Genomic DNA, 288358 nt, shown 5'->3' on the forward strand with positions numbered 1-288358 from the left:
CTGGTCTTGAAGGCATGAATGGGTCATGAAGAACAGCTGATGTTCAGCACTGTGAGAAGCCATGGAAGGCCACTGGTGAAGAAGGTGCAGCCTCAGTTGTAATTGATGGTGCAGTATTGAAGGGGTCATGCAAAGGAGTTGAGGTTTGGCACCATGAAGAGAGCCTATGAGAGGCTATTGGTGAAGCCTAGTTACAGCACAAGACAGCAGTGTTTTGGAGATGCCAGTACCACAAGATGACCATCAAAAACAGCAGCACAGTGAGGTGTAGGCAGCTGGCGCCTAGAAGACAAGGCGTGTGCTACAAAGGGCAGGGCTGGAGAAGTAACCCAAGCCCTTGGAGGAGCCCAGAAGATCATGATTTGGATTCCAGACATTGGACAGTTAGAGTTTGATTTTGCTTTTGATTATGACTGTGCCCTGATATTTTTCCCTCTTGAAGGAGGAAAGTATTTTAGTGGAGCATGGGAAGCCATGGCAAGGCCTTACTCTTGGCAAACACTCACCCTTGGCTCTCCTATCTACTGTTCTTCTTTCTGCTTACCTTCCATGATTCACTTGTCAGTTCTCAGAACTTCAAACAAGGCCTCATAGCAACCCACTTTAGTAACCCTTCCTCCTGATCTTTAGATTTAGCCAACATCCTGCTAGATAGATGTTTTTAGAACCCCTGGTAACGGCAAGGCTTTGTGAGCACAACAGATATAACTTAGACCCCACAGCAGCAGCTAGCTTCCTCCACCTGCAAAGCCCTCTTTCCTTTCCTACCCTTCCCCATATCCTGTTTACAGAGTATATAACCTGTGTGAACAATAAAATCATTGCCAGCTTGATCAGACTTCTTGACTTGCTGTGCCTCCTTATTTTCTCGAGTACCTCAGTCCTCTCCACAGGGTCTGAGGGTTGCACTTGATTGTCCAGCTGGCCTAGACAGTGGAGCCCACGGTTAAGAGAATTTTAATTGTAAAAGGACTTTGATTTTAAAAGAGATTGGATATTTTAAAAGAATTGAAATTTTAATATGTGAGAATTTGCAAAAACTGTGGGACTTTTAAAGTTATTTAGATCTTGGGGATGAATAAGAAAGTAAGGGTTGAGGCTTAACAGTGATGTGTTTATGTATCAAGTTGACAAGGGGTCAATTGGACTGGTCGGTTTTGTGTCAACTTGACACAAGCTGGAGTTATTACAGAGAAAGGAGTTTCAGTTGAGGAAATGCCTCTATGAGATCCAGCTGTAAGGCATTTTCTCAATTAGTGATCAAGCAGGGGTGGGGGGTGGGGGTGGGGGTTGGTGCTATCCCTGGGCTGGTAATCTTGGGTTCTATAAGAAAGCAAATTGAGCAAGCCAGGGGAAGTAAGTCAGTAACATCCCTCCATGGCCTCTGCATCAGCTCCTGCTTCCTGACCTGCTTGAGTTTCAGTCCTGACTTCCTTTAGTGATGAACAGCAGTGTGAAAGTATAAGCTGAATAAACCCTTTCCTCTCCAACTTGCTTCTTGGTCATGATGTTTTGTGCAGGAATAGAAACCCTGACTAAGATAAATATTTTCTTGTTTTCTTCTTTCTAATGTTTTTCACAAGTTAGTGTATTAGGGAAAAGCCAAGGGTATAACAACTCTCTTAAAACTGCAGAATGCAACCTTTAACCCCAGATACCCAGAAGGCTGACGCAAAGGGATAGCAGGCCTGCTTGGCCCACAAAATGAGTTCAAGGTCAGATTGGGGAGCTCAGTGAAAAACGCTTGAGGGCACAGAGCACAGAGAGAGCACTTGATTGACTTGTATGAAGCCCTGGGCTCAATCTCCAAAACCGAGCCCAACACCAAATCAATTAAGATGCTCAGACAAACCTGTGCCTGCTGCATCTGCTGTCAAATTTAATTCAGAAATTAAACTTGTTTTTTTTTGTATTCATAAGGTATATATATATATTGCTACATAGCAATACATTCTTAGCTATATTACATGACATATATATAGCACACAGTGGTTTACATACTCACCCTACATTCTTAGCTCTTTTCTGACATTCTTAAAGCACACAGTGGTTTACATACTCACCCTCCAAAGCTACCAGCATATTATTGAGCTCCGTTTTAACACCTTTGGAATACAAAAACATAAATCCAGTACAGAGTAATTTCAGACACTGCGCTCAGATAGAGTCATCCTTTGAAGTATCTCCCCTGGAGCTAGACTCTTTAGATGCCTTTTCTTAGGCTTCCTCCTACTCTTTTTTTTTCCTCAGGATTTTTCCATATGTTTTTCCAAGTTGGGCCTGGAGATCTCACAGCTGTGAAGTTACATCTGAAGACTGATTTGTTCCATACATGGCTTCTTTCAGTAAATTCTTTCCTAGAGAAACTGGAGAGCTTTTATGAACCTGTGTAAAGTAGTGAATATTTATGTTAGCATGATTATGCCCCCAACAAGAACATTCACTGGATTTCAGCCAGGTGAAATCTAAACTCCATCTAAAAATCTAAATGACTAACATGGATAGATCATTACGATGATAACAGCTTTAGATTTTTAAGGCTCATTCAAACATATCATTAAAAATAAGAGCAGAGTTTTAAAAGGACATTTATTATGAGTTCTGTCTTGTTGGGTGGTAATTGGGGGAATCATTTCCAAGAGAATGAAACAGAACGGAATAAATGAGAGCTGAGATTGAATTCCAGACCAAGTCTAGGTTGACGAGAACATGTTTAGATTTCAGGTCCCTGAGAGTAAAGTTCTCAATCCCCACAAAAAAAAAATAGTATATGCACTTTTCTATCCTTGAGTACAGAAAACTAGTCTCTCTCTCTTTTTAAATCCCATTGAAAAGACTGAATTTTAAAATAAAATTCTGGTTTTGAAGTAGTTTACATATTTACTTAAGGGTCACAAGTAGGGATCAGATCTCCATGTGAGTTACAGAAGTGTATTTTCAGGAGGAGGTTGAGACAAAAAGGCAGACAACACACATTCTGTGTCCACTGAAAAAGGAGTAAACTCGGGCAAGCAGAAACAGTCAGAAGAGGTGGATGGTGGCTGAATTCTCTGTCAAAAAAAAAAATGTAAAGACAACAGAAAAGATTGTTTGGCCTGGAGACACCCACAGAGTTGGAGAGGGTGCCCCCACTTCCAGTAAGGGGGAGTGGTTGGAGCCAGACTTGAGATAGCCTTGGCAAACTAGCTCCTATACTCTCAGTAGTACATGCATGCTATGAGAGAGAGAGAGAGAGAGAGAGAGAGAGAGAGAGAGAGAGAGAGAGAGCGAAGAGGAAGACAAAAGTAACTTATGGCAGAAAGAACAGAGGGAGATGCTATGGAAATCTCTCTGCTCTTGAGACCTGAGCAGAGTGGTGGCAAATGGCATTTTTAAAACTTCCCTAAGCTAGCAGCTTGCTGGCTCCTGAAGCTCTAAGAACCAAACTCTTGGAAAACTCAGAGGAGGTATCACAGCACTGTGTGCTGAAGCCTGGACAGGAGAGCAGCTGTATGTAGACGGTAGGGAAGGAACTTTGAATGAAAGCTCACAGTATTCAGTGAGGCAGAAATCCCATCAGACTCTTCAGGGCAACACAGACACAGGTTCCATGCAGCACAGGGAGGACCAACATTCACAAACAGACCCTGATGGGCCACCCACGGGTGTGACCAGCACCTGGGACCACAGTCAAAGCTGCAACCAACAGTCAGACAGACAGACGGACTGAGTATTTAGCTGAGAAAATACTTAGCCTACAGCCTACTCCCTTTAGGATATGAAGCTACCTCCAATGAAAGAGTAAGGGTGATTTACTTTTAATTCAACCAAAGACCTAACTCCAGATGTACAAGTCCCCAAATCTGCACGTGTGTGCATGAGCGTGCATGTGCATACACACGTGAACACACACACACACACACACACACATACACACGCCACACCACCTTTCTCTCTGTCTCTGTTTCTCTGTTTCTGTTTCTCTGTTTCTCTGTTTGTTTCTCTGTTTCTCTGTTTCTCTGTTTCTCTGTTTCTCTGTTTCTCTGTTTCTCTCTCTCTCTCTCTCTCTCTCTCTCTCTCTCTCTCTCTCTCTCTCTCACACACACACACACACACACACACTCACACACACACCACACCACCACCAAAAAACAATTAAACAAAACATGTCTTCTTCCACATTAATAATCTCTGAATTCACTGTGGCTCCAGGGATGGAACTGGTTAGGGGCAGCAAGGGAAATAAAGAAAAGACAAACAGAAAAAGACAAAAAAAAAAAAAAAAATGGGATTAGGCAGACTAGGTTCTCTGATGGAGAAACTACAGCACCCATGAAGTTCAACATCTTCATCATATATACTTAAATACAGAAGGGGGTTTTTGGATGCAGCTGAACAAGGAGGTGGGGCCATTACAGACTGATAAACAAACCAGCAAAGTTATGGTATACAGCTGAATCCAGGAGACACATGCTTAGCAAATCTCAGTAAGAGCAGTCTCAATAGGTGAATAGTCAGGCCATAAATATTGGAGATGTAGGCAGAGAAAGCTATGGTAGATATTTTCTTCATAGACTGGACACTGACCCTAAGACCCCAAGACTCAAGGAAGGCTTTGCCATCCCTCTAAGGCTCACCCTGGGGGGAAAGGCTTTGCCATTATCATGGATTTGAACTGATAGGGTCCTTGGCATGGCTGTGGCCATGCTAACAACACACATTCATTCAGGCCTACACATTCAGGGCTTCCTCAGCTTTCCACAAAATTCCAGAAAAGAATTAAAAAAGAATGGCCACAAGTATGTTCAAAGAAATCAAAGAAGATGTGAATGACCTCCTTGAGTGAATGCCAAGAGCATAGAAACTCCTAGTGAAATAGAATGGGTCCATACAGGATATAAAGGGGAATTCAAAAAATTACTGGAATAGAATAAAAACAACAGCATGACCTATGGGAATTGAGAAAAACAACTGTGAGAAAGAAGCTTATGTTACATGTGCATACATTTAAAAAGTCAGTGATATACCTTAACACATGTTAAGGTCTTGGAAAAAATGAGAACAAGACAAACCCCAAATCTGTAGACTAAAAGATATAATTAAAATAAGGACAAGAATCAGTGGCCCAGAAACAAACAAAAAGACCAAAATGAATCAATAAAACAGAAATTGGTTTTTTGAAAAGATAAGCAAGATACACAAACCCATAGCCCAACTAACTGAGAGAGGGAAAGAGAGAGAAAGAGAGAGAGAGAGAGAGAGAGAGAGAGAGAGAGAGAGAGAGAGAGAGAGAGAAATTAATAAAATCAGAGATAAAATGGGAGTCTTTACAACAGATACAAATGAGATTTAGAAAACCATTAGGATGTGAAGTGGAAACTTCTGGTTTCTTTGGAAAGTCAGTTATGTCAGATGATATTTTGCTGGGGCACACAGATGAAAGGATCTTTTGCTGGAGCAGACATATTTCTGAAGCAGACACAGGTGAAACGATGTTTTGCTATAGCAGACACGTTAAAGAACACATGATAAAGGAGTAAAAATATGACCCCACAGACAGTGGGAGATGAGCGCTGAGAACTGGTTTGCTCTGCCTCGCTATTCGTCGATAACGACGCACATGTATTGGTTCGCCTTGCATAGTTTTGTTGAGCTCAACTTGTGCTAAAGCCTCCATTGAGAGAAACTCACCCAAGAACTGCTCCTGAGGTTTCTGCCGCAAACCTTGCAGTTTCCTCAGGATTGAACTACATGTGTGTTATCCACCTGCAGGGAAGACTGGTCTACAGCTGCTGATTCATATTTGATGTTTGCTACAGGACTGAACTACTGACAAAGAAGATTGAGCTCACCCCAAAAGAACTACTGCTAAACAGGCCCACTTCCCCCATATCCTAAAAACTTTTCTCTTCCACTACCTCTGGTGGGAGATGAGCAAGAAGAGAGGTTGAATACTTACAGATTGTAAAATATTTAGATATACGAGGATGTATCTTAAAATTATATCCCACCAACTTGGAATATCTAAAGAAACAAGTGGATTTCTAGATACAAATGACCTATTGAAACTGAAGCAAGATGAGGAAAACAATTTAAATATCTAAAACAAGCAACAGGATTGAATCTGTGATTTAAATAAATAGTCCCAGTCTCACTGGAATAACAAGAACAAAATAATGACATTTTCTCTTTAAAAGGTTCCTTGCAATAGGAAAAGAAAAATTCCACACCCTCCTAATGAAGCCAATATTAACCACTATAAAAACATACAAGAAAGGAGGGGGAGGGAGGCAGAGAGAGGACAGGCTATAGGACTAGGAGAGGGAAAGAAAAAACAATGTATCAATCTCCTTAATGAATATAGATGCAAAAATACTCAAAAAATACTTGCAAACACTTAAAAAAGATCATCCATCATGACTAAGTTGACTTTATTCTAAAGATTCTGGGATGGACCAACATATGCAAATAAATAAATGTTTTGCATATATATGTACATGCATATATATGTATAATAAGTGGACTCAAGAAGAATGGAAATCACATGATTATCTCAATGGATGTCATAAGGCTTTCTCAACAAAATTCAACTTCCCTTTATGATAAAGCCCCTGAAGAAACTAGGACCAAAGGGATCATATCTTGCCATAGTAAAGGTTATACACAGCAGATTTATATACAACATTTTAACAAATGGAGAAAAATAACTCTTAAGCATTGCACTTAGATCAGACAGAAGACAAGTCTTTCTGTACCCCTAGTCAATATAGGACTTGAAGTCTTAGATTGAGCAAAAATACAAGAGCAAGAAATAAAAGGATTACAAATAGGAAACGAAGAAATTAAAAGACCCTGTTCTCAGGTGATGTGATGCTGTGTGGAAGACCCTTCAATGACTCCACAAAAAAACTTAGAGCTGATAAACACTTTCAGCAAGATGGTAGGGTACAAAACTAACACACAAAACCAGTAGCTTCCTTCTATACTAATAACGAATATGCAGAAAAAAACATCAAAATTGCTGAAAGGAAGGAAAGAAGGAAGGAAGGAAAGAAGGAAGGAAGGAAGGAAGGAAGGAAGGAAGGAAGGAAGATGGATAGAGGGAGGGAGTAAGGGAGGGAGAGAGGAAGGGAGGAAAGTTGTAGGTTAAATCTAATTAGGGAAGTGAAAGACTCCTGCAATCAAAACGTTAAAATACAGAAAGAAAAAAAAATAGAAATTGAAGATACTAGAAATATAAAATATACCTTGCCAAAATATATATGGAAAGGTGTTTGATATCTTTAGGAAACAGAGAAATACCGATTTAAACTATGTGGAGATTCCCTCTCACTCAGTCAGAATGAATTTCAGTAAGAAAACAAAACCCAACCATGAGACTACTGGGCAATGAGAACTGAGGACAATACTCAGGAATGGGGACATTTATCTATGTGCCCGTAGCCACACTAACTGATAAAGAAAGCAAGGTATGTATACAATGGGATTTTATCTAACCACAAAGAAGAATGACTTTGCATCTTTTGCAAGAATGCAAATGAATTGGAGATTATCAAAATAAGTTAAATAACTTGGGCAAAAATAAAGGGAAAAGAACAAATATCGACTTCCATTTGTGGAACCTAACGTATAAACATTCATACATGTATGTAATATATAATTATATAGTTATGAATACATATACATCATGAATACATATATCATATATACATACACATATATGACATGAAAGTAGGAGTGTGATTGTGGATAAGGAGCTAGAGGAAGGAGAAGAAAGAACAATGACGATCCAGAGAAAGAATTAGTCGAAGTAGATACTCCGGAGTGAAGATGCTTTTATCAGACCTGTTTCTATGTAGAATGAAGAATTACAAATAATTGGTTGTAATATGCTGAGGTAGCTCAGTAGTTTAACATTGAAGTAATATTTACAAAGCTCCATCTGTCATGGCATGATGTGAGACCTGCAACTGTTTGCTCCCTACCCCAAAATATATCTCTTTTAGTCCTATTTGTCACCCTTAAAAGAACTATTAGGACCATGGTGCCTATTCTTGATTGTCAACTTGGCTCCATCGAGAACTAACTAAACCCCATGCAACTGGCAACACCTGTGAGAGAATACTCACCCTAAATCCAAATCTTTTGAGGCAAGAAGATTCAGATACCTGTATTCTGGGATGAGCCCCTGGGATCCTGTATGAACGACATGAAAGAAGGAAGCTTTGGTCTTTGCCTGCTCCATCTGGCAAGTCCATTCCTTCACTAGCATTAGAGCCTACGTCATCAGGATTCAGGTATATAGTAAAGACATCTAGCCTCTTGGACTGAACAGATACTGGATTCTTGAACTTTGTTGGTAGACAGCCACTGTTGGACCAGCTGAACTGTATAGCCTGTAAGTCTCTCTAATAAATCTCCATCATTTACAGGTGGATGGATGAATGGATGGATGGATGGATGGATGGATGGATGATAGATGGATGATAGATGGACAGGTGGGTGGGTGAACAGACAGATGGATGGATAGATAGATAGATAGATAGATAGATAGATAGATAGACAGACAGAATCAGTTCTGTTCCTCTGGAGAACCCTAACTAATATACTTTACAAGACTATGCTGAGGTGTTCAGCCTCCAGCCTCCTTCCTTTTTTTATTCCAATATTTTGGGCAGAATCCTTGCTTACATTTGCAGTCTTTCTGCAGAGGTCTTTTGCTTTCTGCTGTGAAGCAGACAGCAGTAAAACCACCATGCTTTCAACATTTCCTTTTTCCTTTGTCATAGTTTTGCCACAACTTTTTCTAGAAACACATTACTTTCCGTTTTTATTGGACTTCCCATATCTTGGAGGTTGATGACTTTCAACAATTCTGGAAAATCTTAACCATTACAAAATGGAATAAAAGAAACAAGAGAAAGAACACAGAAAAGTCATAGGTAAGTAACTGCTTCCGGCTCCCATTTTAACATATGCTGGGGCTGAACAGCTTGTTCTCTTCATATCTTAGCCCCGTATACCTTTATCTTCATTTGGATTTTGCTTTATGAACAATTTCTTCAGGCATTCCTTCTATCTCCATTTCTGGATTTAACAAACATCCTAGCTCTTTGTCAATGAAATTACTTTACCACTATATTTTCTTAAATCTCTAAAATGTTTTTGCCCCCTTTTTTTAACCAAAATTTCTTGACTTTATTTCTGTCTTCATTTTGCTCACCTCTGCCAAATTCCCTTTAGATTAGGTACTAATTACTTTTTTATTGTTGTAGAAAAACACCATGACCAAGGAAACTTAGAGAAGGAAGAGTTTATTTGGGGCTAGGGTTGTTGGCATTTAGCCTAGGCTCCGAAGTTAACTGGCAACAGCCAGGTGTGCCTGACTCACTATAAAAGGGGCTGCTGGCCCCCTCTCCACTCTCTTGCTCTTCTTCTTTAGCCCTTTTACCCTCTTCCCTCTCTGCCCCTTCTCCCCCTCCCATCCCCAACCCCCAATGCTCATGGGTGGCTGCTGCTTCTTCTTCTTCTTCTTCTTCTTCTTCTTCTTCTTCTTCTTCTTCTTCTTCTTCTTCTTCTTCTTCTTCTTCTTCTTCTTCTTCTTCTTCTTCCTTCTTTTCTCCCTCTCCCTCTCCCTCTCCCTCTCCCTCTCCCTCTCCCTCTCCCTCTCCCTCTCCCAATCCCTCTCCCTCTCCCTCTCCCTCTCCCTCTCCCTCTCCCTCTCCCTCTCCCTCCTTCTTCTCCCCCTCCCCCTCCTTCTCCTCCTTTTTCTCATTTCTCCCTCTCTCCTTCTCCCTCCCCCTCCCCCTCCCCTTCCCTTTCCCCCACCCCTCCCCCTCTCCCTCCTTCTTCTCCCCCTCCCCCTCCTTCTCCTCCTTTTTCTCATTTCTCCCTCTCTCCTTCTCCCTCCCCCTCCCCGTCCCCTTCCCCCACCCCTCCCCCTCTCCCTCCTTCTTCTCCCCCTCCCCCTCCTTCTCCTCCTTTTTCTCATTTCTCCCTCTCTCCTTCTCTCTCCCCCTCCCCCTCCCCTTCCCTTTCCCCCACCCCCTCTCCCTCTCCTCCCCATGCCCTAGATAAACTCTATTCTATACTATACCCATCATGTGTCTGGTACCTAGGGGAGAAGAGATGCCTCATCATAGGCCTACAGAGGCACCCCTTCCCCCACACCATAGCACACCTCCACCAAACATATCCCTGGCTTCTTTTTCTTTTTTATAAAACACAACAATGGTTCAGAGTTCATGATGGTTGAGCAGAGATAACAGGCTGCAGGCAGCAGCTACATCTGCTGAGAGCTCACATCTCAGAGGACAAACAGCAGGCAAAGAAAGAACTCACTCAAAATGGCAAAAGTCTTTTGAAACCTCAAAGCATGCCCCAGTGGCATACCTCCTCCAGCAAGCCCACACTTTCTTATCCTCCCTAATCAGTCACCAACTTCGGACCAAGGCCTAAAACTTAAGAGGACATCTCCTTTAAACCATCACCATTCCTTTCATCATATTAAGTAAATTTGTCCCAAATCTTCTTCAATATTTGTTGTTCGAGCACTATGCTAGACACACCTTCATCTTTTCTTTCTTTTTGTGAGGGTGCTGTATGCACAGATGCATTCGCGTGTTGAGGTACACTTATCCCACACATGTGCAAGTAGAGACCGGAAGCTGACTTGCAATGTCTTCCTTTATGGTTCTTCCTAGTTTTCTGAGACAGGATCTCTCCCTGAGCCTAGGGAATTTCCTTTTAAGCTAGACTGTTAGTCAGGGAGCCCCCGGGATCTTCCTGTGTCTACTTCCCACCTACGATTCCAGTGCTGGGGTTACAAATGCCAGCCTCCCACACCCAGCTTATTATGTGGGTGCTGGGGGTCAGAACTCGGGTTCAGTGCTTCACCCATTGGCCCATCTCCTCACTCTTTTCCTGTTCTTGTTGCTCCACTCTCACGGACACCCTTGCGAATTTTGTGATTTGGAGGGTGTAAACGAGTCACTTCTTAGAGCTGCTTAAACCTTAGAGAGTCTGCCTATTCCTGCACAGCAGTTACTTTTGCTTCTGGAAATTGGCTCTAACCCAAACCAAAATGACTCTGAAGTGAAGTTCAAACTGGAGTGCGCAGACCACACAGGTGGTATTAATTAATGCAGGTCATAAACCCATTTGAAGGCTGCCTTCTGGCTGTGAATTCTAAGAGAGCTTTTATTATTCTCGTGGCAGCTTTTACCTCTAAGAGTGTGATTTTCCTCACTCCGTCTTCTGGACAGTTGGTTTATTTCTGATGTGAGCTGTCTTGCACTTTGGGACCTGGCTCTATGGAGGTCTCTAGCTAGAACCCTGATTCTAGAAGGCCCTAGTCCTTCTTATGTGTCCTCTTTGTCCTTCAGCCACCAAGGCTCAGTTCTTCTTAGCTCTGCTGAGGTCCTTAAGGGCAAGAGCAATCTACCTCCTACAATATCTATTTTGACTTCTTATTTACTTCTGGGAGTTCTACAGCTTCTAATTCAATAAAGCTTTTAGGACGTTCTGGTGGGGTCTTTTCGTGTTTGATTTTTACAAGTATAAGACTTGTACTTGCTTCCTGTGTCTGGTATTCATTAAATGAAAATAATGTTTAATAATAAATTTAACTGGTATTCTTCCCCTTACATATCAGCACTTTAATTTACTGGGAACCCTGAGCTCTCTTTTTGTATGTGAAATCATCCACTCATAGATGACAACAATCACCTCTTCTCATCCATCTGTGGAAACTATAATAGTTGACCACAGAAGCAGAGAGCAGGACAGAAGCCACTATAAGGCAGAGAGTCTCCAAGATATGGAGGATGCTAAGAAGGTAGGTGATGACAGACAAGGCACAGCTGGAGAGGACCCATTCTGATGCTCTATAGCACAACAGGTGATCCCAGTCAATACGGCATGGAATAAAAGACATGTTGAAGATGTTGCTGTGTCCAACACACTGTACAACTGAGAAGGATACTCAGCCTTATTTTGCCTTAGCTAAAAGCTGAAGACACTATTCCAATTTTTTTTCTTTCTGAGGCATTCATAAAGTATTGAGGATATCTTAGGACAGTAGTTCTCAACTCATGACCACCATTCCCTTTTTGTGGGTGGGGGATAGATAGCGTTGAGCAACCCTTTCACAGGAGTTGCTTAAGCCCATTGGAAATCACAGATAATTACATTACAATTCACAATAATGGAAAATACCCAGTAGGAGTAGCAACAAAAATATTTTTATAGCTGGGAATAACAACTCCAGGAACTCCAGGGTTTCAGCATTGGGACGGTTGAGAACCACAGTGTCTTAGGATAGATGAAAACCCTGTGAAACTGAAAATAAAAGTTAGATTTAACCTAATTAAAAACTCCTGCTTAGCAAAGGGTATCTCTGAGATTTTTTTTCCTTCTGACCCTATCTTTAGCCTTCAAACTTGTGACTTGGATGGTGTATGATAACCATGGGTGAACACTGCTTAACTGAATGAAGCTAACGGAGCCTAAGTCTCTTCTGGCAGACTCCCAAAGTAGTGGACGTTGGAGTCCTGAATGGTGAGTATTCTGTGTAGTCAGATGTGCCTTCAGGAGGGATGGAAAGTTGTCTAGACTATTCAACCCTCACATCATGTTTCATCATGGAACATTTTATTGGTGATAAAAATACTACTTTGATCTTTTATCTGTTGCCTTAATTTTATTTATTTATTTTTAACTTGGTAGATTGATGAAATGGGGCTGAAAAATGTTTTTATAGGGCCCTTTTTAAAGTGTGCACATGATATCCTTTTCAGTGTTCCCTTTTAAAAAGAATTCTAAACGTTACATGTTGGAGAAAGCATATGTATATATTTATGGAATCTAGTTTATGCTGCTGAGAGAGAGGGTCTGTAGAAAATATCAGGTTGCAGCCTCCATCACTGTGTGCTCAACACAACTGCACCATCTCAGTCGGTTAGAATAGAGCAGAGGTGAGCAGAGAAGCCATGCTGCCATCCATCCGTTCAAGTCCATCTCCAGAAAACTATCACTAGTTAGCCTAAATGCTGCATAAACAGAGATAACATCAGTTCAAAGGTTAAGATTTATCTTAAGCACAGACTCAGAAGGAAAGGAGGCTCCCTAATCTCTTCTTTCTTCCTTCTATACATCCAAACACACTCACACACATATTTTATATATATAATATAAATATATATAAATGTATGTATATATTATGTATATATCTATAAAGTTAAGTATGTGTTACATATATACATATATATAAAGTTGAATATAATACATATATATATATAAACTTATATATGTTACATACATACACACACACACATGCATGTGCACACACACCCGCACACACACATACATATACATATATTTAACTTTGTTAGGATGGGGAATCCTACTCTACAGGTCTCCAAATCCAGGTCAAACGGGGAAACCGAGGGCAGCCGCCTTTCATAAGATGCTTCACACTTTCAGATAAAGCAGGAGTACTACTCGAATACTGAAGTCAGTAAGTCTTAGCTCAGTGGGATTTTTAGTCATTGAGATGGATACCTTTCCTAGGCATTTATTGCTTCTTAATAAATGACTAAAGCCGATGCCCATCTAGGCTGAGGAGGATGGCAGAGCCACTTTGTAGATACTCACCACAACTACCATACCTTTGCATCAAGCCTCTCGTGTTGGAATTTCCCACTCGGTCTAGGGAACTATCAGTGCCTGGTTTCCATCACAACCCAATTCAGTAATCACTAATTAAACAAATTTACTATCAAGAGTCAATGAATTTGTGTGGAAAAATATGAATTTGTATAGAAAATAAAACATAAGAACCAATAAAAGCTTAACTAATTTCAAGTATCTGACATTTAAAATTTTTTGATAGCTAAATTGCCAGAAAAATTGCATCTAGTCTGTACTGTGCATACAATCATAGATATCTGGCTTCTAGCATTAGAAAATACAGTATTTATAAAATATGTAAAGTTATGAAGAACTCAAATGGATTAGGCCACAAAAAATCAATCAAGCAATTGTGCTCTTACACTGATGTTTTAGAAATTTGTTATTTTTAGTTAAGAATCCTAAGCTCTGCTAAAAGGTACCTAATAAGTTGAAGCATATCATTTTTATTAAATTATTTTTCATACAATATATTTAAATAGTGTTTTCCCTCTCCCACCTCCTTCCAGATGCTACCCAACCAAAATATTGTCTGTCTCTCTACTTCAAAAACAAACCAAAACACACAAAAAAGTAGAAAAAAAATGAAAGCAAGAAATAGAAACAAACTAATATAAAACCTATGAAAACACAAAAAGTGAAAATCAAAACAAAAGCCAATGAGAAAAAAAAGTCAAAATAAAGCAAAATTAAACAGAAAGCTCACAAGAATTCCAGAGTTTGTTTCGCTTTGACAACTACTCCTGAACATGGAGCCTTCCCCCGAGCATGATTAATACACCCACTGATACTCCACTGTAAAAACAAAATGATTTTTCTCTTTTGCAAACAAGTCTCAACTGTAGATAGCTTCTTCAGGGATGGGATTCAGTGTCTACTTATTGCTGTCAGTGGTGGGACCACACCTCCCTTGAATCTCTGCAGGTCTTGTGTGTGTGTGTGTGCTGCCACAGTTTCTGTAGGTTATATGAAAACATATAATTTTACACATTGTTTAAAATGATTCCTAAAATACTCTCACAAGTAGTTCTTTATAGTCCCTTTTTCTCTAACTCCACAGCCACTCTTCATGGGTACTGGGGCATTAAATGTTACGTGGTATAATACATAGGAGTAAACCATATTTAATATAACTAAGTATAGCCAAGGCATGAGAACATAGCAACTCACTTTCAAATATGTTTATGTTATAATATTTAATATGACAGAAAAAATAACTGGAAGCACTGGATATGATCAAATGTGATAAATACGTTGGGAATATTTAAAAGAAGTGAAAACTTCTTTTAAATCATCAATCATCAGTCAACATTTTCCTTATCTCAATAATTGCCAACGTTCTAATTGACAGGCATAAAATCACCTTTATTTTATTTGTGTTGTTAATTTGGGGAGTTGTTTGGTCTTAACTTCCCCAGAAACACCTGAAAATTGTCTTTTCAGTGACTGCTTTCTTTTGTTTTACATAAGCAAAGGCTGAAGCTTAAGGAGGAGAATGAAAGTAGACCACACTCAGGAGCATCTAAAAGGAGCTGAACTGCAGTCTGATGGCTCTTGAATCAAATCCTCAGCAGCCACAGGAGTGAACCCAAAGCTTCCTTCTTTTTTGGAAAAACATTACATCAACATTATAATAGGCGGACTTTGCAGGATCTTAAAATGAAAAAGAATCTATATTAGAATCTCGTGTATTATTATATACCTCACTTCTTGACCATCTGCTTATGCATATATTCATATGCTGATGAGCTCATAAAACTAGTTCTACTTGAGATCTAACAATCTATATCATTTTCTAATTTGGTTCTGTTTTATTCAAGTATGTCAACATGTATATATACAATAGTACATATGATATTACTAATATACATATGTACTAATTATTATATATCAATCATATTTCATATATTAATCGTTACAGAGTGATCATGCTACACATTACATTATATTGTAGGAGGAGCTAAGGTGGGAGGAGTAAGGAGAGGGAGAGGAAAAGGAAGAGGAGGGGCGAGGCGAGAGGGAAAGAGCAGAGAGATAGGAGGATGAAGAGCCATGCAGGTATGGAGAGCAGTCCAGGTAACAACTTATATTTAGGTTAGCTGATTGGGAAACACCTCTAATTGTATGGGCATATTGTTATTGAACATTACCAAACATATAAAGCCTTTGATCAATCTTTAAGCATTAGAGTTTCATTCATACCTGGTAACATGTGGATGGTGAGATGGTCTGGGCTCAGCCCAAACATGTGGAGACAGCGTAGAAGATTGGCAGAGCCATCTCCCACACTGGCATCTCATGGGTAGCAGGGCCGGTGTCTCTGGTTGGCCATTCCTAGCTGTGAAGTGCACATGGCCTCTGGTCGCAGAACATGGTGACAGAGCTAAGCAGAGCCGCTGCTTAGATAGTCGGCCCAAGAAAACGCCGCTTTAAATAACTACTGCAACATTATATAACATATGTCATGTGTCATATGTTATAGTACACATTATAAATTATGTTATATGTTGTTATATGCTCTATATTATATATTGATGTATCTAAATATAGGTACAATATATGACTTTGAAAGCTTTGGCTGAATAGAAATTTGAGAGTTTTGTGAGCTCTTAAGTACACATATATATGTGTCTTGAGTCTTCTCCAAAGTCACCTACAGAAAAAAAAAAGACATTTGTATGAGGCACTAAAGTTTGAGAGTCTGACTGTGAATTCATCATAACAAGGCCATGTGTTACATGCCCATGGTTTACACACCCATGTTGCTAAGGCCTCAGTGGCCACTTCCTCAGTGGAAGTTCCAGCTCCCTCAGGCTTCCCGAGAGGCGCTGAGCTCTGTCTCCATCCAAAGCTGATGACTGATCTCCAGTGTCTTGTAGGTGGCTCTTTCTTTTGTATTTATTTCGTTGAAAATGAGTATTGTTTCTCTTCCCCCCATTCCTCTCTCTTTTTCCCCACCTCCCCTCTCATCCTGAGCCACTTCCAGTCTCTCCTTAGAAAATAAACAGACACCTTCGGGATAACAATAAAATAAAGTATAATAAGATCAAACAAAACCAAATAAATCTCAATAGGACAAGACAAAAGGAAAAGTGCCCAAGAAAAGGCTCAAGAAACAGATATAGACAGGGAAGAAACTATACTTGTTCGTACATTTAGGAATCTCATAAAAACATAAAACTGGAAGACATGATGTGTATGAAAACCTGTAAGGTAAAACAATATATAAATATAAATAAATAAAGCAAAGCAAAAATAAAGCCCTGATACAGCCTGGAGACAAGGAGCCTCCAAAGATGCATTGATTTAATTTGCTGTCCACTGCCAGGCATGCAGCTTACACTGAAGAGTAGTTTGTTTCCCCAGTGAGACTCCCTTGGAGAAAACAAAATTTTGATTTGCAAGTGGTTATCGATTGGACATAGCTTCTGCATTAGAGATGTGGTCACGTGGCCACTCTCCTTTCAGCTCTAGGGCCTCACTGGTAAAGGCCCTATGCATGCTGCCGCAGTCTCTGTAAGTTCATATATGTGTCTATCCTGCCTTGTTTGCTTGGGTGTCCTCTATTCTGTCTGGCTCTTGCACTCTTTCTGCCTCTTCTTCAATAGGATTCTCTGAGCCTTGAGGGGAAGGATTTGATAGAGGCATCCAGTTTAGGGATGGGTGTTCAGAGGTCTCTCTGACTCTGCATATTGTTTAAGTGTGTCTGTATTTTTCCCATCTACTGCAGAGGAAGCTTCTCTGGTGCTGGATGGCAAGATTCTGATCTGTGAGAACAGCAGAATATCATCAGAAATCATTTTATTGCTAGGTTATTCTTTGTGAAAGAGTACTATCTAGTTTTACCCTAGGTCCTTGACCTATCGAGTCTTAGTTTCTTGGTCCCACAAGCAGCCTTGGAAATGGGTACCATCTTAAGAAGTGGACCTTAAATCCAGTCAAATATTGGTTGGTTACCTCTACAAGTTTTATCCCACTACTGCACTGACTGGCACATCTTGAAGGCAGGTCACAAAACTAAGCAGTACACTCGCCAAATGTACAATTACCTTTTGACAATTAAATCAAGCAACAATCTGTCCAATGTTTACCCTTATTGTGATTCCCCTTTTAATTTAAAAATGATTAAGTCTAGAAGAACTAATGAATGAGCATCTGAGTAGAGGTAACCATATTAGGGGGCTCTGTTTCTAACCTATTGGTTAAAAATGTCATGTAATACCTTCTTACATCATGACAAAAAGCCAAGAAAACTGATAAACTCATTAAATACATAGAAAAGGAAATAAAACCCCCCAAATGCAAGGTGATGGTATAAAATCTTTCTTCTTGTTAAAATGAAGCAAACACTTTATAGTCATGCCACACATGGATCTCATCTGCTCACGCAGAGTCACGTTCTCATGGGACCAACATAACTCTGGGCTTGGTTTTTGTTGTGACTAAAACTAAAACTCCTTAATACAGAGAGAACATTGATTGAGTGGTTGTAAGAAGAGCCTGTATGTGTGCATGCGCTGGTTTCATCTTCCTGCCATCCAGCGTGAGGAGACAATAATGTCTTCATCCCTAACTTTGACTTCGGGACTCTGTCTTGGATGTCCACAGAGCTTGTAAAGATTACTGGATGTCTGATGGATGGGGAGCAGGTGTGCACATGATAGTCTCCTGGGCATTTTACCCTCCAGCTAAAAAAAAAAAAAAAGCTTGATGTGTTTTCCTGGCATTGCTCTAAGCCCATAAAATCTGAAGGCCGGAGTCCTCACGCACCTCATGGAGAATGCAGGGGAGTCTAGATCTCAACCTCAGAGATAATCAGACTGGAGATCTCCCCCAGGTTTGACAGTCATCAGTACCAATGTTTCTGTCGACAGCTTCCTCCCCTGCAATGACAACAAATTAGTAAGAACCTCAATTCAAAAGAGCAAAGTGACCGGAAGCAAGAAGATAGTAGAAAGAGTTACCACTTATTTTTAAACAGTAATTAGAGAAACACTGAAAGAAGCTTTAAGAAAGGAGTGGCTTGTTTCACTGTATTCCAGACCACCTACCAAAACAATGTACTTTTTATATTTGCTAAATTAAAGAATATTTTGTAGTCATCAATGTTTGTTTTTAATGAGGAGTCTATGACTTCTAGAAACCAGAAAAACTGATGAAAGATAAAATACTTCCACGACTGTCATTTCAAGCGAATTTGTGTGTTTTTGCCATACTCAATGACTTCAATTTTTCACTCTTCACTTACCACACAAGCAAGCTACTAGGATCCATGTGCCTCCTATCTTCTTTGAAAAATTCATGTTAAATTTAAATGGAGTTTGATTTTTTTAAATTGCATGAAATATACTTGTATAATGGAGCAGAAAATAAAAATGTATATTAGTAAACAATTCAAATACATTCCTTTAAAAATTATATTTTTAAACTGGGCAAAGCGAGGCAGTGGTGGCGCACGCCTTTAATCCCAGCACTTGGGAGGCAGAGACAGGCGGATTTCTGAGTTCGAGGCCAGCCTGGTCTACAGAGTGAGTTCCAGGACAGCCAGGACTACACAGAGAAACCCTGTCTCAAAAAACCAAAAAAAAAAAAAAAAAAAAAAAAAAAAAAAAAAAAAAAAAAAAAAAAACCTGGGCAAAATTGTTGTGAATAACAACATTCCTACACAAGGATCCTCTGATCACATTTCTTCTGTATCCACCTCCCTCACTCTTAACCTTCCTCTACTGTTAATATTCCTTACTATAGATCATTTAACATCTATTTTCAAATCATACAGGATATGCCTACAGAATATTATCATCTACACAAAATCTAGGAGACGGATATGAGATAAAACGTGATTTTTTTTTTCTGGAAACCGGTCTGGTTTGGTTAATATAATTATCTGCAGTTGTATCCTTAAATAATGTTTATTATCCTAGGTGTGTGGGTGTCTTGCCTGCATGTGTAGCTGTGTGTCACTTCCATGCCTGATGCCCTTGGAGACCAGAAAAGGGCATGTGATCCCTGGGAACATGTGGGTGCAGGGACTGAACGTCTGGAAGAGCACGCAGTATTCTTCCACTCTCTGAGCCATCTCTCCACTCCCCATGTTTTGTTTATTTGTAGATATTTTTGTTTTATGCATGTGACATCATACCTTCATTCATCTTAATCTTGTGTATATGATTTTATTCATTAATGTTTAGGAAAACTTTTCAAATAAAGAATCATTATGGTCAACAAAGCCTGAGGTCATCGTCATCCATCAGATATTGATTCTGATAATTTTAAAGCAGAAGATAAACTAAGATTCTGAGTGACATCTCAATTCACTCAGAATTCTGCTCTAAAGTTCCAGGGAACCTGGATTGTTAGAGCCAGAGTAAACCACAGGGCTGGACAGGACACATAAAAGGCATGGTCCCTGAGTGCTGGATGTCCAGCTTGCATGGCAAGTGCAATTGAGGAGAGCCTTGGATGTCACCTTAGACACTACTGACACTTTCATCTCTAGAAAATGAATTCCGCTTTTACCATCATTGCTGTGAAAAGACTCTATCACCTCTGCAGAGGAAACCAAGGAAGACTGAACTAACTCTTGGAATATGTGGAGAATAGGATGGCCATCCCCCTCACCATCGAACGCTATCAGGTGTTCATTTCTGTCCATCTTTGTACAATAGTGAGATCACTCTTGCCCTTGAGGTGCAGATTTCAAACATTAACTCCATAGTAAAACATGTCCATTTACCAAGCAAACACTCTCACCTTAATTTCCCATTTATGTGCTTAATCCCACGTTCAGAATTTGAGGATGATATCTATCCATCTTCTACTTCAATCATGATACTTATCAAATGTGCACCTTCTATTAACCAAGTTATAATGTAAATGGCCATCCAAATACACATTGTGTGGTAGTTTGAATAGGAAGAGCCCCATAGGCTCATGCGTTTGAATGTTAGGCCAATAGGGAATGGCACTGTTAGGAGGTGTGGCCTTGTTGGGGGAAGTGTTTCACTGTGGGGGCGGGCCTTTAGGTTTCTGATGTTCAAGCTAGTCCAGTGACAGTCTGTCCTTGCTGCCTGCAGATCAAGATGTAGAAGTCTTAGCTCCTCCTCCAGCACCACGTCTGCCTTCATGCTGCCATGCTTCCTACCATGATAACACCCAACAAAACCTCTGAAACTGTAGGCCGGCCCCCAACTAAATGTTTTCTTTTATAAAAGTTGTCTTGGTCATGGTGTCTCTTCACAGCAATAAAACCCTAACTAAGACACACTACATATAATACTCAAGGAAACAACTTTGAAGACAAACATATACACGTTATGCACACACGTATATAATATATATAAACTTATGTACATGCATATATGCACATGAACTTATAAGTATATGTTTGCATTTATACCCACATATGTACCAAGCATCATTCCCGTGGTTAGTCATAGATATTACCCATAAGATTCTTTTCTGCTTCACACATGCCTTAGACTTGACATGACTTTCAGTTGACTGGGAACTCTAACCCTGAGTAGATGTTCATTCCCATCTCTTCAGGAATAGATGATCCATGAATCCACTGAAAATGCTTTGGCAAGAAGTACAGGAGTCAAGAAAGTCAAGGTCATACTTAGACAGCTGCGTGTGTAAACCATATACTAAAACATGAGTGAACTTTCTGTTTACACCTGGGTTTACACTGAGAATTCCTCAGGTCTAGTACACAACACAGTACAGTAAATGGGGTAGCCATAGAGAGTAACCATGCCATGGCCACAGTCCTCCTAACTTACTGAATAGCAACAACCCCACGTCTATTTGTGGTAAGAATCAACAGCCTCAGCAAATGTAAATCTATTTTTGCATGTTCATCCAATGGAATGAAAACTCCCAAATGATACATTGGGAACTCCCTCTTATAATTGCATGGGATTGTTATTTCATTTTGTTGAAATAAAAAACCAAAAATCTCAGAAACATAAAACCAAACATTATAATGGGTTGTCGGGTAGACTAGTGAGAAATTCTCCATGCTTATCTTTGATTCTGACTCTCATTATCTGTCTACAGAAGAAATAGTACCATACTGTTCACGGTTCAGAACATTTACCATTTCCTAAAGGGCAGAATACTAACTTTCCAAGACATTGTTCCCAGATGGTGCGATAAATGAATCTTTTTCAGAGTACTCAACCATTCTGTAAGGCCAGCTGCTTGTGGGAAATGGTTTCTTCAGAAGGACGGCAAATTTATGAGTATCGCCTCTGGAGAGTGTATCTTTGTAACTGAGATGTGTTGTAAGATATGATAATGGCATAAAAAGCATCCGTGAATTCACTGACAATGCTTTGGCAAGAAGTACAGGGGTCAAGAAAGGCAAGGTCACACTTAGGCTAAGTATCTTCTAACAGGGAGAAATTGGTGCAAGTTAAATATCCCTTCTCCCAAATGCTTGAACCAGTTTTTTGAGCCCCCCTTTTTTTTTCCTTTTCTGTTTTTCTTTAAGGACTATTTCCGTATTCCCATATAAACAATGAAACATTTTGAAGATGAAAGCAAGTGTAAACAGAAAGTTTACTTATGTCTCATTATACAGTTTACACATGCAGCTGTCATGTGACACTATCCTGGAGAGATGTGAAGGAACATCAATTCACACCAGATAGGGATCCAATGACAGACTAAAGTACAAATACCACCAAAAGTCCAGCTGAGTGAGACAATTAGCTTTATTGGAGTTATTTACAGGAATATGGGATAGGGGTTACCTTGCAAAGGTACAACTCCAAAGAGCTGTCATCACCAAACCCTACCTCATCACTGATAACAGCTCATGAAAGCTGAAAGCCTGGAGCATACTGCACAGCTCACAGGGAGATCAAGGCTGCTCCTTCTAGGTATTCCGATTGTTCTGGGCCTCCTCGGTTTTGTCTGAGCCAGAGATCCTCAACCAATGGATCATGACCCATTGTGGGGGAAGGAGGGAGGGAGGGAGTCATAGATCAGATATTTACACTGCAATTCATAACAGTGTTAAAATCACAGTTATGAAGTAGCAATGAAATAATTTTATGGTACTAGGTCACCACAACATGGAGAACTGTATTAAAGGGTCAAAGTGTATGGAGGATTGAGAAGCACTTCTGTTGTCCTTTTTATTGGTTATTTAGGTGGTTCATTGCCACCTAAACGAACGGGAACACAAAACTGGCAGCTTTTAGGCCAAAGGTCAAATATTTTATTTACAACTTATGAAATGTATTTTGACTCCAAAATGGAAAAAAACAAAAAACAAACAAACAAACAAACAAACAAACCTCACAGACCCACAGTAATGTAAATCCCAGGAACACCTTCTTAACTTTGTTTTTAATTTAATTTTATTGGTTATTTTATTTATTTACATTTCAAATGTTATCCCCCTTCCTGGTTTCCCCTCTGCAAGCCCCCTATCCTATCTTTTTTCCCCACTGCATCTATGAAGGAGCTCCCCCACTCCCCCACCCACTCCCAACTCACCACCTTAGCATTCTCTCCTACATTGGGGCATTGAGTCTCCACAGGACCAAGGGCCTCCTCTCCTATATACCAGATAAGGCTATTCTCTGCTACATATGCAGCTGGAACCATGGTTCCCTCTATCCTTATTCTTTGGTTGTTGATTTAGTCCCTGGGAGCTCTGTGGGGTATGGTTGGTTGATATTGTTCTTCCTTCTTAACTCTGAAACTAGCATCCTTGTAGTTAATTCTTATCCATTAGTGGTTGAGAACAGCCTGCAGGTCAAAACTAGACAGTGCCCAGTTTAACCCCATGACCCTTGCTTGAAGGGATCACTTTAAGCTTGGGCCCTACATATAATAATCATGATTTTGCTTTTTGACTCCCAGATTCTAAAATCATTCCTGGAAACTGGAGTATTGACTATTTGCCCTATCAATTAAGAGAGAAGGAACCTATCGATCCTATCTAGGATCCTTCTCTCAATAACTATCTTCACCGGTCACCTTTGATGGCACCCGGAAGAACGAAGAACTAGAGAACCTTCGTGAAGTCTAAAATTCGCTTCAGATAAAACTAAGCGAAATGACGACGATGTACTTCTCTTTGCTGTGGCAACCAGGTTAAAAGTGTGATTGTATGTGTGTCACACACACACACACACACATTGAGAAAGCCTGATTTCTCTAATTATTTATTTTCTTTTTTAAAAAGAGGCTCCAGTTTGTCATTTTGGCTGGCCTACAATAATTTCTTAGGTGGATAAGGCAGGCCTGGAGCTCATAGAGATCTGCGTGCTTCTGCTTCTCGAAAGTTGGGATTAAAGGCATGTGCCAACCTGTCCAGCTTAAATACTCCGGTTCTTAATATAAAATATATGTACTTTATGCTAACTCTTCAGCAAACTACCAGTCTGAATTCTGTTGGATAAGAATGACTTTAAAAGTAATTTAGGTCAACATAATAATATGCTTTGGCTTTGGGTAAGAGAAACACATTCCAAAGATATAAGGGGAAGATTGAATTATTAAAATAACTCAAAAATGACTCATTATTTAAGCGAACTTTCTCTTGAAGATGACGACGATGTACTTCTCTTTGCTGTGGCAACCAGGTTAAAAGTGTGATTGTATGTGTGTCACACACACACACACACACACACACACACACACATTGAGAAAGCCTGATTTCTCTAATTATTTATTTTCTTTTTAAAAAAGAGGCTCCAGTTTGTCATTTTGGCTGGCCTACAATAATTTCTTAGGTGGATAAGGCAGGCCTGGAGCTCATAGAGATCTGCGTGCTTCTGCTTCTCGAAAGTTGGGATTAAAGGCATGTGCCAACCTGTCCAGCTTAAATACTCCGGTTCTTAATATAAAATATATGTACTTTATGCTAACTCTTCAGCAAACTACCAGTCTGAATTCTGTTGGATAAGAATGACTTTAAAAGTAATTTAGGTCAACATAATAATATGCTTTGGCTTTGGGTAAGAGAAACACATTCCAAAGATATAAGGGGAAGATTGAATTATTAAAATGACTCAAAAATGACTCATTATTTAAGCGAACTTTCTCTTGAAGAACAAGCACTGACCACCTAAGTTATTAAAACTGAGGATTGTTTATTTTCTTAAACTTTTCTCATCTTCCAGTTGTGTCATTTTGTTCATGTCAGTGAGGGAAAGAATTACAACAGCTTCCTGAGATTGGGGGATATTCTAGGTGGCTTCTCTCCATGTCTGACTCATGTTCATTTGGGTCTCTGGGCCTCTGGCCTTTCTAAGCTTGCTAATGCTGTGTGGGTGTCCATTGTCAGAGCTGGATCAGACAAGGGCTTCATGGTAGACATTTCAAGTGCAGCCTTAAGCCAGACTCAACGGCCCTGTCTTTCTCACAAAGTCTTTTATATCTTATAAGAAAAATTACACTGTTTGAAATGAAAGACTTTTCAAGATTAACTTCTAGTCGAGCCATCCTAAAAGATTTATTTTTCTCAATTGAAGGAAGACAGAGCTTAAATAAAAATATGGTGCTCTTTGGGAAAGCTCCCTTGGACAAATGGATGTATAGGTAATAGCTGCTCTGGGGAAAGGTGTACTTCACATTCTGAGGGGAGCAGATGCTTGATCCTAAATGCGCTTCCAGCTTTGCTCTGGCTTCCAGTACCAGACAGGACATCTGAGGACACCTCACCAGAGTGGAGCAGACCGTGATTTTGTTTTGCTCGATTTAGTCTTGTGTTGGCTGCTGACATCTGTTCTTAATGTACTCCAGAATGCAGCCACTTACACTGGGCTGCAACGCCTGATCATTATGCCCTTTGAATAACAGCGTTATTTTGGCTGGTGTTAATTTTGTTGTCAGAGATACAGCTGTTGTAGGAAATATTTTGAATTTCCAGTCGCAGCTGGCATTCTGAAGCACTGGTGCTCTGAGCACACAGATCAATCCATTTTCTAAATGGGTAATGCTGGCGCTTTGAAAGGGGGCCTGTCGAAGTGGGAGGAGAGTCATTAATCCATGCTGTTTCATCCTGGGTCCTGCTACAAACACTGCCATTTACCAATCAGAATTAGCATAGTAGTATGTTTCAGCAGGGTCGCTTCTAGAATGTTTCTCTATACTATAGATGCAGTGACGTCATCAACAGAGCATATGGGAGAACTGAAATCTCAAAGTAAGATCATAAAACTGAACAGTGAGAGGAAGGGCTAGCAAGTTTGGGGGACAGCTAATTAAAGGGAGAGACAAGTTAGACCCAAAAGAATTTAATAAATATCTTTAAATTCATCATTTTTAAAATGTAAATCAAACTTACTTTTCTAACATACATAAAAACATACAAACTCATACATATAAATAAAGAACCTGATAATGTTTTGATATGTATATGCCTTATGCAATGTTTAAACTGGGCAAAAACACCTGTCTCCTGAAACATTCATCTTTTGCTTAGAATGAAACATTCAAATCTTCTTTTCCAAATCAAGATGGCAATATCCTGTTATCAATTATGCAACAGCAAACCATAGTCTCTGCCTCCTATCAAACTGTAGCAGCTTCTGATGACCTCCATCATCAAATATCTTACACAGATAGATGTCCACTAGCAGACAGCATTCCCTTAAATCAGTATTCAGTACAAACTCAAACATTCAATTCTCATCCTATAACTGATTTTGCCGTGAAGATGTAAAATTTCTTTGGTGATGATCGTTTTCACTCCCTCATCATTAAACTACACCAAGAACAAGACATCTGGACTCTTTGCAGAAGCTACACCTAGACAAGAATACTCAATTATCATTGGTACCCAATAGCATCCCAGCAAATATGATGGAATAAAGCAAGGGTGTTTGCTAGCAATTCTTCGAAAAAGGGGTGTAGTGATGGAAGGGAATATTTTGATACAAAGATTAGAGGGTAAGGTTCTGGAATTAAGAATCTAACATTACATCACCTTGTATTGAGAAACCTCTGGTACAGAAAGTTCCCTCTTACCTTCTCTTGTCCTTCTGCCCTGTAGTAGTGAATAAAAGATTGCTTTGGCCTTTCTCTGAAGTCACAATACTTGTATGAGAAATGTCTTTCCTACACTCTGAGGACAGAAGCCGTCTCTCCAAAGACACATGGATGCCAAGAGGCTCTGATTGCTCAAAATGCTGTGAGTCTCAACAGATTTATTTGACTTGATCAATCAAGTCAGTTCCGAGAATAAAGGGAAAAAAATCAAGAGCCTGCATTTCAGATAACCTTAAGAAATAAGAATTTCAGTTGTGTTTAGTGAAACAGGGCGTGGGGGCAGAAAGAAAACACAGGCTAAGATTCAAACAGGAGAAAATCGAAGGTACTGGTAGTCGCTGAAGCAACTGGTGTGCACGAAGCACTGAAGGCCTGGGGGACGCTGCTGAGAATCGGGACTGAAGGCTCTAAGGGCTGCTGGCAGCCAGAAAAGGAAAGATTCAAAATGGTGGCCACTTATTAGGTGCCCTCTTGAAGCTTTGCGGAGCTGTACTGGCAATATGGCCACTGGTGGAAAGACAGACGTCATCAGGGAACTATGATGAGGAGACGGTTGAACTTGAGGGGAACTTAGGTGACGGCCACAGTTAACTGCAGGTCGCTGATGGTCAAGGAGCTGGCAAAATAGAGGCACTAAGACTTAGAAGAAATCAAATAACGATGGGGAGTCCATACAACGCTTGCCTCAGAATTAAGCAACCAGGGAATGCCTCTGCCCCTGGGAAAATGTTGAGAGGAGAGATTGACAGGATGCATAGAGTTGCGTATAGTGACATGATTTTTAACGAAATTTAAGAAATCCCCAACTTGCAGCACACATTGGTAGACGGGAGGGTGGTGAAATCATAACCCCCATTTATAATGTATAAATGTATGTGCTTCGTGTATGAGTTAGAAAGTCAGATACTTTACCTTTAAGAACTTAAATTCCTTCCCGTGTAGGTTTCCAACCAACCCTATTTTTAGATGATGAGACTGGAGCTCTGATAGGTTAATTATTGATATAATTAATAAGGGGGAAATTAGAGCTATAAATCTGACTTCACAAGAGTGAAGAGCGAGCATGTGACAGAAAGGTGTGCGCATGCGTTGAAGAGCACGTCACTCTCCACAAGGACCTTAATCTTTCTGAGCCGAAAAGGAAATTTCCTCAAAGATTTGTCATAGTCTCCTGCCTGAAGGCAGTTTGATGGAGTCTCACAGTGCCTGGATGACACACCATGAAGCATAGGCACTTTAGAATTGAAATGCTACTGTGCAAGGTGAAATTGGAGATTGCTTAAAAACGGACGTTTTCTACGGCTTCTTTCTATTTCCCAATTAATGGAACTTTTGCTTATTGCTTAAACAGAAAGAGGTGTTGGGGCTGATGAAGTAGTTTTCTTAGGGGGTTTGGACAATACATCCTGTTTAAGTCTGTCACTTCACCCTCTCTGCTACCACTTTTAGATCTCCTTGGTACCAGTTTGTTCCAGTTGCTTTCCCAGCCAGCTGTTGCTAGCACATAGCTGCCGTTCTGTAGATGCTCCTGCCCCTGTGATGATTCTAAACTTGGGCATTTTATTTTCTCAAAATCCCCCCCATGACCTCTTATTACACCTCAAATAAAGATTGAGACCTATAAAATGACCCAAACAAAAACCCATGTGGCCTGGGCTTGGTACTCTTCAGAGTCTGTTGAAGGTGGTGGCATACCAGAGCATTCGGCAGTCACACCCATCTTTGAGGGTGTGAAGAACGGACACATTAGTGGGCTCAAAACTCCACATAACAGACATCGGTTTCAGTAACATTTATTTTTATTTACTTGCTTACTTACTTGTTGGCTTTTCAGCACAGTGTATTGCTAAATAGCACAGGCTGGCCTTGAACTTGCAATTCTCTTGCCTCAGCATCCTGAGAGAGACTTGGGCTTACAGGACTGCTTCGGCACTCATGGCACCTTTACCTGTCTTTTGAGACATCAGTTTTGGCATATCTTTGTTTTATTAAGTTCAGGCCACTTTGGACCTGTCATTCAACTTTGTGCACATCTTAACTGGATGTCAAAGAAAGAAGACTGGACATTTGAAATGGATTTGTTGTCTTAGGGGAGAAATGTTCTCTGTGGTTTCAGGGGCAGTGGTAGACAGAAGTCTTCCATGAGCCTGTGAAAACAGCCTAGGTGATGGGTCCTGGGATGTCAACTTTGTAGTATTTTTCTCTCTGCCTTTTTTTTTCAGACCCTCGGGGTATGCAGACTGGAGGGAGTCATATTCCCAAAACAAAGCAACATGAAGGCTTTGCTCATCTAAGACCTGGCTGTGTGCGTGTGTGTACATTAAACTCCAGAGCTGAGTTATATAAACATGGATGTTACACACTCGGGTTATTATATTTTATTATGCGGCTTACATCTAACTTGAACTTGAATCATGAAATCCTCCCATTCTTTGTGTGGAAATGTTTACAATCTGCACATTCAAAGGCATTTACTGTGTTCCATGCTCAAACTATTTTTCTGACATTTAAAATCACAAGGACATGAAGACAAGCTACACTACGAAAGGAAAACCAAGAAGACGGGGATAGGTGACTGGCAAAGAAGGTAATGGAGGGTCATTTAACTGAACTTTAACTACAACAATCAATAAACATGTGAGAAAAAATGTCAGCTCTATCACCTCACTCATTAGACACCAGTATTTAATGGAAACCAGCAAACACACTCACACATTCTGGGTCATAAAAAGTCACCACAGTCCCCCGATCTTATTCTTCCGCTAAAGGTTTTTGTTTGTGCCCCATCTACTTTAGATTATTGTCAGCAAAATTTTCAAATAACGTGACTGTCTTGACTGATTAAATGAAATATGCTATTCCTCCCATGGGGGCTGCATAGACATAGCTCAAAGATGTTACTTTAATGATGTCAGGGCAAGGCAGAAAAGTATGGGGGCTTCAGCCTTCATGGGATCCCTATGTTCTGATTTAGAAACAGTCACCTCACCAGTTATAGAAAGCCACCCAGACGTTTGTTCAAACCTCTGTTCTATATCCTGAGTGTAGCCGTGAGCCAGTAAACCTACAGAAGGAAAAAGGGATGCTCTAGAGGACCAGATGAACTACAGTGTTTTCTTTCCAGGTACAGAAAAGTGAATTATTACTTCTCCAACATAATTTAATGGAAACTATAAGCCACAGACCTCTCGGGTGCTTCAAATAGAACTGCTCCCACCCCATCTTCTTTCTCCACTTGTTCATGACAGACCCTTAAATTGTACACCTGAAGTTGCCTGCACTGTGCTATGAAGATTCAAATCCAGAATTTAACATATGTAAGTAATTGGGAAAGACAACACATTCAGTTACTGTACTGTGGGTAGAACAGAACCCCAAGATGAATTTGGAATATGGAGACAGTGTGCACAGATACAAAGGAAAACAAAGTGGCCTGGGAAGTATCACCATTTTCTGGTCTGAACTATTTCTCCTGTCCAAGACTTTGAGCCAATACAAAATGAAAGGTCCATAGCTGCCCGGAGTGATCAGAGACTCTGGAGAACAAAGACCGCTCTGTGCACTGCGGACATGCAAGGGTGAAGAGGAGACGCAACAGTGTCTGTCCCATAAAACCACATATTTGAATTTCTGCTGTCTACCAAATCACTTTGCTGCTTAATGCCCGAAAAATAAGAGGCTCTGCCAGATAGTCCACACAGAAGATCTTTGTAACTGTATCTTCAGATGCCTCAGACAGGGCCCTGGGGCAGAAAAAATAAATAAAGAACTTGAAGGGTGCTTGGTTCTATGGAGAAATACCAGCTCAGCAGGGACAAGACAAGAAACAGACCCAGGACTCAAAGGGACCAACGAACATGTACACTGCTCTCCGAAACGACTTTCATAGATAGAAATTCCAGCAAAATACAGATATGCATACCTTTTACTAAAGGCTCGATTTGTTTCTGAACTCTGCTTGCCAATGACTGACAGTGCAGTGCGCTTGGTTTGGATCTACTCTTGCAGCTTTGTAGACACTGGGTTACAATTCAAGTTAGGCGAAAGGTTGATTTTCTAAGAGAAAAGGTGATTTTTTTTAAATTGATGCTCCCTTCTGTATATTTCAACCAAGAACAAATCCTTCACAAGTTAATCCAGTAGGAAAAGCAAGCAACATAGTTAGAGTTAAAAAAAAAAAAAAAAAAATCCAGTCTTTCTTTTCACTAGATGAAGTCGATCTTGTTTAAAGAAGGCATCATGAGTTTGATCATGACAATGAGGAACTGTTCTGGTCTCTTCCATATCATTATGAATTTAAAAACTGGTGAGGTGGCACATTAATTTCAAAGACAACTTTAAAAGCTCAAGATTATACTACACAGAGATATTTTTAGCATAACGCATTTCCTTCTAGAATTGTCCCATTGAGTTTGAGGGTGTAGCTGATAACTTTAGTTGATACATTTTCATTTTCATTCTGATTTGAACACAGGAAAATTTTAAAACAGTGATAGAAAGTTGATCACAATCCATATGTAGTTAATAGATATTTTTATATGTGTTTTAAATTTAAAAGTAAGAATGTTATTGAAGCTGTTTGTCCGATAAAAAGTGAATACTAATAATTGAACTGGTATGATTCCTTCGATTTGCTTAAAGTTATACAGAATCTTTTTAAAGTTATACTTTAAAGATGAAGATGGCTATGGAGCCCCTGAAACTGAAGTTACAGATGGTTGTGGGCTGCCATGTGGGTGCTGGTAAACCCAGGTGCTCGGAAAGAGTAGCCAGTGCTTTTAGTTACTGGGTCATCTCTCCAGACTCTTAACTACCTACCATCTATTCAGCTGCACTGTGTTCTAATAAAAGCATTCTAAATCAGATATAGGCTGTGAATTGTGGTTGCATGTACATATTCATCAATACCTCTATTTGACTTCATAATTATACCATTTAATGTTTGATTATTCTTATTTATTTTTGTCTCTTCAACAGATGTGTAATGTGTTAATTTCCTAAAGTGTTTTATTCTCCCGTTTTGGCAGTGTGCTTGAGAAATATGTTTAATTTTATCTTGTCACAGCTCTTCTTTAGTTGTTTGGACAGATGTTGTTGGCATGCCTTCCAGTCCCACTGCCTCTTGTCCTTGCTAATTCTGGAGCACCTCTCAGTTGTGGTGGCTGGTTAATATTCTTTGATAGATTGTGTTTGGCCTTAAGAAGTAAATAGTGTACTTATTTTAAATAGGGTTTTTATTTGCATTTACTCAAAGAGCAAAGTTGTTTTTCCATAACATCTATATTCAAAATCCTAGTTCTTACCTTAATTTTATATTTTTAAGCCTACTAATATGCATGTGTGGATGAATCCAGAAAGGCACATGTGCATAGGAACAGAAATACACCTGAGATTTCCCCTTGATTCTGGGAATTTGGCAGCTATATAAACTGCTTCCATCTCTAAATACTAAGTGCTGCAAAACATGACTTTTAAATTTTTTTTATTTTAATGTGTACATGTTGTGTCCATGTTTGAGTGGGCATGTGTGTTCATGTGCACACAAGTGTGCTTGCATGTGGGTGCTTGTAAGGTCAGAGGTCAACAGTGTCTACGCTCAATCACTCTCTACCTATTTCTCTTTCCTTTCCCAACTTAAAGTTTGCCTTTTCACATCTTTATTATTTCTTCGAGAACTTGATGCAATGTATTTTGATGATATTCACTCTCCTCCCCATATCCCCCAATGGCCATCCCTACCTATCCCAATTCTGTGTCATCATTAAAAACAAAACCAAAAACATCGTTTAGTTTCTGTTGCTCATATACTGTTGTAAGTGTGGCCTTCCACTGGAGTATGATTAACTTACTGGAGGCCAGGACCCTAAAACAATTGACTAGTCCTCTTCCAGAAGCTGTGCGTTAAGACCAGCTCTTCAGTTGGGGTTTTGTTTGTGTTGAGCAGGTTTTGCCCATGTCTCACGAATGCAGTGCAGACCTATGAGATTCCGAATCTGCCAGGGATCTCATAGGTCTGCACTGCATTCGTGAGACATGGGCAAAACCTGTGGCCACAACGCACTGCTTTTTACTCGGGCGCTAGACATCCAAACTTAGACCATCGTGCCTGCTTAGCCAGCACTTTATTGACAAGGGTAACTCCCTTGCCTTGTAAACAACTCTTGAATTTTCTATACACGGAGGATCTATAAATGAAAAGGACTACCTTAACCACACCCATATACAATGAGAAATCTAACATCATTTCCCACCCACTTCCCATTAATCACTGACACGATATTGGGTTTGATTTTAAAACATTGTTCTTATGTTGTTTATGCCAGAAGATCTCATTTCAGACTGTTTTGATTCAGAATTAATCTCTCAAAAGTGTACAACCAGAACCATCTAGATAGCAGTTTATTGTTTCAAATGCTTACCTGAAATGCTATAGTGTGACTTTTTAATTTGTCCTTTATACAAGACATTATGAGTTTTGTAACATATCATAAAACATAAAAATTCCAGTCTCACTTTATAATGTTGATTCATAAATCTTTGGTATTTGCGTAGTTTACTTTTTCAAGTCGTCTTTTGAGACGCCAGAAGAGGAAGAAATCCCTTTCTACTCACTGTGAGGCCAAACAGCAAAAACCAAAACCAGAGGAGAAAGTAAGATGCAGCTTAACAGGCACAGGGGACTTAAAGCAAAAGGCCCTTTTAAAAAATCGTTAATTGTTTATTTATTCAGAGGGAGTGCTCCTTAGCCCACGTGGTCATGTTTCATAGTTCAGGGTCACAGGTCAGTGACATTCATCTATGGGGCTCAATCCAAAGAAATGCTTTACATTTTGAATTTCCTTTGTACTCTGAAGGACACCAGTATTTTCTTTAAAATTTTTCAAGGAATTATAATATCTGTAGAAATCTGTGTGTGCCTTCTCTCTTGGTCCATCCCATGCCAAACTTAAAGGAAGCTGCAACTCCCAGCATGACAATGAATGTGCCGGCATTCACTACGAAACCCCAGACCCTTGGCCGGAGACCACATATAGGTCCTTTCACCAACCCAGCCATAGCCACAGTAGTAAAAGTCCTCCATTCTTGTATTCTTGCCAGTTACATTAAACACAACCTTATTAAGAAAGGTTTGTCAGAGAAAACCCAAAAGTGAATATTTAAAAACGATATACCATTATGAATTCGGATTCATCCCAAAGGTACCAGGTATTGTCTCATTGGATAATAAATAAGCACAGTGCCATATTTATGAAGAAAACGGCATGTGATATTGTCAACAGATGTAGAAAAATCTGGCAAATTTGAATCTCTTTCATGATTAAGAAGCATAACTAACTAGTATTAGAAATTATTATAAATATTCCTGGGAGTTATTCTCTGGTTATGGAATTCTTTAAAAAGCAGTTACAGGGCTGGAGTGAAGCTCACCGTTTGAGAGTGCTTAGTGCTCTTGCAGAGGACTTGAGTTCTGCTCCCACCCTCTATGTAGCCTCTTTGTTACTAGAACACTTACTATAAAATAGTAATGTATAGTAATGCAGCGAAGGGAGAAATGTCCTGTGGGTAGTACAAGAGAAAGATAGTGGAAATAGATCCACGAGTATAAGACAAATTGAGTTTAAAAACATGTTCCAAGGTAATTCAATGGCAAGGATGGTTAGCTCAACAAGTTACAAAATCACACCGACACAGTAGAAGTGCATCCTGAACAAACAGGAGGGGGTGGAGGAGGGTAGGAGAGGAGAAATGGTGGTCTTCACATCACAACATACCTTGAAATTAGCTAAACACGAGTCAAAGGTTTACCTGTCAATGCTATGACTGTTAAAATTCTGGAAGAATGCAGAAGAAAATTTTATGACCTTAGGTTGGGAAAGTGTTTCTAACTATATTTTTAAAAATCCACTGAGTACACAATAGGAAAACGGATGAAGTGAACTCCACTACATCTAAAGCCTTTCACCATTTTCCAAGGCTAGAAAGAGACTCTGAGCATTGCACAGCTTCTTCCTGTGTGTTTCCATCTTCTCTGACAAATAGCTAGGAGCTGCATCACGCAGGAAGTGCACACTCGATGATGTAGGAGATGGCCAACCTGTTTCCCCAAAGTGCATGTATTTCCATCAGTACCGTCTGAGAGCATCAGGTTCCCCACCCGTACCAGCCAGTGTGTAGCATAGCATTGAAGTGAATCACAATCACTCACTGGAAGAAAACATCTTCAAAATACATATCTGATAAAAAGACACAATGTAGAATGCATACAGAATCTTGAACGTTAATAACATGAAGGTAACTCAGTGGGTAAAAATTCTAATCATTTTTTTCCAAGATCCTTGAACCATATGTAAGCAATATGAAAGATTATTAATATCCTTAACTATTAAGAGAGTTGATTTCCTAAAAGTAAGATCCACTTCTTTCTACCTGAATGGCTAAAATATGAGTGAAGATAGTAATTGTGAAGACACGAAGTAGAATGGCCACTCTGGAAAACAGACCAACCGGCTACTCTAACAGTGGATAGCTATCCTGTGGCCCAACCTCTAGCCAGTTCTCAGAGACGTAAAAAGCTTCGCATGCACAAAGGACACAGCAGTGTGCATGGCGACCTTGCCTGTGTTAACCCAACTGAAAACGGGCTCGTTAAAGGAGGGGCCATCGGGAGACCACTCTACCTTGATATCTGTCCCACGTGCAGTCACCAAAGATAGAAGCCTATATGGATGTCAGGAAGTGCCTGATGCAGCTGCCTCCTGGAAGGTCTGCCAGAGTCTGACATATCCAGAGGAGGATGCTCGCAGCTACCCATTGATCTGATCAAGGGCTCCCAATGAAGAAGTTAGAGGACTGAAGGAGCTGAAAGGGTTGGTGGCCCCAAGAGGAGAGCAACAGAGCCAGCCAACCAGAGCTCCCCAAGGGTCTAAACCACCAGCCCGGGAGCACAAAGGGAGGCACCCATAACTTCAGCTGTATACTTAGGGGAGGATGGCCTTGTCGGGCATGGGAGAGAGAGGAGATTCCTGGTCCCATGAAGGCTGAACACCGAGGGGGGAGGAATTGGAGGGTGGGAAGGGGGAGTGGGGGGTAGTTGGGGGGCACACCCTTATGGAGGCAGGAGGGGGGATGGGATAGGGGGTTCCTGGGTGGTGGAGGAATGGGGTGAGGTGATAAAATCTGAAATGTATTTTAAAGAAATAAAAAAAAAAAGGAAAAAAAAAAAAGAAAAAAAATTAAAAAAAAAAAAGTGTCCCCGCAATACAACACTCAGCAAGAGTGGGACCAAATTACCAACAAGAGCAAGAACTACGGCAAGTCTTCAAAGCACGTGACAACGGCAGTACATACTGCGACTTTTCACTTGACGTACATGCTAGCGGCAGAAGCAAGCAGGAGAGTGATTACCTGAAGCCATGTCTGGGAGGAAGGGATGGATCACAAAGAGCGCAGAGAATGTTATGCAGTGACAGGAATGTTCTAGATTATGATTGAGAGAACAGTTGCATAATTTGCATTTGCCAACACTTACTAAAATGTTTATTTTAAAGTGTTTGATTTTTTAAATTGCAACTATAGTTGTTTATTCTTAAGTTGGCAAAAGACAGATATTTTAAGATAAAAGCAACCCCATGAACTAAGTCCGTATTACTCCAGTTGTGGCTTGAACCACTTTACATAGAATCGTGGCAATGGGAGACAAGACGACCAAGAAATGAAACAAACTAACTCATGTATTACTTTTGAAGAAACGGACCAGAGTCCTCTCATAATTACAATGTGCGAACGGCACTTTGCAAGCTAACTGAGATACAATTATTAGTTAAGCATAGCATCCGTCTTCCCTGCCTGTGAAATACTTGCAAACAAACATGGGGCTTTATCACCGCAATGGATGCTGAAATTATTTTGAAAATTTTGTGTGATGATAGTGGACAGTATTTGGAACATTTGCACAAAAAAAAAAAAAAAAAAAAAAAAAGAAAGAAAAAGAAAAGAAAAAAAAAGGCCCCCTCCTGTCTCATTTGATAGGGTAGACTCAGCAGGAACTGAAGATGAGAGCCAGAGAAAATGTCCACCTCTGGATACTGCCCCTCTTAGCTTGCTCAGGCTTCCTTCCCACAGCTAGCCATGGTAGCAAAGCCATAAAACCGTTTGGTTGGTCTTAGTGCCCAGGACTCTTTCTTGCAGAAGTGTATGAGGACTCCCCGCAGCTGTGCTCCATCAGATCAGCCTCCTGGTCACTCCTCCACCTCCTGCTTCCTCTCCCCCCACCCCGTGGAATTTCATCCACAGAACATTTAATGTGAAGTGTAACATTTTCTTTCTCGGAGGAGAGTTTGAGTGTTTTACTCTTTATAATAATTTTTCATAGATTCATTGCTTCCTCCTTAATTATAATATTTCTCAGAAAATCAAACACACTAAGGAATGCAAGGCCTTTACCTCCCTTCTGTCCGGGGACTTGAGATTCCCAACAGACAACAGACTTCTTCCCAAAGTTCCCTTTAATTTGGGGAAGAAAGGGGTGAGATGGGGCGGGGTAAAGAAGAAAAATTTCATGTAATTGGACTTTTTAAAGTCCATAGTTAGACATAAAAATTTTTAAATTAATTTATTATTGTTATGTTCCCATGGTATGTGTGTGGTCACACAAGTCACTGAACCTATGTAGGGCCAGAGAACTTTATAACATCTTACATGGATTCTAAGGATCAAACTCAGGTGGACAGGCTTGCATGGCGAGTACCTTTACCTGCTGAGCCGTCTCACTATGTATGTATGTATATGTGTGTATGTGTGCATAGACGTATGTATATATGTATATACATATATACATATATATATATACACACACACACATATGTATATCCATATGTGTGTGTGTGTGTATATATATATAAATACTTTCCTCCCAAAGCTGCTCTTGAGAATAGTTCTTTCCTTTCCCAAGTGCAATTACAACAACCTACCAATGACTACAGTATCTTCCCTTTCAGAAACCAAATACACACACATCCCTGTCTCCTGGAAAAATAGCTTCATATCATTGGTTACAACACAGCTTCCCTTAGTCCTTTTACTGCAGTACATTTCCTTGCTCCTATTAGCTACAAGTCCGGTGTTCTACTTACATCTTAATTGACCAAACTCTCTAGAAACCGTTGTCAAGGACTCTTGCTCTGTGCTACAACAGGGACATACCGATCTGAGAGCCCCCATCCCAACACTCACATTATCTTGTGCTGTTTCATCTGAAAGACCTGACAGACAGTACAAGTATGTGTGTGTGCATGTGTATAATGCATGTGTAACATGTGTATGCACAAATGTGTATAATGCATGTGTGCAGTCCATGTCCACTGCTGCAAAGGACGCCTTATTTCCTTGCACACTAACTGCTGAAAGACACCCACTTTGTGCTCCAAAGACTATTTAAACACTAATGACTTTTAGCTCAGATTCCTAGCCGTGACCTCATAGACCTAGAAGTCCCACTGTGCTTTCCTCTATGGTAGCCACGTGCATTCTAGAGGGGCCACTCACCAGACTCAGAATCAGCAGTTTCCCCTCAAAGAGACACTCTGCTTAGTGTTCTCAAAGTAGGTTCCTGACCTGATCTACACCTCTAGACCCGCTAGCTACTTTTCTCATTAAGAAAGTGAAGCAGGTGTTCACAGGAACTTCTGGTAGAATAATGCCCTTGATAGGAAACCCCATCACTAAGCATATGAAGATATCTCATTTAGCAATGTCAGGGTATTGTATTTATACATACACAGGTATGTACCTGAATGCATACAAGGTGCATTACATACTTGTGTGTTGGTGTGAGCAAATTAACACACTAAAAGATACCTAGTATTTGAGTACCTATCTTGTACCGTGGACCAAATACAAATATCAATAATGTATTGTCTCCCTCATCAAGACATCTGAGAATCAAAGAAATAAATAGGCAAATAAAACACTGTATAGTAAACACTATGTCTAGGTTATGTTTAGAATGTAAATGTTAGGGGTAAGACGCGAGGCTGAGTCTTACAAGGTTCACTTCAACAGAAACTTGTAGCTGTGTGCAATTTTTTTTTTTTTACCATAAACAAACCACCCACTTGCCTTCTTCTGTGCTGAATTCCTGGCATCACAGACTTGTTTGGGGGCCTTTTGTTTTTTGTTTTGTTGAGTTGTATTTCTAATAGCAAATTCCATTCCGTTTAATTTAATGGTTGTGTCTTCGTTTCCAGGGGTAGAGACGAGCATGTAGATAATTCTCAATGAGAAAGTTTTAACAAAGTTTGGATGTGTGGACAATTATAATATTGGCAGTGCTCACAGGAAGCCTGTGCATTTGTAAAGGTTTTGATGCAGATGAATTCCATCTAATTAAAACGTAGGCCATAAGCAATTTATTACATTTTATAAGATCACTTATCAAAGGACAGGCTGACTGCCACCAGTGAAAATGAAGTGTCATGTGACTTTGTGAAATAAACATTGAGAAAAAAGTAGAATTCTTTTCTTCTCTTTTCCTTCATAATACAAGCCTTATTTACAGTAGCAGCTGCCGAAGCAAAGATTCACAGTGTGGGCTCTGCCCAGGCACTGATATCAGGAATTCCTCATGATTTTGTCTGCGATTATGTAGCCTGACACATTCATTTTGACAAAAATTAAATCTTTGGTATGCTTTGACACACATTTTTTTGTAACAGAGAAATAATTGTTGCTTTGAACTTTTTTAATTTCATTTTGGATTTTTATCACCCACAGCTACATGAGATCAAAGCAAGAACCGGCAGAGAAGACACTAGGGAATCTTACCATGTTAGGGATTTTAATCTGTTGTTTGTAACTAAATATTACTCGCCTTAGCTATTAGGTTTTCTTAGGGTTCTGTGTTTCATCAGACACTGAGATACCTCACTCCATCAACTTCTATGCGGTCCGTCTTGGGTCTCCAGCCAGCCCACAAACAGACCTGCAAGTCAAGACAACAGACATTGCATGTCATAGATAAGTAGACTCTAGTGACTCTGTGACAGTATCTTCCATGCCACAGTCAGGAAGGGTCTGGGCAGACATCAGTGGGCTTGGATCTCTGTAATCCTTACCAATGCTGAGTTCAGTAACCATTTCAGAGTATAGAGATGACTGGCTCTCTTACCCGTTGTGGCACACTGGGATGTGATGGGTACCTATTTCACAAGCAGAGACTTTTGTGGAGAAGACGTGTATTCATGTCATCAGTATTAATCCAACAACTATGTGAAACTGGACATGTGTAGACAATGAGGGGCACATACGTGTGCACACCTACATAGAGCAAGCCGTGGATGGTGTGAACAAGAGAGCCTCCAGGAAAACAGTGATCTTTAGCCAAGTGACTTTTAATCCTTTTAAGATCTCTCCTGTCTTCTAAGCAGCAGTAAACAAAAGCCATTTGCTCCTTGTTTTGTTAACCTCGGGTTTCACAGTGTGGGCTCATATATCGGTAATACTAGCTCAGCTTTGCCTCTGTTAAATGGAAGTTTTCTTAAAGAGAGAGAGAGAGAGAGAGAGAGAGAGAGAGAGAGAGAGAGAGAGAGAGAGAAATATGGCGCATGAAAAACCTGGCTGCAACACTTCAGAGAATTCTTGCATCATGTGAGTTTCAATACTATTAAAAATTATAGATGCGTCAGGTTCACAGCTGAGAGCAGTTTGGTTCAAACCAGAATCCTCAGCAGCTGCAAAAACAAGGAAGCACCTAGTCCAGTCCTCTGTCATCTCCATGAGAGGATTAGAATCGCTCAACAAGGAGTCTGCTTCATGCAAACTACCCTAGGTTCACCATGTCACAATCAAGCTGCAAGTCTTAACATGAACTGTGTTTTTGTTTTTTTTGTTTTTTTCTGGTAGCCTCCAGTGTCATCAGAGGAGAGCCAAAGCTTCGGGGATTTCCACGGGTCAAGAAGGGATGAGTGGGGCATTCTCTCCTGACAGAGTAGTTCCCATTTGCTGTAGCCTCTGCCCTTCCTGCGCTGCCTCCTCAGTCCTAGGCAAAAACGACTCCCAGAAGAAACTGTTTTGTTGCTTCCAAAAACACAGGGTTTTTCTCCGAGAGTGCTGTGTGCTCTCCACAGTCCCCTACTGCCAAGTCATAACCCCTAGATAAGTGCTTTTTTAAAAAAGATTTGTTTGATTGTTTTTAATGATGTGTGTGTAGTGGTGCCTGCAGAGGCCAGAGGCTTCGAATCTCCCCAGAGCTGGAATGACAGGCATTTGTGAGTCACCTGACCTGGGGGGGCTGGAAATAGAACTTAAGTCCTCTGCAAGAGCATCTCAGAGGTAACTCCTTTTAAAATGCTTTTGAACCCATAACCACATTGAGGAATCCACATTCATCCAGATTCCAAGTCACACGTGTAGAAGCATGTATAAACAGCCATTTATTTATGTATTATTAGACTGAGGTAAAGGCTTCAGAGAAATACCCCAATTATATGCACTGCGCTCTGAGAATTTCAACTCGTTCATTCTGTTTAGCCTTCATGTGACACTACAGCTCTCATATCATGACACCCATACAGATCATGACCCACCACCGTTTGTAAACCATCGCCAAGGTTCAGGACTTCCTGTCTCCCACTGCACGCAGAATCACCTGGAAGTGTTCACGAAACAACCTTCTAAGAGAAGGGAGGATTCAGAAGCAGCTGCCTCTAATGGGAGAAGACGTTTTCTGCCAGTTATTAGCCATATGACCTTAAATAAGTTACCTGCCTATTCCAAGGCTCAGTTTCTCCATCTATTAAGTGATGGTCATTATGGAATCTCTATGGAGAGATGCTTTAGGACTGAAATGACAGGCATCACCCCAGCCAGACATCTGCCTAACTGTGATTCGTGGTAGAAAGCCCTGGTGCTTGAGTCTGAATTGTTTCAAGTACTTGGCTAGTGTGGTTTATGGTTTCCACTGGGGATTTCTTCACATGTCCTAATCTGCCTTAGGTGCTGTCCCTTGCCAGAGCCAAAGTGGATGAGAACTCAGTCACCTCATTAAGGTTTCGCTGACTATTCAACTGGAGTCAAGTAAACAAGGAGCTAATGAGGTCACTGGGTTCTAGGCTTCATTTCAGGCCCCCAGTAAAGGTAATAAGGAAGTGACTAGGTTTTAACCTGCTCTTGGCCTTGAATACTGTCTGGGTTGATTTTATAAGCAGGTGAGAACCTGTCTGAAAAAGACCATTAAAATATCAAATCATAAGCCTGCTTGGGGTTCTTCTGTTAAGAATGGTAAATGTAGCCGGGCAGTGGTGGCACACGCCTTTAATCCCAGCACTTGGGTAGCAGAGGCAGGTGGATTTCTGAGTTCGAGGCCAGCCTGGTCTACAGAGTGAGTTCCAGGACAGCCAGGGCTACACAGAGAAACCCTGTCTCAAACAAACAAACAAACAGACAGACAAACAAAATAACAAAACAAACAAAGACTGGTACGTGTAAGACATATCAGGAGACTGGGCGGGGCTGGTCAGGAAATTATAATAGTCTCTCAGCATCCTCTATACATGTTCCTGAAGTGCTACTATAGGCTACAATTCACACTGTTTAAGTCAGGCTTGAGTATTTTCTGGTGAACTATTAATAGTTGAATACAATAATATCTAAATCACCAGGTCTTAAATTTGATCACTTAACCAGCCAATACCAAGTACATGAAGTCAAACACTTAGGGGATAGTAAGAAAATGTGAACTGTAGTTAGTACCTTCCCTAAGTCATAGTTGGCTTGGTGGAAACAATTTTTAAGGACTGTGTTCATAGAAAATTCAAAGTATAATGAAGCAACAGATCAAGAAATGATGGTCCCTGAAAGAGTTAGTTCAAGAGTACCTTGGGGGACCACCTGAAGAGACATGGGGTACAGCACAGAGACTACCTGGGGGGACATGGGGACAGCATTGGGGACCACCTGGGGAGACAACCCTGCACAACTGTAGGCCCATGAAGAAGCAAGGCCTTTCTGCATACAAGGTGGGCAAGCAGACTTATGACTGGATACTTTAAATGAGGTTTGTTATTAAGGCATGGTACTATCCTCCCCTGTCAAAACTCAGCCCTAACATTCTGCTAAAGGCCATGTCTGGGTATAGGATATGAATCTGTCAGTGAGGTTGAAAGATCCCCACAGACCAAGGTCTTTGCTATTCCTAGGCCCTGGCAGGGGTGGTCCCTCCTCACTCAGCAAATGTCCAAAGTATCAAACCCAAGAAAAATGAAAGAACTGACTACTATAGCCATAACTGTGAATACCACAGTTTACCACTAACGTCTGTATCAGGTGACAAAGAATCAAAGAACGTAAAAAGATGGCTGTCAACCTTGGTTAGACATTGATATCACCTCAAGTCTCCAAGAGTTTCAAGTTCTGACTTTAATTTGTGTCGGGTTGAAGGCTGGGTATCAAGAGTTTTAGGCTCATCCCTGGGTGATTCTGAACTGCATCCAGGTTACTATCTACTGACATGGTATGAGTAGAAGCCAGATGGGTATGAGCAGGCATTTTTGAAACCTTGACACCCTAATGCTGGCCCATTTGTATTCATAGCTGCTTATTTGCAGGAAAGCAGAAGGAAAAATGGAGACGGTGGATAGAAGACAGTGGGGGTAATAATGGCCCTAAGATTAATCCCCTCATTACATGTCAGCCCCACTCTACACACTTCAGATGGATGGATTTCCTCCCTAGGTCTCCAAAATTCATACAGTATCACTAGTGCTTTGCTAAAAAGGAATCGAACTTCAGGAAAGGCAAATGGCATGCTTTAAATCCGCAGCTAATATGCTGGTAAATCCATTTCTTCCAAACTATAATCTCCATACTTTTAAAAGAAATTTAAAAAAAAAAAAAAAACCATAGCATTTTCTTCAAATAAACAACATTTTCTCTGATCAACCAAACATAACATTTTTCCTTTGCATGCAAATTTAACTTTTGTTGACTAAATACTAGTTTGAGTATTTTTTTTTTTTTTGCAGAGAAATCTGTGGTGCCTAGCATAGTTGACATTGATACTTCTTTCCTGTCCAGCACCAGTTTCTGTTGGGATTTTGCCCAGTCCCCACTCTGTGCAACTTCAGTGAGTGTATGAACAATAGGAGTGGGTGGAGGACTCGAGGTTTGTCTTAAGTATGCTTTTTGTTGTGTGATGAACACATAGCCATACGTGACCTGGAGAGGAAATGGGCTTATTTCAGCTTACAGTGGTGGTTCAGCACAGTGAGAAGTCAGGGCAGAAACCCTGGAGGCAGGGTCTGAAGGAAGATAAGCAGAGGCCATGGAGGAACACTGCTGACTGACTCCCTTCCTCCCTGTGACTTACTCTTTTTGCTTTCATATTCTATCCAGGATCAAAGGACCAGAGGTAGCACCTCCATCAGTGACCTGGGCCTTCCCACATCCATCATTAATTAAGAAAGTGTACTACAGACTTTCTCATGGGCCAATTCGATGGAGGCATTTTCTCATTTGAGGTTCCCTGTTCCCAGATAACTTCCATATCAAGTTGACAAAACCAATCGTAATAGGGTTTTCTAGCTTTTGAGATGCACATACTTTCTTGTTAATAGTGTGACAGGAGAGTCCCTGACCTACACTGTCCCAATCAGAAAGGTCCCATGGACATTTCAAACGTTAATGCTGGAAGCACATAGCATCTCAGCTTTGTAGACTGTAGCTTCCTCGGGATCCTAAGGCATGAGAGTGAGGCCCAACAGGAAGAGGGGTATAAATATGAAACCAAGAGATGACCAAGCCGATATCATTGTTTAAACGTCTGGATTTAGTCAAGCTTAAATGCAAACATTTCCATCCATGGATTCTGCAATTGTATGAGCCAATAAATTTTGCTTCTACTTAAGCTGTTTTGAATTGAGTTTCTTTCTCTTTCGACTATTCCTTATGTATTCAGATGTTTCCAAAAAGTACACCTCATTTAGGAACTCAGACTATTCAGTTTACCCAGAGTGGGCCCAAGAATATAGACTAGGATGTACATTTTGCTCTCATTTTTTTTTTTTGCATAGGATAATTACACAAAATGATTGGTTTAATTATGCCATTTTCAGACATGCATATAGGGTTTTGATTACATTCACCCCTCACTGTTATTACTAACATATCATGAGATTCTTACATCCTTGTCCATCCTGCTGATTACTTTCTTCCTCCCGACTCATCTGCCTCCGACTTTCCTGTCTTTTTTGTTAATCAGTGAGTTTAAGTAGAACATATAAAAGAACACGTAAGTGTAAGAGGTCAACTTTAGGATGACGAGTAGGTCATCTCTTCTACGCCTCTAAAGAAAACATTTCTTCCTTCCCGAACAATGATTAACTGCCTATAGATGTTCAGGGAGAGGTGCACCTCCTGAGTCCCTTGCTCTTTCCACTAAGGGATGTTGACAGTCTGCTCAGATTTCAAGAGTACAAATACCATGTCATGCCCAAAAGACAGTCCCACAATGTCCTACCTTGTCCTCTGGCTCTTATTCCATTCCTACTCCCTCTTCTAAGTGTCCCCTAAGCCTTGGAGACAGTCAAGAAAGGTTTTATCCAGGGTTGAGTGTTCAAGTATCCCTTATTCCCAGAGATTAGACCATCTACGAGTCATTTCTGTAACTGCAGCCCATAGAAAAAAAGAAGCTTCTCTGACCAGAACTGGCAGCGGTGTGGAAGCACAATAGAAGGTGATTTGACAAACATATCCTGTCCATTCATAAAAACAATTGCAGGAGCTTCCCGACTGGAGCTTTCCACCCACTCAGCCATAGCAGTTTGACTAGGTTTACAATACAACACATTAATTTTATCCCATGGAGCGGACTTCAGATCCATTCAGGAAGCAGTTGGCTACCAGGTAACAGGCAAGCCACTACTGCACCAGTGAGGGCTACCTGGCCCTGTCAGGTAGTGCTGTTTCAGGGTCCACAGCTGAGTAAGACATTTCTTTCCCCAGAAGCCTCCTTACCACATTCCAGCACAAGCTAGGCAGCAGGGCCACAGAAGCTTTGAGCCTGGTTGCAGCTTTATTTCTCTACGTCCTCCATGTTTCTCTATGTCAAAGTATGTGGTATTTTCAGCAAGTCACCTGTTTCACTTTCACATGAGCATACTCCCCAGGTTGAAATTTAAAAGAAGGTTTAGTACACATTGAAAGTCAATATAGAATGTGAGTTGACAGTTCTTTAGCCAAGACTGAAGTCCCCATAAAAAAGAGGCCAACGAGTCAAAGCTAAATACTGATATATAAGGGGGCTACGGAGGTATAAAGGATACATTGCTTCTCTTAAAAGCTCAGCGACAGTGAGGAAAACACAGAGACCCATGAACAGAAGACCATTATACTGGTAACTCTTACTATTGATTTTGGCTTACAGTTCTAGGGGATACGGTCCTTCATGGCAATGAAGTATGGCAGAAGGTGATCATGTTACCTCTGAAGCAAGTGAGGAGGGTGGGATAAATGCCTCTGCACAGCCTACATTCTTCTATTTAATTCTTTCCAATGGCCCATCCCATGACATGGTAACATTCATATTTAAAATAAGTCATCAATCCTAAATTATTATCTTCTAGATAATGCCTGACAAATGTTCCTAAAGATTTATTTCCATGGTTCATATTAATACATGTCAACCTGACAACTAAGCTTAACTTTCAATTCTGGAAGCACTTGCCACTACCTTCCATTTTTTATCCCCATTATCACAGGGCCAACTCTTATGTAAAATACATTTAGCCAAAATTCACAAGTCCCCATAATTGCTGTTATTATTATTGCTGGTTTTCACATCCCAGGGATGGAGGGATTGTTCAATATGCAGAAATCCAACAACATAATCCACTATATAAACAAGCCCAAAGGGAAAAAAAATCACATGATTATTTCATTAGACACTGAAAAAGCCTTTGATAAAATCAAACACCCCTTCATGTTAAAAGTATTAAAGAAATCATGGATGCGGGGCCCATACCTAAACATAATCAAAGCAATATATAGCAGGCCAATAGCCAACATAAAACTAAATGGAGAGAAACTTAAAAGTATTTCCACTAAAATCAGAGACAAGGCAAAGCTACCCACCCTTTCTCCCTATGTATTCAATATAGTACTTGAAGTTCTAGCCAGAACAGTAAGACAACTAAAGGAGATCAAGGGGATACAAATTGGAAAGGAAGAAGTCAAAGTATCACATTGTAGGGGATGATATGATAGTATACATAAATGACCCCAAAAATTCTACCAGAAACTCCTACAGCCAATAAATACCTTCAGCAAAGTGGCTGGATACAAATTTAACTCAAATAAATCCTTTATTCAAATGGCAAAGGGCTGAAAAAGAAACAATTTGAAAACTTTAAAATCCAAGTCTCACCTGGGACTCAAGGCAACATCTTAACTGTGTCTACAAAATTAAAACAAAAACAAAAAGTCACACTGTTCCAATACATAATGGCACAAGAGTAAACACGTGCATTCCAAGAGGAAACAATGGTGGCATAGAAAGGAAAGATCAGAGTAGAGCCTTCTTGCTCTCCCACCTTCAACACACATAACAATTCTTTTGAGTTGACTCCAACTCATGCCTTCAGCTTTGTTTGTTGAAAATCCCATGGATCTGGCATCTTAGCATCCTGCAGTCTGCATTCAACTTGGGTTTCACCACAGCCTCTCGCAATGGCCTCTTTCAGTACTTCTTTATGGGGATTCTTCTTTATGGGGATTCTTAGTGACATTGCCTAGCTTCGTCGGCTCTCCATGATTCAAGATACTCATGAATGCCTTATTCTTGCTTCTTTAGTACCCGTAATACTACACAATAATACTTCCAATTTCTGCTCCTATTTCAGATGGAACCTGGTCTCCTTGAACCACTGTTGTTGCAATTTCTGTGTGCTTTTCTTGGAAAAGTATTTCCCTGGATGGTTGCTCGCCTTGACCAGAAAACCCCTTCAGTGGCATTGTCAATTTAGCGTCCCTCCTTACAGATGAATTTGTATCTTTACAAGTTGGAGCCTTTGGTGGGTTGGTTCTTTCTTTTAAAACACTTTAGCCTATTTCCCCAGGGCAGAACATAAACTTTCTCTTTTAGAATTACAGCCTTAGAAGCAACTTTAAATTTTCCCCAATCTTTTTTCTTCCAATAAATTACATACTTTTTACATTATTCTGCCCCATTGTTGCTTGTTTCCAGTATATATCTGGCTTTGAATAATGATCAATAACCATATTCCACAGCTTCAGTGGTAGCCTACTTTGAAATTTCTTCAATCAGAAATACTAGTCCATAACTTTCAGCTTCAGTTTCATCCAGGTTCTCAGAACATGAGAAAATAGAGCAAGATTCTTAGCCAGAGTATAACTTGAATGGCCTCTATACTAGTTCCAAATAGAGTCCTTGTCTCCCCATTGAAACTTCATGAGATAGGCTTCCCAGTCTATATTTCTCTTAGCCTTCTTGTCTTCTGAAATGCTATTAGAATGTCTCAGCAGTGTCTGATCACAGCATTTGAAGGATTTTCTAGAGCAAAATTCAAAGATCTTCCATATATCTCCTGAAGACCAGTTCATGGGTCTACAACCACTAATAAAGGTCTCACATCAATAACCCCACTCCTGGTACTAATCTTCTATATTAGTTACTTTCTCAACGTCTTGACAAAAAAAAAAATCCACAATTACAGTTTTAGGGGAGGTAGTCCATCCTGGCAATGCAAGCATAACAAGAAAAGCAGGAAGTGGCTTGTTTGGTCACATTGAACCAAGGTCACAAATCCAAGAGTGATGAATGTTTGTGTTCAGCTTGCTTTTTCTTTTATTCAATCTGGAACCCCAGCTTATATAATAATACCACTCCAATTTAGGGAAGGTTTTCCATTTCAGCTAATACAATCTAGATAATCTAGCAAAGGCATGCCTTGATATATTTTCATGATGACTCTAAAGCCTATCAACTTGACAATCAAAATAAACTGTCAATAAAAAGGGATACTGACCAATGAGCAATATAAGAATACTTTTGTGTTACATATATTCAAAAGAATAATGAATAACTTTGCGTGGAGTAGTTGAGAATATACTTATACATACACATACATATATGCATATTAAAGGGGCTTATTTATTTTCATTTTATGTGTATGTGTGTGTGCCTAAATGTATGTATGTGTATGACAAGAGTGCCTGGTACCCATGGATGCTAGGAGGAGAGGGTGCCAGATCCCCCTGGAACTGAGATTACAGATGGCTGTGAGCCACTGTGTGTGTGCTGAGACCCAAACCCAGGCCCTCTGTAAGAGTAGTGGGTGCCATCAAACTCTGAGTCATCTCTCTAGCCCTAGAGAATATACTTTTCTTAAGATCATAAGCCTTGAAGAACAAGATTTAGTAATAATTTTTAATCAAGAGAGAGAAAAATTCCACATAATGTATTTTAGTCACTGTAACAGTTCATGGTAGGCCAATAGAAGTAGAATTTAATGCAGAACAACGTAATTTTTACTCCTGGCCTCTTATTACTGTTACTTACAGATGTTGATTCTTTAAAGATAAAAAATCGATTTATTAACATGTATATCACTGATGATTTAGTCTGTTATGACTCTTAGCCTTTAACGGAGTGCTAATAGCATTTAGAATTGTAGATAATTAAGTACTTATTCTGAATGCTTGACATTTTGGTCTTTGATAAGAGTGCTGTCCCCAGACTCTGCTCCCTCTGAGGTCCACTAAGGAGCTTTTTTTGGATCTTTCACTGGGGTTTTACTATTAACAACTGGCTGTAGGGATGGAAAAATTAAGAACTAAGTATCCATTCAGCTGCAAAGCTGTAGGATCCTTTGCAGGATTATGGGATCCAGTGGTCCTGAGTGCAAAGGGAAAAACAGAATAAGAACTTGGTAGGCTCTGACATCTCTGTTTCATGGGCTCTATCATTAGTACTGGCACAAAGCCAACCAAGAGGATACAATCAGGGGCTGCTGGGCTGTGTTTTAGAATGATAAAACCCTCCTTCTTGGAACTAAGGAGAGACCATCCCATTGTTTTTTACTTTAAATGGGATACTTTTGATTCCATGATATAGATCAGGGGAGAAGAGCATTCTTTTCAAGTCAAAACCCTAGCTTCTGTTAAATTTGGAATGTAAGAAAGCCTTTCTCGTCATTCTTAAACTGAATTATTTCTAATGGTTACTTACTTCAGATTGAATTAAATCAAGCTTAGTAGAAAAGGATTTTTATGTCTATTCTTATTTGCATTTGTATGTCAGAATGCCTTTTAAGCGATTTATAGAGTAATCTTCCAGAAATTCTTTTATGTTTGACTTATTTGTAAAAGTGATACATTTGTATCGATGTTTTATGTTTTACATGTTTTATGTTTTACCTTTTTTTTCCAGCCCATTTAAAAAACTCACTTCTCTCAAGTCAATCCTTAAACAGCTGGGGGGGGGGGGGGGGAGAAGACATGTTCTTAATTCCACATGAAGTACACGAGTGCCCTCTCTCGTCCACCTCAGAGTAAAACAGTTTATAAAGGAAAGGTTTGCTTTAGTAACTAGAGACCAATAGGGACATCTCTAATGATAAATACATCATTGATTTTATTCATGTCTAATGAACACATATCATAGATTTTATTAAGAAAAGGGGTATTTACTGCAAGAAAACCTGGGAGAGGGCATCTTTTATTGTGTGGTTGGAGTCTCAAAAGGTAGATACACTGAACCCAGATAGACCTAGGCGTTAGAATGTGTTTCATTTTCATTTTCAACATCACTGAAATATTTGCTCTGTAGGGAGACAGAAATCCCTCTGATGTATGTCTATAAATAAAAACATGCTGATTTTCACTTTTAAAATCACTGAAATGAATGCAACAGAAACATGTTGTTGATAGATATTGATTTCTCATGTTGTCAGCACAGGATTGCACAAACCGTTCCACACCTGCTAGAGGGAGTCTTTGTAGCCCTGTCTCCCTTGGGAAGCCATTGAAACAAACAAAATGTATCTAGGTCTTTGTGTTGTGTGGGAAAAAACAACCTGGTGTAGAGGTTTCTGGATCAGATCAGAAGGAATGCACCCGCCAAGACCGGTGTCTTTGTCACGTTCCAAGAGAGGAGGGGGGGTGGGTACTGTGCTGTGGCTTTGATTGGCTTTCCCTGAAGTTTAAAGTGAAAAAGCAATTGCACTCTGCGTCCACATTTCCTGGAATCTCAGATGAGGCAGTTGTACCAATAAATTCTTCACAGCCTATGAAAGATGCTTCCTTAAAGCATGAAGGGAAGTTGTATTTATTAGAGGGATTTGGGGGAAAGACAGCACAAGTTTTTAAATCTAATACTCCTTGCTCGGCTCCCCCTATGCCCCCATACACTCTCTAGCAGTGTTTTATGCTCTTGTCAAGTGCTGATCACTGACAAATCTTAGTCCTACAACCACTCCCCACATTTGAGTTTTAACCTGGGACAGAAGTAACTTCTGAGGATCAGAGTTGCCCACACAGGACATAGTGAGCTTCTCTATAGGTGGCTGTAGCTGTTTTCAGAGTCTAAGGTCACGTGCTCACAGAACATCTGGTTCTCATTTCCTTCTGAGATCTGCTGCTGCTACCACCATCTGACTAACAGCTCACTCTGAAGCTCTGTGTATCTGTGCAAGAACTGGATCACTCACTGCCACAGGGGCCTCTCTCTTGCTAATGTGAATCCCACAACTCTCCTGTGTGACAATAGCTTTATCATCTCCCCTTTACCCAGAGTAGTTAGCATCACCTGTAATGCATATCCAGATTTACTGGCTGGAAGTAGAGTTTGAACACAGATCAAGGAATTGAGTGGTAGCCTTACCCTGTCCTAACTCTTCTCACCTCACAAACTCTTATCTGCTCTTCAAAGCTCTGATCCTCATCTCTCTCTCTCTCTCTCTCTCTCTCTCTCTCTCTCTCTCTCTCTCTCTTTCTCTCTGTCTGTGTGTGTGCACACGCATGTGTGTGTGTGTGTTTGCATTCCAAACAGCATCATCCTTAGCTTCCCTGAAATATTATCATTTTTAATGGTTGTATCATTTTTTTTCCCCAAATAAGCAGGGCATTGGCTAGCAACCATGCGTTTCTTATAGGAGACGGCACTTACTGATACAGTGACGAAGCATAAAACAGCATTTTAAGTGGGTTGATTTATCATCGATGTACGTATCCATTCAGCGAGTACTTATGACCTGCTGACTCTAGGTGCCAGGTGCACAGGGGTGGATGAGTGAGAGCAACTACATGCATAGTTTTAGAACTAATGGATTGAATATGAGACATAATTTTAATTAATGCCCCATTTCGTTAGTAATTATCAGCTTTTAGTAGGAAGGTAGTTTGCCAATCTATTTCTTGTCCTTATTGATGGAATAATTCAGAACATAATTACAGCCTGTTAAGAGGCTTCTGTATCATCAAGGTGCAAACAGAAGTTTCATTAGAAAGGGAAACAAGCTATAGGGGCCAATAGGAGAAAAAATACAGAATTCTCTGATTTTTACAATTTGGATAACCTATTGAAATGAGTTACAAATTCAGGATATTTGGCAGATGTGGATTTATTAACAACTAAAGAAATAAATCAGAATACAACTCTGTTTCATACGCACAGTAGATCAGTATCTTTTTCAGGCTGGGTAGGTCTGGCTTACATCACTGCTTTCTAGATTAAGGTATTTTTCTTTGTTTTGTTTTGTTTTTCCCTCAAGAACTCCCATCAAGATATTGTCTGACACTGTAAATCTGATGGAATTAAAGTCACCTCAGTTGATTTGCCTACTGAGGGCTGGGAACTGGAGATTGACAGTTGAAGTCAGCCAATGAGCAAGTGCCTTGATACTGTGCTTACTGAGACGTGGTGTGGACTTTGCTTTTGTGGATTAGCCCATCTCTACGGATAATTTCAAGCAAATCCAAACTGTAAAACATCAAATGAAATAATAAAATAATCCAACAAAATATAAGGGTGGGAAAGAATGCTGGGTCATTTCCTAGACTTATTTCACAGGAAGGTCATATACAATAAAGAACTATAACTCAACCTTTCTTGGCCAAAGTGAACAGTCGGGTTTTGTTGTTGTTTTTGTTTGTTTGTTTGTTTTTAATATTGCTTCTAGAAGAAAATGACCTTTGTGAAATCTTCATTTACTCCTTCCTGACCAGACCTGGGACTTCGTTCTTTTGGCAAGGGACACGTAGCATAGTCACAGTTTTATGATGTGAAACATCAGGTGAAGTGGGAAGAGATTCCACAGCACAAAGCTCCACGCTCCCTTCTCTCAGGTGACATGCGTCAGCATCTTTCACTGCTTTGCCCTGGGTTTCAGCTTCCGGGTAGATGCCTACACCCTTGTTTCTCTGCCTTCTCTGGCCTTCCCTACAGACTAAAGTACCCATTATAATAACATGTGGGTCAAAGTGAGCTCATGCTGATTAACACAGGGTATGTAATTCCATAGGAATTTTATGATAATTGAGCAATAATTCTCGTAAACCTATTTAAAAGTTGTATCTAGAAAGCAAATTATAGCACAATATCCCCTTAGGTTCTTAATAACATTGACTATTTTTAGGAAACCCCCCGTGTACACCAGCACTTTAACTCAACGGTCTTGACAAGTAAAATGACAAAAAAAAAAAAAAAACAAAAAAAAAACCAAAAAAAACCACGAAGATTCTTGAAACCTATTTTTAGTCTAAATTAGGGTTTACTACAAGCAACACGTCCTGATCAGGCACATGAGAAGATTCAACAGAATCAGCGTGAAGTGAGCAGATAACACAATTGGACATGGATAATTGTACAAATACACTTTTTTCTGTGATTTTATCCTATTCATTCTTCCTCAGCTAACCCGGTAACTGCTTCATCCTCTCGTGGATAGGTCAGCACCCTTCGATCTGGGTGTGAATAGGCTGCAGAAGAGAAATACTATTCAGGTGCCTATCAGGATAGTGGAAATGCAACCAAGAAGATATGTTTCTATATAGATAAAAAGGATGCCCTGCATATACACACCCTGCACTTCAAAGATGCATGTGTTGTAATTGATGGTCCCCCCCCCCCGTATCCTTAAAAATGAATTGGTTATTAAGTTAGAGTTAGAGAGGTCATGTGACCTGGGATATGGCTTTGCTAACTCACTCCCGCTCAGCTGACTGTAGAACAGAAAATTTATTTATTTTCTTTGTTCATCTTGTTACCTGCAATGCAGCCATCTCTTTCTTTCTTAATTAGTTTTCTGCTCAACAATTTATTAAGTCTGTCTCTTCAAACTAAATAGATCAAACAACTCTAGATGGTTGTCAAGAGGTAAAGCTCAATTGTTATGGGGGGAATAACATAAAGTAGCTCTAACCAAGCCAAATCTATTGGGCTTTGGGGAAAACTAAAATATACTTTTTTCTTTCAAAGTGGCTGGCTGGCTTCATTCTTTACCTTCTAGCATGACAGCAAACTGCCTTCTTAAAAAAAATCAACCATGTGGCAGTGTTTAGATAAGGCAAGGGCAATCCTATTTTCTTCTCTTAAATAAAGACAAGCAAAACAGTATGTTTTGTCAGGATGGATATTTCTCTACCAAGATAGTCCCCAGCACTGTTCTACATGAATGTTATTAAACTCCACACTAAACAGCCTGTGTGTGTGGGTACTGAGCCCAGAAGTGCCTGACAGCTAATGAATAAACATATACTGTATTCCCACCAATGCTTTTTTTTTTTTCAAGAGTATGCTGCTTGAATACTTCTGGCAAGGAGAACCATTTATTTTGTTTAAAAAAAAACACACATGCTCATATGGAAACACACATAAAGCAAGCGGAGTGTTTATTGAGTTTATAAATAGGTGAGGCTCTGATGATTTTTGCCTGAAGCATGTCAAAAGACTCAGCCACATTCACTTCAGAAAAAGAGAAAAAGAGAAGGAAAAAGAAATGCCATTTTCTCCTCCAGCCCTACCCACACCAAGCGTGTGTGTCTGTTCCCCCTTCCAGGCTCTTCTCCCAAGTTCTTATCTCTCTTTCAGAACACATGGACTCGTGAACAGAAAAGTTCAAAGGGCTTCGTAAAGCACAGGCAGTTTATCCCTTATTTGGAAAGGAGAACATGACAGTGGGGGGTTTACCCGATATAGAATCTGGAGCTGAAAGCAGACATGCCCACTGTGTGTATGTATGTGTGTGTGTGTGTGTGTGTGTGTTTCATATTTGTAAGCTTACATTATTGTACTGCATTATAAGACATTTCCAACCCTATACTGAGGACTTACTTGCTGGGAATGACATGGTAAAATGAAGATTAGTCTGTGACTTTTGCATTTCACTACTAGTGAGTTTATTTCATACATCTCTAAATTTATGCCTTGGATTTTACGGTATTGATAGCAAATGACAGAGCACAGAAAGCTGCCTGCGCTAAATAAAGAATACATTTATATATATATATATATATATATATATATATCTCATATCACAATATCACAGACCACACCACACACACACACACACACAGAGAGAGAGAGAGAGAGAGAGAGAGAGAGAGAGAGAGAGAGAGAGAGAGAGAGAGAGAGACAGAAATTGTCAAGGCTGTACGTTACTTTTAACCACACACGACAATGGCTCTGTTTTCCCAATGTAAGAAGAACTATTATGAATGGCTAAAACTTACATCATCCACCGGGAACAATGAAGCATTTGAAGTGTGGACAGCCATAATGATGTGGTCACTGTGGTCATGCTGAGAAGGAAGTCCGGCGCAGCCAGGTTTAGTGAATGCTCTTGGACTCTCCGGCTCATCTTTGCCTCGCCACCTTGGCTCTGGCTCAGTGATTAACAACCCGCCAGCTTGAGACTTCGAGCCCTTGCATGAACTCTTTCAGACAAAGCCATCACCCTCAGGAGTTTCTTGGGCTGTAATGACCTGGAAGAAGGCAGAATGCAAAGATGGGGAGATGCAGGCACTCTGCTGGAAAGTGGGGCCATTAAAAATAATGAGCAATCTTTCGCTTCCTTCTTTATTAACTTCCAGCAAAGGATGACCTGACAGGGTTTTGACACACTTGCCACTTTTACTAATATTCATGCCCAGGTGCCTGAGGCTGTTTCCACAACATGATCTGTGGGGTTTTGATTTTTGTTGTTGTTGTTGTTGTTTTTTGAATCCTACTCAAAAACACTATCTTTTCTGTTTTTGCTTTGTAGGTCGTAGAATTGGCTTTTTAATAATGGGCTCTAAGCTAAACAAAAATGTCTCAGCCTCCTCATCTCTAAAACCTGCAAAGGCCGATGGCAAACATTCATCCCAAAGTTGCATTCATTTCAAATGCCTCCCTGGGCCTGGCCCCACCATCCTAACTCACGTCTAAGAACCTCTAGGAATGGTTTCAACACTTAATTGTTGGCAGGGTTTTGCATTCAGAATTCTGATAGGAGAAGAGGAGGTTGGATGAACCAGATGGCTTGGTAAAAGGCCAGACTTTCAGTCTTGAAGAGATTTCTAGCATGAATTATGAAGCTAATGCTCTGAGTTAGTGCTTTGTTTCCGTGGAGTTGGCTGCCTGAGTGCCAAATCACAGGGCTGAACTCTTAACTGTTTCTCCCTTGTAGTTAACAACTTACGCCAAGCTTTGATCAAAGCGAAGGAAGTGTAACTGCTAAGACCTTGGGAAATTGTCAGCATGACAGTCTCTGTGACCCGTGAGTCCAAGCACCCCAGGCTTCTAGTGAGCCTAGGATGGGCAGGAAGCAGTGTTTGAGCATCTCTGAGATGTCAGGCTCCTCTCAGATTTCTCATTTGCATTGTTCATTGAGTCTTGATGTGAGCTGCAGAGAGCCAGTATTTCCATCTAGGAACAATGCATTCGAAGTTAAAATTTATGAATTCATTTAGTATTCTTTATACAACAACCAGACGTGGGACGGATGCTGAGGTTGCAATTGATAAAGGGAGGGATTCAGTTGCCTTCCTTGTCTCATGCCTTGATGATTGATAAGCCTGTGAACATCACAGGAGAGGGAGCATGAGATGCTGAGTAGGTGAGGAATACAGACAGGCTGCTCATTTTCTGATCATAAATAAGAATTCAGCATTCTTATCTCCTGGATACACACTCGCCTGTCACATTCTTTACTCATGAGAAACACAATGAGAAGATGGTATTGCCAGTGTTGTCACAAATACATGTGTGCTCGTTGGTAGAATTAAGCTAGAAATTAGTGAGGGACCGGTACCTTATAGACTAGCACTATCTAGCATAACTTCCAGGGATGGTGGGAATGTTCTGTTTCTGTGTTATTCCATGGACACTGGGTCAGGAGTGCATGCAAAGTCTCTCCATATGGTTGGCAGATGCAAATGTTTATTTAATCTCATTTTAATGAACTCAGAATTTAATTTAGCAGGCATAGGTCAGTAGCCATGATAACTGACGGTGTTTTAAGTTTCCACGGAAGATGAGGTGCTATGAGGTTTGCCTCCTTCACCTTCACCTTCACCTTCACCTTCACAGACACTGAATCCACAGTCTAGGAAGCCTGTCAAATGTGCTTCTGCTAGAGTCACAGCATGAGGCTCCTCTAGTTGGCAGGTGCATGGCATTCAGGGCATGGCTCCAGAGTCCAACCCAGACTCCAGTTATATTCAACCACGAACACTTGGGTGTGTTTTTAAAACAAATTCTCTCATTGGTACCAGTATTAAAGAATCTGGAGAGAAAGAGTATTGGGCCATCTCAGACAAAGCAGACTCACAAACTCCCATGCAAAGACGGGGGTGCCCATCCTGCAAGAAATTAGGGGGGTGATGAATAATTATTACAGTTGCCTGATTGAAAAGTGAAAAGTAGTCATTACAGAAACATCACACACATAGACACACACACACACACAGGCATACTCACACACATATACATCCCTCATCACACACACATACACCACACATACACCACATCACACACACACATACACATACCACATCACATCACATATCACACACACAGAGGCACATACAGAGGCACACTCACACATACACACACACATCACACACACACACACCTTTACATACACATACACTGCACGCACATCCACACACTCAGAGGCACACTCACACACACATACACCACACATCATACACACACAGAGAGGCACATTCTCACACACACACATACATACATATACATACATAGAGGCACACTCACACAGACACACACCACACATCACACACATAATCAAACACATATACACACTCACATACACACATGCACCACACATACATACATACATACATACATACATACATACACACACGTATACACACTCACACACATTCACCACACATACATACATACATACAGACACACACATACACACACATTCACACACATATACCACACAACACACAAAGGCATGTGCACACCTGGGTGCTTAAGCACGGCGTGTCTCAGACTCAGTGACCACATGTGCCTGTCAGCTGCTTTGTTAGGAGCCCAAACCAAGGAATTAAGTAAGTCATCTTAAATCTACAGGAACTGAAACTGACAAATAGACACTGCTTTAAGTGCCTTATCACAGTATGAAATTCATTATCTAAGCTTGTTTGAAATAAGGAGATGCTGTCAAGCAATATATTTAATTAGCCTCACCAGACACTAAATTATTCGATGGTTGAAAAATGACTAAATTGTCACCGCCTTGAGCTCCTGATCTTGGTGAGTCTGTTGGCCTCAGAGAGACCCTTGCCTGCTTCTAGAAGCTTAGTTTTCAGGTAAAATGCATGCAGTTCAAAATCTGTCCCGGAAGAACACAAAAGAAACTTAAAATGTAGCAGTTTTATAAAGTCAGTGCTAGGGAACACAACGCTGTAATTGCATTAATGTGGGGAGTGATAACTGTAACTGTGTAGAGGTCAGGAGGGAGTTAAAATTCTCAGCCCACAGGTGTGAGAAAGGACTCCTCCTGAGAATGCTGGGGCTGTGTGCTGGGGAGGGCACTTCTTGTCTGCTCTTCAGGTCTGCCAGCAGCCGGCTACTTGACCCTACACCCACGGCTGTGAGCTGCTGCCCCGCACTGCTGACGTAACTGCACTTATTACTCGTTGACAGACTGCTGCCTGCGGCCCTGTGGACACATCTAACTGCCTCATCAGGAAGCAATGGGAAATGGCATCATGATTAACCTGCTTTCCCCTTAAGGAAGTAGACCTTTAACAACATAACACATGTCATGTCTTAGGAAGCTCACTAGGTGCCAACAAGCTTCTTTCTTGAAAAATAGGTCTTATGAAAACACTGTTCAAAAGAAAATTGGCCTGGGCTATGACCAACACCAGATCACTTCAGGAGATAATAGTAATAAAAGCGTCCGTTATTGTGAGCCAATAACGGCATGGTGAGACCATTCACTAGACACAGTCATTGCTACATCCAGTTTTCATAACAACCAGTAAAAAAAAAATCTTTTAAAACATTTCCTGTGTTCCGGTGAAGAAGCAACACCTGTGGTGCTGGACAACTTTCCTACGTTCACGTTGTCAGCTATGAACCTGTTAAACTCCTACAGCTATTTCCTGTTGAGGAGGCAAGCTTCCTGTGAGCAAGGTCCCTGGAAGGAGAGAAGTAGACTTGAAGAAAGGTGGAGCCCAAGAACACTAAGGCTTCCAACTTCATTGACTTAGGAGGAAGTCATAAAACCCCTCCTTCAAATTACATCTGTTCTTTACCGAGCACAGTTCTAGGCATACTTTGGATTTTGCTGAAAGGATGTTGTAATCCCTTCTCCAAATATTCATCTGAGATATATTTTATGCAAATATGACATGGGAACAGGGTGTTAAGGCTTTAGACATTGAACAGAAAGGATTCCATGGTATCTCCCTGTGGGATGAAATTCAGATGGGGAAGAGAGGGAAAATAAGAGCGACGAAAAATTAATTCCCACTGGTGCTGAGGTCTGTGCTAAAGGCAGGGCTTTGTAAGTGGCCCGGCACTCTGAGAAGACTATGAAGGGACGGGAGCATTGGTTTAGACACAGTAGTCAGGTGTTAAGTGACAAGACTTTTCCTGGGGTGACACAGCACATACACATCTACTCAGCACAAATAGGGAGCCCATGGCAGACCACAGTATGGATACCAACAAACTTCAACTTGGTGGACCAGTGAGTTTTGTTGAAGTTACTTACACAGAAACAGAAATGGCTTGTCTTAGTTAGGGTTTTATTGCTGGAAATGGGGCTGAGAGTTCTTGGTCCACTGACAGTGAGAAGACTGTATGCAACACTGAGCTTAACTTGAGAACAGGAGACCGGAAAGCCCACCTACACAATGACACACTTCTTCCAACAAGGCCACACCTTCTAATAGTGTTACTCCCTATGGGCCAAGCATTCAAATGCATGAGTCTATGGTGGGTATTCCTACCCAAATCACCACATGGCTCAAAGACAGCTATATTACCAAAGTGGGCTCAAATACTGGAGACAGCTCAGAAGAGCTGGGATCCTAGAATACATTGCACAACCTTCAGGAAACTCAATTGATTGAAAGTGATGTCTCAGTTCTGTCTGTTCTATTGCTGTGAAGAGATACCGTGGCCAAAGTAACTCTTATAAGAGAAAGCATTTCATTGGTACCTGCTTACAGTTTTAGGGGATTTCATCCATGGTCATCATGGCAAGAATCAGGCAAGCACAGTGCTGAGAGAGAGAGAGAGAGAGAGAGAGAGAGAGAGAGAGAGAGAGAGAGACTGAGCCTGGTGTGGGCTTTTGAAACATCAAAATCCAGTCCTAATAGCATAGCTTCTCCAAACCTCCAACAAGAATTTTGGATCTTTCCTAAACAGTCCACCACACTGAGAACCACACATTCAAATATATAAGTCTATGGAGGCTATTCTTATTCAAAACACCCCAAGCGTTCTTTCCAGGATGCTTGGCTGTTTTCTGCTCTTTCCAAGCAGTCTGTGTTGCCTTGCTTGGTCTTTGCAATTTGGCTAGTCTGAGCTTGACTTGCCCGGTCTTTATTGTTTACTCTTTGAAGAGAGTGGAACCTAGTAATTCTGGTCAGTTTTAGGGACTTCCTGAAGCTATGTTGAGTTGTTTCATTTATGTCTTACGAAGCTTACCTGCAGGATGGAATGTTCTAATATCAGAGGAACGTGCTACAGAATACTTCATCCTTTCCTTAGTTCTGACATTCTTCCCAGCCTGTTTTTTACAACAATCCCTGAGCCTTGGAATGAGTTACTGTAGATATCCACCAATAACTCAGAGTTAGGCCACTGTGCTATAACCACTGCAGAGCATTGCCACTGGTTTGAGTTGAGGCTGACAGCAAGAACAATGTGTGTGTAAGCACAAGTGTTAAAAAGGCCATTTGACAGGTGCACCACGTCTATCTAGTAAAAGGAGAGAAGCTGCTTTCTCATTGGGACCTCTGACTTCCTCAGCCACAAGATTTTGTCCTGGCTTACTGTATCAGTTGTGAAATTCCTTCTTGTGGAGAGAGTCTTAAATACAGTCAGAAGGCTGTTGTTGATAGTTAAGTCACTTTTGCCAAGCAGACACACTGCCTGGCATGCCACTAAAGCTTTTCCCTAGACTTGATGTCCATGATGGATTAACCTTTCCTGACTCCTTTGTGAGCATATTTCTGTCTGGACCAGTGAACTGGGGTTCAGATACAGCTCCTCTTATTCCTGGTTCCCTCGATAGCACCTGCCCCTCCTCTGTGGTCCTCCAGTTCCTGATATTTATAGGGACAACAAATGTAGATAACCAAGTGTTCCTAATGACATCTAAAAGCCAGTCCATCAGGGACTAATTTCCCTCATACTGTCTCAGGTTATGCAGCCTTTGCCTTATAAGGATAGGACTTTACATTTCTCGGTGTTTCTGCCTCCACAGCAGTCAGGCTGACCCCATCCACTTCCACAATTCTTCCCTCACAAGCCATGCTGTCTGTGACAGGCTCTTTCATTGCTTGTTTAAAAGTCTTTTAATTCCAGCAGGTTAAGCTCTGAGTATTCCCTGCTCACCCTCGTACTGTATCATTCATGTACAAAACCATTATTAAGGCCCCTACCTACATCACAGGTTTTTATCTGGTTCTGCTATAGGTGGGACTCACAAGTGACTTTTATCATTTTTACCATGTTCTTCTTCCCTACACTCTCTGAATCTCCCCATGGATTCCAAGTTCTTCGATCCCAAGATGAGCTTTTGAGAATAGATTTAACGTGTACCCACTTTTTCTTTCGACCCCAAGTCTTAAGAACCAGCAACAAGTCAACATCTCCACCTCATCCTCTTGTTAATCTAATTTGCCTGCCAAATTGGACTCTAACGTGGAAGGTTCTGCAGTATGTCCCTTTCTTGTAACAATTGCTCTTTTCTATAAACCAGTACCTGCTTGGCTACCATCTCACCCTCAGATGTATTTCTAACTACATAACAGTGGCTGAGCAACTCTGCCACTAATCACCTGCAATTCCACCCTTGTGAGCTAATCTCAAAGACTGTAAAAGTTCACCTAAACCTTTAACTTAAGCCTTGAACTGTCTGGGGACAAGCTGGGGACAAGCTCAACTATCTCTCCAGCACCGTGTCTACCTGTGTATCACCATGCTGCCTAACATGATGATAATGAACTAAACCTTAGTCCTGCCCCTCCTCTGTGGTCCTCCAGTTCCTGATATTTATAGGGACATTAAATGTAGATAACCAAGTGTTCCTATGATATCGATAAGCCATTTTATCAGGGAATAATTTTCCTCATATTGTCTCAGGTTATACAGCCTGTAATAGATTTTAATGTAATAGATTAAACAGAACATCTCTGTATTCATCAAGCAAGCATGCCACATAGACAGAGTCTTCCTCCCTGGGATTCTTCCCATGGACATTTCTAATCTTCATGGTTCAGCTTTAGTTGCATGTCTCACTACTCATAAAGGACTATACTGTCATATGACAAAAGTGCACTGACACACAGTGTACAGTAAAGGATGGATGTAAGAGAATGTCCTCTGCAGATGACCCCCCATTCGTGCTGTTCAAGCGCATTTGCATGGCTTGCTACCCATAGCTAGAATCACACATTCACACACACACACCCCAATTCATCTTTGGTTCTGTCAGGCCCCTATTTGTATGTCAATTATGTGGTGTAACAAGACTCTTGTAGAAGATGTAACACACAAGTCCAGACAGAGGGTCTGCCTTAGGGTTTTATTGCTGTGAAGAGATGCCATGACCACAGCAATGTTTACAAAAAAAAAAAACCATTTAATTGGAGCTGGCTTACAGTTCAGAGGTTTAGTCCATTATCATCATGGCAGGAAGCATGGTGATACACAAGTAGACAAGGTACTGAAGAGATAGCTGAGCTTGTCCCCAGGGACACAACTCCTCCAACAAGGCCACACCTTCTAATAGTGCCCTATGGGTCTATAGGAGCCATATCTATTCAAATTATCACAGAGTCCATGAAAAACTAAAATACAGATAACACTAAAGTTAATTTTATCGGGTCTACAAGAATATTAGTGAAAGGTTACTTACAGGAACAGAAATGACTCAAAAGCAGCTGCTTCACCAAAGTCCAACCCAGATGGGTGACTCCTCACAAAAGCTGGAATACTAGATCACAGTGCACAGTCTTCAGGCAGCTCAATGGGTTGAGAGTTTTCTTTCTAGGCTGCTTGATTCTATCTCCTTTGCAACTGGGCTTTTCTAACAATGATTTTCAGCACTTTTTATTGTTTACTCTGGGGAGGAGGAGACTTAGTGAATCTGGTCAGTTTCAGGGACTTCCTGAGGCTATTGAGTTGCTTATATTCTGTCTTAAGAAACATCTTTGAAGGATAGAATGATGTATTCTCTGATAAAATTGCTACATAATATCAGATGGTGTACTATAGAAGCTTTAGCTCTTAACCTTTACCTAAATGTCACACACTCAAGTAACCACCATGATCTGGTAAGAGAGTGGCTACTGAGAGATCTTCTCACTACTAAGTGGACAGCACAGAAGGGGAAACATCAAACAAGCTTCTCACACCTGTGTAGGCCATCAACAGAAACTTGGAGGCCTTGGGGGAAGTAACCACTGCCGGTGAATGTGAAGAAGGCATTTCTGTGTTATCTACCAGGTAGCCTCAAATATACAGTGTTTTAACTATGGCGACTTTGAATGAACATTTTATACATTTAATAAATGTATTGAGTATTTCCATTTTGAATCTTTTAAATGCAAGAAATCTACATTTGCTTAAAATTAGTTTTATTTTTCCAATCTTAAAAGAAATAATCATTTTTTTTCAGGCTCTGTAGAAGTTTAAACTAATAAGTTATAGTTCTGAATTATTTTCATTTTCTACTTTGTGGGTAGGTCCCACTATGTTTCTCAGGAAAGCCTGGACTTTGCAGTCCCCAGTTCTCATCTAATTAACCAATGTTACAGGCCTGAGCCACCAGGCTGTCTTGAACACAGTGATTGGGGTAGGGGTATGTATATGCAATCAAATTCAAGTTTCTGTTGAATATATTTAAAATGCTGCAATAAAAACAACAATAGCCTCCATTTTTAAAATCCTCCTACAATAGTCCTTGGACACACACACACACACACACACACACACACACAAACATTACAAGTTAGGGAAATGTTCCACTTTAAAATGCAATAATCTTTAAGTTAACTTAGTGAGTTTTAGAAAGACAACTATCGCATGCTTTCTCTTATATGTGATTATATATATATATCAATATATATATATATATATATATATATATATATATATATATGACATGAAAATAAAGAGGAGGAGGGCAAGAAATGGGGTTTTGAGGGTATGGGGCTGAATATACTCAGTATATTGTCCTGTCCTCTTCACCCTGTGAATAACCCTCAACTCTGCCCTCCAGAGGAATGAGTTTAGGTTCTGAACGTCCACTTATCATTGGTGCTTTGTGTGTAAACTCTTGCTGTAAAGGTCATTTCAGAGACTGGCATTCTGTCAGGTAAGAAAAGCAAATATAGTTAGGAAAAATATGTCAGAGCTACAGAGCTGGGGAGAGAGGGCGTGAAGGGGATATAAATAGGATTTTGAGGCCCACAGATAAATGTTTATTTTTGCTTTAGGATGCATACAAATCTGTGAATGTGACCTTCTCTAAGCGGGTAGTAGGTTGCATTTCTAAACAGTTTATGTATTTGTAGCTTTGTTGATCAGAATGTCCTTCCCATAGAGATTTTTCCTTCTAAGTCTGGGTGAAGAGACCTGAATTCCTCCCATCCTTTGTCCTTGTACAGTTACTGCTGCTGCAGTCATATATTGTTTTCCCACAGCCAACTTTATAAAGTTCCTGCATTTCTCCTCATTTTTTGTGCTATTATCATTGTAACTGTTGGGTGTGCATGATGCATGTAGGCACATGTGCCATGGTGTGCCTGTGGTCGTGAGATGACTGGAGGTGAGCAAAAAAACAAAAGATAAGGAAGACAGTACTGTGGACACAAGCACCACTGAATCACTACAGGGGCATCATTAAGTCACTGCGGGAGCATGTTCAGGAGATGATGGTGGGAGAGAGGTCTGAGGGTGTTTTCAGCCTTCAGATGTCCAGATGGCTCCTCCTGCTGGATACCTGTGCAGGCCAGTGGAGAATTGGTAGTTTCAACTGATTCAAGATAGACAGAGTTAGCTTCCAAATGCCTAGAAAACTATTTCCCCACTTGTGATCCTATGTTAGACATATTAGGATCAACAAAGGCAATGAAAAATACTGCTGAGACACTCCAGACCGGGTGCTACATGACATGGTTTGATTGTGAAAGTGTCCCACAGCCTGGTGTGTTTGGACACCTGAGTGGGGCTGGCAGAACTGTTCCAGGAGGCTTTAGAACCTTTGAGGGACAAGTCCAAGGGGGCAGAAATACGGTCCTCAGGACTTTGCCTTTGGGTTACACCCCAGTTCTGCTTCCTACCCTCTTTTCTCTTGACGTGCCAGTCTATCAGAACCTAGCATGTTGAGTTAGATGCAGGCCAGCAAACCTTCCTTTCCATGAGGCAACCGTGACACCAAGAGCCAGGCAGACCCTTCCTCTCTCAGCTTGCTTCCATCTGGTCTTGTGTTGTCTTGTGAAGAAAAGTTACAAATACATTGGACAGCAGACTGAGGTTGTAATTCTGTAATTAGATATATTTTTGTTTGTTTGAAGCATGATTCCCCGCAAATGTATCATTTTAGCATCTTGATTGTGCTTCTCGTGTTCTTTAATGGGAACATAAGTTCATCTTAAGGCATTCCTTGGTTTAATCCCTACAAGTTTCTAGGACTACTGATTTTTATTTAAAGATATTTAGAAAATCTGGTTATTTTGCAATACGATGAATTTCTTCTGAATAGCTGATTTTAGTACTTTTATTGTTCTTCATGATATTTTGATAGTCTAATATTCCTCCTTCGGTTGACTACAGACGACTGGTCTTCGCAGGCTTAGCTTACAGCTTTTGATGATTCCTCCTTTTTATGCTCATTGGGGAATCAATCAAGTATGTGAACAGCAAGAAAAACCTCCCACTGGTAAGATAAACTACAGGGTTGCCATCCCAAACAAGTGATAGATTCTCTGTCCCTAAACAGTTGACAGCTCTCTGAACAGGCAGGCAACATGGCTGACCTCACATTTCCAGCCTCTGATGATTCAAATCTCCTGTCAATCATGTAGGCAAGATGGCCAAAACACACGCTCCATATTTAGCTTTAGAAATCCTGTTGGTGTCCAGCCATGCTTGCAAGCACCCCAGATCACAGCCATCTACATTTTAGCTGTACTATCTATATAAAACCATTAAAAAAAAGATCCTAAGGAAAACCTGAACTGGGGTGAGTTGGTCTGCTCAGTGTGCAGAATGATAATGAATGAGTTCTCCAGGCAACAGCTCTGAGAAAGCAAACAGGTTGGAAATCAGAAAAGGAATTCAAGTACTGTTTGTTTTCTTTTTCAACTGCTATTCTGCATCCTCTTTCCCTGGTTGCTATTTGTATGTACAAATCAGTTTATTTTAAAAACCCACACAGAGGGTCGTTGTTTTGTTGTGGTTACAGCCTAGTCTACGGAGGCTCCAAGCCTCCTGTTGTGAGGGGAAATGAAGGCTTCCTGTGTCTTTCAGAGGCTTCTAAGTACCGGTGTCTCCTTTCATCTCATGCAAGGAGTACCTTCCTTTGAGGACACCGACCCCAGCTCTTCCCCAAAAGAAGCCTTACTGTGGTGACTTCAGTGCTAACCCAGGAGACCTAAAGGTTGGTCCTACAAATGTAGCAAAAATTTCCATTTTTCTCAACAAGTAATAGGACAAAGTAATTTTGTTTCTCGTGGAGAAGGGGTTAAACTCCTAGTCAAGTTGAATGAGGTCCCAAGGCCTACAAATAAAAATTCTAAGGTTTGTGTAACCAGAGAGGCTAGGGTTTCCTGTCATTTGATAGACTGTGTTTCCAAACATTTCATGCTTTTCTGAGTGAAAGCCTTCCCACAGCCCTAACACTTGCCTTTTAAGGAAAGTGCTTTCTTGAGGTGTTGTCTAGCTAAGTCTTCTCAGCCTCCAACCCTCCTCACAATAGACAGAGTGGCTGTCCTCCCTTCTCTACCTCAGTTACTGCTGCTTCTAAAGAGTGCTCTTGCTTGGAAGCCTGGCCCCTAGAAAGTTCCCTTGAAGATCCCTCTTGTCCTTGGTGAATACCATCTGCTTAGGAGTCCAGAGTGGACTCAGAAAAGTAGATTATTTGAAGACCAGTGGACAAAATGAATAGAACTTGTGTCTGGTTCCTGATTTCATCACTAAATACACAAAACTTTAGCAAAATTATTTTAGCAATACAACTTCTGATTCCTCATCTTCAGATTACCAAGAGCCAAATTTTCCTTGCTTTTTATCTATGAGAATTAAGGTAATATAACAAACATAATGGTCATTATTGTTCTTGGAACACAACAATCATCTGAGAGTCCATTCTGCCCTGGAAACTTGGCCCCCTAGTGACAGGTGCCACATCAGGTTGATCCTCACTAGTGTGATGACAGTCTTGCTAGCCAATGCCCAGTACTCAGTACTCATCACTGACCCATTGGTTCCTTCCTTATATTAATTTATTATCTTTATATTAAACATTAAGGAATGAGAAGTCTGAATGAAACCATTGCGATGTTAGGAGTGTTCCCAAGTGCAAAATCAGGGATCATTTAAAAAGAAAATTAACTATTCCTATCATTGAAGGGCTTCTATAAAGAGTCAATGGAGTGACATACAGTGTTTAACACAGTTTCTGAGGGAAAAGTATCTTCAAATCTCTGACTTCAAGCTTTTGACTATCAGCCACTTACTCGTCTCTCCAGGTCTTATAATTCTAATTCTTGAGTAAAAGCAGGTGATGTAAATGTCAAAGGACTGTTATAAGAATCAGGAAACATGTGTACAACATCTGAGAGTTAGAAGATTCTTAATAAATGGTTTGGGATTAATATTACCCCTGAATCCTGCAACATGTGTTAAACTAAACATCCTAAAACTGTCTCAGAACTATGAGTCCCAGTAAAATGAACTACAGACTAAACAGAATCCTAATTTAGGAGTTCATGTTTTAACAGCCAATCACAGCCACGCAGCTTTAGCCAACCACAAGCTGCCAACTGGTCAACCCATGGCCAAATTATGCAAATACAAAAACGTAACCAATTAAGCTGCAGCTGAATTTCTTTGTCATTTCCTGTGTACAAATGCTGCCTGCTTACCAGAGAGAGCTTCCTCGTATGCAAATTATTCTTAGATAAAATAAGCTTTCATAATTTTCTGCAACTTTTTTTTTATTAACAGCACATGCAGAGTATAGTGTTTGCATTTAAATTTTATTTTGAAATTTAAAAATAGCTGTTGATAAGGTCAAAATATAGCAGAGATAAGCTAACATATGCTGCTGAGATGCTGGGATTCATTTGAACAAAGAATTAAGTAACACATGATTATAGCTTAAACTATAAGATATAATCAAGCAAGACTATCCTCATGACAGTTGCTTTTAAGTCCACAATCTAAATGACTTAAGTGTATTTTCAAAAGTTACAAGAAACAGGAAGTCCTCTTTGGGGGATTTACGCCTATCTGGCAGAACCTTCCATGATTGGGACAGTGGTTTCCATGTTTTTGAATTCTAAATGTTCCATGTGACCCTTTGGAATTCTTTTGCTTGTTTTTGTCCCTTTGAACATCTGTCAATATGACAGACCATGCCCATTCGTACCCCTGCAATAAAATATTTCTTGAAGTATTTTTTGTCTTTTGTTGTTTTCATTTCTGTTCAACACAATACCATCTGGCAATGAGCACCATCTGAGCCTAAGAAGGGAGCTTTTAAAGCACGCTCTTGGGTTGAAAACTAAAGGAAAATATTTTTGAATTGATTTTTAAAAGAAGAAAGGTTTATGTGTAAACAGCAAACTGTTACATTTCCTACTCAAGTGCCTTCGAACCTACAGTGGCAACCATAGATTCCAGTCCTTCAGGAGAGAGCTTCCAAGGCAAAAGATGTAGTCAAGTTGGGACATCATTGTCTGGTCTGAACAACAGGCGTATCCTCGACTTTCCTCCATAGAGGTTGGATGTTGCTCGTTGATTTAGGCATAGGTTACTATTTCATTCCTTAACTACACAGTGTGGACCATCAATACAACTGATGGGAAAGTGCAAAAGAATTAGATCCCTCAGACTAAAGCAGAGGGGGTTTAAGATGAAGAATAAATACCCGATGATGGCTAGCAGTCTGTCTGCCATTGAATGGCATACTGCTCCATGGTCAGCTCCATTTCACAGCTGCTCAGTCCTTTGCAGGGTATTACTGTCACAACCCCTGACCTCAGGTTTGCCCTATTTCAATTTCCTTTCAAGACTTGCAGGCAAGGTGACTTTGTAAGAATACAGTTCAATCCCGGTGCCTTTGTAGTTCATGCCAAGTAAAAATAATGTGTCTTATAGGACCAAAGGGTCCATGACAACCGGCCTCCTCATCCCTCTCTGTCCTCATCTCCTGATACCTCTTCATCTCAGTTGCTGCTCCAGCTTCCCCGGCCTCCGTATTTGTGCTTTTTCTTAGCATGGACTTTTCGTGAATACTCAAGACAGTCACCAAACACTGAGATCTTTGCTTGTGCTCCATCTTCCTATTGCTCTCTCCCTTCAGAAAGACATGAGCTTCCCCATCTCGCTTCTAGTAGTTACTCAAATTGGTCTTTGCAAACTCTTCCCTGGACAAACCTACCGTAGTTAGAACCTCCTTGAGGAGCTTTTGACTCTGCCCCACTTTCTCTGTTTGTCTTTTTGGCATTTGTCATCATGCAGAATACTGAGGCTAATTACTAATTTTTGTTGTATGTTTTATTTTCATTATTAAAGTATAACTGTTAGGAGGTCTGAGGTTTTAGAATGTTTTCCTTGGTGGGTCTATCCCCAAGATCATAAATATGGAGCGTATAGAAGATATTGGTAAGTATTGGTTAAAACAATGAATAGCATGATACTTCTGTCCATCTGCCATCCCTAGAATTAACATGGGTGCAGTCAACATCACCATATCTTTCCCCCAGCGCCCAGCACACATTCAACAATAAGTGAACAAAAGCAAGTAGTGACTCTCTTGAGTACTCATTAAAAGTACAAGCTAAGAAAGAGTGAGGAAACCTTCTGTTGCATCGAATTACAAGTTATCTCAGAAAGAGAAATAGGTTCATATAAAATTCAATTTTGTCATGACAATATTTTTAGTTATTATATTATCCTACACATGAGCAGTTATGTATAAGACCATTTCTCACATAGCACATTATATCACAGCAGTAGATCCATCAACAAGAATATTCTAGAGAGAATTAAAAGACTTCTAAATCTCCTTCGTTTTCACGTAGTTCTCTATGGCATGAAGGAGAGGCAGATGCCTGAGATAACCCAAGGTTGAGTGGGAGGGAGGATGGACTGGCCCGGAAACAATGCAGCTGCACAGGCTTCTGGGCTTTAGTCTGGCTCTGGCACACCAGGTGAGTCTGCCAGCATGACTCAATTTGAAGCCCCCTCAGAAGTCCTGGCTAGCACAACTTCCTGCCCCAGTCAGACTTGGCTCAACAACTAAACCAGCTAAAACCTGCTAAAGAAGCCATTAGTAGATCTTAGGGTAAAGAGCTGGAGGGAGGGAGAGGAAATAAGGCAAGAACAGAAACCTGCTTTTAAAACATCAATTCCTCATAAATGTCATCATTTTTGACATTGCTTTATCAACAGAGCTCTCACTAAAGCCACAGGAAAGGCTAGACATTCTATTAAGGATTTCCTGTCCTGGACACTCTTCCAAACCCAATGGATGGCCCAATGGATTCCAATCCTAACAATAATGCATTTGCTGATTTCTAAAGCAGATTTGGCTAATCTGATGCGTTTGGTTTAGTCTACTAAGACAAGAACATGGGAGGTTTCAGTTTATCTAATTATCTTGATACTTGCCTTAATTTTAATGGAAAATTTAAATATGTGCCTGGTATCTGAGGAAGCCAGAAGAGGGTGCCCAATCCCGTAGAACTGGAGTTACAGGCCAGTATGAGCCGACAAGTGGGTGCTGGGAATTGAACCTGCATCCTCTGCAAAAGCAGAAAGTGCTCTTAACCACTGAGCTGAATCTCTGGCTACTGTTTTTACATGGTATATCATTTTTACATATTTTTAACATATATTTTTTTGTCCTCCCCATGCCTCCCCCCCCCCCTCTCACACACACGTGTGTGTGTGTGTGTATTTGTGAATTCTGGTTGGTATTTTAAGTTCTGTATTATTTTATATCCATGTTCTTGCTGATGGGCATTTGAGTTCTTTCCAACATTGTCTATTAGGCTTTGGTGTTCTGGAACAGAACATAAACATTTTCACACAACATCAACATCACAGAAAACCATCTGTGACTATGACACTCTAGGACAAAAAGCAGTTCTGTGTGATCATGTTCAATATTGAGAAAAACCATGGACACTCTTTAAATGACCAAAGTACTTCTATCCTGACAAATGTAAGCACTGGTTCATCTCCAGTCACCGCTTCAGACAGTTTGAGACTCTCCTTCTAGGTAATATTAAATAAAATACTTACTTACAGGGTCAGAGAGAAATTTCAGGGGTTAAAAGCACTGGGTGTTCTTCCAGAGGACTTGGGTTCAATTCCCAGCACTTCCATGGAAGCTCACAACTGTCTGTAACTCCAATGTCAAGATGTCCAACACACACGTGGTGTATAGACACACATGTAGGCAGAATACCCATACACATAAAATAAATAATTACTGTTAAAAACATAAAAAACCAACCTCATTTATACATGTACTCTATTTCTAGGCAATATTCAGTTCAGCACCAAGCTTCCCAAATCATTTACAGTGGGCTATAATCCCTGACAAGTACTTTTGTGGGATCCATCTTGAACTGCCCCACAGTACAGCACAGTGAGCATCCTCCCCCCAGCACAGCCAATGAGCTCTGGTCATAGCCTAGCTATGTCCCAAGTGGCTCTTGGATGTGGAACCCTGACACTAAGACAACGTAATATCTTTTCACATGTACATTGGTCAAAATAGACATTAGGGGTTTTGAGTTCATTTCAGTTTGAAGACACCCAGGGAAACCCTATATGTTCTATCATTTCTATGTTTTCTGGAATTATTTTTTTCATCACTTGATTTTTCTATTGCATTTCTTCTTCTTTCACCACATGCTGTTTTAAAAATACTTTTTTTTTTTTGGTATATAAAACTTTTTCATGTGCCAAAAGTATTCTTCAGAGCTGCAAACTGTACTGGAAGTGGTTTTTCAAAATGAATGAATGGATTAATTAATTAATTAATTAAACAAGTAGCTTGTATTCATTACAAAAAAATTGGGAAATACATTCAAGCACTTTAAATCAAAGAAAAGTAAAAATTATTTCCTCATCCTCACCTTACAATAAGTATCTCTGCATGAATGAATGACTTTTTCAAGTGTTAATTATGGGGTTATGGGGTTATGGGCATTGCTCAATGGGTAAAGCATTTAAACCACGCTAGTTTGAAGAGCTGAGATCGAATCTACAGAACCCAGTAAAGGTAATCATGGTTAGACCTCTCATCTCTCCACTTGGAAGGCAGAGACAGGCCAGGACCTGCACACCAGTAGGCCAGCTAACTGATCACAGAAGAAAATTATGGAACCTCTGCCTCAAATATGATGAAAATCAAGAATTTATCAGCCGAAGTTGCCCTCTGACCTCTACAAACAAACTGTGGTATGCGTTAATGTGCATGCTTGTGCAACACACACATACACACACACACACCCCACAGTGTTAATTATAGATCCAAAGATTTTATCAAATATCAAATATCTTGGTCATGTCATCTCACCAATGATCAATCACTAAACTGCTTTCCCAAAATCATAAAGAAAGCTTTAAAAAAACACATTTATAATTTTTTCCCATTCAGATCATGACTTTGACTTTAAAATTTTGTTCATTTGCTTTTTTTTTTACACATGATCTGTGTGTTCCTCTCAGTTGAAAATGAAGTTATCAGTCACTTTGTACTATTAGAGTCAGTCACCCCAAGCCTGGCTCGTCTGTACTTTATCTCTGTCTGCTCATGAGTAGGACTTGAAATATGTATGGGTTTCACAACTCCCGCTGTGTCAGTCATGATTTCCCATAAACGCAGGAAACGTTCTGTGGAGTTCTGGACGACCATACGTGTCAGACGTGAGGCAGATGTGTGTCCACAGCTGCTTGTGTTTAAGGACGGAATACAGATGGAACCAAGGGTGGATAGACTGGGTTTGGTGCTACAGTATTTTCATGGACCAGATTCAAAGGAATATCTGTCATAACTGAAAACAAGGAGAGATGTATCAGAAACAGAGCACAGTCCCTTTCCCTGAGCCAGGATAAACAAAACCAATATGGGCCTATCAACTACAGCCTTATAAAATAAACTTCTCTGTTTAAAAGGAAACCACCTTATTTATTCATTAAGGCACTGTGCAATATTCCCTTAGGTTGGACAATACTGTATTCCATTAAGTTAGCGAGCGAGCAGAGACTGGGTTTTCTTGTTTGTCATTTTCAGATTTCCTATTCTATTTAAGGAGAAATGCTAGAAAAGAACACTTTAGAGACGCTGTAGCGGTCTTCACAGCTCGGCCTCCTTCCCACCTAACTCAGATCAGCAACTCCTGCTTCCTACAAATAAGGTTATAGCTGAATGACTCTGCTAAGTCCCTAGGATATTTCTCTGATCGTCTTCTAGGATATTCCAGTGGAAAATGTTTTCCGGTAAGATGTTTTCTTTGGCAAGACATAAAACCATAGAGTACAACATGTCAAATCTGAGACTCAAGGTCTCTGAGATGTCTAGGGAAGGCCTTACTTAGGCTGTGTTTTATGGATATGAAGATTCAGAACTCTGACAAGCACTCAGGAAAAGGGCTCAGAAGGGACGTTGTTATATTCTTTATTTTTAATCTGTTAAGCTCAGGTCAATAAGAAAACTTATTCTACAATTCCTGGGTAAAACAATTTATTTGTGACTCAGAACTTTATATATATATATATATATATATATATATATATATATATATATATGTATATATATATATATGTATGTATATATATATATGTGTGTGTGTGTGTGTATAGAGAGATACAGATATATAGATATAGATATTTATAGCAGATAAAGTGAGCACTCATTTTCACATCTTATCTGCTAAGAATTTCTTCATCTCTATCCTTCCTTTCCTCTCCCCTGGGGTTTTCTTTGAGAACATTCCTTTAAAAGTTCAGAGCAGGCCTTCAAAGTAACTGCAGACTCTGTGTAGACGGTACAGTTGTTTTGATGAGAACCCTAGACCAAGTCCTTTAAAGGATTTGTTTAAAAGAACCCAAGATGTGGAGGTATCGGTAAGAGTGAAATGCTACACTGTATTTACACAAGCATGGACTTTGAAGAAGTGTTTTGTTTAGTTGTCAACCCAATAAATCATATTGAGAATCATGGGTGACTAATGACGCTGAAGACCCAACGGAGAAGCCTCCTCTCTCAGCCTTGTCTCTGGCAACATGGTTGTTATTAAAATCATATGATAGAAGCAAAGCCTTGCAAAACAGAACGGCCTACCAATCCAGAGTTTCACTCTATTATAGGAATAGATAGCCCAGCTAAGTTTCATAGGCCTCCAAGCTCTTTGATTATTGAAGCTCTTTGATACACGAAGGCAACATCTTGTTAGTAATTTAAGAATAGTTTTGCTATGTGCTTGTGAGGAAATTAATAAGAAAATGGAAATATTCACATCACTAGATATATTTGGATTTAACACAGGAAATCACTTTATAAGGAATTTTGTGCTATAAAATGTTGTGGTGCTTCTTGTTATTGTTGTTGTGGTCGTACCTGAAATGTGATGATATTATGGTCTAGAGAGGGAAGTAGGAAGAGGCTTTCTATGCTTTCTTGGAGCTCCTTATTCCTTTTTCCGCTCATTTATTTCATTCTGAAATATGTCAAGAATAAAGACAGAGAAGGTTAGCAAATTCCTAAGCCAGAATGCTACAGTAACTCACAGGGAAGGTTGGGCAGAGTATACTTATATGTTGCTCTTGGGGTCTTTTCTTTTCTGACCCTGCTTTGCACCACATTGTCAGAAGACAACACCAGCCACACAAGGAAAGACCTGTGACCTTGTAAGCCAGGAGGCTTCCCTGTGTTGCCCTTGTGGGCAATGATTATTGTCCACAGGCACTGTTGACTCTGGGAACATGGAAAACAAGAACAACACATCCTAGTCCATCTACTGGTACATGTCTTTGAGTCTTTCTGTGTGTGAACAGTCAAAGCTACTGCATGCTTGTTTCACGTATGTGTTTAAAGCTGTAATTTTATCTCGACATCATACCATTAAGATGTAGCGGTGTCGATTGTCAGTCGTTGCTGTTTGTGCTCAGAAATTACTAATTGGGAGGCTAATGTGCATTTTTAATGAAACTTATGTTTTTTAGGAAGTATGCAAACAACATAAATAATCAAATATTTTCACCAAATATTGCATAGAACTACAAACTATATAAAAGCATATGCTAAAAATTGGAAAGCTTAATTACATACATGAGGACACTGTGAACATTTGGAATAATACTGTCAATGATATTAATTTTAATATTTGATACCCAATGTTCAGAGGAGAAAATGAGCTTATCACATGCCTTATGAAAAAAACACATCTAATATTATTTTTTATTGTTAACAAGAAAAATTGTACATTTTACAAATGCAAATACAAAATGAAGCACTAAGTAAAAACCATTCACAGGCTCACACACTTTGTCCCTAAGTTAGTGACATCATGCTAAAAATATAATCAAACACAAAAACGGATGAACAGATGGATGTACGTTCTTCATTCCCACCTCTGTGGCACAAGATGCAAGCAAAGCCACCTGAGGAAGGAAAGCTTGGTTTTGCTTCACGAGTTTGGAGGTTTGGGAGTAAAGTCATTGGCCCCAATGCTGTGGCTAAGCAGACGAAGAGGGCCCAGCACAGACTCATCCCTTGGATGCACATCCAGTGCTCCCACCTTATTATCCTTGTTAGTAACAGGTGAGACATAGAGGGGCCCAGGACAAGACACGTACCCTGGATACACCTATAGTGTCCCCAGCTTCTAACTATTGTTAGTAATAGGTCAGCAACATCAAACATTGTGTCAGGCTCCATGTGTAGAAAGATTACACCATAGAATAAAACAGTGTCCTTGTCCTAATTACTACATAAAGGTAGGTTTGTGGGGGATCTGTTGGTAAGTGGCTATGTCTTGTTATTGCTGCTGTTACTGCTGCTGCTTTGTGGTATGGGAAAATGAAATTTTGGAGGAAGAAAGAAAATTGTCAAAAGTCATCCAACCGATAAGTAACAGACAGAAAGCAAGACTGGTATTCTACTGTATGTCACCCAGTGTGGTAAATAAAGAAGTAGCGGGCCCAGTTGTGTTAAAAGGTCCAAAACCTTGGGAATAAAAAGTTTAATTCCCAGGAAGCAACCTGGGATCCTCAGAGGAAGCAATGACAGTGGGTCATTTGATCAGTGACAACCTTGACTTAGGCAGGATAAGTCTGGAGCTGAGTCAGCTCCTGGGACACCTAGCTGGAAGAGATAATAAGAGCAGAACTGAGTTTGTTTCTAAAATTCTTTAAGGCCTCACCAAATATAATGAAACTAAAATAGCAGCCAATCAAAAATTGTACTAACATCACTGCCTTGGCCCCTAGCAATCATATTAGAGGTTTCCTAACCCTTCTGGAAAATTCCCCTAGCCATGCACAAAAGGGGGCCTGCAAGCCCCTCTGGTCATTGACATTTTGATGAATGTTTGATCCCTGCATGATGGTAATTTCTGCAGAATAAACATTCTTTGCCTTTGCAAGGACTATTTGAGTCTGGGGTCTTCCTTCAGTGATTCTTGGACCCTAACAGTATCAATTACTTTCCCATTGCTGTGATCAGATGCCATGGCCAAGGAAGCTTCTAGAAGGAAGTCGCCCATTTGGTTTATGATTCCAGAGGTATGAGTGTCCACTGTGGCAGGGAAACATGACGCAAACAGCAAACAGCAAGCATGGTGGCTTGAGCAGAAGAAGTTCAGGACTCATCTTGAAGTCCAAGCACAAATCAGATAGAGCAAAGGAGAAATGGTGTGAGTCTTTTAAACTTTCAGAAACTCCCACCTCCAGTGCTACACTCCAACGAGGCCATACCTTCCAACCTGCCAAACAGTGCTACCAACCAGAAGAGACTAATTATTCAAACTCCGGAGTCTATGGGGGACATTTATCATTCAAACCACCATACCAGCAACTCTTAATTTCAGATCAAACACCAAATAATGTTGAGTATATGTTCCATGAGATTCCAGGGACACACACATGCTAAACAAGTACTTGTTGTTTGCCTGAGGTTTATGTATAGTCATTGGGGCAGTTTGTTTTTCCCTTGCTCACCCTACTCAAAAGCTATCTGGGGTACCAATTCTCTGCTGTTTTGATTCTCAAAACTAGAAAGACCTCTCTGGACAGAAGCCAGCATGGCCCTGCTTTGCCTTTCTCAGAAAACGAAGAATGGGATAAATGTGTGATTGCCCTCAGCACTGCTCACTAGTTCAGAGGTTTTCACACACAAATAACTGTAGGTGTTATTGGGATGTTTGTTGAAAGTGCAGGTTCCCTGACAGAGTCTTGGTGAGACAGAGAACTGAGCATCCAACCCAAGCACTCCAGATGTTTTCAATATTAGTGGTCTGGGGCCTAGACTCTGAGGAGGAGTGAAATAGCTAGCTTTTCAAGAAGAATGAAATGTTAGTGGACTTACTGAGAGTGGGTCATTTTAGAGGCTATGGAGTTTAGCTCAAAAGATGACAAATGTAGTCTGGGAAAAGAAGCTGAGGGGATTCAAGCAAACTTTACATTGTCATGACAGAGAATTCAGAAGTATTTTTTAATGATGCGGTAAACTGTTAAAGTCATTATATACATGGTAGTGGCCACTGTGCTTCTGTGCAATGGACATAGGAGTGAAGGGTTGATGTCATCAAATCTTAGCACTGTCCTTCCTGTCTTGGGGAAGTCAATCATTTCTAATGCTAACATGTAACTATTTTAGGTTGGATTCAAGACATGTACATTTCAGTCATTCTGATTTTCCAAAGTCTATATGGTCATCCTATAGATTGAGAAATTAGAACGAGAAATGAACTTGGTCTATCAGGGTACTCGTGTTTCCTTCCTAAATGCTTCTGAAGTGCTCTGATCCCAAGAAATCTTACACTCCTGTAAGCAGGTTGCTTTGTGATTTCATCTCTCCAGTCTTTTGAACTCCATCTGAACCACATACAAATCCAGTCATAACTATTACACTACATCCCTTTCTATAAAGGTTACAATAACTAGTCTTAAATATTATTGTTGTGACAAGGACACTAATAAAAAGTATCAACTCCTCCTAACCACATTTCCACTGCTCTAAATGGACCATTTGGTTGGTTTTCTTGTCCTGTTTTCCTCACAGAAGAGACTGTAGAGACTATAACTAGATGTTAGCAACTGAGACTTTTAAATAAACAATCCTAGTTTTATATATCACTCAAACAATTTCTTTCTTTCTTTCTTTCTTGTTTCCTTCCTTCCTTCCTTCCTTTTTTTTTTTTTTTCTTTTTTTTTTTTTTTTTTTGTTATAAGCTGAAAGACAGTATTAAGCAAGTTTGGAACCTCAGTAAATCTCAAAGCCTTTCCTCATGTAAACAGGCATAGCCAATCTCCTGAGACATTATTAGGATGAATTATTTCCCAGCCTGGATATACTCTGAGACCTCCTTTCTGAAAAGCCTTTTAGAGATGGACCTGGTGTTCAATTAAATACATGTGTACATGTGGCAGAGGGAGAGGGAAGAGCCATTTCAGTCCTGTGAACTGAAGGAGGGAGGCGGCTCCTTTCATTACAAATCCCAGCAGGTGCACCATGCTCCATCTCCTTTGTCTGCACAGATAGTCCCTTCTGTGTCTAGACAGCCACGCTCTTTGTCTCTATTTCTCTGTCCTTCTGTCTCTGTCTCCTCTCCTCTCCTCTCCTCTCCTCTCCTCTCCTCTCCTCTCCTCTCCTCTCCTCTCACCTTCTTTCTTCCTAAGCTGGGATTGCTGTTCTTTGTCTCCACTTTTTGACAAGACTTCAGTCTTCTGATCAGTTGCTTTTTGTTGGGTTAGAGATATGAACAAGCAGGATTTGTAAATCATTTTTCTGCCTCTTACCTATCCAATATTCATACAGCAGCTAGGGTTTCGTGGTATATGCTTCTGGTTTCCTTCGCAGAAAGACTGTTTTATGTATGACTTTATTTTGAAATGTTGGTGTGTTTTTGTGTGTGCCCTTGAAACGTATTTCACTCAGGATGCATAGGAGTAGACCTCTGCTTACTAAAGTAACCCATGTCAAATGCTGTCTCCTGAGCGAGCCTGGATTGCGCTCATGAAATAGTTGCATGCACTGTCACCTCCAGGCTCCATGGTAACTTTCTACAGAGCAAAACTTCCTGACAGAAACTTAGCCTATCATGCCTAGAAATGCAACGCCAACCTAACACATCATCTTCCAAGTTGTAAGCTGTCATTTCATCAATGGATTGCACTGATTTTTCACTTCTCCGATGATAGACAACTTCCTTGTTACTGGCAAGTCCAAAGGGTTGAAACCTTCTCAACTATTCAACACCATCATTCCTGAGAGCCTAGTCTCTAGGATTTTCTTCTTCTCTACAGCATCATGACCGATTCCTTATCAGCATGAGTACTAAGGAATGCCATCAAGTGGTGAAGTTTAAAATGTCAGAATCGACGTCACTGGTTTCAAAAGACTTTTAAAGATAAGTAGGGAAGAAACCAGGACGTTTTTACTAAAACTTGGCAGAGGAGGTTCTTCAGAATCTGTATCTCGCACGACCCTGTATCTAGACCCTGTCCCTGGCTAGAATAATTCCTCTGGAAACATTCTAATCTTTCTCCTTTTATTGGACGATTTGCCGATTTACTTGTTGAATATTTATTTTCTAAACTTCACTTCTTCCCAAACTGAATATTTTCCCTGCTGGTACTTCTATTTCCTGTTATTTTCTTCTAAGGGACCACCCATGATGCTTCTGGGCTGGCCAATATTCTTAACGAAGCTTCTTGACTACGATGTCTTTAAATTCCATTTGCATTGCCATCACCCTATTTCTACAGATTCACGGCAAACGTAAATTAGGAAAGTCTAATTTTCTGTCCTGTTGGATGTTATCAGTTTCTTGTAACAGCTGACTTAGTGTTCTGCTCAAAACAGTGTAAATATTTGCTTAGGATTTTGTCCCAGTCTCCACTCAGGGAGACATCAGTGGCAACAAAACAGCAGGAAAGCATCACAAAGAGTTTTCTACATTCTACAGTTTAATGACTAAACAAGATCTTTATTTAATTAAATTTTATAACTGTCTCATTTCCATTCTTAAACAACATTGAATTTCTCAGGGCTCTTATTTGAATTTTCCATTTCCTTTGAGTTAATGATATCTTGAATTCTTGGCTACATCTCAGCGGAAAAGTCTTTTTTTTTTTTTTTTTATCCTGGGTATTAGTCACAAATGGAATTTACTTCTTAGGCATACTCAAGATTTCCCACAAATTCAAGGATAATCTATGTGCCTGCTTCACCACCATAAAACAGTCTCTAAATCCTTACAAGGTCTAGACTCCTAATCATGGGCTTGAGACAAAAGGCAAGTAAGTTGCCAGTATCAGCTGGTTACAGCATTGTGTGCATATGTGTACAATATATGCACATGTAAGTATAGGTGCTGTGTTCATGTATGGTAGTGGAGGTGCCTGTGTGGAGATCACAGGACATCTTCAGTTCTTTGTCCTCACCTCTACCTTGTTTGAGATAGGTCTGTTTCTCAGTTCCTCCATCTAGCAAGCCAACCTGCTCACAAGCTTCTAGGGATCCTTCTGTTTAGGCCTTCCATCTCTCCACTGGCCTGGTGGCATTACAGTTGATTACAGCTCCTGCACCCTGTTTAACATAGTTCTAAACAGGGATGTGAACTTAGGTACCCACATTTGAGTGGCACGATCTTGGCCCACTGAGTCATTCCCTCAGCCCAGGGATGATGTTTTCGTGTGTTTTATGTATATAAGTTGAAAGAACAATAATTTGTTCCTCTATCTGGTTCTAAAATAGTTGTGATCCCTGACTCTGTGCCAGGCACCATTGAAGAACATCAGCCCAACCGTGTTCTATTAGCTTCTCCATTCTTGTAAAGGCAGAGAAATTGCATGAGGTGACATACACACAGATTTTGGTTCATGACATCACAGAGGTGAGCACTCCAAGAAAAACACATATCCAACAATAAGTGATATAGAACCGAGATACTGAAAGGTTTTCTAACTGGTCCAGAAAAAAAAAAAAAAAGTCCCCAGTCTATGGAGTTAAAGTGCTAGCAGACAAAGTGGAATCAAGCAACATGTTAGGTTGAATATACAATTAAGTCAAGATAGATTCTCTAAGGAAAAGCGTAGTCATAGGTTGGAATCTGAGACGTTAGTTGATTTATCAAAGTTTAGTCATTTATGAGGCTGGGTAAGATTCCGAGAGTAAAGTATTCTTAAAGTTCTCCTCTGCCAACAAGAGAGCAGAAACTAAAAAAAAAAAAAGTTCCGGAGGACTTATCTAAGAGAGGAGAGACACAGCTGGGAGCCATGTGGTACGGTGTGCTGAGGAGTGGGTCAGTACCTTGTTTTTTTGTAGAACTTCGGGGAAACACATGTTTGGTTACAAGCATCAGGAGAAAGGTGGGTGTTCCTGGGAAAGTGACCTTCACTGCAGGCAAATGGCCAAAGTCTGCAGGATAGGGAGGCCAGGAAGGGTGGTGGATGTGTAGGGTATGTAAACCCCTTGAGGATGGCTAGAGGAATTTTTCCCACCTGGTCAAAGGCTCCCTCTCTGTGGGTGGGATCCTCCACAGCTGTACAGAATCTGAACCTGCTGGTGTCCTTTATGAGCCGCCTCTGGTGGAATACCACAAGGCAAAAACTCTCTGACCTGAAGCAGTCACCCTGCTTTGAACTCTTTGGGGAAAGTTGTAAACAGACCTGGTACTTCTTGATGTCACCCTTTCCTTATTGGTTTAGACTGGCTGACACATTCTTTCAATACAATGTTGTTAATAATTACATCGACAATTGTCAAGAAGAAGAAAAATCCCTTCAGGGCAGAAGGCTACATAACAGAGACTCCTTGAGAAGTTAATGGTGACATTAATGCTCTCAGAAAGTGATTAAAAGAGAACTGAGGCAGAAATTTTTAGAGCTGGATATATACTTACTTTGCACATTGCTCTAAAGATGGTGTCTTTACCTTAACTTCAGCAGTGACTTTATAGTCCAGTTTAGTGTCAAACTATTGCCTGAAGTTAGCTATTGCTTTAGGGTGTGTGTTGGTGATACTTTCCAGATCTCAAGACTTTGTGTTGCCTTGGCATGACCCACAGTGAACCTGTCTGCCCTGCACTGGCATCTCACAGTGAGCCTTACTTTTGACCATTCTGTCACCTCTCCTACTTGTCTCCCCTCTATGTGTCTGCCTACCCAAACTTTTCTTGTAACTCACATCACTGCCTCGAGCTGCCCCTTTACCGAAGGCTTCGATTATACTGCCTGTGTCTTAGTCTTCCTAGCATGCAATTTTTATTTATCATTTGGCATTTACTTTGCACTGTCTCATCCTGTCCTCCTTTGTAGTAATTTGTATACCCCAACTGCTGAAATGTAAGACTTTGAAGTCAGGAATGTGTTTGCATTAAAGTAAGTTACACAGTTATATCTGTGTACTATGGAGCACATTTGTAATTACAGCACCAGGGGACTAGATGCAGGGGATAATTAATTCAGGGCAAGCCTGGGGTATGTAGCCAGCTTAAGGCCAGTTTGGCTACATTATAAGACTTTTAAGAAAGAGAGAGAGAGAGAGAGAGAGAGAGAGAGAGAGAGAGAGAGAGCGCTAGCTCATGGTGGCTGGACAACAAGCAGATGCCTGACTGCTGACTGCTGGGAGTGGCTTCCTGCTCCCTGTTTCTCCCTTCCTGTGTTCCCAGTGTGAGCTGGTTCCCGTAATCTGTATTATGCATGTCTGGGAGGGACTCATAGACCCTCTAAAGAATGTTCAGATGAAAGCAAAGCCCCTACTTGGCTTTCTGCTCTCGTGCTTTATCTCCTTCAAAGACATTTTTAAAGGCACATAAGTTGGAAGAAGGGCAACATAACATGTTTATCTTAACTCATTAATTCATGACTGCTCTGCACTGTGTCCACTGAGTGCTTTCCAGCCCCTCCGGGCACAGCACCCTGCAAACAACCAGCCTCGCTAGGCTGTTATCTTCAGCGTCTCAGTTCATGAAGTAATAGTAATCTTGTCCAGTTGGATACTTTACATTTCTACAAATCCTTCCCAGAAAGGGTCCCACCCTAAAGAAAACTGTTCCAAGGGAAGGCTTTAAAGTCAAAGTAAACAAATAGCAAAGCCGGGTAAAATGGCCTGTTAAACAGCATTAGAAACAAAACACCATCATTGAAATACTCTATAGGAGGAACCTAAAAACATTTATTTATGTATCTGCTAAATCCCTTCCTGTCTTGTCTACAACGATGTCAACCATCATTTTCTAGAACATTCTGAGTCATGTGATTCCGTGTATGCTCCTGGCTGCCAGGAATCAGCCTACAAAAAAACCACACAGAGTGAAGAAAACAAGCCCAACCAAGGTCTCTCAAGCTTGAAATGAATATCATAGTAAAAAAGACTTTAAATGTATTATTATTGTTGTTATTATTATATGTGTATAAAAGCAGTCAAGGCTCTCAACTACAGAGCCATTTCTCTGTTCCCATTAAGAGGGATTTTAACAAAGAGGACTCTTTGTTCTCCCTGGATAATCTAAGATATGTTTATTGTATTTACACAAGAAAAAATCTAAAACCGTAATTCGGTAAATAGGATGGTTTCAGAGCTGGCCTAAATAGAAGTCACTCAAAGAAAGCAAAGTACGCAGTGAGACTTGCCGAATTTTAAGGCAAGTATTCCTTCTCTCCAAATGGTAGGAGACTGAGAAGCTGCAGAAGAGCAGAGCCAAGGATGTTGACCCTGAGACCAGGTGGCCTCGTTGCCCCTCCCCCTAGGAAGAGATGCTGTTTAATTTACAAGGCCAAGTCATCAGAAACCAAGTACAGGGAAAGTAAAACTAAATCTCATTTAATAGTCCACGCATCCAGATTTAACCCAGACCATCTTAGATAGGTACAGAGACTAGCACTAGCCTGGAATTGTGTAAAATGACCTCAAACAAAACCCTTGTATTATACATATAATTCTCTCAAGGGGCACCTGGGAGCTGCAGCCCAGCCTCTTGGGAGAATATCACACTGGTATCTCTAACCTGGGAATGGATCAAAATTCTAAGATCAAAAGGTTTCCGCCGAATGTGTGTTACTTTCACCAGTGTGAAATAGTTGCCAGTGTGATGTCACCGATCATTAAAGTTAGTGCATGTTGTTCGCTGTGGGCCACGGGTACTTAAAGTGTACACATTTTCAATACTCATTTAATGGAACACTTATGATCAGAGCATTCTAGGTTATATAAACATGTCAATAAGCAAGGGAAAATGTTTTTCAAAATCAGCAATCTCTTCTGAAGGGAAAAGCTCCAGTAAGTATGCCATGTGTCTAGTGTATGGATAACATAAGCCAATTCAGCAGGTAAGTATCACTCCTGTGTAAATAGCAACTGAATGTTGGCTGCCAGGAATGAATGTCTCATCTTCCGTCTTCCAGATTTTATCCCAAGCACAAGATTCTCAATTGAGAACTTTCAGAATCAAATTTTCTATGTTCCGCATTTATTTGCTAAAAACATTTGGAGCATTTCAGCTCTTTCTCCGTGCTAACTGCGGGGATCTATGCCAAAGACTTCATTCAGTTCAGCTGACCCCTTCTAAAGAGGCCAAGCTAACTTTCTCTGAAAGTGTAGGAATCTTTGATATTCAGTGACCTAGGATCTAAATCAAATTCAGCTCTATGACAAGACAGTATACATTCTGAAACTCACTAATTGAAATGAGGGTCTTGAGAATTAAGAGACACTTCAAATTCATCACCTCTGATTTCCCACAAGTACTGAGAATTTATCTATAGTGAATTTCACTCTCTGACTCTTTTGAAATTCCGATACTTTAAAAGAAATTGTTACCATCTAAGAAGCCCCATCTGCAATGTATTTGTAAGCAGGAGACACAGCTCAGACCAATAATCTCCGTGGTGAGAGAAACAGGAGCTCGAGGCTATCTTCCTCTATGCAGTGAGTTTGAGGCCAGCCCAGCCTTGTCTCAAAGCCAATAAATAGATAATAGGATAACAGCATCAGAATTAAAAATCAATACATATCTTTGACTTCTTTACTGAAATAGTACCAGTGGTTGCATTTGGAAAGACATAAACCTGTGTGTAGTAAGACTGAGATAAAGACATTTTTCTTAGTAAAGAGAAATGACATCATAGACATCAGTTTAAAAAGATGTCATTATACACGAGAAGTGGGAACAAAGTATGAAACAGATTTCTGGGGAGACAGAGTATTCTGGTAACAGAACTCTCAACTTTGAAAGTTTCTAATTAAAAATCCTATATTTGAGTCAGTACAGATATAGAACATTTGACAGACAGTAATCTGTTTTAAAAGACCTAAAATTTTAAATGGCCCAAAATGTTTTGCAAAATGAATGGCAAGACCCTCATTTCCAGCTTAGTGCTACTGCGAACTGGAACACAAGAGACAAGGACTGGTTGAGAATCTTGTGTAACTGAAGTTGTGCTTCCAAAGGTACTCTGGAGCCTTGATCTCTTCTCCTCTCTGTACCTCTCCCCTCTTCTCTCTCCTTTTCCTCCATGTCTATATCCTGGTCTTAGGGTACTGCCTAACAGAGAGCTGACAGAATCCCACACCTCAGATAGTAGAGAAATGGGCAGAGAAATGTCAGAAATGGCTGCAGACAAGGTATGAAGAAGGTCTGAGTTTTGAACTGTATTCTGCAGACTGTGAACTTTAGCTTTATCTTTGCCTTAAGCGCTAAATTCCAAGGCATGGCCCAAGGACCACCAGGAGCCACCATGTGACCCTCCAAGGGGCCCGTGACATTTTGGTCATCTCATACTAACACTAAGACAGAAGTAAATGCTTGCTTATAGTCTGGAGACTTTGCAGTGGAGTTTTCTGACTATGTGAACACTGAGCAGATGTGACACTCCAAGTGTCTTTTCTTAAGCCAGATGTTAAAATGATTGGTAAAAACATAAACATTTGTCATCCAACTCAGTATCTATACTTCTGCTATGGAAAAAAAAATAGTTATTTTCTTATAAAAAATATTTATAATCCCTCATAATGGTTTATTAACTTTGATAAACATCTTTTGAAGTCATCATTTCTTATTTACAATCACTATATATCCATAGCTATAATTCTGCTAAACAAAAGCTCTGGTTAGTGTTCATGGGTTTTTTGTTTTTTTTTTCTTAATAAGAATTTAAAGAGGTCTTGAGACTCAAATGTGTGAGAACCAACCCTCTGATAGTAGTAGTTTGGTCTTGATACAGAGTCAATCATGACCTCTAGTGGAGACATCCAGTCAATTTGCGTCTGATGGAACTGATTCTGCTGCCGACATAAAAGGACATCCTTTGAAAGCTCTTGAAACTTCTTTCCACCTCTTTTAACATTTATCCTTGTGCCCGGTCTGCTTTCTCCTGTACCGATTAGGGGGAAAAGAAAAGTTTTTCCGAGACAGACTGGGAAACCAGAGTCCCCTGGGAGGCAGCTGTGCAGGAACAAGGGTCGTGCCTGCCATTGTCGTCTATGGAGACCCACACTATTCTCACGGATACTCAAAAGAAGCTGCGGGGAGGTATTTGTGGTGCCCTTCAGAATTTACTCACTGTAAAACAGTGATTCTTGCGTCTCTATTTGGCTCAATTTCGGCTCCCACAGAGCCATTCTCCTAGAGTTTCTTATTGTTAAGCAGAAGTTGAGAACGTCGAAGTGTCCAGAGTGTGTCTAAGGAAAAGCAGTAAGGGTGAGCCTCGAGTGGGGCTTTGGCTCACCACAGAAAACCAACTGCCTCTCCACATCAGGGGTCAGAAGAACAGTTTGAAGCTGAGCTTCTAAAGTTTTAAAGTGCGAAGGAATCACTGCAGAACTCAAGGCCCGAAGCATTTGCTCTCTGGCCAATTACGGAGAATAGTGGCGTCTGTCTTCTGTAAGCACTCTGTACAGTAAGAAACAAATCAGTCTTCCTGGGATCCTGTTTACACGTAACTTCTGGTCCAGTGGATCTGAGGCTGCGATGCTTATTTCTAATTAGCTCTCGGGAGACGGCGCTGGCCCAAGAGCCACCTGCACATAGGTTTGAAAGGCAAACCTCTGGGCTCAGACTGTGAGCCAGTTTGGCGGCTGTGTATCATGAGAATGTGCAGCAGTCCCGATGCTCGTAGAGAATCTTCCAGAATTCCAGTGCAGACTACAGAAGATCATGGCTGTTGGCTGCAGACAAAGCTGGAGGAATCCTGGTGTTGTTTATGAGGCAGGCTTTAAAATGCAGATGCAATTAAATCTCTTAGTTACTTCGTCTTTCTCACTAATGTGGGGATAAAGATTTCATCCCCTAGTATACCATAATGTTGTTATGGAAGTTAAATGAGACAGTGGGAATGGTTTGGGAGCACCAGTCAGCTTGAGCTGAGGGTGTGCCATCTGTGAGTCCCCTGCTGGTTTACAAAAGGACTGAGGTCCAATGCTGACACTTTTCTGGCTTCCCTCAGCTATCTAGAGGACGGATGGGGCTGGTAATTTGCCACAGCCACCATTGCCAGCTCTTGCTGTCTACGACTGTACAACAGCTCCCCCTAAGTGCTTTCCCTCTAGCCCTGTTTGAATGTCTGTCATCATGATTTTTCTTTTCTTTCTTTCTTTTTCTTTCTTTCTTTCTTTCTTTTTTATTTCTTTTATTTCTCTCTCTCTCTCTCTCTCTCTCTCTCTCTCTCTCTCTCTCTCTCTCTCTCTCTCTCTCTCTCTCTTTTGTGAGCAAATTCCATGAGACATCTCCATGCACAAATGGAAGAAATCTGTGGCCAGTGCCACCAGGGAGAACGCCACAGACTTTTGAACAAGCACTTGGTCTTGTTAGGATGCCAAAAGCAAAGCTCTCACAACTTACACGCTGAGTAAAAAGCATAGCTGTTTAATGACAATCTTCCAGGAATCCGGCAAAAGGTGGACTCCTATGACAACTTGATCACACATTAGAGGAGATAACTGTGTGTGTGAGCCTTACATAGTTCCCTGTCTTTAACGGCCCCTCTGTTCTGAGGGCACTTGGGCAGCAGAGCTTCGGTCTGTTTGTAATCCCTTCTGTTTTCTAGGCACGCTGAAGTCCGCACCCTAGCGATCCACTTTCATTTTCCTTTTTTTTGCCCTCAGTGGAGGTCACAGCCCAGGCAAGCTTTGTGCAGAAGAACACCATACAAGATGCAACAGCGCCCACTGCTGTCCATCATTCAGAATGCCAACAGGCCCCTAGTCTCTTCTCTTTGGGTTGCTTCAGCTGGAGCTAAACAGATCTTCAGTCAGCTTCTTTATTTATCCTGTGCTGGTCTTGATAGCCAAATGAAATGCACTGTTTGAAGTCATTTAAAAGAGTAAAACAAGATGGTTTCCTGCCTAATATTTATTTCAAAAGTATATTTCACATAACATTTTTTTCCCCAACGTTGGCACTCCTAGCACTACTGGGTCTTTCAGAGTTCATGGTGGTCTAAGTTGCCAAGGCTGCTTGAACCCCTGTCATCAGCTCAGGCCTCCAGACTGTTGCCGGCGCGCACTTAAGGGCGGAGTGTTGCTAAGTTGTTGAGTATGCTAAATCTAGCACACAAAAGAAGGCAGCCAGGTACTTTCCCTTCTTATGGCGGGAAACATAAGATACAATATTCTGAGTTTTTTCCAGTATAGGTCACTCATGTACATATTTAGGTCATTCTCCTGAAGCCTGACAGGGCTGACATCCCCCCCAACTGAATGCACCCTCATAAGATTCCATGAAACCACTTCTTGATCCTCTCTACACCCACCACCCACATCCGTGTAGATTGTTGTGATGTGTGAGGTGACTGAGTTACAGCATTTCTTCGGATTACATCACAGAAGGTAAGAAACTCAACACGATGTCTGGGCAAAACTATATTTTTGCCCAATCCATGTGGTGGTGGACTATTTACAATCCCCCCTTTTCCACTTATAATGAAATATCCAAATGTGGTAAATTGGTGGCTTGTCGCCCATGTGTCTGAGGTCATATTAATCATGTCCAGGAAAAACAGTATCTTGGACACAATGCTATTTGGGGAGGTGTGGCCTGGTTGAGATGTTGAGAGTCTGCAGTCATCTGCTAGTGTCCTTTCAGCATCTTCAGGGGACAGTCTAGTAAACCAAACCAAAGTTATGATGGGCACGCCACCCTGCATCCAGGAGAGATTCCAGGTACCACTCATCACTGCCTTCAGACAACCTCACCACCTTAGTGCAATGACGCATCCTAGCAAAGCAGAGGTTTAGAAAGTCATCACCTTCTGTACATAGACAGATATTGCCAGGTTATACCAACTGGCAGGTAGTTCAATCTCAGTTCAGATTCAGGGAATCATGTCCGAGTAGACCTGTGGCTCTATGGACACAGCAGAGCCACTGTTAAGTCAGAACCTAGCTAAACTCCAGTCATCATCCTCACCTCATTCCTAGAGCAACGGTGACAGGTCAGGGCTCTGGGTGTTACTAATGGCTGGATCCTGTGTCCAGCAGTCATTGTATTATTTGAACACTTCTTTTTTAGTTTAAAGATTTATTTTTACTTTTATTTTTTTATTGATATGTGAGCATGAGAGAAAGAGAGAGATTCAGACAGACAGACAGATGACAGACAGAATGTGAGCCCCTGTATGTGGGTGCCCAGGGAGGCCAGGAGAGAGCATAAGATCCCCTGTAGGTAGAGCCACAGGCAATTATGAGCTGCCCAACATTGTGTTCTAGGACTAAACACAATCCTCTGGGAGAACATCAACGACTCTGAATCACAAAGCCATCTTTTCATCCCCAAAGTGCATGTAAATAAATAAGCCGTAGATTGTTAAGGATAGGACTAGGTGGTCCTTAGCCTATATACTCACTGGGGCTGAATTCAGCCATGTCTTCAAGGGTCCTGGGTTTAAAAACTGGCTCAAGTCTAAAACCTTGACAAGAGCTAATTACTTGGCCTCTGTTATTACTAGGCATTCTGTTCTATTCCATTCTATTCAAACAGAACCAATAGAAATATGAATATTAAACTCCTTTTTATTAAAAGGGTAACAGCTGCTATTCAACTCCTAAGAGACAGGATATAACCAGTAGTTGTTCAGTCTTTGAGACTGTAGTCCCATCATGGCTACATTGGTTGCCCATAGTTAGCCCATGAGGCTGGGCACCTCAGCAGTCCCAATCTAGTTCCAAAGACCCAGAGGCTTCCTGGAGTATTGCAGGTCCTCAATCAGAACAGAAAGCCTAGGAAGACTTGATTCTACTAATGGTGAAGGAGTCTGTGGCTGCAGGAACAGGAGAAATCCACTTAGAGGTAAGAGGAGAAGCCATGCCAAGAAAAGGGGGAGTAATCTTCCTTCCTCCATGACCCCTTTCTTCTCTGTGTTGCTCCCAGAAGATGCCCTGAACATTTGGGCTGGGTCTTCCCACATCAATTAAGGCAACCAGGATAATTTCCTAGGTGAGTTTTTCTGGTCAGGTGATTCTAAGCTGTGGCAAGGTGACATTAAAACCAATCCAGGCTCACACCAGGTTTGAAGTCTTCAGTTGCTTCAAACTGGGTGTTCCCTTGTTGACTCCTCTTTTATTTTTCATGTGTCAGATAATGTGTTAGCTGTCTCCATATCTCTTAGGAAGTCTTTCCCTTATGGAGGCCACTTCCCAGCTTCTGATACAATGTATTTCGACTCCTTTGCCCTGTAGGGATTTTTCTTTGTTACCAGGCTTAGAAAGTCCCCTTGGGCTATACAAGGACTTAATTTTACTTATATATCCATTCACCTACTGTTTAGGAGAGAGAAAGATAGAAACCTTCTGTGGGAGGAGCTTCTGCTTCACTGTCTGAAATGGGATATCAGTTCTCACTAGAGAAGGAAAGACCATTCTGTCAACAGAGAAGGAGCAGGAGTCTTCAGAACCACACTGTTAAGCAGCATCAAGACCATCTGTTTCCATCTCCGTGTCATGGATCTATGCTTCCCTGGCAGGCCCCTTGTCTTACTGTGTCACTACGTTATTAGGCAAACATCATCCTGGTGAATGGTGGTGGTGGTTTATTTTGATTCAATTCTAAGTATCCTGTTATTCTATTTGTGAACTTAAAAATTGTTTATTGAGCATGCTGCCAGAGAACAGCAGGCTGTAAAATAGCTGGAATACAGCCTGCGGTAACACATAAGCCTCACCAACAAAACAAACATGTCACGCAGAAATTGTTTAAAAACTGGTTTTCTTCCTATCTTTTTATTCTGCACGTGCTGTAGACAGAGCCCGGGGCCTGCACATGAAAAACATACAATCTTCTAGTAAGCCAGACCCCAGACCATCAGGAGTTTTGTTTATAAGATCCAAATCTTGGAGCGTTAGCTCATTTTTAAAAAATAATCGCCAGCGGTGGTGGCGCATGCCTTTAATCCCAGCACTTGGGAGGCAGAGGCAGTTGGATTTCTGAGTTCGAGGCCAGCCTGGTCTACAGAGTGAGTTCCAGGACAGCTAGGGCTACACAGAGAAACCCTGTCTCGAAAAACCAAAAAAAAAAAAAAAAAAAATTAACTTTAATTTGTTGTTTTCGGAGAACATGATTTTCAGATATAGCACTTTCACTTTTGTGGCTCAGAACACTGTTGTTCAATAGCGTTTCTATGTTGCAAAGGAATTGGTGACGGAATACCTTAGATTATACATGCAAATGCATGGGTCAAGGTCGCTAATAGAACTTCAGAAGAAATGTGCTAATGGTCCCTATTATTTTTCTTCTACATTCCTCTTGCAGTTCTGTGACCCTTGTTCTTCTTTATTTTGAATAGTACATGAGGTTCTGATGCTTGGGGTCTTCCCTGAAAACACTTCTTCCAGCCACTTGTAAAAATTCTCCTGTCCAGTTTTCTAAACTCAAGAGTGAATCGGCTACTTTTCACGGTGCTCCTATCGTGCGTCTTACAGGAATTTCTATGTGCACATAGGTAGTATAATAATCAGTCATTAGGAATAAGTTGATTGCATATCCCTTTAGTAGAATTCAGGCTTCCCCCTAAGGCCTGTGACCTATCTGGACACAGGTTCTTGGCCTGATAGTGGCACCAGGTATGAGTTTCATCTTTTGAAGCAAGTCTTAACTCCAGTGGTTGTTTACCCCTGTAATGTTTGTGCCACTATTGCACTAGTGGGCTTATCTAGCCAAGAAAGTCATTAATGTAGTTTACAGGTTTATGAGACATTGATGATAAACGTCTCCTCTGGCAGCATGCATGGTGCATGGTACCACCAGCACTCTCATCGTTAGCCAACAGAGTCAAAGCTTCCCCCTGAGTGCAGGTTTAATTTCCCCATGAAGTTATTATCATGAAATTTGAGTCTATGACTCAAGCATGTGATGTCTTTGGCAATAGGGACTTACTGTCAAGTTCTGTAAGATAACCGAGATCATTAGCAAATAGCCTATAATGTTTGGGTTTGGGGTTGTTGTTTATTTGGTTTTTGTTTCCCCAAGATGGAATTTCTCTGTGTAACCTTGGCTGTTCTGAAACTTGCTCTGTAGACCAGGCTGGCCTTGAACTCAGAGATCTGACTGCCTCTGCCTTCCAAGTGCTAGGATTAAAGGTGTGAGCCACCACCAACTGGGCCTGGCATGGGGTGGGGGTTTTATGGGATCTCAGTGGTCAAGAACTTCAAAAGAGGCCACACATTCCTGACACTGGGTTTTTCATTTGAAAGCCTGTGGTATGGCTTTGAATGAGATTGACCCATAGGCTCATACTTTTGCATGCTTGGTTCCTACTTGGTGAACCATTGGAATAGATTAGGAAGTGTGGCCTTGTAGGGGTAGGTGTGGTCTTTTGTGCATCACTTGGGAATTGGCTTTGTTTCAAAGGCCCACACCAGGCCCAGTGTCTTGCTGTGCCTGCTGCCTGCGGATCAGGATATACAACTCTCAGCTACTGCTCCAATACCGTTCCTGCCATCACGCTCCCTGCCATGATAGTAATAAACTAACCTCTTCTTCAAACTGCTGTTAAAGTCTTTCTTTTATAAGAGTTGCCTTGGTGTTTTCTTCACAACAGTAGAACAGTGACTAAGACAGAAGTAACTATGTTTAAATTCTTTCTATATGTGTATGTGCATATATTTTAGGAAGCTACCTGACTTTTGAAAGGTCTGTATTGTTCGTTATTCCTCCCCATAGTCCTTTTTTAAATATGCCTTCCCATCATCCCTTCCCATTTCTTTACTGCCTTGTAATCCTTTATATTACTGCCTTCTGTTTCCCATTCGTTGACAGATTTGCTCTCACCATCCTTTACAAATTACTTGATCTATATAGGTATTCCAAATGAAACACACGTATCTGAAAAGTCACAAATGGGACAGAACATACAGCATATGTCTCTAGGTCTGGGTTAGCTCACTCTGCACGAGACTTTCCTGCTCTTTCCATTTACTTGCACTTTTTGCATTTTCTTAAAGTCTGAATAATATTCTACTGTATAAATGTAGTGTATCTTGTTATTTACCCATTATTACTTATTAAATGTACATCTAGGCTTTTACAATTTATTTCCCCACTATCACAAGTAAAGCAGCAACGAACACGGTCAGTAGGCATTTCTATAGTCTTTAGGAAGTCCAAGAATGGTTTGCCTGGATCCTGTGGTAGACCTCTTTCTAGCTTTTGAGGAACCTCTATGCTGATTTCCACAGTGGCTGAACAGTGTGCCCCCTCCACCAGCAGTGAATAACTGCTCAACGTCCCCCTCATTCCCATTGGCATTTGTTGTCATTTATATTTTTTGGTCTTAGACATTCTTACCAGGTTAAGTGAGTGTAATGTGCATCTCCCAGGTATCTAAGGGTGTTGAACATTTAAAACAGTTCTCCTCCATTCGTATCTCATACTTCAACAAGCATTTATTTAATTCATTTCCTTTTGTTTTCTTCCATCTTGTTTCCTCTTTTCTAAAGTTATAGATATTATATAAAATGAATACATCAAATCAGTAAATTAAACCGAGAAGTTAAAATACATATAAACTTTTGTTTTATTTGTTTGTTTGTTTGTTTTATATTTCTCATAGTTATAACATCTATGATGGGTATTGTTGAATATCAAGTTGACAAGATCTGGAATCATCCAGGTGACAAAACTCTAAGAGAGAATATTTAGCCCATGAGTGAGTATCTGATTGAGTTAATACAATATGGAGGACCCACCCTAAAGGGAGGCAGCTCTGTTCCCTGGGTGGATGTCCTAGCCTGCACTAATGGAGGAAACTAGCTAAGTATGAGAATTTCTTACTCTGCTTCCTGAGTGTGGATGGAATATGACCAACCACTGTAAGCTCCTGCTGGCATGATTTACCCAGCATCATAAACTATGCACTTAGACTGTGAGGCCAGAGTAGATTCAATAGTCTTTTTGTTTGTTTTGGTTTTTGATTTTGGTTTATTTATTCATTTTTTTAAAAAGAGAGAGCACATGCATGAAGTTGGGAGAGGAGAGCAATAGTAAGTGCATAGAGGAGATGCTGAAGGGAAGGGAATGGGGTGACCTAGGTCAAAATATATTATCTGCTTGTATGAAATCCTCAAAAACTATGTAAAAAGGTGCCACTTATTTACACATATAAAGCATACTGTTTGACATGTCTGATGCCACCAATCAGACGTGTAATCCCAAATTTACCTTTATTTACTTAAAACGTGAAATTAAATACATTTGTAATAGTCTCCCAAAATAGACAAGAAAATAAAGCTGATCTGGTTAGAATCAGAGACAAGGAGCCCAACTCGCTCTAACACTGGATACGGTGGATATGCCACGTATCAGCTGTGGTTGGCAATCCTGCTTGTTTGATGGATGTGCTGTGCTTCCTCTAAAGCTCCTGTCGCTTCGTCTGGGCTCAGGATGGAGCCATCACCCATGCACCATCTGTCACCAGTGAGGACCACACTGCCTCAATGTGGTCATGTGCTAACTTCTGACTACAGTTATGACACAGGTTCCAACTGGTGGGGCTGAATCAATTGCCTGTGCCCGTGTACAAGACACATACAGAAAGAGCCAGGTATTCCCTGCCTTTCTACTGGGGAATGTGCTCCACCAAATAAAATAAGGCATCTGTGAGACATAAGAAGAGGCCCGAGCTGAGCACCAAGATGAGAGAGGACATCCTTCAGGAATGTATCTAGCAAGGCATTAGACTGTCTTTGCTGTACATTTTATGCAAACCCCTTTCTGGTGCAGCTTTTTATCAGTTCTCCCTCGAATCCCAGTGTATTCTGTATAACAGGATAATGTCACCTCATTCCACCATTCCTGGGCTCTAATTGGCTTTTTAATAAGGAAGCGTGGGAATTCTCGTTCCATATCTGGTTAGGCCACAAGACTAGGTACCTGGAGATTCAATTCTCTCAGGCTATCTAGGACTCGTTTGGAGGAAGCGTGCAGATATCCTATGATCTGCCAATGTTGACAGATTAGAAGTGATTATCGGGGAACCCATATTAAGAGTTTTTGAAGGGAGGTCTGTGGAGAAGCAGGAAATGTCTGAGATGATTAATGCTCACCCTCGGTGCCAGTAGAAGCATCTTGGCAGGTTTTCTCAAATCTGCCATCTTTGGCATGGGCATAGAAAAATCATTATTGTGTTTATTTAATTTGGGCAAAGCAAAATAGGATTTCTTTCAATGTCCAGTTTTACGAAATGATATGAAGAAGAGCTGAAATTAAGAGGTAACACTAAAAGAGGAAATAGGAAAACGACTACTTTTGAGGCTGGCTTGGTGCTGCTGGAGCTTTGGAAGCTGGCTGTGATCTGGTTTGGCTGGCACCTTAATTGACATGCCACACTGAGACCATCTTTCCCACCATCTGGGTTAGATGAGGCTTTTGATGAGGCTTCTTAGAAAGTGCTAACCACAATGTTTGTAGTGGTGACACAGACCAACCTATGACATTAATTGTGTGGCATGTGAAAATGAGATGTTAAGCGATAAATAAATAAATAAATAAATAATAAATCGTGCCAGAAGGGGCAGACATCCTAAATGAAATGAGTCTTGAGATCCAATTCACAAGCTGACTAATACTTCCTAAGGTGAAGGGGGACTCCTAATTCAGAATAGGTCAGGAGCACAGCGGTGGAGCTGTGCTGAGATGTGAGCACCAGACAGCTCAAGGTGACCTGTCGTGGTCATCAAAGCAGAAAGCTGTCCAACCATGGTTGGGGCCTGGGTTGCATCTGCCTTACACATTAAATGATTTTAGGCTTGAAGATCAGTTCACAACATATTACCTGACATCATATGTCATGATGCCAATAGTAACGATACGCTGGTAACATATATGAAAATGTGTAAGTTTCTGACATAGCGCCAAGGTTTTACATATCAATGTTTGAGGCAAAACAGAATGGAGTCGGTACTATTGACGTCTCAAAACGATGTCTGTAAGCTCAGATCAGCTGTGAGTAGGAGAACGGGAGCCTGGAGCTCTCTTCACCGAAATGCTTTCCAAAGTGTTTTTCTACATTAAAATAAAAGGTCACATAGCAAATGTGACACCTTCAAATAACAGAAATATGCTTATAAAAATAGCTCGCTTAGTTCTATACCTTTTTTCTGTCGGGAAAGTGAGCAGGGCCACTTCCCGCTTTGCAATTCAGTTCACTTTGCAATTCAGAACATGGAGGTTCAGACAAAATATTTGCCTTGAGGCCAGACAGCTGCAGGTTGCAAACCATAGGAGAAACGAGGCTTCCTTGCCTCTGAGACAATGGCTATAAAGCTGTGAAAGGATCCTACGTTTGCTTTAACATCTGTAAATTAAACAGCCTCTTTGTATAACAAAATAGAAATGAGCTGATTGGCTGTGCCACCCCAAGAGCGGGTTTTCCCTCCCCTCTGTTTATAATAACACTAACCATATTCGCCAGCTCAGCGAGCTCATGCACCAGGCAGGAAGGACCCACACTCTCAGAGCCGAAAGGCACCTTAGAGCTTCAAATCCCTGCTTCAACCGTTAAGAAACAAGTTGTCAGCTTATTTAATGTAAGCTTCTTCACTACAACTGCATTCTGGTCAGAAAACCTCTGTCTGTGCTCCAACTTGGTTCTCTTTATGGGATAAAGGCACCAGAAAAATTACCACACCAAAAATATTTGCTTTCGGTTAGGCAATGTTTGATATTATTAAGACAAATCTAACGTTTGAGCTGTAAAAGAAAGACGTGTATGGTCGTGACATAGATATGGGTTTTGTCTGGACATGGAGATTGGTAAATGATACTTAGAAACGAACAACATAAAGCACTGTGTTGACCTAAAACAGAAACTCTCCAGCAAAGGTAGAACTTGGCAGCCTTCCAAGTCCTCCAGCGGAATAAGCCACGAGTGGCCAGCAGATGGCGCTGTCGTCAGGTTGTATTTTTCACATGTAAACAACAAAAAAAGTAGTTATTACAGAAATGAATAAAAGTAGCAAAACTATTATCTTTAAAATGTTAAGTGGCAAGAAGGGACGCACAGTTGGATGTACACTGTAGAGTGATGTCTCTGGTGGTACTTAAGGTTAGTGTGGAGTTGTTCTTAAGCCAAGGACAAAACAAAAACCAAACCAAATCAAACCAAAACAACAACAACAACAAACTGTGGGGGTGTGGCTGGGAAGATGATGATGCCCTATAAGGGCACAGTGGGGATTAAGTAAGGGTGTGCAGTTCACTTTTATTTAGAAGTCTTCTTTTTGTCTTTTTGGTCAGAGACTGGGCAAGAGGAGAGATTTAAAAAAAAAAAAAAGATGCAGGATGTTGAAGCGATTGATTTCAAATGCCTTTCTTTGTAACACAGAAATAATGCTGTCTGTTGAGACTCTAGGACAGAAGGAAATCAAAACATTTGGGCAAAGCAGAAATGCTTTGAAATATGCAGGAAAGGGAGAAGGCAAAACAAAACAATAAACCAGCCAGGAAACTGGCAGTGCCAGCCTCCAACTGGTCTCTTATGTTTTCTCGTTCTGATTCTGATTAGAGCCACCAAGCCTTCCAACGACGAATTCCTCATGCGACCCCGGTGTGTCTCCACCCGTGGAACCCCAGCACTGGAGATGCCGTCCCCCCCGTGGAACCCAGCACGGGAGATGCCGAGACGCCAGAGTGTGAGCACTGCCTGCTATACACAGTGAGACCCTGTTTCAAACATCAAAACAACACAGCAAAACACTTGTGTGTATATTCAGATTTGGAGGAGTGGCACACGTCAGTCATGGCAGCACTGGCACAGCCGAGGCAAGAGGATCATGGTCGGAACACGGTCCACGGCCCACAAACGAAGCCATGTGAGAATTCTGAGAGCTTGTGAGGAAACTCCAAGAAAACGGAGACGCTTCCCGTTTTGTGACTTCTATTCCTCCAGAATGAGGGTTGTTTTTAGAATGTGCTCCTGTGTCCCTCCCAGGTGTAAATAGGATTGGATTTACTTACGATTACAGGTACATTGTACTGGCTGGTTTTCTATGTCAACTTGACACAAGCTGGAATTATCACAGAGAAAGGAGCCTCCCTTGAGGAAATGCCTCCATGAGATCCAGCTGTAAGGCATTTTCTTAATTAGTGACCAAGGGGGGAGGGCCCATTGTGGGTGGTGTCATCTCCGGGGTGGTAGTCCTGGGTTCTATAAGAAAGCAAGCTGAGCAAGCCAGGGGAAGCAAGCCAGTTTGCAGCACTTCATGGCGTCTGCATCAGCTCCTGTCTCCAAGTTCCTGCCCTGTGTGAGTTCCTGTCCTGACTTCCTTTGGTGATGAACAGCAATGTGAAAGTGTAAGCTAATAAACCCTTTCCTTCCCAACTTGCTTCTTGGTCATGATGTTTTGTGCAGGAATACAAACCCTGACTAAAACAGATACCATTGTTACTTAGATCATGTTTCCAAGTGTAGGCTGTCTACGTGACTGTATAACAACCTGAACTCATGTGACCTTTGTCCTTGATCTTGCTTAATACTCAGAATACTCAGAATACAAATTGTCTGCTGCCTTAAATAAACTTGGCGATTGCATGAGGCTTTACTCCTCCTCCTTTTAGGTTCCACTCTCTCAGGTTTGTGCTGCCAACTAGAGCGGTAACAACCATGAACTTCAGGCCAGCCTGGGCTACACAGTGAGACCCTAATATACATAGATATATATCTTGGGATATATTCAGAAAAGAGACTTCATATCTACACACACATACACAAAGGGGCACAGACACACAAAATGGTTCCCATATACTCTAGTCATGAGATTAAATTTAGAGGGGAAATTGTATGTTACTGCACACGTGAAAAGGGTAACATTTTAATCCCCTGTCAATTGTAATGTTTTTCTTCCTTGACCTCATGCTTGGTAGGAAAAGAGTGTACCACTGAGCCATAACCCAGCCCGTGACAGCTACAATTGATTTAACTACTCTAGAGTGTACTTTGGTGATTCCTGAGGAAGTTGCGGATCGATAGCTCTGTCCTAAGTATCTGCTCCCTGCCTTGGGAAAGCATTGTGTGCACCACCGTGTCTGACCTTGCCAGGAGGAAGAATGCATAATTTCCCTGAGATTTCAGTGTGAATCTTTTTTGATACGTGAGGGGTGTGTGAAAAGACTGAGTTAGTCAGAGCCAGACTGACAGACCCATGACAGACCAGGCCTAAATTTCTGTTTCCCAGCTGGGAAAGTTCAAAATAGGTCAATTCCAGGAAAACCCGTCTCTCATATGTAGGCAGCCAATCAGGAAGCAGCACCACCCACTAACCTGAGCCAAACTCTCAAGCACCCAATCAGGAGCTGTAAACGTTGAGTCATGGGCAGCCAATCAGGAGCTGTAGAACCTGCCCCCCCCCCCCCTCAACCATGCATGCAGGTCCTTTGCAGAATAAACTGTCTTGGTCTTTGACTGCATACTGTTTGAGTCTCAGTAATCATTCTTCGTAAATCACGGACCCTTACACATATAAATGAGGTTACTAGTGCCACACAAATACATTTTTTATTTAAATATTTATAAATGACACAGCTTTAATAACAGATGAAACATTTAATGGGAAATATTAGACATTCTGTTTTAATGCCTGACAAATTTGCAAATTGCCCTTTTGTTTCAGAGGTGTTTGACCTCATGTACACCGACTTCCTCAGGTACCTTTTAAATCTCTAGCAAATATTTGGGAGAAAAACACCTTGAGGGTAAAACTAGTACACTGATATTTAAAATGAATTAGTAAATCCCATGTTTTTGTTTATGGGGCAGGCTGAGATGAAAAAAAAATTGTTAATTTGCCTTTTAAAAATCCTATCATTATAAAACACACAATTAAATTATCCACATGAAAAATAATCCTTTAATTCCTGAGAATCTGCCTATAGTGGCAAGTTTTACAATTCATTCTTGTTTGAGGACACCCCAGTAGAAAGTAGCTGAGCTTCTCCGTGATGGGTATTATTGATCTTCAGCGTGGTATAATCTGAACTTGCCCACTCAGCAGGCCGTCTGGGCACACCTGAGCAGGACTCTCCATTAGGTTGGTATGAGGAAGACATGCTCTAACTTCGGAAGAGAAAACTTCTGCTTTTTTCCTGCTTCTCTTACTGTCTTGCAGATGCACTCACTGACTAGATCGTCATCATTTTCCTCTGACGTGAGCTTTTCAGCTTTCCCACATGGACTGAAGACCGGCATCATCGCTCCGCATCACCGCTCTGCCATCGCTCCAGCAAGTGTCAAGGCTGTTAGTACCAGATCGAGGCAGCTAGGGCATCTAGCTCTCCGGTGTGAAGACAACTATTATTGGAGTATGTAGACTATAACATGTAAACCAACCTAATAACCCCCTTTAACAGCCAGTATCTACCCTGTTCCTCTAGAACAGTGGCTCTCAACCTTCCTAAAAACAGTCCCTCATGCCGTACTCACCCTCCAAGTATAAAATTATTTCATTGTTAATCCATTACTATAATTTTGCTACTGTTGTGAATAGTAATATAAATATCTGTGTTTCCCAATGGTCTTAGGTGACTCCTGTGAAAGGGTCACTAGATCCCCAAGGGGCAGAGACTCACAGGTTGAGAACCTTTGCTCTAGAGAAGTTCCCCCCCCCACCATGTAACCTCTAATTAATATTTTAGAGTGGGGGAGGGGGTCAGAAAAACAGAATTTTCAGGAAGACAGAACCAACATCAGAATTTTAAGAACCTCCATCTTTCTGTTTGGCTAGCAAAAAGGTATTTAACCTTAAGAAAATAGATTTTTTTTCCCTAAGGGTAGTTACATATATGAGTTATAAAGGCATAATTGTGCATAAACATTATAAAAACAGTACACTGCTCACAAACACGTGGAGGTAGGCCTTAAAACTCAAATCCCAACACATCATATCTTCTCCGTTTTGCCACAGAGTGTTCTATTTAATAGTTAACATGAGCACAAATTTTTAAGAAAAAAGTATTACATTTTAGAACCATTTTTTATTGAAGCACCAAAATCCATAGATAAAATTAAAGAAAAAAAATAAGACAATGAATCAAAATCGTATCAGTAGAAAGGAGGATGTCTACGTGCTTATTTGATATAATTATCAATTTGATATTCACTAATTCTTATTTGCTCCATTTTGACAATCACAATAACACTTCATTGTACTGCAGAACGCTGCTCAGAGATTTATTTATGTGTATGTTTAACAGTAGAATGTAATAATGGTCCAGTCTAAGCTGTGAACAGCAATATTTTTTTCGTATACTCCATTAAAACATTTTGATTGTATTCCCTATAATAAATTACGATGTTTAGAAATGATCCTTATTAGAGCGATACATCTATTAAGATGTATAATCTAATAAGATGTATAAGATGTATAAGATGTAATAAGATAAGATTCTCTTGAAAACCTATAAATATTAAGTGGTCTGAAACCCCGATGAGCACCCAGAGAAAAGTTTGAGTATGGAAGTCTCGGGAATCCAGGAGTGAGAAAGGAGCACCAGATATCTGTGCTTTCACAGAGCACCCCTCTTTGGTGGTACTTGCAAGCCTTGAATGTTCATAGTACTTGAATCGGGAGCCCCGTAGCCACGTGAGGAAAACACTTCCCACAGAACCCTCCGCATCTGCCGTAGACTTTGGTTCCGTCCTGAAGGTGTAAAGAAGTAGAAAACACAGGAGACTTTTATACAAGCTGGCAACTGTGCACGACACAGGAAAAGTACCTGCTTTGAATAATGGGGCTTGTGTCCTAGCCAAGGATCCCTGGAAGGGCCGCTGTCCAATGAAGGTCACGTGCGGGTCCAGAGGGAATGGACAGCCTACGATTAGTGCCAGCTGCTGTTCATGTCAAATAAACCATGGTAGGATTTACACACTTCATCTCAGCACGCATATTTTTCACCTGAATATTTATTTGTATTGGTGAGTTGATTAAAATAAAACCTCTAATTAGCAGGCAGATTTAAATAGTAGACAAAATTATATTATAGAAAGTTGGCAATGAAGATACGCGAAGCCGCCTATGCCTTTCTCAATCGTCTCAGTCATGTGTGTGAAACACAGCATGAAGAATCGCAGAAAGTGGGGTGATGGGAACAGACACAAAGGGGCAGAGGGCAGAAGTCCTGATCGGAATTGGACTAAAACCGGAAATAGGTTCAGGCTGCTAGTCTGAGGGAGGAGGGCAGAAGTGGGAGGGGCATGTGCTCTGTGCTGCCTTCATTTTACATACAAACATCAAAAACACTAAAAACAAAATCGTGTTCATAGACCCAAACGTTCAACTCTGGTCATTTTCCTAAGAGACATAAATTGTTCTTAATCCAGAGAAGAAAGGAAAGGTGGAGAAGACACTGTTTGGTGGTTGAGACTTTGGTTGTGATCAGAAGCCCTTAAGCTGCAGAGGACCCTGGCTAGCAGAGGAAAGGAAAAGGAAAACTCCGTTTTGTGGATTTTTCTTTTCCCAGGTGGCTAGAGTGGGAAGTGCAGCCTTACATTACATTTTGTGGAACACGAATATGTTTTCATTTCCGCAATTATGCTTGGCTTTCACGAGTCTCTGTTTTATCCTTGGTATCAGACTTCAAACGACGCTGTCAGGAACATTTTAACTTAACACATGAGATTCCTCACAATTAAATAAGAAACTAAATTTTAGAAGCTATAACAAATAGAAAAAAAATGAAAGATTTTTTTTTTTTTTTTTTTTTTTTTTTTTTTTTTTTTTTACAAAATATTACTATCCTTCTGTGACTTTAGCCAAAACGCATTCTTTATATACAAGCAATAGATATTTAAGAACTGGATATGTGAAAGCCAGGATATTTCATTAAGTTCTCTACATTTATAATAATTTAAACTGAAATTTTGTATTCCTCAGAAACAAAACGTTTTAAGACTAGGACACAGAAATGTTGCATTTTGTCCACAAGTACTAGTTTTAATTGGAATGCCACAGGCCATATTTACCAAGATAAAGAAAAGTTAGAAAAGACCGGAGAGGGTGACGGCTGTGGAGGGGTGATTTCTGAGCAATGTAGATGAGACTGCTTACAACCCAAGCTCGCTCGCTTTCCCAAAGAGGATCTGTGCACTGTGTTTGAATTAACAATTAAATGATTTTAATAGTTACTATTTTATAATATGGGTAAAATAGTAGGTTTTCAAAGTAAATGGCTCTCGGGGTATATTTTTAGCAGATGTAGTTTTTTTTAATAGAATGATGAGAATATATTATGATTTACTTCAAGTTTGTCCTTCATCTTTTAGAAACACCATATGACATTATTCATATTTGTGTATATGTATGCTATGTATCTATGTGTTGGCGTGGGTATGGGGGTCTGTGCATGCAGACCCACATGTGCACACATGTGTGTGAGTACATGTGGAGACCAGAGGTGAACACCAGGTGTCTTCTTCAATAGATCTCAATTCTATTGATTGAGACAGGGTCTCTCATTGGAAGTGAGCTCACTGATCTGGTTAATAAGTGCCACAGACCCTCATTTCTTCACTCTTACCCTGTAGCACAAGTCATAGATGCAGGCTCAGGACCTGATGCTTAGATGGAAGGCACTCTACTGACTGAGCCACCTCTCTCTCCCCATACAGTTATTTCTATAGACAAAATAGCAGTGTTTTCTAGATAAAGATAGACAATGAGATTTGAGTGCTGCATAGATGTCCCTAATCACTGAAAATGCTTTGAGGATATTTGTTAAATTACTCTGTTTAATAAACCCTTTGCTAAACCAAAGTAAGGAGATAAATAAACCCCATGTTGAACCATCATTTTAAAATATTAGACCCTAAATCTCTGTTTGGAGTTTTGTTTGTTTGCAGTCCTGCCATACTGGGGAATTGAACCTTGGGACAGGTGGTCTAAACTGGATGGATGCTCTAACAGTAATCTACAGCCTCAGCCTTCTTTGCATTTTTCATTTGAGGAAAAGTCCCATTAAACTGCCCAGGCTGACCTTGAATTCACTCCAGAGCCTGGCCTTGAACTTGCAGGTCTTTTGCCTCAGCCTATGAGTAGCTAGCATTATAAGTCTATGCTACTGGGCCTGGCACAGTTATATTACTATCTTTAAGAACATACATTCATGTCCAGTCAAAAGGTCCAAATTCGAGATTCGTGCTCCTGTGTGTGTGTGCATGTGTGTCCCATATTTGAATTTGTGTGCATCTGTGCCCCACTGTATGTAGCATAATTCCTAATATACTGTAAGCTTCTAGTCATTGTCCTCATGTGTGTTTTCCTCTGAGGTTGGGGACTTTAGTGCTAGCTCATAGCACAGAAGCAATTCCAAGGCGCTTTAGTTCTACAGGACTTACTGGGGATCTGTGGATGATGACCGAGGCATACCTCCCCTGAGCGAGCCACTTCGCTGTGTTGGATATCTTTATCCCAGTTCCTGCTAAGTTGATGCTGAACTGCCCCTGTATGGAGAGAGAGAGAGAGAGAGAGAGAGAGAGAGAGAGAGAGAGAGAGAGAGAGAGAGAGAGAAGAGAGAAACATAAATGTTTAACACTATTCTTGCCTGGAAACATCAAACGACTCAAATGATTTTTAAAACCAGTGAAGCAAGCTGATCGACCTTGACTTAAAGAAAATGACTCGGTTAAAGAGTTTAAAGTCTGACTACAAATGAGTCTTCTCAATTACACGTGCAATCAAGAGTTAATACCATGTGATGTTAAAGCAAGTCTGGCAGGCCTTGCAGTCTGTGACACCTAATGCCCAGGGGCCTGTCACAGTTGGGGAGTCCTTAATGGAGGAGTGTTCATGGGGATTAAGATGTGACCAACATTACCGTCTCTTTTTATTCAAATTTTGAATACTTTTTGGTAGTTTTTGTGGCACTACATCCGTTTGATGCATTTCCTGGAATCTTCTCTTATTGGGACTCCTCTCTCCTCCTCCTTTTACCAACAGCTCAAAACCGCTGATATTTTTCCCCTGTGACATCACCTTCTAAAGACCCCACAGGATGTGCAGACTGTAGTGGCGCACCGCTTACACACCGCTTACACACCGCTTACACACCGCTTACACATTATGGTGTGTGTTCCATAGAGGCTCATGTCATGTAAGAAGTATTTTTGTGTCAAAATAGCTCAGGTTACCTTTGTTAGTAATAAGCTTTGAACATACGCATATTGATAAATTAAGTGACCAAGGTGGTGTCACGTCTTATTCTTTACATAAAACAGACAAGTATACCACCTATCTCATCACTACATACTTCTATGTTCATCTTTAGTAGTGAAATTATATGCACATCAAATCATTGCTTTACAGTGAAATTCTTTATAATTTATGACCACTAAGTGCTTGGTTTGTATGTCTACTCTGTGCTCCTATACACCAAAGGATCATGGGAGAAAGGGCCAGCAGGAGGGCAGCTTAAGAAGCCCGAGTAGACTCCAGAAGTCTTTTCAGCTGTGATGAGTATCAGCAATGCTCCAGGTCTCAGGAGTTAGGGTCTGTGGTGGTTTCGATGCTGCTGAGTGTTTCAGGTAAAGGCTTTGGGGAATCACCTCTTCCTGTCTTTGTACTGTAAGAGGGGATTCCTCTGTCAATATTGGGTCTCACTCTGCCCAGCAGCAGCTGGTACATCAGTGAGACACAGGACATAGACTCTGATTGCTGCTGTAGAACCAGACATTTGGGCTGGGAGGTGTGTGCATCTGTGCACTGAGGTAAAGGTGTAGGTTCCCTCTCAGTCACACCAGAGCGTGGGTGGCTGTAGTTCTCCCCCAAACTGAGATTGATTTCTTTGAGAAACTCATAAGCAGCATGGGTTGGGTCATAGCTGTGCCTCTGATCTTAACAAGGTTCTGAGGAAGAATATATTTTTCCAAAGGCTTAGGCCAAGGGAAGGAAGACTCAGGACCAGGAAGGTATTTTAAAGTGAAAGTCTTCATGCTTTATGATCACTAAGTGGAGTTCAGACTCCAAGCAACAAGGCACCACACACTTGTGACTCTAGTCCCTAGGAAGACTAGAGACACAGTTGTAGCAGGATGGTTTCCTGCTGCTGCTACTGTCTGCAGTGGAGCGATTGGAGAGGAGCTAATGTGGGAGGAGGAAGAGAAGAAGGAGGAGGAGGAGCAAAGAAGAAAGAGAGGAATGGGGAGGAGGAGATGGCTGAGGATGTGCGCGTGTCTCTAGCAGTCTAAAGTAGTTATAATATCTAGGTTAGGTATTGGGTAACAACATTAATTGTGTGGGCATCTTGTTAATTAAGAGCATTTCCAAATATATAAAGCCTTTGGATAATAATTAAGCTTTAGAGTCTCATTTCTACTGGATATAGAGTGGATGGTGGGATGATCTGGGCTCAGCCAAGCATTGTGGACAGTGTGGTGGATTGGCAGAGCCAGCCACCATGCTGGTGTTTCATAGGTACCAGGTCCTGTGCTTCTGGCTGGCCGGAGCTGAGGTCTGAGCCGAGCAGCGGCAGAAGCATGAAGCAGCTCTTGACCTCCAGCCGCTTCTAGTCGGGAAGATGGTGGCCACTTAAGAACAAGCCTGGGCTGGGTGCCACATTTTTTAATATTACCAGCAACACATAGCAGTATCCCAACCTTTGTAAAGGTAGGTAGAGCTGGAAGGACACTTGGATCAGGATACATGTGACATGGACTTAGAGGGAGGCCAGCAGTGCAATGAGGACCTTAGCCTACAGAGAAGCAGGTGCCTCTCAGCAGCCTGGATCCTGGGCTAGTCCAGTTCTAGGTGGGCGAGCAGTGAGGAGTTTTGGTCTGAAGGATGAAGTTCAGTCAAGCTCCCATCCTCTGGAACATGAGGCACTTCATCTATCCCACACTCACACCTATTCAGCACCCAGATGCATTGTTGTGGGGGTGGCAGAGTTTGTAGATCTCTGAACCATGTCTAGCTTCATAAGAGCTGAGCTGCTAGGGGGTGCTGTTACTTCAGCAGATAGTGAAACACTCGGGTTCTAGGGTGCTGTCACAACTGTGATGCAGAACAGGTTCTCAACATGTGGGTCACTACCTTTTTGGGGTGCAATGATCCTTTTACACTTGCCTAAGACCATCCGAAAACATAGATGTTTATATTACTATTCATAATAGTAGCAAAAAAATTACAGTTATGGAGTAGGCATCAGCACAGTATTAAAGGGTTGTCGTATTAGGAAGGTTGGGAACCACAGTGCTAGAAGGTAGAGAAAAACCAGCTGTCCCACCACAGAGTGCCAAATCAATGAGATATCTGATTTCCAGGGCGGAACACTCCCACCCTGGGCTCCAAGTCGAGGTTAGCCCAAAATGAGTCTTAGGGTAGATACAGAGGAGGGCTGACATGTAGAAAGATTTTTAAAGTGAGAAAAATCTTTGTAATTTTGTGTTTGATCTCTTAGCTAAAAAAATCTGTAAAAAAGAAGGCATCTGATTTCATTAAAATAAGTGAAACACTTTCACTCTGATAGATACTTGAATGGATGAAATGATGGTTGGTGGAAAATGAAATATTTGCAAACATCACTTCTGGTGAAAGACCTTTGTGTATCCAGACTCTCGATACTCACCAATAGGAAAACAAACTTGGTGTCAAACAAGGACAAAGACATGGACATTTACCTCATTAAGCAAAATATACAAATGACCAATAACCCCAGGAAAAGTATTTAGCATCACTATGCACTAGAAAAATGTGAAAGAAAAACCACGACTAGTAGACACCACTTCTAGTGGTGGTTTTTCATTACTTGACAACACAGAATGCTGGTAAGGACACGAAGCAGCAAGGATGTTCATCTTTGCTGGTAGAAAAACAAAATGGTGCAGCTCCTCTCCACAATGTTCACCAGAGAATATGCAACAAAGGTCCTAAGGATTCAGCTTAGAGAAATGGAAATGTATTAACACACACACACACACACACACACGTTCATAAATCATAATTTCCAACATCTGGGAACAACAAGTGTGGAAGAGAGGTACTGGCTTGATCCACTGGTGTTACTGGATTGTGATTACTTCTCCAACTCTCTGGGAATCAAATATTAATTAAAGGACAGGAAACAAGGCCCGTACCAGGACTCTTTGGGAACATCTACCTCCCACTTGACATATGTATTCCCAAGTCACATAACACTCTCTGACTTCATCTCACGTTCAATGTGATGAAGTTTATTTTCTCTAAAGAACACCATATGTGTCTGTGCTCTTTTAAGCATTCATATCCTGGGGTACCCAGTCACATGCAAACACAGAGGATGTGGTTTTGATAAATCCCAAACAACGAGAGATGTTCTCTCTGTGACACTGAGCATCTGGAAGGTATTCATGCAAATGTCATGTAACTAAACACAGAATCTGGTTTATACATTTGACAGAACGTCGCCAAAAGAATACTGGGCACTTTGTATTTTTGGTAACTGTAGCCTGGGGCAGACAAATACAGACTGAGTATGGGTGACACAGTTCCTTTCAACAGCATCTGTCTGTGCCCAGCACAATCTAATTTTGGCACAAAGCTTCTGCATTCCAAAAGATGTTCAGAACCACATGAGGAGGCATTGTACCCTAAAGGCAGAAAATCATCTTATTTCTGCTACTTCATAGACTAGTTGAAGTTTCTGACAGAGGCTTTTGACATGGAATATCTGTCTACTGTAAACTAAAGTATGTAAAAGTATTAAAGTATGTTAAAGTATGTAACTACTGAGGGTTACATACTTTATGGCTACATAATTTCCTTAAGATATTTGTGAGAGAAAGGTGTTAGAAGGAAACAGAAATAACCATCTTATGAATGTCTGCTTACATAAAATCTTCTCATTCACATTTCATGCTCATCAAGAAATTTCTTGTTTATAATAATTGTCTCCCTATTACTTCCTACACGGAGAGTTCAATGAGATACAGATTTTGATTCTACTTGATAATTATGTGGTTTCCATGAATACCAGTCTCCTATGAATTTTGCTGATAGGTCATTGAACAGCCCTAAATCAACATGAAAGGACGAGGACCAGATTTCCAGAATTTGGCAATCTCTCTGAACAGAAGTCTTTGGAAGGACTCATATCACCAAACGGTTCATATATCTCATGGCATCAAATATACAACCAGATGGCCAAGTTAAAAGGAAAAGGGTTGTTAGAGAGAGTTCATCCATCCTGACATGGATTGGCCATTGGAGAATTAATCTCCATGTGAGAAGGTCAAAAGGACAGTGCCATCAATAAAAGGAGGCTGTGTGTTATGGCAAATGTCATTTAGAAGGATAGAACTTTTTAGGTCACACATTGCTGACTTCAGAGAACCTGTCTGAACACACAGACAAGGTGTTTGACAGGAAGATGGTCTCAAAAGGGAAGGGAACTTCTGGGGAGAGAATTGAAAGAAGTCCATTCTAGGCAGTAACCATCTATCACCAGATGAATAGAGGAGACAATAGAGGAGGAGGAGAAGGAGGAGGAGGAGAAGGAAACATGGACTTGAGGGTACCTAAGCATCTTCAACGACTGAATGAGGATTCTTCTGCAAAGTTGTCTGCTTCCAACAGTATAGACAAGAAGGCTGGAGAGATGGCTCAGTGGGCAAATGTGTCTGCTATACAAGAACAGGAATTGAGTTTTGATCCCAGAATCCATGTAAAAAGCCAAACATGGGTCAAAAACACCTGTAACCTCAGCATGAGGGGAGGCAGAGACAGAAGGGTCACTGAGGCTTGACCAGCCTAGCTCCAGGCTTAGTTAGAGACTGTTGTATCTTTAGATTAAGGCAGAGAGCAATGCAGGACACCTGAAATTCTTCCCTAGCCTATACATGCGAGTTTACATGTGTGACTATACCACAAACAAATACACTTCATTCAAATGTGTGTGTGTGTGTGTGTGTGTGTGTGTGTGTGTGTAAAATCAAGAGAAAAACTTCTTAGAGAATTGCAATTGCAGGTTAATGAACCAATGGACACTCTCTCTAGCAATAACTGCTGAAAATTATGAGGCATGAAGATCATTTAAATGTATGACTCTGAAAATCATTCTAAAGTTATACAGCAAACAGAAAATTTTTTATTTAGAAAAATATATTTTATCTAAGTAGGAACAGTTGATGATCTAATGATAATAGAAAAAAATTTAGTATGAATAAAATAAATATACAAATGCAAAAATCCTTAGATACAGCAAGAAAAACACTTAAAATTTATAGCTATAAAAGTATTAAATAGAAGAAAATCTCAAATCAATAATTCTCCACCTTAAGATTCCAAAAAAAAACAATATAATATTCACAGATAAGTGTAGCTTTCCCCCATCACCAAAGAAGCATTTTAACAGCAGATAAAAGACATGATGGGAATCCACAATTGGTCAAAATGTGATCAAAATTGGTAGACAGTAGCTAACTGTCCACCGTCAGTTAATACATCTACAACACAACCCACAACAAATCCAGAGAGCATCTCAAAAAAGGGAGCAGATTGTAAAAGCCAGAGGTCCAGGATGTCTTTTGTGAAATAGTGTCTTTTATATACACAACCATGAAGACTCCTAAATCAGACCTGTACAATGATAACACCATCGTGGAAGGGGTAAGCCTCACAGGGCCTCTACCTAGATGAAGAGCTACAAACTACTAATGACTGTCTCAATACAGGGACCAGTTCCCAGATAGGTTACCCAACCTCAAGGGACTACTGATAAACACATACAGATATAGGTTCAAGTATAAGACTGGGTAGTCCTGTTTGTTTGGACTTCTGGCAAGGGTGTCAGACGTGTGTTGAGCAAACCTCACATCACAACCTAGGCATCCCACAGAGAATGGACCAGTAGGATTCCGCAGTGCCTTTTAGGACACCCCTCATCTTTTAAGGATCTACAACACTTTCCAGTGCCACCTCCCTGAGAGTCCATCACCTATACATGGTCCATTGAGAAACACACACCCAAAGAACTGGAGTTACCATCAGTGAATAAACCACACGTGCTTACGGTCCATCTGTTTACCTTTCTGTGTGCATCTGTTCATTCCCAAGGGCCAGGTTGAAAGATTAAAATGACGACGTGTCATGGAAAGAGGATCTGAACAAGTTTTAGGTCTTGCTCTTGAATCTTTGAAATGAACTTAATATTGGCTAAAGTGGTTTTCCTTCAGCTGGTTTATAATGCTTAAAATAAGGGCACACTGAAAGCTTTGGATAGCTAGTTTTTATGTTTCGTGCAATGTTCTGCTCAAGAAAATTGATGAGGAGAAATACTGACTTTTTCATCATGAAGAAAATAAGTAATGAAATATGCGTGAGGTACCTGTGGGCATCTGGCAGCACTGTAGCAGTCTCCAGCTGTGGCAAATGGAACTGCCTTTCCAAATAGTGTCTGGGAAAAAAGAAGATCCATAGCTGTAAAAAAATAAATAAATAAATAAATAAGGCAACTCATTACCATGGAAACAGCAATGTCCTCCTTATTTTCAAATATGCAGTTTTCATAGTATCTTAAATATATTTATATGATCAGTTAAAATTCTCACAAAATATTACCACTATAGCATATAAGATAGCACTACCTCAAAATAGATACATTTTATTTAACACAAAAAATATACATGGCCTAAATAGTCCTTTAAAAATCACAGCTACATCTGAAATTAAAGAAAAATATGAAAAAGTAATTGAATGGTTTTTTCAAATTTATTTACCCATAGTACTTCACAGCAAATCTCTGACATAGATGGGGTGGGCTCAAGAAGAAAAATCACAGAAGAACAAAAATTCTCTTCAAAGGTAGACCCTTCATGCTAAGGCAGTGTGAGCCCACGTGTGCTGTATCTATGCCAATTCACTGGTACACTTCTTTCCCTCTTTCATTTGCTGACATTAGCAACACTTGCTGATTGTCATTGTCACTGGAGATTCCATACAAAAGACCACAGCTAGATTCACTGGGATCGAAGACAGGTTGTGCACGGTCCTCAAACTCAGTTATTGCAACCACTCACACTTGCATTATTCGTCACTTAAACAAGGTCCCAACAATGGCTGTCAGTGTCACTGAGCTGATTCAAGACATTGGCAGGTCACACTGCACACCCTGTGATGTCACGGGGTCCTTTGGAGGCAGTCCCCCCAAAGGAGCATTTCTGCAAATATCTCTCTAACGACAGGTATGAAAACTGTCAGGCCTTTCATAATCCACCAGAGGATTTGTGTGCACCTCCCAAGCCTCAGTCAGTGTGGTCATGGTGAGCTTGCATGCAGAGTGGGTGGAGCCTATACACCACGGGTTTGACAAACAGAACAAATAGACCTATTCAAAGATAGGAATCGGTTAAACACGTATCCTCTATTCTGCTGCTTCTTTGTGGCACCATAGAGTGGAGCAGAACACAGGCACAAGTTTCAGAGTATTTTACCGTCTCCTCCAAAAGCATGAGCAGTCAGCAACACCCGTTTCATAATGATCACTGCTGGTGTGTGCATAGTCTGCTTGCCTTTGAGGAGGTCCAGCACATCAGTCAGACTGTCACCAGGCATCATTCCTTGGATTCTGGGCAGGTATGTCTAACTTCACATGCCCAAACTGAAGTGAATTTACTACATGGCCAGCGTATTGCTGGATCCATATATACCTGTGGCCTGAGTAAATTACCAGTTAATTTCTAGAAAGATGGCATGTTCCTCAACCTCAGTTCTCTGAGCAGGTCTTCATCCCTCCTCAGTGGGCCTTAACTAACTGCAAACTGGGACAAGTCACTCTCATAAGAGAAACTTAATTCCATCATGTGTGACATTTTGATATAATATCTGTCTTATCTGATACAGGATTATTTGAAAGATAAAATGATATGATGTATGGGAAAATATAATACTCAATAAACTATAATCTAGAACTAATGTATTACTTAAAATCTTACCCAAAATAACCTTATACATATGTTAAGAATATTAATTTCTTTGAATTTAATATAGTTAGGGATTTTTTAAAAGTTTGATTTGAAAGAGAACTATCTTATTACTGTCATTATATAATGTTTGTATCAAAGGTTCCCATACTTCCTGTCATTTCAGAGAAAGTATGTATCTAATAACTGTAAATAAAACCATTCTGTATTCAATGGTTCTTCATTATATCCCATCATGTATACCATACATTGCTGTATTTTACCTTAGCAAATGGAGTCTTTGTGTTTTCCAAAGAGTCCCAGCACTTACTTTTGATTTGCATGGAAGCGAGATCTACTCTCACTTTGCTAAATACAGTGTATCCTGCAGGTAGGTAGTCGTTTTCACATGCACAGTCTGGCCTCCTGCTTCCGTTGAAGGGACATTCATAGGGATTTTGAAGTCTGTAATAACATTGGATATTTTAGTACTTGGTGCATTTGTTAGATCCCCGTGTGGCAAATGGTGAGCATAGAAGAGGTAAAACAGAAGGCACGCTTCTGTCCTTCCACACCACAGTACAACACATTAACAGGGAAAGAGAAGCAGAATTCTCTTTGGGTAACACATGGAATTCTCACTGGGAAATTCAAGGACTAGATGTACAAAAAAAAAAAATTGAGATGTTAACCTCCTGCTTTTGTTACTAGAATTAATTGCATTTCTATGAAAATAGACAAAGTCTTAAACTTATCCCTTCTGTATTACCTCACACTCACCCTCTTTGTGATTACAGTCTAACACATGACTAAGGTACTAATGTGTACACCTCAATTTCCTGTCCAATATGTAAGTGATTCCAATTCTGTGTCAGTATCAATGAGCCCCAAAGTGCACAGAAAGTATAAAGTGTCTCATACCTAAGGCCATAGATTTCTGAAAAGTTGTCTTCACCTTTGACCAGTGGTAAATATTCCCTAGGATTCTCCAGCTGCATGCCTGAGCAATGGATCTGAGGGAATACACAAATATCTAGAAAACATTTTTCAATGACAAGGTCAATGTGAAAATCAATTCGAAATGGCCATCATAGTACCTTCAATATTCTTCCCCTGACATTAAGGTCATAGTCACCATCCTTGGTAACGTTGTTTGTAACTTGGATTTCTTTGCAGGTGGTAAGTAATTTACCTTCAAAGACAAATTAATGCAACAAGTCAGGATGGAACAAATCCCATGCAGCATGGACTCCGACCATCAGAACCATCACTGTACTCTGAAGGTCTGACAGTTTGTGTTGCAGGGCGTGACAGCTGCATAGATCTATGCTGACATTTTAACTGGAACTTAGGAACACTTGATGCTGGGAAGAGTTTGGAGTCTATTACTTACAGTCATTGGCATAACATTTCTTTTGGGCATCTGGCTTTAAACGCTTTAAACATAAGTCACTGGGCCAACCGTTCTCAGTCCTGCACGCTACTCTTCTCTCCATTATCCCATTTCCACAAGTTACTGAGCACTGTCAACACAGTAAAGTTTGAGGTAAAATAGATAACCAATAATGAGGCCAGGAAATCCATACTGCCTTCTCCAAGACTAGGCTCTTTCAGAACAAAGTAAGGGTCAGTCATGGTTAGAACTACAAAAGATGCAGAAATACTCCAGGGCTGCATGGTCACTGAAGTGAAAATATTCTTCAGGATGAGCCCTGCAGCTATTGTTTCTCGGTGGCTGGGATCTTGTTTATTTTATACAGCTGAAACAGTTGCACACTGCAATCATCTAGTAAACATTAATTGATGGGGCTTATTAAAACTCCTTATATACATAACACACTGCAAATAGTAAATATTAATCTCCTTTACTACTGTTATTACAGCTCCTTAGAGGTTTTTCTCTTCTGATAAAATTACAAAGTAATGTCATTGTATTTCCATTAATTAAGTTGATAGAATGCAGTGTAACTAATACTTATTGTGTATAGATTAGAGAACGCTACTATTTTTCTTCCCTTCGCTGATAAATTTTTCTGAAGTACCTACATAAAGTACAAGCTATTGTACATGGTCTTTGAGGACTATGAATGAGGATTGTTGTTATCTTCTTACAAGTTAGAATAAACACAGAAAGAATAAGAATATGCACACAAATAACTAATGAAATAGATTTTACACAATGGCATAGAAGATAACTTGGAAGGTCAACTTGAAAATGCAGGTTACCAGGCATTCTGCCTGTGAAAAGCCTTATGCAAAGGGCCCCAGATTCAGAATTCTGCACTGACCTTGCTCCACTTCCCCACTTTCCAAGTGGCTACACGCAGACAGCTTCTAAGGTCGCATTTGTACGCCTGAGGAGAAGGCATCACAGGACACTCCCCATAGCCTACAGGCCAAAGCTGATGGAATGCATGCTTCTTAGAGGACTGGATCCTAGTGCAGTATGTAATCTTCTGTGGAGAAGTGAACCCACAGTTACCTGCGCACTGAAAAAAATGCACACTGGTAAGGAAATAAGGAATCCTGAAACTTGCCGTGATTCCTAATCTCTCTCAGGGGCTTCCTATGTCTCCTGTGTATCAACCACTGCAACTCGATTAACCAGCTTCATTCACAGGTTTGGAAACAAAGGGGCATAGAGGTTTAGGCAACTCATACAGAGTCATACCAGAAAATGTGGAACATTGAGATCCAGCCTGGATATTGTGTCTGAGGAGCCCATGAGGTTTCTCTCTTTCCCTTCTGAACTCTGTTCTACTCTACCCTCTTTCCTGTTCTCGTTATTCTGACAATCTTGGTTACTTACACACTAGAATCTGAGGATAGAAAGGACTCATAAATCAATGTGTTATTCCTTTTACAGGATTGTTTGCCTACTCTGAGTCTCTTAAATTTTGATATGAACTTAAGACCAGCTTGATAAATTTGTGAAAGCTAGTTGGAAAGTGTTTGTTTTTGGTTTTTTTTTTTGGGGTTTTTTTTTTTGTTGCTTTTTTTTTTTTTTTAAAGAAGTTGATCAAAACCCTGTGGTTAACCGAGGCTCAGCAGAGATGCCAAGTGAATCCAATCGGGGAGTGATAGCCTCCTTCCACAAGTTGTCGGGTTCTGAGAGAAGCCATGTGCAATTGTAGGCGTGGGTGATGACTTTGTATCAGAAATGGAAATAATCAAAATGCGTCAGACCTAGGTATATGAACTGAAGTTACAAGACTCAGAAGGAGATACAGGTCTGCATCCTACAAGCAGTGATTTTATAGATACGGTGCCTAAAACCCAGAGAACTGCAAATGTAAAGGGAATAATGAACTCAACATCAAAATTTAAAATGTGTATCAAGAAAATATTGGGCATGGGAAACCTACCTTTTAGTTGTCAGAGCCCAAGAGACCTTTTCCTAGACAATATATGCCCCTGTCATAGCCTCCAGAACTTGAAAGTAAGACCCTATTGCTGCAGACAGCACATGACTTGGAGGAACTACCTAGAACTGACTGGAAGCTTCCTCCCTGGGGACAAGATCTCATAGTATTGGAAGGTATTATGCAAACTGCTAAGGCAGAGAAGCAATAAAGACCTGTCCTGCAGGGAAGCCTATCCTGCAGGAAAGCCTATGGACTAACAATATCCAGCATGGCAAGATAGATTCATGGGTGAGACAGTGACATGTATCTTAGAACCTTTTTGTTGTTGTTTTTTTTTTTTTTTTGTTTTGTTTGTTTTTTGTTTGTTTTTGTGTGTGTGTGTGTGTGTTTTGTTGTTGTTGTTGTTGTTTTGTTTTCCGAGACAGGGTTTCTCTGTGTAGTCCTGGCTGTCCTGGAACCCACTCTGTAGACCAGGCCGGCCTCAAACTCAGAAATCCACCTGCCTCTGCCTCCCAAGTGCTGGGATTAAAGGCGTGCACCACCACTGCCCGGTGTATCTTAGAATCTTAATTGGACTTAAGGGCCTCTTACAAAGAAAAAAAATCTATGCCCTGATTCGGTAAACTAGTCAACTACCTACAGCTGGTGATGTCATGAACCCTACAGAGTGGTTCTCAATCTTCCCAATGCTGCAACCCCATAATACAGTACCTCATGTTGTGGTGACCCCCAATCACAGAATTATCTTCAATGCTGCTTCATTATTGTAATTTTCTACTGTTATGAATTTTAATATAAATATCTGATATGCAGATGGGTCTTAAGCAACCCCTGTGAAAGTGGAAAGTGGTCACAAGCCACAGGTTGAGACCTGCTGCCCTAGATGAAAACTCGCGTTCCTGATCCAGTTCAATTCTCAACTCTAGTCTCAATCCTGATTTTACACCCACAGACACATTGTAGCCCTAACCAGGCATCAAAGACACTTCTTTTTGGGGGAGTGGGGGGCCAGGGTGTTTTATGACAACAACAGGAAAAGAAACCAAGCCGACCTTACCTGCGATGAGTCTCCTGTAACCACCATGTACTTGCAGTGAGGATTCCTGCACTTTTTGACCGAAACCGGTTTCGTTAAGGGGTCACAGAGACTTTCATTCACTTGTATGCTTTGTTCATTCGCGCATTTCACCAGCCGATAGGTCTCCTTTTTCTTACACGATGTTGAACACTGGAAATGCAATTGGAAAACCAATAACACTTTCCTACGTGCACGGTCCTTGCAAGTTTGCTCATCAAGCTGTGGGTGGAGTGGTATGTAACTGCAGAGTAGAAACTCCAGTGGGGAGGCAGGAGGATGAGGAGTTCCAGGGCGGCCAGGGATACAGGAGCCTCTGTCTCAAAATAAGGCAGCAGGGAAGACAGGGCAGAGATAGAAAGAGAGGAGCCGGGGCCGGGCGGGGGAGGGTAGTGGGGAAAGGAGAGTTCAGCAGATAAATTACGGAAGTGCAAACCTCTGACCCCCCATGTAACACACGCGATGACACATGGCAGCTTTCACAGTCACATCACACGTACACATTCGTACACACACGCATTCACGAGGTGATGTTAATAAGGTTTTTAAAAATGACAAAGCATAGGAAAAGGCCAGGCCCGTGGTACCACTCACATCTAGCCAGTCTCCCGTCGTCCACTGGTACCTCACGCAGTCCTGATGCCAGCACTGCCGCCGCACTTGAGGCCGGGTGGACGGATCACACATGTCTTCAGACACACGACCAGAGCCTCTCAGTCTGCAGTACACCTCCCTTTGCTGCACCCCTGACCCACAGGTCACAGAGCACTGCGAAGGAACCCGGAGGGTTTAAACAAGACAGCCAGCAAATACCAAATCACATGCTAAGAGCAAAATAGAGCATTGCACGGTTTCTTATTTGTTGTAGACATGGCCTGACATTATATCACACATTAGAGAGGAAAATCTATTAAGTGAATGTGTTTACTATTGTATTATCTAGAAATTTTAGACAGTTAGATAGATAGATAGATAGATAGATAGATAGATAGATAGATAGATAGATGTATAGGTATAGGTATAGATATAGATATGGATTTTTTTAAACACTGTTACTCACAAAATACTTCAAGTTTTCCAGAATTTGTCAACTAAATCAGGCTACACTAGATGGTATCCCAGTGTGGTAACCCTTTCCTGAAGTAAATATACTTCACATCTATAAAAATCACCTCATAGGGCTGCTACATTGTTTTAGATGACACATAAGTTCTAACATTATACCCATTATTTACCACCAACCGAGAACCTCTAAGACTTTTGATATACTCACATTGCTGTGTGCAACACCTATTATAATTGACTCTCGGTATCGGGGGATCTAACTATCTGCTAAGCTGTTGACTCTCGATTTTCTTTCCTTGGGCAGGATTCTGGGAATGCTTTTGTAAACTGTAAATTCTCCAAGACTGGAGCTCCAACTTCAGGTCTGGGCTTTTCCTCCCCAGGGCTCACCAAGATTCCCCCTTATCCCACGCTCAGCAGTGCAAACCTTTTCTACTCATGCCTTGGGGCTCCTCCTGCCCTACCTGGTACCTAGTTCCAGAACCACACCCATGCTTTGATACTTGTTACGGCAGCATCATTGTGGTTTGAAGCCTTCCTTCTTCACCTGTCTGAGCTGCTACTCATTAACACCTTAAACTGGGGGTCTCATAGATAACAGACACTGACATCTCTCAGGTGGGAAGTTCAAAATGAAAGCATCCGAGTATTCTGTGTCTGGTGAGGAGATGCTTCCTGCCTCACAGATGGTCATCTTTGCATCTTCACACATAAAACGGAATATGAGATCTCTAAGTGCCCCTTCCACATGGATAAATCTATCAATTATAGGGGTTCTACTCCCCAAAGTCCCTATCTCCAATAAGATTATCTGGAAGACAGGATTTTAACATATCCACTTGAGGGGAACACAAACACTTAGCATGATGAAGGCAAGTTGAAGCTTTGCTCGCTGTGTTGAACCACACTGCACTGAGTTGGCTCCTGGAAATGGAGACTCGGCAGGTTTTCAGCTCTGAGATGGCAGACATTCTCAAGCCCAGTTGTATCCATATAGCAGATACTGACTGAGAGCTGAGAAGCCAACATTAACAATACATAGAAGGTTGGAAAATATGTATCAACTGTGAATTTGGTTGTTTGTATCTCCTGTTACTCCAGAAAGGATTGGGGATCAAATAGGGTAATAGTGGTTGAAGGCTCACTGGTATTCTCAGTAGAGATAGGATAAGAAAAAATTCTAGTTGTTTCTCAAACTCTCTGTTTTTACAGCGACCCTAAGTATCAAATCTCCTCTTATCTACTGCAAAATATTTTTTATTATAAGAAAAAGTATTTAAATCTCACAAAAGCTAAGATCTGAGTTTACCCAGTGACTTAGATTCCTCTTACAGACCGTGGCAGCCTTCGATTAAGTGGCTGCCAAGGCTGCAATCCTTCTGGCTTGCATATATAACTAGAAACCACAGACTTCAAAAAAGACTTTCTGTCTCTTCACATCTGAATACTGCGCACATCTCTGCAGCTTATGTTGACCTGCATGCTATGCTTAAGCTACTGGGCTCTGCCAGCTCATCAAAAGTCATCTAGCCCTTATCTCTATAGAGATAACAATGTGTGGTAATGTGTGGTTTGCATGGAGCATATTAGGCAGACTGATATGCAGACAGGCATGCAGTTCAGCTCTTCTGAACTTCTTACAAAAATGATTAGCCTATAAAATAGTCCTGTTTTATAGTCCTGAAAACATTCCAGACAGTCTGAGAAAATAAACTGTATTTGGACAAGACCCTCACTGTAACCTTGAAGATGGAGTCTTAGAAAAAAAAGGGGGGGCTTGTTTGGTTTTGCCTTTTGATCACAACACACATTTAGAAAAAAATCATGGAGGCCTTGAATAGAAGTATTAGATTATAGAATTCTATATTCTCAACATAGCTCTCTTCTGTAAAATGAATACATACAGAGACACCATGAAAAGGATGTAATCCTCAATATCGTTTCCTACATCAAATCTGTCTAAGTAAATAAATTATACTCTTAACATATTTACATATTTGATAGAGATCATTGTTCTTTACAGAATTGCTCAAAACAACAATATTGAATCCATCTTTCTCTTTACTTCCTTTTCCCACAGAGTGTCTGTCATACACTGGGGTCTCAATTCTTCTATCTATCAAGTAGCTATGGAATCTCTATCATAGCCACCTTGTTAAGGCAGTCGAATAGAGAAGAGTGTTCTTTTAACACCTTTCTAAATTTCCCAGCATGTTGTCCTTGATCAAGAGGAAATGAGTAGGTTCAGGGTTTCCCCATCATCTTTCCCCAGACCTACAGTGGCTTCCCTGGGTATGCAATAGCCATCACCTACATTCTTACGGTGTGAACTAAAAGATGATAGTGTCAATATCTTGTGTGATTTACCCTTGTCTTTAACGGGTATGTCTGAAACCTACCCCATGTTTGCTTTGACACCACTACTTCAGGCTAGCATCTTGGGCTGTCTCAAAGACAATGGCTATTGTGTTTACCACGTACCTTCCTTGACACACGGCCACACTTGTTTTATTTTGAACACAGTGAATTAGTTACAAAAGGACCGGCCATCTCTTTATCAATGGACTCCTCAATGTTGTCACGTTTTGGGTTTGTTAAGCACAGGGGGACCATTGTACACCTCTGGTCCAAGGTGCGCAGAACATCAACAAGATAGCTCCCCCAAAGACAGCGAAATACTGAAAAGTCACTGGGCCACAAGATCCACAGATATTTTCAACACTTAGTGGACAACTCTTAAGATGAGCTCAGGGTGAACCAAGGGGGCATGGCTGGGAAGTAAGGGAGAGATTTGCTCTTGTTGGTCGCTGGCATTCCTGTGGGTGAGAACCCTTCTCTGCTGTGTTATATCTGTCCATCACTGTATCATGGGGAAGCTTTTCTGGCCTTTGGCCATTTGCCCCACAATAGTAAACCCATCACCCATTCTATCAAGTTGGCTTTGCTTACTACCAAAGATGAAATGATGCAAGCTCTACTAAAGGAATGAATGAACTTCAAGGGCTTCAGAGGCAGAGGTAAAGACTAAGACCAAGAAAGACACGGATGCTCAGTACAAAGTCTGCCTTCTTTTTAAATTGATTTTTCTTTTCTTGACATAGAAGTCAGCTCCATTCACCCACACAGTCCCTGGGTCTGTGACAGAAACAAATAGCCACTTGTGTGGCTCCTGCTGTTTGATTTGTTCTATAAAAAGTATTGACACGAAGCCAGCGATTGCAGGCTGTCCCTGCGCTACATCTGGTAATGTGTTCTACACATGTGTGATTTCAGAGGGACTCACAAGATAATCGCTGCTGGCCTCTTTGTGCCAATTGTATAAATTGTAGCACTGCTCTAATGTATTTACCATAAACTGAGTTCATTTCTAGTGCCACCTTGCGCAGTGCCTCCATTACAAAGACTGATGTGAAGAATGACTGGCCAGATTGTTCAAATGACTTCTTTCAAAGGCCTGCATTTCATCCAGTATATGATAATGTTTTCAATGTAAGTATTTAGTGATGCATGTTAATGACTGCTGCTAAACAATGATAAACATTGATTTATAAGACCATTTGTGCCTTCTTTCCAGATGTGTGGCTTTAGGGGAAAATTAAATACTTGAATCGTGAAAAAGAGCAAAGGCACTCACCACCCATTCACACACACCACTAGAAACGGGGGGGGGGGGGGGGGGGCTTTTGGATTTGTGTTTTAGAATCCCAGCTGTGCTTATTAACTCCACACTGAACAGATCCATCAGTGTGTCAGCTCCCAACTATGATACTGAGTGCCATCCAGATGGATCCTGTGCCCAGGGGGGAACTTCCTGAGTTCTTATCTCCCTTGATCAGGGCCAACCTAATGGACAACTTACAAAGAATACAATTTAAATAGAAGAATCTCACTCTACTCTTTCCATTCTAGGGACCAGTCAAACATTGCCAAGTTCCTAATACACCCACCCTCTGCAGAGGCTGCCTTTCCTATGGTGACACCAGAGGTTTTTCCACTCACTATTAAAGGTACCACTCAAAAGCCAACTGTCCATTAAAAACTATGTAGGTTTGGGGTTCTTGTCCTTGGATAGGCTGAAGCATACATAGAAACACCTTTCTTTCAAAATTGAGATGTCAGCCTGGACCTTATTTGTTTACCAGTTCCTTTCGTACTGAGTCTTCTTAACCCATCCAAAGCTACCTAGACCTCTCGCCACACTCGTTCTGTCTCCAGTTGCAATTCTGCGTGCAGTTTACTAGCTGTCTCTCCAGGATGCAATCTTAAGTCAAACCCAAGATTCTGAGATGCAAACAAATCCATTACTATATACATCACTGTGGATACAGTTTGTTGTTTGGCAAACTAGATAATATTAGAAGCCTTGAACCTCTCATCATTGGCCTAGCCTCTGAATTTGTAACCTCAACAAATGAAGTCACTGAATTATTTTACCAATAGAATTAAGTAAAGGCAACAACACTGTACAGTGTTGAGTGTAGCTACAGTAAAAGATGCCTTGAAGGAATAAAACTTTCAAAGTTGCTAAAAACAACTATTGCACTTGGGTTGTTAAAATGTAAAAATAGATTTCTAGAGATGATAGATGATAGATAGATAGATAGATAGATAGATAGATAGATGATAGATGATAGATAGATAGATAGATGATAGATAGATAGATAGATGATAGATAGATAGATAGGTGATAGATAGATAGATAGATAGATAGGTGATAGATAGATAGATAGATAGATAGGTGATAGATAGATAGATAGATAGATAGGTGATAGATAGATAGATAGATAGATAGGTGATAGATAGATAGACAGATAGATAGATGATAGATAGATAGATAGATGATAGATAGATAGATAGATGATAGATAGATATATAGGTGATAGATAGATAGATAGATGATAGATAGATATATAGGTGATAGATAGATAGATAGATGATAGATAGATAGATAGATAGATGATAGATAGATAGATAGATAGATGATAGATGATAGATAGATGATAGATAGATAGATAGATAAGTGATAGATAGATAGATGATAGATAGATAGATAGATGATAGATAGATAGATAGATGATAGATGATAGATAGATAGATAGATAGATGATAGATAGATAGATAGATGATAGACAGATAGATAGATGATTGATAGATAGATAGATAGGTGATAGATGATAGATAGATAGATAGATAGATAGATAGATAGATAGATGATAGATAGATAGATAGATGACAGATAGATAGATAGATAGATGATAGATAGATAGATGATAGATAGATAGATAGATGATAGATAGATGATAGATAGATAGATAGATAGATAGATAGATAGATAGATAGATGATAGGTGATAGATGATACATATATACATACATATAGATAGATAGATAGATAGATGATAGGTGATAGATGATAGATAGACAGATGATAGATAGATAGATAGACAGACAGACAGACAGGCAGTAGAGATGGCAGGTGATGGTTGTAAGATGCCACATACCTCCCTCCATTTATTGGCTTTCCATGAAGGGCATCGTCCCGATCTGCAAGCTTTGTGAACTCGAGGTTTATGCAAGTGACTGCAATATTTTTCTTCTAATTTCCTTTGGAATTGATCAATGCAAAGAACATCGCGGTACTTCATACCTTTACCACAAGAGGCTGAGCACTACAGAAAAATGTAGAGGTACGCTTAATGTATTTTTATTAATGTATCTTTAAGAAAGATAAAATGAAGTAACCAAAACAACATTGCTTCGACATCCTTGTCACACGTGGTCTGGTATGCGCGGTTCATGAGTATTTGGAGTTTGCCAGGTTGCTCTGAACTTTTAATTGGTCCTAACAGTATAAAATTGCTATTCCTCCTTTGTCCAAGATGTACTAGGCATAGGCTCTGATGCATAAAGACATAAATTTTCTAATGTTAAAGACTGCTTTCAACTATTTGTATGTAATGTCTAAACCTGAAATTAGGCTTGATACAGAGTCGCCATCTTGTATATTTGTATAATCGTGTTTTTATGGTAAAATATATGTTTCTCAGTAAAAACAAAACATCCTCATGGTCACTCAGTATAGCAAGATAATTAAGTGGATTTTTATTTTAAATCCTTTTGTATCTGTATTTTGTACCATTGTGTCAGGCGTATCTCTATGGAGCCTTCCAATATAGACATCGAATTGCTTGAAAATATAATTCCATGTGCGAAGCCAGTGTCGTGTAGCAGACAGGTTGGCTTTGGCATGAAATACTACTTTTGTATAAATGTCTCCCACTGGGAAAGAGAGGTTAAAACACCAGTTCTACAAACTCATCATAAAGATCAACCTAAGAGAAAGAGTATGAAATCTCTGATATAGTCTTATGTGGACTGTACTCATGTGGGTTCTTACAAACTATTAGATTCTTCTTCTATTGTTTTTCTTCGTGGAATCACAGGGAAGACCCTGATAATTTCAGCATGATAGATAGACCATGGGAAAGTTGAGCAAGGAAGACCTGGATCCCAGCGGAGTCTAATTTACACCAATGAAGAAGAAGTGAGTCTCTCTCACCAGCCTTTCAACAGCCCTCGAACTTATATAGTTAAAAAGTCTTTTAAAAAATGAGTGGACATTTGATTCGCCTAGAAATATGTAATATATTGTGAGAATATTAGATAGTATATGATATATATTTGCAATAATTTATAATTATATACATGTATATACACACATGTACACACACATATACCTTATGAGGGCAAGAACTTAAACTGTAGCATCTACATAACAAGATGTGTGTGTCATAAAAGCCTGTAACTCCTGCTTCCAGAATCCTGCATTCTCCCTAACCTCCACTCATGTGTTCATACCCATGTGTGCATGCATGGGTGTGTGTGTGTGTGTGTGTTCTGTGTGTGCATGTTTTTGTGTGTATGTGTGTACTCAAGTGCACATACTCTTCTTATCTAGACTCATGCACATACACAAAAATTGAAGTCATGTGATGGAGTCTTAAGAGAATCATGTTTGTTCACAGACAACGTATATTTGTTTGCTGTGTTGACCATGCATATCCACACATATAGCTTAGCTATTCTTGAAATTTCCTAAAGTTCTTCTAACAGTGCCAAGACCTCAAGAAATGAAAAACAAACTTACAGACTATTACAGGTATTTTCAAGAATGACCAATTCATCTACAAAACAATTGCAATGGGGAAAGAGACTGAAATTGAGATTTTAGTTTAGAATTCAGTGGTATTTATATGGAATGTAAAAATGTGGTGAACCAAAAGTCACTCTTCAGAAAGCAGAACAGTTTCCTATTACTCTTCAACTCTTTCTCTTTCGCCTTATTTTAATTAACTAGAGTTATCTTGACCTGCTTAGCTTAACCCAAACTATGTTTTAAACATACTAAAAGTGAAAACCAATATTATAAACATATTTCGTAAGAAAAAATTTTATTCTACAAAATTAAAATCAGTAAACACAATTTCAAGTATATTTCTTATCTGCTCAAGGAATGATGATGCCACTCTTGTTTTCCTTTGGCTTGTTCTCTCTTTGCTTTATGATGGTACACCCAGTTCTAATCAAAATTCTTTTCAAACCTGGTATTATACAACTTGTCATCATATTTTTTTTTCATTTCATTTTATGTTAAGGGTGTTTTGTCTCCGTATATGTCTGTTCACCACATGTGTGCAGTGCCTGCAGAGACCAGAAGTGGACACTGGATGCCCCAAGACTAGAGTTATAGATGGTTGTGAAACTGCCATGGGAAATAAAGGAGCAGCCAGTGCACCTAACTACTGAGCCATCTCTCCGACCTCATTATTGTAACAATTGGGCCACAATAATATCCTCCCCCATTTTAATGTTAAACAATGCTCATTATTTTCTTTCCTAGACTAACCAGTCTTCTCCTAAGGCCCTTAATTTGTCTACACACACACACACACACACACACACACACACACACACACCTTCAAGCTAGAAAATCTACAAAACCAAAGATTTACAAAGTAATTTATGCTTTGGACGAACTTGAAATAAAACCCTTTCTCTTAAGCTCTGAACAAGTACAGATCAGTTTCCCCTGAGTTCTAAGGAAGAGTAACTGCAGTATTTTATCACAGCTGATGAATGCCACGTGGGAATTTCTCTAAAGAAAAAGAGAACATGCTATGGACAGAATTATGTTTTCATTGGAAAGAGGCAGCATCACAGTAAACAATAGTGAAATGTTACTCTCCTCCTTCTCCCAACGCATTCTATATTCTGAGCTGTGAAGACTACACAAAGTAGTCTGTTTCATAGGAAACACCCAAACAGGGATTGCTTCCTCTGGTGCTACAGAAATATCTGCTTTTTTTTCCTCTCACATTTTTTAAGCATTGACATTTTATTCCCTTGGAATTTTATTAACAAAGCACAACCTTTTCTTGAATTCTTGTCACTGGTACATTTTCTTAAAAGTCACCTTGATCCTCAATATTGATCGTCTTAAATTGTTTCAAAGCTTGCATGTTACTTTGCAGGACAATGACTTCCACAGTGAGTTCTCATGCGGGTCTACAGCATATTCTGGTTACAGCTATCACCCTCCTCTCCAGTCAACCTCCTGCCCATGTCAATTCCCTTCCTCTTGTCTAATGGCCACAGATGGTTCATAACTACGAGGACACTAAGAAGCAATAGTGAATAAACATTCAGGTATTTGTAGAAAAAATTTCTCATAAGCAACTCCTGTCAATAAAAAAAGCCTATGGCCAATGAGCTGAGGAAGAAATAGGAGGCGGGACACTGGCAGGAAGAGAGAGGATTCTGGGAAATAGTGAGAAGCATGGGCGATTTGCCTCGGATCGCTGAGGAGAGGGATGTAAATCAGCAGGTGGCTGAACTTCGGAGAAAATAAAGAGGAGATTCATCCCAGACTTGGACACATGAAGCTGAGGAGAGGTAACTAACCATATGGAAGACATAGAATAGTTTGAATGAGTTAAATACGTTACAAGCAAGGCCAAAACTTGTGGCCTAGGCATTTATTAATGCATAATTAGTCTCAGAGTCATGTTTCCAGGAGGAAGGGAGAGAAAAATGGATTTATGTTTTACAGGTATTCATATTAAAGATGCTTACAAATGAGGTGAACAGAGGTGTCTATTAAAATCGGAACATTTGAAGGAAGTGTACAGTTTGTAAGCAATAAAATGGAGAACCTCTGGGCTTCTTAGTGTCTTCTGAAGCTTCCTATTCCAAGAGAACTCAGTTTACACTGATAAAGATTAACTCTAGGATAGGCATATACTTCTTTTTACAGAATACTTGTATAGAATTATAGAATGAATTTCAGGTACAGATGATAGAAAAAAATCAGTGACTTAACTGTGGGGACTTTTGACTAGCTCTAGAAACACAAGCTGCCAAACAAATACAGCGAGAAAATGGAGGTGGTCTTGATCTCGCACTCAGGAGCCTTTGCTTCTCCAGATGCTCATAAACTTTTAAAATACAGAACTTTACTGTTTTCTGACAGTGGGAAGCATATACTGGGAGAATTAGTATACATGCTAGTTAGCACCAACCAAACAGCCCTGCAACACATCTGTTGTCTTCTAGCTCACTGGTATACAACCTTCCCTGTACAGACCTTCCTGTTTATGTGACATTTGTAAAATAACATCTGTATAAGGATAAAAGGGATATTGTTTTTCTTTACAAGAAAAAAATGATTAAACAAAACTAAATCTAAGAACGTTTATATACCATACCATGGAAATTGTAAAGACATATGATTCAATAAGGTACCAGAGCGTGCTACAGAACAGCACACATTTTATGTGGAGCCAGCTCAGAGATGTTTTCCAAGACTGAAAATAGAGTTAGGGCAAACAACAAAGAGGTCAGTGAATGAGACAGTATATAGTGACACTCACTAGAAAGGACTCTGCCCACCCCATGTCACGATGCCTGAACCCGTAGACTCCTTCCTCACCAAAGCCACGATGCTCTCAACCCTGTCTGTAGTTCAATACTGAGCTCTGAACATCATCTTTCTAAACATCATCTTTCTAAAATCTGCTTCACATTCTTTCTGTGATAATAGACATTTCTCTTCAGCTGATCTGTGAGGATCTTTGACTCAGAATGCATGTGCTTAGGTTGGCTTTTTACGGATCCTTTCTTCACCTTCTGTTTCTCATTTGCTACACTCAACATGCTATTCTTTGCCTCTTTTTCTCTTGTGGTTAATAAAACAAACCAAGAACAGACACACTGAAGAGAAACATGGAGAATAGAGAGACCCCAGAATCACTTGCTCCCAATTAATAATGTGTCACAAAGATTGGAAGAGATAATTGCAGTCCACCATAGGCCAGGAGAGAGTATATTCACCCACTCCCTCATGCTCCTCTGACATGGTACCAAGTCCACTGGGTCTAACTGGTTTGAGGTGGCACATTCCAAATTCACTGGTTGCTTACATATGCTATATGCTTAGTTCCTCAGAACAGAACCACCCTACACACACACACACACAGACACACACACACACACACACACACACACACACACACACACACACTCCAGGGATGGATGAGACACTGAGACCAGGAAGATTGAAAAGTTACAAGACTCAGGAAGTCTGTCTCTCAGGTTACATACACAATGAACAATTCCTAGGGACAGGAGACAGGCATAGCAGCTTGAAGCTTGTGCAAGGAACTGTGAGAATGCAGCCTTAGTAAGTTGTCATTGTCTTAGTGATGGAGATACCTTTGAGTCACCCGTGTTCCTGTAAGTAACCAAAAAACATGACTGGCTGATGACCCTAGGATTTGCTGGACTAAACAGTATGTATCTAGTGCTGTATCTGGGGTGAATAGACATTTGTTCATGACCCCTCCTCCAAAGCCAGGCATCAACAAATTAGTCATCATTTTATTTTGATCCTTGGAGATCCTGTAGTTAGTTATCTGTAAAAAAATATTATCTGGTCTGCAGATTAGAAGATAAATCAAAATTTAAAAACTATGAAAATTGCAATCATGTATTTCATTTGCTTTTAGTATAGTCTTCTCTATGACTCTACACACATTCACATGCAAATGCACATATAGTTAGTTTCTTTTAAAATTTGGGATGTATTTTTCTATGTCATATAAATTTTATTTATACTTCTCTAAGAATAAATATGAAAGCTAATATATAACTGTTGGAATGTAAGTTAATATAATCATTAAGAAAATAGTATGAAGTCCCTCAGGAAACTCAAACCAGCGTTACTTTGTGGCTCAGCTGTACCCACTGCTGCCTGTGCTCCTGAAGAAATGAAGTCAACACACAAAAGAGAAACCTGCACAGCCACATCATAGAGTGAGCATCAGCTGATGAGTGGATGAGGAAAGCCTGGCTACATGTGTACAGTGCCTGTGTGGTCAGCCACTGAGAGGAACATGACTTGGCTGTTTTAGAAATATGCCTGGAAGTAGAGCTGATCTTGTAGGTGAAAATAGACAGGGACAAAAAGACAAGTGTCCCATGCTCGCCCTGCCTGATACAACCACAAGATCCCGACATGATTACCTGAACATGGCCTGGTAGAGAAAAGAAAGGGCTGGGAGCTGAAGAAGGAGGTCGGTGAGACTGGTGGGGTAGGGGAGTGGTCAGAGCAGGGTTAGGCATTATGAAGACGTCACAATGAAACCTGTTAGCTGGTATGAAACTTGAAAGGATTAAGTATTTATTATTAAAAGTAAAAACAAAATGTAAGAAAGAAAACAAATAGTCAACACAAGTGGTATTAGAAACCGGATGGGAGATAGACTCTGACATCAACATTGAATCTTAGTGGCCACTGACATATGCTATTGAGGATTTTAAATTAAAAATGTTTTTTTATCATGTAAATTCTTTTTCTTAATTAAAAATTTCCTGGGTGAATTCTGTGTGTGTGTGTGGGTGGGTGTGATCTGTCTGTGTGTCTGTCCCTGTCTCTCTCTCTCTCTATATATATATATGTATATATATATACACATATATATATATACATATATGTATATGTGTGTATATTTGTGTATATATATATACACATATATATATACATATATGTATATGTGTGTATATTTGTGTATATACATATATACATATATGTATATGTATATATATGTATATATATATATATATATATATATATATATATATAATATTCCATATCACCACCTCTTCTCTAATATAACTTTTGGCAAGTAAATTTGACAATAACCTATTTTTAAAGCTGACCTCTAATAAATCTATTAATTCACTCCAGGCCAGTTAGTAAACATTAGCGCTACCACTGAACAACTGGACCCCAGCTTCCCCACACGCCTCCTCACTGACATATATGAAAAAGCATATCAAGAAGGAGACCTTGTCATTTTGCAATATCATTGCAAAAATCTTATGGAAAAAAAAAAGATGCTTGTCAAAACTATTTTGCAAATGGCTAAAAATTGGGTCTTCCAGCTACTACAAAGTAAAACACAAATTGACATAACCTTCATGGCTTTTCTCAGACATTTGGTTATTTTAGTTTTCTGATGTATTAAGTAACTTCAAATATATTAGTGATTACAGTAAGAAACACAGCACTGACTATAAGAAAATAGACTGTGGGGTGCTGGGAAGACAACACAGTTGGAAGAGTGCTTGCTTCACAGGCATGGACCTTAGGCTCATGTCTGTAAGCAAACAACCTTGAACAAAATTAAGGAAGGTACTACTACTCAGTTTTGCTTGGCCTACCAAATTTTTTTGAGTTTCCCAATTTACTTATACTGCTCCCTAAGTGACAGGAGGATTCACACACCCTTTCTGTTGCAGGAACCTTAAGGCCACAGGAAGTTCTTCTTTCCCTTACAGCCTGGGATCCCTACTTACTGCAAACTAGAAATCGTTTTCACCAAGACAAGCCAACTGTGCCTGAGATGCCACACTGTAGCAGACAGAGCGGATCAGACTAAATTCCAGGCACTCAGTTGGACCATCTTTCCTGGCTAAGTGGCAGTCGCAAGCTGTCGATGAAGTTTTCGATTATTATTTCATAAACATATTGGCCTCATTTGGTTCTTTATTCAAAGGTAAAGCTTGGTAGGTATGCTCCTCTGGTGAGGTAGATTTAAATTTTGATACTGGAAGATCTCGACCGTAGATAGCCACTTCGCTTAAGAATTTCAAAATAATGTTTTAGTGACTATGTTTACTTCCTTTGGAACAGTGTTTATGAAATGAATGACCAAAACATGAACTAAGATGTCAGTAGAGAAATGAGAAGGAGTCCAGTGTCAGAAGTCACTGGAACAGAATATTCCAAGGAGAACAACATGAAGACTTTCTCTTTTTTTTCTCTCTCCTAAAGAATTATAATAGGCCAGGCGGTGGTGACGCACGCCTTTAATCCCAGCACTTGGGAGGCAGAGGCAGGCAGATTTCTGAGTTCAAGGCCAGCCTGGTCTACAAAGTGAGTTCCAGGACAGCCAGGACTACACAGAAAAACCCTGTCTCAAAAACCAAAAAAAAAAAAAAAAAAAAAAAAAAAAAGAATTATAATATAGCAAGTAAACAAGTCACTTTAAAAAAAGATTTCTAATATAACATGTTCTAAATAAAATTAAAACTATACCTAATCCCCAGCAATATGGTTTTGAATATCTCCAGGAATCCAGAGATACCTCCGTATCTCAGAGAAAGTCTACTATAATTTGTCTTAAACATGAGCCCCCTGCAGCTGCTTTACAATGAAGGGCATCAACTATAACTGACAAATGCTTCCACAATTGAATTTCTTTGTTATAAGTCAAAGAAGAAAGGAATTAAGACAGCACAGTAATATAGCGGTTGAGAACAAGAAAACAGACAAAATATGCACATGAAGACCATATCCTGGGACACGGTCTGCTACTGCACTGTCCCTTATTCATGGCATTTCCAGATTGGTGCCACTGACAGTTTGAAAGTTTAATGGAGTTTGAAGTTTTCCTGTGATATCTTTTTGTTTGAATATGCAGCTTGAATGTAACAGCATTTGATTATGAAAATTACTTACTGTTGAAATAGTTATTCTCTTGCATTGCACCTAATCATTTAAATTTCTTAGCTTTAGACAGTTAAGATTTTTAAAATCAGATTTATCTGCAAAGTGTTTGCCTCCCAAACCAAAGAACAAAAATAAATTCCACCCAACAAATATACTCAGCACATTTCCTTCTGTTGAGGTCACCATGCCAATCATAACTTTTAAATTTCTTTCATGCTCTAAATTTTTGACTGTATGTAGATACATCTTCATATACACACAATAAATTTACATGTCCAAGTTAGAACTGTAAATTTAAAAAAAGCAGAGTGGAAAACCATTGTGACCTCTAACAAAACATCTCAAGGACTGAACTGACTTTCTTTAGTAGGCGCTAATGAAGTCATTCCAAACATGTAAAGCAAGATGCTGTCCTCCAACTATAACCCTGGAGGTTCTGACCATCACTGGAAGAATCAAGGCAGGAAGCTGGAGCCAGGAGCTGAAGCAGGGATCATGAGGGATTGCTGAGCTGCTCACTCTCTTATATAAGGTTCACCTATTATGGAAGGCACCACCCACAAAGGACTAGCCCTCCCACACCAGGTAGTCAAGAAATGCCCTAACAGGCCAATCCCCAACTCAGCTTTCCTCCTCCAGGTGACTGTAGTTTGTGTCAAAATGAAGTCTCATCTGCCTGGGGGAGGATGGAGGGAGGGAGGAAGCCACCAACACAGATGTTATTGAACTCACCTCTATTTTTGCTAAAAAGCAGTACTAAATGTAATTCTAATTAAAAATTCAAGCATCATCATCATCATCATCATCATCATCATCATCATCATCATTATTATTATTATTATTATTATTATTATTATTATTAAGACAGGTTCATACTATGTAGCCCTGGATGGCTTGGAACTTGCTATGTAGATCAGGATGGTCTTAAACTCACAGAGTCTGCCTGCCTCAGCCTCATAAGCACTGGGGTCAAAGGGCTGAGCCCTCTCACTTGGCTGAAAGCATTATTTGCAGCAACAAGTACTCGGGACAATCTGCCATTATTCTAAAGCTTGTAACTTACTTTAATCTCTGTATCTAAAAGTACTTTTTTATTTGTTTCAGCTACAAAAGAATAAGGATTATTTTAGACTTCTTTCATAATGTCTATTGCAAGTGAGACTTCCTGTCTGGAAGATTTCCTGTCTGGAGTTTAAGACTCATCTGGGGACCTCAATGTTTACTTATTTTAAGACAACAAAAACTGTGACTATGATGAGAATAGTGGAAATACTGCCCAGTTTTTAATAATTCTTTGAGAGGCATTGTCATGATCTCATTTTTTTTCCTGATGCCTTTATAAACCACAGCAAGCCAGGAGATATGCTCTATAATTGTTTTTGCAAGAATGTATGATACTCTCAGTAATAAAGATCTTACTCATACCCTCTCTGGGAGCCCACAGCCAGAACCACGAGCATCTGCCTTCCTGGATAGTCAAACTGAAATCTGTTCAGTGTGGGCAGACCACATACACACACACACACACACACACACACACACACACGTGTACACACACACACACACACACACACACACACACACACACACACATACCACAAAACTTAAGAGAAAACCAGTACCAGCAAAAAAGATTGACCTACTCCATTTCTACAGACACCTTGTGAGCTGCTCTGGGAATTGACAGAGCAGCCAAGAAGTTTGATTTTAAGCAGGGTTGTACAGGTCCCAAAAGGACTGTGCATCAAGCGCTCTCAGTTGAGACGTGCATTAGTGTTCATTATGTAAGTGTTCTGGGCATAGAAAAGTCAGAGCTGGGATTAGAGAAAAGCCAGACACTGTACAAACTAATGTCTACTTACACAACAAAAGTGGCAACAGAAGGGCTTTAGGAACTAAATTTATATGTCAGTGAATTTAAGCCTATGTTAAATAATTACTCTAAGCACATAGAATGAATGATTTTTCTTAAAATTTAAGATGGTTTTTTTTCAAGTTCTAATACCAGGTAGTGATGGAGTGAACAATAAAAACACATGGGATAGGGAATCAGACACTTACATTTTGAAATCGCTGTCAGTAACTGGGTAACCCAGAGCTAGATATTTATTGTGGCTTGAATATAGAATGTCCCCCAGAAGCTACTATGTTTGCATACTTACTGCTGGCACTGTTCGGGAAAGTCATGGGACCTTTGGGCAGCGGAGTCTTTCTGGATAAAGAGAGTAACTTGGATAGGTGTTGAGATTTTGTAGCCCAGCCTCACTTCCTGTCCACAGTCGGCTCCCTGACTGCCAATGCAATGTGAGCAGCCCCCTCTGCCCATCTCTTTCCTGCCGTGATAGCCTCGGTTCTTCTAGAACCAGGAGCCAAGCCACACTGATTATTAAGTAGTTTTGTCAGATGTCGCACTGTAGCAATATGTAAAGTGTCAGTGCTTTCGGTTTACCAGTTCTCTGTTTTCTCATAGTAAAGCAACACAAGCTGCAAGACTTGCTCTGGTGGGTAGCCATGCTGCACTGGTGGGTAGCCATGCTGCACTGGTGGGTAGCCATGCTGCACTGGTGGGTAGCCATGCTGCCCTGGTGGGTAGCCATGCTGCACTGGTGGGTAGCCATGCTGCCCTGGTGGGTAGCCATGCTGCCCTGGTGGGTAGCCATGCTGCCCTGGTGGGTAGCCATGCTGCACTGGTGGGTAGCCATGCTGCACTGGTGGGTAGCCATGCTGCACTGGTGGGTAGCCATGCTGCCCTGGTGGGTAGCCATGCTGCACTGGTGGGTAGCCATGCTGCACTGGTGGGTAGCCATGCTGCAGTATTACATGTGAAGGGATCATCTACAGTGCTTGGTACACTAGTGTAAGTGCACATTAAATCAATGGCTCTTATCTTTCTTTCCTTCCTTCCTTCTTCCTTTCTTCTCTCTTTCCTTCTTCCCTCCCTCCCCAATTATTTATTTATTTATTTATTTATTTATTTATTTATTTATTTTCCAAATCCTGAGGATGATAAAGACTCTCACAATGACTTGTGAGCCCACACAATCAGAACATGGCATTTCTGAGTTCCACAGTCAGAACAGGAGGTAAGAGTGCCAGGGGACTCTAAACACCTGTGTCTTTCTCTTGAGGAAAACCATTTACCCAAACACCGAAAAATTTTGCTTCACCGTACACTGAATTATTTTCAAAGTAGGCATGAGGTAAAGAAAGAGGAATAGATTTTTGCAAAAGATATTTTTGTAAATAAAAGTCTATTTGAAAAAAGGATTTAGTTAAAAGTGTTTGACTCCAGAAGGTGTTGTCGTTGTTGTCGTTGTTGACCCAGATGGGCATTCAGCTCATAACTGTCTCTCTGTTAGTGTCTGTTGTGATTAGCGTTGATAGTCATGAACTGCCTGCCACATCTGGCCTCCTTCCTTTTAATCTTTTCAGCCCCCAGAGTCAAAGTGAATAATATAGGAAGTATACGCTGACCTATAAACAGAATGAGCACCAATGAGAAACAAGACCCTTGTTCCTGCAGAGCCCAGAAGAACCTACTTTCTACAAACACTGCCCTGTAACTTAGCAGTGCAACCTAGCTCTTTGCTCATCTGAGTAAGAATAATTCAACATGTTCTCATGAGCTCAGGGAGACTTATCTGTGAGTCAACACTGTTAGTCATAACACACTTATAAGATACTACTTTCTATATTTTGTTACCATGGCATAAACACTGTGACTAAATTTCTCAGAGCATCTACATACATCCCTTCAGCTCAGATGTACTATTGTGTATGTTCTATTTAGTAAAAAGAAAGTTCAGCATGGTGGTTTAACATGTTTTTTTTAAGACAGGATCTGATCTAGTCCACATTCCAAATACTGAGATTCTAGGTGTGTACCACAATACCCAGCTTTTTAGCTTTTTTAAGAAACATTTTACAACGTCAGCTTATACACAGAGTACACACATCGTTCAACACCCTATCTACTTTGTCTGAATGAAGGGATGAATGAGTGTTAGCCCTGCAAAGAACAACAGAGGGAGGACAGCTACGTGTGATTGGTCTCTTCAAGATCTCTGCTGTGCTGACTTCTAGGGTGTCCCACAGATAGATGGAGATGAGAATCTATCCTTAGTGATAGTGTCCATGTTTATAGAATAGTCCTGGAATGATCAAGACCCCAATTAAAGCTACATGCACAATACTGAGAAATATCTAGAAGTGTGGGGAAGAGCCTGGAGAAGCCCTTTGATTAGCCAATAAGTACTCATTTTGAAAATGAAGGTATGACCTTCCTTTGACTCTAACAGTCTCCAAAACATAGTCAGTTTTCTAATATCATATACACAATATACTCTCCAAATTTTTAGTTATTGTACTGCAGTAATGATATCCACCATTTATAAATAGTAACATCAGGTGCCTACTGATTTTATGTACAGAAGACTATATTTGAGGTTGTATGTTATGGGTAAAATATACTATAATAGAACCAGTGGGTCCTAGCTAGCTTTTATTGAGTTTGTATGGGTTCTGGGTTTCAGAAATATAATTCTTTGTTGAATGGTAGTTTAGCATTTAGACCATATGCAAAAGTTAATTATCTGGCTATATCTGTCAGGACTAAAAGTTCATTTTTTCTCCCTCAGTCCTTGAGGAATCTTTGTATCCCAGCCTCCACCACCAGACCTCTTCCATCTGTGCACATGTGGCTATGTGTGCAGAGACAATCACAAATCCATTCCTTCTCTCTTCCTATTTTTTACCCACTGCAATATAAACTGTTCTATAACCTAACCCAGTTGTATTTTATCTCCACCTCTTGTAATGTGTCATATAAAGTAATTGCTATGTAAACATAGACAAATACTTGGTAGAAATTTACTATCTCTGAAAAGGCATGGTGTGAAAAGTAGCTATCTTTCCCTCCTCTCAAAACAGCAAGATCAAGTAATATATTTCTTGTCTCAAGCTTTGCTGTTCTGAGTCCATTATAATCCTCTCAGAGTCCCTGGCCTGTCAACTATGAGCAACACTTTTTCTCCTCCCTCAACACTCCCCTGCAAAAGTTGGGGCTGGGAACAAAAAAACGATCAGACGGGCAATCTTCAGTGCTTACAGCCAATGAGGTGCTACCAATCAAGATGAAAGTACACGATAAAAGTGAAACAAAAGAACCAATGGCCAATGGTGAATTTCAAGATGGCCAAAGGGCTTCAGAAGGTACATCATCTAAGAAGGTGTCACACAAGAGAAGACACAGTGACACAGTAAATGCATTGAGAAAAATGCTAATTTAAAATGCAAATCAATGCCACACAAGTAGAATTACTAAAATTTAGAAGTCTGATACTTTCATGTGTTGACAAGGATGTGAGACTCTAGGAATTTTCTTACAAAACCACTATAGAAAAGTGGTAGCACTTATTAAATCAGAGGGTATGCACAAGCCAAGACCCTGCCATTCAAGTCTTGGCTACATAGACAACAGTTATAAATATCCATGTCACCATGACATTTGTGAGAAGTGGCCGTACGCCATTATTTAAATCCACAATAATAGCCTCAATGCTTGTTAACTCTAGTATATCCATATGGGTTTTACCTGCTTATTTATAAAGGTCATACAGCTGTGTGTTCACAGACGATACCTTAGACTGCTCTGAAAACTGCAACTATGTGCAACATGTTCACAGCACACATACAATATCGTGATTCTTGTGTACAAGTGATTTAAATTTCATTTATCTAAAGTTATAAACTAGGCTGGCTGATTGGCCATAGCTGATGTAAGTCAAGTGGTAACTGTTGGCTTTAAAGTGGCTTCTGAGACACAGGATGAATTCCTGGGGTAAGTGCTGGCTGTACGGGTTTGTTTAGTTTAGAAAATATTATATGACTTGAAAATTAGATAAGCCCTATATTTTCATAAAAGGCAAAAGAAACCTACTCTAGATGACTTCCCCTTGTAGACGAGAGCATCACTCAGTTCAGAGGCTCTTGTCTGAGGTTCCTTTTGGTACTGTAGCTGGCCTTTTCTACAGGATATAGGTTTCCACTTCCAGAAGGAAAGGTTACAAGTGATAATATGTAAAACATGCCACTGAAAACTACTATGAGCCCTTGTGTATGGCTTCATTCTTTCTGCAAAACTCTAGTAAGATGTTGCCTTTTTTTTTTTAGGAAAGTGAAATCTTAGAAATGCTAGCTTGTAAAGGTTATTCTGTAAACAATGACTCATACTTCAATCCAGGTCTTCTGCTAGCATGGTGCTTATTCCAACACAGAAGAGCCAGAACAGACTTTCCATATTTCAGAAAGCTGAAGAGTAACAATACATCTTCAAACTCCTTGAAAATGAAAGTTCATGTGTCTCTTGGTGAAGTCAAGATTATATTATCAATACAAAATATTGTCTGGGCTATCAGTGGACTGCTCACATTACTGCCTACAAATGCAACACTATTGGTCAATTTATTTTCCCTTCAAATGAAAGTTTCTTTTATCCTAGAGTTAGCCATTGTAGCTTTATTTTCTTGCCAATGAAGTTCTTGACAAGATGTTGGTTTATACATGTTCTTTCAGTCTTCAGTAGCTGCTCTACTTGTTGACCAGAACAACCGTTTCATCCCTCCTCATCTTCTTCTCTTCTTACACATTGAGTACCATGCTGTGTGAGTCATACCTGGCAAGTTCCTGAAGGTCCCTAAGACACCACCCTCATGCAGTGTGTCAACTTTTTCAACTCACTTATGAGAATTATTCATTATTCCTCCCAAACCAAAGGTCTCATTTCCATTGCAAAAATTTAATATTCCCCATATCTGCCAAGTTTTAGATTTTAGAAATCTCTTATGCATGTTACACTTGGTCCTCTTTCATGTGATACAAACTCACCTTTCAGCCTTATGCCTGTTCATTGGCTCTCACAGAGCAACCTCACAAACCACCTGTCACCACAAACAAGTAAATGGGCTACCTTTTCTACGTGTGGCTTTTGTTCAGATGGTCTCTGGCTAATGCCTCCTTTCTATTCACATCAAGGTTGAGACCCAGGTCTGCTCCTGCAAAACTCTCTTCACATTTTCTCAACTTCTTACTTCCTGTGATACCCCTTTCTTTCCTCTTTTACTTATTTATGCTATGCATGTTAATTTCCCATGGACAATAGATCCTTTGAAGACACAATATCATTCTTCATTTTCAGTTTTATACAATCCTAATACAACCTAATAGAAATGGACTGTCAATGATCTCAAATGGCCATGTTGGCTGACGGGTTCCTGGTAGTTCCTATCTACCATGCCCTTCATAATTATTTCTCAAGCCACTGGGGGTTCCTGGGTCACAACTGCAAAAACAGCAAAATCCAAGGAAGTAAAAGCTAGTTCTGACTAGAAAGCTAGTCTGTATTCTAGAGGATCATTTTTCAGCTCAATTAATGACGTGTGCAGAAGAATTCCAATGATTTTCTGAAGATCAACTGTGACATTAAAATCACACAAATACTATGCTATATGTTTGAATAATAAAAGGTTATATTACAGAAGACTATATATGTCTGACTAGATTTAAGAACAGTAAATTTGTGTATGCTAATTTAATTACAAATTAAGCAAATTCTTTCTTTTGGCACAACATCAGATGTGGGACAGACAACACAGGAAAGCAGGTAATAAGCTAATAGTATCTATGAAAACACATTGTACACTTCCAGTGCTTCTTATTAATTGTCTATTAGTGTTTGCCTAATATATCTGGGCAGGATGTACATTGTATTCATAGAGGCCAGAAGAGGATATTGAGTTCTCTGGAACTGGATTTACAGATGGTTACAAGCCACCATGTAGGTGCTAGATTGAACTCAGATTCTCTGAAATAGCAATCAGTGCTCTTAAGTACTGAGCCATCTTCTCTAGCCCCTCAGGTGTTTATTGTTGTTTTGTGGAGATAGTGTCTTGCTCTATCTAGGTCTTGAACTGCAGTCTCCTCTTGTCAGCCTCCTGAATGCAGGGATTCACAGGCATATACACTGATCCCCGCTGTACCATTTCTCTTTTGACTGTCCATGGACACAGCTGCCTGTAATCCCAGATCTTGAGAAGGGGAGGCAGAAGTCTCATGACATTGAGAATTTGGAGCCAGCCTGTTTCAAAAATGCCCAAAATAATGATAATAATAGTTTCTGTCTTGACTCTAGGGGATAAGGATTTAGAGATGTTACTAAACATTTTGGTGATACAAGTATCTGAATGTCTAAAGTCAAAGCCTTGGAAAATTATAACTCAGATACTCAAAAGCCTTTGTAAGAGCAATAAATACTATCTTTTTTTTTTATATACAATGTGCATCTAGTTTTATGTGAATGTGAACACACACACACACACACACACACACACACACACACACGTGCATTGTAGAGGTCAGAAAACAGCCTACAGCATCTGTCCTCATCTCCCACTATGTGTCTTTCTTGTTCACAATGTATGCTGGGCTAGCCAGCTCACAAACCTTCAGGAATTTCCCATTTTCTTCTCCTATTTCATTGGAATTTTTATTTACATGGGTTCTAAATATCCAAATTCAAGTTAAGAGACAGCTCTCTCACACCAAAATACTGGTTTAAGAAGTTCTACTCATGTTTTTTAATCCAAAATAAAAATGTAGCCTTTGTTACATTTTAGTTTGATGTATGTATGTATGTATGTATGTATGTATGTATGTATGTATGTATCTGACATACAGAACCCGTGATATACCTGCTTTCCCAGCAGAAGGGGCTAGTGCTGTCCCCAGTGCTTTGTGTATCCGGTGAGGTTCTGCGGCTCACATCTGTTCACTGACGACCCCTCGGGTGACACACGTGTAACTTCATGGTCCTTCTCTGTGCTGAGAAGATGCCCTGAAGCCCTGTCCTGTGCACTTGTGCTTACTTGAGCTTTTAGCACAATGAGAGTTTGGGTTGTTGTGCCCACAGTCCTGGAGAGAAACAGGCTCATGGAGGTGAACTACTGGGTTTCATTATAGAAACAATTGTGTTCTACGTTTGCTAATATTTTAAGGAATACAAGTGAGCGTTCTAATATCTGTCCTTTGAGATAAGGAAGAACCTGAGCAGTGGTTGGCAGAAAGCAACTGCTTTAGGAAACCTCCCCAAAACATTTTGAAATGTTTGAAAATATTTATGTTACTTTGCCAAGTATATATCCTTAAAACTACAAAGCCAGATTTTATAATCTGTTTAAGTGGTTTCCAAGTCATTCAAAGTCAAAGACCTTATAGTTCCAAAGGTTAAAATATTTGTTAAAATATAAAGATTTGATTCCTAAAAATTTAAAGAAATTAGTGGCAGCATTTAAAACAAATTTGTAAAATGATTGCTACACTTGATTTTAAACCAATTTCTACTATATCACAAGAGCACCCATGGTTAAGTTTTGCTACTTTGAGGGATTTCTGCCAGTAAATCTTTTAACCTTTAGAAATGATGAAAATCATATTTTAGGTACATCATGTACTCTGGCCAGCCTTATGGGGTTGAGCTAAATTTTCAACACTCATAAAAATAGTCTAACACTTTTAAACAACTAAATGGTTGACAAATTATTTGATGATGAAAATTTTTCTCACCTTTATGAAATAAGTTATATTTAATACTATTCACAAGACTTTTTAAAAAATTCATGTTCATGTTTCTTTTATAATAGCATGCAATAATATAAAGAGACAGTGTAGAAAAATAAGAGAACACACAATGAAAACATGTTAAGGGAAATAGATGTAATCAAGTCATTACTAATCAATTGCCAAGAAACGGTCAAGCCATAGATGTAAAAATGTCTGACTCTTGCAATCACAAAGAAGCCAGAATGTGGTTTTCTCCAGGTACTGAAAGCTGACATGACACATACAGTGTCTGTAACCCCAGGAATGTTCCCCTAGCTTCTACAAGCAGGCTCAGGCTTTAGAGAACACATAATAATTTCTTCTGAAAACAACTCGTGTTTCCACAGAATCTTACACCTACATTCATTTCTTGTGAGGCATGTGTCAGATTCTCATGTACAGATGAGGTTGTGGCACTGTGTAAAACACACCTAATGTTTTAGGGCAGAAGAAGTTCCTCCTCAGCATAACCCAACTTATGAAGCAATAAATCTTATTGGTTTAAGTTTCCTGGAAGGATTTACTAGCAGCAGAATTACCCTGTTTCCAAGTGTCACCCTCATCAGTAATCCTTGGTTTATTCTAACGTATCAAGCTCCAAATATTTATGAGTCTTTGCTATTATAACTCACTTGGCTGTTACTGCAGCTGTAATACCAAATGCATGTGAATGCTTTTATGTCAAACACTCATCCTTAAATTGCCAAGCCTTTGCACATACAACGGCATCTGGTTGAGTTGCAGTGACCAGCAGGGTTCCTACTATATTACTTTGGAGATATATGCATACATTACTTCGGAGAACAAATAAATATATTTTAGAAAAATGTGGTATAAATATGACCAGCAAATTTTGAATACATTTTAAACATATAACTAATGAAATACAATTTAATACATTTTATAATTTATTTTAAAAGTTGACCTCCAGGGGTGGCAACCTTCCTCAGTGGATAACCGTATTCTCTGCCAAGCCTGATGACCTGACGGGCATCCACATGGTGTAAGGGAGAACTGAGTCCTGCAAGTTGTTCTCTGATGTTCACAAGTACACAATAGCATGCATTTGTGCACACAAACACACACACTAATAATAATAATAATAATAATAATAATAATAATAATAATGTAACAAACCTTTTTTAAAAAGTTGTCTTCAAACTACTTATTATGTTTGTATATTCTTTCTTAACAATTTTAAGAAAATAATTACTGTGGACACTATTACTGGTCTTCACAAAGTTGAAATAACAGCTTTCTGAAATGTTCCCCATACATGACCTTGCTCCTGTGCAGCCGCTGGCTTCAGGGATGCCAGGCAGCTCTGAGCTGTTCCTACTGTCACCCAGCTAATTTCTGAAAGGGCTTGTGTAGCATGCATTCTACTTAGAGATGTAATGGTCTTTTTCCCCATTATAATCCTATATGATCTTTCCCCCAGAAACATATTGAAGGAAAGCACCAGAGTGAACAGGTTTCAAAGGGCAAGCTTTTGCTTACTTTAAAAAATAACTTTCTAAAGTTCTATAAGAGGAAGGCTCCTTAAGAAATGCCATTTCCTTATTCCCAGTATACTATATTCTCAACCAGAACATGCCGGAACACACAGTATTTACTTATCAAACGTGAGTTCATTCCACCTGGTGAAGAAAATCATTCTAGAAAAATGCGTTCTAGGGAAATTTTTTGAGATGGTGAAGAAATACAAGGGAATATTTTTTTAAAAGCATTTTCTCCAGTAGTTATGTGTGATGAGCCTCTTGAAGATTATGCTGGTTACAAACAATCTGTAACTTTAATAATAATAAGCACCACTAAGTTGTATTCAGTGCATATAATCTATAAAAAGAAAACATCAACATGTCTAGTAGTTTTGTATTGACAGGTAAATGGTAAATCTTACACTCTTCCACTGCTATGTTAGTTTGTAAAAAGGCATACCTAGAAAAACCATAGTAATTTATATAAACACTCAGTAAACTTATGAAAACATTCACTTTCAACAGTTAGCTTTTTAATAAGAGACAGCAACAGCCTGTACTATGACAAACAGCACCAAGGAGAGGAGTCATCCGTTCCAGCGTTAAGGTTTGTCAGTTGCTTAAAACATTTAGGTACTGATGCAAGGGATAAAAATACAACATACATATACATTATGCAAAACATAATGACAGCACATTGACACACATTGTATGTTAAGATTACAATCCATTCACATTGGCTAATTACAAAGATGCAGTTACTCAGTTAACAAGCATGGGTTACAATTCATTTAGTCTTTCAGTTATGACAACACAACATTTCCCAGAACATGAAGAAAAGTTAGGAATATTTTCAAACTTTTTTCCTAAAATATTTTAATAATGATTTTATACACTGTCTATTTTCTTTTATAATAAAAAGATTTAATGTCATTCATTCGTGTATACACACATACATTACTTTAATTTTCTAAGTGAAGGAGCAGGGTCCACTGAAATTAATGTCAGTTGTGAAAGAATAATAACCTAATCTAATCTAATTTATTGTGAGAGGTAATCTGAAATTTGGCTAATATGTAGCAAAACTGAAAGAGTCAAAATATATATATACCTGGTTTTGATAACAAAACTTCAGATCCCCTGAGTCCTTTTAATATAAAAGACTAATTGAAAAAAATAAATATTCTTCATATAATAACAGAAATCCAGGTACTCTAATGATATACATCTTTATACATGCAAATAAATAGGTTTGTAAAAATTCTGGTATAAACATTTATTGAGATTTCTTTTTAAAAAATTCATTTTCAAATTATCAAAATATATAAAGATATTACAGTCTTCCACTAGTGCAAAGATTGAATTACTCAATTAGCTGCTTTTGTAATAGTTGTGTAGTACACAATGAAGATTTCTGCAGTCCTCTCTTACTGTCCTGTAACCTTGGGGATTGTTTTCTTGACTGATTATTTCTGTGAGGTTGGAAAGCCACTCGTGAAGAGGATTCTCACTTATGGTATGGTTTATGCACAAACATATCACTGGAATACAGTACATAGATATATGCAAATACCAGGCTGGATAAGTTTAGAACTGCAGAGTGTGTAAAATACCAAGTGGAAGCTCATGTGCATCACCCAACTTCTACAGAACATGGCACTGCTAATTTCTATTACTTGAAGTAAATTTCTGTCCTACACTTTAGTCATACCTTTCTGTCCACTAAGCTGACAACTTCTAAGAAATGGCCTAATAGTTAAGTATTTCAGGCACTGTGGCCCAGAGTCAGCTCAGCCACTGCTGTATAGCATCTGTCACAGAGTGTAAGGAACAAACAACTTCACTCAGCACCAATAAAGCATATGAAAATAGCCAGTGCACTTATCCCTGTAAAAACCTAGTTCAAAATCATCACATTTAGGTATTTTAGTGCCTATCAGGAATCAGAGAGACAGGTGGATGCTTAAAGTTTGTGCACTTCTTCACGGGAAAACAGCACCAAGGAGAGGCAAAGCCATTATTGGAACCAGGTTTCAAGTTAGTGGCTAGGTTTCTCCCTAATTGGGACAAAATGGCTCGGTTTATGGGCTTAGTTGTAAGCAGATCACTGTCTCAAATCCAGATTTAATCTGAAAGGAAAATACTCATTTGTTCATGATCTAAAAAAAAAAAAAATAAGTGATAAAACGCTAATTCTAATGTATTTGTGTGCTAACTATAATTCCAACCAGATATTTGAAAATATTAGAGAAAATATTTATTAGCACTATCTATGAGTTTTGACTATGACTCAAAACATGGAAAAGTAAAATATTCCTAAACCACAGTACGTCCACACAGTGGAAAAATGTATATTCATAGTAAATTACTACATAAGTCATAGTTCTCTATGATGCATTTAACTATGAACAATTTACTTTACATAAGCAAATGTCTTTGTCTTTACTATTTTCACATTTCTAAACAAAGCAATTTAACAGCAAGAAAGCAAATTTTAAAAGAATGTTATTTGGTTTTAGATCAGTGATTAGATAGGCACGGACATAAGCCACATATAATCATAATAAACTCAAACAAGACATAGCCTTAATCTGCTATTACAAGTGAAATGTTAACATTATGCACAAATCTGATTAATCAGAGGGGAGGTCAGAGATGGAATGAAAGAAAGCATTTCCATTAGTTCAAAATTCACATATAAATATGTATAAAACCATACACATATGTAATTACAGTACTTGAATGAATTCCTGCTCAAAATGTCAACTTTAGTAAACATGCCAGGACAGTTGATGGTCGGCTTTCAGAATCAGATGCAGGATAGTTGTGAATTTTCCCACTTACAAAGAGGAAATTCAAGTAAAAGGAACATGGTCATAAGACTACTGTAACTATCGTACCGATTTCCATGGTCCCCGATACCAGGACACATCATCAGGGCAGGCGTGCAGGTGACACTGCATCATGCTAGGTGGCTTGGGCAGTTCACAGCTGTGTTCTTGTGCCATTTGGCCATTGGGAAACTGACAGATCACAAATCTTGTTTTTACCCCTCCACCACAGGTTTGTGTGCACTGAAAAGAAGAAGAGCAAAGTTTATGCCCATTGAACTTCAAAAAGAATATTATATTTCTTCCATGTTCTTTTGAGACAAGGTCTCATGAAACCCAGGCTGACCTGGAATTCCCTATGTAGCTGAGGGTGACTTTGAACTTCTGACCCTCCTGCTCCCACTTGCAGATGTGCAGCAACTTAGTTTATGTGGCCAAATGCACAGCTTTCCTGCATGCTAGGTAAACACTCTGGCAACAGAGATGCATTCCTAGGTTATAAGAAGATAATGTTTATTTAATCAATGTTTAAATGTTATTTGCAATGCTAGAGTTGCAAGTTGCTATGTCAGAGTATACTTTTAAAGGGAACTTGATACATAAAGTATCCCTTTAAAGGATTTCCAAATTACTTATGAAGAGAAAGTATATGCTAAGGTCATTATGGAAAAATAAACTAACTGAGTGATGTATCCATCTAAAGGCATTAACTCTTTTCTTTCTCTTTCCATCTAAAACGTGGGGGAGAGATGTGGTTAATCTTCAAAGTTACAATTTCAGAAGTCATCCTTACATTTATGGTGTCTAAGAACTTGTGGGCACAAAGAACTACTTAATTTATTTTAAAGGCTGTTACAAAATATTTGAACCTGTTTCTAATTAGGGTGTGGCTTAGCCCTTAGCACATACCTTTCATCCCTCAGGCTGGAATACAGATACCCCCATAGTACTCACTAATGAAGGTAAAGCTAGTTTGTAGAAAGAAGCACCCATGTTTGAAAGTGATGTCTGGTTGAGTGGCAGAGAAAATGACAGAAAGTTTTGACAGAATAGTATATGCCTAACTCTCAAGAGAGCAGAGAAGAAAAGGAAGCTCTTTAGGGAGAGACTGGCAGCACAGGAGGAAGTGAGTACAGTACAGGAATACAGTAGAGTTTGTTGAGAGCAGTACAGTAGAGTTGAGAAGGAAAGTAGAGCAGCCCAGAGAGGGAGAAGGAGGCAGTGTTACCAGGAGAGTTTCACAGAGACAGATTGAAGAGAGAACAAGCTTGACACAGGTAAAGACAGAATGAGCAAGAGAATAAGAAGGATCCAGAAGATTAGAAAAGACTGCTAGAGTTAGTTTGAGGCCAAATAGAGTGATTCAGAGACCAAGAAGGAAACCCAAATGAATCAGTCAGGTGGGAGAGGAGTTTGAGCCAGAACAGCTGAGTTGAACCAGAGATCAGAAAGAACTAGGAAGGGGAAGCTTAGTCAGCAGCAAGTCTCAGAGGCTGCAAACAGTCTAGGCCTAGATTAGATTGTGCAGAGGCTAGAAGATTCCAGATCTAGGCCTAGGTTAGCAGATAGAGACAATAAGCCTCAGATACCACAAATACTCCTGGAGAATAAGATACTTTTACAAAAGACAACTTGTCAAATGAATGGCATGCAATAGAAAGTATGACACAAATGTCAACTTGGTTTCCTGTACCTATATCAATCTAATTTCCTAAAAAGTATTTGAAAGACATTTGGTAGCACACGCACATATCGGCCTGCACATCCGGTTTTATTAAATAATCGATTATGGTCTCTCACGAATAGCTATTACACCAGAGTGCTTCTGACAAAAGTACTTTTAAGAATATCTGTTTCTACACAAAATAGTGAGTGCCCAGAGGCAGGAAGCGCATGACTTTTATCTTCAAGAATGACATCAGGGGACAGCATGACTTACTTCTCCCCAGTTCCCATAATTCCAGTGCGGACAAGGTCCGGAGCCACAGTGCTTTGATTCTGGGGGCTTGGAGGCCGCATCACAGGAAGTAGCGCTTCGCCCATCTTCATCCTGGCAGACCACGGCTCTGTGCTGAAGACCGCCTGAGCAGCTTCGGGAGCACTGATGGGAACAGAACAGAAATATGCACTGCATGCTAGACATGGTGAGAACGGGGGCGCCGGCTCAACCGTGAAACAAGATCAACTGTAAAATCTCCCACCCGGAGTCACTGTTTTAATTGAGAAAATCTGTCAAAACATTTGAGTTTTACCAAGGGCTTCATTAAAATGTTACCATGGTAGCACGCAAATTTAATCCCAGCACTCAGGAGGCAGAGGCAGGTACAGCTCTGTGAGTTCCAGGCCAGCCTGGTCTACATAGCGAGCCTCTGTCTCAAAAAGAAATAAATAAAATTTGTTGATGTAAAGATAGTCTTTCAAGCTTGCATTAGAAAATGATCCTTCACTCTCAAAATACACATTAAGTACAAAGAAATTAAGGTTTTAAGGTCTTACTGGGAGGGCATTTTTAAAGTAGACACCATGTTACAGCCATCTCTCTGCCCCATAATCTTTTGGTAAAAGGACCCCTGCATCCTCAGGACTCACACCAGCCTTCTGCATTGCCTCTCAGCAAGTTTTGTTTCTTCCTCAAAAACTCTGAATCTTACCTATTACAGGGATTGCTCTGGTTTACATGATACGGACTCTAATCAAGTGGCATTCAGGCTCCTTCCTCATCAATCACTTCTCATTAGAGATTACCCTGGGGACTTGTAATCTGCATCAAAATGCTTCAGCCTTTGAAGAGCTGAGCTACTGATCTTCAGATAACATTCACATTAAAAGCCTTTGATGTTGTTACACCCATATCTGGGAAAGGACTGTAATATAACTCAGTTACAAAATTAATATAACTCAATAAAGACAGCTTACTGCTCCCCAAGGGCCTGTTCTCCACTGGTTTCCTCTGATTGACAGCTGGACCCCCTGATCTTGATTCTCTCCTGGCTTGTGAGTTAATGGAACATTTCTGCCTGGAACGTGGCTTGGCTGCTCAGAGGAGCTGGGAGTTCGGCCGTATGAGGGTGGGCAGGCCGCCAGGCTACATTCTTGTTCAGTCACAGGATGGCCTTCGGGGTCACAGTAACTCTCGTCGACCAGTTGATGGTAGTTCACACATAAAACACGTCGGGTGGTTTTCCCATGTCCACAGGAGGCTGAACACTGATGGGAAAGTTAACCAACATTACAGTGGAATATACTCCATCCATATCAGACACTGTCTTTAAATTTTCAGTGCCGGATTTCTTGTCGTCATACTCACTGGTGACCAGTCCCCTGCTTGCCACTCTCCACAAGGGCTGAAGCAGAGAGATACGGCAGCGGGTCGAGGTAAATGGGCACAATTCGACTCCTCCGCCACTTCATCGTGAGCATCCCGGCAGCTCACATAACGGGCCTGGCTGCCTCTTCCACAGGACACAGAGCACTTTAAAAAGCCAAAGGACAGTGAGATGGGTCTACTACCTCCCCAACTCTAGTTACCTGTAGCTGCTTTGTCTCAAAATACCAAGGTTGCAGAGAAAGCAAAAAAAAAAAAAAAAAAAAAAAAGAGGTGACATCACGTGGCGTTAATTTCTGAGTGAAATACAGATAGGGCAGTAAAATTCCCCACTTCAGATAAAGTTTTACACGCCAGGTCTAATAATGTGAATGAACATAATATTTAAAGTACTTAGCCACATGTCAAAATTAAAGGCGCTGAAAACATTTTGTGTAAGAGCATCTTATACAGATATTAAAAACAACCATGAATGATTTTGTTGTAGAAATCATCTGATTCCATAATTTTAAATCTGGGATTAAAGCAAACTGAAATGCCTAGTTCATGATAGCTCTCGATTAAAAAGCCAAACAGCATGAAATGATACTGATAAATGAGCCAGATACTGATAAATGCCACCACATCTGTTTCTAGGCCTTCTGGACTACAGGTCTTATCTTCATTTTACAGATTAGAAGAACATCCTAAAGAGTTGCTCCCCTGCACAGAGACTTGGGCTCACGGGAGGGACAGCCATCTGTCATCCCACCACCTAGTTCTAAGGCCTGCAAATCTCCCATGCCATCAAATACCTGAGAAAGAATGCAGACATGAAAGCTGGCAAAACTGAGCAACTGTTTTACAAATGCTGTGTCACTTACTGGGGTCCAGGATCCATGGCGCCACTGTGCTGCCTTTTCCAGGGGAATGGCTGGTAAGGAAGTGGCCCCAACTTTTGGAATAGCCAGGCAAGGTGCAAATATGCATTCCTATTCAAGAAAAATAAACCTTATTGAATACTATTTAACCATTCGCTCTGATTTGTATTAAATCCTGTGCTTGGTTTCTCTTTTCACACCTACAATCCAATAGTACAGCATGTTAAACTATAAATGGATGATCTAAAGGCTCTCACTTTCAGAGATAACAAAGCGCTGGCAAGTGCTAGTACTGACAGAAAGGAAGTGCTAGTACTGACAGGAAGGAAGTGCTAGTACTGACAGGAAGGAAGTGCTAATACTGACAGGAAGGAAGTGATAATATTGGACAAGAAGGAAATGATAGCACTGGACAGGAAGAAAGTGCTAGCACTGGACAGAAAGGAAGTGCTAGTACTGGACAGGAAGGAAGTGCTAGTACTGGACAGGAAGGAAGTGATAGTATTGAACAGGAAGGAAGGGATAGTACTGGACAGGAAGGCAACATTCCATCTGACCATTGAAAGGATAACCCCCTTCAAAACAGCCCTAACATGGAACATTCTGGAATCCAGGGCTGTGCCATGAAAAGAACACTTCCCCCAGTTCCTGGGACTCACAGTCACAGACACTATCACAGAATGGGAATATAGGAGTCTAATGAATTCTTGTAGAGCAGATAGAGAAGAGCCTTAGGATAAACATGGCGGGGGGGGGGGCAAAACCAAGAATGACACATTTTTATATTCTGTATTTTAGAAAGTGCTTTAAGGTGTAGATGAAAAGGACAAAAAAACTATATACATCCATATATATATATATATATATATATACACATATAAATGTACATATATACATATATACAATATATGTACACACATGCACACATATATAAATTACATATATACATATATATACACATATAATTTGTGCTCATAAATAGCCCTTCTATTCTACATAAGTATTTCTTCTTCTGATCCATGAAGAGACCTCCTTTACCTGTCTGTCACTTGGCTGGCTGGCTCTTGGGCATTCTCTGTCATCTACCACAGTGCCAAATATCTCACTGACACACTTAACAACACGCATCTGATATCCATGTCCACAGGTGGCTGTGCACTGAAAAGAAACCAGTTTCCAAGGGTTACACAAATTGCCACCTTCTTGGAGAACTACAGTCGTATACAGTTAACCATGTACTTTCTGTAGCTGTTTTGACCAACCCCTGGTGTCAGATGACACCTGTAACCAGCAAATTGAATTGACATGTCTGTTTGTTCAGATTTATTGTGCAGTTATTACCTAAACACACCGCCGTTAACCAAATGCACCATGACTAATGTATTTTTAAAGTTGTCAGGTTCCGATGTTAATAGAGTCCTGCTATGCCAGGTGAGGAAACAACACAGTTTTGGTAAAACATAGACCTGTCTGATGAACATACATCATCTAATGTATTAAATACAGATTTTTCTCTAAAAAGAAATATGTATTTCATGAAAGAAATGAGAGGAGCCTTCCATCAGCCCTGGAAGGTACCATGGGACGCTGCACTTCCCCACCTCACCTGGCGTGACCATCCTTCACCTCAGAGCCTCAGGCCAGACTCCTAAACACAGTAAGGGCAAAGTAAGCACAGACACTGGACATGGTTATGTGTTTGTGGAAACTGGTGGAGGAAGGTATTTTCAGCATTTTGGTGAAAGTAAATTTAAAAACAAAGCTGAATAGTAAGCATGGCAAACCTATCAGGAACTGCATTTCAGTTACACATTTTCAAATATTATTATGTGTGTGTGTGTGTGTGTGTGTGTGTGTGTGTGTGTGTGTGTGTTACATATGCCATTGTACTTGTATGGACGTCAGAAAGCTTTGTGGAGTCAGTTTTCCCCTTCTACCTTTTATGAAAGTTCCCGAGATCAAACTCAATATCAGGCTTTATTTATGGCAAGTCCCTCACCCACAGAACAATCTTACCAGCCCCTAGGATGTATTTCTAAGTGACACCGAGATATTTCCCTGCCTCCCCTAAGGAGAGAGTTCATTATTACAGTCTTCCAGCCATTCTCTATGCAGTTTTGTAGAAGCAGAGAAGACACGGTCATATACTCACAGAACCCCATGGTCCTACATGCCAAGAAGCGCACGCACGGAGCTCACAGGGTCTCAGGGACTCCGGCTTGGTACTGGCATTGCAGAAGCCATCCCTCACGGGGTCTTCACTCCGCTGACACCAAACCTGCCTCTGCTTCATTCCTTTTCCACATGTGACAGGACACTGAGATGTGAACACAGCCGCATTACAAATTATCACAACTATCCACTAGCCCCCTACTCCTCTAGAGACATTCGCTGGGTAAAACTCCTAACATCTGTTGCCCAGGTCCCATTAAAATACTCATCTATTCTAGAAACAAAGATTCAAAGATAACCTTCGGAGAAGTGTGTGACCCACGATGCGATGGTACTCCCACTTTTTTTCTGAAGGCAGTGGTAAGCTAAGTATCAGTAAACGTCACCGCTGGCCTGATGTTCATCAATAGCCCCGGAACTAGACAGTTTTATATGTTTTTACTGCTTTTCTGATAAATATATTTGGACCTTAAAGTTCTGGGGTGTAAGTTCCCGTAGTATGACACTCTATAGCAGTTTTTCTGAGCCACATGTTTAATGTTACCTCACTCCACTCACTCGTTGCCCAGCTGGGACACGGAAATTCATTGCAGGTCCCCAGCACCACCCGAGGAAGCTCCTGGCACTCTCGTTCAGCAAGGCGGTGGCCAAAGCCATTTACACAGTAGGACTCTCGAGTCTTCTCGCCACTGCCACAACTCCTAGAACACTAATTAGAAATGAAACCAAACCAGTGACTTTTAGAAAAAAAAAAAGAAAATCAAAGTTTTAACAATAATATATTTTAGAGTACTAGAAACATTTAACTGGTGAAAGGGGACCCCCCCTTTTTTTTTTTTTAAAAAAAAAGCGACACGTTGTATTTTACCTGGGACCACTCTGAATAATGCCACCTTGTTAAAACACAGCTGCCGTGGCATGGCTCTCGGGTGGGAGGTTTGAGCTGGTCACCACAGTACTGATCTCCTACTGGGACAGTTTGTCCTTTATGAACGGAATACTTCATGCAGTGAACGTCCAGGGTCCTGTATCCCTGGCCACACTGGGATGAGCAGTCACTTTTCCCAGTGATGTGCCACCTAGAGAGGAGATGTTAGCATAGTTAAGAACAGTGTTTATGAATATTAATTTAAATTAAATTTAGAGGCTTGGGCACATGGCTTAATTTTTTAAACTTTTTAAGAGTTCAGGGATAATTTATTAGAAATTATTTGATAAATCACTGAATTAAGAATAAAAAGTACTTATATTGGACCTTGTTGTATTATCTGAAGATCTGGCCAGAGGACTGGCCATGAACCTCAGAACAGGGGGCAAGGGATCTTGCCACGAAATGCCAGGAGCCTGGCTAGGATGTTAAGGATGTTGAACAGAAACTTCCTTTTCTGTTCTTATTCAACACAAAGCTAAATGGCTGAACATAGGCTGAGAGCATTGCTTCCTTTTAAATAAAACTCAGACGCTCTCCTTCAGCTTTGCAAATTTGTAAATAAAATCACATTGAACTCAATGTCCATGCTGAGTTAGCATGTAATCAGTTATCTTGGTTTATAAACATTTTCATAACAAGGTGGCCTGCTTTACACCTGGGAGGTCAAAGTAGGGGGTTTTATAGGTTCGGGGACAGCCTGGGCTACATAATAAGACAGTGTCTCAAAATAAACAGTGCTTTGGAGATTCTTGGTCCCATGAAGGCTGGACACTGAGTGTGGGGGAATTCGAGGGAGATGAGGTGGGAGTTGGGGGTAGGTGGGGACACATCCTCATAGAAGCAGGAGGAGCGGGGATAGGATAGGGGGTTCCTGGGCTGGGGCGGTGGAATGGAGTAAGGGGATAACATCTGAAATGTAAATAAAATATCCAATAAAAAAACAGTGCTTTGTTTGTTTGTTTTTTGTTTTGCTTTGGCCTGAGTCTATTGTCATAAACAGTGGTTTAATAGAGTCCCATGTGATCTGGAAGCCACTGGATCAATGAAGATGCTGTGTAGTCTTCATCTGTACAACAGGAGACCGTGTCTAAGTGTGCGTTTACTGATTGCAGCCATAAGTGTTACTTTAGTTGGACAGTTCAGCCCTAAGTGGTGGGACTTTCACAGTAGGGTCCGCAGTGGGGTTCTGTGTAGCATGCACATGGGGTCCGCAGTGGGGTTCTGTGTAGCATGCACATGGGGTCCGCAGTGGGGTTCTGTGTAGCATGCACATGGGGTCCGCAGTGGGGTTCTGTGTAGCATGCACATGGGGTCCGCAGTGGGGTTCTGTGTAGCATGCACATGGGGTCCGCAGTGGGGTTCTGTGTAGCATGCACATGGGGTCTGCAGTGGGGTTCTGTGTAGCATGCACATGGGGTTCGCAGTGGGGTTCTGTGTAGCATGCATATGGGGTTCGCAGTGGGGTTCTGTGTAGCATGCACACCATCTTTCCAGAGCTAGGAAAACAGTTTGAGCTGAGTAGTCAGTATGGACTCAACCCAGAAGTACTGCCCTCATGGCATGTTTTCAGATGCAATCAATCAGCTTATGGATTGCCTTTCTCTGTATATTAATAGAGAATATACAGAATACACAGAAAGATGATATAAGTAAACCATGTCCCATGAATGAAAACTTTGTTTTCATTAAAACAAATGAAAACTTTTGTTTCATTAAAAAAAGAGAGAAAAGTTCTTGTGTAAAAAAAAATGAGTCTCAAAGATACTAGGTTCCAGTTTTTTAAATGTATATGTGTGTGTGTGTATGCGTGTGTGTGTCTATTTGTGTGTTTGTGTGTGTCTATGTGTATGTGTCTGTGTATGTCTGTGTGTGTTTCTCTGTGTGTACGTGTGTATGTGTCTGTGTGTGTCTATGTGTCTGTGTGTCTGTGTGTCTATGTATGTGTGTATGTGTGTCTATGTATGTGTGTGTGTGTGTGTGATCTTACCATCTTCCAAATGAAATCTTGGTTGCTCTAAAACTATGCAAACGCTGAGTATATTGGTGTCACACTAACCGCTGGAGGCAACTGTGGAGGTGTGTGTGCCTTAGAACTTAAGGTTCCTTGAGCACATCTAACTTTAATCATGGTAGACTTAAGACTCCACAGGATACACTGACTCCCAGTCAGATGATCTCCTCCTCTGCAAACCCCAGGCCAAACCTTAGTATATAAACAGGGTCAGTCTGGGAATCTTACTGCAGTAGCTAAAATACAGCCTTTGGAAGCTGGTTAAATAGTTTTCTTGGGATGCATATCACAACTTCTAGTTAATTGCTGTATTCTCTATTTAGAAATATTTGTAAAAAAAAATATTGTTCACTAAGTAAAAATGGTAACTTTAGCCAAATTATCCCAACCATAGCCTAGCATACAGCTGTATAATAAAGCATGGGGTTGAGACCTCATTCCTCTGAAGGACTCTGCTGTGCTCCATGCAACATCAGTAGCCATTTCTGTGAGGCTTTTCTTTTGTGCCTTCACAAATGCCACAGTATATCCAAATTCTCACTCTTCACACATGAAGGAGAGGTTCTGGCTATCTCTTAATATTAAATATCGCCTGGCACAGGGTAATTCCTTTCATTGGAATATGAGGTTATTAAGTTTTTGCTTTTAGCATACATCAGTCTATTAACCAGTCACACACATAAGCAGCCTCACACACAAACACCTAAGAAATTTAGAGTTTGGTATAGAAGTGTCAACTTGCTTGCACCTTGCTTCAGATTGTTAATATATTGACCCAATTCTAACATATCAGGGAACTCTATACTCTCTCGTTCTCAAATGTTATATGATGTTGATGGGGTCTTAATCTCAGCTGGAGTTGTACAATCATGCTACACGAACCTACTGTGTCAAATCTTTAAACCATGGGTTTTCAGGTTATAGTTTATCTGGATTTATTTTACAGAATAAATTGCTTCCATGTTGTACACAGTATGCCTACATACTGGTATTTAGCTAATACAATTAATTCAAAAGTCACATGAATTACCAAGCAAGGACATGAAGTAGAGAGTGTTATAAACAAAGGACAGGACAGAAGACGGGATTAACTAGCTGCTGGCTCTGCTGCTGGCTCTGCGTGAGGCGTGAGGCACCGTGCTGGATGTCTTACCTAGCAATTAGCTAATCGTCATTACGAGTTACCTCACATGGGACTTCTATTTTACCTGAGTTCACAGTCCGTATTGCACTTTTCAGTCACAAGCAGTGGCAGCGGTAAGTGGCCACAACTTTGATCAGATACAATTGCATGATCACTCTTACGAACGCAGGCAATTTTTCTTCTGTGAAGACCTTGGCCAGAATGAAATGAAAATTAAAAATTAAAGAGAAATTTATTTAAGTAGATGCCCCATAATTACACTAACTAGCACAAATGACTCAGTAGGAAAGCAGAAATTTTCGATAGTATTTGCAGGTTGATAGTATGTTAATTAGTCTTGTCAGGAATTACTTTTTATAAGCTGAATCCGCAATGACCCGGAAGTGGGACTGAGGGTGGGAGTTTGTACTGAGCGGCCCAAAGTAAAGCTATAGAGTTAAAAAAAAAAAAAAAAAAATCCATCACCTCCACAACAATAGGGCCAGCATGGAAGTCATGTTACTACTAGATTGTTGTCCCCATGGATTACTTTCTAATATATGTGCTGTCACAGTGCTATGACAACCTCCACGTCAAGTGGAATGACACTTGTGAACTGACTAGCAGGATACAGCCAATGACAACAAGCCCTGTCCTTTCCCTTCAGAACAGTGCTGTCCATATAGGGCTGACCTTTCAGACAGGAAACATGAATGGTAAAGGTAATGACATTTGCAAGTCAGAGATTACTAGTTCCACAGGTTGCAGGGGACAGAATGGAAGGGTGACTCATGGGGGTGTGTAGGGGCCCTGAAACTCCTCTGTGTGACCCTGGAATGTGGGAACACATCACCATTCGCTTGTCAAAACCCACAGAATTCACAGCATGATGAAGAAGGACTCTAGCGTAAACTATGGGTCTTGCCAAGAGTCAGAACTAGCTTGTTTGTTATATACACATGTCAACGGACGCAAACATTCATGGTGGAGCATGGGGTGGGGGAAGAGGACCAGGACAGATGGGGCAAGTCGGGAATATTCGGCTCTTCTGTACTTCCACTGTTTTCTAGGACTAACGCTGCTCTAAAAGTAAGGTCTGACTTTGTTTCCAGGGCAGGGAAAAACATGGCAATGAACCCTGAAACATGGTCTGATCAAGGACAGCCTCGGTTCACCCCACAGAGACTGGGCAGCTGTTTCTCTTCAGGACAGCCAGGGCCAGTGCACCCTGAGTCTGCATCCTCTTCAGGAGCTGAAGCACTCAGTGACACGGTCAGATTTCTGTTTGGTGAACGTTAGACTTTGTACTCGCACTTGGCTAAACACGAACACGTGTTTATCTCAGATCTAGTCTAAGCCCTCTTTAAAATAAATGTAAATGATTTTGAGAGGCACGTAAGTAAAGGAGCAAAAGAAAATAAAGAAAGGAAACAAAGCCGACGAGAAGAGGGACCTGGGAAGATGAAAAGCGATGGTAAATGCTTCAGACAGAACCAAGGCCGGCAGAGCCCGACCTTGTGAGGGCAGGAGGGGTAGGTACAAAAGCAAAGACTAGGTTAGAACTCAGATTCAGAGGACAGCTAAACTACAACTGCTCCAGTCACCAGAAGCAGGCTGTGAGCCTCAAATGCCATTTTGTACTTTCTGTAGTTGAAATAAGACATAAAAGGAGACGAGCAAAACTAAGTTTAATGGCTCTTATCTTTAACCCCAAATGTATTAAATTTGATCATTTCAAAATGCTGTTATAAAAACTATTAAATTTTTTTTTTTACTTTCTTTTCATTTTAATCTCCAAAATCTAATGGACAGCTCACACATGAAGACAGACTAATCTGGGATGGCTGGTGGCTGCCATACTGGACAGTACAGCCCTAGCACAGGAAAGAAGGGTCTCACGGGACAGAAACATGTTGACTAAGGATGTCGCCCTCACATCCCAGCTCCCTGCACTCTCCATGCCTACTACATCCAAGGCAGTTCCATTTTCCCCACCATGGTCAATGGAAGACAGGATTTTTTTCTCTTGGGGCACTGTCCCAAAAAGAAATAATCAACTGACTTTAGGGTCTTCTCCCATCACTTATGTGATCCAAAAAGCAGTTTTAGTTCTTACATATCAAAAAGCATCAATGCGGACTTCAGGAAGCCTCAAACATGAGAGATAAGAAAAACCAAATGAGCAGGAAGTAGGCACGGCTAGAGCTGTTAAGCAAGGAGGTCACAGATGGGACATTATGAAAAGGCTTCAATTTAAGAGACTTCACCTTCAAATAAGATAAACTCCTCTAGGAAGATGAAAGATGAGTGTGAGAAAATCATCAAAAAAATTTTAAAAACCCCAAGAAGAATCTATTTCCAAAACGATTGCTGTAAAAAAAAAAAAAAAAAAAATCACAGGAAGATGAGGAAGAACAGCCCATCAAGGAATCCATGTAGGCTGCTGAGGAAGCCCCAGGTAGATGTGGGTTGGTGTTACGGACCAATCCCCGAGGGCCCTGGGAATTGGTAAACGCTTCCTCTGGTCCACATGCAGATGTGGATAGAGTGTACAGGTAACAGGGACTGGGGCTTCCTTCCACTCAGAGACTTACAGCCTGAGACCGATTCACTACGGAGACCTTCCCCAGAGCCTCGGGACCCCTCCCTCTCAGGCTGCGCATAGCATAGGAAACGCGCTGAGGTTCCGGGTTGATGCACAGGTGGGGCAGCTCTGTCGGGCTAGCATGGTTCTATCCAATCCCAGTCTTCCCTTAATAAGCCTGCATCTGTCCTTTCCTCGTTTCCCTGTTTCCCCAGTCCCCAAGCCATGCAGGTCAGAGCAGTGCATCCTGTTCTCTGACATCATCAGAACTAAGGAGCGGATCCAGAAAGCTTTAAGATTGGGGGATGCCCTGTACAAGCCCAGGGAAGTAAAGAGCAAGCTGAAGAAGAAGCCAAAGGGCAAGGCCTTCATGTGTTTAAAGACAGGTTGTCTGTCTAGAATTTACACCATTAAAGAATTTGTCAAGCATTTCAGAAATGGTAAGTCGCACCCCTCCCCCAATTCCCTTTCCTTCTCCAAAATTTACTGTGGTCTGTTTCCCTTAATGAGGGAGGTTAATATAAAAGAGGATTTGTGAGATTAAAGAAATACTGAAGAGAATCCCCAGGGTGATATTGAAGGGGTGTCTAAAGGAGGACAATTATACAGTGAGTCTAAAGCAGCACACATTGAAGAGCAAAGAGGGATACTGCAAAGACAGAGAAAACTATACTTAAAAATAACATGAGAAAATTTTAAGTCAAAAATGTACGGCTGTTCTAAAGTCTTGAGTATGAGTTACTTTCAGAGCAGAGAAAAAACAAGTAACAAGCCACAGAGCGACACAGAGCAGAGAATCCGATCACAGTATTTGATGTCCAAGGAATTCATAGTTCCCATTTTCCTGCTCACTGTCTCTCAGATCCTGTTCTTGAGGTATCCATTGTATTCTAGAATCTTCCCTCCTTCGTCTGTTGCTTGGCTTGTTGTCTCACATCCACAGGCACACCCCTTATATCTGTTTACACATTGAGTGCAGGGTGGCTGCTCCCACCTCTCTGAACTCCAGTTGTCTGCTGCAAAGTTCACCCAAGGCCTCTTCCTCAAATGAGCTCTTGAACCTTCCTAGTGCAGCAGCTAGACTTCCTGTCAACTTGACACAAGCTAGAGCCATTGAATGAGGGAGCCTCAACTGAGAAAATGCTTCATAAGTTTGACCTGTGGGCAAGACTGTGGGACACGTTCTTGATTAATGATTGATTCGGGAAACCACGGCCCATTGTGGGTGGTGCCCCGCCCCATTTTGCTTTTGGCCATGATGTTTGATCAAATGGGATTCTAAGAAAAGATGTGTGGAGGGCAATGATGGGGGGGGGGGTACTAACCTGGAAACCTAGAGGGAAAGGAGAGAAAGAAACAGTGAAAGACACTGAGAACAGTAAGGTTGGTGGGATGGTTAGCCACAAGGAAAAGAAAGACTGAGAAGAAGGGGTACAGACGGGACACTTTGCATGCCTGTGTGCTCCGTGGATGGAATTTCTCATTAGCCAGCCAGACTTAAGGGAAATCCAAACAATACCAGCATGCATAAACTTGGGTCTCTTATTTAGGGCCAGGGTACCTTGGCACATTTTGGTACAGTCTTGCCACGGCCCATACGGATCCCAGGAGAACAGATTACTCCTCTCCTCAATGGGGATGTTGAAGGAATAGTGCACATCAGGGTTGTATAAATTACCCACACACAGCACCTCAATAAAATACAGAGGAACACACAATTAATTTATAAAAGATAAACATTGTTCTTATAACTGATAATGTCAAGCATTTGACTAGTCCACTGATGAAGACTGCAGCTGTGCCCCACCCACCGCTGAATAAGCCGTTACCTGCAGAACAAGCTCCGCCTCCAGCCGGTCTGTGCTATTAATTCTCTCAATCGAGTTGTTTGACCCACTGTATTCGAAAACAGCACCCTGGATGTTGATCTCTTTCTTTGCCATACTTACAACAAAGTTTCCATTCAGAAGGAAGTTCCCTTGAGTGTCAGATAATGCTGTAAAACAATACAGTGAGGCTCATGAGACAGGGAACGGAACGCACCAGGTGGGAGTTAACTGTCTCCGCTTTTAAATTCAAACGCTTTTCTGAATCTGAAGAAAACAAATATAAACGGATGTTAAGGAAACAAACCACTTTATGGTGCTGTGGTCCCTCATCTGCGAGTAGGAAAACTTGAACAGAACAGCCAAGTGTGTTAAGACAAATTCATTCTACCCTGCTGTATCCCAAAACCTCTTCAGAGGCACAAAACAGGAAGGGGACACAGGAAGAGGAGAAACTGGACGAACTAGAGTGCCCCTATGCAGAGCACCCAACTAGTCAGTCACCAGTGCAGAGAGCAAAGCACAGCCATCTGCATTCCATTTATGCTTAATTCAAAACAAGTGTGCAAAGCCTTAACGTCTTAAGGCCAAATTTTACAATTAAGTTAGCCCTTTGACAATGTCATACACGGATGCAATGCATTCTGGTGACTCTCCCCACCCTTTACCTCCCCCCCAACCCCTATTCTCTCCCACTTCTCTCCACTAATTCTGTCCTCTGATCATGACTCTTAGTTTGGTTTTGTGGGCCATTTAATTTAACCAGGGCCATCTGTGTGACCACTGGACAGGGATCCGAGCAACATAAAACACTAGCAGGGCACCCCATCCCCACAGAAATGTCCACAGTTGTTCACAAAGAAGCTGTTGTTCACATTTGATACGTGTGACTCTTTTCAAAATAGTATCTTCCTTTCATAGACCCTTTCAGTCAACCTTTAACTGATTCCTATTAGAGAATCAATATAAACCCTGGTGATCATTATTATCAACTCGATTGTATCTAGACTCTCCTGGAAGGCAAGCTTCCTGAGAGGGACCGTCTGGATGATGTGAGGCACTGGCCATGCCCATGAAGGGCCATCTTGATTATGCTTACTGAGGTTAGGATTCCCTAACACTAAGCAGCACCATTCCTGGGCTTGGGTCCAGTCTGTATAGAAGAGAATGCTAGCGAGCACAGGCAGTCATCAGTCTCTGACTTCTTACTGTAGCTGTCAGGTCACCAGCTGCCTTGCACAACGCCTGTTTCGCAGACCTTCTCTGCCTGCTGGATACACCCTTGACATATAAGGCCAAAACAACCCCTTTTACCTTAAATGTCTTTTCTCGGGGTATTTCATCACAGCAACAGCAACAGACTCCTGTCATACATGTACACGTGTGTGTATATATAAAATGTATTCATAATTTGCTCCATCTAAATACAGAGTTGCATGGAGTCCATAGCTGTGTGGAAGTGAATCATACAAGACTAGCCCATTGACTTTTACTTCTCAATGCTCTGGAGCACTCTGTATTTTATAAACATAAACCCTTATATTAACCAAGTACTTCTCTCTTGAATTTGACTTGTGATAATTCAGCAGGACCTGAAAAGAAATCTTGAAGAAAATATGTACTTGGCATCCTGAGAACTTCACCCAAAGGATACAAGCCACTGATTCTGAAAGTTGAAGCAACTTTATAGATCACACTAAAGAACAAATAAAGTTTGACATCTGTCTCGTGGAACAGAAACTCCTCTGTGTAAGGAGATGGGCTTTATCTAACACCCACACGCTTATTTAAGGGACTTTTGGTGACATAAAATTCCACGCTTATTTAAGGGACTTTTGGTGACATAAAATTCTCAAACAATAAACTCTTTTGAAACCCTTCCAAGTGACCCGTGAGCCTATTTTTCTGACTACAAGTTAGACAGAGGTTTTCATGTTACTGTGTAAGCTCACTTATACGGTAGGTACCTTGATAGCACATTTCTAATCTTAAACTTGGAAAGAACCAGCGGACTTCCAGGAAGCTGTGGCCAGGATAATCACTTATCTATATTTTGGTAGCACGCATCTCTGGCTGCATACCAAGGGGATATGTTTACATAGGAGAAATTAATACTGCCTAAATATGACGGGACAAAAAGCAGGACATTTGCATGCATCCAGGTCTCTGGGACATGTTTTGCATTCATAGCGATGGAAGTAACACAGCATGAAACCAAGCATTCTTCTGTGAGCAGCTCAGCTGGGGATGTGGGTCGCACATACACAACACTGGTGCAGAGAGCTCCAGCTGATTTATTACTGCAAGAGTCTAAACTTTCATGCCAGAGATAGCTTGCACCTGCTGAAGGGCTAGCCCTGTATCCCTGACTCTATGATGCCACCTATGCTTTCTGCAATATGCTGTTCATAACAAAGTCACCTTGCTGGTGGTATGAGTCACGTGGGCCAAAATTTCAAATCTTACTAACTGGAAGCAGATAAATTGCCTTATCGGTTGTATATCACCCTCTTCTCCAGGTTAAAAAATTTGATAATTCAGGAATTGGCTAACTCTGAGAAGAAAACCCGTGTAAACACTCTCTTCATGTTTCTAGCTAAGCAAAATTCTCCAAATCTGAAATAAGTGTTTTTCTTTAAAAAAAGGAAACAAAAATTTCTACTTTACACACTAGAAATACACAATGACCATATTCGGTAACAACTCGAAATATAAGATTATTTACATACAGAAGAAATTTAAGTAAAATTGCATTTAAGTACTTTTCCTACATGCTGAAAACTCATTTAAGGATAGCCAAAGAGTGAGCATTAGAAAGGAAAGAAATTTATTCCGAATATACATGCAACTTTTATTGACTAAACCTTTGATTACCTAAGATATTATAATGAAAAACAAAAACTGAAAATTTTCCCCATCATTTCTTTGTTCTTTCTAAAAGGACATATTATACGTAGCTTAAAGGTATAAATAAAACTACCTCAACCACAGACGTCCAAGAAACTGCACACACGCCATACATACATCACTGCTGCTTGCTGCACATGCTTACCAAGATAGTTGTCATCTTCCGGTCTTCCAGAATAGCTGTGCTGAAGAATTTCAATGTTTGTAGCCCCTGCAGGGATCTTCACAACAACATTGTAACCTGCAAAATAGTTTTGCAAGTGTAACATTTCACAAAACTGTAAATGCACTTCATTGGCCCCTTTCATCCCTAATCTGCAGGGTGAACTCCCCAAAGTGTCACTATTACACGAAGCTCAGACTTCCGATCAATTTATTACCACCAAGTAGCTGCAGGACGACATGGCCTGATCACATGTAGCACGTCTTTTTACCCTTTAACATGTGGTTAAGTGGGATTTCCCGTCTGAAACTCACCTTAACACACCATGCAACACTGAGATGAGGGTAACTGCTCCAATTACACAGACTTTAAGATTAGGTTGCTTCTTAAGATTTTGTTTTCATTATTGTGTATGTTTGTGTCATGGGGGAGGGGGGGAGTGGAGCCAGCAGTGACCAGAAAACGATTTCTTTCGGATATCTGGAGCTGGAGTCAAGGCAGTTGTGAGCTACCTGATGGGGGTGCTGAGAATTGAGCTTGACTCTTCTACAAAAGCAGCAAGCGCTGCTTCTGAGCTGTCTTTTCAGCTCCAACCTTGAGATTCTTAAAGCTCAACATTTCCTGTTTTATCCTACTTCTGTCATTCTTAATGTATTATAGCATGTTTACCTCTGGACAACACATAATCCGGGATTTCAAATGCATTTACAAGTCTAGGGATATCAGGGCCGCTGACATGGTGTGTTGGTGACCAAATAACTGAAAATTTTATTATTGAGAAAATAATAAAATTTAAAATTTTTTCTTAAGCTTCTAGTTTGTACCTCAAACAAGAATTTTCATATTTACATCCAAGTTTTGCATTGCTTTTAAAAGTCTACTGACATCCGTTACAAGAAAAGTAAAAAAGTTTATTGGAGTGTATTGTGGTAAATCTCCGACCCAAACAAGTCCGGTCAAGAAAAACACAACTCAATATTTATGGTTATAAACTGCAAGCCTAGATTGGGCAGATTTACCATTGCACTACTCTATTCCCCAGCTATGAGATCCCTTAAAACCTGCGGTTTTCTAAGCTACATTCTTCTCCTCCTTCTTGTCCTTCCAACAACGGCTCCATTGGCTCCTCCGGCTCCTCTGGCTCTCCGATGCCTACGTAGCCTCTCTCCTGGCAACTTCCTCTTCTGACTCCTCCTCTTCCGACTCCTCCCCTAAGCCTTTTTCTCCACCTCCCCTTCTACTGCCCAATCACTGGCTCTAGCCTTTATTTTACAAATTCAATTGGACAGAAGGTTCACAAGATTCACTCCTTCTCTGCAGCCCCTCCCAGGAGTGGAAATACCATGAAAACAAAAGGCTGGGGGTATCCACAACACTTCCCCTTTCTGTCCAATTAAAAGACTCTTTTCTCTCAGATATAAATTGAACACAAACTATATTCCCATGTTGTAATTGTTAAAGTACAAGATAGACCTAATACCCAGTCCATCATTTTTGTTAACTAAATAGAACCTCTGCCATCTCTCTCAACTAAAAGACTTAGTTCTGAACCTGGCTTAGGAGTGGAATGAAAGTTATATCTCTAGTTTATTGGACAAGATTCTGTAATATTAGCACTGCTTGGAGAGGAAATACCATGTAAAATACACATTAAACAAGAAAGTGGGAACCTTTCCTGACCCTAGAAATACTCACAGAGCCAGCTGAATCCTCCAGGTGAGGCGCAATCCTCCAAGTGCTCAAGACAGCACTGTAGTAACAGATTATTCCTTGTCCTTTTGAAAATGAACTCCCTCAGTTTAGTACATGAATAAGAGTTGTGGTTTCTCTTATGTCTTAAATTTGAAAAATACTGTGCCATGGTTACAGTCATTTAAAGATGACGCTGCCAGGTCACCTGTAGGCCTTTACAGCAACTTGACTTAGCTCTTTCATGTATCGAAACTTAGACATAAAGATAACTGCTTGACTGCTCTGTGTGTCCTGAAGTTTATAATCAAGGTTAATTTTACAACTCTCTCTGTAAAACAACTTCTTCCATGGGTCTCCTCAAAGCACTAGAAGGATGCCAGGATGAAGGTGGCCACTAGGGGGCAGATGTGCTAAATATTATCCCCACCCTGCAAATGATTTGCAGCTGGCTTCCCATTTGTGTGGGAACTATTAATCGCCACATAATTTACACAAAGGTTAAGTACTTGGCTCTAATTTAATGTGTGTGATTTTGTAACGGGAAACGTGTTTCAGTAACTGAAGTCTACAAGAGTGTCAGTGGTTACGAAAGGGGGATCAAGAATGTACCTCCCGGGAAATAACCAATAGCCAAGAGAAAAGGGAGATGCCGCTGATATTCATGACATCTCCAGCACATTAAAATGTGAATTGTCCTACACTGCTCACACGGATAAAAGTTTCAAAAGCCGAGTCTTGTGGAATAGCCTTTAACCAAATGGCTACTGTTAGCATCATGAGCTCAGTCATGGGAACATAATTTAATGTTGACGATAACTCTGTGAGAAACGAGCATTTAATGCACAAGGGAAGCCTCAAGGATCTGCTTGTATCCTTCAAAGAAAGAACATTTTCCCGGAAAATGTAAGAATGGAAGATGTTTGAGGTAGTCTTAAAACAGTTTTAAACGAAATTGAAATCATGGTCAAATATCCATTGGAACTTCAATGCACATGCTACTCGGGAAATCAAGGGGTGGCAATTGTGAGCCAACAACAAAATTAACAGTTTAACCCTTCACTTTCAATGGGCATTTTCAATACAGTCTTAAAAACAAACACAACACACAGACTAGGTATCTTCTTGAAAAAATACATAGATGACAGACAGATGACAGATAGATAGATAGATAGATAGATACATACATACATACATACATACATACATAGATTCAAATGTTAAAATAATTAGAAGCAAGTATCCTAGGAAAAGTCATAAAGATATACATTCTAACTTGTAGAAACACCATTAAAAGGTCTCCAAATTTAAGTAACATTAACACACCATGGTCAAATACCATTGAATTTGCTGTTTGATTTTTATAAATGTATCTAAGTTTTGTTGTGTTGTTGTTAAAATTTAGACGTGGGGCTGGAGATGGTCTCTGTTAGTGCAGAGGTTACTGAACATGCTAGAAGCCCTGAGCTTGGTCCCAGCACAGCATGAGGTGACCATGGGTGATGCATGCTTGTAGTCTCAGCGCCTGAGAAGTCAAGGTTGGATGGTCATAAGTGCCAGGCTAGTCTGGGATACATGAACCTCGTTCCAGAAACAAAAGACAACAAAACCACAGAATCAGGTTTTCCTCAGGCAAGTGAATTCATACATTCAAATAACATTCCAGAATCAAGGTTTAGCATCTTTACCTTTGGCCGCTTTTCATCGACAAGCACTGTGGCCTGGGGACACAGAGTCCACTGGCTATAATAAAGCATTACTGCTGTGTCTCCATTACACAGTAGAGCACGCACTCCGATGGAAGGGAAAACCAGGAGGCAAACACACTCAGCTTACCGTAATGTGCACTGTTGAAGACACCCGCCAGGGTCTGGCAAGAAGAGTTATCACCACCACACACTCCACATTTGTCTCTCTTGGCCTTGGAGTTTAGTACATGATCACAGCCAGCTTGCTTCAAAACACAATGATCACGATTCATATCATCAAGGTGACTAATTATGTGCACAGTGCACTAAAGAATACAAGGTTCTCTTCAAAGGATTCTTTCAACTAACAGGACCATGGCACAACAGAAGGCTCTCTGAGCGTCTGCTGAGCCAGGTAGGCAGAAACATGGGCGCAACTGTGTTCCCAGAGTCTAAAGATCCGAGTGCTTCAAAGGGTTTATGGAATTTTCTGAATCAATATCCTCAGATAATAACTTCTGCATTTGGACAGACAATGATTCCTATATCCGCTAATCATTTGAAAATAATAATTCAGGGCTGGAGAGATGGCTCAGCAGGTAAGAGTGCTGACTGTTCTCCCAGAGCACCTGGGTTCTAGTCCCAGCACCCACATAACTCACAACCATTTGTAACTCCAGTTCAAGGGGGTCTGACGCCCTCTTCTGACTTCTGCAGGCACATACATACAAGCAGGCAAAGCACTGACACACATAAAACATTTTTAAGAAAGCCATTCTTTAAAGAAAGATAATTCAAACAGACACATTAGCAACACATTAGAATACCCCCCAAAGATGTTGGTTTTGTTACTTTAAAAAATATATCACCTTAGAAACTCTTAGAAAAATGGGAATGTCTACTTCAAATAAACTTTTGAACAAATTTCCCCCCCCAGATTAATCCTCAGCATAAGTGTCTATCAAAGGGTTTCTCCAGACATTTCAGACAAAAGTACCACTTCTGCTCCCACAAGTGTCCTCTGGACATGACATGGCCTTTAGTTTTGTGGACTACACCTCTAAACTGAGTAACCTAGAGAGACAAGTTCATGTGCCACGTAGCTTGTTCTTCCATTCATTCATTCATTCATTCATTCATTTACTGGAGTAGTGGGGCAGGATGTGTGTGCTGTACAGGGCCTGTGGAAGTTGGTTCTCTCTATCATGTGGGCTCCAGGGACAGAACTGAAGTTGTTAGACTTGGCAGCCTCCCCATCACCCTGCTGTAAGGATTTTTGTTTTTAAATACCTAAGGTGAATATTTACACAGTGAAGGTTTATCTGTGTATCTTATGAAAGTCAAATGCATGTGGGCGTTGAGAGCACTCGGTCATATTCTGTTTCATTTCACTTGGCTATGTTGCGTGTTTAAATAAGGCATACGGCTTCGGGACCACCGGTTACTCACTTCCTCACACAGCTAAGATCTTTCTCTTTGATGAACCAGACCTGACATTTACTCAGTCACAACGCTTAGGGAGGGAGGGGACATGGATGACATGTCACCACAGGAGGCCACATCTGAAGTGGCAAAAGCCCTTTGGTAAGCCCCAGTTTGTTGGGAAACTGATCTCATTTTCATGCCAATTCTAAATATAATTGGCAAAACAAAATCAGCCATTTGAATGCACATCAGACTGCTTTTGTTTTATTTTTGTGGTGGGATACAGTAGCTGTCTAGACCAGGCTAGCCTACCTTACTCCTGAGTCCTAGACTACAGGTGTATGCCGCTGTAACACACAAAGCTGCTTCATAACAGAAGTAATCATAGTCCTAGAGTTAGCACGATATCAAAGACTACTTTAATGGCATTTGCAAGAACAAATTCTGAAGAAACAGAGACGATACCGGTTACAGAAGTAGAACAAACACGTTGTTCTTAAATAGAAACATGAGGTTTACTTACCCGACAGAGGCCCTGGACACAGATGTCATTAGTTTCTGTCCCACAGGGTGTCCCATCGGCAACTCTGTCCTTCAGCTGGTAGAAGCTGGTGGTCCCAGCGACCCGGCAATAGAGTTTACAGCGATCTTTTACGGCAACTGCAAAGAGAAGAGTCGCATTTCGGATGCAGAACGGCGAAGTTCTGCGTTTCTCTGTGGCGGAATGTTTTCGTATCAGAGCAAGGGCATTACTCACTCCCGCTGTACTTCGGAAGCCACCTCACATTGGGGGGGAGGCCGTTGATGTCGAAATGTTTACCATCAAAGTCGGAGCATTGCTTTTCTCGGAAGTCTCGCTTGCCTTTTGGACATGAATCAGTATTACATGATCGAAATTTCATCCTGCGGCCCACACAGTACCTTCCTCCGTTCCGTGGCCTAGTCAGATTCATTACATTTTAAAGCACATCAGTAAGACATCACTGCGGTCATTTATTTCTACAACTGTCCCATTCTCTGCCAGGACCAGAAAGGCCACGAACATTCTTCAAACATTTATATGTTAAAGTAAGAATTGCTTGCTGACAGGAGCCTGGTATGACTGTTCCCTGAGAGGTTCTACCAGCACCTGACCAATACAGATGCAGATACAGCTGTTAGACTGAGCCCGGGGACCCCAATGGAAGAGCTAGGGGAAAGACTGAAGGAGCCGAAAAGGATTGCAACCCCAGAAGAAGAACAATATCAACTAACTGGACCACTCAGAGCTCCCAGAGACTAAACCACTAATCAAAGAGCATACATGGAGAGAACCATGGCTCCAGATACATAAGTAGCAGAGGATGGCCTTATCTGACATTAGTGGGAGGGGAGGCCCTTGGTCCTGTGGAAGCTTGATGCCCCAGTGTAGGGGGATGCTAGAGCAGTGAGGCAGGAGTGGGTGAGTGGATGGAGAAGCACCCTCATAGAGGCAAAGGAGAAGGGGGTGAGAAGGGATGGGATGGGGGCTTGTGGAGGGGTAACTGGGAAAGGGGATATCATTTGAAATGTAAAGAAATAAAATGATCAATAATTTAAAAAATATATACAACAGTGTTTTAAGCAGTTAGAACATGAATCATAAAAATAGCACGCACACACACCCACACATACATGCACACTATAGACCTGAGACCTAGAGCTGGACACCAGAAAAGAGTCTCAGTTCTGACAACTTTAATAAGAATTAATGGTGGAGCTAAAGAATGATGTCTAGTGAGACACAGACAACGGAGAATGTCCTGGGTAACAAGAGGAACACACCCATCGTTTCATACGTGTGAGTGGGGCACACATATGCTTGCCACTATTTCAATTTATTCCTGGAAATAGACCCCAGATGTTTTGAGGGTAAGGATAATATATAATTTACCTGGCCCAACATTCCAATGTATGTTTATTCAGAGTGTATCATATTCCTGTGCACTCAAAATGCTCACTGACATAACTGTTCTGTGTGCCACCTGGCTCATGAGTTACTCTCTACAAAACGGAAACATTTAAAATCTTTCTGGGTTCTCAGCATGCTTTGGAATTGGATGAATTCATCAGCACTTACTTGGTGAAGCCTGTGAGGCATCCAGAGGAGCAAGAGGAGGAAAAGGAGGCATGTCAGGTTACAAAACAGTATAAAGCTAGTGAGTGGATACACACTTGGGGAAGAGAGCCCAACACAAGATGGAAAGCTCGGCTGTTTCACTGGAAACACAGTAAAATGAAGATGCCACCACAGACTCACCATTCACATTCACTTCTCAGACTCACACTGAAGTAGAAGACAGAATATGAAGAACATAACTCTCTTCATTCAAGTGGAGAGATCTAATCAACATTTTTTTAAAAAAAAAATCTGAATTTATAAATCAAAGTATTCCAGGCGGATTCTGAATCTCTGAAACCCGAAGACTGACCTCCAGCTCTAGAAGTGAGTGAAAGCGACTTTTACTTTCAGGTGCTTGGGATAATCTTAATTTACAGGGAATAAGAAGACGTACTCGGGCCGGTCACAGAGCCTGGCTGTGCTCTTGATTCCCCCGCCACAGGTTCTTGAACACGGGCTGTAGGGTCCCCATGGTCCCCATTCACCATCCACAGGACGGGTCTCCATGTCCCTGGTCACACACAGCCCGCGGTGGCAGTGCTATGAACAGAATAAGCACACAAACAGAAATGGCTCGTGTATCTGTAGTTAAAACATCACGGTCACTACAACAGCAGCATGAAGATGAACAGGAGAAGAACATCTGTACATTATCTAAAGCCAAGGACAACTCAGAAGTGAGGCTGCGTTTAACACCAGCCCAGAATAAATGGTCCCTATCTACTGGGTACCTAAGGTTGGTGGGATGCAAAAAGAATGTAATTATTTCTCTTTGCTTTTGAAATTCAGGTTCTCGCTGGAGAAGTAAAGAATATTTGAGATTAAAATGAAGAGTGTTTGTCCTATTCATACTAGCTCCAAAGCAGTGTTTTTCATAATGCAGTGGTCATCACAATCGTTATATGTATACATACATACGTACATATGCATACATACATATGCATACATACATATACATATATATTTGTATGTGTATATAAATCATGCATACACACATGCAAACACATACACACCCCAAACATATGCATAACTAAGGAGATAAAAGATCTCTACAATGAATACTGCCAGGGTTGGTGAGATGGTTCAGCGGTTAAGAGCACTGACTGCTTTTCTGGAGGTCATGAATTCAAATCCAAGCAATCACATGGTGGCTCACAACCATCCCTAATGAGATCTGATGCCCTCATATGGGTGTCTGAAGACAGCTACAGTGTACTTTGGGCTGGAGCGAGTAGGCCCGGAGCGAGCGAGGGTGGAGTGGGCACAGCAGCAGCAAGAGGGAGAAGGGAATGGGGGAAAAACCAAAACAAAACCTGCCAGGGTTTTGAGGATTTTGAGGAAGGAAACCAAAGACAGCAATAGACAGTGGAAAGACCTTCTGTGCCACTGGATTGGCAGAATTAATATCATGAAAATGGCTATGTTACCAAAACTAATCTACCTATTTAGTGCAATCCCCATCAAAACTCATATATAATTCTTTACAGAACTAGAAAAGAACAATGCAAGAATTACAGGGGCCCACCAAAGACTGCAAACAATGAAAACAATTCTAAGAAAGAATAAAGCTGGAGGTGTCACACTATCTCACTTCAAATTACACTACAATGTGTTTCACTTATGGGTGAAATGAATTTTAATATATATAGAACCACTAAAGATTGGAGAAAACCATTTAACACATTCAATTACATTCAACTCAAGTTTAAGGAAGAAAATATATACAATGAAAACATTTTATGTAACCGGGGAGGGGGTTGCTGACATACTAGCATTCTGAGATCTGTATTTATCGTAATCATAAAAATACAATATGTATGTCCATGTAATTACGTATATAAGTATATATAGTTTTAAAAGCAAAGTTAAAGTTAGACATTTAATTCAGTTGACATTATACTATCCCCAACAAACCCAGCAACACAATCACCTCAACTAGCTGAGCAACAGAAGACAGAAAACAACGAGAAATGCAGAAATGCAGAGGGCAGATGTTCATTCCAGAAGCTCTGGATACAAGACTCACCCTTTGAGAAAACCTACCATCCCAGGACCACAGCTCGTCCCGTCTGCCAGCGGCATGTGCTGTGTGCGACAGCCCTTGTGGACACCTTCTGCACTCGTGCACCACAGGCGCCGACATTGTTTCTGCAGAGTAACCACAGGCAGGCAAGCCAGAGCAGATATCAATACGTGGACACACAAGGTCTATGCTCCACAAAGCCGCAGGATCTGGTCCCTGGCTCATGACTGAAGCTAGACATAGCCAGCAAATGTCAAGTTCTCACCAAGTTCTCATCTACAAAGAGGGCAGCATTTACTTCAAAAACCATCTAAAATTTTACTAGTGCATTACAGGATGAGAGGAATGAGTCAAGGTGGAAATATTCAGTTATTTGAACAGGCTTCCTCTCTTTGCAAGGCATTTTTCTGGAGGTGTTGTTGTTGTTATTGAACTTTACTCATAGGTGCCCTGCCTGTCACAATGGTACAGTTTATGATTGCCACACATTCCCATGGATACTGTGAAAAGCATCAATATTTCTGATTCTGTGAAGTATGGTGCATATTTATAATTTCTGAACAAAAGCGAGAAAACCCCAGAGTCGTAGGAGCTGTGCCCAGGATAATCCCTCTACTTCTGACCTTAAACGCACAGTTTATCTGGTGTTTAAAATCAGCCCAGAAGAAAGAAACACAGCCATTACAATGGAATGGAATGCTAAGGTGACAGTCCCACGATGGATACTTAAGTTTATTAAGATCTGTGACTATAAATTCGAGGTCTTAAGTGTATTAGTTGCTATGCGGGGTGAGCTTTGCAGGTCTGCACTCTTGCTGTTACATGACCTCCACTGATCCCTTCACTAAGAATCTATCTTGCAGTAGCCTCTATGCAAGTGGTTCTCAACCGTCCTAATGCTGCAAGCCTTTGACACAGTTCCTCCTGTCATGGTGACCCCTAACCATAGAATTATTCTTGCTGCTACTTCATAACTGTATTTCTGCCACTGTTATAAGTCATAATGTGAATATCTGATATGCCGGCTATCTAGGGTCACACCTCATAGGTTAAGAAATACTGCTCTGGGTGATGAATGGCTCACTGGGGTGCAAGTGTACTAACCAGAATCTGAAATTACTGAAAAACAGAAGTTTTCAGATTTTAATTTGTTTAATACTTTGTGATATATATACATATATATTATTGTTATATATATTTATAATATGTTATAAATATATTTTATTATTTTTATATATGAATATATAATATAATATAATTATATAAGTATATTACATAATTATATCACACTGGCAGTCACAAAGTTTCCAGATTTAGAACATTTCAGATTTTGGATATTTCAGACTGGGGGCTCTCAATGTGTATACATTTATTTAAGTAAATTAAGTCTATATTCCTGGGCCCAGAAGTCCTCAGAGTCCATTAAGGTAGAAGTTGACGGGCAAGTTCATGCAAAGAAGTGAAGAAAGTATAAGGTCTGTTCTGCTTGGGAACATGAGGTGTGCACGCAACACAGCACCGACGTGATCTGCAAATCACACCCTAACTTCACACCCACATCAGAGAGAATCACGGTGGTAGACCTGATACAAGAGTTATCATACCTGATGAGTTTATGCCGTGGGAAGTGAAAGTGACCTAGGAAAGTTCCCCAAAAGAAGTTGTGAGCGTGAGCAATATTTATTTGTAAGTACCTCGCATAGTACTGAACACATCGTTAGTTTTGCTTTTTCATTGTCTTAGGCCCTTTCTAGGAAACACCACCTAATCTCTCTTCCATTCAAGAATAAATATATATTTTGAAGTACATCCTTGCTATGACTTCCAGGCAGTTTTTCAAACAGAAAGGTAGAGTCTCTCCTACCAAATAGGGACACACTTGCGACCCAGGGCCAAACATGAGCTCGCACTGTTTGTTCCCATCGTATACAGAGCCCGGGAGCTGTGGAGACAGGTCATACGTTCTTCCATTGGGTTTGTCGAGAAGACATTCTCCATGGCCAGTGCTGGAGCAAAGACAGAAAACAGGACAGCGTGAGTACACTTGCCCACGCGGTAGCATCTCCATCAGATTTCTGTTGTCCATTACTCTCAAGGACAATATTTGCACCTTCTCGTTAACTAGAAAAACAATCTCTAGTCACATCAGTAAAGCAAATATTCTGGTACGCAATGACGATATCAGTTTTGAAGAGAAGTTTTCACTGTGTCTGTTTGTCTGTCCCCACTCGGGACTAGCAGTTGAAATGTCGTGGGCGGGGCCTGTCCTTGTTTGCCTTGGAACCCTACTCACTCAAGGAAGCTACAGAGGCTTGAGGGGCGGGGCTAGGAATGGAGCTCAGTAGCAAGGCAACCACGCAGTGTCTGTAGGAACCTGGAGTCCGTACCCAGCACTGCACACAAGAACTATTGAATGACAAGTTATCACGATATAATTAACATCACACTTTCAGGACCCTTTAGCCTCAAATGTCTCATCCAAACTATCGAAGTTTAAAAATAAAGGTGTATTATGTTTCTTGTTAAACAGCAACAACATACAGGGCGTTTCAAAATCGTGGATACTTAACCACTTTAAGAGGCTTCTCAGTGAGTAAGCAGACAAGTTAAGCTCCCTGAGTCTGGGGGCTTGCTCACGATGAAGTCCGTTCATGTGCCAGGAAATGCGCATATGAACAAATTCTTTAAGCTGCCTAAGCTAGGTCTCGTCTTTCATACACTGAGAACGGTAACATCTATCTCACGGTGTGCTATTAAAATGTACTCATACGTGCCACAGTGATGCTTTAGCCAATGACGGGCCAGATGTAAGATGGTGATTCATTATGATAACCCATTCTAAAGCATGGCTCTATTCCTTTCCATCCTTTCCATCAAGAGAGGTAACTGCAAAATACTAATAATGTTATGTCGAGACTAAACTATAGAGGAAATTAAGAAGAATTGGATTTGTGCATAGATAAATATTATGGAAAGAGCTTGATAGATCTTAGTGACCATAGTGGAAACACAATTTTAATGAAAGAAATTAGAAAGCAAAGGAAATTAGCAGAAAGTAGAGACAAGGGCTGGGAAAGCGAGCCTTCCTATTCTCAAAGCTACCAAGAGCCTCAAAAGAGCATGTCGCATTGAGACTCCATCTCTGTGGCAGCAGAAGCAGATTTCATTGGACCTCAGCTAGTCTCAGTCTTGAGGGGACACCTCAAACTTCTGCCACTCATCAGCCTCTCAAAACACTACTTAGTAACATCTGAAAAATTAAACTACGCAGAAGCGTGTTCTGATTGTCATGAAGTCACTCCACAAACAGTATTCATTCAGCACAAGAAAAAAGTCCAAATTAAAAAAAAAAAACGTATCTATATGACTGAAGTATAATACAAAAATGTCCAGTGAAATATTATATATAAATCCTTGTTTTTAAAAATTCTTTATACATTCATTTAATGTGTGGGGGTGCACTTGCCCCTGTACTCATATTGGGGTCAGAGGACAATTTGGTAGGATTCTGTTTTCTCCTTCCACCATATGGGTTCCAGGTATTGAACTACAGTCATCAGACAAACGACTTTACTGTCTCGGCCATCTTGTTGACCCATATCTTTTCGTTTTTAGACATTTATTTATATGCTAATAATGAAAAACTAACCCTCTGTTGAATCTCTAAAGGAACATGCAGCTGTGAAGTCTGATGATTTAGAAAGTGGTCACTTAGCGACTAAAGTAACAGAAACCCAGACTCACTCTAGAAACTCCGTGATGTGCTTCTGACTGCAGGCTGACCAGGTCCAAGGGCTCGTGTGGTAATTTAGAGTTGGGGCCATTACGTGATACTGATGTTTGACCCCAGCTTCCTTACATTTAAAACTGTCATCGTGGGGAACATTAAACCTGCAAACAAAAGCCAACACTTAAGACTACCCCAAATGAACACAACATTAACTAATAACAATCCCCTTGTGTTTCTACAGCTGTACAATATACGCATAGACAACTCTAGTTACATTGGGTTTTATACTCTGGGTCTTTATACAAGATGACATTCTATGTGTAGAGTCATGGTTTCTGTTAAGCACTAGATTATGTCTTTGATTAGTCTCATACCTTTCTTATTTGTCATCAAAATCTAAACAATAAAAAAAATATTTGGAATTTGCCCCATCTACTCAGGATATGAGCATAATATTCACAAAAACACGTCTGCATATTGCAACCTGGACATCTAGGAGATGGGTTTACATGTTAGGTAAGGTGCCACCACACTGAATTCTAGACCATTGATTGGTTCTTCAGTATGCAAAGAGTTTAATCCCCAACTCGGTATCATTCTACATACCAACTACATATCAGCAGAAACCCAGGGCTTCTGACCCATCATAAGTAACGATCAACAGACCAGAATAATAAAAGTGCACCCAAGGTCACGCATATTGACAACGAGAGCAGTGATTAAAGAGCTATCAGGGCAGCAGCGGACTGTGTGCCTGGCCTCACAGACTCGGATATGGATGGAAATCACCCTTACTATTCACCCATATTTGAGAAACCCTGAGGTTCCTCAGGGAGAAGGCCTATCCAGTGAACACAACACCCTTCACACAGCATACAGGTCAGCAGCTTTAGGGTGCAGCAAAAGTGTATCTGAGGTACCACTGCAACATTCCACAATCGGAAGGTCTCCCTCATCCTGTGTCATCCCTCTGTCCCCCTTTAACTGCTGGTGACCATGAACTAAACAACAAAAGGGAACTGAGGCCATACTTTCTAAATAAATTATCCCATCTCAAATTGCTGGCCACAGACACTCTAATGTCATGACCAGGAAGGAAAATGTGGTCGAACGAAGAGCCACCTCTGGCCTTGATTCCTTTCTAGCCACAAACAAGGAACGCAGTGACCCACTCTGCGGCTACATTCAGAATTATCAGAACATGAGATCGAAGGACTCATCTTAAAACTTTTCATGGCAGCTCTGAGCACATCATAGGAGACCATGGCTTTCGTTCTTAAAGCTCAGAACCCCAATAAGGTTTTCATGAAACAGGAATAAGAGAACCCCAAATTGTTGTGGACGATCTCCAAAACGAATTCTTTGATGAATAAGAAACCCCATGGATCATGTCCTGTGCTAGGGCCCTGAGCAAAAAGAGCAAAATGTGAGCTGGTCTTTCAAGTGTTGTTGGGAAGCCATTGCAGACCCTCCCAAACAATGGCAGTGGACAGTACCTGGCCATGTATAGGTTAACAAGGAATAAAGGTCCTTGTCATGTAACCGAGTACAGGAGGTGAAATGGAAGAATATTCAAGTTCTACCTCTTTGAACTTCTGTTCTGTGCAGCCTGTCTGACCTAACACAGATCACAAAGGACCAAAGTATCCTCTCAAGGGTGAAGGATGAAAATCACACTGCAATACTTGATGTAGGAATACAGATACCCATGGGTGAATGTCTGCAAGTGGAAGGCACACCCCTCGGGTGAGGGAAGGTACTTACACGTGCCCGAGCTCATGGGCAATGGTGAAGGCGGCACTCAGCCCGTTCTCTTCACTAATGGAGCAGCTCCGTGAAGGATCGCACAGGGTGCCTAGCTCCGCTAAGCCTAAAAATTACACACATGTACTTCATCAAAATGGGAATCGGCACCAAAATGGGCCCTACGAGGCCACAAATGCACATCAACAAAATCTGAAGTCAACAATTAGCACTGTGGTACCACGTGGCTGGCATATACTTTGTGCCTAGATTCACTCAAGCTGATTTTGCGATGTCTCAGAGTTACCTAAGACAGAAGGTAGCAAGTGCCCCAAATGATCAAAGTCCCTTGTGTTAGAATAAAGGACACAAACTGAAGCATTGCCTCAGCATTTAAGAGCACTGGCTGCTCTTCCAAATGACTGTGGTTCAGTTCCCAGCAGCTATATGGTGGCTTACAATCATCTGTAACTCCAGCTCCAGGGGATCCAACACCCTCTTTGGATCTATGGGTAACAGGCACATATGTAGTTCTCAGACATGCATACAGGCAAAACACAGGCACACATACAATTTACATACACACACACACATACACAAATCATCTTATATTACACACATGGGCACACTTAGTGGTTTAGACCACCTGCTGCTCTTGCAGAGGACATGTTTGACAGCTCACAGCTGTCTGTAACTTCAGTGTTAGGAGATCCAAAGCCCCCCTCTGACCTCTACAGACAACAAGAATGCATGTGGCATGCATACATACTTGCAGACAAAATATGCATGCACATAAAATAAAATAAATCTAAAAATACTCTACAACTGAAGTATCATTTTAAACAACAGAACTTGTAAGGTAAAGTGACGATATAAACACAGAGAAAATAAATGTCAAAACAGAGACTCAACAAGATATATATTAAAATAGAAATGTGCAAATCATTGAAAAAGATCATTTGCCACCAATAACCTACACTAAAAATATTTTACAGGCTGTAACTCACGGGGAAAAATAAGAAAGAAAAGGACATCATAAACAAATTTTGGAGATGGGGAGACGCATCCTCAGACATAAGTGCTTGCTGTACAAGCATCAAGACCTGAGTTCAATTCCCAGCAGGTATCTTATAATGTTTAAAACTTTTACAAAAGGAAAAAGCCTTTGGGGTCATGTGCCCTTGTAACTGAGTACTGTGAGGGTCAGAGACAGGAGGATTATGGGGACTTACTGGCTGCCAGCTTAGCTCCAGGTCAATGGTAGACCGTGTCCCTACTATAATATGGAGAGTGTTGAAGGAGAAAACCCACCTAATGCATGAGGTATACACAATGACAGAGATGAAGTAATGAATACCACTACGTAGGACCAGCTGAACAAAGGTAAACTGATCTTTGCATCATTTGCTTAGGAGAGAGTGCTGGAGAAAGTTAGCTAATCCTCCTGGTTGCCCTTGCTGAATTGGAAGGAAAGATGTATCTAGTGACTACCCAACAAGGGAAAGTTGGGATATCTAATGTGCAAACAGACATGACATACATATGTAAATTTGAAGAAAATACATTTACGTGTGTGTACATAAACACATATATATTTAAGCGGAACTTTCTCATCTGAACTGAAAATGTTCCCCAAGAGCCATAGACAATCTAATAAGAGAGAGAGAGAGAGAGAGAGAGAGAGAGAGAGAGAGAGAGAGAGAGAAACACCAGGCATGAGAAGCCTCCTATTGAGCTATTATTCAGGGTTGCCCAGACCTCCAAAATGTTACAGGCTATTGCTATCGCCCTTGGTTGTCTCTCAGTAGAAAGTAACTCTAGCTGAAGATATGCTCTCCAGACACAGGATCCAGAGGACCCATGTTGGACCTGACCTGAAAGCTTCTACCTGAAGAGTAGCTTTCCAGGTACCAGTAGATGCCATGTAAGCTTCCAAGGCAAAGAAGCAACCAATTGTCCTACCCATGGTAGGGCTAAATCAACATAATTCTCAACATACTTTATAGATATTTGTTCTTTTACCCAGATAGTCTAAGTCTCACCCCTTTTCAAAGAAACCTCTCTCTGCAATAGACAGGGACCATAGCATAAAAACAAACTGATCAAAACACAGAGAACAAAAGACCATGTGGTGCCCAGTCCCACTAACACATGAGCAACACAATCCCTGCATCTAAGGCTCCAGGATCGTCATAGAAGAAGTGTCCAGAAGAGTTTAAAAGCTAGAGAAATAGGAAACTTGCTGCAAGATTGTACCTGCTAGAAAAGCCAAAGAGGCTATGCCCATGAAGTCTCATAAGCAGGCATAGCTGCCAAAGACCTGAATGACCACTGAGCATACTAATTTAGAGAAGGAAAACTCACAGGGCCTCAACCCTAGACAGTGAACTACAGGCAAGGGGGAGTTCTGAGAGCAGAAGATATACTCTTACTGAGGAAAGAACACTCAGATTTCCTACCATGTGTTCAACCCTGAGATTACATACAGACCTGTAACATTATACAAAATGAGCGCTCTCTCCCTCTCCCTCTCCCTCTCCCTCTCCCTCTCCCTCTCCCTCTCCCTCTCCCTCTCCCTCTCCCTCTCCCTCTCCCTCTCCCTCTCCCTCTCCCCTCTCCCCCTCCCCCTCCCCCTCCCCCTCCCCCTCTCCCTCTCTCCCTCTCCCTCTCTCCCTCTCCCTCTTCCTTTCTCCCTCTAACTACAATTAAAGAAAGAGAGGCTAGAGCAGAAAGCACAATGTTACTTGCAGTCACTTCAGTTCTGTAGAAAAGGAAATACCAATGGTTGGTAGCTATGGAAAAATATGGTCAAACATCTTAGCACTCATCACAATGAAAATACATTTTAGATTGACAAAGACTGAGAAATCTGCAGATAACCTCTATCAACAAGGAGCGAAACAAACGAATGTTTACATATCCCATGGCTATCTAAACCAGCTGGACCGGGGTACTTCAAGTTTCAGAGTTTTTCAAAATTAAAAATATTTACATAGAATGCAACAAAAGCCCAATCTTTAAAAGTCTTTAAGATCTGAAACTTTTAAAATGTAACACGGGCCATTAATAGCTAGCATTTCAGATTAGGGATGCCCAAGATGTGTCAGCACAGATATTGACCCAACAATTCAATGAGAGAAAATTAATTAGTCTCACTTGACTAACAGGACATCAGTATATAAACGTGCATGAACTGTTATGCAGAAGTGAAAGGGCATAACCATAGCTACAAGGGGTTTTTTTAAGCAAAAGAAAACACTATTGTGTTTAGAAAACATATAAGGTAATGTTACTACTTTCAGAAATTGGAAGAAATTGACAAGGCTAAAATTTTGGGGGAAATTTCCTCATCAGGAAAGGCAGAGACATGCTATGAGGACTGAACACAGACCTGCTATAGGATCAGCTAAGTCAGGGTTGTCAGACCTGGTGCAGGCTCATGGCTCTACACTATAACCTTTAAGTTGCCATCTGGGTTACTGTATATTATCTCATACATACAGAATCACACTAAACACCATGCTCTGCATAGAACTTGGAAGTTAGTAACAACTATTACTAGTAACAACTAAATACTAGTTCTTGTTATTCTACAAAATCCAGAGGCAGAATCAGAGAAGCAAGAAACATTTATTTATTTACCAAGACAACACATCAAAATTATTAAAATGACAAAAAGGGAATCTCTAAATGTATTTTTTTATAATTCACTAAATAGTCAACGAGATAAGCTTCATTGATGAAAGAACTCACCTAATGTGTCGCATTTCTCTTTAGCGCCACAAATGTCTTCCCTTAAAAGAAAAGATTGTATGGTGAGATATTTTCAGAAAGCATGGTTGCAGTAAGTCAACACACAAATAAAGCTTTAACTCTACCGAGACCGTCACCAATCAGCTTTGAACCCACAGTGCTCCTGGCACGCTCAAAGCCTTTAAAGTTATTGGTGCCTCACTCATGTGCCTGCCTCGGTGGGCAACAGATGCTCTGTGAGTTCATACGGTGAAGATGAAGCTGCTCTCACAGCCTCAGTTTGCCTTCTTCTGATAACACCAGTAATTGTGTGAAACTCAGGAGCTCTCAGATGTCAGGATTTTTTTTTTTGCCTCTGCATCCGTGAGTCTGGTTATATATCTGGACAGTGTCCCCACTCCCCCTGCCTCATCTCTCTTCTGGGTCTCTTCTCCCAGTTCTTTCTCCTTCCTATCTTCAATCCTTCACTGTGAACCTCTGCACCTGATTTCAGCAACAATGCAGTCCTGAACTGTAGGCTGTGATGGTGTGTAGAAATTAAGACAACCCCTACCTTCTTCTAACAGATTGATAAAACAGACTTTTATTCACGGTTCTGAAAAGCTCACCTTTCCTTGAGATTGACCCCAAAGTGAAGGATTTCATCAGTAAACCATTCAACCGAACAGCAAATACCATACCTCCCTGTGTTTTAAGTGTTGTTGAAGCAGGTGTGAATTAGCACTCAATGATGCCTCTAAGAAGATAGAAATGGTTTTTTTTGACAATGGAACTTGTTCCTAGCATGGGAAGCCTGATAATTATGGGAAGCCCTAAAAATCAAAACCAGGGACAGACATACATGTGATAAAAGATGGCAAATAGATACACTGAAAAAAGAAACAAGTAAAATTGGCCCTCAGCTCTACATGTAAGTCAGCTTCTGCGTATTAATTCTAATGCTCTCATCCTGTCTCGAACATGACCAAAGACTGCATTTTATTTAGACTACAGCAGCTCATCCAGACACTGATGGTTTCCTGAGGAATTTCCCACAATTCCAATCTCAAAGAAGAGTCAATGCTTTCATTCTGTTAGCTCCCGGAGCTTTCATGTTTCAGTGACATAGAGTCAATGTAACCAAAATGTATCAGTTCTCATGAAAGACAAGAGTAGAAAATCTGCTCTGAAAGAAGAGTCAGTGCTTTCATTCTGTTAGCTCTCAGAACTTCCTTGTTTCAGCAAAATGGAGTCAATGTAACCAAAGTGTATCAGTTCTCATGCAAAACAAGAGTAGAAAGTCGTTCTGCAGCAAGATGGTTTCAAAAGCCATACCTCGTGATGAGGACAGCAGTGTCATGGTGGGAAGGGTGAGCATCATCCAGAACATTCTGACTCTGTTGCCATAAGCAAAAGTTGCGTAGTGTGGTGGCTGCATTAAAACTGATCACTGGCCCTTCCTGTGGAAGTAATGAACAACTCACTGTAATGGTAAACATCCCCCCCCCATCAGTTAGAATTCACAGTTTATCAAACTCCATCTTTACAGGTGCCTAAAGAGTAGCATCAGCTTTGCTCTTAGTTTTAATTAGATACATTTTAGCATTGTGATAAAAACTGATCTGAAATAAGGATCAAATATTCAGGATCAAAAATCCAACTGTAAAAATTAATAGATTTAAAAACTTTCAACATTATGATTATAGGAGTGAGTGGATGTTTTCATTTTGAATTTTTAAACTGTTGATTGATGTGTGTTGTTTCATATATATATATATATATATATATATATATATATATATATATATAATTTTATTTCCTCCACATAGTCTTTTTGAAACAGGATCTAACTGTGTAGCGCTGGGGCAGGGGGTGTCCTATAGATCAGGGTAGCGTTGAATTCACAGAGATCCACCTGCCTCTGCATTCCAAGTGCTAGGATTAAAAGCAGGAGCCACCACACCCAGTTCAGATTACAGTTTTAAAGTACATTTTAAAAGACCTCATTTCCAGTATGACCTCTGTAATGGACAGCTAGTCCCACCAAAAGCCAACCATAGCCCACAGCCTTCACTGTGTCCTGCTTCTTACCTGCTCACTGTGAATTACAACTAACTTCACAATCACTATATTTATAAGGTTCCCAATGCTTGAATCCTTGTAGATTGCAGCAACCTGTAAGTAGAAACCAAAAGATGAGTTGCCTAATAAAAGATAAAGTTGCCTTTCTGCAGCAAAGTAGAAAAAAACCAGAGTATCCACTCTCCAGTGCAGCTACACACTAGAGTCTCTTAGAGAACCTTTATCAAAGCCTGGGCCTCATCCCATCCCTTGTGTCCCATCTAATATGATTAATTTACATCAGAATCTCTGGGGTTGAAAGACATACCAGCATCCTTGAAAATTCACAGGGATTAAATAATCTTCATATAAAGCTTGGATTGAGAACTTGCTACCTATACCAGTCCGTGGCTCAACACAATCAGTATATAGGGAATCTGCACTTTCATCAAAATCACCAACTATGTAAGAGCATTCAAGTACAGAAATTACTGCCATAGATGACTGAGCAAAAAGCTTCTCCACTTTTTCAAGGTCAGAATCTATTTATTTATAACCATAACATCCTACTCAAATGTGACCTGTTCTATTTCTGTCGTTTTATTTAATATTTTCTCCCGAAGTCTTATCTATCTCCAGTTGTGAACATGTCTATGGTTCATTTAGCACTGCTGCCCCAATCTGGGGTGCAGGAGATTCATCTAAAGTCACATGCTTAGCCAGAGAAGAGGTCCACATCACAAGCTGACCCTCAGGTCTTCAAGACTGGAGAACTTAAGTTTGTGAGGCCCTGCCTGACCTCAGTCTGTGATTTATGGCTAAGGTATAATAATAATATATTAAATATATGAAATGTAAATATATTATTATAAACAATAATGTGTATTTCTCCACACTAACTTCACAGCCTCTTCCTTTATTTTTTATTATTTATTTATTTATTTTGGTTTTTCGAGACAGGGTTTCTCTGTGTAGCCCTGGCTGTCCTGGAACTCAAACTCAGAAATCTGCCTGCCTCTGCCTCCCAAGTGCTGGGATTAAAGGCGTATGCCACCACTGCATGGCTCACGGCCTCTTCTTATACACTCAAAGAGGCTAGTACTACACAAATGCTTTACACAGCCAGTGCCTCTGCCTCTCTCTGCCCCTCTCTGCCTGCCTGCCTCTCTCTCTCTCTCTCTCTCTCTCTCTCTCTCTCTCTCTCTCTCTCTCTCTCTCTCTCTGCCTCTGTCCATTTAATTAACCCAGGCCACTTGTACAACAGAAACCATTTATAATGTCTATACCAACTGCGCAATGGGTCACTTTCCAAGCCACAGAAGTTCACTGTCTCAGGTAGATTTGTTCACTTAATTTAAAATGTTCCCTATCTATTATTTGCTTCTACTAAGAAGTCTGCGGTCAGTCAGTCTCTCCCAGAAATGGCTGTATAAGCAAAGCCAGAATGATAGCAACATCAATGGACATGTTAATGTGAAGGTGGGATTCATAGTCGGGGGCCCCACCCTTAGACTAATAATAGCAGACAATTATTGATTATTGGAAGAAAGAGAATTGGCATCACTCAGGCACGAGCCCATTATTGGCTCCATCTGTCCAGTGCAGAATGGTCAGCCTTAAACTCATATATGTACAAACAATACAATGGACTGAGCAGGTGCACACACACACACACACAAATATGAATACAAATGCATTCATATTGAATTTTAAAATATTATATATGTGCATGTAAAAAATCAAAGAAAATGAGGCTACATACTGGAGAGTGGGGAATATAGAGAGGATTGAAAGGACAGTAGCTGACAGGGGTTGGAAGGAGGGACAGGAGGGGGAAAGTGACTTAAATTGGTTTCAAGTAAAAAGATTTAAAAATTAAAAAAAAAAATAGGGAAAACACCATACAGTCACTAGCTCGCACTTCAGATGGAGACATCTGTGGACACTGAGTGGAGACAGCTTTTGTCTGACATCTCAAGAGCTATTTTGGAAAAAGACTTCCATGAGATAAACCACATTGACTGGATCTGACAACCTCAGACGTGGGGCCAACTGTCCTACCGCAGAGAGGATTCAAGTTTTCAAAGGAAAAAAAAAATGTGAGATATGAGATGCTAAACTAAGAAAGCTCTAGGTTAAATCCAGAGTCCACCTCCCTTTTCCCAAGTTTACTCTTTCCATTTGTAATGTTGTTTACGTCCTTCTAAACCAACAGCAATGGGTGGATGAGATGCCAAAATGTGCCAGCTTTCCTACGTCTTCACACGACCATCAAAGATGGTGTCTATTTGTTCAGACGTCTTTTGAAACTCTAAGGGGAGAGGCACAAACATGTCTGTCTAACCCTCCTCTACACGATTCTTCTCCGCTCATGACTTAAATGGTGCCCCTTCTCAGCCCTGACACATCCGTCGTGCTGAGATGAAACCTTAATACAGAACAGCCAACAGCATTGCACGGGGCCCAGCTCCAGCTGAAGTCTGCACTCCTCCTAGTGAAAACCAGGGAAGTGCTGTGTCCACTCATTGCCTTGCTGTTTCCAGAAATATCGAACACAAGAATATTTCCATGATGTAAAACAATCTGCCTTGCTCTCAGGAAACTTGAAAAGGTCCAAGCTTTTTAGTTTTTAGTTAACTTTTCAGAAAACCATAATACAAATGGATTTTTATACACAATAAAGATGTCAAGATTCAGTTGAGTGTGAAAACAGCACCAACAATGACTTTTCCTAATAGTTCCTAATGTATCACTTTGCTTCCTCTACTCAGGATTTCCAAAGCTCTGCCATAGATATAATCTATCATCAACTCACACTTCTAATACTACTGCTATTATAAAATATGGTGTTTTCCTTCACTGTCTCCCTCGAGACAATTTTCTTAATAAATGTAATTTTCCGATCATTAAGTTTATCTAGTGTTCCACAGAATTGATTCAATGTTGTACGTGTTAACTGGCATCATCCACACCATAATTCTCCTTAGAACACCCTGTGGGCTACACTCACATAAATACACGGGGTTACATTCTCTGCTGAATGTAAATACAGATAAATGCATGGCTAAATAATTATTTTGGTTTCAGAAGTTATAAAATATCATCAGTATATACGTATATACCTCTATTCATCATTTTTGCAAGTACTCCTGAGTAACAGGGCTAAATTCAGAGATGCTCAGAGAAGGGTAACATAGTTGAGCTACTGCAAGTGCATGCATGTGCACTCATACACACAGAATGTTAACATGTTTCTTCATGGTGTTAGGCTTGAGGGTCCCAGAACCACTACTCAGCAGAGAATGTAACCCCAAACCAAAGACTTATAGCCTACATCTCCTAAGGCAGCTCCATTCATATTGTGTCTGTAACTTAAAAGATGGAGTGCCAAACTTCTGATGACGGGAATGCAGTCGTAGTCAAAAGCACACACTCTGCCCTGCTTGAGAACAGATGGAGGTTTTAACATTCAGATTCAAAGACCGAGTCCACAAGGATATTGTCTGTCACTAGAGGGCAGAAGCCCTTCACATGAAGAACACAGCAAGCATTCTCTGTGAGTGCTGGGGAGATTTTCAAATGTAAAAGTTGCCAGAGTAACAGATGAAATTCTGGCTTGAATGGAAACACAACTTGCTTATGTCTAGAGCTTGGAAAAACATTTTTAAGTTGTACATGAAAAACATTAGCTGGAACTCCATTTTAGATGACGTGAGAGTCCTATTAAGGTGGGACTGAAGGGATGGTTCGGAGGTTAAGAAGAATTGCTGCTCTTGTAGGGGACAAACTCAGTACCCATGGAGCGGCTCACAACCACTGCAGGGAAGCTCCCTCTTCTTGCCGCTAAGGGTACCCACGCACGTACAGCAGACACATATACATGCACATAAAATAATAAAGACAAAATACATCTTTAAAAAGAGCTATTATTGTACTTACAATTGACATCAGTGTCAGCACATAGTGCTGCAAATTCTGCCCATGATGGTGAACCATCTTAGCATCGGCTGTAACCATAACTTCCACATATCTTGGGTACGATAAAAAACGCTTATTCCTGGAATGTAACGGACTCCGTTCACCTGCCAATCTGAACCCCGCTTCGTCCTTTATATTAACGTTGCGGGTCGTGTTCCTGGAGTTCTGAGAGGGCAAAGCTGTTTTCTCCATTTGATTTTCTGAGAAGGATAAAACAGTAAAGCCATTAAACTGGAAGCGATTCATAGGTCACACAAAGCGGAGCAGCCACACTGAACACTTATACTGTCTGCCATCACCGTGGGCTTTGCTCTTCAGAGCCAGTGGTTTACAGTGCTCAGATTTTTCAGAGCTAAATGAACAACACTGACTCTTAGCTTTGTTTTTGGCAGCTCTGATTACTTGGAAATATTTATTTGCCAAGTAGTATCAAGCAATTCCTGTTTTTCCCAGGAAGAAGACTAGGTTCTTCAGTGGCTGCCAGTTTTTAAGTCTCATTGTATGGCAGTCTCATTCTGCCTGGTGTCGTGTCATAGACTATAGATTAGAACAAACTTTCACTGTACAATATATAAAAGCGGTAACAACGCTCCTTAGTAGAATAACGTCCCAAGAGGCAGAAACTCAAACGAAACCATCAATTGTTGCTATAAAATTTACGATAGTGACCATATAACATGCCTGGTGACTTCCATTGTTTGCTTACATAGAAAATTATTTGATGCTGTAATCATAGAAACTACTTTTAAGTACTATATAAAGAAACTATATTTAAATAGTTGATTATTTGCACTTATGCAAATGTTCATGAATGACATGACTGTGTGTGCTATTTCTTCCTTCCCTCTCTTTTCTTTTCTACTCTCATCTTCTGTTAATTTTCCTGAAAGTGATAAGTTGTTGTATTTTCAACAGAAAAGCAAACAAAGGAGTATGGTAAAAAGAAATAATAATTCCTTAGTCATTTATAAACCAAATAATCAACAATCAGGATATTGTCGCCCTATAATTGCATGTGTGTGTGTGTATGTGTTATGTGTGAGTGTGTGTCTGTGTGAGTGTGTATGTATATGTGTGTGTGAGTGTGTGTGGGTGTGAGTATGTGTGTGTGTGTGTGAGAGTGTGTGTGTGTGTGTGTGTAATAACCCACTCCATTTGAATATAAATGGAGCCATTTGGGGAGGGTAGACAATCAAAGCCGTTAAGCATTTTCCATTATCTTTAACATCTGTCTTTTGTACGCCTGTGTGTTTAGTTATGAACACTGCTCCCTGTTTTCTTTCCCCTGGAATCCCTCACCCACCAATGATCACTGAACACCTGGACTGGAAACGATCCCCAATAACCTGATACATATAATGCTCTGGCTATCGGGAAGGGCTGGAGGTTTGTGGTTCAGTATATTCATTTGTTCCCAGGTTATTGGAAACAAACTTTGGCTGAGCATTTATACACGTCAAGAATGTTTGGGAAGCCAGGTGCATATATTACCTCATAAAGCTTACATACCAGGGAAGGAGACAGAAGCACAGAGGTAAAGACAAAATTTTAGGACCTTTAAGAGCTTCAATGATATCCAACCAAGTGACAAATTATGTTATTCCACCTAGCAGGCTGGCTAACATTTGGAAGTTGGTAATGCCAAGCATTGATGTAACATCACTGAAATGCCATCAAGCAAGTTACATGTGCACTCATCCTATGGACTGCAATTCTATAGCCAGCAGCCTTCTCTGAGTCACAAGAGGCCATCACAGCACATACAGAGACAAGGAAAATAGACTAAAGACCCCAGAAATGCACCCTCTCTTATACTGTCAAGTGATCCTCAGTAAGGTAGTCAAGTCAGACTGCAGAGCAGACTAAAATCCAATTCAAGACCCAAAGGGATGCAGAAACTGTGGAACTCTTAGAAGGAAAGTTTTCATGATGTCAGATTGGCGATGAGTCCTTGAATATGAAACCAGACGTCAACAAGAAAGATAAAGTCGGAGGATTAGGACCACGTCACATAGCAGCCTTGAAAAGAAGCAATGAAGCTCCTCTCCTTGCTCCTTATCTCACAAGAGAGGAGGTCCAACGGCCACACACTCGTAAAGAAGAGGTGCTGCCATTTTCTGGGCATCGTCAATACGACCCCTGAGAAGTAGCTATGACCTGGTCCAGAGTAAGTGTTGTTAAGTACTCCAGGCTGCCGGGTGTGATGGGGTGGAAAAGAAAAATGAAAGAAGAGCACAACTTACCAACAGACACTATATTATCCATGCGTACCTCAGTTTACTTGTATGCGCTTTGAAATAATCCAAAGAAAATATACAATGATGGAAAAATAACAGAACAATGTACTAAAATCTACAGACTTGTAATTCATTGACACACAGAGGAGAGTGAGTCTTGCCAGTTCAACGAGGAAAGGACACGAGAAAACTTAAGCATAGCATGCTTTTATGTTGGTAAAAATTAAAATTAAGCATATGCCTTTAAAAGATACATGGGTGCAGCAATGCTGTCTTCCAAAAAAAAAAGTCAAGGAGATCAGAAACTGGGAACTAGAATAATCTCTGCTTCAGATGCTGACAGGAAGTGAACAAAATGAGGGAGAAAGAAGCGTAGTTATCTTCAAGCCTTTGTGATGTGCTGGCTCAAACACTCATGAATATGCAGACCAAAATTAAGAAGTCCTCAGTTAAGTACATCAAAGTAATTCCCACTCTATCAATCGGATAACTGGCATGACTATCACCTTCTATTGTCCTGGCAATGCTTGCTAAGGCAGTAAGATAATAAAATTAAACACTCAGTATGATCATTAAAGAGATAGTTTTCCAACTTTTTAAAATTTAAGTTAATACATAAAAAAGTTCTATCATTAAAAATCCCAAAAGGCTCAATTTAAAACTCTTATAAATTGCCCATCCTAAACACAGAAATAGGTAAATCAAAGATGTGAAATAGTCAAAAAAAAAAAATGAACTGAGATTTGGCATGGAAGTAAAAGTAAGAACTTTAGAGGCGTTTAAATTTTAATCCCATTATTTGGAAATTCTTTTACCAAAATATACAGATACATATAACGGGCCAAAATTATATAGAAATATATAGCCCAGTGTTAACAATATGACATAGGAAACAGATATTAACCTAATTTCAGTATCCTTAAATGATCGTAAGTTTATGTTTTTACTAAATTTTAAGAAATAAAGAAGTACCTACTAGTATGAAATCTATTGATATTTCACAGGATAAAAGCTATATTCCATTGCCTTTTCTTAGTATTTATCCCCAAGCATTGCAATTAATGATGGATGATAAAGTGGCCTCTGTAAATACCTTCCATAAATAGCCATCCCTCAAAACACACTTGCTACCCAGCATAGTGACACATGTCTGAAATACCAGCACTTGGGTGACGGGACAGAAATATCAGGAGTTCAAGGCTATCCCCGGTTGCATACCAAATTTGAGACCAGCCTGGGCTACATGAGACTCAGTCTCAAAATACCCGGCCACGTTAGCCAATTCCATTACATCATTTCTTTGAAACGCTTCCCATTTTATTTCTGCTTCATCAAGTCAGGACTAAAACTGATTCTCGCCCTTCATTCATAGTAAGTGTATTACAGCATGCAACCAATTTAGATGAGCCCCAACAACAAGGTCACCAGTATCTTGCTAGAAGATAAAAATCTTTAAAATTTATGCCACCAGTGATGATGGCCCACAGAATAATATTATAACCCAAAAGATAATATTTAAATTAATAACTATAAAATGTACATTGCTCAAAATTATCATTATACAATAAGATGATTAGATAGCCATATTTCTATTTGAATATCTAGCTGCTACCTCATGCTCATGATTTTCTTCCCCAGTTTTCAGCCTCTGGTGTCTACAAATGTCAGCAATATCGTCCTATGTCCCACAACTGAGTTACCCCAGCACACAACCACTGGGATGTGTGCCCTCCCCTCACTCTAGGTTCTAGACACCTCTTCTTTGTCATTTTTCCTTCAAATGCTTCTTGCATTACTCTTGTCTTCAACTGAATACTATTTTATTCCTTGATTAAAATTAAAATACAATCACCCCTTTCTGAAAAACAGTTATGCCTCTGAATTCATTTAGTATGCTGCATCTTAGAATTCTTAGAATGAAGTCTATAAAATTAGAATTTTTTTTAAAAAAGCCTCCCAAACAGTCTAGCCATTTCAATTCCCTGTCTCCCTATTCATCTTTAAGTCCACTCCTGAATAAACACTGTCTCATTTCACCCTCGTGCAAGATGAAAGCAGGTATATCCTCACTGGGAGATTCCCCATGGGACAAATTGTAAGTTCTCAACAGCTCACCACTATGCACCATCGTCTCACCAAGCTGTGAATTCTCTAGTGAGTGAGAACAAGGTCCCACAATGTGTTCTCCTAAGTTCAGTAAACACTCATGGAGGATATTGAAAAGATGAAAAAAAGATAACAGAGGAGAGAGACAAAGGACAAAGGCGGAAGACAGGGATGATTTGAGGAATAAGACAGAAGAGCTTTGTGGGCTGCAACATCAGTATAAGGAACATACTACTGAGGTACAGAGCGGTGTCAGCTTGAAGGCAGACCCACACTGCCTGAGGCATTCCCAATACTAACCCCAGTGCTGCTATCTGTGCACAGGCAATCTGTATTTGACCAGAAGAAAACCATTTCATGATTCTCCAAGGCACAGAACCATTAAGTGAGGGCATAAAATAAAATTCTGCTTAATCTAATGTATCAGCATTTGAAATCACTGTTGAATGCACCAAAGCTTAAAAAATAGTGCACTTTTTAAAATGAGATATGACCATATTAAGTATGCTATCACATTTCCTCATGGTTTAAGCTGTATTCCGGTTCTATTATATGTCTTATGTCTCCATGCTATTGAACTAATACTATGAATAATAACTACAGATGTTTACTGTGTTGATTATTTATCAAGTGATAGTTCAAGCCCCATATGTTTACCTTCTAAGTATTAACAAAAGCTCTCTATGAAATAGCCACTGTGATTAGAACCACTTTATTAATGAAGGAAATTAGGAAGAGAAAGGTTAAGTGTGGTGGTCATGGTAACATAGAGAATAAAATAGAACCCTGGGGCATCATTTTTAAATCAAAGGTGTTGAATAGCATAGAACCACAAAAATTTACCAGTCTCTAAGCTTTTTCATTATCAAAAATCTCAAGAACATACTTTAAGAGCTATGAATTATAGTTTGCGCATTTTAAGTGGTTAGTTTTGAAGAGTGATACAAATTAATACATGGAAGCTCATCTCCTAGTAAATGTACAGAAGATTTGCCTTGTGAGATAAAAAGATGATTACATCATCCATCTTCCCTGCAGCCTCAGATCAGTTACTATTGCTGACAATTTTTTAAATACACAGACATGTGACAGGGGTTGAAAGAAATTTTCATAGCCAGCAACTGAATAGCATTACAAAGAACTGAACTCAGATTTCCTTAAAATAGGCTTCCAAACTGAACATCTCATGACTCTGCACATGCCTATAATGTGGCAGCACACCGAATGAGGGGAATTTAGCAACAACGTCACCATGAAAAATATTACTTCGTGGAGACTAAAAGTAAGAACTATCTAATCATCCCTATGAAAATATGGGTCTCATCTTTCTAGCACTAGAGATACATAGAGCTGAGCTAAGACATAAATATTAAGTTTGGTAGTTTAGGAGGAGAAAGATTTGAGACTAATCAACTACTGTCACTTTATCCAGTGGCGCTACAAGAAGATTCTTAAGTACTCTTTCTCTGATTAAAGAAATTCTCTTATGTCCAGTTAACTTCCTAAGTGATACTAAGAAATTTCTTTATAGATGTCAAATTTCATCAAGAACTACTCAGTGGGAGCTAGAAGAAAGACTTGGTAGTTAAGAGTATGTGTTACTTTTGCAAAGAACCCATGTTCTGTTCCCAACACCCATATCACAAACTCAACCGTTTGTAACCTCAGTTCCAAGGGATCTGGTACCCACCTCTGGACTCCGTTCACACCAGAAACCTATGTAGTACATAAACATAAATTTAGGTAAACATGGTTATACATAAATAAATGGTTTTAAACATTTTTTCGTTCCAGAGATCTAGAAATATTCAACATAAAAAGTAAATCACATAAGTGGATTCAAGACCACAAATCACATGATCAACTCCATACATGTAAAAAAAAAAAAAAAAAAAAAAAAGCCAATGAGTGTTTGAAGCTTTGAAGAAAACAATAAGCTTTTACAATAAGAATTTTAGAGATGACAGAATTGGAGAGAACATGTTCATTTGATATTTATTGACTTGTGTCTTTATTCTATGGACTTCCTATGGGCAAGAGATTTACCGCAACATCCCAACATAATAAAGACCGCATATTAAACTCTATCGAAATCATGATGTAGATGGTGAAAACAAACACATTCCTACAACAATCAAACAAGACAAGTTGTTCCCACTCGAATTTAATATAATGTTAGATGTCCTAGCAATAGCAATAATGCGAAAAAATAAAAAGTACAAATACAGGACAGAAAGAAGCCCTGCTCTTCTTATTTTCAGAATACTAAAAATTAGAAAAAAAAAGAATAACAAAGTTATTTTAAGGATATCTTTTGATAGCTGACAAAATTAGAATTTTTGCTTACTTTTCATGAGTAGAGCATCATAAACTTAAGTAGCCAAAAGCCAAATATTTAGATTTACTTCAGTCAACATGACCAACTAAGTTATGTGTTTTGGGAGCCAGATATAAAGCTATAAAACAAGCTGTGTGTCTGATTAGTGATCTCATATTTATGTATCCTTTAAAAGCATATAAAATGCAGTGTTGCATAGTGCGGAATCGTGTTCAGTGCCCTGCACACAGTAGACAAGAATCATACATGGTACTGAGTCACATCCCACCCCTCCCGTTTCATCTTAAGACAGAGTCATATCAAGTTTCCTACGCTGGCCTTGAATCGACTCTGTAGCTAACCCAGTTTGGACATGAATTTCCAATTATTTTCCTATGTTAAGACTATGGAGTAGCCATATCCTGGATAAAACTTGAAATATTTATGGCTGTATGTATTTTCTCAATTGACAAATGTTTCTTCTCATAAATCATACATGTATGTATGTGTTCACAAATCTTCAAGGTCATTCTCTCTAATACCTGTTGAGTGAGTCTAGCTGAAGTATGACTGAATACAACAGAATGTGGACAGCATGTGTCCGTCCGTTCACAGCACACACCCTACAAGCTGTCAGTACACTGAGTCCCACCTACAAGCTCTCATCAGCGCGGCTCTTCTCCTATGTACTAGGAACCCATTAGAAACCAAACCCGCTCATGAATATAGACACACACGGTCTGAGAAAATATTGCCCAACAGCCTGTTGAGAAAACAAAGTGGGGTCTTAGTCTTCCTGTCACCCCTGCTTTGTGGAGGGTCTTTCTGTGTGCCCTGGTGTCTGTATTTCCTTACCCCCAATAAAAAAGCCTTTCTTTACTAGGATAGAAATAGAAAGAGAAATCACAAGAAAGGAGTGAGGTTGGGGGAAGGAAAGAGAAGAAATTAGGAGTAAATGGAGAAATGTGGCCATGTGCCAATCGATGATAGGAGAAAACATCTGTTCACCTTGGGCCACACGGAAATAGTTTCTGATGAAAGTCAACATCTACTCATAATGGAAACTGTTAGTAAACTAAGCACCTGGCATAGTAACTTAAATAAGCCATGAATTCAGGCGGAAATCTTTAGTCAGTAAAGGGTGCCTAAGATAAACCTACACCAGACAACGTATGTATCAGCAAAGGTTGAACTCATTCCTATTTAATGACTGGTAATGAGACAAGGGTTTTCATTACAATTGCTCCTGTGGGTTAGTCTAGCAATTTCAGCTAATGAAATAAGCTGAGAAAATAAAAGACTAAGAGATTAGAATGTGATATATAGAACTGCTTGGTTATTTACAAGCCTAAAATAATAAATTAATTAAATGTTGCAAACTTGCTGAATATAAAGGCCAATAAGAGATCTGCACTGTTGTAAAAAAGGAACGAATACAAACACAATTATTAAATTATCTAGTTTGCAATAACGCAAATGTTACTGTAAATAATATATTCATTTAATACCCAGAAAAAAAGTAACAAAAATATACAATATTATAACAAGGAAAATCAACAAAATATTTAGAAAATTAAAGAATAAATACATAACAGAACATACTGATAGGCAAGTAGACACAGTATATAATGATATCATCACTTCACTGGGCCTGAGAAGATGGCTCAATGGTTAAGTGTGTATAGTTCTCTTACAGAGGACCCAAGTTCAGTTCGTAGCACCCATGTCTGGAGGCTTACAACCACCTGTAACTCCAGCTCCAAGGGATCTGACTTCATCTTCAAGACTCCATGGGCATCTGTACACACACACACACACACACACAAACACAAATACACATACACACACACATTTTAAAAACAAATTTTTACAAGAGATATCATTTGAGCAAACCACTTTATTGATTACATAAAATCTAATCAAAATCTCTTATTTTCTTTTTTTTGAATTTAGCAAGCTAATGGTAAAATTTCTATATCCATTTCTAGGATTGAAATGCCCTACTCTGAAATCTGAAATCTCATGAGCAGCCTCCTCCCACAAACCAAGAACTAGAGCAGAGCTTTGGTAGTCTGAGATATATGACAGTTCTGATGTAAGGCTTCACAAGTGACCAGCGAGGGAAATGTCAGGTCAAGACAAGCACACACATATGCGACTTTGAGAAGGCTTAGGAAGTGTGACCTTATAGGAAAAAGCCCATGGCATTCCCAGTTAGTCAGCCGACCCACTCCACCGTGTGTGTGTGTGTGTGTGTGTGTGTGTGTGTGTGTGTCTGTGTGTCACTGTCTGCATTGTGCTCTGTCTCTCTGTCTCTGTGTGTTTCTCTGTCCCTCTCCCTCTCCCTTCTCCTCTCCTTCTCCATCTCCCTTTGAAACTATAAGCTCCAATAAACTGTTTCTTCTATATGTTGCCTTGGTCATAATGCTTCACACAGTAATAAAAGGTAACTAAGACAATTACCTCCAACAAGAGGGATTTGGAATGACCAAGTCATGACAGACGAAGTAATTAGAAACTTTTCCTTTATATCCCTGTTGAACTACCCAGGAAAGGGACTCCCAGTCAGCTGTTTGATATTATAATGAAAGCTCTTAATAAGACTTCCATACACATTACAGGGAGCTTGTTCTTACTTTCCTTATGGTACCCTATCACTCTACCATCTGATGCCCCACATTCCTCTTATTGATTTTCAGTGCTCTAGATGATCCAAGCACTCTCAACTACAATGTGCATACACTTCCACTTCCATATAAAATTCTTTGCATTCTTCCTCTTTTCCAGACAAATTATTCAACTTCTGCATTTTAGATAATGTACTATTATCTCAGATAGACATTCTATGACTAATACATCCAGGCTAGGTGCACTTCGTACTAGGCTTCAAAGCATCTTCTACAGAAAAGTTATTTTGATACCTAAATTCCTCAACTATTTAACCCCCAAATTATTTTATGCATAGCTGTTGTAGGAAGAATATAAAAAATAAAATAGAATGTATCATTTTGTTTTATAGAAGAGAAAATATAAACTTTAAAGCTGAGAGGTGAGCTGATAAAGGCATACTCAGGCTCAGAAACAATTCAAGACAGACGTACACTGACTGGTAAGCTATTCTGTCATCTTAGATTCTAAATCCCACATTGTAAAAATGTACACTTGTAGAAATGATGGCATGTACACTAACCATAAAAGAGCAAATAGACAAATGATAATTGAATTGACTAGTGATTTCCAAAAAAAAAAAAAAAAAAAAACAAAAAACAAAAAAAAAACAAAAAACAAAATCAAAAAAAAACTTGTCTCCATAGGCCACAGTTAGTATGAGAGACAAAAATTAATAAGCCACTATTATTTTATCTCTATATATCTAGAGCACCCAAGTATTCATTTAACTGGCTAAAGTTTAAAGCCAAGTGTTGTTATAGTCTTAATTTGAAAAAAATATGTTGCTGTGGAAGAAAATACTTGAATTTAAACATCTTTTAAGGATGACTGATTTTGTCTAAAACAAGATAAGTAAAATGGAAGGCAGCAGAGGAGAGAGCTCTATGGGACAGTATGAATGGATATCAGAAAGGACAGCATCCAGATCAACCAAATAGCTAAGTGAATAACTTACATACATAAAACACATAGGTCAGAAAAGGAAGCTAAAGCAAAGACAAGAAAATGTTCTGAACAAAACAGAAAAGCAGGTGTGTCAAGAATTTCAAAGGCTTCTTAGCTGAAATTCCTCTTCCTCAGAAAACAGATCAACTCATGAGTCAAAGTAAGCCCTCATGGGCAGGGAGATGCCAGACTTCCCAGCAACAAACTGGAAACGTTAAGTTTGTATCAACCAAATTCTTACAGTCAAGACGCAGAGAGTGGATCCCTGGGCCAAGCTGGCTAGATAAACCAGCCAGAGCTAGCAAGCTCCAGGCTCAGTGAGTGGGCTACTCTTCACACACATTGGGATTACCAGAGAATAACTTTTTCTTCTGATCTGCAGGCCAGTGCTAACCAATTCTTATCTAAAGGCTCAGAGACAATAGAAATACAAAGATTTAGAAAACCTCAATTAAAAGTCATGTCACTCCTGAAGGAAAGGCCATCCAGAGACTGCCCCACCTGGGGATCCATCCCACACACAGACACCAAACCCAGACAGTATTGCTGATGTCACAAAGTGTTTGCTGACAGGAGCTTGATATACCTGTCTCCTGAAAGGCTCTGCCAGATCCTGACTAATACAGATGCAGATGCTCTCAGCCAACCATGGGATTGAGCACAGGGACCCCAATGGAGGAGTAGGGGAAGGATTGAAGGAGCTGAAGGAGCCTTATCTGGCATCAATGGGAGGGGAGGCCCTTGGTCCTGTGAAGGCTTGATGCCCCAGTGTAGAGGAATGCTAGGGTGGTGAGGCAGGAGTGAGTGGGTGGGTAGGGGAGCACCCTCACAGAAGCAGGGTAAGGGGGGAATGGAAAATGGGCTTTGCAGAGGGGAAACCAAGAAAGGGGATAACATTTGAAATGTAGATAAATAAAATATCTAATTATAAAAAGATTTTAAAACAACAACAACAACAACAAAAAAGTCATGACACCCTTAGCTGTTTTCATCCTTCTTACTCTCAACTAACAATTTGTGGGTCTACTCCACAACACAGAGACGAGCAAATGCTGAGAGAACTTGTACAAGGCTCACAGGATCCCATCTGCCAACTGAAGACGAACACTAACACTCACAGTGGGGCACCAGAGTCTCATTCCATTTGTGCAAATGCTTCCAGGTTTCTTTCTGCTTTGCATTTTATTTAAAGTGTTTAGTTTTGCTGGTGGTATTTGCGGATTTTTTTCATTGATATCTGCCCACTCCTGTGTCTCCTTTTGCTAGTAGCCCTCCATCCACGGGACTGTACCTAAGCCATATCTGTCTGTGAGATCCTGGTATCCACAATGGCAGGGGTTAGTTAACAAAATTCATTTTGCATGGCTTCAGGGCATATAGTAAACTTTGACCTTGGAAACAATTTAATCTGATTGATTCATCAATACTGAGTTGAGATGAGTTAAAAACCATTCCAAAAAAAGGTCACTGTTCTGCTTAATTATGATGAATCATATATAAAGCCTGAAGCTCCCACCTCTAAGGAATTCTCTTGAAGATTCGGATGTTGGGATAAGGAAGGATACTGCAAGTATTTATGAACAATGATGGAAAAGAAAAAAACCTTATAACACTTCACTAATTATATTCACGAGTCTTCACTTTTACTAATGAAGCAATAATTAGTAGCTAATATTTTAGGTCACTAATTGATTGCATTTATTAGTGACAAAAAATGTACATGTTAATTAGAATTAAAATGGGAGGAATCTATTTCTGAGAACAGACATGAGTTCACATTTTAATAAATATTGTACAGAAACATATATTGCAATTAATAAAAAAAGTATTAAGCCCTAGTTTTCTGGTTGCTTTCCATTCTTTTTTTTTTTTTATTCCATTCCATTTTTACCACATGTCTTTTGTATGGGAAGCGTTTGAGAGCAAAGAACACAGCTCTGTGGAGCATTTTCCCGCTAGGGATGAATGCTGGGCACGAATATGAAGGCCTGCGTATCGCCATGTGACACATTATGCATTCAGAATGCCTCCTGGTGGCTTTCTTCTTACAAAGCTACACAAATCATTAAGCAAGCTGCCCGTGAATGGTCTGTCAGATTGGGCGTGAGCTGCCTTCTGTGGTGTCCCATTGTGAAGCCACACACCCGTTTGTGTTCTCTTTGAAGCCATAAAAATGAAACCCTTATGCTCATATTAGAAGCATAAGAAAAGCATCTGTGTGTCAGTAGAGCTAAAGTACGGCCTTAGTTGCTGTGAGAACCCTTCCAAGTGGCGGTCTTTTAACAGCAAAGGTTAATTAAGAAGTAAATTCCCAGAGAAAAACCTTCAAAGGCCTGTGTATTATCACCTGCCACTACAGATATATCACAGCATTGGAAACCATAGTTTATGGACACCTACAACTTCAAGTAAATCCTTCATAATCCCATTTTTTTTTTTTAGATTTTTAAAAAAGATTTCTATTAATGCATATGAGTGGTCTGACCACATGTTTGTCTGCAGAAGAGGGCCTCAGATTCCATTATTAAGGATGGTTGTGAGCCATCTTGTGGTTGCTGGGAATTGAACTCAGGACCCCTGTAGGAGCAGCCACTGCTCTTAATCACTGAGCTACCTCTCCAGCACCCCCAATCCCACTCTTTTTGTCTATGTATTTTTGTGATAGCTGCTGGTGCCTTTTCCCTATGGTTTTGCATGTTGTCCTGTGACAAATGAAGACCCAAGCACATATGTGAACCTATATGCTATATATGCAAACCTAACTTTTATACAGAATACATGTAAAATATTTTACCAGCAACACATTTCTCCTGCAAAGAAATCTATCATTCTTAGATCCTAATATATTGTAAATATTCAGTAGTTTGAGTTTTATAGGAAAAAGAAGATGGAAATACAATTCTAACATATTGTTGGATCAAAGAAATATATAATGTACATGTGTATGTGAATGTATATGTATATGCATATGTTGTCGTCCTGGAGAAGCTCTCAGACAAAGAATTGTTTCTCATACTAAAAACCTGAAAATGACCCAAAAGGGACAATGGTGTCAGGACATACTCAAACCATTAATTATTGTTCAGGATTAAAAATGAACAAACTACTGTGACATACCAAAGTTGACTCATCTGAGAAGTGGGCTGAGCAACGCAGTAGTCATAGACACCTACAGATGATGTTTCCTCTAAAGAGAGCTAGAACCTTTTGAGGTGGAACCAAGAGGGACTGGTAACAAGATTCTACCATGAAAACCAACTTAATCACAAGTCTCTGACTGGTAGGTTGAAATAAAAATGGCCTATGATAGTCCACTATAAATTCTATATTCTGGATGCATATTTTGGACTTTAATTTACTACAGAATACCTTATAATGCATAATTTCTAATGGATCCTTTACAGAAAAAATTTTTCAGAAATATCATTTAAGAAATGCCATATCTCATGGGTATGTGCAAAACAAACAGCTGAACTTACATGAGTAACAAGTATTGTGGTGGCTATGGAAATCAGGGGTGGTGATTTGGAGAGATGTTGGTCAAAGGATACTTCATCTGTATTTAGAATAAACTCAGAAGCACTACTGTGCAACAGAGAGACAATTTTAATTAAGGTTGTTAATGCTAGATCTTCTGCCACAGAAATATTACATAATGTATATATTCTTCATATGCAATAGATGGTATGTACAATGATGTCAGTGAAAAATATAGATGATAGCCAATACAAACTTTAAGTAGCATTACAGTTGAGCTGAGTGGTTTCCTTTCAGAGTTTACCTGAAGCTTCACAAGGCCCGTGAGACTGCGCAAAGGAGTTGCTCTTTAATTCCTGTCTGTAGATCAGATGTGGCTTGTTGTGGGCATCTTCATGCTCACTCCCATCCGCCCTCAGGACCGGTTCTAAGAAATATTCCCCATCATTTGCTCTGAATGTTCCCATCTGGAATGGAGAAAACAGCATTAGCTTTTACCAAGATTCACCGTAGTGGTCCAGGTCGCACCACCAGGTAAAGTAGCGCGCAGGGCTGGAACTGTAGCTCAGAAGCAGAGCACTTGCCTAGAGTGTATTCTTCCCCGAGTTCCACCCCCAGCATGACAGTGAAATGAACTGAGCTCACAGGAGTAAAAGAGCAGACCCAACTCACTGAATGCTATCAACCGAACACAAGTTTCCTCTCTGTGGCTCATGACTCTGTCCAAACTCTTCTGAATGAAGTCACGAGGCTACATACTGTCCCGATTCACCTGAGAGAGCGGATACTCCGTGTATTAAAGACAAGCTCAGTGATGCGCTCAAAATGAAGAAGATCTAGAATTTTCTATAAACGTTACACTGCTTGGTTTGGTCTACGGAAGGCAATGTGGGGAGAGAAAAGAAATGAAGGTCATGCTGGATAAGATGGGTCTGGGAATAGGAACTAAAAGCTCACTGATAAGAAACGAAAGGTTAGGAAGACTTTTTACAAAGAAGGACCGACCGTCTGAAATCTAGCATCCAACAGCAAACTTAAAATCAATAAAAAATAAAACTTGGGAGGATGCAAGGATGGAACTTTCTCTTCGGTCTTACACCAAGCCCACCACCAGAACAGGATGGTTCAACCCCCACAGTAAGATCAAAACTGAATGAATTATCCCAAATGTAACCACTATATCCATGATTGAATCTAATGTCTTGACCTTGCTAAGCATAGAAACAGCTCGCTCTGTTCTAGTCCCCACATGACAAGTCATGCAGGACCTCCCTTCATATACAAGCAGCATGCTAAATCAGTGGGAAGATTCACTAATTAGCAGTGTTGCATCAAGAACACAGATAACTAGAAAGAATACATCTGAGTCCATCACAGAGAATAAACCCCGAAGAATTGATGGTGTAAGCTCCTAGAAATAAAACCATAAAACTCTGGAATCAAAATGGAAAGAACTCCTTTGTAACTTTAAAATAGGGAACCTTCATGATACATTTTAAAATATACCCAAGATAGGGACTATGGAGATGATATTCTTGGTGAAGTGCTTGTTATGCAGACATGGAGGACTGACTTTGCACCCCCAGCAACCAGGCAAGAAATCAGACACAGTGAAGGATGCCTGTGATCCCAGCTCTAGGGATGCAAAGACCAGAGGATCTCTGGGGTTTGCTAACCAGTCAGTCTAGCCAAAATGGTATGCTACAGTTCTGATAAGAGACCCTGTCTCAGAAAGAATCAGGTTAACTCTAGAGGAGTTTCACTGATGAATCATAGCAAGAATGTTGAAAAACCAAACAATATCATTGTATAGCTAAGGAGACACCATGAATTAGGGCAATATTCTGGCCCTTAGGATATGAAGTTCCTCAAACAATGATGAGAACATAAAGATAGATTCCTCTCCAGGGTCAGATAAAGCAAAAGCACACACATGGGCATTTGTCACAAAATTCACAGCCAACTCCAACATAGGGGTCAGAAAGCATCCATGCATTCATATGTAATCCATCTCAATTTCATGACAGCTCTTTGAAGTAAAAGGATACTGTCTACTTTCTAAGTAAGATGGATGAGCAGCAGGAAGCTGCATAGGTGGTCAGCTCGGTAGCTGAAAGCACTTGTCACCAAAGCTGGACACCTGGGTCCCATCCGTGGAATCCGAGTGGTAGAGAAAAAGAGCTGACTTCCACATGTACACTTGTACTCTGTGTACACAGCTGCACACACACACACACACACACACACACACACAGAGAGAGAGAGAGAGAGAGAGAGAGAGAGAGAGAGAGAGAGAGAGAGATGCAAACAAAATTTTAAATATGTTTTAAATGTCCCTGGCAGACTCATGTGTTTGAACATTGAACACTTGGCTTTTAGCTGGTAGCATTGCTTCGGGACGCCATAGAACCTTCAAGACAGCAGCTTCAATGGAGGAGGGTGGATCATTTGGGGAAAGGCTTTGGAGTATAACAGCATGGTCTGACTTCCGTTTGTTTTCTCCTTCTAGACTGCCATGCAATAGACCTATGAGTTCTGCCATGACTGTATCCCCTCAAACTGCCAGCCAAAGTAAAGCCCTTCCTCCTGTGATTTTGTCAGATATCCCTAACAAGAGCAAGAGAAAATTAATAAGAAAGTTGGTACTGAGGAATGGGTCAATTAGCATAAGAAATCACATGCTGACCACCTTATGATGGTCATGATAGGCCTCATGCTGTGGTGTCTTGTGGGGGTAGTGTGGAAAAATTGGAACTTCACTAAAGAAACTCCCTAGAATCTCATAACCAGAGCTGAATGAGCATCCTGGTGAGAGATCCGAACTTCAGAATGAGGATGGATTGTGGACAGTGGAGGCCTGCTTCATGGTGCTTCATCAGGGAGTAAGAATGGGGATAAAAGTCATTTGAGTTATAGTCCCACAAAGAATCTGGGTGAATTCTGCCAAAGCCCTGAGAACCTGAGTCAGGCTGAATTCAATACGAAAGGACCAAGGTGTTTGGTGAAGGAAATCATAAGACTGGATAGAATCCAGGTTGTGTCACGGTTACTCCTCACTGCACTTATCCAGGTCCGTCAAAGCAGGAGAGCAACAAGTGAGCAGAGGTGGAAACTGTGCGCTCTTGTGGGGAAGAGGGTAAAGATGACATTTATGTAGATAAGGCTGGTGCTGAGAAAACAGCTGAGATTGTTAAAGCCATTAGGACGATGGCTCAGGTGCCTTATACCCTGCTTCTGGACAGACTTATCCCCATGCATCAAAGCCTGTATAGGAAAGCATAAAGTGAAGGTGCCACTGAAAGGGTTCCCTGCCACATAAACAGCTATGGCAGAGGTTCCCCAGGATCAGCCCACGGAAGACGATGCAGCTGTGATCCAAGGGTCGGGCTACATCTCAACCTGGCCATAGATCTTGGTGATATTGTCTACCTGGTACCAGTTTTACAGGTATGAAAGAGGTAAGAGTAAAGGTGTCAAACAGGCATGTGCCAAGGCCCTGAAGGCCACGTGTCAGAGTTTGAATCTCTGAACAGAAGCCCTTAGGGGCCATGATATGAAGTTGTGACGAGTAAATCTAAGTTGCATTTGAGCCCATGGACATGAAAGATACCAGGATCATAAAATATCTGCCAATAAAAGCTAAAGGCATGAGTAGAGCCAACCCGAGAGAGGCTACATGTGCTATATGTAGCAGCCTGTAGTGACAGGGAACCTAAGCTCTTTAGAGCCCAGATGATTCTATCACAAGCCATAGATGCTGGACATGGAGTTACAGTGTTTGCTGTTTGGCCTGCAGGGTTTGGGTCTTCTTTGGTTCCTTCAAGAATAGGAATGTCTGTTTTATGATATTATATACTGGCAGTATGTAACATTTATATCTTCATTTTGAAAAAAAATAGAGCTAAGAGGTTGTTTTGAGTCTCAGAACAGATTTTGGACTTTTTGAACAGTATCGGGAGTGTTAAAAACTATGGGTAGTTTTGAAATTGAAATGAATACATTTTAGATCTTGAGACCACCGTGATACCTACCTGGCAAAGGGCAGAGTGTTATGGTTTGATTGAAAAACTAACCCCCTCTATAACTCACATGCTTTAACACTTGATCCCAAATTTGTAACACAGATTTTGGAAGGTTCTAGAACCTTTTGAATGTTGAGCCTTGCTGAAGAGGGTGGGTCACAGGATTTGAGGTGTTACAGGCCAGTCTCACTTCCTGTCTACTCTCTTCTACCAGCTGCCTAATACTTCCCTGACTCCCCTGCTAGAGTAACCTGCATCCCCTTAGGCTGAAGGACAGGAGTAAGCTTTCTTTCCTTAAACGTAGCTTTGGTGTCAGGTATTTTTGTTACAGCAATGAAAAAAGTAAACCACACAGTAACTTATACAAGTCTCCTGCCACAGGTCAAGACCAAGAAGGTGACTCCAAGTATCTTGGCTCTGCAATTCAGGCCTTATCTGTCACATTTGATAAATTCTATAAAATGGTCAAAATAGTTCATGTACACCTGATTCAGGTAGTTCTAGGGGCTAAAATTCAAAAAACAGTCAGTAAAAATATAATATGCCAGGTAGTAATTAGTGGAGTAAACCCCAAAACTAGGACCCAAGGAACATGGCAGAAGAGAGGGCAAAAAAGATTCTAAGAGCCTTAGGATCAGGATGTCCACTGAGAGAGTCTTCTAGACATGACAGGGAAGCCATGCCCATGAAGTCTCAACATATGGTCCCTAAACAAGACCTGCATAATGAGAATACCAAGTGACTTGTCAACATGAATGAAGGAAATCTCACAAGGCCCCACCATTTCATAAAGAGCAACAGGCCATCAAAGCCTGCTGAGAGAGGGGAAATAATTTTCTCCAGGAAAACACATGCACATACAAGCAACACTAAATGCACTCATTCATATGACAATGATTATTGTTACATATATGTGAAGTAATAATAGTTTTGAAAAGAGGTCATGAATTTGAGACAGTGGACGAGAGATGGGCTAAGTTAGAGGGGAGACAATGAAGTTTTATGTCAATAGTTTTCCTATAGAAAATTCTCAAGGAATAAAAATTTAATTAGTAAAGAAAAATTTAAAATATACAATAAATCCCTCCCTGGGTATGGGAAGAAGTTAATATGATGTAAAGACAGAGAAGAGCATGTGGGGAGGAGAAAGAGATTCCACTGAGAGACAGCCAGACTGAAGCTGGAAGAAGTATCAAGTTCCTGTTGTAAATTAGGGGGCAGCATCTCAAACAAGGACTGGATGCTTGGTGGGCCCAGGGAAGAGCTCAGACAGTTCAAGTGACAGGATAGTAAGGCTGAGACCATGCCATTGGGAGGCAGGAAGTAGGTGATGGGTTGGAGAGGCCAGCTCACCAGTTATCTCTACTCAGAGTGCACAAACACACCTTTACTCACATTCCAAAGATTACACTCCCTACTGAGCAAACCTGGTTTCCGCAATGAACCAACCCATCCGTGAATTCCTGAGCCACCATGTGATAACCATGGTTTCGGTGACATTTCCCTTCCATTTCTTAATTCCAGCTACCTTACACATTATTTAGGAGTAACTTTAAAAATAGTACTAAATTCCACTGTAAATGATAATTATATATTTTAGGCCACTGTTTCAATGTAGTTGTCATTTACATCTCTGAAATGGTCATAAAAATTGTAAGCCTGAAGCTCTCTTTACTGTAATCATGATTGGGTCACTATCCTTCCATCAAAATGGTCACTTTCTTTATCTTTCTGACATTTAACACATTGCCAGGGACAGCAGACAGTGTGTAGCCATGGAAAGGAACATCTGGTGACTGTCGTGGTAAAGCACCTGTGTTATCGTGCTACACAGTAACCATTTGATCATGTCAAAACGTTTTCTGCCTTTTACTGAACATTCTTGAATTATGGTAGTGTGTAGACTTCTCTGACATATCTATGCATAGTTTTCTCTCATACTGACAAGTCAAGTGTTTAGCTTCTCTTAGGTTGTATGTTAATATAACAGACTAAATTTTCAATGACCTAAATTGTTGTTGTTGTTGTTGTTGTTGTTGTTTTGGTGGGGGTTTTTTGGTTTTTGTTGACCTAAAAATGTTAATTACCTAAAATTAGGGGCTAGAGATATGGCTCAAAAATAGAATGCCTACTTAGCAAACATAAAGACATGGGTTCAATCCCCAACTCAGCCAAAGTAAAATGATTGGAACTCGATTAGGGGCGCTCACTGTAAAGCACTGAGAACACACTGTTTTTAAGAAAAGACCAAGCTCTACAGAATTTTTATTTGTTGGACACTCTCCCAATGGCCCAACCTCTCCCATGTATCATTAATTCTCCCAGTGGGAAATTTGAAAACCTGGCCATAAATCACTTACTTTTTACTATATTCTGAGACTTCAACATTCCCGACCTACCCAGAAAACTAATTCTGTCCATACTATAAGAGGTAACAAAGAAATTGTTTTTGAAACCTGAGTACATTGCTCCAAGAGGAATCCTTTTCTTAAATAAAAAAAAAAAAAAAAAAAAAGCCTGCTGAGGAGGAGAAATCCGATAGTATCTTGGGGAAAGATGCAAATAGACATAAGCTGGCCTGCCTCTTAGCTAAAGCACACCTATGGCACCACTGTGAACAGCTCGCCATTCCCAGGAAATAATTTTTAAAAAATCATTCTACATCCTTTGGCTTTTTCTCTTGATCAAAACTGGCCCAAGATATTTCTATTTCGATGTTTCAATAAAACTAAGAAGGTCTGAGCTGTGTTCCTACAAAAGAATGAACAGTTCTGCCCGAGCCACCAGCTCAGCAGCTGAAGCTTATGTACTAGACTAGCTTGCCAGGAACGCTACCTCTACAATGGACAGGGATTCCTCGGAATCCATGCAATTTTAAAATACCAACCTCCCCTCCCACAGCTATGCGAAGACTTTGTTTCCAAAACTGGTTTCCCTGTTTATCAATGAAGAACTATTGCTTCCATCAATTTTTCCATAGTCAAGCCCAGTGGAAGGGGCCTCTTGCTAAATAATAAAGAGCATTGTGGTTATGCCAGAAGGCTCCCAAGGAAGCTATTAATTCAGATTTAAAAAAAAAAAAAGTAACTTGGAAAGGGATCTGGAAAGGAATTTGAGGACTTGACAAAACAGGTGGTTCATAGAATCATATTTAACTCATCCATATTTTTAGCATCCTGTCTCTCTTCGGATGAATGCGGCAGACTGACTCGGAAGGAAGCCAGTGGGGTTGCACTCTGCTGCACTGGCTAGCAAACACGTCAAAACTAGATTTCACTTGCACAGTAGTTTCCTGATTATTTAGAAGAGTAACCATCCAGCTGCCAAGATGTTCTGAAAGGCAATAGGTGATCAACTGGTTTCAATGTATCCACTGAATATAATGTTTATGTATTTAAAGCCTTTCATAAGTTAGTCATCCCAGAATGCTATTTCAGTATTGTGGCACCTGGTCACACATATATATTTTTTTTTTTTTCAAAAAAAACATAGCCAGCACACAATATTGTTACTGCAACCAATCACCAGTGTCCTGATCTTGTAAGAGTAAACAGAAGCACAAAAGATAAATCCACTGGACTCTTTTCCCAAAATATGCACAGTTCACCATGCTAAGCCTGAACACGGGAGAACAACACTGGAAGGTGTGGAGCTATTGAACTGAAAAGGTTTTCAGTCTCCAATCACAAAGCGCCAGTGATACTTTGAAGAGAAAGGACAGGCAGGAACCCTAGGTTTGCACTTACAGGAACTTAGGCGAGCTACTTCCTGTCTCTCGCTTAGCTCCGTCATCTATAAAGTTACAAATAGTTTTACTTACTCAGTTTCATAAGAAAACTAGTGTGTGCTCCAGTGATGTTCATAAATCGAATCTCACTGGCTACCATGAAACAGAGCATGTTTGAGGAGGATGAAAAACTCTTCTGCTGCAAACACTGATGATATTGCCTCACTTCTCACTATGAGCAAAGGGTAAACTCTGTAAACTAAGAGACCACAAGCTAACCTCTGAGATTCATCTCGTTTTTTTTTTTTTTTTACATTTTATTGGATATTTTATTTACATTTCAGATATTATTCCCTTTCCCCGTTCCCACACACACACCCAGAAACCCCCATCCCATTCCCCTTCCTCCTTCTTCTATGAGGATATGCCTCCACCCACTCACCCTCCCACCTCCCCATCCTCAAAGGACCTCCTCTCCCACCTATGCTGGAAAAGGCCATGCCCCCCACACACATATACAGCTGGAGCCATGGGTCCCTCCCTATGTGCTCCCAGGCTGATGGTTTAGATCTTGGGAGCTCTGGTTGGTTATGTTGCTCTCCTCATGGGGCCTAACCTGCTGATTAAATGTTGGATATCTGCTCAGTGTAGAACAGTTTTGATGGCAGTCTTTTACTATAAAACTTGGCCATGCTTGAGAAAAATGTTCATACACAAACACACACTGGATAAGTGGATGAATCTTCATTGAAAAGAAAAAAATGTAAGGCCAGACGGCAGAAGCACAAAGCAGAAATTCAGTGACATGCAGTTCCTAAGCTGCTCTCCTCAGACAGCATCCATTACCTTCCCCATTCTTCAGGTAAGCTCCAGACTTCCAGTGTAGAAGTGAGTAGAAGGAGTGTGTGGCTGGTAACTCATGAGACAGAATGCCCTTTGACCATGTCCTAGTCCATCAGACCCAAGCAAAACTCTGAGCCAATCTAACATAAGATGTAAATGGTGAAAGGACCAGAACTGTGTGTCCCAGCAGATACAGCTTCCCTGCCTCTTTCTCTCTTCCCCAGGTAAGAAGGTGTCTAAAGACCCATGAGAGAATTAGCCATATTTTTGTGGATCTGAGTACCACTTGCCACAACAGTCTCTCTCAATACCTCCCTAAAACACCGGTGAAAATATAAAACCTAAAACCACCATAGAATAGAGAGATTAAATCTATGACAAGAAACTATTAGGAGCTGTTTTACAAAGATATGACAAAATATATTTGTGATATATTGCAAACCGAAGAAAAATTTCATATAAACAAATAAACACATAGATATTCCAGGTGTCCTATTATCTACAGCGTGATTCTTTGATTATCTTTGACTTAACATAGGATCCTCTTCAACTATCCAGGCAAAGCTATGTTTTTCTCATCTCTTGCATTCCCCGTTTTTCTTTACCTAAAGCTTGTATTACACATTGCCATTCTCTCCTGATTGCTCAATAGAGCTGAAGGTTTGTTATACTGATAATTAAGGACCCACCATTTCTTGGCATCCATGAGTTTAACATGACTGCTTTTTGAGCTCTAGCAATGGATGTAGGAAATAAGTAAAGCAATTATCAAAATTGGAAGTTTGAGTTCAATTGGATTGTCAGAAGCCAGTCAAATTCTGGGGTCTGGGGGCGGGGCGGATAATCAAAGAAACCATGATTCGGAACTAAAAGTATTTCTGGCTGTTTTCATTGTAAAATAACCTACAAGACCCTTAAATTTAACTCGGCATTTCTAAAGCAATCACACACAGAAACACACAAACACAGAGGCATGCACACATACACACAGATACACCCAGGCATGTACACATACACAAACATAGGTATGCACACTATGTACACACACACACACACACACATCCACACAGGCACACACAAGCACACAAACACATGCAGATGCACACATTCTACCCTGAGGTAGCATCTTCCCTAAAATCTATTTAAGACGTGACCATGCAGCAGAAATGACATCTCTCTAAAGGACAGACTAGTACCTATAAAATGATATAATATAATATAATATAATATAATATAATATAATATAATATAATATATTGAGGGGCTTACTAGAAAGAGGAATTATGAAAAACAATAGGAAATTTCCTTGCTGCCAGCATAGCATCTTCCTACAGTTCTTCCACAGAAGGAACAGACAATCCTGCGATCAGCAACTATAAGGCTTCCTCTCTTCTTGTAGGAAATTAAGGCTGGGGTAACAGTCACATAGCTCACCATGTGTGCTGGGCTTGAGAACATGCAGCTAGTTCATATTGCCCAAAAGATCTAAACCTGGACCTTACGGAATAGCAGTACACTATGCTGTGGTCTTGCTTTTTGAATCCAGACAGTGGCCCTGTTAACATGTCAAAGTGTTAACATGGTCACACTTTGACAAGGTGAGTATGACTGAAATGAAAGAGAACAGTGTGGTATCTGATGGTCCAGACAGCTGGGATACACGGCTCAGCACCAATATCCACATTCCTCGAGTCCTCTTGGAGATTGCTCTGCCAAGCAATGCTAGTCACTTTGTATCTTCAAAGAGCCAAGAAACACCTCCTCATGGAAACATGGGAATGGCTCTGTTCCTTTTGGACTACGACAGCCAAGAACCAGCTGGCCTGCTCCATGCTCTTACTATCTACGTGATTCATCTAGCTTATGAGTATATTTGAATTAATACATACAATACCACCATTATTAAGGAAAATTTAATCAAAATACCTCTACATCACTTCTTCCTTACATATCCGTCCCTGAAAGTTCAAAAATATGTTTCTATCCCTTGCTTAAGGACACTTGACACCATATATCCATTAAGCATTTTTATGTACTCTGTTTCTATGTGCTGGCCTTGCAGTGCTGGACATAACTACCCAAGAGTACCTTGAGAGCTTTTTGTGCTGTATCTTGGTCTGTGTTTCTGTGTGTTTGTGTGTGTATGAGTATGTGTGTGTATGTGTGTCTATGTGTGAGTGTGAGAGTTTCTGTATGTGTGTGTGAATGTGTGTATGTGTGTATCTGTGTAAATGTGTGTGTCTGTGTATGTGTAAAATGTATATGTATATGTATGTGTGTTTGTGTGTATGGTATCTGTATATGTGAGTGTGTATCTATGTTTGTATCTGTGTGTGGATATAAATGCATGTAAGTGTGAATGTGTACATGTGTGTTTGTGTGTAAGTGTATGTGTGTATGTGTGTATGTGTCTCTGTGTGTGTTTGTGTGTATGTATGTCTTTATGTGTGGATGTGTACGTGTGTGTATGTGTATAAGTGTGAATGTGTGTGATTGTATGTGCGTGTGTGTGTCTGTGTATGTGTGTGTTTCTGTGTGTAAGTGTGAATGTGTGTGTTTCTGTGTGTAAGTGTGAATGTGTGTGTTTGTATCTGTGTGTGTACATGTGTGTGTGTGTGTGTGTGTGTGTGTGTGTGTGTGTTCATGTGTGTGGAGGTCAAATACAACCACAGATGTCATAATACCTCAAGTACCATCCATACCCCTTGTTCTTGAGACTGTGTTTCTCGATGTCCTGGAGCTCACCTGGTAGTCTAGGCTGACTGGTCAGCCAGCTCCAGGGATCCATCTGTCTCTGCCTCCCCACCCTTAGCTAAGGTGCTAAGCACAAGCCAAGCATGTGCCAGCACACCTGGGTTTATTTAAAACAAACTAACTAAAAACATTGCTTCTGGGGATGGGGCTTACACCCTCACACATGTAAGACAAGCATTTTACCAACCGAGCTTCCTCTCTGACTCAACTGAAGCTTCCTGAACTGTCCAATAGGTTCAATGAATCTGCTCAAGATTCTTGCATTCCTTCTCATTTATTTCCAGTTCATACTGATTTCCCAATTCCCTCTTTGGTTTCTCTAATACAGGGACTTCCCGTAAACAAAATCACATTTTGATATTTGCTTCTTGAAGAATGTGGACAAATATCCACTAGAATATTAAAGGTAAAGGCACAAAAATTTCTCTCCTATTGCTGTTTGAGTATTTGGGTAACTATAAGACTAATCAGTTTTGTGTAAAAAACTGTTAACCCAGAAAGACTGGGTGAGGGCACAGTGGCTAAAGGTACCTGCTACAAAGATGAAAGATGTGAGTTTGATTCTCCAGAATCCACATGACGGAAAGAGGGAATCAACCCCCTGCAAGCTGTCCTCATAAATGAGTTAATAAAATATGCAAGTATAGAATACTACATTAGTGCTACTTAAATACACTTTCCATATTTGCACTACCTGTTGGCAGTTAACAGAAGTAACTTAATTAGTTAGTAATTAGTCTTCACTGGAAGGAGTGCTTGTCAGGCTGGATCTTTGTTCTTAATCTACATGGCCACATAAGATACTCTATGAGAATACAGTCCACATAGACACATAAGATAGTCTATGAGAATACAATCCACATAGACACATAAATTACTCTGTGAGAATACAAAACAAGGCAAGCACAACATCCAGTTTTAAGTCATCAGGAAACTGTTTCCTTCAAACAAGACTTCACTGTTCTGGCGCCATCAATAAACAATTCAGCTAACTTCTTAGATGGTCAAGTTTGTCCCTGAGAGTCCTGAGAAGAATAAAATCCACTAGGCAATGTGAGAAAGCAGTTAATTAGAGCCACAATGGATCAGTGTCTTTAAATATGTGTTATATCCTGCCACATACATGGTAATAATGATATTCCAATTTACTAAATACAGGCCCTAGCTATCACTATGTACAGTATGTATACTATGTATAGTAACTTTAGAATTAAATATGAAGACTAAAATCCTGTAATTCTATAGCCATCAATGGATCAATATGTTTGATAGGCCATTATCACACTGCTCATAAATATTTTATAATATGTTCTACTTCCCTATTTACTATATAGTTTAGAAGTATATAAATCTTTGTTATAAAATCTTTGAATCTTTGGGTAAATATTTATGACAAATAAAAACAAAAAAGAAAGAACATTAGAAAGAACATATATATGTGTAGATATAGATAGATAGATAGATAGATAGATAGATAGATAGACAGATAGATTATAGATATACACTTGTTCAAGAAAAAAAAAAAAGAAGAAGCTCTTGGCAAGACTTTTAGCCCCTTCTGGTTCTTGGGCTCAAAACACTACACTTGGGAATTAACATAATAAAAATTGGCCAAGTTCATTGATATAGTAAAAGAAAAATGTAAAAACAAAGACATGTAAAAGTTTTTTTTAATTAATGATTCAGAAATGGAAGAAACACTGATTTAAGTCGTGCCTCGGATTAATTGAACACTAGAAACTAAATGGAGTCAGTAAAACTACTGGGATATAGGTTTGAACAAATGGCCATAAAGGGGGAATTCTGACAGTATTTCTTGATTTTCCAGACAAAATAAGCATTATTTTTAAGCCTTAAAAAAAAAGAAATGTTTTCCTTGGAGTATAAATGTCTATGTGTTATTGATGCTTCTGCCATACTGATGATGTAAAGAGTTTACATTTATCTACAGAAGAAAAGAAAGAAATCATTGGACGTGTTTTAGGTAAATACAACCATATTGGTGCATGCCTTTAATCCTGGCACTCAGGAGGCAGAGGCAGGTGGATCTCTGAGTTGGAGGACAGCCTGATCTATGGAGCAAGTTCCAGAATAGGCAGGGCTACACAGAGAAACCCTGTCTCAAAAACACAAAAACAAACAAACAAAATACTAACTTGAAAAGGAGAAAGCAGCCTTTCCAAAGTTTCTAGTAATTGTCTTAGGAGTTTAATACTATGATAAACACCATGAGCAAAGCAACCTGGGTAAGAAAGGGTTAATTTCATCTTACAACTTGTCCATCATCCATGGAGGTCAGTGCAGAAACTCAAGGCAGGAACCTGGAAGTTGAAACTGATGCAGAAGCCATAGAGGAGTGCCACTCCCTTGCTCTTGGCTTTCTTAGCCTGCCATCTTATATCATCCAGGACCACCAATCAATCCCAGGGTGGCACCACCATCCAGGACCACTAATCAATCTCAGTGTGTCACCACCATCCAGGACCACCAATCAATCCCAGGGTAGCACCACCATCCAGGACCACCAATTAATCCCAGGGTGGCACCACCAACAATGGGCTTGGCCCTCTCACATTGATCACTAATTAAGAAAACACATCACAGACTTCCTCAGGCCAATCTGATGGGAGTATTTTCTCAACTGAGGTTCTCTCTTCCAAAATGATGTGAGCCAGTGTCAAGTTGACAGGACATTAAAACTAGCCAACAGAATAATCAACAATGCTCCTCTTTAGGGCATCATCTCAAACCAACGTGAAAGTATCATTACATTTTGCATAGGGAAAACTACTACCAATGTTTGACTCAAATAATAAACAGTGATGATTTTGTGGAACTGTCTGAACACCTTTCAGAAAGTATGATCTGTTCAAATTTTCTTAAGCAAATGTGGGGCTCACGAGAAACTTCTGGCCAAGTTCTGTGGCTATAACACCAGGGACAGAGCAGCGTTGTCCGTAATACGATGTTCTCACATCACATTAGCGCTCATATATGATGGCTTAACTTATCACACAAACTGTAACAATTTAGAGACTCTGCTAGATTCCGTTATTTCAGGAATATTCTGTTATTCCGCATTCGTATGCAAGTGTGCACCAATGCATCACAAATTAGCTTGGTACTATTTTAGTTTTAGTTAATTGACTCTCATTTTTAACAACATAGGTGATGTTGCGTATTTAAAATGACTATCCTGACAAGAGACTCTGGGTTTATCCAGACTTCCTAAATATGTCAAGGGAGAAGTTATTAAGAACCTGTCTTCAAGGAAGAAAATCAAATGAAACAGGGGAGTGATGCCTTATTTCATTTTCTCTCCCTTCAGAGAAGTCTTAAAACTCCCTCTCTTTTATTCTTGTCATTTCTAGTTCTCTGACACTAGCAACTATATTTGTGGAGATTTCACACCTCTCCAGGACCAGTTGGCATTACCTTTTCCTTCTTCTGTGTTCCACAGATATTAGCGAATGAACATCCTCATACAGTAACAAAACTTTTTCCAAATCATGTCAGCCTCGGGAGCCTTTTTTTTTTTTTTTTTTTCATTTGTGTATATTCAACTTTTTCCTTCCTTTCTTACTCATTTACTAAATTTAAGTAATTCGGTGGATTGGGCACCAACAGCTTCCCAGCACTGAGGCGCCCAAGTGAAAAAGCCTGCCCTGAGGTTGTAAGAAGCAGAACCCATAGGCCACTCCTGATTGCCTCTGGAGCACGTGACAAGTGGATGAAAGATGCTCTCTCTCCCAGCCTGTGGTCCGGGTTCCTCTCTGGTGGTCTCTGGGGACTCAGCGGAACCTACTAGGAACCACCCACCATGTCCCAATCCCCAGGCAGCCCTGGACTGGATCGCAGAAAACACGGGGAGGCACAATCTGGCTTACCAGTCCCCCACAGAGACTGAAGACAGCAGTGTGGTCCTCTCGCTCGTTGACCTGGCCACGGTAGAAACAGTGGCGCAGGTCTGGGGGATCCACGCTGTACCCGCCTGGTCCGGGCACCGGGGTCCCCAAGTGCACCTCCGTGTATCCTGCAGCCAGGAAGGCTGCGTCGGCGCTCAGGTTCAGCTGGAAGAGCTGGCCGTAGGCGCTGATACGGTAGTGGGTCCTGAGCGGAGGAGGCTCCGGCACCCCGGAGCTCCGTTTCTTCCGGCTGAAATGCCGGTTCTGGGGGAACACGTCTCCGAACTCATTGACCCGCGTGGGGGTCACCACTTCGTAGGAGGCCAGAGTCTTCACCAGGGCTTCTGCAACACACAGCGAAATGTCTATGAAGCCCCGACGCTGTCCAACCTACAAGCTCTTGAACCAAGCATCCTTACTCAATGTCCTAGTCGTGGTCAGTCCCAGGGACGCGACAGATACACACACACACACACACACACACACACACACACACACACACACACACACCTGGCACTGTGGCCATGCACTGCTTTCCTACGGCTCCTATATGCTCCATACAGACCCTGCCACCCACCGCCCAGCTCAGTCAGCTCCTTGCCAGCCCTTCCCGTCCCAGCCTCCAGCAATCCGAGTCGTCCGGGCGCACACTGCCCGATGCCCCACGAGTGCCCGCAGCATGATCAGGAAAACGTGTCCCCATGGGATTCCACAACACTCAGAAAAGTCCTCGGGGATGCTCCTAGCTGGGTGGCCTGGGGTCTCCAACGAGTCCGCACCACCCACTCGCACCCGGCCCCGTGCGCTGCGGGCAGCACCCACGGCGACCTTACCCTGTCGTGGGTGGAAACGAACTTCCCAGGACCCGGTAAGAAGGAGCGAGATCGGGCAGAGCAACCCGGTCAGCCACTTGGCCACCCGCATGGCTGCACACAGGGGAGGGGATCCCGACTGGGAGGCCGCCCCGGGGCCGCCGGCTCCCCGCGCTCCGCTGCCCTCCTCCGCGCTCTAGCGGTTCTCCGCGGCGTCTCAGCAGCCTCCGGAGCACCCGGGACTGCACCCCGGCCCGCCTGGCCCCGCCGCCGGCCCCCGCTCAGGGCACCGCTGCCTCATCGCGCGCAGCCCGCCTGGCTCTCGCAGGCCCGCGCCCCGCGCTCCCGCGCCACCCTGGGAAGCGCTCGCTGCCCGGCCCAGCGGGAACCGAGCCAGAGTAGCGGGGCGCGCGGGGCGGCGGAGAGCCCGCCCCCAGGGCCCGGCCGACCAATCAGCGGAAGGCGCGGCGGCTCGGCCTCCCGCGCAGCCCCAGCCCCGCGCAGCCCCGCCCGCGGGCGCGCGCACCGCGACCTCCCCAGCTGCAGCTCCAGGTCCCCAGGGCCAGCCAGACCCCACGCGCGTTGACAGGTGATAGGAGCACGGCATGAAATGACAAGTGTCAGACCGGGGCCTCTGCTATTCACGCTGTGAGGTTCTATTCGGCTTCCCACGCAAAATAACCAATCGTAGCCGGATGCTACCCCACGGAGCTTGTGGAGAGGCTCAGTTTTTGTGGGTCCCCGTGTGCAGGGAGACTCTGGGATTTGGAAGATACTGAGCTAGAAGACTTGTGTATGGCTGCACCAATCGCTTGGTTGAAGAAGTTCAAGGAGGCCATTGGAGTCTCCAGAGCTCCAGTCACACCTTGTGATTACTGTTGCCTGTCTCGGTCTTTGGTTTTGAGCTTAAATTTATACAAAGGACTCTCCCCAAAACTTATACAAATGTCACTCCCCAAAACTTATACAAATGTCAAGGTCCACAAAACATCTGCCTGTGTCTGGGGCCATCTCTCCACAGAATCACTGTTAACTCTCTTCAACAATATCTGTAGCTCTGAATCCATGTGTCAGGCCGGGTCCTGCTGAAGTGGGGGACAATCTTTAGCAGAAAAGAAAAAAAAAAAAAGCTTCTTTTCAAGGGTATTTCTCGTGTCCTGAGCTCACCTGTTTGATTTGCAGATTTACTTCTGCGACAAGAACGGAAACAAGGGGAGAGGGAGTGTTCAGCCTTGAAACCCAACCAAGGCCATTAACCCAGGAAGGCAAACCTTCAGGGACACAGTGGGATGATTGCACTTCAGTTTGGTTTATAGTCACTATTGCGCTCTGGACTCTTGGCCTTAGAAATTGACCACTAACCGCACTTCTTTCCCTTTCATAACACAGGTATCAATCTTCTGATGTTGGCAGTTTCAGGAAGGGGGAGTCGCAACTTATATGTGATGGTGAGATCCCCTGCTGGGTGGTGGTGTGGTTTGATCCTCACTCGCTCCCCTTTTTCTCCCCCCCCCTTTTCCCACCATTGCCATTTCATCCCCCAGAGAATTAGAGAGTGTGGTAGGTTTTCCCCGACGTAAGAATGTGGTGGTGTTGAAGAGAACAATAATGGGCTTTACCCACACCTGTGCATTTACCCCTTACCTTCACCCTAGTACAAGCTGGGCACTTTAATGTCGTGCAGCTCTGAGTACAGCTTGGCATTTGGAGCCAGGCCTTTCCACTTACAAAGACCCGAAACCAGAATCATACCACACTAATTGCTACCTGACTGCTGAGAGACACCTTGTTTTCATAGCTGAAGGTTCAAAGCAGTACTTGTAATGGAGCATTTCGTTTTCAACTTGTCTGATATTTTGGAAATACTGTGTTCATGGGAAGGTACGTGTGCTGTCTGTGTCACTATAATCTTTTAGATATATTTTAATTAATCCTCTGAGAATGCCATACAATATATTCACTCCCACTCATGCCCTAACTCCTCCCAGATCTGCTCCCAACTTGCCAGTGTTCTGACAACTTTGTGTCCTATTATTTTAATAGCGTTCTGAGGAGTCCAGCTTACATTATCTGTACTCTTGGGTACAGGGTCATCCACTGGAGTGTGCTTAACCTATGGTGAAACTTAACCCTGTAGAGAACTGACTCCTCTCCCCCAGAAATTACCTGTCCACAGCTGGTGTGTGTCCATGGACCGGTTCACACTCCAAGCTAGAATGCTGACTTGCTTGATCTTATGCAGATTTAATGTAGACAGCCACAGCTGCCGTGAGATTATACCTGCAGCCATACTGTCATGTCCAGGGACACTTTCACTTCAGCTCTCCCTGCCTGACTCTCCTAACCTTTCTATTCCCTTTTCCACAATGGCCCTGAACCTTGCTGGTGAGGTAATATAGATTTCCCATCCATAGCTGAGAACACCAGGAGCTTTGATCAATTGCAAGATCAATACACTGAGCTTTGATCAATTGCAAGATTCTGTATTAACCACTCCCCGCTGCAGAAACTTCTCTTAATGGGAGCTGAGATCTGACCAATCAGTGCACCAATACAGATAAGAGTTTAGAAGTCAGTTTGACACTGTGTCCGATTACCAGAATAATAGTAATAGGTTCATCCCTGGGGCCTGGGAGCTCTGCAGCAATTGTTTTGGATCAAATATAGAGTACTATGCATGAGTTTCCTCTTAATCCAGTCAGAAAGTCGTTAGTTACCCTCATAACATGGGTATAGCTTGCCACACCAATTGTTGTAGTTCATAGAGTTCAAAGCTTGATAAAACTGTTAGTGATAAACAGTATTACTTTCCTCATTTTATAGAAAATAAATGTTTATTTTCACACAATATATAGGCCACTATACTGGTTTTTCTGAATTTGAATACTTTTTATTATATTAGTCTGTTTGGGGGACATTTCTGTTGTCTCTTATTCATCGTTCCCTACTTGGAAAATTCTCACAAATGAGCTAATCTCAATGGCTATTTAATCCAGCTTTTTCCTCACATTGATTCTTAGAGGTATCACTTATGGAATTCCTCTGATATCTCAGACCTAACCAATTCCATAAAAGTTAACTTATTTCTCATATCATAAGAGACATAAGAAAAATTAGGGAATTTACTCCAGGTTATCCACCAAGTTAGATACAGGTGTCTTTGAACTGTTTATACCAGCTCAAATTTAATATGCAATTGAAACCAACAGCAACTCAAAATTAAAGTCTTATTACTACCAAATACATTTTTTCATAATTCAGACAAATGTGATAAACACAAACTTTGTAGCCAGTTTGCATTATGGGAACTATGCAGGTGTGAGAAAGATTTTGTTTCACAGCACTTAATTTTTAAGCATTACTCTTTTGCAGGCATTGCTTATGTAAAGTTGAATAAAATCCCCAGTGCTAGGGAATCCAACTGAGGGTTTCTCACGTACTAAGCAAGCACTGTTTCACTGAACTAATTTCCAGACTTCATTTGTTAATAATTTTAAGACATTATCATTGTTTCCAAGTACAAAGAGAAAAAATCAAATTTCATGCCCTAATTAGTATGTATTACATTACACTCCATTATAATTGTCCTTTTATTTATCTGTGTTCAGCAGAGTCAATTGCAGTCGTGTGAGAAGTGATTATTCAAAGGTGTTTGAGGCAGTTTTCCTGGCACTAAGGATATTCCCACCATAAAAGGCAATAAATAAACTGTTTAATAACTACATAAATACTAATGTTGACATTTATATAGCCTAGGTATAACCAAACATAGAACATCAAATCTAACAACCTTTAATTTTTACTTGGGATATTTATACCGTTCACATTTATTGTAATTGTAGAAAGGTTACATTCAAGTCAATAATCTCACTGTTTGCTTTCTACTTATATCAATATTCTTAATTGTTTCCCTCTTTGGTTGTCTTCATTTTAACTAAATGGATATATTTTTGTGATTCTATTTTATCTCTACTGCTAGCCAAGTCCTTTTTAGATGTTTTAACTATGTTTATTTATTTTGCATGTGAACTTCTGTGTGTGAGTATGTGTGTGCCTCTAAGTTGGTTCTCTTCTGCCACCATGTAGGTCCCAGGGATCAAACTCAGGTCACCAGGCTTGGCAGCAAGCCCTTTCTTCATCCATGGAATTTGCCTTAGCTGAACTCTTTGTTTTGTGATTTAAGTGGTTGCTTTAGGGTTTGTGGTTATTTCTCTAGTGTGTACTGCTCTACCTTCAACTGTATACTAATGTGATTTTCTCCTTCCCCAACAATGAACTTCCCCAACAATATAGATAGATAGATAGATAGATAGATAGATAGATAGATAGATAGATATAGATCTCACTGCATTGTTCCTGTTGGGCTTGAAGTTATTTTCATCTTAGATTTCTTCAACATTTGAGATAGAACTTATGTGTGAACAATGCAAGTTAAAAACATTGTTGCCATGGAGCAATAGTATATAGACTAATATTATGCCAAGGACTTTAAAATATCAACTCATAACTTTTGAAGTAAGCCTTCAATGCAGAAAGATGAAAACTCAAAGAAGATAGAGAAGAAAAATGAGAGAAATAAAACACAATCTTAAATAATTCCTAAGCGAATTGATTAGAATGGAGGCAAGTACCATAAAAAGGAACAGGGACAGCTAGCTAGTCCAAGGCCCCTGACACATATACAACAGAGGACTCCCTGCTCTGGCCTCAGTGAGAGAAGATGCACCTAACCCTTGAGAGACTTGAGGGCCCAGGGAGTGGGAGGTCTGGCAGGGTGTGAAGGGGTGTGGAGGGGTGGGGACATTGTCTTGGAGACCTGAGAGTGGGGAGGGGGCAGGAAGAGTGGGATGAGGAACTGTGGGAGGGCAGAACAGCATGGGGATAATGACCGAGCTGTAAAAGAGATGAAAGATAATAAAAGAAAAGAGAGAAATATGAGAACATCAGTAAGAAATATAGATAGCATGAGGCATGCCCATCTTGAAATGCCAATTTGAAAAAGAAGAAGCAAGAAAGGAAGATTGTGAAGACAAATGTATGAGGGGCAATCTTAACTGTCAACTTGACTGTACACAGAATCACCACAGGGGCACACCTCTATGGTACCCATGAAGGAGTTTCCAGGAACGTTTAACTGAGGTGAGAAGACTCATCTGATGTGACTGGTTCCTTTCAATGGACTGGAGCCCTCACTTGGTTACAAAGGAGAGAGGCAAAGGTACTCTGACGTCAGGAGTCATTTCTCTCTACTTCTTGAGAGCAGACACAATGTGCTCAACTGTCTTCTACCTGTGCAGATATCCCTTGATATGACCGTACCCCATCGTCTTAGTGTTACTGTTGCTATAAACAAACACCATGACCAAAACAACTTGAAGAGGAAAGGGTTTAGTTGGCTTACCTATCACAGTCCATTGAAGAAAGCCAAGGCAAAAATTCAAACAGGGCAGAAACCTGTAGGCAGGAGCTGATGCAGAGGTGATGGAGGAGTAATCCTTATTAGCCTGTTCCTTCCTCATGGCTTCCTCAGTCAGTCCTATTTCCTATAGAACACAGGACCACTAGCCCAGGGGTGTCTGCACCCACAGTAGACTGGGCCCTCCCCCAACAATTATTTATTAAGCAAATGTCCTACAGGCTTGCCTACAGCCTGGTCTTATGAACTTTTTTTTTTTTTTTTCAGTTGAGGCTGTCTCATCTCAGGTGACTCCAGCTTGTGTCAAGTTGACATGAAACTAGTCAGCACAGCTGTCCCCTTGTCAGTTGGACACATAAACATATCCCTGTCAGGACATACGTTTCCTTTATTGCTTATCCCCAAGATCATGCATCATAATATAAATTATTTTACAAACTTAAAATTTCCCAAAGTCTTACAAATTCAAACACCTTAAAAATTCAGTCTCTTTTAAAAAAAAAAATCCTAAGTCTCTTTTAAAATCCAAAATCTCTCAGCTGTGGGCTCAGGTAAAGTCAAAACTAAGTTAAGTACTTTCTTAAAGAGGGAAGAACCAAGGCATAGTCACAGTCTGAACAAAGTAAAACCAAATCCCAACTGTATACATAACCTAGTATCTAATGTCTAGGATCCACCTACAATCTCCTGGGCTCCTTCAGAGGGCCTGGTACACATCTCCAGTTCCACCCTTAGTAGCTCCCTAAGCTTTGCTGGCTCAGCTCCACTGCTTCTGCTGCTGCTTTTGGTGGTTGCTATGGTAATGGCATCTCCAAATTGCTGCATCCAGACTGCACTGCCCCAAATAGCCTTTTCTGGGCTCTCTTCGTGGACCCTAGCCCTGCCACACAGTGCCAAGCCTCAGCTGCTCTCCACAATCCCTTCACATCTTCAAAACCAGCACCACCTGGGTAACTCTTACCCGACCATGTTTAGCTGCCAGCACTAGGTACAACCTTGGCCATATCTGGAACACAGCTTCCGTGTTCTAGTTCTCAGGAAACACTACCCCAGAAGATTTCACTTCAGCAATGCTGGCCTCTTCTTAATCATTGCTAATTTCTCAGCTCCAGCTGACTAGCAACAATAGCCCAGCAAAGTAAAAGTTTTTCCTTTAGTAGTTTTGGTATCTTGTTGATCACAGCTGATTCTTTAGCCACAGCTAACCAGAAATTCCAAATCTAAATTCAAAATAACAACTGGCCCCAATAGATTCTTAAAATGCATCTCTTCAATGGAATTTGCAGAGTGAGCATAAATCGCCAAATGTGAAACTGGTTCAGATAGCATCCTCTGAGAATAACACATAGAACTTTAAAGACCATAAAAATTAAAGGTTATTTCAGAGACAGTTTTAAATAACTCTTGTATCAAATGGATAATGAAGAAAGAAACAAAGAAACAAAATAGAAACAAAGAAACATAGAAACAAAGACACAAAGAAACAACCCAAGAAAAACATCAGTAAGAGCAAACTACACACCAAGGTAACCACCAGAGTATTATGTGTAAAAAATATTTAATCTGATGGGGAGGCAATAAAAAATTAATTCTGTCAATAATTCAACTATTGGTTTGAAAAAAAGAAATGAGAATGAGAAAATAATATGCACAGAACACAACTAAATGCTAAAGTTAATGTATCTAAATGGCTGTGGGAAAGTTCACTGTCAAGGAAAATAAAGTCAAAGTAAGGCCATGTGATGTCCCTGGTCTGCAGCCATGTTGATGCTCGGGACCTTGCTGCCACTGAGGACCTTTTTGATGTCCTCAGAAGTCTTCTATGTCTCTCTCCCTCAGCTGTGAGTCTGAAATCATTGACACAGCTGCCTAAGATGCTTCCTTGACCTTTATGGTGTCCCTTGCCTATATTGCCTGGAGGCTATGTTGATGCTCACAATCTGTGCTGTTGCCAAGGGCTATGATGGTGTCCATGGCCTGTGCTGTAGCAGAGGGCCATGTTGATGTCCATGGGTATTGCCACCAGAGTTCATGCTGAGGTCCGTGGCAGGTGCTGATGCTGAAGGCCATGTGGATGCCGATGGTCCATGCTAAGTGGAAGCGTGATCTGTGCTCCAGCTGACCTTACATAAAAGGCAAGCAAGCATCTTCTGCAGAGGTATCGATGACTACGGACTCACAGTTGGGAAAGCAAGACATAGAAGACTTCTGTGACAATCCCTACCCTCACCCCACTCCCACAAAAGTAGCAGCTTAGACAGAAGCCACCAAAGTTAAAGCTTGGAAAATGGATCAGAATGCTGAAGCATGGTTCTCTACCATGTAAGGCTTTTGGCCGGTGTGGAGTGGAGTGGGATTCAGTTTTCTTTAAGGGGCTGGCCGCTGGAAGTGTAGCTGTGCTCCAGTGACTATAGGACAACACAGATTGGACTTGACTTTCTGTGGGAAGGGTCACAAAAAGGGGGACAACCTGGGATGACAGTAAAGTGAGTGTGATTGATGTGTACTATGTGAAATTTACAAGTAATCAATAAAATTATTATATTGAGAGGAAAGAAGTTAGTATGTAATACTGATGCTCAGAATGAGAACACAAATCCAATAAGCGAATCTAGTAAGTCATACATACACACACACACACACATATATATATATATATATATATATATATATATATATATATATAATTATTTCTGTTTCTTTAGATAACCCGGACTAATACACATGGGGTCACAGTAAAATTAACTTCAGAACGATATGCTGTTTGGAGAAGAAATGTATAGGAGACATTATTTGTAGTACATTTTCCCAACAAAGATTTAGATCCAGAATGTATTAGGGGAAAAAAACCTTTTCTAAATTAGTGACAGACAACCAAGCAGTAAAATAATTGACCAAGCCAGCTCAGTCAACAGGGTCTCAGGGGAGCGAGTGAGGAATGAAAAAGAAAAACAGACAAAATTATAACATGACTCCAGCCAGTGCTAAGGCTGAAGCAGGTATATTTTTCTCCAGCCTGCTTTTCTATCACTCTAGGTACATCCAAAAAACATGGTCAGTTCTTAGATCAAAGACAAAGTAATCAAGTGAGGTAGTAAACAAGAAGATCACACAAGACAGTAATCAAGTAAAGCGGTAAACAAAGCCCCATGGTCACTGTTTTTGATAATCTTATCTGAACCTAGTTCCTTGTCTGAGCCCACTGACAAGTACCAAATTCCTAGAAGCGGCACCAAAAGCTCTCAACAAATAATAAAAAGACTTTAAAAGTTACTTCATGAATTGGGGTCAATATAAAAACAGCTTTAGAAAACTGTAAGATGTTTTTATGTTTTTCTCAATACCTTTGACCATTAAGCAATGCAAATAAACCCATAATGAGCTACCTCCACACACCACAGAGTGAGCAAATTTCAAAGAAGAACCCCAGATACAGGCAAGTGTTTGGTGAGGCTGAAACTTCCAGGCTCTGATAGGGATATGAACTGCTATGACCCCATGGAAACTAGCAATGTCTAAAAGCTGAGTGTGCATTTTGTGCCACAGGAATTCATCCCAAAGTTCAAGAAGAGGTATCTAAAAGATTGTTCACAGTGGCACTCTGTGTGATGACCCAGACCTCTAACTTCCCAGAAGCAATCAACAGTAAAAGGGAAAAGTGTCGCATGATAGAATATGCAATGCAATTACATAACTGAATAGAGTAAGCTACACTACAACCTACAGCCTACAGAAATAGCTTCACAGTGTACGGCTGCATGTGCAACCAAGAGGCACGACCAGCAGATGGAACTGCCTTATGTAACTAGAAATCAGAGCAGTGGCTAATCCCTGAGGTGAAAGAAATAGAAACCAGAACGAATGAATGCGTTCTTAACACACTAGTTACATTCTGTTCTTTTTTTTTTCTTTTTTTATTTTTTAGAGGGCTGACATTTTATTAAAGATGTTGGTTCTAACAACTTTTCTTTTTTTCCCTTTTTAAAAATTGGTTATAATATTTACATTTCAAATTTTATCCCCTTATCCCATTCCCCCCACCACTCAGGAACCCCTTATTCCATCCCCCCTCCTTGTGCTTCTATGAGGGTGTGATTTTCCTGTTTCTATGATGCTGTTTCCATTAACATAAACTGCCTCCTAAATTTCTAAATCCTTCCATTTGTGTTATTAAATCTCCTTTTTTTCTTTTCTTTTTCTTTCTTTTTTTTCTCATGTACAGTCACCTAAGCTAGACACTGATGTGGATGGCTGGAAGTGCATGCTGTCAAGAACATGATATAGCTGTCTCCTTAGAGGTCTACCAAAGACTGACACATTCAGAGGACGATGCTCACAGCTAACCACTGATATGATCAAGGGTTTCCCAATGGAGAAATTAGAGAGAAGACTGAAGGAGCAGAAAGGGTTTGTGACCCCAGGAGGAAAGCAACAATACCAACCAACCAGAGCCCCCCACCCCCCAGGGTCTAAACCACCAGCCTGGGAACACATAGGGAGGGACCCATGACTCCAGCGGTATATGTAGGAGAGGATGGCCTTGTCGGGCATAGGTGGGAGAGAAGATTCTTGGTCCCATGAAAAGCAAACACAGAGTGGGGGGAATGTGATAGTGGGGAGGAGGTAGTGGGGGCAGGGGGTAGGTGGGGGCACAGCCTCATTAGAAGCATGAGGAGGGGGTATGGGATAGGAGGTTTCTGGGTGGTGGGAGGAAGTGGGGTAAGGGGATAAAATCTGAAATGTTAATATAATACCCAATTTTTAAAAAAAGATGAAAAAAAAAAGAAAAAAATACATTCTGTTCTTGATCTGGAGTCTACTGTATGGATGGGCTGTTTGTGGAAGGTTTAACGTCTGCACACTTGTGTTCATTTTTCTGCATGTGTGTGCTTAATTCTCCAATAAATTTTTTGATATTATTAAGACAGTTTTTGCAATGTGGAAAAAATTTAAAGGAAGCAGGTAATTAAATGCCAAACTCATCTTTTTAAGATCAATAATTATTCTGGATACAATTGAATTTAATAATTAGGTCCTAAAATCAGAATGTTTCAAGTCAAAAATATCAGAGAAATTTTGACAAAAAAAATATTTTCCATGACTACTTATTAACTACTTAACCAAATACTGGACTGAATTTATATTTAAAAGTAAAAAGATCTGGTCTTGCAAGGACACAGGTTCAATGCCCAAAACCCACACAACTACTCACAACTGTCTGAATCTCTAGTCCCACAAGATTCCACACTCTCTTCTGGTCTCTGCAGACACTAAGCATGTATGTCATACACAGACATACATGCAGTTAAAACATCCCTACACATAAAATGAATGACTAAATAAATCTTCAGAAATTAAAATGAAAGACATAAATATATTTATTCCAAAGATTATCTGTGTGTTTAATGAGAAGAGGTTAATACATGGTATTTAGGTGATGAGTTTTTAAAGGTGACAGCTACTAGCTTTGTGTGATGGCTGAACCACACCCAGTCAGTTTATCCACGTCATGATTGTTGCCGATTAAAAGAAAGAAAAGTAAATAAATAAAAAAGGAAACCTAATAACTTCCTCTTGACTTTGAGGGATCTCAAGCCTGAGTCATTCTTTGGTTTTGTTTTAAACACTGTGGCACTAATTTTGTCTGAGAGACGGTAGAGTCCTGATCAGTATAATAATCATTTCCCAACACACTAAAAACTTCTTGACTACTAAGGCTCATAACCTACCTGTCACACAGTGTTTTATTTTGCAGTACTGTATATTGATCCCAACACCCCATGTTTACTAGGCATAATCTCTGTATGGAATTATATCCCTGCATCTCTCTTTAACTTTTTTTTACTTTGTGACCGATTCTCACTACTTTCCCTGGTTGGTCTTTCCTTACTCTGTAGCTCAGGCCTGCCATGAACTGTTCAGCAGCCTCCTGAGTAGCTGAGACTGCAGCACCAAGCTATAGAGCCTGACTTTTTATACAAGTGTTACAGGATTGTTCGGACACATTGTTGTGACACAGGGAATCCATAGTGAACACAACAACTCACTTCTTCATACATCGTGATACTGATAGTGTATAAGAAGAGAAATATATGTAACCCTAAATGTTCACTAGTGGCACACATACCTTGGCTCTAACCAACAACTCTCTACTTGAACTTAAGGCCTGTGCAACAAGAGAAAAACCATGCCTGTAATAGAATCCTAGCTAACTACCCAGGGTTGGTGAAGTCATGGAACTTGGAGAATAACTTATGACCACCACTTTATTCACCCAGTATAATACATAAGTACATTCTAAACATTTGTCCTCATACCCACGGATAGATGTGGTCCTCACCCCTCACCAAGGAATTGTCTCTTTGCAACAGGGGGAGCCATTACAGAAAACAAGAACCAATCAAATTCAGTTACTGAGCACAATCCCAAGGGATATGTCCATTAAGGCTCAAGAATCAATGGGGGCGGGGGGCAGAGAGAAAGATGTTAAGCATCCTCATCCTTAGGGGGGAAGCTCCACTCAGGTTGTCTCACCAATATGGCTGTCTAAAAATGAACTGAACAAGGGCAGCGCCAATGAACATGCTAACGTGGATAAGAAGAAAGGTCAGGAGTTCAGAAGGCCTCAACAGTACACAGTACACAGAGAACTACAGGCAACTAAAAGATGCCGAGAGCAGGAGAAACTCTTCCCCAGGGAAGAGCATACTAACTGGTTATTCAATACAAAATGGCCAGCCCAGAAACCAAATGCAGACAGGTAGCACTATACACGATGATGTTGCATTTACGTATTTAGGAATGTGCACACACCACACACATACTCACACACCAAATACACACACACTCACATACACTTCTATTATATATGTGTGTGTATGTGTGTGTATGTGTGTGTCTGTGTGTGTCTGTGTGTGTGTGTGTATGTGTGTATATGTGTGTAATAGGAATTAAAGAAAAAAGATGCCATGAATTTGAAAGAGATGGAGCAGACATGAGGGGCAAATGAGAGGATTTAGTGAAAGAAAAGAGAAGGAAAATGGTGTCATTATATTATAATGTTTATATATATATATATATATATATATATATATATATATATATATATACACACACACACATACATACACACACACACACACACACTTTATAAAAAGAAGTGAACTATATTTGGAAAAGCAAACTCCCTTATAAGATAATATCTTTTTTTTTACACAATGCACAAGATTTATATTTAATTATTTTTTATACTGGAATTCGGAAACCATAAAGAATTGATAGGTCCTCTGAAGTTTAATATTGGAGACCAAATATTCTCAAAAGCAAATTTTTCATAGTTTGTGTTCAAAGTTAATACAGATAAAATGTTTTCTTCTGGATTCAGTATATGATAAGTTGTATATGCTATATTTTAATGTGTTAGATACAATGTTTAGCAACCTGTCAGAGACCTGAGACATCAAAAGAACTATTACTTCTAATATTTATTTTAAATGCTATACTAAGACAAAGATATATATGCATATATACATATATATTTCATTTAGAAAAAATAATAATTTTATATTAAGGACTTGGTAAATAAAAACTGAATATTGTGTGTTTTTATTTTGTTTTGCTTTTTTTGTTTTGAAGGATTTTTGGTTTTTGGTTTGGTTTGGTTTGCTTTGGTTTGCTTTGGTTTGGTTTGGTTTGGTAACAATGGTAATGCAGAGAACAAAGGAGGCAGCATTAGAGTTAACCCAATGACAAGACTGAATGCCAGATGATGAAGAGATAGAACCAGGATAGACTTAAATAATCACAGAGCCCGTAGCAAGCCAACGCTGAGAATGGACAGCATCATCCTTAAGATGAAAGAAAGAACTTCTCTCCCAACCCCACTTTCATAATGAACCTCGGGATGCAATGGGAGGAGCTAAAGTTACAACTCTGTTTTAGCTGGGAGAAAGCCTGGAAACCCATCGGGCTGCCCTGATGATGACCAAATGGTTTAAATACAAATTTAGTAGCACATTTTTAAGGAGCCAAGAAAATGTCTGTGCTCGGGAGAACATGACACTGGGCAAAAACTCACATAACCCTCTGCATTCCGATGTCAATCAGATTTTTCCAAAAGCTACTACAATTTATTTGATATGAATTCATTAGAGTTGGGTTCAAGCTATTAACACATAAAAGTAAAATGTAGGAAATACCTTTCCCAAAATCTGAGTTTGTTTCCTTGCCTGTGGAATGAACTGGATAACTTCTAAATTTGCACATCTGTGCCAGTCATTTTTCTGTTGACCAAAAACAAATTATAGACAAAAAGTTTGTTTTAACTCACTGATCCAGATGCATACAGTTCAGAAATGGTGCTGTGATGTGCTTATAGACAGGATCCTAGCATGGCTGTTCTCTGAGAGGCCCAATAAGCAGCTGACTGAGACAGATATAGATACTTACATCTAACCATTGAAGACAGGAACCCCTGTGGTTGAATTAGAAAAGGCTGGAAGAAGCTGAGGAGGAGGGAGACCCCATAGGAATACCAGCAGTCTCAACTAACCTAGATTGAGATCTCTCAGACACTGAGCCACCAACCAGGCAGCATACACAAACTGGTCTGAGGCTTCCAACATGTATACAGCAGAGGACTGCCTGGTCTGGCCTCAGTGAGAGAAGATGCACCTAACCCTCAAGAGACTTGAGGCCCCAGGGAGTGAGGAGGCCTGGCAGGGGTAGGGGGATCCTCTTGTATACAGGGGGAGGAGGGATGGGATGAGGAACTGTGAGAGGGCAGAATGGGACTAAGCCAATGACTGGACTGTAAAAAAAAATAAAGGTAGTTTAAAAACGGAGGAAGTGAATATTAAAAAATATTATTTGAACGTCAAGCAGCTAAATGCTCAGTAGCCTTTAAGGAAGAGGTAATTATTTCTCAATATAACATAATCCAATAATCAGAACCTATAACAATAATCTCAGAAGGCTCCTTTTATTGTTGAGAGAGGACAGAAAAAAATAGATGTGGTTCTTGACTTGGACTTTATAAGCAAAAATGCCTTAACCCTGTCTAAAAGCTTAATAGCTTTTAGATAGAGGAGAACCAGTCAAGTGACTGCAGCTGATGCCTCAAAAAATAAAGGAACAGAGGTGCATCCAGGGAGGTGTGAACTGGCTGGCCCAGGGAAGAAAGAAAGGAAGGAAGGAAGGGTATGGCTTACCTGGTGGGGTAAGCCATATCCTTTGCGGATTGTTGATGGGAATATAAATATGTGGCAGTCATGGAGGCAGTATGGGCAGCCATTCCCCTCCAAATTAGAACTGGGAAGTGCCAGATGACCCAACGAACCCATTTGCGAGTATGCCCTCATAGGGATGGCACACTTAAAAAACGTTACTAGATGAGAGTTTGTGCTTAGTGTCTTTACCCACAATGAGGAATACACGAAGAAATCCCTCCCCAGATAGTAGCAACATATGATTCAAAGACAGCTACCAAGGTGAGAGGAATTAGTCTGTAATGTCCTGGAGATGGGAGGAAGGGGTGGTCAGGGATCAAGCAATTATGAATGAGGATGAGGCAATGTCGGGGTGACTCACAGTCAACATCACGGTTAACATGACTGTTTCACTGAACTATACATTTTAAGGTTTAGGAAATTATAAACATATCTGAGATCTGTACAGCAGATGTCCCATATCTTTCAATGCAATATTTGGAGTTTAAAGATAAAAGGGTGAAGGTGTAGCTCAGAAGTAGAGCACCTAAGAGGCACAAAAAGCCCTGGGGTCAGTCTCAGAGAGAGAGAGAGAGAGAGAGAGAGAGAGAGAGAGAGAGAGAGAATCGATAAAATAAAAGTATCTTCTAAGGTCTCCCAAGATGAAGTCACTTGAAGTAAATTGATACACCGAAGGTTGTGAGTTATCCTACCAGCTCTTCTGGCAGGATAGGTCATACCATTTATAGACTATTGGTTAGAATATAAAAGATGTGGGAGCCGTAAAAAACAGCACCTTCCCCTCCAAATTAGAACAGGGAAGCACCAGATGACCCCACAAACCCATTTGGGAGTGTACCTTCAAAGGAATGGCCATGTAGTTAGTGGGTGAGAGTTCACACTTAGTGTCTGTGCCACAATAAATAATAAACGAAGAAACCCGTGTGATTCAAGCATATGAGTGCATGCATGTCTTTTATAGCCCTGTAAGACCAACCAGAATACACAAGTTCTGGTTTCCAAAGACTCCTCGGGTTTCAGCATAATATCACGCTAAACGTTCTTGAAGTCAGAGAACAGGTGCTGCTGTTGTATTCCAAGGCCCTAACAAAGCTGGACACCCAGAGGATGAAGGAGACTCAGTAAACATTTATTAAAACCAGTGCTAAGTTGATAGATTCTTTAATCCATCGTGACAGTAAAATACCAAATACCTGTGTCTTTACCACCCCCATGTAAAGCAAAGGGCAAGCCGATCAGCGTTGACAAACTGCTTGTGAAAAGGAACAACTGTTCCTTAAATTTGTCACCTTTTTTTCTAAAGAATTTTTCGAGAGCAACAGATCCTTTTACTAAACAGAGATCCTTGCATTTGCTTAGCTGGTCTGGGGTGGAGTGGGGGTGATCTCAGAAATAAACAGAAAGGGAAAGTCCAGAGCCACCATTGACGGCATCATACAAACCAGGACAAGCAAAGTGTGGGTTCTGATAATAACTGACATTCAGGGAGGATTATTACATAACAGGGCTGAACAGTCAGACACAATACAGTTATCGTCACCATGATCACGTAAGCCTGGTATTCCTGGAGGGTCCCAAACGACCCCATGATTTAATCTCAAAAAAAATAAGTGATGTAATTAATAATATGAGTCCGGGTCTCTCTGCAACACGGTTCATTCTTAATTACACTGTTCTGGCCCAGAACAGCTCTTTCCTTTGTTAAATGCAGACGTGTAGCCTTGAGACTAAAGCTAGTTGTTCATTTTTGTGAGCGTTGCCAGCTCTGATAGAGGAGCTGAACTCGGCTGGCTCTCTTCACCCCAGGATAAAATTCCTTATCCGTTTTTGAAAAGTCATAGTTCCTGATAAAATGATTCTTAGTACTTTAAACTTTACACTAAAATTCATCTATGGGCAGAATTCACCCCGAGTCGAGTGGCTACATCCATTTTCCAACTTGGGACATTTTTGGATTTGAGAACCTGTGGCATAGTATCAGCCAGACGACCATCTGGTCCCAACTGGGGTTCGACATTTTCTAGGATGAAGGAAACCATGTGGCTGGTCAGGAGTTAATTCAAAAATGAAGTGTGAGTTTCCTTTACAGAGTCTAACGAATCTCTCTGTTGGAGCCAGGCCGGTGAGTCTAGTGTGTGGCTCTCACCTGCAGCCATCTAGAGCGTCTAGAGGTGGTCTATGGTTGTGATTCCCTTCAGTTGCTAAGTGACAGGAGGAGAGAAAGATTGGCAGTGGGCGTGGCCACCATTCACCTCCGAAGTTTAACCCGGCTAAAATTTCTGAGTTAGACTGGGACAGATAAACAAAATTAGAGCCAGCCAGATTAAGCCTGCAAGTTGCCTGATGAGAGAAGGGGACTTAGAAAAAGAATCTCTTTGGAGTCCACGTACAAGCCAAAAGCTCAAAATCTGAAGGTTGCCTGAAAGACTGAGAACATCATTTGAGACAAGGAAAGGTACAGTGTGTAGTCACCATGAAAAAGCCTGCCTCAGAGCAGGGGTGGTGTCTGACCATGTGCCCCAGCAGGGGTGGTGTCTAAGCACAAGCCCTGGGAAACCCCGGCAATCAGAGTGTAGACACGGCATCCCAGAGCAATCCTTTGACTCCACAATGTCCAGAATCCCTTTCTGACCAATGCCCTTTGAAATCTGTTTATTCGAGTCCACTCTTCTTATTCCCTGCAGCAGCTTCCTAGTGGATGTTTTCAGCTGTCTAGGATTTGATCTGACATTCTCCCCGGTGTTAATAACATATAAAACATCTCTCGCCCTTGCTTTGACCCTCCCAACTAAGACCAAACTCTCAATTTTCCTTGGTTGGGTTTCAGTGATTTCTTTCTCTATTTCACTTTCCAACATACTTTTAATAATAGACCCCAAATAAAGAGGGAAAAAAATTAAAGGACCCGTAAGACAACATTTTTTTTTTTTTTTGCCTTCCAAATCCTGTGGCCACGTGCTTTATTTGCCCACATGTGTTGTGGATGTCACAACCCTCTATCTCGCACCAGCCCCTCCATCTTTAATGTTTTCTTCAAAGCAAAGCTCAAATATCATCCCTCCTCGTAAGATTACCTGGCTCCCCAGTTGGAATCAGTTAGCCGTTTTTATTCCTTTTTTTGTATCCTTTGGGTTTTGATCTTCTTTCGTTCTGTTTCTTATTAGAGTCGTGTAGCAAGGATGTAAGACAAAGCCTACAATGTGAATCCTCTATCTATTTATAGCTGTTGGGGAAAACCGAAAGAACATGGAAGGGTCTTGTTGCCTGCAAACTCAAGGTGCCTTTTGAAGGATGTGACTGAAGGTAAGTCTTGGGAATGGTTTGAGGGGTGAGCCTAGAGGTCCTAGGAATCTGCTCTGGGACAGTAGCAGAAGTGGACCCTCGATGAAGCCAGAGAGGCCAAAAGTTGCACTCATAGTTCCCTACAAAGGTTCAGATGGCTCTGGGGAAGAGTCTCCAGAAACCAAACTTAATAAAAGTTGTAGCACCTGTAGGTCACCGTAAGGAATGTCGTCTGAAAGTTGGTTCAGTTACCATCTTGGAGAGAGCATATGAGTGTTACAACTCCAGACACTTTGTAAAGGTGTGTCTTCAGTGTTTCCCTCGTGCTTTTGTGTTGAAGCCTTTGTCCTCAACTGGTGGCACTATTGATCGAAAGCAGAACAATTGGGAGACACAGCCTACTGGTAAGAAGTTGGGTTATAGCGGCACATACCACTGGAGGGGATGCTGGGACCCTGGCCCCTCCCCGTCTCTTTCTCTTTGTTTCACAACTGCCAACCACTCCAGCACGATGTTTTGCCTTCTAAAGGCCCAAGAGCAGTGGGGCCAAATGACCGTGGCCTGACCCTCTCAAATCAGAAGTCTATAGCAACGTTTTCTCTGTATAATTGAATATTTTCAATTTTTGTCACAACAATGGAAAGCCAAGATCATGTCTACTGAATAAATAATAGAAGCACAGTATTTTTCTTGAGAGAATCTCAGTTTTGCAAAACAGCGTCTCTACAAATTCTCATTCTCCCAGTATAGCCCTAGTTTTCTGTGCAATAGGCATATATGTAATAATTTCCTAAGCATGCCCCTCTCCTCTGCCTCTCATAAATGCACTGCTCTTCACATGAGCAATCCTCCTGTCCCAGTCAATTGATAACTGGAATGCTGCAGAGCCAGGTGCCTGAGACAGCTACGCAGCTGCCGCGTTGTTCACAGCAGAGTGTCATGCCCAGGGGCAGCCCAGCACTCAGGAGTGGGTAGCCACATCTGTTCAAAAGCCATGTTTATCAAGCAGGAGAGAGAACCTCTGTTTTCTCTCAGAGCCATGAAGCCTTAAGCTGCCATGTCTTTCACCTTGAAAGTGCTGTTCTCAGCCACACTCTCTATTTGAGAAAGAAAGGTATTTTTGGAGAAGACAGAGAAGTCTAGAAAAGACAAGCTGCTAAGAGGAGGGGTGGATAAGAGATAGGAATTTTTCTGTTTGCGTTTTTAATTAACATTTCCATTTCCATGCTATTGAGATAAAAAAAAATATTTCCTTCAATCATAAGAAATCACAGATATCCTGAACCCAGTGTTTGAAGGATCCCAGCTGCGAGCACGTCAATCCAGCCTCCACTGGCTCGATCAGTTCAAATTGTTTGCTTCCACTCGGCCACCCTGGGTGACACTAATGAAGTTTTTGAGCTGCACCATCCATATGCTAGAAGCTGCGTTGCCTTCACTGACACTCTGGGTTTCTCTATAAATATTTAAATCGTGTCGAGTTTGTTATCTATGCAGTGGGGGTAGAGGGGACGACGGGACAGAGTGTCCAGCACTGAGAAGTCAGCAGCATAGCTCTCTCATAGCTCTCTCCAGAGTTTTCCTCCATTTGAGAGGAAAGTATAAAGTCAGAGAGCTGAGCTACCCTCAGCCCTGTTTCTCTTTATTCTAAAATACGCACACACCCGCCCCCATGTATCTTTCTTTCTCTTGTTTCGAACTAGAGAATCCTGCTTAAATATTTCTGAAACAGATTACCAAGCTCACTCTTAAAATCAAAGAACGTTAGGCAGAAGGGAGGGGGCGGGAATACTCGGTATAGAAACAAGACCAAGAATAAAAACTGTGGAAGAGAAACAAATCGAAACTCTCTTTGACCACAAACAGATTGGAAAGTTGAATTATTCAAGGCGGCAAATTTTCTGGATTCCAGCTTTGTGCTGAAGGAATTGGAAACAGATAACAGGGGCATTGTTTTTCACCACCGGCCTCAGTAGCCACCACAGAGCACCCAGTCTCCCGTCTCCACTGCCAACCAGCAGAAACTTTGCATGGAAAGTAGCTGAGGAGTCTCTGCCTTTGTGCTGGTGTGTTAGGGACACACGGTCAGATTTCTCCAGCCTTTCATATCCATCTATATCCAGTGCTTTACCTAATTTGTTGGTGTGATAATATATTATTAGATAAAATTGCTTATTTTTCCCCCACAGAGGGTCACAAATGAACATGTGAAAAATTGAATATATCAAGGTAGGTAGTTTTAGGGAAACTCATGAGATTCCTATCATTTTTTCTCCAGCTTGCATTTGCAATCTTTGAACTGGGATTGTGCACATTTACGGTAGAGTCCTGTAAATGGTAGGCTCTCTCCAACTCTGTAGTTTTTTTCTCCCGAGTTGATGCCATCTAACCCTGTACTTTAAAAGCAATTGTTTTTCCAACAACTCTGAAGTAATTTGTTTTTTTTTTCCCTTCAGACAATTGAGACATTGTATATATGAGTATTGTGAGAATGTGTGTGTGAGATAGTTGTATCTGTGTGAGTGTGTATGTGAGACTATGTCTGTGTGTGTTGTGACACTGTGTGTACGAGAGTGTATGAGAGTGTGTGCGTGTGTGTGTGTGTGTGTGTGTTTTACCCCTTATTAAGCACAATGATCTAACCAGGCCTTTTTCTTCCCTTAAGTTTTGCCTGTATTCTTGAAGGAGGCCTAAGCAGGAATCCTACAGAGGGCTACACGGAATCTCCTTTCCAGCTCCTTTCTGGAAAGCTGCAGCCAAACTTAGGAGATCCAGAAGAAAAGAAGAGCTGGGTAACTCTGGGAGGACAGGCCTAGCAGAGGTTAAGTGAAGAGGATGCTGAAGTGTGGTGAGATAAGCTTTCTTTAGCTTCAAGTGATTGGGTCATGATAGAGGCATAGTAACTCTAGTATGCAGGCACAGGGTTGTACCCTCCCATCCCTCCTCCTGAGGTACCCAGGCAACAAGGCTGATAAGGGACCCAGAGGACCAACAGACACATAAATGTCCGTACCTCTGCCTCATATGGTGAAGTCCATATCCTTCACGGATGTCTAGTTAGATATCAGCTAACTGCAGTGCTGGCAGCAAGCTTCTCGACAATGTATGTCTAATAAAATAAGTTCGGAGAACTAAAAATCTCTGCTGTATCTCTTGGCTAAAATTACACACAGATGCTGCTCTGCGCCTGTATTAACTTGTAACTGCGAACAAATTATAAGGTTTTAAGATCACAGAAACGTTTTTGAAGTTGAAAATAACCACCATTACAGACAAAATAACCTGTCACTTCTTTTGGAGTTCGGAGGGGAAATAGAATGTTGTTGGGAAAAGAAAACACCGTGGCTTCATGCCGGAACATATAGCGCTGCCTCCTCCCGGGCTTCAAGAGGCTGAAGGCAGGCAGGCAGCAAGGGACTGTGTACGCAAGTCTATCTTCTCTCTTAAAACATTCAAATTGGCAAGATGGAGTGCCTGGGGTGTGTGTGTGTGTGTGTGTGTGTGTGTGTGTGTGTGTGTGTGTGTGTGTGTGTGGTGTGTATGATCACGTGTTGTAAAAGCAAAAGCCTCTTTATTTCCTGTGAACCAAACATATGAATTATATTTAAAAAATCATCCAAACTATAAGAGAGAGAAATATCTGACTTGTTTTATGAAAGAAGTGGCAAGGCTATGCAATTTAAAGCTGTTTTGCTCTTCTTGTCTTGTTTCCCTGTCGAGGTAAGTGATACACAGGGTTTAGAATCCGAGCTGGATAACATACAAGCCTCGACTTTTGATAGAGTGGGCTGAGTTCAGAAATCTGTAGTAAATTATTGGGACAATAATGAAGTTCAGAGGGTTGAGGTCTAATAAAATCTAATAATTGCATTCCATAATCCTGACAGCATTGGTTTAATCATACAGAATAAGTAGCAAGTGTAAAATTTACAGAGTTGCTCGAGATATATGGAGCATTCGTTCTCAGAGGGGAAACCGTTCTCTGGAGGTTTTGCCTCTTCTGCAGCTGTGTTCTAGAGTCTAAACACCATTGAATTAATTGCCCCCAAGGTTCAGCTCAATCTTTTCCTTTGAAGGGCATGCTGAAGGTATGTTTTTTGAACCTAATTACTCTGCCACTTCAAACACGCTCCTTCCGATGGGTGGGTGGAGCAGAGCCATCTGCTTGGAGGTTCAGAATCTCACACATCTTTGCACCCTGCATTCCTGGTCCTTCCTTGTGAAGGCCTGGTCATTCCGGCTTTGATTTGACCTATACCATCTTTCCTCACACTTCATGAAGAGCAAAAAGTTTTACAAGAGGAACTAAACCACTGCACCGTGTCAGGTATACAGATGACAGAACTCATAGCATGCAGATGCTGAATACCGTAGAGTCTGTGTCAAACAGTAAAAAATGACAGATGATGAAATGTCAAGTACAGTATAGAAACCAGTATATTTCAGATGTGCTAGAAATGTCTTGTGACCCCAGCACTTGTTGGGGTCCACACTAGCCCCACGTTGAGGCGGCCAAAATAAATGTTGCAGCCCAGGCAAAATGTTGAGGCCCGGGCTGACCCACATTTGGGCGGCCACTGTATCCCGGCCCAAGCTGCTGCTCCAGTCTGCGGGTCGGGGTTCAACAAGAGAAAGAGAGTGAGGGCAGACTCGAAGAATGGAGACCAGACAGGGTGTGATTCAATCCCGTTTATTCTTCAGTCTCTCTTCCTCTAAGTGTCTCCTGTCTGATTCTCCCTCTATAGTCTGATGTCTGGTTCTATCTTCTATAGTCTGATTTCTGATCTGTTCTGTCTCTGCCTTTTATATGTCTCACTTCTAAGCCACGCCTCTAAGTTACACCTTTAATCATGCCCTTAGGTCTTGTCTCTAACTCTGATCTCTATACTTCTAAGTCATACTCTTAAGTCACACACCTTTAATCTCACACATCTTTAATCTCACGCACCTTTAATCTCAAGGTATCTAAACCAAGATTAATCAAGGCTATTGTAATTCAAATCTCATGTCAGGGTATATGGCTCAAGATGGCTGCAAAGCTGATAGCCGCTTTCTGCTAAAAGTTGGCTCCCAACAAGCACTTGGTCACTGCTGGTCGTTACTCTGTATGGACTGTCTTAGTCTGCTAGATGTTGCTGTAATCAAACACCTGAGACTGGATAATTTACATGGGAAGATTTTTTTTTTTTTTTTTTTTTTTTTTTTTTTTTATGTTGACACACAGTTAGGGACATCCAAGACACTGGTGCTGGTATCTGTGTGCCCTCCAATGAGGACCTTCTGTTGGCAAATGAAGAAAACCGGATGTATGTGAGGAGAGAAAGAGGATCAAGGAGACAAGACAATTTTAACAGTGGTTCTCAACCTTCCTAATGCTGCAACCCTCATGTCATGGTGGCCCCCTCCTAGGCATAAAATTATTTTGTTGCTACCTCATGACTGTAATTTTGCTACTGTTATGAATCGTAATGTAAATATGGAGGATAACTGATATTTGACCCCCCAAAGGAGTCACAACCCATGGGTTGAGAACCACTGGTTTCTAAGAAATTGCCCCAGTCTCATCGGAACTGCATTGATTTTTTTTTTTTTTACAATAGCTACTTTCTTTTTCTTTTCTTATTTACTTTACAACTTGATTGCATCTTTTCCTCCTTCCTCTCCTCCCTGTTGTCTCCCTTTCATCTCCCCTCTTGCCATCCTCCAGTCCTCCCTTTCTCCTCAGAAAGACAGAGGTCTTTCATGGATATCAACCAGCCTTGGCATATCAAGTTGTAGTAGGACAAGGCGCATCTTCTTCTTCTATTGAGGCCAGACAAGGCAGCCCAGTTAGGGGAAAGGATCTAAAGGCAGGCAACAGAGTCAGAGACAGCCCCTTTCCCACTATTATTAGAAGTCCCACATGGACACCAAGATGCATAACTGCTACATCTGTGCTGAGGGCCTAGGTCCATCCCATGCATGTTCTTTGTGAGCCCCTATGGGCCCAGGTCAGTTGATTCTGAATGTTTCCTTGTGGAGTCCTTGACCTCTCCCTCTGGCTCCACAATCCTTCCTCCCTTCTTCAATAGGATTCCCCAAGCTCTGCCTAATGCTTGGCTGTGGGCCTCTGCATCTGTTTCCATCAGTTACTGGTGAAGAGGCCTCTCAGATGACAGTTATGCTAGGCTCCTGTCTACAAGTATAGCAGAACATCATTAATAGTGTCAGGGCTTAGCTTTCTCTCTCAGCACAGGTCTCAAGATGGGCCAGTCACTGGCTGGCCATTCTCTCAATTTCTGATCCAGCTTTATCCCTGAATATCTTGTATGCAGAACAGATTGTGGGGCTAAGGTTTTGTGGCTGGATTGATGTCTCAGTCCCTCAGTTGGAAGTCTTTTCTGGTTACAGGAGATGGTTGTTTTAGGTTCCATATCCCTCATTGCTGGGATTCTTAGCTAGAATCAACCTCATAGATACTTGGGAGTTTCTATTGTTCTAGGTTTCTAGCTTGTCCCAGAGATGCCCCCCCCCAATCCAGTTGTCTCTCCCAGTACTCTCTCTCTCTTTCCAACCTTCCCCACTTGATTCCTCTTAATCCCCTTCCTAGCCCCTCCCCCACCCAGTTCCCTTCCTCCATCTGTCCCCTGGTATCTATTCTATTTATTCTTCTCAGTTGACCTCCACTGGGCCCTCTTTGTTGCTTAGTTTCTTTGGGTCTGTGGATTGTAGCATGGTTATTCTGTACTTCGTGGCTAATATCCACTTATAAGTGAGTGTATACTAGGTTTGCCTTTCTGGGTCTGGGTTACCTCACTTGAAATAATATTTTCTAGTTTCATCCATTTGACTACAAATTTCATGACGTCATTGTTTTTAATAGCTGAATACTATTTTATTATGTAAGTGTACCACATTTTCTTTATCCATTCTTCAGTCTGCATTGATTTCTTTAATGAGAACAAAGCTGCTATCAGTGTGTCAACACTGTAACATTGAAGATGAAGCCTCCTGTGCATTTATTCAGAGTAAGGAGTACGGGTTCTAGCAGGCTCTGATTTCAACTAGTAACACAAAAGTTCAGAAGAGGAGGCTCATCTTTCTCACAACAGCATGAAAAAAATAGCAAAGCCAATGGCTGGAGAGGTGGCTCAGTAGTTAGCAACACTTGATGCTCTTGTAGAAGAACCTGGTTTGGTTTCTAGAACCCATATGGTGACTCACAACCATCCATAAGTCTAGTTCCAAGGGATCCAAATGTCCTCCAAGGACATAAGGCTCACACATGCTGCACAGACTTACCAAGAGACAAAGCACTCATACATTTAAAATAAAACAAATTATCTTGAAAGGAAGGAAGGAAAGAAGGAAGACAGATAGGAAGACATGAAAGAAGGAAGATAAGAAGAAAGGAAAACAGGAAGGAAGGAAGGAAGGAAGGAAGGAAGGAAGGAAGGAAGGAAGGAAGGAAGGAAGGAATACAGAAGGAAAACAGGAAGGAAGGAAAGAAAGAAGGAAAGAGAGAAAGAAAGAAAGAAGAAAGAAAGGAGAGAAAGAAAGAAAGAAAGAAAGAAAGAGAGAGAGAGAGAGAGAGAGAGAGAGAGAGAGAGAAAGAAAGAAAGAAAGAAAGAAAGAAAGATATGAAGGAAAGAAGGAAAAAGAAAGAGAGAGAAAGAAGACAGGAAGGAAGGAAAGAAGAAAGGAAGGCAGTCAAACAACCACTTGGGTTTTCTTTTAACATAAAATCTAAGTCATGATGTTAAATGCAAGGAAATAGTTTTGAGCTTAACACTTACAAAACAGGAAAAAGCTTTTTCTGCTTCCATTTGGTACTTGTGGTTTTCTTTCATTATTTCATGAATCTTAGGTTTAAAACATGAACTTAAAATTAAAAGTGTGTTAAATTCCTTTCTGAGGACATCAGCTGATCAGTTGTGAAGATAATCACAACTACATTGATAGACCTATAGGCAGATATATCAAGTTAATGATGATGAGAACAGACAGTCCAGTCATTCCTTCATGTAACCAACACTTACTGTGTAACTATCACATGATAGATACTAAGTACTAAGTGTGGGGAGCTGACAGAAGGCAGCTATCATCCTTGCAGCCATCTTGAGCCATATACCCTGACAAGAGATTTGATTACATTAGCCTACAACAGCTGAGCACACTCTGATAACATCTTGGTTTAGATACCCAGGATCTTTCCTTGGATGTGTGAGACTTAAAGGTGTGTGACTTAAGAGCATGACTTAGAGATCAGATTTAGAGACAAGGCCTAAGGGCATGACTTAAGGGCATGACTTAATGGCATGACTTAAAGGCATGACTTAGAGGCGTGGCTTAGAGGCGTGGCTTAGAAGTGAGACATATAAAAGGCGAGAGGCAGACAGAAGAGTTCAGTACAACTTGGGTACAACTTGGAACTAGGAATTAGGTTAGAGAGTACAACTTGCAGTACAACTTGGAACTAGGAAATAGGTTAAAGAAGACAATTTGAAGTACAACTTAGAGTACAACTTGGAGTTAGTTATTAGGTATTAGGCACTTGGCACTTGGAGGAAGAACTTGGAATTAGACACTAGGCACTTAGCACTCAAAAGAAGTAATTTGGAACTTGGAAGCACTAGGGACTAGGAACTAGGGACTAGGAACTCAAGACTTGGGACTTGGACTAGGAAGAGAGACTGAAGAATAAAACGGATTGAATCACACTCTGTCTGGTCTCCATTCTTTGTGTCTGTCCTCACTCTCTCTCTTACTGAACCCCAACCCTAGGGCCTGAGCAGCTTGGGGCAGTGTGGGCTAACAGTTTAGCCCCCCAAGGCTTTTGGCAGTGTGGGTTCCAACATTGACATAGCGGCTCTCAACACTTGGGCCCCCAAACGTGGGGCAGCTCGGGCCACAACAACTAAAAACACAGACAAGAATGAACCACATTCCCTGTCTTGTCAAAGACAATTAATTAATTGAATAAATTCTAACAGATATGGTACATGGCCTACAATGATCAGTGGTTGGTATTGTCCCCTCACCTCTCCATCCTCTCTTCTGTCTCCTGTCAGGGTAAAAAGCCTTAGGACTCCATCCCCTGGTGCTAGTGGAGTCGTTCAAACCATTCAACCCAGTTTCCAAGAGAATCATCACTACAATAAACCCCAAGGGTGATGCCTCTTCTCACTCCAGACTTCCCAGGCTGGCTTTTGTGTGTGCTCTGCTTTTCCCAGAAAGTCCCATTATGTGCGTAATAAATCTCCATACACCATTTTAATACATGTGTGTGGTACCACCAGGCCTGACACCAAACTAATTATAGACAGGTGCTAACTGACTTCCAAAGGTCACCACAGAACACATCTAGTGAGCATGGCTGCCTGATATCCATGCCCTTGTGGGATCCCTTCCACTAGGATGTGGGCTGAGCCAGGAACTCACCTTGACCAATTAGAATACAGGGGAAAAAAGTGATGGTATGTCCCACAAATTAGATTGCCATAAAGATGCTGGCTTCTCTCTGGCATGACTCTTATTATTCTCTTTCTCATGCTGATGGGAATCAGGTACCATATTGGAGGGACCTGGTAAAGAGACCCACATAAAGAGGAACTGAGAAATACCTGTGCTTAATTAACAGCTGGAGAAACAGATGTCCATAAAACAGAAGTCCATATCCATCCACCATGTAAAGCTGAATCCTGCTAACATCTATGAGATTTCCAGTAAATCTCCCAGGGAAGTCTCAATGCAACTGTTGTTTTAACTAATACCATGGCCTTGTAAGAAGGGACTGTGGCTTAGAGGGCCCAGGTAACTTGTGAGTGGAGTCTGGATCCATACAGATGGATACAATTTCTTATTGTGAGGCTCTAAGTGGTCGGGTTAATCTACTGAACATCAGTAGGTAACCGATATGATACAGTGTAGCAGTGGTGGAGATACAGAAAGATGGCATGATCCTTTAGGGTGATGAAAAAAAATTGCCCAGCAGTGACGTGTTGAGGGAGGCATAGAGCTCTGAGAAAACCAGAAGATTAATGGGAGTAGAGATGCTGAATGCAATTAAGTGTTGCTGGACTAGGGAACCTCAAGATGGATTGTGGAAGAAGGGCTAGAAGAGATACTCTGATGCGGGATCTGAGAGTACCTTGGCCATGCTATGGAGGATGTTGGGGAAGAATTTTTGACAGAACAACAGCATTGTCACCCTTGTGAAACTTGAGCCAGTCTGAATTAAAAATGCAGACAAGTCTTTGAGATGTAGCTGTCAAGAAATGTGTTGATAAATGACAAATCTCTAAAAAAAAATTTACTGTAGAGTCTGTGACAGAGACAATGGTTCTAAGCTCAGCAATGCACCATCTGCCCATTTCCCACTCATTACTGATGGATGTCTGGGCTCCACGCAGACGCAAACAAACCCTCATAACAGCAAGACACAAAACTGAGGGACAGGTTCACAGTATTCCCATGGGAATCTGAGATGCTGAAACCGTATCATCCAGAAAGCAGCAGAGTCCGAGCTGGCAGGACTCATGGTACTGGCTTTGCTGGGACATTGGCCTCACGCCTTGGATACCAGCACTGGGGTTAGTGCCCAGGAAGGACTCTGAGCCTTTGAGTAAAAAAGCATTATTTTTCTCTTTGAAAAGAACAAGAAAGAAGAAATATAGTAGACAAGGAGCTAGAGACAGCAACAGAGACAGAGAGACAGAGAGAGAGACAGAAAGGGAGAGACAGAGAGACAGAGACAGAGAGAAAATTTCAGTCACACACTAAACATCATCAGCCAAGCACGGCCAGTCTGGGTTTGGAGAATAATTACAAGATCTAGGAATTCCTCCAACCTTCTCATCCTTCTCTAGGATGAAAAGAATAAAAGAAAAAAAGGGGGAAACACGTACACAGGGAAAGAGAGAGTGGAGGGGGATACAGATACAGAGGCAGAGATAAGGAGGAGGAGGAAGGGAAGGAGCAAGAGAAGGAGGAAGGGAGGGAAAGGGGAGAGGGTGGAGGCAGAAAAAAAAAGCATTGCAATTGATATACATTGTTTCAGAACTGTTTAATAGAGTGGGAAGCTTCTTCAAGCTTACTCCCCATATATTTTATATTATATTAGATTGCCATGTTCATTAGTTTATCTAATTAGCTAATACTGATACCTGACTATGACACAAAGCCCACTGATTATTTCTATTCCCTTCAGACTTGTACAATATCCATCCAAAACACCATACAGCCATTGTCATGACTCCTTAGGTGATTTGGGACTGTGACACTGTGACATCAGATTCTGTTTTTGATAACTTTGATAATTTTGATGTATTCTGAAGAAGTTTAATGCAGGATTCTATTTGATTTGAAGCAGTTTGATTTTATCCTCATAGTGAGACAGGGTTAGAGTTTTGAGAAGAATACATACTATTCTGATGTCAATACTATATGTCGTTTTTATCTCCACGTTGCTCTGGACTAGGCAATGTGAGGAGTTTTATATTTCCACATTGGAAGGAGTTACTACTGCGGAGGAAATAGTGTAAGAAGGAACCATGCTGTCTGGTCAACCGGAAGACTCAGACAAGAAAACACGGAGAGGCAAGCTGAGGCCACTGTGATGTAACGACAGCCGAAAGGAAAAATGAAAGGACGTGCTGACGACTTAAAGATGGCCTCACACACAACCAGTTGTATCTGACTTTGAGAAACCTGCACATGTGACTAAGAAGAAATGACTAAAAGTAGAGAAGAGATGTAGAGCGAGCAAAGTGAGCAAAGAAAGAAAGGATTGAAGTGTGCTGTGCTGTTCGCTCAGGAGGATGGAGAAGAGCGCACGCTTGACTGGGGCATCTTCTCTGCGAGGCTTATGAAATCATGACTGAGTGGATTAAAGGAAACCTCGGAGACATGAAAATAACGGAGTCTAGAAACCCAGACACCTGCATTAGAGGACGGAGAACGATCAGAGAACAAAGTTATACAGAGTTGAAGATCTGTAGTAATGTGTGAGAGGCGGGAATGTTTATCGGCCGGAAGCAGCCAGCGAAGGAAGAATGGAAACCGGCTCATGGCAGCTGAAGAGATGAGAAAACGAGCAGTCATAATTATGCCTGATGTTTATTCTACATACAGGGAGGGGCTACGATGCATTGTTTCCCTTCAATTTAGTATTCCTGAAAGGTAGGTGGTGAATTCTCCCCCATTTTCTAGATCAGAATCTAAGCCAGTGGAGCACAGGAAGTCAAGATCTCATCCTGGGCTGCTGAGCCCCGCGTGCATATTTGCCGCCTTCTATTCCTCGTTAAGACCTGGGTGGCAGACTGCAGCGGCAGAAGGGATGAGGGGAGCAGCGAGTGTGGGTGGCACACAAGGGGTTGCATAACAAATATTTGTAGGATGAAAGAAAACTCGCAGAGCAGAGATATGGATACGTAGCCATAGGGCAGGAAGTTGCTGCAGGTCACGCTGGTTACGTCACCAGCAATGAATGTGCTCAGTGTTCTTCAGCAACAGTGGTCCACTTGTTTTATTCTATTACAACTCAGCACTTCACCTCCTTCTTGTGTATCTGAATCCCAGTCCCTCGGCAAGGGATCCCTTGGACGCCTGAAGCTAGAACTGGAAAGCACTTTGGGAGTTTCCAAGGAGGCAAGGAGAACGCAAAGCTCAATGAAAATTTGAAATCTAATAGCTGCGACTCAAGTATCCCTAAATAGGTCTAACAGAAGCAGGCTTGGGATCCAAGAGCGTGGAGCCAGGGATTTGAAATCCTAGGAACAGAGCAGAGTCAGAGCAGAGCCCAGAAAAATGATCTTAACAGATGGTCTGCACTGAGTCCTACTTTTAGCTTGTCAGTCACGGTAATGAATGACCAGGCTGGCCAGTTTAAAGGGTTGTGAGAGGTCAGTTACCTCCAGATAGTGACTGTCCTGCAGGCAGAAGCTGTGGGATTTTTTTTTCCCACCGTTATGCCCACAGCATCTGGCACAGAGAATGTGTTTTTAAAAGACTGACTCTAATAGAGAAATTGCTATTTACAAATTTCAATAAAAATCTTTTTGGTGTGTTAGTAATTATTGTGTTATGACTCACTTGGGCATGAACTTGGCAATTTGAATTTAATAATTCAAACATAAGCTACAAGACACTTGGAGTCGCATCTTATAGAAGAATATGCCTGGCATACCGCTGAATGATATCAACACGTATACAATCCCAACTAGGATGATTAATGATTACACACACCGTGACTCACCCATTGGCTAATCACTCCTACTAATTACAGGCAGCCATACTACAAGAAACATCTTTTACTGAATACATAGGCAACTCGGGTAAACCTCTTTGGTCTTTTATCTTCTTCAGAGTGTCCAGATTTTTGACCAGAGAAATAGCATAACCTACCTCAGGAAAACAAAGAAGCCATGAAGACTAGATTTTATGACCTTGTGGGAATACTGAAGTGCCTTCTGGAAGGTCATTGAATCTCCTTCTGGGACAGAAATAAGCTTCCCACAGGTGAGCCAGACCGACAGTCTAGTGTAAAGTAAGGGTGGATGAGGACCCACTAGAACCCAAATGGACAACACAGAAGTCCCAAGTATAAACTAAACACCTCACCCATCTCTCACGGTCTACAATCTTGCAGCGCAGAGCACCTGCAGAAAACTCAGTCCTCTGTGGTGCTGAATGTCTGTCTGTGAAGGACTCCAGCACACTGCAAAAAATAAACACAAGCAAAGCTGCAAGCCAGTTTTTTGACCCACTTTTTTTTTTTTTTTTTTTTTGACTGACCAGTAGATTAGGAACAAATGCTCACAGTTCCACGATGCTAGTCAGTGCTTGGCTTCTGCCCTAGGTTGGGCCATTGAACTGCACACCAGGGACTGAAGAGGCGACCCCCCACACCCCCCCAGCAGTTAAGATTACCATCTCTTCTAACATACAGAGGGTTATGATTCAGTTCCCATAGTATGGCTCACAAACAGCCAGGAACTCCAATTCCAGGGGGTTGAATGCCTTCCGCCGACCTCAGCAAGTGTCAGGCACTTACATGGTGTGCATACATATATGCAGACAAAACGCGGATAAAATAAAAATAATATCTAAGAAAACCCTTCATGCTAGGTTTTCCTGTGACAAGTTATAATGTGGGATCCTAAGGGAAATATTCAGAGAAACATCATTTCAGATTAGCTGAAGTGATACACTATAAATTGCCTTATTAAGCAATGCTGCCTGCCGTGTAAACGTGTGTGTAGCTCGTTTGTATTCACCCCTTGCTTTTGCAGATTACCTCCTTTACTTCCCACACACCATCCTGGGTTATGGAAAACACGTCATCCTCCGCACTCAAGAGCAGGCCCTGATACGCCTCTCTTCTGATGTCTAGTACCATACAGTATGGCAGTAAGACACTGTGTTCCAAGTAGCCAAGGCCAACGGACCTCCTTTACTTCCAACCAATGAAAAAAAAAAAAAAAAAAAAAAACCTCTGGAATAATTGTCACAAATCTTTTATGAACCATCTATAGTACTAAAGAAGCCAGGCAGATGGCTCGCTCTATCACCCAGCCTCCACTACCTGTGTCTTCCTTCTTTTGCTCAATGCCTGTTCCCTGCAGGGCCATGCCAGTGGAGCATACACTCTTTCAGGAAGAAAACTCCCTCCTGCACCTGCCAATTGGCCCTAACAGGGAAAAGCACCTCTCAACGAGTTTCTCGAGACTGGCTGAATGAACCTGAAACCGCATCCTCTTAGGATGCCAAAACGAAGTCAAATTCCTTACGAATTATAGTCTGGTTCCTTTGTTCCCTATTCCTTAAGCAAGATATGAAACCACACTATGATTAGATTTCTGCTGTGGCCTAGACCAAGGCCACCTAGAAGCAATATTTGAGCAAAGTTCCTTCTCTCACACCTAAATAAACAATCACTGCTTTTAGGTACTTGTCTGCCTTATACCAACTCAGTAGGAAAGAGGAGAGGATTCTCTATGTCCAGAATGTAGGGGATCGTCTAAAGATTGCTTATTACTTAATAGAAGCTTTTGTGTTTGTATGTTTTGAGACTGGGTGTATTCTAGTCCGTATCTAGCCAAGGATGGCCTTGAAGTTCTGATCCTTCTGCCTCTGCCTCCTAAATTATGGGACTATACCTGGAAGCCTTTGCTTTAAGTTCATTGTTACTCTATGGTTTTCTCTAAGCACAAGAAGCCATTATTTCTCTTACCCCTGATTAACTCTTGCTGGTGACTCCAGTCGCCTCCACCACTAACTCACATCTGTCCCATCTGGGAAATGACAACGGTATCTCTGGAGACAGAGAGCTGTAAGCAACTTGGAAAGAATCTCCAGCTGACAGAGTGGAAAGTTCAAGCAGTCATTCCATGCCCAGGCAGCATACCTCTTCACAGAGGATATTCTGCCTTGTTGAACACAGCATGTGAAAAAAGAACACAGGTATCCTTGAAGGGCTAGTACTCAGAGTAAGATTCCCTATGGTTTTCTTGGCATTCACAATAAGCTTTTGTCCTTGCCTGAGACACTATCGAAAATGGCATAGGTTGAGTACCTTCTGAACAACAATTTTTTTTTCTCTTACAGTTCTAGGAGCTGAGAAGTTCCAAGTGGCATTCCTGGTAAACTCAGTCCCTGATGAGTGCCTGCTTCTGACTGAGTCTTCTCATGGTGGGAAAGGGAAGACAGCTCTTGGGGCCTCTTTATAGAAAAGGACTACCTCATTCATGAAGACCCCCATCCTTGTGGATTTACCACTTCCCATCTTTACCTCCTAATGCCATCACCTTGGTGTTAGAATGGCAACACTTACCAGATAGAAATTATTATTGATAATAATTACTATTATTACCCACACAAGATTCATCTCAGTCATGTGTATGAACAAACATGTACATTCATGTGTATCTCAACACATATTCTTAGCCATCATCAGCCATATCCACACCCACAAATAGTTCTGCTTCCATGTTGTGTCCTGGCCCTACTAACTAGGTAGAATATAAAATACCATGGGAAAGCAAGGAAAATACAATAAAATAATAAACTCCTATAAATTAACTGTGGCCAGGCCTCTTTTATATTCCAGTCTGGTCCTACACACAGATAAGCTTGGTGTTGTCTTCTGTAATCAACTGTTCTTGGCCTTTAGTCTTTCTGCAGTACAATATTAAATGTGGAGGAGCAGTGAGTTATGACACATCTCCAGTTTCTCATGAGAACAGATGGAGTGTATTGTCTATTTTCACCTTACTTGAAGCTGCTAAATCATAGCATGTGTGTGTTTTACTGAAATATATTAAGTCGGAACAATGTTAATTTTTTCCCTGCCATTTCATATTCCCCAGATGCACTTTTTATTGTTTTCCTAAATAAAGAGATTTAAATCCTAGAAGAAGAATCTCCACACTTCCCATGTTCTTCTCATTTAGCAGAATAATACAAGCAATAAATCATTTGATTCATTTTTTCTGGTGCATTCTCAAATCTACCCCATACTCACTGAATAATTACAGAACTCCTACTGTGTACCAGGCATTGTTCTAGACTCTGTAGAAACAGAAGCGAGCCTTAGCTTCTTAGTCTAACAGACCTGTTAAGGTGACAGCCAGGGTATTTTACCAATGACTACACTGTATGACCAGAAATAAACACAAAAGACTGTAAGGTAAGATAAGAAAGAAAAAATATTTTACATAAGACAAAGGAGAAATTAGAAATGAAACACTATGAAGATGATATTTCCACTGGATGTTAAGCAATAAATAGGTACAAGTAATTGATAAATACAGGGAAAGGTTTTATGCAGAGGGAAAAAACTGAGCAGTGGCAGAGTGAGATTCTGGTAATCCTGGGTAAGACAAGAGGTGCTCTGAGATATCAGGTCCAGGAAGAGACAAACGGAGGCTGTAGGCAAATGACCTGGAATGCATTCTGAAGGGTTAGTTTGCTGTTTCCACCCAGTCTGTAGGATATGGGTAAGGTCAATGATGGGCTATTAACAATGGTTCAGAACAAAGAAAAGCAGCTGAAGCAGGGCTAGGAATAAACTAAGTTTCGTAGTAAGAGCATTACATCATAACAAGGCAGTAGAGCATATAAGATGTGAAATCTTTCCTTTGTAGCCTATATGCCAGACTGCATCATCTGAGGTACAATAACATGTGCTTTACAAGGAGGGGCATCTGCGTCAGTGAGGTGTAAATAAGAGATTCTGGACTTCGAAGATGCAGAAAGAAAATTGGCAGAAAACAGAGGAGGAAACGTGTACGTGGAGGTTTGTACAATGGAGGAAAGATTTGAGAAATGCAAACAGTAATTCCAATCACTACTTAGAATAATTTCAGAAGCTTATACACATCTCTTCCCACTTTCCTAGGACATATAATATTTATAGGAAGAATGCAGAACTGAAATTGACTATTTATTAAGGATATCGAAAAATTAAAGAGATAGTGGAGGCAGAAGAGATGAAGTATGCGGATAGAATTTCCAAAAGGTAAAATGTGAACTGTCTTCAGATAGAGAAGCAAAGAAAATACATCTCGGGTTAGAATTGTTTACACCCAATGGCTACAATCTATTACGATGTAGTCTAATTGTTACCTGTTTTGCAAATAGTGCCTAGTTGGGTGGTGTTTTTACAATTCACTCCTTGTATATATTTGATATATCACTCTTTGTAGATCATCTAATGGATATCAGTCAGATTATCTTCGTAAATGTAATTATAATCTGAATATCATAGAATATTAACATGAGAAGATGCTGTTTACCTGGCTCATTCTTCGGGTACCATGAGGGAGAAGGAAACAGGTCATATTTTTCATGACCAGAACAGCAAGGAAGGCTCAGGAAGATGAGGCTGCCCCGCACACTTACATCTTGAGCAGTGGTTCTCAACCTTCCTAATGCTACAATCCTTTAGCACAGTTCCTCATGTTGTGCTGACCCTCATCCATAAAATTATTTCCATTGCTACTTCATAACTGCAATTTTGCTACTGTTATGAATTATAATGTAAATATCTGTGTTTTCCCAGGGTTTTACACAACCCCTATGAAGAGGTCACGACCCACAGGGTGAGAACCACTGATCTAGACTACCTATGAACATATCACTGTTCATGATGCTCCTTGATGAACTAGCAAAATTATCAGTTTCTACTTCACACAACAAATGTAATGGTTCATTTACGATGCCCCTAAATATGTCCCCGTGAGTATGGCCGATGTGTTTACTCATTACTCACATGTAACCTAAAAGAGAAAAACAATGCATGGCAGGCGAAACAGTGATTGTACTTCTGTCGAAACAGAAGACACGAATATATGGCTTAGACCACCAGATGAACATAAATCCCCAAGGTCATTAATTTTCTTATCAAACTTGATAGACAAGTTTCTGCTTCCAAACACGTGCGATGCACTTTACGTAGTTCTGGAAGATATGAAGCTGAAAGATAGACTAAGAGAAAAACAGCCCAGGCTGTGGATGAAGGCAAGTGTTGAACTCCTTCATACTCGAGCTCACCTCGGAGCTGTGGGAAAATGGTGTTTCCTTCTGGGATTCTTCAGGGGGGAGACTCCTTGTGCTGATTTCACTTCAGTTAATAAGATAAACTGTGCTTCCACAAGATCAGGGCTAGCCTGGCCCCGGGGATGCTAAGCATATGCCAGCTTCCAGTCAGACAGAGGCTGCATAAGCAAGGCCCCTTGTGCAGGGAGAGTAAGTCAGGGTGGGGAGAGTAAGGGAAGCAGGTGGAGGACATGAGGGGCTGGGAGCACGGGAGTGAGGGGAACTGGGGGGCAAGGGCAAGACGGACTCAGAATTTTTTTTTTTTACTTTTTAAAAATAATATAATTATGTTTCTCCCTCTCCGTTCCTCCCTCAGTGTCTTCTTGTAAACACCTGCCTTCTCTCCTTCAACGTCATGGCCTCTTTTGTTCACAAATTGTTATTTTGAGGTATAGTCTTAATTACCGAGCCATCTACACACACACACACACACATTCATTGATGGCTGGCATAGTTCTCCATATACCTCTTTCTCTTCCAACTTGATCCTGGTATCTTTCCCGTTCTCCATCATCTTCTTTAAAATCTATTTCATGAAAGATGCTCACAAGAATCAACCCCCCCCCATTTATATCAATTATGGATAATTTCTTAAAACTAACATGATAGCTCTTGACTCACAGATATTCTCCAATTACTCTTAACTTAATTATCACCATGAGTCAAACATATGGGTGGTAGCATCTCCTAGATCCTCCATACACCCGAAATATTTGTGTATAGTTTTCAGACATAGGAACACTGCCAGAGGATGCAAGAAGAGAGAATGAATTCATGTGCTTACGTAAAGCCTGGAAGGCAGGTGGAGTCCATATGCAGCTAATGTGGTTTCTACTTAGACATCCGTCACAAAGCAGTTGTGAAAGCTAATGAGATAGAACAAGCAACACAATCCACACATGACTCACATGGGGTGAGAAGCCAGCCAAGCCCACCCTGCCCACGTCCGTAACGTAGGCTTACTATTCCTTATGATGTTTCTGCTTATATTCTAAGGGGCCATGTTCCGCTAAGTTAGGACATGAATTTTTAAAAGAATCAAGGTACGAGGAAGAAGGGAATATGGCCATTCACACCAGGTTCTATTTTGTAATTTGGCAGATAAATGTTCACCATAAGATTCAAACGTGCATCTGCACGTATGTATGTCTCCAGGCCTCAGTAATTCTTACCCTCACATTCTCCGGGGGGGGGGGGCAGTTCTTACTGATGCCATCCATATGAGCTGACTGATGAGCCCCAAGTCTTCACTTCAACCCGGCCACCTTACAAGCCTCATACTCACGGGTGGGACTGCCCACTAAGCTTCCTACATCTGTCATAGCTCACATGTCAAATCTGGACGAACCACTTCCTGTCTCAGTATGTCCTGCCGTTAGTGTACTCCCGCCAGTGAATGTCAACACACCAGTTTACTATTTCCTTATCAGCGCATCAAAAGCAAACCAGGCTGGGAGAACGAACAGCAAGAGAAGGAAACTGGAGGTCCTCCTTTACCAGGCCTAGTATTAGCAGTGGGCTCTTCCTCACTCTTTTCCCACCTAGATCTCAGAACGGCCTCACCCGACAAAGCACCGACGACATGCAGTGCTGTTGGCCCTAGGTCCACATATTAAGTATCAAATATAACACTTAACATGTGCAGAATTGGTTTTGCTCCCTACACTGTCGCTTGGCAAGTTTCCTCTCCTGCCCGACGTGATAAGCCTTGATGAGACATTTGTTCTGCCATCAAATCTCATTGGAACCACCGCAGTCATTTTTATTTATATGCCGTAAACCAGAAATGCGGGAGAAATGCGGGAGTTCGGTTTTGCATTTCTCTTTTTCTAATGTTGCTTGAAAATAAATATGACTTAGAAACTGTAGGAATAAGAGAGGAGAACCTGGGTAAGGGTTTGGGTTTATACTACCCTATTTTCCTTGGCCTTGAAAGTGAGATTTGTCTATAATCTATATGGTTTGAAAACCACCAGTTGGCATAAATCCTGACAACGAAAATATGGAGGAGGAGGAAGAGGAGGAGGAGAAGGAGGAAGAGGGGGAATAAGAAGAAAAAGAAGATGAAGAAGAGGAGGAGGAGGAAGATGAAGAGAAGAAGAAAAAGAAGAAGAAGAAGGAGAAGGAGAAGGAGAAGGAGAAGGAGAAGGAGAAGGAGAAGGAGAAGGAGAAGGAGAAGGAGAAGAAGAAGAAGAAGAAGAAGAAGAAGAAGAAGAAGAAGAAGAAGAAGAAGAAGAAGAACAAGAACAAGAAGAACAAGAACAAGAAGAACAAGAAGAACAAGAAGAACAAGAAGAACAAGAACAAGAACAAGAACAAGAAGAACAAGAAGAAGAACAAGAAGAAGAACAAGAAGAAGAACAAGAAGAACAAGAACAAGAAGAACAAGAAGAAGAACAACAACAAGAAGAAGAAGAAGAAGAAAAGGAGGAGGAGGAGGAAGACACATGAATGTTGGATTCTTTCCCTGATGCTCTGTACCTTGTTGAAATGGCATCCCTATGTCAACCGCTTCTCAAGAAATATAGCATATAGCAGGCGTGTTAGCATTTGTGAGATTCCAGCCTTGGTTCCAGGCTTTACCAAACCTTCTCTGTCCACAATACACATGACCAAATCTGCTGTGTCTTAGAGACAGCAATCTCATCTGGGAGGAGACCCTTTGCTGTGTGCTCCTGCAAACACTCATCTTTACTGGTGATGACAATCGTCCAGGGAGAGCCGTGGGGGAGGGGAGCAGATTGGATTCGCGTTCTTTGTGTTTAGTTCTGAAAGAAAGATTTCCATATCTAAAGGAGACAGTCTGGCTCCCAGGCCTTGAAGTGAGGATAACCTTGTTAGACGTATGAGCTTGTAGGTACTCCTTGCTGGTCTGTGGGCCAGCTGGACTGACAGGTCCAGCAGCTTGCTGAATCAGACATACTTAGCACAGTCCTCCTGTGCTTTTATTATGAGATTCCCTGGGTCAGTTAAATGATCATTAAAGCTTGGAATAAAACCTGACAATGTGAGTGAAAGAATACTGATGAGTCATGGAAATTATTTTTAAGATTCTGTTTGTATTTGTGTATACCTGTGTATCTGTATTTATCAAGTAGGTACCAATACCCATAGAGGCCAGAAAAGGACATTGGTTCTCCTCCAGCTGCCCAACGTGGTACTGGGAACTGAGCTCTTGGAGGTGGAAAAGCCACCTCTCTGACCCCAAGAAAATGTATTTTTTTAAGTGACAATCCTAGATGAAACACAAACAAGATCTTAACCAATGTGAAGAGGAAAAACCAAAACCCTGAGCTCAATCTCCTTAAGCATTTCTCTCAAAAAAAGAACACATACTTACCACGATACCTGTCTAAAAGGGTAGAGCAGTAGGCACAGCGACCCATTCAAGATACTCATGGACCAAACATATCCCCTTGCAGCAATGGCTGAGGTGTAAGACCTTTCTATAGGCTCTGTGGTTATTCGTTTTAGCAAGACCCATATTTTAGTTTCATTATACTTCTTATAGACTCAGAAATGAATATTACTTTGTGATCTAATAAAGCTCTGTTCCAACTAATTCTAAGTTCCTTACTGGTTTGGACAAGCCTTGTATGGCCGCATCTTTCCCTAAACCTTGTTATTGTGACTCTATTCAGATCAAATTAAGAGAAGTTGGGGTGTTAAACTTATCATTGGTAGCCTTTCGGTAGCTTAGCTCCTGTGCCCATCCTTCTTCTGTGCACACATAGCCTCCTTACCGTTGGCCTTTGCATTTTTCTCACCTCTTCTTTCCCTTCCTCTCTCCCTCGTCCCCCTTCCCATTCTTCTCCCTCCTCTGCACACCTCATCCTTTCTCTCCTTCTCCATCAATCTCTTCCTTCTTTATTTCCTCTTTTCTTCTAGGCCATCGTCAGTGTGCCTCACAAATATTTCTTTTTTCTGACCAATGAGCGGTATGCATACTCAGGAAGCATAATGTAAGGAAGTCCCACGTATGTTCTTCTGGGTTGACAAGTATCCCCAGAGAACAGGACTACTGTGGTTTTCCTCAAATATAATGAGATGAGGGATTAAGGAATGCCAGAGGGTCAGGATCAAGGGGGTAGAATATCCCTTTTCCAAAATCCCTGTAGGAGTGTTAAATAGAACCAATCTTTGTGTCTGACCCAGTGTCCATTCAAAAGCAACCGTGGGCCTTCTCTTTTGAAAATTCTACTGGTGGAAATTCCCTGCATCCAAGCCAGCAGTGAGGAATGTCTGTTAAAGCAGGCTTACTGAGGCCTTGAAATCATACTCAGTAATGGCTGCCTGTGTAAAACAAAACAAAACGTAGCTGAAGTTTTGTTGTTTTTTTTTTTTTTTTTAAGTAGAGATCATGTGTCTTGAGAACAAGAGGGGTCTGATAGTAAGTGTATTAAGTTGTAAATTAGAGACTTAAAGTGCTAGCTAGCCCTGGACTCTGCCACTGTAATGCCCCATGAAGGCCGGGGATGTGGCTCGGTGGTGGAGCCCTTTCCCAGCATGCACAGCAATGGAGAGGAAATCGGGTGGTTTCCTTCAGGTCCCAGATTCCTCATTTTTTCATCTGTACAAAGACCAATTCTATCGTATGAGTCTTTTCAACTCCAGCCTCCTTTGTTATATGGAAATGATTTAGAAGAGGAGACCTAAAGTGAGGTTTAAATGAAATAAATAAAATGGGAACGAAAAGGGTAAAGTCTGGGATGAAATACTTGCAAATTGCTTGGTTGAATGAATACTCAGCTCTTGCCTCAGAACAAATGAGATCAGTGGAACTGAGGAATTCCTGCCATGCTGTGGTCTCTGGTTCTGTTTGAGGAGGAGGCCATCTCTCCTCCCCAACAGGTTAGAGCCTTGCCTGGTAACTCTGCTGAATCTCAGCTGTGGTCTTGCGGTGCCTGGGGATGAAAGGGGTGTGCCTGAGGAATATGGTGCAGATTGTGTGGATTGTTAAGAGCCACCGCTGTCGGGACCAGTGTTCTCTGCATTCTTCTCTGCTGTCTCACAAAGGTGGCCTCAGTGATAGCAGTCATCCAGCGGGAAACAGTGCTGTTCTGGACTTCCTCTGCAAAGGAGGAGGGAAGAACGTTGCTGGCCTCAGCTAGGGTTCCAATCATCCTCTACATAGCCTTGCAGTTTGATAGCAGTACCTCTCATTGCCTGAATCTTGGAAGACTGAGAACTTAAGAGGAAGGTTGCTCATCTTCCTGTATTGTCCTTCAGTGCAATTATATTAGGGATATCATCAGCAACACTGAGGCCGAAATCCCTCTCTCACTTGCCGTTCTTTCTGTTCTGTGGAGTCCGAGCAAATCCTGAAGTTCAGAGGTCACACTCCTTCACAAGGCTGCTCAGTGGAAAGGGCTTGCGTTCACACAGAGCAATGCCCTGAAGCATATCATGCTCTTTAGAGCACTCGATGTTGGCAGGGCAACTGTGGTAATTATTTCCACAGCTGCAGAAGCGCCTGTGTGTGTCACATCACCAGGACTGGTGGCAGTCACAAGGCCACAATACCAAACAAATCTACGTTCGCTTACATTAAGACTCGGAAATTCAAGATGACCGAATTTCACATGCTCACGTCAAATTATCTTATTTATAGAAAGTACAAATTGAATGTTTGTAGCCCTGCGTGAACTATGCATTACATTTACTAATTTCTTCTGACAGCGGTTTATTTGGCTAGAACGCACAGTGCCGTCCGTGTGCCAGGAGATTGCTATTTAATAAGCAGAAAAAAATGGAGCTCATAAATGTTTGTGGAGGACTGGAATGTTCTACACCAAGATGAAATTTCAGTGATGTATTATTTAAAAATTATAACAACGCTTTGGAATTTGAAATGTCTGATTACTACGGACAATAAAGCCATATACAAACAGCCTCTGTTCTAGTGAATTCAGCAGCTTCTAGTGAATTCTCCACTGCACACAGAGTTCAAACTCAACACAAACAGGAAAAGTTTTCCACAGGTGGCACACGTTAGTCAGTCACAGGGCTTCCATGGGAGTTTGTGTTTCTGAATCACTGGGCAAAAGTTAGCGAAGAAAGCACACAGGGGAGAGTTGGAGGGGCTCAGAGAGCCTCAGCCAGAGGTTGTCCTCAGAAAGCTGCTGGGGTAGAATGTCGGCAGCAGCAATGTGTGTTCTCCTGGTGCAGGCAGGAAACAGCGTCTCTCTGAGCGCATCCCATTATTCAAATGCGTGGATGTCCTGACTGGAACAGCTGTGCTTTTTCAAAGCTTTTGCCCCTCAGTTACTCTGGATAAAGTAACATGTTCTAAAGTTAATTGTAGCTTGCTCTTAAATACAGTGTGAGGGCTCTCCAGTTTATGAGCTGTCTTTTCTTTCCTGAAAGGATAAAAGTAGCAGGAGTGTGTGTGTGTGTGTGTGTGTGTGTGTGTGTGTGTCCGCGTGTATGTCTGGTAGGTGAATATGTGCGTATATATGTGTGTGTGTGTGTGTATGTGTGTGTGTGTGTGTGTGGTAGGTAGGTAGGTAGGTGAATATGTGTGTATATGTGAGTATGGGGTAGATAAGTGTGTGTGTAAGTGTGCATGTGTATGTGTGGTAGGTGAATATGTGTGTATATATGTGTGTGTGTATGTGTGTGTGTGTGTGTGTGTGTGTGTATGGTAGGTAGGTAGGTGAATATGTGTGTATATGTGACTATGGGGTAGATAAGTGTGTGTGTGTGGTAGGTGAATGTATGTGTGTGTATGTGTGTGTATGTGTGTGTATATGAGCATGGGGTAGGAGAATCTGTGTGTGTGTGTGTGTGTGTGTGTATGAGTGTCGGGTAGATGAATGTGTGTGTGAGTGTGTATGTGTGTGTAGATGAGTGTGAGGTGGGGGAGTGTCTGTGAATATGTGTGTGTGTGAGTGTATGTATGAGTGTGAGGTAAGTAAATGTGTGTGTGTATTTGTGGGATAGAGGAATGTCTGTGCTATGAGTGTGGGTATGTATATTGTGATTAGTGTAGTTTTCTGATGGTAGTTTGATGCCACCAGTTTTATTCCTGTTGCTAATGATGTCTTTGGGAATTCTAGATTTTTGTGGAACCTTCAGGGTCACTGTGTCCACTATACTTAAAAAAAATACTTTTTGAATTTTATCAGATACTGTATCAAATATTTAGATAACTGAATAGTGACAACATTTTAGCAATATCAATTCTTCTAATTCATGACCAATGTATAACTTTGATTACTTACATCTTCTTTATTACACAGTCTTTGGTATATATATCATTTACCTTATCAGCTATGTTTATTGTCCAGTATTTTATCATTGTCTATATTCACTATAAATGAAATTATATGTTTCATTAAATCTTGGTTTGGTCATTAGTGTGTGAAGATGTTCCTTATTTTGTATGTTAACTCTATAGCATGATGGAAGAAATCTCTGTTATTATTTCACAGGTATTTTGGTTTGATTTTTGGTAGAATCTTCATGATCTCCTATATATAAAAGCCATGATATTTGCAAACAAAGATGAGTTAACTTCTTCATTTCTAGTGTCTTTCCCTTTAATGACTTGCTCTGGCTGTTAGTAAAGCCCTTTGTTGCTTAGATAAGATGAGTATAGTTAACCTTATCTTTTCCCAGGTACTGGAGGAAAGTCTTCCAACTTTTTCTATTGAATACAATATGGGAACCAGGGTTCCCATATATGGTCATAACTCATTTCTACCGGGGTACATATTTCCTATATATAGTATATGGGATTACTATTAAACACCATTAGATTTTGTCAGATTGTTTTCTTCATTTTCTAAAATGTCCACATCACTTTTACCCATTTTTATAGACTGAGAAGCTCCTCACTTAGGCTTGTATATGTTGAGAAATCCATGCATGGTTGGGACAGGCCCTATTTAATCCTGATAAGTGGCCCCTCAGAACCCCACCGGGTTCACTTTCCCAATGTATTGATGAGATTGTTTTCATCTGAGGTCATCAGAGCCACTGGCTGACAGTTTTCTTTTATTGTAGTGTACTCTTCTAATTTTCTTACCAAGATATTTATGGCCATATCAAACATGCTCAGGGGTTTCCTTAATCTTGAGGGTTTGGGTAGGAAACTAAAAAGGATGGGTATTATAGGTTTAGTAGAATTTGACAGAAAAATCTAGGCAGAAACTAATAAACTAGATATTGGTGGGGGGAGTAAAAGAATCAATAAAACAAGGCACTGGTTCTTTAAAAATAAAATTAAGGGGATGCAAGAGAGGAGAAAAGCCATCAAAGACTAGGCCATCTACTGAGTTCATCAATGACTGGCTCTCTGTTCTCATCACAGATCCATTCAGATGTTTCTCTTCACGGTTGACAACAAAGTTAATGTTTTAGGGAAATCACCTTTGTGCTCCTGCTTGGTACAGAACAATAGTGGACACACATCTGTGTCCCTTTTTTTTTATAGCTATATTAAAGTATAAATAGTGTAAATAAAATTTGCAAAGGTTACAGTTTGTCCCATCTAGCATGATCATAGATCTATGAAGGCCTCAATACATCAAGAAAAAAAATGACATTACCTCCAGAAGTTTCCATGGGTCCCTTTATCTTTTGTCTCTCCCTTCATTTCACCTTATAGGTAACTATTGGTCTGTTTTCTGATGCTGTATCTGTTGCATTTTCTAGAATTTTCATAAGTGGAATATGATGCAAGCATTGTGTTTACAGCATTTTTCTATACAGCATAGTAACTCTGTCACCCCCATGTAAATGCTTGCATTAATATGACCTCTCTTCACTACCCAGAAATCCCCTTTGGATGACTATGTAACAACCTGTGGTGCCTTCTACTTCTGAAGGGAATTTGAGTTGTTAGGTGCCATTTTACAGTTGCTTCAGATGAGAAAGAATCCTCCTTGCTCCATCGCCTTGCCAACACTGACAATGGCTAATTTGAAAGCTCTTCCATGTCCTAGAAAGTAAACTGTGATGTCTCGTTGAGCATTTAACCAACTGCTGGGGTTCTGATTCAACTCTTGATCTTGGGAAAGACTCAGTCGTCTTTGAAGTAGTCCCCAAGAATGGGGCTAAGGAAGTGTGTTTATCTTACTTGAAATGTTTCTAACTACTTAATGAACATCAACACCTTAGTAAATAAAGAATTACATATAGACATTTGTAAAAGTACATGTAGCCATATGTACATATTTCCTGTCCTATTTACCATAGACATGCTTTTTATATGAGAAATGCCACTCACTCATTTCTGATTCTGATAGGTGGGAGCTGCCGTGCCATGCGATGTGAATAGCAGGGGTCTTACTCAATAGCTCTCTGCAGCACCTTCCCTGCCCTTGAAAATATTCCCCAGCATAGCCCCAGGGCAGCCTCTGCCAATCAACCAGTCCTGAAACAAGAGGAGGATTGTATTTTCCTTTCTTGCTTTAGGTTCGTGGTAAATACTTCCCACCAAATTATATCCACCCAATTTCTAAAAATAAATTCTCATTGCTAGAACAGCTGGAGAAAGCAGTGAAACACTGTGTCTAGCAATGCCCGTTCTAGATCTTTCTGGGTTGACTAGATGACTAGATACAGTCTCCTGACTTACAGAAAATTAGCAGAGCCCATAGCTAAACAAAGTGTACATTTGGAAGAAAACAAAGATTCCTTTTTGAGGGGGAAAAAAGGGTTTCTTTCTTGTCTGCTTCTTATTTTTAAAAAGTGCAGATCTGGAAGCAATTTAGCAAATCTATCGCATGTAAATTATAATTAACTTTGGACAGAAATCATTTTTTTTAAGAGGTAGATAAAGTCAAGGCCGAGGAAATTGTGTTCAAATCTTAAATGGCGAGTTAAGTGAGGCAGAAACAGACCCTCTGGCGCTGCCAACTCTACATCCGTGCTAGGCCATTTAAACGGCTGTTACTGTCCAAAAATATTGCATTGCTATTTTACAGTAACAAAACCTTACACGTTTATGACTTGAGTTCTCAGAGGGTTTCTGAATGTAATTATTTGAATTCATCCTCCAGCCACATAGAACTGAACGGGATTAAACGCATACACTGCACACACGGAACCCACAAAAAAGCACTATCCATCTCAGTGAGTTCATTATCAACAGCATCCATCCACGGAGTAAAATCAGCGGCTTGAAGAAACAATAAAAATACCACTGCAGGGAACAATGGTGCTCCGCCATGCGCACTCTCCTGGCATTACACCCTCTGCCGAGCTCCTGCGGCTCAGAGCTTTTGGTTAGCGAGCAACGGTCTAGTGTGTCCATCTCTCCAGCCCATGATGCTGGAGGAAAGTCAACAAGATGAAAGGGGATTTTGAATACCTAAAATAAAAACAGAAGTTGAATCTTCCTGCATGTCAAGCTATCGGCGACTATCAACTGTTCCTCGGGGGTGAGATTTAGAATGCTTGCTTGTGCAGAAAAACACATCTGTTGACCAGTGAGCCAGGCAACCAATGATTGTCAAATTGTTAGAAAGTGATCACAGCACTCAAATGGGTACGATCTTGGCCAAGCCTTCGATTGTATCCTTTTTTCAGTCAACCTCATGATTTCATGCGTCTACAACATAGTCAGGAGGACAGTTGTAGGTCAGTGGGAATTCTTTTCTCCCTTTCTGGGTCTCAAGCCATTTATTCCTCTTAGGATTGTCCCAGGAGGTCACCTCTCCCTTGCCATTCCTTCTCCTCAACCTAAGTATCTCTCTCTGTTTGTCTCAGTTGAACTTCAAGGGCTCTTCTCCGGTAGCTGGGACCTTGTTTTTCTTCTTTCCTTCCCAAGTTTAAGGGTTCTGAAAGCACCCATATTCCCATGCCTTTCGCAGACACTCAACCTAAGTAAGACAAGCTGTTTTGCATACTTCCCACAATGCCCCTTTTCCTACACTGCCAGTCACCAAATCACCAAGCCTGGCAGTCTTACAACCTGAATGGAATATTCCCCATTGCCCCACCTTGTCTACCCTCCAGAGAACCTGTCCTATTCGGGCGTCAACAACATCTCCTTTTCCCTCTGACCTCCAGGTGCCCTTGCCAGTGGGAAGTATCATAGGAGAGAAGATGGGAGATATCTCTCCAACTTCCTGCCTTCCTCCTGCCATGCCTTGGTTTGACCGGAACTGTTGTTCCTCTCGCAACCATAAACCTGTGTAGGCTGTCTAAAGCCCCTGCGCAAGTATGTCTGCCCTCTTCTTATCCCATCATCTGTTACATTGCTGAAGAGGCCAAGGGTTTCCATGACGCAATTTGATTGATTACGATCTTTAACATCATTGACATCCAGTAGAATCAAATAGTGTGAAGGGCCATCTTCCTCATGGCATCATCTCATCTCTGGGCATCCTTTCATTTCTTGGATTATAGCTCTGTTTGCTTATTTGCTTGCTTGCTTGCTTGCTTGTTTTTTATGACAGGGTTTTTCTATGTAGTGCTGGCTATCCTAAAACTCCCTCTGTAGACTACACCAGTCTCTTATATTTTGGTTGTGAGCCTAGCCTTTAACGGCTGAGCCATCTCTCCAGCCCTGCGCCAGTCTCAAAATCAGAGATCCTCCAGCCCCTGCCTCCCAAGTGCTGGGATTGAAGGTGTGCACCACTATGGCCAGCTGGATTATAGCTCTTGACTGATGGTTCTCATTCAGCTTTGACAGTTTCTTTTTCAGGTGTTTGGGTGGTTTTCTTTTCTTTTCTTTTCTTTTCTTTTCTTTTCTTTTTTTTTTTTTCATGTTGGTCATGTTTTCTTCACGTTTCTCTAGAAATCTTGATCCCATACCCCAGCTTCAATGCCACCAAAATACAAAGTACAAAATTGGGTATGGCCTAGCTACTCAGTACATACTTTGTACCTACTTCATGAATATACATGTTCATGGGTACTAAATCTTGTCTTTAGCCGTGGTCGCTCTTGCTTCTCCTTCTGTGTATTTATTGTGTGTGTTTCTTATTCCTTACTCTGCACTGAAACAGTCACACTTGATGCATCTCAAACTCACCATGTGTAAAGTGGGATGGATTGCTTCTAGCCATAAATCCTGAGTCTTCTATTTAGAGAACCTGAAGCCTATTTGCTTAAACTTCTATTTTTATCTGTGTGTGTGTGTGTGTGTGTGTCTGTGTGTGTGTCTGTCTGTGTGTGTGTGTCTGTGTCTCTGTGTGTGTCTGTGTGTGTGTCTGTGTCTCTGTGTGTGTCTGTGTGTGTGTCTGTGTGTTTATCTGTGTGTGTGTGTGTGTGCACACTCCTGCACTTAGTTCTCCCTATCATGTAATTATATTTTTCAAGGATTGTGCTCAGATCTCCATCTTGAAGGTAGGTGACTTTTCCTGCTGAAACATCCTACGGACCCATCAAATCTTGCTATTCTTACTCCACTATCACTGAACTTGTCATTAGTTACGGTCACATATTAAAGTTGTATTTCTTAATGTTATATAATATCTTATTTGGAAATTGAGTACTTAAGTGTTCACAGAAATAGCCAAAGTAAAATGGGGTCATTAAACTAGGTCCTAAAAACTATGAACGGCATCCTCACATGTGGGGAGATTTAGACAAGAAGACAGGCTCGAAACAACCCCTCCCTCCCCCTCACAGGCCTCAGAAAGAACCAACTTTGCCAACATATTAATTCTGGACCTATGCTCTCTGGCACGGCACCCACACTGCAGTCCTCACAGAAAAATAGGCATTGTGGCTCAACAAAAATTGTCCAGATCTTTTTGCCCTAGTTGGTCATTCCATCAAAGAATTACTTGACTCTCTCACCTAGATGCTGGCAAACTTGCAATGGATCTGACATTGGTGCTCAGTTATCATCAAATTCAACTCTTTTAATGTCTTTTCAGTGTAGTGAGTCAAGTTACTGCTGAATGACTAGTGTTATGTTTGCCCTTCAATACTCTGAATAGCAAATCAAATCTCTAAATAGCAGTGCACCTCCAGATTCAATGGCTGGTCTCATGATAACATTATAGCACAGCATTGGAGCTACTGTGATGAAAATTAAGTAACTTTGCCAGAGAATAGCAATGAGGTGCAGAAGTTTGTGTGCTTGCCTTCACGTTTTCTGCCCCGTGGCATGCTCGTCCTTAAGAACTCACAATTCAGGGCAATCTGAACAAAACTACAACACACATCAAATGACTTCCCAATCACCTTTGAAATCCTCACGATGAACTCAGGGGAGGGGGAATCCCATCTGCTGGGGTTAGAGGTTTACATCAGAGTTTAGGAATTTTTTAATAGGCTGCTATAAGCTGCAACTCTGTAGTGCTTTTCTAATGTCTGTGCCAAGGATCTTTTTCACGGAAGACAACTGATGGGAGAGCATTGCTCACACACCTCAGCCTGAGAATCTGCAAAAGACACCGAAGCCCTGAGCCAAGAACACCCAGAATCCTGCTCAGTTCTGTCCAGGTTTCACAGAGAAAGTTACTCAATAATGGCTACTTTCCTCAGTAGAGGGAAGAACTGGTCCTCTTCTCCCTGTCAGTAACTAGGATTTGGCACACCTGCTGGCAGGCATATGATCTCTATAATATGACTAAAGCCAAATATCACAAATACATAGACTTAGTGTCTGATTTTGACTGCCTAGAAATGGCAATTGAATGACTCCCGAGAGAAAAAGCCTGATGACCACGTGGGGCAAGGGTTGCTAAGAAACTGTGAGCATCTCACTGGCAAAAGAAAACAGGCCAAAATGGGGGAGATAAAGAAGAAGATGAGATAAGAAAATGAAGGGAAGTTAAAGATTTAGTTGATAAATGCATATTCAAAATGGTTTCAGTAGGCTCCATAGTTAGAAAGATAAAGTAATTTCGGATCAGAAGCAGTATTTTTAGAGTTTAAGATTTATAAGTAATGAAGGAATGCAACAAACCTGTAGAAAGACTTGGACATCAAATGCCAGCTCAGACAAAACTAGAATGATCCAGGCTTTCTGCAGCAGGATGGGGAAAATGGGCAGAGCTGTCTGCCTGTCTGTCTTTGGAGAGGGTGAGACCAAAACTGTGTTGATGTCAGTGCACATGGGAGAAGCCTAGAGAAGAGGTATGGAAGGGTGTGTGGAGGTGTAAGGACCAATAGATTGTGTCACAAGTGACAGTGAGATACACTTTTAAAAGGGTTGTGCAAAGTGTCTAAAAAATGGGATGTTGTTGGTAAGGCAAGGAGCTCGCCTTCTTCTGCCTTCCACTTGGGCACTTTCTCGACAAGGGAAAGTTGATTGGCAGCCATAGCCTGGCAAAGGAAGTGAGGAATTTGGCTACAAAGGCATCAGAGACAGGATGTAGTTAAGATACTAGCAGGATTGCTAATAGGGAATTTAGCATTATTATCAGCATGAGAAAAATCAGTTAATTTTCTTTTGTCATAAGACTGGACTACAAAGTATCAAAAAAGGTCTTTGCTTGTTAATGTTTTTATCCTCATTTGCTAGGGTGTTTTAAAACTTGAGTCCTTGGATCTCTTGAAATATCTCAGCTTGTATAAAAAGTTTTAATACAAACAAGTCTCCATCCACTGAGGAGTGATAGTAACAAATCAGAAAGACAGACTAGAAGTGCGAGGGGCCAGGGGTGCAGGTTACCTGAGAACTGGTGGTGTGGGATGGGTGCCTCATGCAGTAAAATCTCATGAACGGGGAGTATATGAACAATCACACATTTTTTTATTGAAAATAGAGGGTTTTGTATAATACATTCTGATCACAATTCCCCTCCCCCAGACCCTTCACATCACCCTCCCACCTAACTCCACACCCTTTATTCCTCTTTCTCATTAGAAAACAGACAACTAGACAAACAAAATGAATACGGCAAACACAAACAGATTTTTAAAAATCCAGAATAAAAGCACAAGAAACACAGATACGAAGACATATGGACTCAGCACACAGAAATCCCATAAAAACACAAAATCAGAAGCTCTCTGTATAGGCAAAAGACCTGTAAGGTTCTTTTTTTTAAAGCCCAAACAAAATAATATGAGACATACACCCTTCAAAATTACTACTGAATTCATCTTGTGTTCTCCATCTACTGCTGGGCACGGAACCTACCCTTAAGTGTGGTTTGTATCCCCAGTGAGCCTCTCTTGAAGAAAATTAATTTTCCTTTGTGAGCCGTTTGTCAATTGGAGATAGCTTTGGGGTTGGAGATGGCGGCTTGTGTCTACTTCTCTCTGCACTGGGACTCCATCAGTCTTGGCCCCTGCAAGCTGTGTGCAGGATACCTTGGTTTCCGTGAGCTCATACATGCACCATCACACATTTAAAAGAGTTGTCTAGGAGAAAAATGAGAAACTTCTACTTCTCAGAAGGATCAGTCTGTCAGGCAGCCATCCAGTCCTGCAGACAGACATTGGTACAGAGACAGGCTTGTGACAAAAAGCATAAGATTGGAAACTGGCTGTCTCATGAGGAGACTGGGAACCGACTGTCTCATGGGGCAGATGGCTTACTAATGGGGGATTTTAAGCAAACAATTGTGCATGGTTCTCCAATTGCAAGATGCTGATTTGGGGGGAAATGTTGAGACTTTCAGCCTGGAGTTCTGGACTTAATAATATTAAACTTCAAGAAATCTGTTTTAGATTTTAGGCAAAATTAGCAAATGAGGTTAAGGACATTAAAGAATAAAGTATCTGTCTTTAAGCTCTGTTTTATTTTAGTTATATGTTAAACAAGTCGAAGCATAAGTAAAATTGTAAAGATAACTGGTTTCTATAAGAATACTTTCAATTTTTTTCCTGACTTTAAGAGTAAAATAGTAAATTAATGACAGCGGTTTATTAAATCGGCTCATGATTCACTTAAGTGAGTTTGGGAGGCAGTTGACTAATGATTTCATAAGTTCTGTCTAGACAGGAAGCTCAGGAAGCTCACCTGCGACTCCCCAAGCCCCAGATAAATCATGTCTATGAGACGGTCTTGCTTGGAGAATAAAAGCTAGTCACTCACAATATCCACAACTATGAATCTAGAGACCAGGGATGCTGAGAGAGGTCATTGGGCTAAGACCGCAAGTGCATTGACTCCAGCGGGCCTTCTGGAGAGCTCCACGCCTTTGTGTCAGCAGAGTGTGTGCTCCAGGGCCCTGAGGAAGTCTGACTGTGGGAATGAAAAAGTGTGGACCATCTGTTAAGTTTCCACTCCATAAAGTCTCACTGCCTTGGCCCGTAAATCAATTCCAGGGGCCCTGATTCTTTTCTTTATTCTTTTCCTTTTTTTCTTACGCCATCGATGCTACTGACGTTTGAGGTTCCGTCTCTCTCCTAGCTTTAACCCTTGAGAATAACTGGTGTTAGAGCAGCCACTGTACTCTAGGCTGACTCACTGACTTTACGCCAGGTGCTAAGCATAGCTCTTCTGAGTTATCTTGGAGACTTTGTGTATTGATCTAACAGAAACGTCAAGTTTGTCACAGCAAAGATGCTGATTGAAATATCCTTCAAGTAATTAGACATTTTATAGTTATCTTTAAGCTTTGGATTTTAGCAGTTGTATTAATGTTTTATTAATGAAATCCCATTGTCTCTTCCTAATACATATTGAAGAACTACTTGTCTGACCGTCCTCCTTAGTGTCTTTGAACCACTCATACTCCAGAAGCAGTTCCATAACTCAGTCACCAAACACATGTGTAAATGACCAGTACAATGCCAAGCAGAAACCGGAAAGGATTGAGACATATTTGGATAGCATCACCACAATGTTGTTGGCATTATACATTAAAAATGGCCAGGTTTGGATTGGATGTAAACAGAAAGAGAAGAAGGACAAAATATGAGCGAAGGAATAGTTAGAGTTAAATTCTGAACAAAGTCTCACCGAAGGAAATCCCTAGCCTTTAAGATTCTTGAAGTTTTGTCTCTTCGCTTTAGAGCAGCTGTTTAGGTGGGAAGGCTACACAGGACTCGGGAGGGCCATGCTGTGTCTGCTCCAAATAAGCTTCCAAAGGTGAAGGTGAAATGGACACACCAGGTTTCCATAACGCTGATGTATGTATGTGTATAAGTGCTTGGACACTGGACTGTTTGCCATTCGTGTTACCTAGGCCTGCCAGTTCATTTCTGAGCACATCTTTTCAGTCAACAAACTTCTCCTAAATCGATAGATTCTGAAGAGATAATGGAGACACAAACTATCTGGCTCTCTTTGCCTTTACTGTAACGAAGATATCCGATAGAACATGAATCCTCAGGTTATAAAATGGCTTGATTCTATGAATGTATAACTGTATAGCCAGCACATAGTTCTCTCTCTCTCTCTCTCTCTCTCTCTCTCTCTCTCTCTCTCTCTCTCTCTCTCTTTCATACACACATAATAAAAATTTAATACCCATTTTACAGCAAAATTATTTGATCCTAGAAATAGGCTAGATTTGTTTTCTTACATTTATTTATTAATGCTGTGTTTGTGTGTGCATGCATACATTGTGTGTGTGTGTGTGTGTGAGAGAGAGAGAGAGAGAGAGAGAGAGAGAGAGAGAGAGAGAGAGAGCATGTGGAGGGGAAAGGACAACTTGAGAAAAACGGTTCTCTTCTTCTACCATGTAGGTCATGGGGACCAAACTCAAGGTGTCTGTCTTGGCAACCAGTGCTTTTAGGCACTAAGCCATCTCACTAGAACAATTTGATGCTTTTATCAATGGTAATATTGCCCCTAAATGCAAACTGTACATGTTACTTACAAGTTGAATCCACAAATGGATATCAAAACATGTCACTCCACATGTGTATACAATGTACACATAACGTTATCATGAAGCACTGATAATATTAAATGATAATGCTATCAAATATGAATCAGAGGGTGAGTCTGTTGATGAGTTGTGGATTCATTATCCCTTCCCCAGGTTCATCCGAGCTCTCAGTGCCTTGTCATGGGGAGTCAAGTCCAGAGAAGGCACGCAATGGCCACTGACCACCCAATAACTCTTCCTTGGTCCTCAAAGAAAAATGAGACACATTCTTACATTCCTTAAAGACAGTCCTGAGCCTAGAGTCCATGAGGCCCCATTGGACTTTCAGGACTGGTTTGGGACCTTTAGATCTCCTATTACCCAGCATCCAGGTGAGCCTCGGTAAGCACCTTCCACATTGAACTCCATTCTTCTGCCAGTGGCCGCAGTCCATGCCCTCACATGAAGTTCGACTACATGTTGTTTCCTAGTGTGTGATATTTGAACAGAAGGTAAGAACGGAACTATGCAGAAATATATGGAAATGCCGATCCAGCTCGTGAATCAGTGGGACGGAGAAACAAAAGACCAGTAAAACACAGGAAATAATCAGATGAACAACCCAAATAATTTTCTATTTCACAACACAGGTAACTTATTTTCTCTCAGGGTTCAGTGTTAGTAATTCTTGAGAACGTTTGGATGATGGAACTGGAGAGAGGGATCTGCAGTTAAGAACACATGTTGGTCTTGCCGAGGACCTGGGTTGGATTCCCAGAACCCAGCTCTCTGTGGTCTGAGACTCCAGTTCAAGGGGGGTTCCTTTTGATCTTTATAGGCACCAGATATGCATGTGGTGCGCAGACACACAAAACAAAAAATAAATAAATCTACAAAATAAAATCCTCCCAAAAGAAAATATTTGGATAATATATCAAGAACAATAAATAAATTTGTCTAAATTAACAGCAGCTGACAAGACCATTATACAAAAAAAAAAAAACAAAAAAAACAAAAAAACACCAAACCTTATAAAGAGATGGACAATATGTTCATAGAAAAATCCATAAATCCTAGAAAAGCCTTTTCTCTGCCTCTGTAGCACTTCAGAAAAGAACTCAGGGAATTCTCCGCTCAGTAAATCTCAGCAGTCAAAACACTTTCCATTTGCTTCCCTTTTCCCACTCTGCCTTATGCTCTGACACCCAGGAATCTGTTAATAATACACAGTCTTAAAGATACTTCAATTGCAATGAAGCAAAACAAAGAGTTCCTTTCTAACTAAACTAACCAAAACATAAATTTACCCCTTAAACCAAATTAAATAACTTGTATAGAATTAGTATATGAAACCTACCCTTGCTTGCTCCAGAACTATTAGTTCTGCCTGATTACTTTACGAGTTGCCAACACTTGCTTTTCATTCTTTTTGTTTAGAGATTAATAACTTGGTCAGGAAGTTTTACACTCAGTTAAAGCTTCATATGAACTTCCTGTTAACTACTAAAGGAAATCGTAATAACAGCTTCAACTAAGATGCAAAAAAAAAAAAAAAGTAGAATTTTCTAGGGATTCAGCTTTTATACTGTTTTCAATGGTGTGCATTTCTGATGTGAGTTGGCTCACTCTAAGTTGTCAGTGCTTACTATCCATGTGTTCATGAGTCAGTCTTCCAAACATTCGAAGTCATTTCACCAAAGGCTTCTTGTAAGTTTCCGGTAGCAGTTGCCACAGAGAGAACTCATGGAGAAACACATTACATTCACAGTGACTAGAGGAAACATCAACGTTTGGTTATGCCCAGGTCACAATGGATAAGATGTTTATTTGATGAAGAAATTGGCTTTGAAGATTTTGTTTTATTTTTTTAAGTGGCACTAATGTTTTAAGAATATCATCTTTGGAGCACAATACTATGGTTTTTAAAGTAGAACCAATCTTAAACTCTCAATTCCAGGACTCATTTCAACTTTGTGGCTTTTTGAGAAATACGTATTTTTAAATTGCTCATATGCTTAGAATAAATTACATACTCTCCCAGGAAAGAGTGAGGTATTAATTGTATGTTTTAATAAGGATTTTGATGAAATACTGACTATTAGAAAACTGAAACTATTGCCCAAAGGAAAGAGTAATTATTTTTCAACTTCTTTACTGCTATCAAGATAATATCTTACAGTAGGAATGAGTTTTGCTTCACAGAAACACCATCTTACAGTGATGTTCACTTTCCTACAACATCCTGAAAGTCAAAACTTGATGATTAAATCTCTTAACCTAAGCAACTAAGTTTAAAATATAGGTGCCCTGAATTCTAAAATTATAGAGCATTCAGACAATGGACTGCTGCAGTTCACTTATTAAATGTTCCCCATTATGGAGATGAGATGGAGAAAGGAATCTGAGTCTTCCCCTAAAGGTTTCCCACATGTTTCTTGATCATGTAGTTCATTCACTAAGCAATTTTGGAGATTAATTAAAAATGGTAAAAAGAGAGCCCCAAGATGACGTAGTAAAATATCCCATGCTAAAAAGATTACGTGGTTTGCCCTTGACAAATGTGAACTGACATCTGCTGGGCTCTTTTGTAGACACGGATAAAGGGGCTGGGTTCACCAAGGAGAAAAGAATCCTCACCAGGAAGCAGTGGACGGGACAATCACAGTTTAAAGGGAGTAAGGCCAAGCAAGCGATCCACGGGGCAAGGCTCACAGAGATGAAAGGGAGAGTTTTCATTCATTTTCTGTAGACTGCAGCAGATAAGGAATTCCATAGATCAAAGCCTCAAGACATAATGGGAGCTGATTGAGCACAACACAATTTTAAAACTTCTGTCAAGAGTTTAGTGTGCAAAAGTGAAACAGGCTGTCTGTGTTAGACAGTTTTCAGTTCTAGTACATAATATCGTGCTATGGAATACGAACTAAGAGAAACCACGCACCTTCTTGACCTCCTATTTCTATTGTGGGGAGTTTACCTCATGTTACAAGGTCAGGAAAACACCAGGCCTGGAAAGGTGTCTGGAGGGCAGGTTTTCCAAGATTTATAAGTGTTTTTTAAATGCTGTTATCATCTTAATTCTGGAAATTTTAATGTCTACCCATGACAATTATTCTGGAAACTATTCAGTAGTTGACTATTAAATGGTCACTCACTTATTGAAGTTTCCAGACTCATTTTCAAATGGTAGGCTAACTGCTTCATATTTCCTCAAACTGTTGCAAGTCCATCTTTACATGGATAGCAAGGATATAACAGTGTTGCCCAGGGAAAACCGTAGTTTTGTAATGTTGTTTTGTGGACAGTCGTGTGAATGTCTCTCATAGTGGGGAAAACATAAGACTCACAGACCTCATCTTTCTGGATGAAGGATAAAAATCCCTATGTAAATAAATAAAATAACCAATAAAAAAGGAGGTTGAACTTGTTTATTCTAAAGGCAATAGCTAGCATTACCTACCTGAGGTATAAGCTAGAAATGCCATTTCCCTTTAGAGAGATATATATATAAAAAAAAAAAAAAAAAAAAAAAAAAAAAAACTTTTTTTCTGTCTTAGTGAACCTTTTGAGAGGTTGTCTTACTTGGTGCTGACCAAGCTGACTGTCCCAGAAACTGCAAAATAACAAGAAGGGCTGCAGGCACCACAGAGAATGGTCTCAGGGAAGAACTGTTAGTACCTTGGAGAGGGACATGTCCTCTGACTTTGTTCTGCTTCATGAAGGGACTGAAAACACTGCCACCTGGGGACCTGCTGCAGAATGCTATTGTCAGCTGCTGGTGGGCAGAACAGCAGTAAGAAATGCAGGAGCCTGCGGGAGTTGGACAAGTGTTCTCTCCAACACCATGCCAGCACCATAAGGTTTGCCTCATCTAAAAGAGGCTGTTCCATGGGTTCCTCCTATGAGACCAACATTTTACCATTTAAAGAAAAAAAAAAGTATTTTGCTCAGAATGAACTTCAGGACACTTTAGGAGAACTCAGGGCTCCCAATCTTCATTTTAAAAAAAGTTTTAAATGAACCAAATGAATTTAAGATTATGTTAGAACACTGATCATATAAATTGCATCGTTAAGGTTAATTCAGCTCAGAGTAAGTCATGTGTTAAATCTTGGGTAAAGGACATCACATGACTCTCTACCACTGGCCAGTGAGCTCCAAGAAGGAAAAGCTAGGTCTTCAGTTGCCCAGAAAACATAGCAGGTACTTGGCAGTCTTAGCTCATGCTGAGTCCCCTCACAAAGCAACCCCTCCAAACTGCTCACTGGTAAGAATAGCAAAGACTGTTTATCAGTCAGATCTGCACACGACTTCCTCCCCACCACATCTCTGTCCTTCACTGACCATCCTCCTTCCTCACAAGAGAGAATATCTTCTGTATTGGATGGATACATCACCTGTCTATTAAAAAGTGTACGACCTATGGCTTGGGCAGGAAATAGAGATGGGATATCTGGGAGAGGTAAAAGGTTTGGGGAGAGAGCCAGGGGGGAGATTTGACAGAAGATGTGATGAGCCAGACCCGTGGTATCTGAACCCAGGTAGGCTAGAGTAAATGAAACATTTTAAGTTACATCTAGCCAGAGAAGAACTTAGCTGTATGACCAAGTCGTTTGTAAATAAATTTTGAGTCTGAGACTTATTTCTAGGAGCATAGGACTGGAAGGAAGAACCAGGGATTGACTTCGACGTTTCTCCCCTGCAGGGATGATTAATAGATAACAGATTAGGAGGATGAAATGGAAGAAGTCATCAACATAGATTGAACCCCTTCCTTCGCTTCCTCTGGATTGTAAGAGTAAGGCAGAAATGGATCACCAACGCTTTTTCTCACTAGCCATGTATTCGATGCTTATAATTCTCTATATGAAGTGTTACTTTGTGAGAACCTGCTAGAAAAGGATAGAAGAGAAATACCTGGTCAGTGTTTTGGCATGTGGTCTTTCAAGATTTATAAAGGAGGTAAGCTTCGGCAAGCCACAATAATAAATCTTACATTCTGACACTCCTGAAATGTGGACTGTCTTTTAACTCATAAGACGAGTGATCAAATTATTGAGCACGTTTTCATATTGAAGAAGGAAATCAGAATGTAAAGAGCACCATTCGTTTAAAAACACGCTGCGTTGAGAGTTTCCTGATACAATATGTTATATTAAAATAGAAGGCAGTTCCATCTCAGAAATATGGCCGCGGCTCTCTTTACATCTGTCTTGCTGTGTATTCTGTACTCTCCCCAAGTAGTATTCTTACAACAATGCATTCAATTATTAGCTCCATGGTTGCGGCAGCCACACATCCCACCCACCAAGCCACTTAGCAACACACTCTTGATGCTCGCACCACACGTTCCCATGGCTTACTTTTGTTCACGCCTCAGATCTCCTGGCTTTCTAAGAGCAGTTGTCACCGGATTATTCACCATGCACTTCCGGTTTCCCCTGCTCTCCTAGAACTTATCCTGTCTCCTGGTCATCCTATCCATCTGTAACTCCTAAGTTTTTGATGTTTCTAATACAAAGGTGAATAGGCAAACAGCACACATCTCGCCTGTGTGCTGACAAGCAGTCTGTTGTGTGCATTCTCGAACCCCAAAAGATCACCAAGGAGCCGCCCCCAATGCAGACGACGCAGTCGCACAAGGGTCTTTTTTATTCAAGTTCGAGCTTGGGCTCACACTGATCCTGATGCAGCAGGGCTGGAGGGTGAAGCCCTGAGCTCAGTTTCAAGCAAGCATTTATAGAGGAAAGCAAACAAGCAGGGGGGTTTCTAGCCTGGCATACATCTGATGGGGGGTGGGGGGGCCGGGAGCTGGGGGGGCGGGGTGTTTTATATGGAATTTTGTTGCCCTTTAAAATAATTGGCTGGTGCTGGGAGCCAAACCATAAACTTAACTTTTACTTTCCTCCTGATTGGTGGTTGTTAGGAAGTGACGTGCCAGGGGCAGGCTTGTTAGAGAGGAACCTGGAAACTAGCACCAAGGGCAGGTTTGTTGGGGAGTAACCTAGAATGTGGTGCTAGATTCAGGCTTGTTGGTTAACTCGAGTTCAGCCTTAAAATCAAAACCCAAGATCTGGTCTCTCAGTTTAGTGTGGAGAAAAGGCAAAGGGGTACCTCCCAAATACTGCGTGGCGAGAACGCTTAGGTGTGTGAAATGTCGAGAAGGTTGGGGCAGGAAACCTGGTGCATGTGGATGAACTAGGCAACAGGGGAACAAAGACATTTCAGAAGGCAGAACTGTTCTATGTGCTATTTGCCTATTAGTCTATTACATTGGAAATATTATCTTTTTTACAATGATATGCTTACACTTCTTATAAAAGTAGCTACCATACAGTAGATGCTCAATACAGCTTTGGTAATATAGACCATTGTTAGTGTTCTAGTGGATACTTTAGGATGAAGGAGTTCCATCAGCAGACTGTGATAGCCCTTCCCTATGCCGGCATCCATAAAAGCATGATCTATAGGCTGCATCTCGTGGTTTTACTCCAGGCATGTTGAAACTGAATTTCTGTGGGTAAAAATGTGAAGAGACATATTTTTAGAAGCTCCTCCAAACAGTGCCTCAGTATTCTGATATTTTAGAGTCACTGATCTAAAGCAAGGATATTGCAAAGATTTGGTTAGAATCAGGACCTGAGCCAATGGGTATCTAGACAGGAGAGTCAATTACCTAGAAGAGCCTGGGAAGGTTATCAATAGCCTCAGGTTGTGGGCCACACATCCGTGGCTCAGTATCATAAGAAATGATTAGGTGGCAAGCTGTGTCTGAACTCATGAATAAGACACAACAGTGTCCTCTGTTGGAAGGAAACACACCCCAGGTTCCAGGCTGACCTGTGAGAATAATGTTTGTTTCCACTCCACAAAATGATATAACATTGTATCATCCTTAAATAACAGATGGAGAGACTGGGACATGTTAAACCAAAGCTTCCCAAGATGCATAATTAGCAAGTTAAAGGTCTGTGCAAAGCCAGACAATCTGCCTCCTGTGGCTACGGTGAACAATGTCTGTCCTTAGACTTGGCTGAGCTTGACAAGTTCACAATTAAGAAAACTGGAAGGTCTTGGTCAGTAAACCTGTGATAATACATCCTTTGCTAGAAGGAGGCCTGTCTAGCAACTTTCAGAACCAAAGGAGATGAAATATGCCTATATTTCCACCCCCCTCCTTTTTAGACCCTTCCTGATTCCTCCTCCTAAACCCCCAAACGGTTCCCTGAAGTGGAAAATCAGCTCTGTCTTGTTCTTTGCCTTCACTCTTCAGCATCTACCCCACAGAAGACAGCAGCACCAAGCACAGTAGACGCACGTGGGAGTCTTCATAGATCACATCTCCATGCTTCCCCATCAGTCTCTCTGTTTAGGTAGTCTGCTCAAGAAAACTACTGATTAGCCAACTTCTAACTAGTTTCCCTTCCCCATTATCACTCAGGATCTTTGGGTGGCTGCCTTAGAACATGTGTTTTTTTTAAAAAGCTTGTTTTGTTTTATGTGTGTGAGTATTGGCCTGCTCCACATGCATACGGGGTACCTACAGAGGCCAGAACAGAGTGTGTGAGATGTCCTGGAGCTGAAGTTAGAGCCACCGTACGGGTTCTGGGAATTGAGCCCAGGTCCTCTGGAGAGCAGCCAGTGCTGGTAAAAGATGAGCCGAGCCCTCTCTCCAGCCCTAGAGCCTTCTTGAACTATGAATGAAAACAAGTTGCATCCTACATCGCCACCATTTAGGTTCACTTTATAGCACCAGTCCCCAAAGTTCCCTTTTATGTCGACTTGGGGAATAAAAACAAAGGCGGTATTGGGGATGGGCTGTGTATCAGGGACTCATACCAGGGCTTATCCAGAACTCCGGAAGCTTCCTCAATGCCGAACATGGAATCTTAGAGAATACTCTTCTCATCATAGCAAAATTTAAGACAAAAAGGAAAACTACAAAACTGATCTTGTTATAAAAGTTTACCCTGTGGAAAGTACCTCTCATTCCATTCTTTATCCATCAGTTGAGTCTTGTGATAAACCGTAAAACCTTACTCTTCCCCCCCCCGCCCCCCCACTTCCTAAGTAGCAAGTTCATGATGTTGACAGACATGTGTGCTATGAGAAAAACGTTTCTTCAAATGCATTCTTGCAAGATCTAGTCATGCCTAATATGCTGTAGGTTTAAGTAAAAACACAATGGCTTGATTAGCTTCCCTCGCACTGAGTGTGGTGGGTGGGTGGCTTGAGTGGAGTCAAGCCGTAATAAATGAGGGAAAGGACGGGTGTGTACGGATGGTCACCACTATCTTCAAGGATGGGCGCAAAACCAAAACCTGCCCAAAGTCCAAGCCTGGCCAACTTATAGCATGGAGACAGGAGTTGGGAACTAATCCTACCCCTAGTCAGGAGCTGCTGGCAATTGTTAACTGATGGGAGAATAGAAATCTTTCTCTATGAGTGTAGCTCTTGGTAAATTGACAATTCTCCACCAGGAGACCACACACATGCACATCACACACGCACACACACACACACACAGAGAGAGAGAGACAGAGAGAGAGAGAGAGAGAGAGAGAGAGAGAGAGAGAGAAGCACACACACACACACACACACACACCTTTGGCATCACAAATTGATCTTGAAGGGTTTAAGAAAAAAGGAAAAAAAAAAAAAAAACAAGACCTAAATTTGGTGAAGGAGGCATCTAGGAAAAGTAGTAGAGGTGAAGAAAATCAAAACAGTGCACACAACTCTCAAAGATACTTTTAAAAGAAAATTTCATGGACTTTCACAGGCTGTTTTATTTAAATTCTGAAGAAAAATATTGCTTATGGAAATCGTTTGGACTGTAGGTTAAAATAAAAATTTAGAAGTTGGATTTAAGATCTGATGACTATCTGGCTTAGATTTAAACAATCATATTTGTCCAGGAACTATGGATAATGGAGCCATTAGATTATGTTTAATGGATAGAATTTTATCCGATCTTTGTAACCTCTTGTTTTTATAATAGTTGAACAACACTTTAAGAAAAGATATTGTGTTAGTATATTATGTCAGATAACTCAGAGGATTGTTTACTAAACAAAAAAATCAGAAGGAATGCATGAAGAACGTTTCCGTGTGTACACGCAAATAATGGTCAGGAGAGAAGACAGCCAAGATGAAGAGAGGGATCACACAATGCAGAGGCCGTGGTCCGCACACATCGGCTATTCTGTCGGGGTTTCCTCGGCACCCTTTCAGGGCAGGCAGAGGTCTTCACATTCGAGGGCTTCAAGACATGTGTTAGGCGTTCTTTCAACTGTTCTTCCCTGTGAGACTTTTCTCATCGCGTGACATCTCTTACCCTGCTCCAACTGCAGAATGCGAACATCATTTGAGCAACTCAGTGTGCCTTGCCTTACTTAATGAGTATTCGAAATGTAACTGATTTCAAGTGGGCAGAATTCTTTTTAGTTCTCTGTGATATACTGTCTTCTGATCGAGTGCACAGAAAACTGTACAGATATATTGAAACACACCCTGCAGCATGGTATACAGAGTAGCTAAGGAGTGAAACTATTGCATCAACGCATATCCATTAAACTACTAGAAGTTTCGCCAAATCCAGCCAAGTGGATCAAATAAAGCTATTCCGGTGTCAAAATGAATTTCCAAAAAAGAAGCGTTTGTATAAAAACATACGACCAAACATTGAGAGCACCCACTACAAATTTGGCCAAAACTGTAGAACAATTTCGCCCCCAATATCCCGAAGGAAATGTGTTTATCTTACCCATTTATTTTGAATTACTTATAATTTTGCACACAGCCTTACAATTATAAAATCTTAAAATTGAATGTACTTCTTGAGTTTATACTTAGTTGGAATTATAGGAAAAAAAACAAATATTGGGCAACTGAACCTAAGATTCTAAAATATACTTTTTCTGACATAGCACACGGATGATTGTATCCCACATTCATATGTAGCATCCTGTCTGAATGGGGTCTGAATGGCTTCATTCAGATAACATTTCCCTCTGGGATCCTCTGGGATCCTTTGGAAGAAATTGAAATTAACAATCTACTAATTACACCACTTAAACACGGTCCTTCATTTGGAAGTTGATTTTTCAAATTTCTTTAGATGGTGTTCACATCAATGATTCCCAGTGTTGCAACTGGCTCTGCTCTGCCTGGCTTGGCCTTTCAAAGGCGAACGCCACCACTGCCCAGCGTCAAACTGCCTCTCCGGTCTTTGGGTCAGGGTCTAGAGAGAGAGAGTGTGTGGGGATAAGGGGAAGAGATACAAGGAATGGAGACAAGATGGAGGTTCTGATCAAGTCTCTTTTATTGAAGGGAAATCTGGGGTATTTATACACTTTTGCCATGTGCCTTGTAGGTACGTGGATATGACGTAAGCCTTGGAGGCGTGGCTAGCATGTGGCTAGCTGCTTTCTAGCTGCTTTCTGCTAAAGGTCAGCTCCCAACATCCCAGAATCACAGAAATAGCTTTATACAACTAAAAATTCTGGGCTTTAATATATGTTCTATAATGCAAAAAAAAAAAAAAAAATACAGCCTTAAATTGCATGGCATTGCTGATGTAATTAATATTAACTTTAATTCCACTTCTCACTGTGCAGCCATGTTTTCAGTTAAAATAAATTAACTAAATGTGATCTTTCTAAAAGATTGTATGTGTGTGGGGAGGCACCTGGCGGTATGTGTGGATATTAAAGAACAACCTCATGTACTCAGTCCTCTCTCTCTCTCTCTCTCTCTCTCTCTCTCTCTCTCTCTCTCTCTCTCAATTCCAATGATCAAACGTGGGTCACCAGCCAGGCACCTTCACCCACCGAGCCAACTTGTCAGAGTAAATGTGACATTATACAGTGACGTGGAGAGCAGTACAACCATAGATGTGTTAAATATTGTCAGCTGGAATCTGCCTGCCTAATTATATTCTTGTAATATTTGTAAGTGATTAACTCTAAGTGAGATGAAAGACACTCATTTATTAATGACAATGTTCAGACATAAGGGTGTAGAATTCACATTTTGTTTCCCAAGTTCTTTTACTTCTGTTGATGACATTTAAAGCACTACCCCCTCCAAGAGACAAACTGTGTGCTGCAGAAAATGAGGCTCTTGGGTATTAATAAACCCCTAACTATAGACAACTGACCTAAATTCTAAGACTCGTCTATTTAGATGAGGATAATAACTCCAATTCGACTGTATTAAATAAAATACATAAAATCCCTGCTATGTGATGGTGGGGGATCCAAAGTATAAAAATAATAGCTAATGTTTATGTCAGAAACAGGTGAGTTTCTTTCTGTCGTTAACTATGAATTCTGGGCAAGCCATCATGGTCCCCGATTTGTATCTCCCCATGAGTGATGGAGGACATGAGCAATGCCCAGATCTTCACTCAACTGCAGAATGTGGTGCTGTGGAATTAACAGGATGCTACATATGAATGTGGGATACAATCATTCATGTGCTATGTCACGACACCCTAACTTGTAGAAGAGGAAACTCACAGCGGCGAGCTGAGAGGAAACCACTGTGTGTCCTGTTCCTTCCTGCTAGCAAACGTTAGAGTTGGGACTTGAACCCAAAACTCCAGCTCCCAAACCCAGGATCCTGGTCATTTTAGGATACAGCTACATCACATAAAGCTCTTAAAGGCTTGCTTAGCGTAGACCTGGACTAGACCTAGAGCCTAGGATGAGATTAAACCAAAGCAAGAAGTAAGCAAATCTCAGCTGCTCGTATGAAAGCTTGCAGGAGAGAAGTGTTGGGGCAACTGTATATCAACCTGTTTCTAATAGCACACCCAGCTATGACAGCATTTGACACGTGCAAGGCAGTCAGCCTTTCTTTCTTCATGCATAGGTGTTTGCTCTGATTCCACACTATTCCATCCTTTGGTATGCTTTCACTATGCACCCTTCTCCCCACTCATACCACTCCAGCATGGCTCTTTAACACAATTGCATAGAGCAAAGGACCTCAGCGTGGTACCTCCCTCCTCTGCCAGCTTGCCCTCAGGGGCATCTCTCTTCCCAAATTCCATGTTCGGGAATTTTATGTAGATAGCTTGAAACTGTCCATTCTGGGTGTGTTTACACCCCTAAAGTCAACAGATGCTATTAAACAAAGCCTCCTTTCCCCAAGAGAACCAAGCCATTAAAGATGTCACGGCACAGACCTGATCTGACGTAGTGACTCCTCGTGGTACCCTGTACAGTCTCTGGCAAAGAGAGAACTCAATATGTATTTTCTTGAAAAATGAGATTCAGTCTCTTTTCTCCTCAAAGAACTGCCATGTGTCATCTGGCACAGTTCACACACTCACTGTGGCCTGGCCTTCCAGATCTCTCTCATTCTGCCCTTCCTTACAAAGTCAATAGCACTTTCCTCATATCTAAGAACATGTTCCACAAAAGCTGGTACTGCCAGCTCTGGGGTGGGCAGGACCTATGAACACCCCACAGCCCAAGACTTAGCTCACACTTCCTCCCTATAAAACCTCACTCTCCTGACTTTCTCAATTCTCCTGCTTCTCAGACCCACATAAAATCCCAGCTTTTTCATGCTGCCCATTGTTCTAAGACCTTCTGAGCCCTGTGTGGCTGGCTGGTTCATTCATTTGGGATTTAGTTATTTTGTACTCTTTTGTAGCTTTAATTTTTTTTCAAATCCTATTTTTAACTATGGTTCTTAAATGCTTTAACCTTCCTTGTAACCTACCACACACCAGAGGTAGTGGGGGAAAAGGATACAGGGGAAGTGGACCTGTGTAGAAAGGATCTTTGGAGCAGCTCCCATCTGTGTTGTCTGGAAATGAGCAATTCAGTTCACAGGTCAGCAGGCAGGGGCAACTGGATCTACTCTCAAACACTTCATGGATATGGCAGCAGTCCAGTTTGATAGAGTTGGGTTAGCAACAGAGGTGACACAACCTAGCAGAAATAACCAGTCATCAGCCTTGGCTCTAGTCAGCAGGAGGGACCAGGAGGAACACCAGAAGTTCACAGGCTGCGTCTCTCTCAGGGAAATGAAGATTAGGGAAAACATGAGACCCGCAAGCGTTGCACAGCTAGCTGTACCAGTGAGCCAAGCTCTGTCTCCGTCACTCCATAGAGTCCTATTTCTACCCTCCAAACATCAGTGTTCTCCACGTGCCTTGCCTCAACACACACATCCAATCAGCCTGAGTCCTTGGAAGTAGCAACAAACTGCAGCACACCACCAGTTTTCTGATGCATTTCTCTCTATGGAGACCAATAGATGCATGCTGATAGCAAAGAGTCCTTCATCTCATGTCCTTTCATGTGCTTGCTTTAGCAGAACATCCTCTCTCCTGTGTCTGCTTCAGTGAAACGTTCCTTCACGAGTCTGCCGTAGCCTTTCACACCTGTGTCCACTTTAATGAAATGTTCCTTCACATGTTTGCTCCATCGAAACACCATCCAACTGACTTTCCGGAGAACCCTTAAGTTTCCACTTCATTGTTTCTTGCCTGTTAATTTCATTTCTGCACCTTGTCAAAGACTCCTTGAAAATGATGTCTACATAGGTTTCTTGTTTCTGTTTCAGACACCAAGCAATAGACATTAGGACCATGAAGTTCTTCCAGCCCAAGGTTTCCAAACACTCCCCTACAGTCTGGCAAAATCTTTCTTCTTAGGATTAGTCTCTTTGGATGCCGTTTCACTAGGCCCTTTCCCGAACCCATGGGCATCATATCATGATCCGTTTAAAGACTCCTGAGCTCCGCTTCTACAGGCTTCATGGGCAATCAGTCATATAGCCAAAGTCACCAGGATGGAGTTTCCTAGGTCCTTATCTTCCCCCCAGAATACAATACTTCTAAGTGAGATCATATTTTCTATATTAAACCATGAAAATGTAACATAGAAAAACTTGGATAGATGAGTTCTGTGGTGTCAAATACACCAAACATAGACTTTCAAACTAATAATTGTTAAAGCATGGAAAGGGGCCATGAAATAAGCTTGTAGCTTCTACATGTAAGAATTCGATAGTGTTAAATATTATATCTATTGTTTATTTTATTTATATCATTTTTTGTTCTTTTTAGCATGGATGTGCATGTGCGCGTGTGAACGCCTCCTCCTCCTCCTGAAAGCGTTCTTAGTCTGCCAGTGAGACTTTCTGCATCAGGGGTTCTCAACCTATGGGTCACAACCCCTTTGGAAACAAAAGGCCCTTTCACAAAGGCCGTGTATGAGATATCCTGCATATCATCAGATAATTATATTATGAGTCATAACAGTAGCAAAATTACAGTTATGAAGTAGCAACAAAAATAAATTTATGGTGGCAGGTCATCATACTATGAGGAACTGTATTAAAGAATCTCAGCATTAAGAAAGTGTCACCTCCTGAACGGACCAGCAGACAGAAGACAATGGACACAGGATCTCCTTCCCAACACGGTTTATTCAGGAACCTTGAAGTACCGCAAAAGCCCCTTCCCCCCCGCCCCCCAGCTCTAG

The 288358-nt window shown here is 40.8% G+C and overlaps 1 protein-coding gene and 1 long non-coding RNA gene across 6 annotated transcripts; one reads left to right on the forward strand and one right to left on the reverse strand.

Moving 5' to 3' along the window:
- Positions 1-100833: 100833 nt before the first annotated feature.
- On the reverse strand, positions 100834-220006 carry Adamts20 (ADAM metallopeptidase with thrombospondin type 1 motif 20). Of its 5 annotated transcripts, XM_034516690.2 has the most exons (39): positions 219697-219995; positions 218846-219207; positions 203917-204079; positions 189822-190060; positions 185913-185996; positions 185157-185281; positions 183843-183883; positions 180111-180216; positions 178361-178507; positions 176481-176622; positions 174637-174741; positions 172988-173133; positions 171211-171392; positions 170977-171113; positions 169177-169294; positions 165634-165729; positions 162585-162751; positions 162317-162446; positions 158257-158383; positions 154975-155185; positions 154651-154815; positions 154087-154251; positions 152973-153092; positions 151938-152045; positions 151057-151221; positions 150666-150956; positions 149689-149850; positions 147819-147992; positions 125214-125381; positions 119243-119416; positions 118631-118801; positions 116497-116697; positions 115602-115731; positions 115306-115400; positions 115130-115221; positions 114540-114673; positions 112636-112727; positions 105677-105781; positions 100834-102983 (listed from the first exon to the last, which is right to left on the reverse strand). In XM_034516690.2, the coding sequence occupies exons 1-39, from the start codon at positions 219785-219787 to the stop codon at positions 102894-102896; spliced, it is 5721 nt and encodes a 1906-aa protein (XP_034372581.1). In that variant the 5' UTR covers positions 219788-219995; the 3' UTR covers positions 100834-102893. The 5 variants fall into 5 exon arrangements, 2 of the variants coding, with proteins under 2 accessions (XP_034372581.1, XP_076768057.1); XR_013103426.1 differs by lacking the exons at positions 100834-102983; positions 105677-105781; positions 112636-112727; positions 115602-115731 and having other exon boundaries at positions 114629-114673; XR_013103427.1 differs by lacking the exons at positions 100834-102983; positions 105677-105781; positions 112636-112727; ... (11 more) ...; positions 151057-151221; positions 151938-152045 and having other exon boundaries at positions 154665-154815; positions 219697-220001.
- A 159-nt stretch (positions 220007-220165) lies between these two features.
- LOC143434237 (uncharacterized) lies at positions 220166-229684 on the forward strand. Its single transcript, XR_013103580.1, has 3 exons — positions 220166-220264; positions 221065-221123; positions 229314-229684. It is a non-coding gene; the product is annotated as an uncharacterized LOC143434237 (long non-coding RNA).
- Positions 229685-288358: the final 58674 nt, after the last annotated feature.

This window comes from Arvicanthis niloticus, chromosome 13 (genome assembly GCF_011762505.2).
Source record: "Arvicanthis niloticus isolate mArvNil1 chromosome 13, mArvNil1.pat.X, whole genome shotgun sequence".
NCBI lineage: Eukaryota > Metazoa > Chordata > Mammalia > Rodentia > Muridae > Arvicanthis > Arvicanthis niloticus.

Excerpts from the sequence above, each read along its gene's own strand:
- Adamts20 (XM_034516690.2), bottom strand. The coding sequence starts at position 219,787 with ATGCGGGTGGCCAAGTGGCTGACCGGGTTGCTCTGCCCGATCTCGCTC. Across the intron at positions 178,508-180,110 it reads GCCCATGAGCTCGGGCACGT|GTTTAATGTTCCCCACGATG; the intron begins GTAAGTACCTTC and ends TTTTGTTTGCAG. Across the intron at positions 158,384-162,316 it reads CTGTACCAAAATGTGCCAAG|GTCTTCACAGAAGAAAAATT; the intron begins GTACCCTGGCCC and ends ATTCTGGCCAAG.